Source organism: Bradysia coprophila, assembly GCF_014529535.1.
Source record: "Bradysia coprophila strain Holo2 chromosome IV unlocalized genomic scaffold, BU_Bcop_v1 contig_84, whole genome shotgun sequence".
NCBI classification, from domain to species: Eukaryota; Metazoa; Arthropoda; class Insecta; order Diptera; family Sciaridae; genus Bradysia; species Bradysia coprophila.
In genome coordinates this window covers 3264602-3548970 of record NW_023503376.1, presented here as the reverse complement: position 1 = coordinate 3548970, position 284369 = coordinate 3264602, and the positions used below count along the sequence as shown (strand labels likewise).

Sequence of the window (284369 nt, the reverse complement as noted above, 5' to 3'; positions counted from 1 at the left end):
GTACAACATGCTGTAAATGTATGTATTGGCGTCATACGAAATTCACCTTAAAGTCGGTATCCGTATTTCTTGCTATAGATCATTGTCAATGTCGTTTGAGACGTCAAATAAGCTGTCATTCTCACAAAGCTAACCACAATGTTACAAAAATTTATATGGAGCTGTCATTATTTGAGGTTAGCTTTGTGAAATTGACAACTTATTTGACACTATTTTAGAGAGAAGTACCGCTATTTGACACTGATCTATTCCCTGAGGGTCTGCGCTACCTTCAGTGTTTATATACTTTGCGCCTTATTTCACGTTTCGAAAATGAACCGCTCTTGCCTGGTTTACTTAACTCTGCCGTGTTTCAGGTCGAAAGTCGTTCTTTTCATCGAATTGTATGAAATCCATTTCATAACAAGGGATGAAAAGTTGAAAAGTCGAAATTGTGTGTTGATCCGAGGCGAAGCCGAGTTTATTGTGGGCGTCGAAAAAAAGCGCGTGAATTATGCAAAATAGTTTGGATTTTTACTCCACACCCTATTAAGAAAAGTTATCAAATTGAATCCAATCTTCGGTTAAGGGGAAACATTTTTAGCCCCGTACGAAGCAAGAGCAAAGTGTTGTTCGTCAGTACGGAGCATGACAACCTTAAATCTAAACTCCCTCTCTCAGTTATTTTGTTGTGGGCTTAACTTCGAAGAGTGAGCAAAATCGACCCAATGGATTTTAACAATTAACTTTTGAGTGGTTCTAATAATCAATCATCATTCAGTATGGGATGAGTGCTTACATTTCTTTGGTTGGTTTTGATAATGGCAAAGACAAAATCTATTGAAACCTGCAACCGTTTCTGATCGTAAAACTGAAAGTGTCTTGTTACACTAACATTTTGACATGTTTGGTGAATAACCTTAGCATATACTAAAACAAAATGACTAAGAACCGCTGTTCGGTAAAATATAAATTATCGTCACAGTACGTGATAGGAGATACTTCCGTAATTGGGATAAGTTTTTCTTTTTTCATTGCTCAAAGTCTATGAATCACACACCAAGACAGAAAATAACTAATTTTGCCTTTCCTTACGATTGTGATAAAGACGAGTCTGTGTTGCTAATCTTTCGAAATTTAGGCATGGGCGACCGTAATGGTCTTGGTTTATTCGGTTGAATATCAGGAATAATCGCAGACAATGTAATGGAAGTAGGACGAAATTGTAGGTGTCCGTTCGATTCAGGTAGAAAGATTGATATCACCAATCGAATGCTGGGAATCGGTCTGGTGTGTGAATTTATCTGAATTCTTAACAAATTTGGAAACCTGATTCACAGCTGATTCACAGCTTTAATGTGAATGAACACGAAACGAAACCGAAATTTTCAAGTTCATTTCCAGTCTAATGACTTTGATGCTAAAACTAAACCTTTGGCGTAAATGAACCGAATCATTTACCACCAACAATCATCACCATCATTTCTCTCTTATCGCCAAATCTTCAGGTGTTTTTTTTACTTTGGGAACAAGCTGTCTCCGATTTAAATGAGTGATAGCTCGTTGGATTCGTCTTTCAATTCTAGGAAACACGTGTCTTTCACTTTTTCCCAAAAAAAAATTTGTTTTCTGTGAAAAGCGTTCAAAAGTGAAGACATGTCAGAGGGTACCGAAAACAGTTTTTCAGCAATAACTCAAGAAAAAATGATTTTAAATTGTTGTAATGTTGTTCGAATGTCGGCCTTGGAAAGACCTACAGGTAAAGTATACACACCGCTTGGTGCGAGTAGATCCACGAAGGTTACGACTAAAAATGAAGTGAATGTTCGGAGAGTCCGCCTTCTCTGCAGCTTCGATGTTCCACGAAACTGAGTATGGGGTGTTGTAGCTGGCCTCACCCACTATCGTTCCACATATAAATGAACCCAGTACTTTAGTGCTGCAAGCCCACAGAAGTATTGGAAAAAAAGTTGGTGCCAAAATGCAGATTTTTTTTTCTGATGGCTCCACAGCTGGAACAGCATCTGGAACGGTACTATGGCAGCCACTTGATCATATCGTTTTTCCAAAGTTCTATCACGTAGCAAATATTGGTCCGATTGAAAGACTAATTACTGTTCCGGAGTCCTGAGGTCATTTGCTACACGCTAACACTTTATTTGACAATTTTTCTCTTGATATTACTAACACTGGATCTGATATATTCATGGCATAGCGACGCGTTTTTGTATTGTAAAAGAATAGTTGACGATAAAAAATGACTGCCATAGTAGCGTTCCAGATGCTGTTCCAGCTGTAGAGTCCCCGGAAAGAAAGAAAAAATCTGCATTTTGGCACCAACTTTTTTTTCCAAGACATCTGTGGGCTTGCAGCACAAACGTATTGGGTTCATTTATATGTGGAACGATAGTGGGTGAGGCCAGCTACAACACCCCATACTCAGTTTCGTGGAACATCTAAGATGCAGAGAAGGCGGACTCTCCGAACACTCACTACATTTTTAGTCGTAACTCTCGTGGATCTACTCGCACCAAGCGGTGCGTATACTCTACCTGTAGGTCTTTCCAAGGCCGACATTCGTACAACATTACAACAATTTAAAATCATTTTTTCTTGAGTTATTGCCAAAAAACTGTTTTCGGTACCCTCTGACATGTCTTCACTTTTGAACGCATTTCACAGAAAACAATTTTTTTTAGAAAAAGACACGTGTTTCCTAGAATTGAAAGACGAATCAAACGTGCTATCGCTCATTAAAATCGGAGACCGCTTGTTCCCCAATCACCTGAAGATTTGGCGATATCACTCTTAAGTTGTAAATTTAATTAACTTTGAATTACTGTGTGAGGGATTCTTTTGAAAAACAGCCTACCGAAATCGGACGCATTTTGAACCCAAAACCACCCTCAAAAAAATTCTTCGAAGCTTTTATGGCTGGTAAAAGGTGATCGAAAACCGAAAACTTGCACTTTTCTTACCAAAATTTCTCCGGGTACATAAGCCGTACATGGTCGTGTGGGGTGTCATTAGAAAGGTAATCACATGTACTATTGAGCCGAATAGAGACTCATTGGTTTTAAAATTAATCCGCACTGAAATATGTGCAGTTGAAGTTTTCAACCGAAAACATGCACTTTTCTTACCAATATTTCTCCAGTTACACGAGCCGTACATGGTGGTGTGGGGTATCATTTGAAAGGTAATTTTATGTGCTTTTGGGCCAAATAGGGTCTTATGGGGTTTTGAAAGCATCTACGGTGAAATATGAGAAGTTGAAATGTTTAAGTGTCCATATTTCATCGCATATGCATCCAAACCCCATAAGTTCCTATTTGGCCCAAAAGCACATAAAATTACCTTTCAAATGATACCCCACACCACCATGTACGGCTCGTGTAACTGGAGAAATATTGGTAAGAAAAGTGCAAGTTTTCGGTTGAAAACTTCAACTGCACATATTTCAGTGTCAATGAATTTTAAAACCAATGAGTCTCTATTCGGCTCAATAGTACATGTGATTACCTTTCTAATGACACCCCACACGACCATGTACGGCTTATGTACCCGGAGAAATTTTGGTAAGAAAAGTGCAAGTTTTCGGTTTTCGATCACCTTTCACCAGCCATAAAAGCTTCGAAGAATTTTTTTGAGAGTGGTTTTGGGTTCTAGGGTCGAAGTCCTTTCTAGGTACCTATAAAAAGTTCCACTAGAAAACACGCCCGATTTCGGTAGGCTGTTTTTCAAAAGAATCCCTCTGTGGGCTCTGATTCGCATACGTTTTCATCATGAAATGTTTCAGCACTGCTGGTGTAAACTGCAGAAAATGTTCAACCAGTCAACAAAATGGAACCTTGATTTCTGCCAGACTGATGTGCAGTTGCATTAATTTTTGCGAATTTTTATTTTAAACGAAAATGTTTACACAAAAAAAAACTTTTATTTTCCATCATTTTCACATGACAAATATCCTCTTTATCAAAAATTAAACTAAAACTTCAGTGATCAATGATGTTGTCCAAGCAATAACTGCATTTCACGAATCTACAATGAAATTGCCAATGAATGGCAGATAACGAAAACTGATTGCAGCATTGTTGATCTGTGCAAACGATTCAATCAGTCACCCCAAGCGCTTCGGGCAATTGACTGCAAAGTGATTGATTTGATGACAGAACACACAACGTTTCCCGAACGCAGGACAGTTACGGAATGGATGCTTTTGGTTGCATTTCGAGCACGGAGTTTTGAAGTTATCCACTTTGACTGGACAGCAAACAGCGAAATGGTGCAGTTGAAAGCACTTCAAGCAATTTTTACCGAAAGCCGGACAATGTCCATACTTGTGCCGGCTGTTACAACGTTTGCAATTTTTGTCTGCTTGGCGATCAGTCTTCACCCCTTCCGGTGCTTTAACGGCCCCACTTTCGACTACTGATTTCATTGGTTGTAGTGCATCGGTTACGACGTCGGTGCTGCTGGTAGCCATATCCTTCTGCTGATAATGCTTCGCAACGCCAAGTAATTCCAGTAGCTCAACGATTTTGTCGAAATTCAAATCGTCCTCAAACGTCAGCAGTTCGGCTTGCATGTCCTTGTTCAGGATTCCCATTAGAAACTGATCCCGAATCAACGATGATTCCTGGTCCTTGAATTCGCAGCTAGCCGCCATTTTTGTCAGGTCCGATAGAAACGATTTCAATGAATCGGTTTCGCTTTGACGGTGCGAAAAGAACTTGAATCTCTCATAAACGATTCGCTTCTTCGTGGTGCAATGCTTCTCGAAAGCATTCCGAATTTTCGCCAAACTTTTTCGATCTTTTGCGGACAGATCGAAAGTGTTGTACAGCTCGAGAGCCTCTTCACCGATGGTGTTCAAAAACGATGCGATTCGTTTGTTTTCGGTTTGGTTATGGATGCCAGCTGCCTCTTCGAAAATGTCGTAGTTTTGCTTGAACCGACGCCAATTTTCGCTTAAATTGCCAATTAAGCACAAATTGTTCACTTTCTTCACGTAATCCATTTCCATCAATTTAAATGAAACTTAAATCAAAATGATCACAACAAACATTAAAGCTTTCGAGTTTTAACAAAAGAATTTTTTTCCTTCTTCGGTCAACAACAACCAGTACGGGCAATCACAAATTACTCACTGACGATTAACAAAACACGTCTGTGCCTGTCGTTGTCGCACAAGTTTGAAAACAATAGGATAATAGGAACTATTAAAACCAAAACTCAAGATAGCTATTTTAGCATAGTAGTTACGAAGTCATCTTGTTTTCGCAATTCGGTGACGAAAAGTAAAGCTTTCGTTGGGTTTTTTGAGAAAACCTTGTTAGTTCAGTTACTTCAGTAAAGTTGATCTATTCATCGATGGATTTCAGAGGTGAGGGGGAAACGCCTCGGGTAATTGACTACACACCTTTGAAGGAATTGCCGGAGCATCCGGTAAAGGAATTGACTGGAAATAAGGGAAATTGATAAAAATTGAAAGTAATTGAGAGGAAATACGGAGGAGTATGATGATCAAAAGAATCAGCCAATGCAAAAAAAAAAACTTGTTCTTCTCATTTCGCTGCACGTTTCGCGAATTGCGATCTTGTCGATTTGGTTCGTTGAGCATTTTTGCAACGCTAAAACGGAATCTGAGCATCCGTTTTGGTATTTAAATTAAAACCAAATGAAAACACAGTTCAGTCGCTGGTTCTTTCGTTCATCATACTTATCCATATTTCCTTATAGTCTAGGAGTCATGGAACATCGTGTGTCCAAACATATGTCCGGAGCATCTGAAAGCGGTTTTCGGTAGAGTTTGAGTCCTAGATGAAGAATAGTTCGGGTGCCAGCCTGAAGATGGGTAAATTTTGAGAAATGGCCGCTCCCATCTCAAACTCCGTGTTTTTCATACATTTTCAGTTCTCAGTTTTCAGGGAATCGGGAAAGATAAAAAAAAAACTTTCTTCTAGAAAGTTATAGAGAATTGAATTCTGAACAAAACTGCCCAAAGAAGCTTCCAGTCAATTCCTTGTAATTCCATCCAATTTCTAGCATTTCCAAAAACAACAGAAAATATCGTCGAATTAGTAGAAATTAATAGGAAATTATTCTGAATGTTGTATTGCTTCGGACTTTCACCGAAAGATGTAGGAATCAATTTTTACGTATGAAGACTTGAAGTAAATAAAATCATGTCCGGAGCGATAGCGGAGGACTTGACGCAGTCTAACTTCCAAAAAAAGAACGAAGAAATTTTTTTGAGACGCGGCAACTATATATAGCCGAACATTTCAGGTTCTACCCTTTGGTTTATATCACCACAAAACATATTCTATCATATTCTCGCTTCAAATACGAGCAAAACGAGCTATCACTCGACTATGTAGGTTTAAAATTGCCGGAGATACATCGTTTTGAAATTGGTCACTTTTCATACAAAATACACCAAATTGACTGTTCCCAAACAATCAAAATCTTTCAACTTACTCTGTATGTTTCTATCTATCTATCGACGGTCGATCTCGGAAACTAGTCAGCCAATCTCCATGAAATTTTGCAGGAACCTCAGGGTGGGCATTAAAATGAAAATGTGATACGCCATTACTACCCCAGGAAAAACCAGAATTTTGTTTTATTGGCCTCGAAGTGGTTTCTGAGTGTGGTTTTCGAGGGTCGGGAACGCGTTTTCGGCTGTAGCTTAGCTGTATTGAAACCTTCAGAGGCGTGCGACCCATCAAATGAAAGGTATTCGTAACACGATTCGAACAAAAAAATAATTTAAAAAATCGAGGCAGATTCGTTTGAGCTAGAGTGATTAGAGTGACCAAATTTTGAGCTACTCGAGCGTAGGATGAAAGGACTAATACTTTTTTGGGTTATGAAAGATAGAGAGTTACTTTCTTCGGCAAAGTCTCAGAGTTTTACGAGTAGAACAGAGGGGCATATGTGAAAAATGTCGAAAGTTGGAAATAGGTGGGTCAATTGGGGTTTTGTAGATATTTCTTGAATGGTGGCATATAGAGAATTACTTTCTTCGTCAAATTTTCGAATTTCGTCAAATTTTCGAATTTCGTCAAATTTTCGAATTTCGTCAAATTTTCGAATTTCGTCAAATTTTCGATTTTCATAAAATTTTCAAATTTCGTCAAATTTTCGTCAAATTTTCGATTTTCGTCAAATTTTCTATTTTCGTCAAATTTTCAAATTTCGCCAAATTTCCGAATTTCTGTTATAAACTGTTATAAAAAGCAGTGTTCTAAAACTTCTAAAACGACTGATATCCCAACAAAAATCTCTTCGAGAAACGTGTGACGCAGTCTTTGAAGTACAATTTCTAAAATGAATGATATCGCTAGAGTTGACGCTTTCAGCTTCGTGACGCAAAAATTAAATTTTACACCCAATTTTAGTTCAAACAAGCTGGCTTAGTTTTTCTCATCATCTGCCAAATAATTTTTACCAAAAAAAAATTTTTGACTGGAAACAACCAAAATTTTACCAAAAAAATCTGCGTCGCATGTGGCAGATAAACGGAATTCATCCGGCAATTGAAGGAATTGAAAGGAATTAGTAATTGATTTTCCACTAGTTTGGCCTCGTGCAGAGCTCATACAGGGTGGTCTATGATTTTCTATGATTTATCTCATGTGTAGGGTTTTACTAAAAAATTCTGGAGTAACCAGAGTCGGTAGACCTAGGAAATTTACCTTGCGTTTAATGCTCGGAACAGGTTAACGTTTGTACCGAACCTGAAACAATGACATCTGATTTTGATCAGGCCATGTTCAGGTTCATTCTGAACGAACCTGAACCTGAGATATGACAACTTCAAGTAAGGATCAGGTTGACCTGAAATTTTGGGTGCAAAAATTAAGTAAGCCTGATTTACATCAGGTCAGGTTCAACCAGAACCTCAAATCTTGTATTAGGGTTCAGGTTAAGATCGGCCTTTTTGTTTGTGAGAAGTAAAAATGACAAAAACTAGAGGAACTCAATAAAACTAAAATTTTGAGAACGTACCAGCCCTCGTAATAGCCTCTGGTCGAACGTACTTATCTCGCCATTTAAATCCGTTTGTAGATTGATTCGTATGTGCTAGACGTATGCTTACATAAAACTGCAGAACTTGTGCGACTGATGATTCACATTTCGTACATGACTAGGTCTACGTCGCAATGACGCTGCGCTGGCTTTCTATCACAGATCGGTGGTGTGGTCACAAGGAATGTAGAAGGTCTCTATTGGTGTGAGAATGTTGAAAAATGGACATGACGCAGTTTTTGTTAATTTGATTTATTAATTTCAAACTCAAAAGTAATGAATAAGACAACACGGAATGCGGCGCAGAATGTAGCACATAAATCGTTTCTCTTGACAGCGAGATTCTCGATACGTTACACACTCATCATCGTTTATATTAAGAAGTTGTTTGTCTTGTGGCATTCGGCTTGTTAACATGATGATCATTTTTATGGCGGGCAGCTCAGTTCAACGAATCGAGGATAAACCTTGATCATGTATTCGTTAACCTGTGCTTCAGTGCCATTTGTGAGCAAATCTCCGAAATCATCACACACCTCCGCAAACCAGTCGTTCAAAGCTACATTATTGACGATTTTGCCAACCATGTTACAGAAACAGCGGTTGGCTAGACCAATGGATCTAGCTGCGACCGATGGAATGACTGGTCCATTCCTACTATCGTTAAACGATTCTGAAGCAATTACCCAGGTTGCCAACCATTGCCGGCCGTCAGCATTAGCAAATTGTGCACAGTTGTTAGCTACATCAACCCAAACTAGAACCGAGTCTGTGGAAGAAGTAAATTTTCTTCAGTTTGGCAAAATAGTCTATTGCCGCAAGTGACGTCGAAGTCCTCTTATTACCGTCACTGCTCGCAATCAAGTGAATCTATGTGTAATTACCCTTTTTGTAGTTTAAGTTTTCATCCAGTACACCTCCATCTCCGTTGTCTGCATACTGGAAACTACATTCTCCTTGCACAGAAAAGGCGCAATACAACACAAAGAAGGCTACAACGAAGAATTTCATTTTGTACTATTCTGAAAAAAAAAATTGTTTTTCTGATGTTATTGCCACCGTACGTATAGAAGCATGTCCAAGGAGATTACTAAAATTGAATGAGAGTACCTATATACAAGATACAGACATCGTACACCGTTAACAATATTCGTGTTCGTATGTCGCACACGATGAGGCGCCATAACTACACGGTCAATATCGTCAGGAACGATATTATCGTTTTTTAGACGATATTATCGTCCAAAAAAATTTCATCCAGGACGATAATATCGTCTAAAATTATAAATTTTAAAATATTTTCAGGACGATATTATCGTTTTCTTGACGATGTTATCGTTTAAAAAAACGATAATATCGTTTTTAAACGATAATATCGTTTTTTTTGACGATACTATCGTTTTTTTGACGATAATATCGTTTTTTTGACGATATTATCGTTATTTTCTTTTTCTGAACAAATTTATCGTTATTTTGGACGATATTATCGTCCTGGGCGATAATTTTTGGGACGATAATATCGTTTTTAATTAATTTATTTTTTTAAATTTGAGACGATAATATCGTCCAGGACGATAATATCGTTTTTAATTTATTTAAAATAAAAATTCTAGACGATAATATCGTCCTGGGCGATAATATCGTTCTGGATGGTTGTTGAAGACGAAACACAAAATCTTGTAGATAAACACCTTTTTATAGACGGCAAATATATATTAAAAATTGGTTCATTTGGTTCCGTAAATTTAAATTTTATATAGAAAAATTACACAGACTAATTATGAGACGATGCGAGAAAAAAAAATTAACTCCTAAGTTCCGACACCGTTCCGGCGCCCGGCTCGCATTGCGGCCCTCCGCTTCGCTCCGGGGCAATGGGCCGGATCGCTCGGCGTGTTAAAACGCTTTTTATGTATTCATTTCGTAAAAAGATGAATTATTTAGGGACGAACTAAACGCCTTTTTTAAACACTGATGTGTAGGTGATTTCCTCTGACAATTGTTTTTCGATATTTTGCAAGAGAATTCGGTTCTTGCTCTGAGTAAAATTGAGTCCTGGACAATATTACCACCCAAAACTAAACGATAATATCGTCCTGGGCGATATTATCGTTTTTTTAAACGATAGTATCGTCCTGGACGATATTATCGTTTAAGAAAACGATAATATCGCCCAGGACGATGTTATCGTTTTGGACGATATTATCGTACAGAAAACGAAAATATCCATTAGATTTTCTAGAACGGTAATATCGTCCAGAAAGCGATAATATCGTTTTTTGAACGATAATATCGACAAGAAAACGATACTATCGTCCAGACAATATTTTAGAATTTTTCAATTTAGACGATATTATCGTCCTGGATGAAAATTTTTTGGGCGATAATATCGTTTTTTGGACGATAGTATCGTCTAAAAAACGATAATATCGTTTTTGAGACGATACTATCGTCCAAAAAACGATATTATCGTTTTTTTGGACGATACTATCGTCTAAAAACGATATTATCGTTTTTTAGACGATAGTATCGTCCAAAAAAACGATAATATCGTTCCTGACGATATTGACGGTGTGGAAATGTCCCGCCACCGTCGCACACTTTACGACGAAAGGAAAATTCCATTTAAAAGAATGAAACGATCCGTCAAGCAATTGGTGACCTCGTTTCAACCAATGAAAATTCAACACTAACACAGAACGATGTGATCTACAGTCCCTAACAGAAGTTTCCCGTTGTTATAATGACACAGCACGAACGAAAAGTCTCGAAATTAAGTCTTTTCATATCGTACAACTTCTACGCTTGTTGATATTCAACGAAGCGTAAAAAAGAACGATTGAAAACGGTCCACGGACGTACTAGCAATTTTCTTACAGTTTTAGCGCTTAGTCAATTTACAAAAATAAGCTCACCCTTTACGGCAACGGTAACTAATCGTCTGAATTTCCAAAGTCAATCCAGGTTCCTTTTATAGTGCAATGCTAGCAGCTGTATTGTATGTACATTGTAGATCAAACAAATTTTAATAGAATTTCATTTGCGTCATCTGAACTAGGTGTGACTCACGCATCTAACATTCTTTCGTTTTAGTGTGTTCCCAGGCAGACTTCAGTTTTTACAGCTTTAAATTTGAAGATTTAATGTTTTCAGATATATTTGAATCTACGACGACGACTTTGATTCAAAGTGGAAATTTTGGTTGAGAAGGGATGGTTGGTGTCATAGATCATCTTCAAGATACGGTACTTTTAGACGTAACCTCACTTTTGTTTTGTTAAATGTGTCGTTCATTCATTAATTTTTATGAGATTTTTTTTAACGTGGATGGCATTTCAAACGGGCCGGTCACAAAAGGTGGGCGTTCGGTCTTTATTTTGCGCCATGACAAAGCTGTCATCGGACTCAACTAGAGTAAACAGGTCTCCCAATTTTAACGCTACGCAGAAAATTCACAGCGGGCCAAATTCCTAACATCGTACGACGTAGAACGGGCAACAAACACGAACTTTGACAACCCGAACAACGACAATTTCATCCACAGCAACGTCGCTTACGTGATATTTCATACAAATCGAGCAACGTCGCCTACGTGATTTACACAGAAATGTTATTGAGGTTATGGTTCTGTGGATGAAATTTGACAATTCAAATGGCCTTGAAACAAACCTTTTGTATGTTACGTGTCGAAGTCGGTCGAAGAATCACAATGTTTGCTTTCACAATTTACTGATTAATATTCTTCGTCTTAAATAGAATATATCTAGTAAAAAATAAGGTCTATGATAGGCGGTGACTTTCTTAAGTCGGAACACTTCGAATTGTAGCTAGGTGACCTATGAGAGTTTTTCCTATATTCAGAGATAGGAATAGGTTTCTTGTGTGTTGATTTTGTTAATTCTGTCGCAAAGAGGACTGTAAAAAAACAGTCTGCCAATAAAAATTACAACCAAAATCATGTACAGTTAAGGGCAGCATGAGTTTGTTCCAGCTGTTTTTCAAACAAATCTAGAAAACATAGCTAACGCCGACCCGTACGAAACACCTATTCGTATCAAAAGCCTTTACTGTGAAACTCTTCATTTCTTTTACTTCTTTACTTCATTCTCTACTGAAAAGCTATTCGCCCTTTAAAATCACTTACATTATCTTTCTTTGCCTTGTTAGCATATACAAAATAATTGCCGGAGGCAATATAGACAGCCCCGTACGAAGTCAACTTTCATAAATTCCTATTTAAACAGCTATATACCGCTATATTTACCTATATTTCACTGTAAATAAACATTTCACAGATGAATATGCTATTATATAGCTCAATATAGCTGTATATGGGTATATATAGATGTCCATATATGGAATGCCTGAAACACCCCACACACATAACAAATTATTTCCATGTTAACAGTAACACTCTAAGTACCATTTTTCCCAACATATATCACTTTTATTAAAATCCAATATGGCCACCGGCAGCCATTTTGTTAGGAGACCGGAAATAGTACCGACGCTTTACATTCGTTAATACCTTTCAAACAAAAAAAAATTCATGAAATTCGGTCAAAATTTACTCGAGATATTGACAAAATACTCCACGTTCACTGTACGGCCGAGTAGCCGGATCAGAGCTCACTCCAAGAGACCTAGCTCACGCTCCGGAGAACATAATTTCAAAAACTTTTTTTTCCCTGATTGGTACGGTCAATACCTAAACGAAATAAACGAAATATGTTGAAATGTGGCCGACCTACAAGCAAAAACTGCTTGCCGCCCTGTGCCTGTTCCACACCAAGGGGTCTAACTCACGAGTCGGTCATCCGATTTCCATAAACTTTTTTTTTGTCGATCGGTATTGTAAATACCTTTTATTTGACGTATCACTTACAAGTTTAACGTTTAAATGTCCGGAGATATCTTCGAAAAACCGTAAAGCACTTATTGGGCCACAGCTCGGGAGGGGTCGATCCAAAATCACTCATCTTCGAACTTAGCCTGTCTTTTGACATTACCAAACGGGAAAAAAAAGAATTTTCAAAATCGGATGCATTTTACTCAAGTTATCGTGCAGACGGACAGACGGACATTTTTTTTTCACTGATTTTGCATCTCTACACAACCACAATAGGTTTCCCCTTACTCAGGGAGTCCAATTCGGGTCTAAAGAGAAACTCGAAAGCATCAATCAAGAAGTAGAAAATAGAGATACCTACGAACTTATCGCAGTCCTTCATTACTTACTAATTAGTAATTCCTCACCCAAAGCGTATAATCGGTAAGGGCCTTCAAAATGCTGGAATGTCATTTCCACGTCTAGAGTTTCTTCCATGAAAAGAAATGGCGTGAATTGAAAACAAAATTATACAATCTAAATTGAGTGAGTTTAACAAAACATGTCTTTCATAACCTTGGATCCAATACCCTCTTTAGCAAACAGATTTTCTTTTGACGCTGTCAAAATACCATCTTATTGCTTTGTTTGTATGCCTCTAACACTGTTGACTTATTTCTAATTTTGCGTGTAAAATGCAAAGGTTTCGTTGCATTTTTACCACCTTAATAAATGTAGTTTTACGTTGCTAGAGAGAGTATTGGTCGATCACCTCGTGTTTTCAGTCTTAGCACTCTGCAGTTGCTCCGATGTAAAGACTAATGCGATATACTCGATATACTCATTTATAAACTCGGCAATACTCTCTCTAGCAACCAAATTTCGTTTTGACGCAGTCAAAATACCACCTTATTATTTTGACAAATGTGACACTGACTTTTTTTTGTAACAGAGTGCCGAGCTCTTTTTTAAAGCAATATCGACGTCACGCGAAAAATACAAAGAATCATAACACTTGGTGACATATTTCTGGCCAAGACATTCTTCAAATTGATTTTTTACCAAGAAGCCATGATGGCTCATTTTTGGTCAAATGAAGAAAAAATGTAGAACACAACCATATCTACATTTTTCTCCATTCGGCCAAAAATGCGCCACCTTACCCTTCGAATAAAAGTTGTTTGTTATATGACCTAAAAAAGTGAAATACGCAGAGAAATCATAGGTGCTTAACTTTATCTCTTAAAATACAGCAAAATTAAAGTTGGTGCTAAAGGCGTCTATCATGGAATGGAAACGGGAATCTTTAGATTAGAAAGTGTGGTCATTTATAGCTGAATTTATATTTTGTTTATATTTTGTTTATACAAACGCATCCTATCACGGCAGAGTAAAATAAACCAGGCAGGAGAGGTTCATTTTCGAAACGTCAAATAAGGGACCTAATACATGGGATGAAAATGAACTCAAATGAACACTGACATAAATTGAACGAGCCGTCAGAACAGTCGGAGCGTTTGCTGCGACTGAGCCCCGTACAGACCCGTACATCTATTGCGTACGTGATCCTAGTTCGTCCGTCGCCCTACTCTTACCGTAAACCTACTGCGCCCGTAAACGTCGGTAAAGTAAAATTCTTATGAAATGTGTACGTCTTAAAAATTGCGCATAGCGCAATTACGAAGCCCCGTACGACGTTCCTTTTAAATGTAACACAAATTTCGAATTGACCTAAAATTTTAATTTATTGAGTATAAATACACATAGGGCCATAGGGCCTAGTATCGGCCTCAGTCCGAGGATCCAAATTTAATTTTTTTTTCAACTACATTCTATTCGGTGTTCGATTACCTTCCAAATGAAACAAAAAATACGAAAAACGGATGAAATTTGCTCGAGTTATATGTAAAATACACATAGGGCCCCAGTAGCGACCTTAGTCCAAGGACCTAAACTTATTTTTTTTTTTCAACAACATTCTATTCGGTGTTCGATTATCTTTCAAATGAAACAAAAATTACGAAAAACGGATGAAATTTACTCGAGTTGTATGTAAAATACGCATAGGGCCCTAGTAGCGGCCTTAGTCCGAGGACCCAAATTTTTTTTTTTTTTCAACAACATTCTATTTGGCCTTTGATTACCTTCCAAATGAAACGAAAATTACGAAAAACGGATGAAATTTGTTCGAGTTATATGTAAAATACACATAGGGCCCTAGTAGTGGCCTTAGTCCAAGGACCCAATTTTTTTTTTTCAACAACATTCTATTCGGCCTTTGATTACCTTCCAAATGACACAAAAATTACGAAAAACGAATGAAATTTACTCGAGTTCAGTGTAAAATACACATAGGGCCCTAGTAGTGGCCTTAGTCCAAGGACCCAAATTTTTTTTTTTTTCAACAACATTCTATTCGGCCTTTGATTACCTTCCAAATGAAACAAAAATTACGAAAAACGAATGAAATTTACTCGAGTTCAATGTAAAATACACATAGGGCCCTAGTAGCGGCCTTAGTCCGAGGACCCAAATTTAATTTTTTTTTCAAAAACATTCTATTCGGCTTTTGATTACCTTCCAAATGACACAAAAATTACGAAAAACGAATGAAATTTACTTGAGTTCTACGTAAAATACACATAGGGCCCTAGTAGCTTTTGACTTCTAAGGCCCTAACTCACGGTCCACTCACCCGATTTAAAAAAACTTTTTTTTCCTGGATTGGTATTGACAATACCTATCATTTGCCGTGTCATTTACATTTCCTTCGTTTATTTTGCCATAAATATCACCAAAAGACCTTAAATCACTTAGGTGGCCCTAACTCACGAAGGGCCGACCCGAATATGCCCATCTTCGAACTTAGCCTAACTATTTTGACTATCTTCCAGGAAAAAAAAAATTTTTGAAATCGGATTTGATTTACTCAAGATATCGACGTGACGGACAGACGGACAGACGGCCCAAATTTTTATTGCGGATTCGTTATCTATGAACATAGGCAAACACTTTGCCCTTACCGTCTGCTTCGAATTCCATCAATTACACACGGCATCGTAATCCTATAAGCCCCTTCGTACTTCGTACGGGGCTAAAAATTTTATTCGCAAAATATCAAGGGCTACTAGATTTTTCAGGTCCCTAGTCAAACAAGCGCTCCTGCCTGGTTAACTTTACTCTGTCGTGATCATATTATGTACTACTTATACGGTCCACGAATCTACGGTTTCACCTGTTTTCAGTTTTAAATTTTCGAATAGAAATTCTCCAAACTTATCAAGACAATTTGGCTTCTTTGTTAATGCTTGCGCATTGCAACAACTGTACATACATTGAAACAAAAAGAAAAAAAATGCTCAACCTTGATAATTTCGGCATGGGAGACAATAAATTTTTTTTCTTGTTTCGATAATTTTAGTGGAAAACAAACTCTGAAATGAATTAATTCGTTTGGTTCGTGTGTAACATCTGTGTACACAAATGTGTACTCTGGCTACAAGCTCACTTAAAATTTTCCGTATACTCATCTGGCATTCGTTTAATTGTATTTTTCGATAAACCACACTTGCATTTTTTGCTTATCCGTTGATTTGTTAGTAAAACAAACTCCGTATTTTGGAATGACATAATAATTACGTGTCAGGCTAAAGCTGTGAAGCTATTAAACAAATGCTATCAAAATGTTTTTGACGAAAACTTGACCATCAAGAGCTAACCATGTATTGTTAACAGAGTCCCACTCCGACTCCGACTTCACTATTACCCAGCGAGCGATGTATTTCATGTATTTCAATCACTATGCATCCTAGATATAGATTACGCTAGGCCAACCGGTAGGTAAGTGGTAAAGGACAATCACACAAGGAGAGATATTGGAGAAATATATAATTGGGTGGCTGATATGCCTGTAGAGATATTAGTGGCATACAAGCTTGACAATATTAGTCGTCTTCCTTTGCTGATAGTTTTTCATGAAATGTGATGCTTTTCAGCACCGGAAAGACAATTGCTGTCTGATGATGATGATGATGTGGACTGGGTACAGGAATCCACAGAGAAATCGGTTTTAATTTGAGTCAAATGGACCAGCTGGTCAAACAGCTAAATCGAAAAAGTGCACAAAATTGAAAGTCGTCCACTGTAAATCCTCCACTAGCGGATACATCCATCAGCGGCAGTTTGTGTGTTAGTGTAAATGAATGAAGGTGAAGGAAACTAAATACTGGGCAGGTAAAAAGTAATAGATTTTTGACACCAGATTTTGTGCCGAAGGTGAAAAATGTACACAAATTGTATTTATTTAAGAAAGCTCGATCTTCTATTGTATTACAATGCTAGGACGGGAAAAACTGATTTTTTGCTTAGTTTCAGAATTGTGAAAGCTTAAACCCCAATTTTCGTAAAAACATTGATGACGAATATTATGTTTCTACTTCTTAGTTAGAAGGCAGTGCTTGCCAAGCCATACGAATCAACTCTCTCTTCTCTCTCTCTCTTTCTCTCTGACACATGCAGTTCTCAGTGGTCATTGCCAATATTTTTAACTTGACTTGTTCCAATGATCCAATGTTGCTTCGACATAATCGAATGTTTCGTTTTTTCAGAGTTTTAAAATTAATCGCTAAGCCAATGGCCACATTCAATTTGGAGATAAAATGTTGCTGGACAAAAGACGGTGGTTTTGAGTCGAAACGGCCTCAGACAGTGGCAATGATGAAGATGATATGGAGCAGGAAAAAGGAGATGCTGATGAAGATATGTCCGATGATGACGAGTAAATGTTACAAAAATTTGACCGGGCAATGTTTTCATTAAAATGTCTTTGGGAGCTCGCAGATCGTCTATGGGAGTTTGGGTACGTGATCCCGTACGTGTCAACTCAATTTGATCTCGAACCGTTTCCGCATCCAGGCTGACATGCTGATTTGTACCTAGGGTAGGAATTTCGCGGCCATGAATTTCTTTGAAATTTTAATAATTTTGGAAAAAGGGTACGAACTCGATGTTGAGTGTTTTCTAAGAGATCATAAATTGGAGATGGCTAGGGTCGATCTAGAATGTTTCCTAAAAGCCATCCCAAAAATCATAGATCTTCCTATCACGGAAAGCCTTGCCACAAAAAGTAAACTTTCTTCTTGCAGAATGCTATTGAATAACAAGTCAGAAAACTTGAATTGACTTTATTTTTGAACTAATTCAAAACCAAATCACGGCACATTTTTGTTTTCCCGCAACTCTGATTGACATAAAACATTTTCATTGATTCAACTAACACATTTTACTGAGTCCGAAACATTGAAAAATATTCCGTTTCTACTAGGACTTTGTTGGGCATTCAGACGTCCTTTCAGTTTTTATTTCGATGACATTCGTAATATCCGTATTTTTTGTCACTATTGTTGAAAAGTGTGAACGAAAGTGTAATAAATAAAATAGCACGAATTATTGTTGTACGTTTGTAATGTCTTGTTTTGAAGAATTTAAAAAGTTGCTGGCGCAACTGAAGACCAATAACAAAGCCGACATCAATCGATTAACCGAAATTGCGAATAACGATACAGCCAAAAAAGAACCACAAAAAATCGTCACAATGTTTAGTAAGGTGCGGGGACTATTTTTTTTTGTACGTCCTAGACTCCATATCAAAAAATATTGGCGACCCGTACCTAAAATTCATTGAAAATCGAATCGTCGCATTGTTCAAAGAAACATTCGTCACGACATTAGAGCCTGAATTGAGAATTAAATGTTTGACTTGAGGCATACTTGGACGGGAGTGTTTTCATTGTCCACATTGGACTCAATTGACTTCGCAATCAACAAAATCGACACCGCCTGGCCAATCACCGTTGCAAAAGCGGTAATTTTTGTTTATATTTTTGTAAGATCTATTCAAAAAAGCTACTAGGGCCCTATGTGTATTTTACATAGAACTCAAGTAAATTTCATTCGTTTTTCGTAATTTTTGTGTCATTTGGAAGGCAATCAAAGGCCGAATAGAATGTTGTTGAAAAAAAATTAAATTTGGGTCCTTGGACTAAGGCCGCTACTAGGGCCCTATGTGTATTTTACATATAACTCGAGCAAATTTCATCCGTTTTTCGTAATTTTTGTTTCATTTGGAAGGTAATCAAAGGCCGAATAGAATGTTGTTCAAAAAAAATTAAATTTGGGTCCTTGGACTAAGGCCACTACTAGGGTCCTAGCCCTATGTGTATTTTACATTGAACTCGAGTAAATTTCATTCGTTTTTCGTAATTTTTGTGTCATTTGGAAGGTAATCAAAGGCCGAATAGAATGTTGTTGAAAAAAAAATTAAATTTGGGTCCTCGGACTAAGGGCGCTACTAGGGCCCTATGCGTATTCTACATACAACTCGAGTAAATTTCATCCGTTTTTCGTAATTTTTGTGTCATTTGGAAGGTAATCAAAGGCCGAATAGAATGTAGTTGAAAAAAAATTAAATTTGGGTCCTCGGACTAAGGCCGCTACTAGGGCCCTATGCGTATTTTACATACAACTCGAGTAAATTTCATCCGTTTTTCGTAATTTTTGTTTCATTTGAAAGATAATCGAACACCGAATAGAATGTTGTTGAAAAAAAAAATTAAATTTGGATCCTCGGACTGAGGCCGATACTAGGCCCTATGTGTATTTATACTCAATAAATTAAAATTTTAGGGCTATTTGAAATTTTTGTTTTATTTGAAAGGAACGTCGTACGGGGCTTCGTAATTCCGCTATGCGCAATTTCTAAGATGTACGTACATAATAATTTTACTTTAACTACTTTAACCGGCGCATAGGCTTACAGTCAAAGTACGGTGACAGACGCACTAGGGTCACGTACGCAATAGATATACGGGTTTGTACGGGGCTCAGTCGCAGCAAACGCTCCGACTGTTCTGATGGCTCGTTTTATACCAGTTTTTCTTATTCAATTTAGGCACCGATATCATTGGTGGATCTTCACAATTATTTAGAAAAATGGAAGATACCAGAACTACTATTGTTACTCGAAAAACTATGCAAAAAGAAAGCGAAGACGGTCGCACAGTCGAAGAAATCCGATTTTATAGAAAACATATGCACAAATCCACTAGTCAGTGTTCCGTATACGAACAACACAACGAACTGAAGATGATGATTCAACTCGAGACTAAAAAATCGCCACGAAACGAACCTAAAGACGTATTGGAGAACAAAGTGAAACTGGTAAGCGATGCGTTTGTACCTTTCAAAAACATTTAATTGCGAAAAGCATTCGGTCAAGTTGTCTTTTATTTATGACGTCTTACACTGGAATTATTACGTTTTTTTGCAGCTGTTCTCTTCGTTCGAAAATGTCAAACGCCGAGCTTTCCCAAATAAATCAGAATGGTTGAATTATGTCTACCAAGTGGCAAGATGGACCAAGTATAACTTAGAGAAAATGAATGACCCTATCGGCAACCACTGGCAATTTTTATCGCTTCGCGATCGTGTGGCGAAAGCGTTGGAAGAAAAAGATTGTTCAAATTTGGAACTGTTCCGGCAGGAATATGATAGTCTTCAAAAAGTTATCTTTGTAATTTACAAAACAACATGAAGCAACGCTTCATTGGATCGTCGATTTTGATGAAATTGGAAATAGATTTTCTTTTTCTAACTTCAAAATTCAGACTTTTTATTTTTTTTCTCAAATACGAATCAATTTTTTAAAATTGTTGTCGCACAGTTCCCTACCTATGTTGACCTCACCAGTGTAGTCGTGACTAAGTACAACGAATTCATTATAGTATAAGATCACAATTGTTGTCTTAGAACTGTAAGTATACAAACGAGCTAAAATAACCGTTTTTTTCCAACTCTTTATAGAAACGAGCTAAAATAAACGTATTTTTCGAGTCTTTATACCAACGAGCTAAAATAAGCGTTTATCATACCTAGGACCCGTCGGATATGAAAAATATTATTCGTACCACGGACTAAAAGTCTTTTTTAGCGCGTCGCCTTCGGCTCTGTCAGGAATCCTCTCACACGCTCACGTTATCAATGTTTTACCAATTGACGTTACAATGAATTTTAATTACTGAACAATGCAAACATCATTTAAACATCTTTTTATCAACTGATAAAGCATCGATAAAAAGTGGCCGAAATTGGTACCTAATTGTGAAAGCTTAAACCCCAATTTTCGTAAAAACATTGATGACGAATATATATGTTTCTACTTCTTAGTTAGAAGGCAGTGCTTGCCAAGCCATACGAATCAACTCTCTCTTCTCTCTCTCTCTCTCTCTTTCTCTCTGACACAATCAGTTCTCAGTGGTCATTGCCAATATTTTTAACTTTGACTTCAGAGATCAGGGCCGGACATAAAATAAACAAGAATAGACCGGCTAAAGCCTGGTGAGGTCTTTTTTCTAATTTCTGTTTGGAACTACCAACTATTTGACCTACCAAAACTACCACATTTTCGAATTGCAATGTTAACTGTAAACTATCGGTTATCAGATAACAGATAATTATTATTTGCCTGGTGTTGATATGCTCATGGTGGCTTTGCAATTTTGAATGTCAATCCATCTCGCAACTACCAACTACCAAAGCTACAGACTACCAAATTTCCGATTTATAAATAGCCGAGCATGTAGAATAATTTCGTCAGTCGGTGCGTAGTTTTCGAATAGTAAACATCTCTTCCCCAAAAATTACGTTTGGTAGTCAATTATAGCCTTGGTAGTCCAACTACCAACTACCAAATTTTCGAATTGCAATGTTAACTGTGAGCTATCGGTGATCAGATAACAAATAATTATTATTTGCCTGGTGTCGATATGCTCATGGTGGCTTTGCAATTTTGAATGTTAATCCAGCTCGAAACTACCAACCACCAAAAATACCAACTACCGACTGAGAGCTACCAAAACTACCAAATTTGTGGAACAGACAGACGAACAGACAGACAGACAGACAAACCGGCCATAATAGGGTATTTTTTCTAGAAGAAAAAAGACCTAAAAAGCTCTTCTGGCTCATAGGCATGTAAGGTCAATGAAATTTCCAATGCCTGAGACAACCGGATCTTGCAGAAAAACAGAATATTTACGCATTATCCATGGAGAATTCAGAATTATATCACAATTCAATGCAAACATTTACATATAGTTGATAAGGTGAAAAGCATAACAATTTATTGTATACACCGGTTATAAATTTTCGGCTATATACCTTTCAAGATTGTGTCATCTTTGAGACGTCTATGAAGAGTAGTGTCTTGATTATAAATTGCAACCGTACAACTATACAAGACAACTTGCGGAAAATTTTCAGTTATTGTTTGATGCATTAGCCGTGAGGAGATATTACATTCGCACAAACGCTCTGAGTAGTGAAAGATTATGTATTTGAACAGTAGTGCGACGAATCAGTTTTTGCTGGTCCTATCCGGTAAATATCGAAGAAAATGTTCCCACGAGAATCATAAAATTTCACTCTAACGGAAAACGAAACGTGATTTCAATTTAAATATTGTTTCGAAGCGAGCTTACTCATCGCGTCATTTGGAACATCATGCGGTTGGCCGTCGTTCAGTTTTCTCGTTTTGGAATCGGAGGATACGCCGCTGAAAAGCGGACCATTAACGACGGAAGAATTATCCTGGATTGTATCGATATTTTGTTTCGGTGGGGTGGCCGGGAATTTTTCGTTCGGTTGGCTTGTCGGTAAATTGGGACGGAAACAGATTTTGTATATTCTGTCGATACCGCAAATAGTAAGTTTTCCATGTTGAACTGAAGAATGATGTTTGCGAATACGTGAAATGATCTTAAGAGTTCGTCGATTGATGTGATTTCGATTCAAGTTTATTTGAAATATTAAATACCAAAAAGCTTTCCGGAATGTCTGGTCAGACAACAACGGCAAAAATAAGAGATGAGCTCTGGCTAGATTACTGGTACGCCAGCACATGAGAGAAACCAGCACATGAAAAGTGAACGCATCCTAAGCTCTCTCTTGAGAGAGAGTTTAATTTCTGAAATAAAAAACCGCACATCTCTGGGATCGAACACGGGCCCTCTCACACATCAGTTCATGACAATTCATGTGAGCTAAATCGTTCTTACATGAAGTACGGCAATTGTCGAATAGTATTTATCTGGGCTCATTGATTGTACCAATTACTTTTATTGGTTTTGGATGAGAAGGAAGTCTCGGATCGACGTCTTCTTATAATATTTTGAAAGCTTGTAAATTAAGACTTCAAAATCCAAAATACCTCATGGGTCCAAGACTACTGGCCCGAGATATAGCTTCTAGAATTTTTTATTCCATACAAAGGACTTTGTTCCAGAGCTACCAGAAGTCAGCCTTGGACCCATGTCTCACTATGCTCAATCGATAGCTACTAGTACTAGGTAAATGCTGACAAAAAATTATATGAGTCCAAGACTCCTGGCCCGAGATATAGCTTCTAGAATTTTTCATCCCATACAAAGGACTTTGTTCCAGAGCTACCAGATGTCAGCTTTGGACTTATGTCTCACTACAATCAATCGATAGCTACTAGTACTAGGTAAATACTGACAAAAAATTGTATGAGTCCAAGCCTAGAATTTTTCATCCCATACAAAGGATTTTGTTCCCGAGCCACCAGAAGTCAGCCTTGGACTCATGTCTCACTATACTCAATCGATAGCTACTAGTGCTAGGCAAATACAGACAATAAATTGTATGAGTCCAAGCCTAGAATTTTTCATCCCATACAAAGGACTTTGTTCCAGAGCCACCAGAAGTCAGCCTTGGACTCATGTCTCACTATACTCAATCGATTAACATTCTAGAAGCTTTATCTCTGGCCAGGAGTCTTGGACTCATACAATTTTTTGTCAGTATTTACCTAGTACTAGTAGCTATCGATTGAGCATAGTGAGACATGGGTCGAAGGCTGACTTCTGGTAGCTCTGGAACAAAGTCCTTTGTATGGAATAAAAAATTCTAGAAGCTATATCTCGGGCCAGTAGTCTTGGACCCATGAGGTATTTTGGATTTTGAAGTCTTAATTTACAAGCTTTCGAAATATTATAAGAAGACGTCGATCCGAGACTTCCTTCTCATCCAAAACCAATAAAAGTAATTGGTACAATCAATGAGCCCAGATAAATACCATTCGACAATTGCCGTACTTCATGTAAGAACGATTTAGCTCACATGAATTGTCATGAGCTGATGTGTGAGAGGGCCCGTGTTCGATCCCAGAGATGTGCGGTTTTTTATTTCAGAAATTAAACTCTCTCTCAAGAGAGAGCTTAGGATGCGTTCACTTTTCATGTGCTGGTTTCTCTCATGTGCTGGCGTAACAGTAATCTGGCTAGCGTTCAATGATATGGCAAAATATATAGTAAAACGAACGAGATAGCAAATCGGTTTCTGCCACTGTTTCGGTCTGAGAATTTAAACAAAAGAAGTAGCAGATTCAAATGGAATCACAAAACTTTTTTTTTCGTTTGCAAAAAAACGTTCTCAAGTTTGTCCAGGAACCTTCAGTCTTTTAACTCTGCAATACGTTTTGTACAGCTGTCTTGACCAAATCTTTGACGAAACTTAAGAAAATTGAAGAAGTTGCCCAAGTAGCTTCAGAAACGGTTCACTCGCTTAAATCGACGATCTCTTCTTGTTTTGGCTTTGTAACCCTCCTAACTTTATGTCAAACATTTAATTCCATCGAATTCAGTTAAGCTGGATCCTGATTATACTTGCCCAAAACGCCACCTTTCTGTATGCATCACGTCTGTTGGTGGGTATGTAATGGCCACAAATCGGACCAAAATTTAATTTGAATCTCATCAGGTCGGAATAGTGGGCGGTGGGATCTATGTGATTGTACCAGTTATTATAGCAGAGGTAACGGAGGATAGGTAAAAATACAATATTTAGTGTTGCGTGAAGCATTGCTGACTATTCAAACAAACCGTTCAAAGAGTAAGGGGAATGTTAACATCAATACTATCGCTGGCATGCAATGCTGGCATACTATTAGCATTCGTTGTTGGACATTTTTTCGATTACACAATTGTTGCACAAATTCTACTTATCCTTCCAATCGTCTATGTACTTCTGGTGGCACCGTTCCCAGAAACACCATCGTATTTAATGAGCATAGATAGAACCGAGGTAATTGAATAGAAATCCAAATCCGAATTTAAGTCAATTCATTTCGTTGTTGTAGGATGCAGAGAAAGCTTTCAAATTTTATCGAAATATAAAAAGAAAATCACAGATAACCGACACGTTCCGCAATGAATTCAATGAATTGAAACAGAAGTTTTCCGAGAAGAACGAGAAGAGTGTCGCAGCATCATCGCTTGCATGGAGAGATTTCGGTGAATATTTTTAACGAGAGGCATAAAAAAGCTAACCAAATCTATTAGCTAACCCAATGCACCCACAGCACCTAGAGCATCGCAGAGAGCTCTGTTCGTAGCAATTATGATAATCGTGATAAACGAATGCAGTGGCGCGTTTATACTGTTGAGTTACACCGCAACGATATTTGCAAATTCTGGTTCCGTTCTATCGCCAAATTTATCAGCAATTATTGTTGGAGTGATTCAGTTGGCTGGTACATACATCTCCACGATTTACATCGAAAAGACAGGGCGCAAGGTAATTTTTTTGTTAGGGCGCTGATGTTGCTACATTTCAAATTTCTTTTAGTTCTTGCTCATTGTATCATCTGTCGGTACGGGAATTGGTAATTTACTTCTAGGTACAGATCTCTCTCTCTCTCTCTTTAAAACTGGAATGTTATGCAATCCCTCCAATTTCGCATATTTCAGGTGCTTACATGTACTTAAACAGCGTGTGGGAATGTGACTTAACGTCCATGGCTTGGATACCAATTGTTAGCTTTTCAATGATTGTACTGCTGGCTTCAATAGGACTGATGCCGATCTCGTTTGTTTATGTCACTGAAGTAATGCCAGAAAAGGTAAGAACGTCGTTCTGGCTTTATTGAGATTTAGGGATACAATTTCCTCAAAATGCAGTCTCCTCGTGTTTTCGAGTTCGACGAATGATGAAATTGTTTAATTGAAATTGATTTCAGATTCGCAGTATTGGTATTGGCATCTCGCTTGCGATGTCTTGGGTAATCGACTTCGTTATTTTGAAATATTTTGCAACGATAAGTGCTGTAATTGGTATGCATAGTTGCATATTGTTTTTCGCATTGAGTTCGTTTATGGGTACATTTTTCGTCATTTACGCCATGCCGGAGACAATGGGCCGCAGCTTCAAAGAAATACAAAAGAAATTGGAATGGTGAGATGAAGAGGAAGATTGGATGGCCAAAGTCTTGTTCGGAGCAGAATTTTAGCCTATCAAGCAAATGACACAATTAAAAGAAGGCAGTGCTAACATAAGGACGACTTTCAAAAAAAGATGACTTGAATGAGATGATAAGATTTTTGCTCTGTAACTGAATCACTTTGACGATGGAGTCGAGACATTTATGGGACGATTGATTTTTGTTTGCCAGGTCACAGTCCCTAAATTATTTTGTAGTGCATTACTAACAACAGCTGGTTTAGTTCAACTGACGAACATTGTAAAACGTTTGTTTAGTTTGCATTTATCGAGCTGGTCTCTTCGCGCGAGTGTCAGACGAGTTCCAACCGATAAATGTAGATTGTACTAACAATTCAACAGAGACCAGATGTTGCTGGTTATACATAAGAAAATAATTTAAGGACTGTAGAGTGTAGGTAAAGCTTTTTGAAAGCATTTCTTGAAAGCACTGACTCAACTCACCACCATTGAGCTACCGTGTACATTCTCTTTGCGAAGCCGATCACTTGTCGAGCTTCTTCTCACACACAAACATTAGGGCGTATCGAATTTTGAGAATTTTAAGGGTCGCGATAGCCTGTGTGCGGAAAACGTAGATCATTGAAAACTAAGTCCAGGCATATGGTTGATGGATCCGAAGGTGCCCGGGAAGAAGTCCCCCCGGACGACTTTAACTTTCAACTGGTCATAACTCGGAAAGTTAAGAGTATTTTTGAAAACAATGTTCTAGCAGGATGTAGAGCGTTAAAAACTCTACAAAACTGCCAAAGAAACCGATGGTCCAAAAGGTGTGTCTGTCGAGGTTTTCTAACATCGAAAGTTCGACATTTTGGTTTTTGACTTTTATTTCCTGAGAGACAAATTATTAACTTTAGCTTTTGGCATGAGGTTGTAGAGGAGGTCGAGTACTACCAGTACACTAGGCATTGTCCCGGTCGGCGATCCATCCGAAACCACTTTTTCAACATTAATGAATGAACTTTTTAAGTGTACCCACGTCGCCCACGAAGCCATTGCAGACAATGTAACCGGTGTTGCTGAGTCGAGGTAACCTTGGCCAGTAAGTGCACATAATATTCCATAACAGTAGCTGAACTCTTTTACAAAATATTTAAGAATTCGGTGTAGCACATTTTGTACTACAAAATCTGAGAAAGTGAAATTTGTGAGAAAAACAACAAATAATCGTTTTAATTAGTTATTTGACCCACGAACAGTAGTAAGAAGTCGATTTCGTTGCAAATACACATTTTTCGATATTTTTACAAAAGGTTGAACTTCGTGGTATACCGTGTCAATATAATGTGCTACATCGAGATCCCAAATATTTTGTAAAAGAGTTCAGCTACTGTTATGGAATATTATGTGCACTTACTGGCCAAGGTTACCTCGACTCAGCAACACCGGTTACAGTGTCTGCACTGGCTTCGTGGGCGACGTGGGTACACTTAAAAGGTTCATTCATTAATGTTGAAAAAGTGGTTTCGGATGGATCGCCGACCGGGACAATGCCTAGTGTACTGGTAGTACTCGACCTCCTCTACAACCTCATGCCAAAAGCTAAACTTAATAATTTGTCTCTCAGGAAATAAAAGTCAAAAACGAAAATGTCGAACTTTCGATGTTAGAAAACCTCGACAGCCACACCTTTTGGACCATCGGTTTCTTTGGCAGTTTTGTAGAGTTTTTAACGCTCTGCATCCTGCTAGAACATTGTTTTCAGAAATACTCTCAACTTTCCGAGTTATGACCATTTGAAAGTTAAAGTCGTCCGGGGGGACTTCTTCCCGGGCACCTTCGGATTCATCAACCATATGCCTGGAATTAGTTTTCAATGATCTACGTTTTCCGCACACAGGCTATCGCGGCCCTTAAAATTCTAAAAATTCGATACGCCCTAACAAACATTGACCTGTAACGCTGTCTATTTCCGTGTATACGTACCGTCTCCAGCATTAATTCAAATCGAAATGAATTTGATCTCTCAAAGATGGTTCACTTATTTACAAATCAGTGTGAGTGAGGAATTTACAGCAAATAAATCAAAATTCAGAAAGCTAAACTCAGCAAGATGCTTCAGACATAACATAGACGACGAGCTTTTATATCACGACAATATGTCCTTTTTTGGCATGCAAATACTTAAACATTAGAAAGTGAAGGCTAATAATTTTCCTGATTATAATGTTCAACTAACAATGTTCACGCCGTAAGTGCGGTCGAAATTCGAAATGGAAAGTGCGGAGGTCTTTCTAACGTAGCGTCATTTTCATACAATGAAGCGTGGAAATGTATTTTTCGGTTCACTTTTTCATCGAATCGTTCACTTAAAATTCAAATTTTAGGCACACTTACGGCATGAATTGTCAGATCTATTAGTAGAACATAGACAGAAAGGAACTAATAGATAACGATTCCATCGGTATGTGTGGCAAATATATGTCCAAGGTCATCCAAATATTTCTGCCGTATCGCAATAAGTACTCAGGTCTTTGTCCTTGTTACGTAAGTGACTATCGGCCTTTGTCCTTGTTACGTAAATGGCGGACGTAAATTTATTAAAATTTTCTGTCACTTTATTGACGGCAGTACTGATGAAGTCTTGCTAGAATTTTCAAATCCAAATTTTCAATTAGTTTTCCGATGCAGTTTCGCATTGAGAGAAATAGTTATTTTTTCACCGAGGCGAGAAAATAGCAAATTTTAACAAGAGGTGGCCAAAATGAAGGGAGACCGCGAATCGCTCGAGTGAGAATTTTCTATTTTCTTCACACACAACGTTTTTTAAACGTGCGAGGTGTGATTAATCGGTTTTCTACACGAAACAAAAACTGCAAATTGCTAGTGTTAGAATATGAGTTTCTACACAGCGGACAAATAAAATACGACCGACTCTGGTGAAGTCACTTTCTGTAGATCTTAAACGAAGGTGACAGTTCGGTGGAGAAAATGTCTATTTTCTTCCCCGAACTGTCATCAGACAAAGCGTCAACAAAACATGATTTTCTCGCGGCATTTTGAGTCAAGAAATTAAGGTTAATCAAACCGCACTAGACAAAAATTATTTTTTGAACAGTTTTTCGGGTTAAGGGATCGCTCTGAATGAAAAACGTGTAAATAAAAGTCGCCGTTTTATACAGAAATTAATAATCCTAATTTTTATTTACTTTTTATGTCAAAGCAACGTTTTTCTAAATGAAATCTTACGTAGCGCTATACAATAATTAAATTAACTTAATAACAATATATAATAATCAGTAAAATGTACTTTTAATAATTGCTCTATAAACATTTTGTGTACAAATTAATTTGTCGAAGGATTTTTCAAAGATTCTAAAAACACTTTTCTGTACAGAGAATTAAAAATGAAGAAGAAGAAAATTAAACTAAAGAAAAATCAAAAAAAAAATATTTCTGTTTGTTCCCAGTTTAACGTACATTATAAAGAAATACATTTGCCTAATTCCGTGTTTTTTTTTTGTTTTTTGTTTTTTTGTTATACCTCTTCTCAATTACATTTCGTTGAAACTGGCCGCTAAAAATTCAACAAATTTCTTTAAGTTTAATTTACAGACCGAAAGCGCTCACGGCTCACGTACATTTCCGACCTTCATAGCTGCACGGTTTGAGACTCGTACTACTGTTGTTGCAAGTTGGAAAAACCAATATTATTCGGGTTCGATTCCCGTGTCAGACAATTTCACATGGAATTTTTCTTGCGGGATTATTTTGAAGTCAGTGACCCCTCGGAATAAGTATGATCTTAACCCAAATCCGATGAATTTGTGTGCTGCTATTTAGACTACATTTAGGGGAGATGATACCAATTAATCACCTGACTTTTATCAGATGTTATTTGCATACTTCGAGGCGTGGTTCGGAAGCCACGTTAAGCTAGTGGAAGTGGTCCACACTGAATTTGTTATTGGCCTATTTTTGGAAATTTTTTCGAAAATTTCCAAAAAAATTGCCAAAAATTGCCAAAAACTGTGAACGTCCAAAAACCGAATTTTTCCATAATTTCGAACTGTTTTGGCAACTCCGGAGCTCAGCCTTATGTTTTAGCCGGCTCTCAATGATTTATGTTTGATTATTGACGCTCTCATCTTTCAAATTAATCTTACTCGTCTTCATTGAAACCTGATAGTGTCAAGAAAAAATCGAGAGTCAGTTAAAACGCAAGGCTGATTCAGCAGTTGCCAAAACCGTTCGAAATGGTGGAAAAATTTGGTTTTTGAACGTTCGCATTTTTTGGAAATTTTTTGGCAAAAATTTCCAAAAATAGGCTCTGATACAGACAAATCTTAGCTGTCTTACATCGTAGGAGAAGTGGTAACAAAATTGAACATATCACTGTCCAATTTAAAATTGGAAATTTATTCAAAAGTGTCTTGCGCCTGACAAGTTGAAGCTTTCAATTTTTAACTACTTAAGCCAGTAAGTCTTTCCAACGATTTTTTTTCATCATAGGGTTGCACCCAAGACTGTTGAGGAAGTATCGTCAACATTGGTGCCCGGGTGACACGTCACTTTCCTTCAGAAAATGTATCTCCCCGGAGGACATGAATCATTTTGTCACCGCGCATCTAATAAAATGTTTATTAACTTTGGAACGTTACACGCATCCAACCAACGCACCAGCATTTCCGTATATGGATTTCAGATACCACATTCGATTTACACTTATAAAAACAAGTTCAGACAACTGAAACACTTTTCATGTCATTGTCAAGTGTAGTGCAAATGCTGATGCGCTATTCCAACTGTATAAATAGCCTTCGTTAGCACATCTTCATTTTGACACCAATTGTGTAACTATAATGTCAAACGAGTGCGATAGACACTAGTCTTACCTACAGTATGTCCCTCATATGAGTTAAAAACAAATGTTGTTGAAGAAACGATTTTCCCTTCGCAAAATGCAACAATAACAATGCAAGCATCGGTCCGTGGAGCGATGAGGTATATGGAGAAGCGTGTGCCTCGTCGGTCCACTAATGAATGTTTCGAAACAAAGTTCAATTAATTGTTTTTTTTGTTTGTTTTTAAGTTGTCTTTGTTTTTGTAATTAATTTTAAGATTTTGATACTCCGATCTCTATTGATTTGGTTTTGGTTTCTCTCTTTTTTTTATTCTTTTTTTTTTGTTTACACACTATATCAAATATAATATTTGTAAATATCACATTTATTGCATTTTTTTTTCATTTTCTCAATCGATTTGAAAATTTTCCACTTTTTCTTCTTCCTATTTTCACTTTTAACTTTAAATGCGGCATTCAACCATGCAATAATTTTAAAGATATTCTGTTTTGTGTTCGATTTTCTTTTCAGATATTTTTTTTGTGTTTTTTTGTCTGTTATGTACACTTTTATCAATTTTTAAAATACAAAAATCTGGGCTGTTACACTTAGGAATCACTTGTACATGTTATATGTACACGAAATTAGTTGTTTTTTCACCCATCTCTACAAATTTTTCTTCTATTTTTTTCAATATAATTTCACATTCATAAATCGTCACTCAATTATTTTCCTTTTGTTTTAATTAAATAATTAAATAAAATAATAAAAAAAAAACAATTTTGTCTTGTTTGTCTATTATATCAACATCGTTATACTTGTTTGGTGGTGCGTTAAGGACATGCAGTCAGTAAGAAGATTCAGTGAAAGAATTACAACTTCCAGCATTAGACAAAATGTCAATCCAATTCATTTGTCTATTCATTCCACATGAGAATCAATATTACTACACTAATGTCTATTGTAACGTTCACATTACATGTGGAATGAATTGGTTCTGAAAGTGCTCTAAGTCATAATTCTATGGATGTAAAGTACAAATAAGGTCGGGAAACATCGAAAGAAGCAGTGCCGCCTTTTCCATATGGGCTAAATGGACAAAAGCCCGTGGCGCCCGAAGTGGAGCAGAAGAAAATGGCGCCCAAGGTCCTTAAAAAAAATGTATCTTTACTAAATTGGCGCCTATTTTTCCAATTGCCCGATGGCGCCCAAAAGCTAAAAGCGGCACTGGAAAGAAGTAAGCTGATATGACACTAGAACTAAAAAATGAGGCCTGACCAAGCGAGGCATTCTAAACTTCATCGTTACCATGGTCGATTTTGAGATTTTTCAAAAACAGTTTTTAAAGCGGAACCGAAGAATAAATTTCCGTTCAAAGTGTTGTGACGAGCCGACGAGGAGGCACTGTTCATTTTTATGACTGAATTGGAAAGTCAAGTTTTCGCGTGAACCAAAATCAGTTCAATACAGGCATGAGCGCCGCCGAAAATAAGCCGCCGATTAAGCCGCCGCCGGCCATTTTTGAGCAAGCCGCACCGCAGCCGCACCGGTGCCAAAAACACGGCTCAAGCCGGCTTGAAACGGCTGGAAAATGAAATAAAGATTTCGAAAGGTGAATGGGTGAAATAATTTTAAAAAACCGAGATTCCTGTTGTTCCTAAGCAGCTCAAGTACTTTTTGAATTTTTTTTACAAAATTAAGAAAATTTTGAAAATTTTCTTGAATTTGCATGAATTTTCCAGAATGGTATATTACGTCCTCGCTTCTAAGTTTGTTGTTTTGGCAAGTGTGACCTTTGCGGAACGAGCCGAAGGCGCACAATCAGTTAATTCACAAATTTGAGAAAACTTTATCGATCTTTGCGATTTTTCTCGATTTTTTTTTCTTTTCAATTTTTACTTGATTTTCGTGAGCTTTCGATTTCTTCTCGAAAACCATTTTCTTAATGAGTTAAATGAGTGTACCGGAGCATGATTTTCCATTTAGTTCAAGTTTTGAGGCAATAAAACTTGACGTGTTAGTGAACCTTAGACTTAGAGACTTGCTTGTAACAAGACCAGTTCCACTTGTACTTTGAACAACCTAATCTACCTACATTTTCGCTTTCCGTACAATTTCATTTTCATGCTTACTAGTTCGTTTTCCATGAATTTATCTAAACGTTTTTATTTAAAAAAAAAGTTAAAAGGAACCTCCAGCCGAGCCGTTTTAAGCCGGGCTCAAGCCGCCTTTTTCGCCGCCGCCGAGAAATTTTTTTCGGCTAGCCGCCGCCGAGGTTTCTCCGTCGGCGCTCATGCCTGGTTCAATATGATACGAAAATTCGACGGCTAATTTGGCTAATTTGACATCGTACTTTACACGCTATGGTAGTTCATCATCATCAAATTGATGGGGTGAAACACTTTCGAACCGCTCACGTGTAACAGCACGAACCGTACGCGTTTTTTGGGCTCACCTCGAAAACAAGAGCTTTCGTCTTACACATGAAATTGTCCGCACAATGGCATAGTCTAGTGAAACTGAAAATTACCGCAAACATCATCAGGTAATGAATCATTTTCGGAGGATGGTGTGAGTAATGATAAATTACTTTACAAGGGAGGTAAATGTCTTTACCACCCTTGTAAATTAAAATACATGTTATATCAGGGAGGTAATGAGATATCTTGAATCCAGAGGAGTAAAACTATCCGAGGACGTGGCTTTTCGCTCCTTGGGGAAACGTCTTAACATCGCTCGTACAGTAAAACGTTATTAAAACCGGGGAAGTAATTTAATATTTCGTATCACGATGAGTAAACGTATCTTGGGGCTGAATCCCTCGGACACTTTTACTCATCTGGATACGAAATATCAAACTACTGCTCTGGTATAGTAATGTAACATAAAAAGGTGAAAAATCAAGTTTTCGTGTGAACTTTGTTGGTCCGAGGCGAAGCCGAGACTTCATTCTTATCCTGAGTTTCATAATGGATTTTGCATGCTTAGGGCATCGGAAGTAGTGCTTGAAACATGAAAAGGACGCATTTGGGCTTATCGCGAAAGCTTGGACCGATTCCTGAACAGAGACTCATCGTTTCAGTCATGTCGCGATTGATTTAATTTGGGTTACTATGAACGGATGTTTGTATCGTGAAAACAGATTTTTGTTTTTATTTTTAAAGATTTAAGCACAAAGGACATCAAAAACCGCGGTAAATAAGAAAACCAAACATTTATAAACCTTCCTATTGGTCGTACATTCCGAGAACAAAGAAACAATGGAAACCATTGGAAGAGTGCCCATTTTCATTGAGAATGCATTTTATCGCTCTGCTTTCTGAAAGCGACCAAACGTTGAACGTATTTTCGTTTACAACTTAGCATGGTACACTTGACCCAGGCAGACGACAATTGGCCGAATTTTGTACAAAAATTCAGTCCGCTAAAGAAGTTAGGGAAAGTGCGTATAAGCCGATCCTTGGGCTTCACTAGAGGAGGGTAATTATGCGACGAAATAACTTAGTAAAGAAAAATGATAGGACCAATGGATGAGCACGAAATTTGAAATGAAAACTTCCCTTTTTTTAATGAAATAAAAGTTCATTGGAAAACTTAATACTCCCGTCCAGTCAATTGTTTTCTCTGCAATTGTAAATTTGTGCAAAGATTAAAGGAAAAACGATTTGCAATGAAACGCAACAACGCGTCTCAATTGCGCCAATAAAAATGTTGACACTAATGTCTCACTACTGTTATACACTCCGGGAGTTATGATGACACCATGTGGTGCCAATATCGTACACTCGCTCGGAGTTGTGGTCGTGTAAAGTGTTTGCGAAATTGGAATAACTTTCCTCTGATATTTTATTATTTATAACACACAAAAAATGGTTGGTGACTCACCAAAGAATAAATTGTTTTTTCTTCCCTTTCTTAGTACAATAATGTTAAATCTGTCACTCTTAAATAATATTTTCCTCGTGCTTTTCCTTGATCAAATTTAAAAAAAAAATTGTTTTAACGAAACCGAAATTTCACTTAGATATCAACAGTTTACGTAAACACACGCCCACTCGTTATTTTCAATTTGTAGTTGTCAGTCTGAGTCACTTAATGCCTTTTTTCGACGTTTCGGAGTCGGTTTAGTCCAATCCTGTAATGAAAAAATGGAAATATTAGTTCACTGTTTACAAGTCTACCTAGGGTAGACTGGGCGCCATCCGAACATTAGGGCGTATCGAATTTTGCAAATTTTAAGGACCGCGATAGCCTGTGTGCGGAAAACGTATATCATCGAAAACTGTGTCCGGGCATGTGGTTGATGGATCCAATGGAGCCATGGAAGAAGTCCCCCCGGGCGACTTTAAGTTTCCGAATGTCATAATTCGGAAAGTTGAGAGTATTTTTGAAAACAATTTTCTAGCGGAATGTAGAGCTTTGAAAACTCTACAAAACTACCGAAGAAACCGATGGTCCAAAAGGTGTCACTGCCAAGATTGCCTAACATCGAAAATGTGACCTTTTGGTTTTTGACTTATATTTCCTGAGAGACAAATGATTTTGTTTAGCCTGTGGTATGAGGTGGTAGAGGAGGTCGAGCACTACCAGTACACTAGGCATGTCCCGATCGGATATACTCTTGAAATCACTTTTATAACATTTGTAAATGGGATTTTTAAGAGTGGCCACGTCGCCCACGAAGCAAGTGCAGACACTGCAACCGGTACTGGTGAGTCGAGGACACCTTGGCCAGTAAGTATGCATAATATTCCATGACAGTAGCTGAACTCTTTCACAAAATATTTGTTATTTCGATGTGGCACATGAATTGAAAAACTATACTACGAACTTCAATTTTTCGTAAATATATCGAAAAATATGTATAATCTGTGGATTTGCAACGAAATCGACTTCTTACTACTATTCGTGGGTGAAATAACTAATTAAATCGATTATTTCTCGTTTTTCTCAGAAATTCAATTTATTCAGATTTTGTAGTACAAAGTGTGCCACATCGAAATCAGAGATATTTTGTGAAAAAGTTCAGCTACTGTCGTGGAGTATTATGCATACTTACTGGCCAAAGTGTCCTCGACTCAACAGCACCGGTTGCAGTGTCTGCACTTGCTTCGTGGGCGACGTGGCCCCTCTTAAAAATTCCATTCACAAATGTTATAAAAGTGATTTCAAGGGTATATCCGATCGGGACATGCCTAGTGTACTGGAAGTGCTCGACCTCCTCTACCACCTCATACCACAGGCTAAAAAAAATCATTTGTCTCTCAGGAAATATAAGTCAAAAACCAAAAGGTCACATTTTCGATGTTAATCAATTTTGGCAATGGCACCTTTTGGACCATCGGTTTCTTCGGTAGATTTGTAGAGTTTTCAAAGCTCTACATCCCGCTAGAACATTGTTTAAAAAATACTCTCAACTTTCCGAATTATGACCATCGGAAACTTAAAGCCGCCCGGGAGGACTTCTTCCATGGCTCCATCGGATTCATCAACCACATGCCCGGACACAGTTTTCGATGATCTACATTTTCCGCACACAGGCTATCGCGGTCCTTAAAATTTGCAAAATTCGATACGCCCTACCGAACATGTACCACTAGTAGTCATACACCTATGTTGTTGTTTCATATTTCATAAAAATGTTTTCATCAATCAATGAACAATAAGTCTCCAACTACTGGCATATGTCCGAAAACTAGTGGCGCCCACTCTACAATGTCTACACAAAAGACCTAAAAATATTAATCGTGACGCGATCAGCACAAATTGCTGGATTGGAGACTTTAGTTTTAGGAAGTCATTGGTACAAGGACTTCAGCACGATATCCAACAGTGCTCACTACTACATGAGCTTGCTGTATAAATTCAACATGGAGTTCACGATGAAACACGAAAAGACAATCTCGAAGGATGTGTGTCTTAGTTGAGAGAGAATGAATGTGTCGGTATGGGGTCAAGTGATCGTCACTCGGTTTGATACCATTCATGAAAATTTCACTTGAAATAGGAGTGCGCACGCAAAACATCTTCACTTTTCTCATTCAAAATTAATTTTTCTAACGCTCGACCAGAGACAGGCAAAAAATTTTTGACTGTTGCTTCAAAAATTCCCGGATCGACTGTTAGGTGCAACCAGTCTGGTCTCAATCAGCGATATGCTGACAAGGTAAGTAGGAAGCGTAAGGTGAACAAATGAACGACTAGACGACTAGACGATCCTGCGAATTCGCACTTAGCTGAAGCCATTAACGGTAAATGCTCAACGGAAGTCAAATGGTTGTGATCCAAGGTAAATGTACTGACTAGGGCGTATCGAATTTTGAGAATTTTAAGGGTCGCGATACCCTGTGTGCGGAAAACGTAGGTCATTGAAAACTAAGTCCAGGCATATGGTTGATGGATCCGAAGGTGCCCGGGAAGAAGTCCCCCCGGACGACTTTAACTTTCAAATGGTCATAACTCGGAAAGTTGAGAGTATTTCTGAAAACAATGTTCTATCAGGATGTAGAGCGTTAAAAACTCTACAAAACTGCCAAAGAAACCGATGGTCCAAAAGGTGTGTCTGTCGAGGTTTTCTAACATCGAAACTTCGACATTTTCGTTTTTGACTTTTATTTCCTGAGAGACAAATTATTAACTTTAGCTTTTGGCATGAGGTTGTAGAGGAGGTCGAGTACTACCAGTACACTAGGCATTGTCCCGGTCGGCGATCCATCCGAACCACTTTTTCAACATTTTTGAATGGACTTTTTAAGTGTACCCACGTCGCCCACGAAGCCAGTGCAGACACTGTAGCTGAACTCTTTTACAAAATATTTAAGAATTCGGTGTAGCACATTTTGTACTACAAAATCTGAGAATGTGAAATTTGTGAGAAAAACAACAAATAATCGTTTTCATTAGTTATTTGACCCACGAACAGTAGTAAGAAGTCGATTTCGTTGCAAATACACATTTTTCGATATTTTACAAAAGGTTGAACTTCGTGGTATACCGTGTCAATATAATGTGCTACATCGAGATCCCAAATATTTAGTAAAACAGTTCAGCTACTGTTATGGAATATTATGTGCACTTACTGGCCAAGGTTACCTCGACTCGGCAACACCGGTTACAGTGTCTGCACTGGCTTCGTGGGCGACGTGGGTACACTTAAAAAGTTCATTCATTAATGTTGAAAAAGTGGTTTCGGATGGATCGCCGACCGGGACAATGCCTAGTGTACTGGTAGTACTCGACCTCCTCTACAACCTCATGCCAAAAGCTAAACTTAATAATTTGTCTCTCAGGAAATAAAAGTCAAAAACGAAAATGTCGAACTTTCGATGTTAGAAAACCTCGACAGACACACCTTTTGGACCATCGGTTTCTTTGGCAGTTTTGTAGAGTTTTTAACGCTCTACATCCTGCTAGAACATTGTTTTCAGAAATACTCTCAACTTTCCGAGTTATGACCATTTGAAAGTTAAAGTCGTCTGGGGGGACTTCTTCCCGGGCACCTTCGGATCCATCAACCATATGCCTGGAATTAGTTTTCAATGATCTACGTTTTCCGCACACAGGCTATCGCGGCCCTTAAAATTCTAAAAATTCGATACGCCCTAGTACTGACATTAGCCGAATCAAATGTCAATCAAGCCCAGCAACCAGTTGACAACTTGGAGCAGCTGTTTTTAATTATTGCTGAAATATACAGCGTCGGTTGGATCGCGAAGTTTTCCAAGCTAATTTGTTGGTCCGCCTCTCGTTTTACATGATGGAAAGTCTACGGTAGGTGGAATATTAAACTTGTCGCAACAATTCGATGGCCGAAAATGCGAGCGTTAGGTCAAAATAATCTTTAAAATCTCCATTCGGAATGCATTTCAACTCCCCTCCCATCCAAATATTTAGTTCCACAATTAATTGAATACACAACCGCATAGTACTTACCTCGCTGGATTCCTCATCACTAGAATAATTGTTAATTGGCTCGCTATTTTTCTTATTATTACTATTCGAACTGTTAAAATCTTTTTTGCTAGCTGGCGGCTTCCGACCCCGACCACTTGCACCACGTCTTCCAACTCCGCTTGTATCATCTTCAGCAGCCAGGGCAAACAAATCACTGTATTGTTTCTGTGTATTGTACAATAGAAATTTAGAATTAGACCGAGAGAGGAGGTGGCTGCATTAATGATGAGGATTTATTGGCAAATCATTGATGTGTCCGTAATATCCGATATAAAAATAATCTTCTTTACAAACCTTAGTACTATCACTGCTATGAGAGAATGATTGCTGTAAAGCTCTTTGCATTGCATCCTGAACATAAAGACCTGTTCCGGTACCGTTTCCATGGCGACAGCTTCGTCGAAAATGTTCTAGATGACTCAGAAGCTGTGAATAGAAGAAATATCGTTAAACCTAGCTTTCGTATGCCAATCGACGCATTTTACCTGGTCCGATGTGGGTGAACTACTTTGTACGGAATTACTTTTGGGCGGTCGTTTCCTTTTGTTCGGCGAACTATTCGGATACTTCGATGTCAGCAAATTGGCAATTATTTCTGATAAATTTTCTTCGAAATGTTGGCACCAGTACCTGTGATGCGAGTTAGATTTAGAATTCTGATGCACGCAATGGTCGTGCGAAATATTTACCTCAGAGAAGACGTTACAAATTGATCTCCTCTGGATTTAGTTTCTCTACTGAGTAAAAGTCTTATTAATTCTGTTGTTGGTTCTTCATTTTTCAACATCAACAGCATAGTTGTTAAAGCTTCATGGTGACTGGATGATTCTAAATCTGGTAAAAGTTCCTGCAAAATTAGAAGAGGAAACTTTGAAACTGACGCTTTCTCTTTCAAACAAGGCTCTAGTCCAGCCTGTACCAAGGATATTGAATGGAACTGGCTACACAAGAGTTTTCATCTCTCGGTATCATAATCGATAAAACCTTCATGCAGTGAAGGCAGTGGACGGAGGTGCTTCGATAAAATATATAAGTTCCGCAAGCACAGTAAATTTTCTCAATATTTTGAAGGTCTTTAGTGTTCAGAGAGCGTTGTAAGTATTGTGTGTAGATGCTTCAATGGCTGCAGAAGGTCTACACAAAAAATAAGGTTGAGTAGTTCATCTTAAAGGAGAAGTACATTCAAAGCCGGCATGGCATTAAGCTTTAAATGATCTCCAGTCCGAGAACAAATAAACAATTGAAACCATTAGAAAAGTGGTCATTCTATGAGCATTTTCATTGAGAATGCGTTTTATCGCTCTGCTTTCTAAAAGCGACCATTGCAGTGTCACAGAACTCTAAGCCAGTGAGACACCTTCAAACGTTGAACCTAGTTTACGGCTTAGCACGGTACACTTGACGGTAATTGGCCGAACTTTGTACAACAATTCAATCTACTAAAGAAGTTGGAGATAGTGCTTATAAGCAGATCCTTGGGCTATGAGGAGGGTAGTTACTTTTTGAGAATTTTTGGTTTAAGTAATTGGCGGGTCCCATTTTCAATGTGCGGAACGGATGGTTTGCAGCAATAAATTGCAATTATACGAACCTAAATGCAGTGCCAGGTAGTGTTGCTCTTCTTACACCCTTTTCACTAAGTTTGATAGAGAGAGAGAGAGAGAGAGAGAGAGAGAGCGAGAGAGAGAGAGCGAGAGAGAGAGAGCGAGAGAGAGAGAGCGAGAGCTAGATAGAGAGCGAGAGAGAGGAAAGAGAGAGGAGAGAGAGAGAGGAGAGAGAGAGAGCGAGAGAGAGGAGAGAGAGAGCGAGAGAGAGGAGAGAGAGCGAGAGAGAGGAGAGAGAGCGAGAGAGAGGAGAGAGAGCGAGAGAGAGGAGAGAGAGCGAGAAAGAGGAGAGAGAGCGAGAGAGAGGAGATAGAGCGAGAGAGAGGAGATAGAGCGAGAGAGAGGAGATAGAGCGAGAGAGAGGAGAGAGCGAGAGAGAGGAGAGAGAGCGAAAGAGAGGAGAGAGAGCGAGAGAGAGCGAAAGAGAGGAGAGAGAGCGAGAGAGAGGAGAGAGAGCGAGAGGAGAGAGAGCAAGAGAGAGAGGAGAGAGAGCGAGAGAGTGAGAGACATAAACAGCTGGTCATGTAACCAGAAGTTAAGAGTCAAAACATATAAGGTTAAGCATCATCTCATGCTGAAGGCCGGCTGCAGTGATTCAATGCAATTATTTCAAATTGACGATCAAAAGTCAGTGATAATTACCGGTACCGGCAAAATTGTAAATTGAACTTTGCGTCAGAGAAAAAGGTCACTGATCGACATGCAGTCCCAAACTGAGCTCTGGGAATTAGGGCGATGCCCGATGGGCTTCTTTTTAACAAATTTTCTACATACAACTCCCGAGTGGCTTCTTCAAACCAGTCCGGCCCTGTCGATATAGAATGTAGATTCTACACTGTAGAAAGGCAACCCACTTAAAGTGGGCGGCAAGTCAGCTTCCAACTGAATCGCACGAATTAATTCGATGGAAATTCTATTGCTCTCCACCCATCCCTTCCGTCGAAGTAACTTCATAAACTCACCTGCAAGTATTTGAAAGGTACATCGTGAGCTTGAATCAGTTGCCACAAGCAATATTGTTCAAATGTTTCATAATTGAGACTTTCCCGGACACACTCCAACAAGCCCTCGTTCTTGAACAAAGTCAATTTGCCCTGTGTCACACTGTAAATTAAATCTTTCAATCCCTTTGCATCGACACTACCGACGAGTGTTCGTAACACATCACTGTTATTGACTACAATTGTTTTAAATTCGCGATAAATGTCCGGCAAGATCCACAGAAATATGTGCGGACTTTCACTTTCCAACAGTGCCAGATCACTGGCCAGACACGCATCCAGTTTCTTTTCCAAATAGTCGCACAGTATTTTATACAAATTCGATTTAAACGACACATTTGCATTGGAATTTTTCCGCGCCAATAGTTTGGTGTGCACTTTCAGAAAATACAGCAACATGTAACCAACACCGTTCGATTTGGCAAACACTTGCTTCAGCACACTTTGCACACATTTTTTCAACTTTTCCTCGTATTGGTACATCAACTTAAATAAGCTAAACAACGGATAACTGATGCTAGCGTTCAGGAGTTTCTCGTCGTTTTTATCGTTTTTCGATTCCGGAAAAATACTGGCCGATGGAAGTGATGATTTTAGCACAATTTGTATGTTTTCGACAACATAAGTCTCCTGTTCACTGTCCAATGACGAACACGTTCGTAAATCGTTTAAAAACGAGTCCAATGTGCTGCTGGTTTTGGCTGTGATGAATTTGTCGAACGAACTACTTATGGAATTTGGCAGATCAACTTTGTCCGGCATTGGTTTCTCTTTTAATCGGACCTGAAAGTAGAGAAGGAAAATCCGTTGGTCGTCATCAAAAACATCATGTCCGGAGCGATAGCGGAGGACTTGACGCAGTCTAACTTCCAAAAAAAGAACGAAGAAATTTTTTTGAGACGCGGCAATCATGTCCGAAGCGATAGCGGAGGACTTGACGCAGTCTAACTTCCAAAAAAAGAACGAAGAAAATTTTTTGAGACGCGGCAACTATATATAGGCGAGAATTTAAGTTTCTTTCCTTTGGCCTGTATCACCACAAATCCTATTCTATCTTATTCGCGCTTCAAATACGAGCAAAACGAGCTATCACTCGACTATGTAACTTTAAAATTGCCGGAGATACATCGTTTTGAAGTTGGTCATTTTGATAGAAAATGCACCAAATTAACGTTTTCCAAACAATCAAAATCTTTCAACTTACTCTGTATGTTTCTATCTATCTGTCTATCTATCTATCTATCTATCGACGGTCGATCTCGGAAACTAGTCAGCCAATCTTCATGAAATTTTGCAGGAACCTCAGGGTGGACATAAAAATGAAAATGTGATACGCCACTACCCCAGGAAAAACATGAATTTTGTTTTATTGGCCTCGAAGTGGTTTCTGAGTGTGGTTTTCGAGGGTCGGGAACGCGTTTTCGGCTGTAGCTTAGCTGTATTGATACCTACAGAGGCGTGCGACCCATCAAATGAAAGGTATTCGTAACACGATTCGAACAAAAAAATAATTAAAAAAATCGGGGCAGATTCGTTTGAGCTAGAGTGATTAGAGTGACCAAATTTTGAGCTACTCGAGCGTAGGATGAAAGGACTAATATTTTTTTGGGTTATGAGAGATAGAGAGTTACTTTCTTCGGCAAAGTCTCAGAGTTTTACGAGTAGAACAGAGGGGCATATGTGAAAAATGTCGAAAGTTGGAAATGGGTGGGTCAATTGGGGTTTTGGAGATATTTGTTGAATGGTGGCAGATAGAGAATTACTTTCGTCAAATTTTCGATTTTCGTCAAATTTTCTGAATTTCGTCAGATTTTGGAATTTCGTCAGATTTTGGAATTTCGTCAAATTTTCGATTTTCTTCAAATTTTCGATTTTCGTCAAATTTTCGATTTTCGTCAAATTTTCGAATTTCGTCAAATTTCGTTAAATTTTCGAATTTCGTCAGATTTTCGATTTTCGTCAAATTTTCGAATTTTGTCAAATTTCGTCAAATTTTCGAATTTCGTCAGATTTTCGATTTTCGTCAAATTTTCGAATTTTGTCAAATTTCGTCAAATTTTCGAACTTCGTCAAATTTTCGAATTTCGCCAAATTTTCGATTTTCGTCAAATTTTCGAATTTTGTCAAATTTCGTCAAATTTTCGAACTTCGTCAAATTTTCGAATTTCGTCAAATTTTCGATTTTCGTAAAATTTTTGAATTAAAACTGTAAACTGTTATAAAAAGCAGTGTTGACTAAACTTCTAAAACGACTGATATCCCAACAAAAATCTCTTCGAGAAAAGTGTGACGCAGTCTTTGAAATACAATTTCTAAAATGAATGATATCGCTAGAGTTGACGCTTTCAGCTTCGTTACGCAAAAATTAAATTTTACACCCAATTAGTTCAAACAAGCTGGCTTAGGTTTTCTCATTATCTGCCAAATAATTTTTACAAAAAAAAATTTGACTGGAAACAACCAAAATTTTACCAAAAAAATCTGCGTCGCATGTGGCAGATAAACTTTCTTGCCGGTCTGTTCCTGAACATTTGCCACTTTGCGACGCAGATTTTTTTGGTAAAATTTTGGCTGTTTACAGCCAAATTTTTTTTGGTAAAAATTATTTGGCAGATGATGAGAAAAACTAAGCCAGCTGGTTTGAACTAAAATTGGGTGTAAAATTTAATTTTTGCGTAACGAAGCTGAAAGCGTCAACTCTAGCGATATCATTCATTTTAGAAATTGTACTTCAAAGACTGCGTCACACTTTTCTCGAAGAGATTTTTGTTGGTCTAAAATTACGACAAGCAATTGCTCGACATAAAACTTATCTACAGGACTGAGTCCATACAACCGAAGCAAACACTACAACCCGATCCTAACTTAGAAACCGACCCGAGTCATCTTCGAGCGTAGGTCTGCAATTTTTCGATTTATCGAGAAAAAAAATTCTTTTGAAAATAGCTGAACGTGCACTCGTTGCTCCAAAAGGCGGTGACAGACATTATTTACGATTGCTATCTGAAGCACTCGTCAGAGGAACTAAGTCATCTGGTTCAACTCTCAGAAGTATCTGAGGTGGAACCTGCTTTATCAGACAGGCAGTTAGCGTGGAACGGAAGCTATAAATACTTGAAAAGATGAACATGGCTTTCCCTCTGCCGTTTCGAAACAGATCCCGAAAACCGATACTAATCGGTTCTTAAATTACAACAAAAATGGCAGCAAAATGTCAACTTACTTTCGACAGTGGTAGGTCGTCATCGTCATCCGTTTCGTCATTTTTAATACAATTTTCACGTTCATCGTCATCGTCACTGAATTTCGCCTCATTATCGGTGTCACTGACTTCATTCACATTGTCTGCACGACAGTCATTGTCAGCAGAAATGCGTTGCGAAATGAATCGATTATCGTCTAGGCTGTGGTATGGATTTGTGATGTTTGGTTGCTGATTATGTGCGTCCGACGGATTGGATATGCTACAAAATTCTTGAAAGTTTTCCCGTATCATCGTCCGCAATTCGCGGTCCAATTTTGGCGAATCGAATAGTGGCGCCAGATTCTGAATGACCTGTGAACGGAAACGGGTGGAACGTTGGCAATTCGATGAAAATTCCCATTTTCGTTGTGATTCTCACCTGTTTCTCCAAAATCTTCCGCAACGAATTGTAAACGCCCTTCCGGATCTTGCTCTCGTATTGGGGAAAGAAATTCTTCATAATGCGGCACAGGAAATCGAGCAGCGTACTGCTGACCAGCGGATGATTACGAATGGAATGGAACATAACCAGTATTCCCGGTTCGATATTCATGATGTTGTCCTTCTTTGGATCGAAAAACAGCCAATCGTAAAAGAGCGCCAACTTGGCATTGGCCAGAGCTGTCGGATTGGTGCACGACGTGATCAGCCATCCAATGATTGCCCAACGTGGAATCAGGTCCGACGACAGCATATCGTTGGTCGGATGAATGGCATTTATGATGAAACGGATCGAGTCCGACCGAAGGCTATGAGATTCCGGTGTCGTGAAGTATTTGTCTTGGAACCAGTCTTGATACCGTTTGTGCGCACCGAATCTCACATTCGTGGCGAAAAAATGCAATTTCCGTTCCACGTCCGGTGTCAGTCGACATTGCAAGTATCGTCGACTGGTTCGTATTTGTAACAATTCCCATACACCGGTGAATGAGCTCAACAGCGACGATGGATTTGTTAGAATGTCGTTCCACAGTTGTTCGAACTCCGGAATCATGGCCACGTTTTGAAGAAGCCTAAAATCGAATGCCGTAATTGAATATTTGGAACACTGGCTGAACGTTATTCGTCCGACGTACCTGACAAAGTCTCTTCCCAACGGCATCACATGATTGAAATTCTCCCGGATCAACGAAATGATGAATTTTACTTCTTTGTTCCGCAGAGCGGTCAGCACCGGACTTCGATGATCTTCAAGCAATCGCACGTACGTGTAAACAACCGCTCGTAACAACGGAGGTTGCTTCTCCAGCCACAACCGATGTTCGATTAGAATATCCAGTACACCTTCAATCAGAGCCAAATTCTTTTGCGAAACGTCGCCCCCACTAGCTTGCCGCAAAATGTTCCACAGCAAACTCTCCACATGTGTAACCTGATTTTTAACGAGCTCCCGCAACAGCCACAACAACTGCCGTCGAGCGATGTCCGTTAACTTGTGATACTTTTCGGCTACCATAAACGTCCAGCTGCCGGAGATGAATTTCAGTCCATCTCTTGTGAGCAATGTCAAGTCGCGATACGATTTTGGTGCTAGCGACGGATCGGTAAGAATTTGATAGCTTAAAGCGATGGAAATGTCTTCATGTTGCTTCTCGGTACTGACAAGGCCCGACAGGCGATCATGTAACTCTTTATCCGATAATCCAGCTGTTGTTTGTTGAAAGCTCTGGTATGCTCGCTCATATTTCTGCAATAATTGAAAAAACGAAAGTTAATTTCACGACACATTTTCCAAGTAAATAAAGTCATTTCACTAGACGTGAAATGTCATCGCAGAATTGCATGACTTTACGTGTCATGTCACAATCATTCCGTCCAACTCACAATGAGCTTAAGATTGAAATTGCAAGAAAAAAAAATTTATTTAAAACGTTGCCGCCACCAATAACAAAAGAGTCGCCAATAATGGGGACAAGCATAACGAAAATGCGATGGTATTGGTGACAAAACTTCAAAACAAAAATGGCTTCCCATGAAAATGACCAAGCCATCACAAGATAAAATAGCATTTTATGGCCATTTACCTCTTCAAATTCGTCCACCACATCAACCACAGAATAGGCAAATAACTTAAATAATGGAACTCTTATCTCCATTATTATTAAATCGATTTTTCTTAAGTTATATGCATTCAAAATGCCCAATGTGAGGTGAAGTCCATACGTTTCAAGATTAATTTGAGCAGTAAAAAGAGTAAAATGTGAATTGGATTTAGTTTTTTTATGTTGGCAACAGTCCAAAGGCATGGTATTTGACATTTCAGTGTTGAAATGCGTGATTTGATGAGTATAGCCCGCATAGCCCACAGGTAGGGTTACCAGACTGGGCGCTATGTTTTAAATCAAATGATTCGAACGGAAATTTCAATCAATTCAACGGGACATTTCAGCTATGAAACTTAAGGTTCCTAAAGAACAGGTTAAGACACCCACTAAGACGGGTGATACCAGCTTTGTTAAAAGCTCCTTTTAAATTGAGTGAAAATTCAACTTGAAGAAAAAATAATTTAAATTTTTTTTTATTTTTGTTAGGTTGAAGTCGTCATATAAATTTTCATAAACGCAGACGACGCCACAGAGAAATAGTAATGTCACCGAGTTCGTGATCAATGTGTCTGCGGTGAGGTGTCTTAACCTGTTCTTTCAGAACCTTGATGAAACTAGAGACACGTTAGTAGATCGGTTTAGCTAAAGGCTGTTATAAGGCTGTTGTAAGGTCGTTGAAAACTTCAATCGTCATCCACAGAGAAGACAACATAACTCGCTTTCAAATTTTAAATAAAGAATTTGTTTAAGTTGCGGTTTGGGTGTTGGTGAGTGAGCAGTGGTGTGGGTATAAATACAAGTGGGTCTCGATATAATTCCCTGAAATATGGGTATCGTGTAATTGTATCCCAGGTCGTTTACCAAAAATCGTTTTTACAATGAAAAAACAATCAACGTCGTCTGTAGACGAAGGTTAAAAATAATTTATGTTCGAATATTCAATAATTGCAAAGTGGAGCCAGCTTAGAGAATTTTTGTCATTTGCCATATTTTCAGGAATTTTTTTTCTTCAATATTAGACCTTGACGAAATACCACAGCTGCGTCAAAAAATGATAAGTTGCCAGCACTGTAGGGACACAACCAAATTGGGTTTCTCCCATAGACACATGTATTGCTGATAATCTAGGAACTCGTTCAGGAAACAAAAAATTCGTTACCCAAAGTGAAGATTTTGTCATATTTTATATGAAAGAAGTGTCAAAATCCTCACCAGTAAAACTTAACGAAGAGTTTCTGAACGAGCATCACATTAATACTCTTATGTTTCAATTGTTTATGAACTTCAGGCGTCGTATTATATTTTCGTCAACTTACGCCGCGCAAAATCTTATTTCGACATGAATTACACAAATCATCTTCCAATAGCATTCGTATAAACTAATTCCACTCCAGTGCCAGCAGCCTTCGTATAGACTATTTTGTTACTAAATTCTTCGTTCTTATTCGTAAAAGAATAATTTCCCTAGGGTCGAACGAACACCCATACGTTCTTATTCGTAAAAGGATAAATTCACTAGGGTCGAACCAATACCCAGACGTTCTTAATCGTAACAGGATAAATTTTATTAGGCTACAGCAGAACACCTCTAGACGGAAAATATAAGAACGCCAGGCGACAGTTTCAATGTTTTTTTTGAAAATTGAAGGCATATGGAATACAGAAAACAGTTTGGTGTTGTTACATGGCGCTTCTTAACTTACTGAAGATTCGATTTCAGTTGACAAATTTCATAAAATGCCTCTCAATTTTAGAAATTGTTAATTATTTAGGCGTTCCTACGCTTCATAAAGACGAACTTCTGATTATGTCATTAACTGTCATTTAAACAATAACAAACATAAACAACATTTTATGTTAATAGCCTTCACCCAAGTGCCAATAGTCTTATTATACACTATTCGCACCCAAGTGCCAATAGTCACTTCGTTTTTTTATCGTAGAGGAATGGGATTCGAAGTTCGAAGATGGGCCATCTAGGGATAAGGTTCTCGAAATTATTCCAGAAAAACAGGATTTTACTCTGTTGATAATTGATAATACGTGATAATACACCGTTGATAATTGATATTGTGATAATTTATGATAATTTAATGTGTTGTGCCGATATTGTATGAAATGTTATCAAAAACGTAATTGTCTGTCACCACTTTTTTTTGTTATGACGATAACTTGAGTAATAATTCTTAACCGATGTTCCGACTGCAACAGCCCAGGCAGAGGAGTTGTAATGTTTCGATAGCAAAAATCCGAGATTTGAGTTTTTGTTGATTTATTCAAAACGGAATTGATAAGCTTCAAATTTCCTAAATTAAATACAAAAAATTTAGTAAATTTTCTCGATTCTAATTGACATTCGTTTCTTACATTTAATCCTCAACCGGACTTCTAATTAACTTCCGAGCGGATGTGTGTGTAAAACGTTTCGGACGAGATTCCTTCAAAAACAAACAATTTTTTTCTAAATAACTCTTCCAGCGGTAAACTACATTTTTCCTTACTCTAATGTGATACGTCCAACTTATATCGATGTCGTTGGGACACGTATTCTGAATGACTGATAGATTCGAATCTAAATGAACCAAATTTGAGGTTAGAATAGCGACACCCCGAAAATTCATGAAAATTTTTCTTACTCTAAATATTTACGCCTCCTGTACATACAAGCGTAACGATGAATCGGATCTTGATTTTACGTAACAGAGCCGACCTGAATAAATTTAATGATCGAATTGTACAAATTGCTGGTTTTATTATCTGAGCAACGTGAATTTACCTTATTTCGAAACCAACCGTTAGATCTATGTCCGAAACTTGAAATAAATATTTGTCGACCTACGAAAATTGTGCAAATTCAAAAGTATTTCAAGAATATCGTCTGTCGACTTAAATGTCAGAGTGGTTTAAGTCCTCAGCCCTAACACGTCCTATTATATAGCTGTTCATTTTAATGGAAACAATGTGGTCACCCTGTTTTACATATTTTTAGCCGTTTTAGCCCGAAAAAATTATTTCAGTTCGAAATCGTCCCAACCGAAAAATAATATTTTCAAAATGGCAGTTGCGGGTTAAAAAGACGAAAGTTGAGCGATTAGTTTTTTTTGTACATTTTTCATTTGTTTGTATGATTTAGTGTAGTGAATATCGTCAGTGATTGAACTAATTATTTTGTGAAATTTTGCATGTAAGTTTTCCATTTGATTTCACTCGATTGAACTCTTAATTCATTTTTGATGGGAAATTGAAATTATACATTTTGCGTTGGAATGTTTATTGGCAAAAAAAAAACTTCTAAAGAATCGATGAATCTTTTATGATTGTTGTAGCGACGCTCTAGTTGATACAAATTACTCTTTGCATTCGTCGATAGAGCTAATTTATCGATCGAGTCAGTTTTCCGCGATTATTTCTTGTCGTTTATTGACATCTCTGTGAAGCCGTTAATTTTAAAAGGCCAAATTCAGAGACACTTCAGAGTTGAACAGTTTTACATTTCGCTCGTTCTGTTTGGAAAATGAATTGAATAAAAAATTTCGCGGTAATTGTGGTTTCCGTTGACATCAGTTTACATTTCTATAAAAAAAAATGATAAATGCGGCACAACCAGACGCGCATTCGACCTTGCATTAATGCATTTGACACAGAAGATCGTTCAAGAAAAATTCTTAAAATGTGAAATAAATTCATGAGCTACATGCCAACCGTACCACAACCGCACGTCCGAATGAATCATATCCTCCAGTGGAGGGAGAGCCTTCACGGAAATGAAATAATATTTTGTGGTTGCATCGGTTCTGCTGATCGAAATTACGAGGCGAATGTTTTGTTTTCCAGTCGGGCACTGAGAGTTGTTCAATGCAGCAAGTGCCGATGATGATGGTTGTTATGGAATCGGTTTAAGGGAACTCACTTTGAAGCTCCAATGAACTACATATCGAACTAAGCATATTTTTTGTGGCTCTCATAGAGCATCTGGCTGTGTCATTCCAGGCCCATTCCTCAAATTTTCAGAAATTTCTTCTAAAATTGTAGAAAATTGGAGCTGGTACCCTCTGAAGTTAGTCGAATGTTTTACAAATTCCTTCGCACTTTTAGCGTGTAATTATTACCTGTAGTTGTCATCGACTGCCAGGACAAATTTCACTTCATTTTCTTATCCGAATTCTTTTCTTCATTTCAGACCAAAGAATCTGTTCACGATGGGAGCCATTTTTTCTAAAGTTTCTCCAATCAAAGACAAAAATGATGGCGAAGCAGAAACATCAACTATGCTCGTTGATGAATCGTCACCGACGAAATTTCTCGACCCCCGTTCGCCTAATCCATTCCGGACGCCAATCAATGACCTACAACTCAAAGCAGCGAAGCCAGTGATTCGAGCACAAAATCTAACTACCGACGAAGCCATTTCAACAACGACTGTGGTAACACCAACCAAATTGAAAACAAAACTACTCCGTGACCTGGGGTACACATTGGACTCAATGGATCCTCGATCTCCAGCACACAATCGTACACCGATTGCCTTCAACGATTCGATTGTATCTGACGATTTTTCGCTCGCCGGCTTATCATTGAGTGAGTCAATCGCGCAAACGCCGGTCAAGGAAATGCAACAAGAAACCTTTTTCACACCAGTGCCGGAAGATGGCAAATTTGCAGTTTCGCAGATCGATCCACGATCACCGTCTATCGACATTGAACGGACACCGTTAATGCTAAATGTTTTGTTGACCGACTTTCAGCAAAATGAAAACTCACCCAAAGCTGAAGAAGTATCGAAGAAACCCTTGGAAGAAGAAACTGCGACCACAATTACTGGAACTGTTAAGAATATGATTTACATGGACGAGAATCAAGAGCAACCCATGACACCAAACGTTAAGTTGGGCAATGCAGAAAAAGTTGAAAAAGTTCGCACGCCGCTCAGCTGCTTGGTGAATACACAAAGTTACGATAGTCGGAACGATAAGCGCTTCATGCACAATAAACCCATGTTGGCTCGGACTATTTTCAAAGATGCAACAGCCAATCACAATGCGAACAAAATGAACAATTCTTCGTCGAAAATTCCAGTATTGCGGAAGTCACTGTCAAAGGAAATTAATTGAAGCTTTTTTTTCGTGTGTGCGGACTATGTTCTTTAACGTTAAATTAATTAAATAAAAATGTTTTTTCTTGAATTTAAGTCGATGCCAATCTTCTTTTTTCTAACATCCGTTCTGGCCGGAAAGCTAGAGCAGAGCTTTGTTGATTACAATTAATAATTCAATGGTTCCTTCGTATTATTCTGATTCTGGATTGAGGTACAGTTGAAGGCAGTGAACTTTCAGCATGATTCTGCTTCAGCTGTTTTTCAGCAGATCCACACAAACAATCAAAACTTTTCATACGTACTTAGACGGTTTTACCACTACCACGCGCGTGTGTATAGCAACTTCAACCGTATAAACAGTTTTGATTGTATTTGTGGATCAGCTGAAACTAATTCATGCTGAAATTGCACTACCTCTGACTGTATGGATACTGCAGAACCAAACCGTTAACCAGACCAGACCATTAACCAATTTAAATTTTGTGATGACGACAATTGTTAGTCGTAAAATGAACAAAACTTCGTAGGGTGTCTGTTGACGGTTCTAAAACTCAATATTTTGTCGACGTCGATGCAGCCGCTTCTATCTATAAAACGTCTTATGGAAAAATAGCAGGAGAAATATATATTGAGTTTAATACACTGATGCTTGACATCCATGAAACGTGAGGGTTTACCGACTATATCCTCACAATCATGAGGGGACACCCTATTTGCTGATTTACTGAGCATTTTGTTCTTGGCCCCGCCTGTAGACATGTGACACAATTTCCTTGTGACTGTTTCTCCTACTTCGAACGTAAACAAAATGATGTTCAACAAGACATTCGACCACCCAGGCATAACGTAGTAGATAGTAAATTTTTTATTCTGACTACACGAGGGGTAACCGACTGGCCAAAGTGGTGGCAAATCAATTTCTAATTCCTTTCAATTCCGTTAAATTACCTCAATTACCGGACCAACTCGTCTAATTGCCGGATTCACTCTATTTCCTTTCAATTTCTTTCAATTCCGTTCAATTCCGTTCAATTCCGTTCAATTCCTTTCAATTTCTTTCAATTCCCTTTCAATTCCCTTTCAATTCACTTTCAATTTCCTTTCAATACCCTTTCAATTTCTAAAGGTACTTCCTGTCAATTCCTTTTAATTGCTCTTAATTCCTTTTATTTCTTTAATTAACGGATTAACACCACTACTTGCCGGATTCGCCCTTCAATTCCTATAATTCCAACCATTTCTTTCAATTCCACGAATTTTCGAAATAATTGCTATACAAAGAGGCAATGCGCATGTATTCTTGGAACTTTAGGAAGTAATAGAGCGGATGATTTTTATTTATTGTAATATTTGTTGATTGAAAAGATCGTTTTTTTACTGACTGCGCCGTATGCGAGCAGTCTTTTTTTTCGCTTTGAATTGCTCGATATTTTCAAATAGATATAAATTTAAAGACAAAGTTAAGCCCTTAAGCATTTTAGAAAAAGAATCGTCAGACTATATCAAGATAAAATGTGGAACAACTATGTTGTCCTACAACGTAGAATCTTTAGTTAAAATCTTAGAATCTTTAATTTTTACTCATACTTTTAGAAGAGATTTTTCAATTTTAATTTAGATTAAACCGTCCAATTGACTGCAGTTTTGTTTAAAATGATTTCACAACGCACATCATTGTTTAGTTTAGATAAATAGTATTTTCGCAATTCCGGTCCATAATCATCACCTTTCCATGCATCCATTTACTGTCGTTTTGAAGGTATCATGTCCGGAGCGATAGCGGAGGACTTGACGCAGTCTAACTTCCAAAAAAAGAACGAAGAAATTTTTTGAGACGCGGCAACTATATATAGGCGAGAATTTAAGTTTCTTTCCTTTGGCCTGTATCACCACAAATCCTATTCTATCTTATTCGCGCTTCAAATACGAGCAAAACGAGCTATCACTCGACTATGTAACTTTAAAATTGCCGGAGATACATCGTTTTGAAGTTGGTCATTTTGATAGAAAATGCACCAAATTAACGTTTTCCAAACAATCAAAATCTTTCAACTTACTCTGTATGTTTCTATCTATCTGTCTATCTATCTATCTGTCTATCTATCGACGGTCGATCTCGGAAACTAGTCAGCCAATCTCCATGAAATTTTGCAGGAACCTCAGGGTGGGCATAAAAATGCAAATGTGATACGCCATTACCCCAGGAAAAACCAGAATTTTGTTTTATTGGCCTCGAAGTGGTTTCTGAGTGTGGTTTTCGAGGGTCGGGAACGCGTTTTCGGCTGTAGCTTAGCTGTATTGATACCTACAGAGGCGTGCGACCCATCAAATGAAAGGTATTCGTAACACGATTCGAACAAAAAAATAATTAAAAAAATCGGGGCAGATTCGTTTGAGCTAGAGTGATTAGAGTGACCAAATTTTGAGCTACTCGAGCGTAGGATGAAAGGACTAATATTTTTGCGATTATGAGAGATAGAGAGGCAAAGTCTCAGAGTTTTACGAGTAGAACAGAGGGGCATATGTGAAAAATGTCGAAAGTTGGAAATGGGTGGGTCAATTATGTTTTTAGAGGTATTTCTTGAATGGTGACAGATAGAGAGTTACTTTCTTCGGCAAAGTCTCAGAGTTTTACGAGTAGAACAGAGGGGCATATGTGAAAAATGTCGAAAGTTGGAAATGGGTGGGTCAATTGGGGTTGTGGAGATATTTCTTGAATGGTGGCAGATAGAGAATTACTTTCGTCAAATTTTCGATTTTCGTCAAATTTTCTGAATTTCGTCAGATTTTGGAATTTCGTCAAATTTTCGAATTTCGTCAAATTTCGTCAAATTTTGTCAAATTTTCGAATTTTGTCAAATTTTCAAATTTCGTCAAATTTTCGAATTTTGTCAAATTTCGTCAAATTTTCGAATTTCATCAAATCTTCAAATTTCATCAAATCTTCAAATTTCGTCAAATTTTCAAATTTCGTCAAATTTTCAAATTTCGTCAAATTTTTGAATTTCGTCAAATTTCGTCAAATTTCGTCAAATTTTCGAATTTTCAAATTTCGTCAAATTTTCGAATTTCATCAAATCTTCAAATTTCGTCAAATTTTCGAATTTCGTCAAATTTTCGAATTTTGTCAAATTTCGTCAAATTTTCGAATTTCATCAAATCTTCAAATTTCGTCAAATTTTCGAATTTCGTCAAATTTTCAAATTTCGTCAAATTTTCAAATTTCGTCAAATTTTCGAATTTCGTCAAATTTTCGAATTTCGTAAAATTTTCGAATTTCGTCAAATTTTTGAATTTAGTCAATTTTCGAAATTCGTCAAATTTTCGAATTTTGTCTAATTTTCGAATTTCGTAAAATTTCGTCAAATTTTCGAATTTCGTAAAATTTCGTCAAATTTTCGAATTTCGTAAAATTTCGTCAAATTTTCGAATTTCATAAAATTTCCTCAAATTTTCGAATTTCGTCAAATTTTCAAATTTCGTCAAATTTTCGAATTTTGTCAAATTTTCGATTTTCGTAAAATTTTTGAATTAAAACTGTAAACTGTTACACTACACTTCTAAAACGACTGATATCCCAACAAAACTCTCTTCGAGAAAAGTGTGACGCAGTCTTTGAAATACAATTTCTAAAATGAATGATATCGCTAGAGTTGACGCTTTCAGCTTCGTTACGCAAAAATTAAATTTTACACCCAATTAGTTCAAACAAGCTGGCTTAGGTTTTCTCATCATCTGCAAAATAATTTTTACCAAAAAAAATTTGACTGGAAACAACCAAAATTTTACCAAAAAAATCTGCGTCGCAAAGTGGCAGATGTTCAGGAACAGACCAGCAAGAAAATTTATCTGCCACATGCGACGCAGATTTTTTTGGTAAAATTTTGGTAGTTTCTAGTCTAATTTTTTTTTTGTAAAAATTATTTGGCAGATGATGAGAAAACCTAAGCCAACTTGTTTGAACTAATTGGGTGAAAAATTTAATTTTTTGCGTAACGAAGCTGAAAGCGTCAACTCTAGCGATATCATTCATTTTAGAAATTGTATTTCAAAGACTGCGTCACACTTTTCTCGAAGAGATTTTTGTTGGGATTTATTTCACAGTGCGTTTTTGATTATTTTTTCGCACTTGGGCTTTTTCACATTTTTTTCGCACGCTACATAGCTCAGTACCTTTAAGAAAGACTAAATTTTATAAATAAAAACTTTGCACCAGGGCCTATTATTTGGGAATCGATTTTGGGAATATTTGGGAATATTTGAGAATATTAGGGGAATATTTGGGAGTATTTGGGAATATTTGGGAATATTTGGGAATTTTGGGAATATTTGTGAATTTTGGGAATATTTGGGAATATTTGTGAATATTTGGGAATTAATTCCCAAATAATTACTCCTTTTGAATATATTATCCTAAAATGTTTGGTTTCTATTTTGTATTGTTATCAAAAAAGCTTTATAAATCGTGTTTAAATACCATTGACATTTAATCTCATCCATCAGAAGTTTATTTTCGATGTTCACAAATGACTTAGAAATAAACCAGTGGCATTACAACAGGTATTTTCTATCGTTAAAACTTTTACACCTCGTCTACTTCCCAAATATTCCCAAAATTCACAAATATTCCCAAATATTCCCAAATATTCACAAATATTCCCAAATATTCCCAAATATTCACAAATATTCCCAAATATTCCCAAAATTCACCAATATTCACAAATATCCCCAAATATTCACAAATATTAACAATATTGATTCCCAAACGATGAGGCTGATGAAATCACAGTAGGCACTGCGTTTCTGTTATACAGATAGATGACTTGTTTTTGTTGTATGAGTTAAAACATCATCCTAAGCGGTAGCTCGTATCACTAAAGCCTCCAAATTTGACACTTGTCAATTCAGTGTTCAGTTCATGCTAGTAGCAGGGCTGTGCCGTAACACATACATTTTTTGGGGTACCTCCAACGCCGCTGGCTTAAAACACTTTATTATGTATCACAAATTTTATAAGCATGATATCGACTGAATCGTTCAAATTTTATTTAAGTCTACGTCTACCTGGTCTTAAATTTTTGTGAATATTTGGGAATATTTGTGAATATTTGGGAATATTTGTGAATATTTGGGAATATTTGGGAATATTTGGGAATATTTGGGAATTTTGGGAATTTTGGGAATTAATTCCCAAATAATAGGCCCTGCTTTGCACAAACCAGGATTTGAACATCCAACACCAAAATTCTTCCAAACACCAAGCAACGACCATAGCCATTCGGCTACAGAGTCACACAATTATACAGAACGTATTGTTGAAGCGTACATACTAATCATTGACTACTTGATTTTATTTAGCGCGTCTCTATACATCACATTGCAATGTGTATATAGAACAGGTTGCTTGATCGTTCAAATGAATTCATGTTTGCATGTGAATGTTTGGTAGAAATTTTGGTAATATTTTGCATTGGAAAGGTGATTATGGCTCGAAATTGCGAAAAACGTTGTATCTACCACGGTAGGTATGCCGGTATTTTTTCGCACACGACGTCTTGTCGACCTCGGCTTCGCCTCGGATCGACAATCGACATCTAGTGCGAAAAAATACCTTCATACCTACCTTGGTAGATAAATAACTATTATCGCTTCGCTCGTAAGGAAAACTTAGGACTGGTGCTGAAAAAATCGTCATTTCCTGTCTTGGTACGAAAAATACTATTCTTCACGATTTATGGTGCGGGAAAGAAATTACATGAATTTTTCCATGACTAGACTATACGATTGATTAATATGGTGAATGTGAAGTGTGTATGTTTTCAAGTAAATTGATGTGTTTTGTCTATTTTAGTTGTCCGATGCACAAAACGTTGTTCGTACCTCGACAGGAAATGGATTTGTTCAGCACACGTCAGCAAAAGCCAAAGCACTCAATTTTTTGTTTCGCTCAAGTGATCGACATCGTAAGATTTTAGGCTTTTGAAAAGTTGATGGAATAGATGATATTGTCGGTGATGCATTTTTTTTGTAAATTTGGTTTGAAACTGGAGCATTTCGCATCGGCAATGCCCCAGCCTAACATTCCCCCGACGAATATTCACTTGTTTGTTGCGGCTCAAACTCTTCCGTATCTGACTCACAAGAATCCTCTGAAGAAGAATCCTTCAGTGTGCATATTTTGTGCATAAAAGTGCATAAAAGGACGTTGGACCTGTTCTAAAATGGAACTGATCAACACTGTACACTGTTATTTATTGTGCGGGAGCTTTTAAAATTAAAACAAAAAGGAAATAATGTGGTTTTGCATTCGCTGGTCCTTCTTTCCGATAATCACACTTATCAGCATTTACTCTCATTTACTTTCAATTTTTTACAATTCCACATATTTCCAGTCAATTCCTATCAATTCCGATCAATTCCTGCCAATTCCATCAATTCCAATTATTTACCGGATACTCCGGCAATTCCTTTGAGGGTGTGTAGTCAATTTCCCGAGTCGGTTACCCCTCGTGACTACATTAGCAACAATAATATCCAAAATCTAATGAGTTCGTTTTAATTCGCTTCGATTTCACTCATATTTTGTCTCCGTGTAGCTGAACCACGCCTATTTTCTATTGTCTTTACACTTTAGAGAGAAAACCTTAGAGTAATTATACCTAGAGAGGAAATTTGCACGACGAAATGTGGCCCCAACATTAGTTTGTATAAGATACATATTTCGTATAATTTTATATCAATACATGTATGCGTTGACGCTTTTGATTTACTCCCTTAATTAAGATGGCGAACACATACTACCAAACATTTCTTATTACATGTTGGGACCACATATTTTACGTAATCACTCTTGGCTTAAGCCTTACCTATTCCTATTCCATAGTAGCGCGGGATGCTTCTGCACTTATCTATAGCCGCTACAGCATTAACATAGAAAATACTTGGAAGCAGAATAGGCTTCACTATTCTTTCATTAAAACAAGACTTATACTTTCTTAATGTGAGTTCAAACACACAAACATGCAAGTGTCGTATACGTGTATGAAAATTTGAAGTTTTTTAAACGTCTGACATATGAGTGCTAATGCTGGGAACAGTGCTATGCTCGGGTATTCTGGTTGATGGACTCTCCTTAAGATCGTGTGTCCATTTTGCTGGGAGTTCAGGTGATTGAACATCGGACTTGGACGAAAGAAACGTGTCTTTGAAAAGCAAATGTAAAATGTTAAGAGCATTGACATCAGAGGGAACTCAAAATGTCATATAGCACTACACTTAGCAGTGCTATGACAATACACCGTATTTTAGCAATATTGTCGATTACAATCTACACGCATGGAATATTGAAAGCCGACACATTTCCTGTTTTGTGGTTTACTGTTTTTAGCCCCGTACGAAGTACTGGGGGCTTATAAGATTAATATGCCGTTTGTAACACGTCGAATTGGAAGCAGACAGTAAGGGCAAAGCATTTGGTTATGTTCATAGACTACGAATCCGCAATAAAAAAAATGTCCGTCCGTCCGTCCGTCCATCCGTCCATCCGTCCGTCCGTCCGTCCGTCTGTGACCCCTCTAGCTTGAGTAAATCACAACCTTTTTTCAAAATTCTTTTTTTCCCCGATTGGTATCGACAAAAGTAAGATCAAGTTCGAAAATGGGCATGGTAGGGTCGGCCCTTTCAGAGCTAGGGCCCTATAGGTGTTTTTCAGTCTTTCGACGATATCTACCGATATACGCACGCAATAGCTGCTTGTGATATCTCAAATGAAAGGTATTGACGAGTAGAACAAAGTTGCTGAACATTGTTTTTGGGTAAGATGCAACGTTGGCTTGTTGGGAGGGCTCAAAGGTCGGTACTCGGCCCTAAGTGTTTTTTGCACATAAATCGAGTAAATCTCATCCGATTTTGCTAGTTTTTGTTTCATTTGAGAGATAATTGAATGCCGAATAGAATGGTGGCAAAAAAGTTTTAAATTTGGGCCCTTGGACTAAGGCCGCTACTCGGCCCTAAGTGTTTTTTTGCACATAAATCGAGTAAATCTCATCCGATTTTGCTAGATTTAGTTTTTTATGGAAGGTAATTGAATACCGAAAATAACTTGGCGAAAAAAGTTTCAAATTTGGGCCCTTCGACTAAGGCCGCTACTCGGCCCTAAGTGTTTTTTGCACATAGATCGAGTAAATCTCATCCGATTTTGCTAGATTTAGTTTTTTATGGAAGGTAATTGAATACCGAAAATAACTTGGCGAAAAAAGTTTCAAATTTGGGCCCTTCGACTAAGGCCGCTACTCGGCCCTAAGTGTTTTTTGCACATAAATCGAGTAAATCTCATCCGATTTTGCTAGTTTTTGTTTCATTTGAGAGATAATTGAATGCCGAATAGAATGATGGCAAAAAAAGTTTCAAATTTGGGCCCTTGGACTAAGGCCGCTACTCGGCCCTAAGTGTTTTTTTTACACATAAATCGAGTAAATCTCATCCGATTTTGCTAGTTTTTGTTTCATTTGAGAGGTAATTGAATACCCAATGGAAGGTTGGCAAAAAATTTTGGGTTTCTAAAATAATGTCGTAAATTGTTGGTTTTATTTGAAAGGTACTTCGTACGGGCTTTCGTAATTGCGCTATGCGCAATTTTAAAAATGAACAGTTTCAGTAAATTTGACCATGTCGAACTTGACTTGCATTTTGGTAACAGACGCATTAGAGGGTTGTAGACGTATTAGGGTTCCGGGCGTATTACGGCTACGGACGTATTATGGTTACGGACGAAATAGGATTACGGGTCGTACGGGGCTAAGTCGCAGCAAACGCTCCGACTGTTCTGATGCCTTGTTTGTGTTTAAATTTTGCACGTAGTTTCATATGGAGAAATCAAAAACTTAAGTGAAACACAGAAGCAGAAAATGTGTCGGTTTTCAAAATTCCGTGTGTGTAATCTCGTCTTGCTGCTATTGATGTGAAAGACGCTGACCAATTTAATTAGTTCAAATTCTTAAAAATATGACTCAAAGATCGAAATCAACAATACACACTCTCCACAACCAGTTTATTTGCCAATCAATTCGAAATTAATGTAAGAATCCTGACGTACGTGACACCAACGCACTTCAAGCAAAAGTGATTATAGCCAAATAGAGTACTATTTTGTATGAAATTGCTTTTAACAGTGTTTCACACTGATGACAGTTTCACAGTTTCAGTACCCTACTTATAGTACCGCTCATGTTCGAAGTGCGTTGGCTACACTCATTTGAGCTTTGAAATCGTAGATAACATCACCCTTTGTGTCTAGATCGTCCAGAAGTGTATTGAACAGTTACTATGACATCCGAATCCAAGCAGGCTAATTGCAGATGATGTGAATCACCTTTGGGAGTTTCGTAAAGCGATAGTGTGGTCACGTACCTGTAACCTTTGAATACCAAACGATTAGAATTTATTCCAGTGCATATCGTCAGTTCCTCCCTGTACTAGAGCTGAGGAACTAACGACATGCACTTTCAACTCTTGTTTAATTAGTACCATCGATTGGTAGCCGGGAAAACATTGATAGGTCAAGTGATCCATTGCGTATCGTATAAAGACCCTGGAAGCATTTAATTGTAAAGTTTAAAAATGTAGCGACGTAGCGACTTAGAAGAACCTTTCTGATAGGACACATCAGTCTGGGTTTAATTAGTTTAAGTAATTCCGACCATGGGGCATTTCTATCAGCTAGCACATCGCAGATGTTATCAAATTTTGCAGTTTCGTGATCATCGCAATTATTTCCTTCATTTTCCAGCGTACATTTGGAATATTTGATATGGAACTGAATAGGATTGGTTACATCCTTTACGGGAAAATGTCAACATAAAGCTTAAAAATTGATTTTAATTATTCGGTTGGAATTACCGCCAGTATTCGTAGGTCTGCATCCAGATGAAATTCATATTTCGTTGGTTGCTCTAAATCGAATCGCTCCAATTTTCCACGGTGGTTCTTTTGTGCTTTACACGAGCCAGCACGTTCTACCTTGAAGTACTTCGGACGCTAACAGCCAGTACGTTTTTCGTTGAATTTCTTTTGTTTCAAATATTTGTTCAATTATAAATCTCACCAAACTAAATTCAACCGTGACCTGCATGATCGCCAATAAAAGAATTACTTTCAACGATTTCATATCGATCGGATGTGTGGTTCCAATGACAAGCAATGACAATTTGAAAAACCATTCACTCGGTTAACAGTACACACACGCGTCGTCTTCAATCACCTACAACTCAATTATTTTTAAATCAAAATTATTAAATGTCGCTGGCTGGCTAACATTTAATCGACTTGGTGTAACTGTGTGTGACACATCAATAAAGTACAATCAATTAAATTGCGGACACCGGAGAATTTAAGCTAATTGAAAATGTTCAGGCAAAAATCGTTTGGTCTGAGCCTAATTTTGAATTCTATTTGAATTTCGGTAACTTTCCGCATAAAATATTTGGTTTTTGTATTACAAAAACTACTGACCTTACACAAATCGAGGGCAATATGACTAAAGGGCGTCCTACCATTTTTTTAAACTATCATGTCTTTGGAACCATTTGTAGATTTGACAGCACACATGGATTAAACTCTCACAGCTTTTGTCGACAGCTTTCAGGAAAAAAAAGTTTAGCGAAATCCGACCAATGGTTCTTAAGATATAATCGCTAAAAAAATGATAGGACGCCCTTTAGTCATGTTGACCTCGAAATGAAAGCACTGCACTGTTACTTACGAGGGTGAGTTAATCTGGTCAAAGTTTGGCGTAATTAAGTGTCGTCATTAATAGCTTGAGTTCTAAAAATGAGCTTTTCGACTAATGAGTTTCTTAGTTAGAAGTTTTGAAAGCAACGGGAGTCAGGAAAGCTATTTTGCTAAGGATCGTAACCGGTCAGGCCTAGGTCAGCTCAGATAAATCAAGACAGGTATATCTGGGATTTTTTCAGGAATACTTGAAATCTGACCTGATTTATCTAAAATTTAACAATTTCCAGATTTATTTTGAGGCTTTGATGCTCAGAGATTTTTTTGTATGAATTTTGTAATTCCGGATTTTGGTTCTCCTAACTTTGTAATACTATGAAGCTTATGGATTTGCTCAAAGAACCTTTCCACTTAAATGTCAGTTTTTGGTGTACGTATTCTTAAAATTGATTTTTAACCGAGACAATTTCATACAAAATAGTACTCTATTTGGTAGCTGTCATTAATAGCACTTTTGCTTGAAGTGCGTTGACCGAGATCTACATTTTTCTCAATTCGGCCAAAAATGTGCCATCATGGCTTCACGGTTAAAAATCGATTTTAAGAGTGTGTATTACAAAAATTGACATTTAAGTGATATCGTTCTTTTGGTCATAGTCGTGTGCATAAGGCTAAACAATAGACTACGCCAAAATATTTTTTTTTACTATTTTTTAGTATTGTTCACTCAGTTCATCCAGTTTTGACTGATTCACTGAACTTTGTTTTGATGAAATGTCAAATCGGGACAGTAAATTTTAAATCTCAAACAAGTTTGTGTCGAAAATTTGCAAGGCTGTATACTTTGGGGGAGGTCACGCAGACCGCCATTTTATTAGATACGCGGGAACACACCACTTCTGATGATTTTACATGTAAAAATATTCACCACATCATCAAGACGACGAGAATCATCAGAGTAGGTGAATTTTTGTATGAAATCGGCCATTTTATCATCAACTGTGGTGTGTAACCCGCGTATCTGTATCTGCGTGACCTCCCCAAAGTATACAGCCTTGGAAAATTTGTAGTATTTCGCGTAAAATAAAGTGATTCAGTTTAAATTTCGCACAGAAATGAGTGTGCCCATGGTAGTGTCTTAAACAGAATTTAGGACAAATTCTCCGAAATAATTTTAAGGACAAATTAATTTGGTCAAACATTGTGGGTGTTGTGAAAATCCCATTTTTAAAAGTAATTTGGTGTTGATTGTGCCATTCGGTGTTCAATTCCTTAATTTTATGTGCCTAGAAATTCCCTGCAATACGTTTCGTGCTAATTCAGTCGGTAAAATATGAAGAAAACATACAAAAATATGTAGCCATTCAGGTAAACAAAATTCTTGACATGTCTGTTGTGAAGATAGTCGTAAGTGACACCACAAAACTGAATTTTTTTTGTCCGTTAATTTAAAAAAATGATTTTTTTGGTGGAAATGCTTTTATTTGAATGTGTGCATGATTCCGGTGAAATAAAATAGTGATAAAGTCACCACTATTGATGACCTTTAAAATGGCATCATTGGTTAAAGATGATTGGCATAGTCTATTTGAGAGAAGCGTCGATAACATAAAAGAAACTACCGCACTGACACTTGCTGCTTTAAAAGCTGTAACTTAGAAACTACTTAGTTTGTAAAGCTCATTTTTAGAACTTTTGTTTATTCGTTCCGTCATAAGTCGGAAGCTTTTCAATTTACCATCGTATATCAACATCAAGTCTGTCACTTCTAATTTCTGCTGACTTAAGTATTGTCACAATAGAAAATCTCTTACTTCATTGGTGTTGAAATACATTTTACCTAGATATAAGACCTCATCACTCAGGTAGGGCTAAACGCTTATTTTTCGTGGCAGCTATCGATAACGGTAACGGATGAAAGTTTATTGAGAGACTTTTAAAAACCCTCTCACTTCACCATCACAATTCGATTATTGTGAAATCACATGACAGTGCAACAACATTCAAGCATGAGTGGTACTCTAAATATAGTACTGAAGCTGGACAGTGTATATAACAAATTTTGACACTGGAAGATGCGGGAAAAGGCAATAAGAACGCATAAGATTCTATTCAGTACAATTAGGCCGTGTGTCACCGCACATTCTTTAAAAGAATTAAAAAATTCTCAAATAAGTTGACATTTTTAGTCCGAACATTTCTGACAACAAACTTGATGTAAGCCTACACGCCAAATTTTCCAATTTTCAACAAACTAATCATCGCCGAGTTAATACTGCAAAATACGAATACGACACACAATTTGTGACTTGGACTTTGCCAAACAAAAACAAATTGACAATATAATAGCATTTCAGTTGATCGCTAACAAAAATCGAATACACACAACATTGTCCTACAAGTTCACCACACTAATTTGAACTGAAAGCCAGACTTCCACTTCCAAGGTCTTTAGGCAATATATACCTTCCGCTTTGCGCATTTGTGGGGAGCATGCAAAAGTTCATCACAGTAGGCTATTGAACCCACTAAAATCTAATTTTAAATCGCAAGAATAATTCCATAAATCTAAATGTGATACTAAGAAACCACGTGTTTCAATAAGTCCTGGGAGCGATCCTGAAGACATGGACCTAATCTTTTTGGGCTGAACGGCGTACTTTCGTTCACTTTTCCAAGCCCTCTCAAGAAATATCACTAAATAACTAAAGAAATGACGACACGACTTATTTTTACAATATTTCATAATTTTCACTATTTATTTACATTTCTAATGAATTTCCTGCACATAATATCGTAAAAACAAAACATTATTGTTCGGAAAATTCGGTATGTGCGGTTATGTTTTTTGTTTATCCCCACAGCAAGTGAGTGCGTTTATTCCCTCGCGAAGTAGCCTATTTAATTTTCGTACTTAAACGCACTCATTTTCATATTATTTTGACATAAAATGTGAGTGAGTTTAAGACGAATTCGCCGATCGACCATACCTGTTCTAGACTTTCATTGATTTTCAGTTGATAACGCACCGACATCTGCATTGGTTTGTGCTATATCCGTTTGACGTAGGATTACATCGGCTTCTATTTCCAGTTTGGTGAGATTGTATATATGATTCCAAGTTGGAGTTAGGATAAACGTAATGTTTGTCGAGAACAATTTACAACTGCAAACAAACGGATTGTTGTTAGTATATAGAAAAATGTGAAATTATCGAGGGGGGAAACAACCATGGGAAATCTTGTCCCACCATTCGACTATTCGCCCATTATTCGCTCATAATTCTCCCAAACCCTGTCCCACCATTCGCTCGTGTTGTTTCACCCTCGGAAAGTATGAAATTTTCGGAAAAAAATCGTAAAATTTCACTTACTTCTCCGGAATATAATCATCAATTGGCTTCATAGCTTCCGCTAAATATCGGTGGTACCAACGAAAATATCCCTCACTTATCTCGCTCATTTCAGTCCTAGTATGTGCATTTAATGTAGCGTTTGGTTCGTATCGGTTTCGTGGAATGCCAGGTGCGGCAATTATTTCATATTCATCTACATTCTCGTCGATGGACAGTCTATTTATCAAAGTGACAGGAAGAAATATGCGTCCTGTCCCTTTCGTTGAGACACATACATGATTCTGAACTGTAACAGGAACAATTGCTATGACACACAGTAAGTAAACCCAAAATTTACCTGTCTTACCAACACTACCATCGACAAATTTGAGTGGAGGCTTAGGTGGAAATTCTTGTTTTATAATTTCTGGTAAGAAATTCCCCACCAACTGAAATCGAGGACTTGGCTCCGTATCAAAGTTTTTCTTTGAGTTAACATTTGGGATGTTGTCCATTTTTTGCTAAAAATGGAAGAAATCTAAGTTAGAATTTACCAAGAATTGGAAACGTATATTGTGTGATATAGCTAGATGCAGAAACCATATACTTCTGTTAGAATGTTGAAAATTTTTCAGACTGAATCACTCTTCCTGCAAATGTCTGTTGATAAGAGAATAAAATCTAAACAAAAAAGACTATCGCGACTAGCGTTCCGATTAGATGTAAACATCGGAAACGTAAACGAATCAACCCTTTGTGGTGCATTTGCTTTATTCAATTTACTCAAACGCGAATATGAAATCGATGCCTAATTTGCATTTTCATCAAGTATTGGAATTAACGAATAAAAAAAGGAACATGCACTCAGGTCTGCCACGGTTTAAAATACCTCCTAATTTAGGAATTTAGGAGGGTTTCAGCTTAATTTAAGGAGGAATTTTAGGAGCTTTTTAATCAAAAATTAAGATATATTAAAGAGTTCCCACATATTAGGCAATTTGTAACCTAAGCTAATTCTTCTTGTGGACTTTTTTTCTCGAAAAGGAGAAGTTTTATTTCTATTTTATCGAAAAGGAAATTATAAAATGACTTGCTTGGGGCTTTTTATGCAATCCACATATTCTGTTTAATAACAGAAGAACTAGATTTTTATTTTCTCAACTTTTCTGGTAATCTACGAATTCATTTGTTAAACAAAATATGTAAATTTTAGATAAAAACCGCAAACAACTTCACGGTGCGGCTAAACAACGTTTTTTTGAAAGGTCATGAGCATGAAATCACTAGAGGGGTGAGGCGACATAACTACACGGTCAATATCGTCAGGAACGATATTATCGTTTTTTAGACGATAGTATCGTCTAAAAAACGATAGTATCGTTTTTTGGACGATAGTATCGTTTTTTAGACGATAGTATCGTCCAAAAAACGATAGTATCGTTTTTTAGACGATACTATCGTCTAAAAAACGATAATATCGTCTAAAAAAATTTCATCCAGGACGATAATATCGTCTAAAATTATAAATTTTAAAATATTTTCAGGACGATATTATCGTTTTCTTGACGATAATATCGTCCTGGATGAAAATATCCGCTGGACGATATTATCGTTATTTTCTTTTTCTGAACAAATTTATCGTTATTTTGGACGATATTATCGTCCTGGTCGATAATTTTTGGGACGATAATATCGTTTTTAATTTATTTAAAATAAAAATTCTAGACGATAATATCGTCCTGGGCGATATTATCGTTCTGGATGGTTGTTGAAGACGAAACACAAAATCTTGTAGATAAACACCTTTTTATAGACGGCAAATATATTAAAAATTGGTTCATTTGGTTCCGTAAATTTAAATTTTATATAGAAAAATTACACAGACTAGTTATGAGACGATGCGAGAAAAAAAAATTAACTCCTAAGTTCCGACACCGTTCCGGCGCCCGGCTCGCATTGCGGCCCTCCGCTTCGCTCCGGGGCAATGGGCCGGATCGCTCGGCGTGTTAAAACGCTTTTTATGTACAATCAAAGTTGGTATTCATTTCGTAAAAAGATGAATTATTTAGGGACGAACTAAACGCCTTTTTTAAACACTGATGTGTAGGTGATTTCCTCTGACAATTGTTTTTTGATATTTTGGAAGAGAATTCGGTTCTTGCTGCACCTCTGAGTAAAATTAAGTCCTGGACAATATTACCACCCAAAACTAAACGATAATATCGTCCTGGGCGATATTATCGTTTTTTTAAACGATAGTATCGTGCTGGACGATATTATCATTTAAGAAAACGATAATATCGCCCAGGACGATATTATCGTTTTGGACGATATTATCGTACAGAAAACGAAAATATCCATTAGATTTTCTAGAACGGTAATATCGTCCAGAAAACGATAGTATCGTTTTCTGAACGATAATATCGTCCAGAAAACGATACTATCGTCCAGACAATATTTTAGAATTTTCCAATTTAGACGATATTATCGTCCTGGATGAAAATTTTTTGGACGATAATATCGTTTTTTTGGACGATAGTATCGTCTAAAAAACGATAATATCGTTTTTTAGACGATAGTATCGTTTTTTAGATGATAGTATCGTCCAAAAAAACGATAATATCGTTCCTGACGATATTGACGGTGTCGAAATGTCCCGCCACCCACTAGAGGGTATCTCCACAAGTAGTTTTGACATGAATTTAAAATATTTTACGTGCTTCTGGTCGGTAAATGCAATTTTTTGAGTACATTTTTCGCATTTACAGTGTACAGTGTACGTACGAGGTTCCAAATTTTTATTTTGACGAGTGGTAATACAGCCCTCCCCTTCGGGTCGGGCCATAACGTACCCACTCGTCAAAATAAAAATTTGGAAAGTTGATTTTAGTGGTTGTACCGTACCCAGGGTGTAGTTTTTTTGCAAAAAGTTTCTTAATATTTAAGGTTTTCGTCGCGTATTGAAGAAATTCTATATACCGTTAAGATTTATCTTTTTCCCTTAACTTTACGTCCCAAAGATACCCCAAAATTCTGAAAGATTCTCCAACCAATAACTTTAGGTAATTTTTGCATGTTCGCCATAAAATATCATCGATCGATAAATTCTAAAAATATCGATAAAATGTCAATCGAATGTTTTGTCGATAACTGATAAATAATATCAATATTTGATAATTAAATAGCGATAAAACATTCGATTAGACGAGCGTAGAGTAGACTCAACACAATTCGATATGTGTACAAAAATGCTACTTCATGTATAAAACTTCATAAGAGCACGGAGAAATTCAGAATTGGCCGAGGTGTAAGGCAGTGTGACACCATTTCACCGAAATTATTCACGGCGATTCTGCAGAGTATTTTTAGGAAGTTCGACTGGAGTAAAATGGGAATAAAGATAAATGGAGAGTACCTGAGCAATCTCCGCTTCGCTGATGACATTGTACCGATAGCAGCGAATCTAGGTCAGGCTCAGCTTATGCTACAACAGTTAAGTGAAGAGGCAAGCAAAGTTGGCCTCAAGATGAACTTATCGAAAACAAAAGTCATGACCAACATCGGGGACGATAGAGAAATCAAAATTGGTGACACTGTCATTGAACGAGTCGACAGCTATGTATATCTAGGACATAAACTGAAGTTAGGTCTGGACAACCAAACTGCAGAAATAAGACGTAGGATTGGTCTTGCATGGGCAGCGTTCGGAAAACTCAGACTAATTTTCAGAAGCAAAATGAATAATAGTCTGAAACGTAAAGTTTTCGACACTTGTGTCCTTCCAGTGCTCACTTATGGAGCGGAAACGTTAATTTTAACGAAAGCATCCGAAGATAAATTGAGAGTGAAGCAAAGAGCCATGGAATGGAATGGAATAACACTCAGAGACAGAATGACGAATCAATGGATTCGACAACAAACCAGGGTCGTTGATGTCATGGAAAGAATAGCATCTCTGAAATGGAGCTGGGCGGGACATATTGCAAGAAGGACAGACGAACGTTGGACCAAAAAGATCATGAACTGGCGACCATGTAAAAGACGAGCTATAGGTAGACCACCAGAGAGATGGACAAACGGTATTAAGAACATTGCGGGTACAAGCTGGCAGCAAATAACAATGGATCGTACGAAATGGAAAGAAGTTGGAGAGGCCTAGATCCAGCAGTGGATAGAAACAGGCTGAAAAAGAAGAAGAAGAAGAAGAAAACATTCGATTAATATAACTTTTTCTAAAATATCGATAACCAAAAATAATCGATATTTTATCAATCGAATAAATGATCGAAGATGCCTCATTTGGACTTCGTTTGTACATTGTCAAAAATTAGGAAAGCAAAAAGAAGAGTGGTAGAAAACGAGGTACATATACATACTGAAGGTAACGCAAATCCTCAGGGAATAGCAAGAAATACGGATCTAAAGTTTCGGGTGACTATAACATTTGTTATGTTGCATCCGTGACGTTTGGCGTGATAATGTTGTTGGATCTGCGTTGTTAAGTATTGAGTTTTGGCATGTGTCGCAACCTAACTAAGTGAATTTGACTTGTGTCCAACATTATAAAAGCTATATTCACCCGAAACGATGGATCCGTGTGTTCTTGCGGTTTTGCGTTACCTTCAGTGTTTATATACTTTGGTAGAAAAGTGGTCCTTGACCGAATCAAAGCAAATAAGAGAGTTGTATCTCCGTTATTACAGATTAACGTTCAATGTCACTTTGTCGAATAGAAATTGCGAAATAACATTTAATCTAAAATATTTGCGCCGCAGGTAAAAATTTTATGAGTTGTGTAGGTATGTACCAGGTAGTTGTTAAACTTATTTTAAAAGAAAAAAAATATTTTGTAGGTCTTTAGCTCCATTTTAGGAGTTTTAGGAGATTTTAGGAGGATTTAGGAGAATTATGAAATTTTAGGTTTTTAAGGAGTTTTAGGAGGAGTGGCAGCCCTGTGCACTTGATGTTTCACTTTCTTCAGAGACGGACTACGATTACGCGTAGCGAAAACTATTTTCGTTGAATCAGACAATTTGGTTTTAACATATTTGGGAACACGATGACATAATAGGAACAATTTTGTGTTTTATTTTTGGCAAATACATAGTTTTGTGTGCTGCCGCTTCTCATGCATCGGATGCTTTGTTAAGTAATAGTAAATTAAGTTACTTAACGTTTCTGCGTGGGTGCATATGCATACATCCTTCTACAACTGGAAACAAAAACTCTGGCACGACTGTGTTTGAAAATGAATTGGGGATGGAATTTAGAACAATCTAAGCATAAGACTGACTAGGAAATAAAATTGGTTTTGAGGATGAGAAAGGAATTCAAATTGTTACGAAACTTGAACAGAAAACGAGCCATCAGAACAGTCGGAGCGTTTGCTGCGACTGAGCCCCGTACAAACCCGTATATCTATTGCGTACGTGACCCTATTGCGTCTGTCACCCTACTTTGACCGTAAACCTATTGCGCCGGTTAATGTAGTTAAAGTAAAATTATTATGTAATATGTACATCTTACAAATTGCGCATAGCGCAATTACGAAGCCCCGTACGACGTTCCTTTCAAATGAAACAAAAATTACGAAAAACGGATGAAATTTGCTCGAGTTATATGTAAAATACACATAGGGCCCTAGTAGCGGCCTTAGTCCAAGGACCCAAATTTAATTTTTTTTTTCAACAACATTCTATTCGGTGTTCGATTATCTTTCAAATGAAACAAAAATTACGAAAAACGGATTAAATTTACTCGAGTTGTAAGTAAAATACGCATAGAGCCCTAGTAGCGGCCTTAGTCCGAGGACCCAAATTTAATTTTTTTCAAAAACATTCTATTCGGCCTTTGATTACCTTCCAAATGAAACAAAAATTACGAAAAACGGATGAAATTTGCTCGAGTTATATGTAAAATACACATAGGGCCCTAGTAACGGCCTTAGTCCAAGGACCCAAATTTAATTTTTTTTTCAACAACATTCTATTCGGTGTTCGATTATCTTTCAAATGAAACAAAAATTACGAAAAACGGATGAAATTTACTCGAGTTGTATGTAAAATACACATAGGGCCCTAGTAGCGGCCTTAGGCCAAGGACCCAAATTTAAATTTTTTTTCAACTACATTCTATTCGGCCTTTGATTACCTCCCAAATGAAACAAAAATTACGAAAAACGGATGAAATTTACTCGAGTTCTATGTAAAATACACATAGGGCCCTAGTAGCTTTTCACTTCTAAGGCCCTAACTCACGGTCCACTCACCCGATTTTAAAAAATTTTTTTTTCCTGGATTGGTATTGACAATACCTATCATTTGCCGGGTCATTTACATTTCCATCGTTTATTTTGCCATAAATATCACCAAAAGACCTTAAATCACTTAGGTGGCCCTAACTCACGAAGGGCCGACCCGAATATGCCCATCCTCGAACTTAGCCTCACTATTTTGACTATCTTTCAGGGAAAAAAAAATTTTGAAATCGGATTTGATTTACTCAAGATATCGACGTGACGGACAGACGACAGACGGACAGACGGTCCAAATTTTTATTGCGGATTCGTCATCTATGAACATAGGCAAACACTTTGCCCTTACCGTCTGCTTCGAATTCCATCAATTACACACGGCATCGTAATCCTATAAGCCCCTTTGTACTTCGTACGGGGCTAAAAACACTTCAGTGATCGCTCATTATGCACATTTCAATAAACCATAATTTTTTAAAGAATCTTCAACTCAGTGCAAATCAGTCTATGTAAAAACAAAGAACTGAAAACAGTTGCAGAGAGATGTTCGCGAAAAGAATCTCTTGCAATTGGCCTTAAACGTTTTACCATCATAGTAAGTCACCACAGCACATGAGCAATGAACGTAGAGTCAGTCTATGTTCGAATTTATTGCAAAATGTGAACTTTGTTTCATAATAATTTTACATAGCAGACAAGCCATCAACTTATCGAATTGTTATCATGTTTGTGCGGGTGATTGATTCGAATGTTGTTATAATAGCTAAAAATTGGTTAATTTATACCAAAATTACAGTGAACGACATCTCAAATGTCTCACTGTCAAATTTTTCTGAGAATTTTATTGTGTCATTGCAAATTCACAATGACATTCTCTGAAAAAAATGACAGTGAGACATTTGAGATGTCGTTCACTGTAATGAAGGAAATTTCATCATTTAAAAAAAAAAGAAATTGAGAAAGTCATTGTGATCAACGAATTTCACCCTCATACCCCTGATTAAATGATACTGTTTATACGTGCGGTAATAATTGTCTTTGGATAATTTCAAGCAAAGATAACAAACAATAAAATTAAATTCTGAAATGTTTTGGTCGACTCATAACAAATAATCGGAACGGTGTTGCTCTTTTATTTAATAAAATGACTCAATTAATGATTATCAACAACACACAACACTTTAATAAAGAACCGTAGAGATAGTTCATGACTTCACGGACAAATAGTTTCATATAACTTTAAAAGGAAAAATAAATTGGCAAATCGATTATAGTTTAGGGTTGTACGCTACCGTTTTTTTTTTCGACAAAACAGGTCACATAACACTAAAGGGTTTCCGAATAAAAGGTGAACAACCGAGAAGAAATGAAAATTCAAAATATTACGGTAAAAAAAATCGCCAAACGATTTTCCTGTTCCATACTTTGTTGATGTAAAGTCGAATTCCTTGCAAATTTACTGTAACAGTGTTGTAATTAATAGCTTCTCAATCTCAAGCACACATTTATAAACAATTTTTCAATGATTTTCTATCACAATCAATTGCGAAAAAATAACTAACGAATCGAAACAATTCAATAATTTTCTAACGATTTAAATACACAATTTGTAACCATTAACTAAATATATAATATTTGACTGATGTTTTTTATTCCACTACGCGACGACGTTCATATTTATTTTGCTCTTTCATTTTTTTTCTGAAAAACTAATTATTGAATGGCGAAATGTCATTGACTGAAATTTGACAGCAGATGTCGACACACATCTGCTGTCAAATTTCAGTCAATGACAAAAGTGTTGTAGACATTCAAAAACATGGCGGTCTTTATGAAACTGAGTTATCTGAATACCATCTCCTTCTCAATTTCAATTTTCTTTTATAACAATACTGAACTGCGTCGTTCGTTAGTCATTTCGTTAAATGGTATGTTGCAAAATGGTTTAAAATTATCTGTGTAATAATTAAAATATCAAAATATAGTTAAATAAGTCATTATTATTTTATGAAAACATTAATATAAAATAAGATAAACATTTAAAATTAATTTTTAACATTAAAAGCTAGCTTTAAAAAATTACTATTATTTTATAAAAATGTTAATATAAAACTAGGTCCCACCTTTTGGGCGGGCCAGGTCCCTTGACTGACAATTTTTTCAATATATTTTTGATCAATTTCATTGTTGAACTTCCGAAGCATCACTGATACAAATGCCTACATTTAATATATCGATTACTCTATACATGACAACAAAATTTGACAGAAAAAGTTCTTCAAATAAACCTTCGAACGTAAGACCGAATGATCTTTGAGTTCTCATTTTTCTTATAAATTTGCAGCAAGATTTTCAATCAACCACAAATCGTAAAAAAATGAGACTCGTGTGAATTACGGCCCTCGCGCCGCTCTGGCCGCAAACTTCCCACTCGTATGAGCTATCTATTATTCTGTTTGATTGCCATTTTATCAAATTTAATCAGAGTAGATGCGAAGTTTTACGAATGTGGAACGATGAGAGGACTCTTTCACTTTGGTAAAAAATAAAGTTTTGTACAAAAAAGGAAGTCCCCGGTACTTACTAAATTTACAAAACCTTCAATCGTGAATAAAATTTGGATGGTAATAAACGACCGATAAATTAAATTAATTTTTTTTTGACGTTTCTTCACTTTTGTCGATTTTTTTCGTCGATTCAGAAAGCGACAAAAGTGAAGAATTGACGAAACGTCTCTAAGTTACATTTCGTAGAAGGATGAATTCCCTAGGAAAGAACAAAACGCCTTCTATTACATTTTGTAGAAGGATGAATTCCCTTGGAACGAACAGAACGCCTTTGCATTACATTTCGTAGAAGGATGAATTCCGCCTTTGCTTTATATTTTCAAAATCGACAAAGTGTGAAGGAAAGCCTTTTTTTACTGATTTACTGAAGAGGTGCCAGCGACATGTACCACATTTCTATCGGTATTTTATTACTTTTTATCGGTAAAATTGAATTTTTCTATCGGTCGAATATAATGTCCCATAAAATTATCACGACTCGTGATAACTTCACACTCGTATGGGAGTTGTAAAATATTTTCTATGATTGTTGGAATAATGAATTTAAAAAAAATATTCAGAAATTAGTTGAGAATGACTTATCTTATATTGCCTACAAAGAATGATGCTTACATTTGATAGCAGGCATTTTTCTGCCGTAAGACATTGAGTAAAAACCATCTTTCTTTGGTATAGTAGACGCATTAAATTTGTTAGTCAACTATCAAATTTGATAGTCAACTATCAAGTTGTTAGTCAACTATCAAGTTGTTAGTCAACTATCAAGTTGTTAGTCAACTATCGAGTTGTTAGTCAACTATCAAGTTGTCAGTCAACTATCAAGTTGTTAGTCAACTATCAAGTTGTTAGTCAACTATCAAATTTGATAGTCAACTATCAAATTTGATAGTCAACTATCAAGTTGTTAGTCAACTATCAGATTTATTAGCAGTTCACTAACAAGAGATGTTTACCGGTTAGAGGCTGGGCATGTACTGACGAAATTTTTCTTTTTACTTGTTTCATGCACATTATCGAAAACATACTTATACGATTTACACACTCTACGCAACAAAATCAAATTTCATCAAAGTAATCTTTTTCGATTGAGGCTATAATCAACAGAGTAAAATCCTGCTTTTCTGGGATAGCTTCCAGATCCTTCGTCCCACATAGCCCATCTTCGAACTTAGCCTCGGTATTTTACTTCCTCATATTTAAAAAAAAGATTCATTCAAATTGGGTAAAAATTACTCAAGTTATCGTGCCCTCAACGATTTTTTGTTACCCACATTTAACGTTTTCATACCATTTCATTCATTTTCAATCACAGTGAACCTTTTTGTTACCCACATATTTCGGTATTTTCTGGTGTAAGACCCTGACTTTCAGTCAAGGGAATAACAAAAATATTAAATAATTTAAATAATAAACAAAAGTTAACTAATATATTTTATATTTTTAAAAAATTATTTATTTAAAATAAAATAATTAATAGTTAAAATTATATATATTAAATTTTAAATTTAAATATTGAAATAAATTTTTAAATTAATATTTTTATTTATAATTAAAAATTTAAATTTTAAATAAAAATTATATTTTAATTAAAGTTTTATTTTAGCTTAAATAATTTATTTTTAAATTATTTTACATAAAATTTTTTGTATTAATTAATTTAAATTTAAAATATTATTTATAAATTAGTAATTAGTTTTAATAATTTTAAAAGAAATTTTGAATTAGTAATTTAATTAATATTAGTTAAAATTGTGCCAGCATCTGCGGTTATACAATTAATATAAATAAATTTTATAAATTTTGGTTATAGTTTTAATTATTATAATATTTTATAATTTAATTAAGTTAAATTTTTAATTTATAATAATTTATAAATTAATTATATTATAAGCCAATAAACTTTAATTATAAACTAGGATTACAGTGAACGACATCTCAAATGTCTCACTGTCAAATTTTTCTGAGAATTTTATTGTGTCATTACAAATTCACAATGACATTCTCTGAAAAAAAATGACAGTGAGACATTTGAGATGTCGTTCACTGTAGATACCCTATTATTTAAAGCTTAATAAATAAAAATTAAATTAGTATTAGTTATATTCTTAAAAATTAATAAATTTGGCGGTATTTTATTCTATTCAGAGGAATTTGTTTTATAATTGATAGTACACATTAAATCTTACTTAATTTATTAAAATTTGTATATCGTCGTCATAAGAATATCTTAAAAGAGTTTAAATATTCTAAAATTTTAATTAAAAATTATGTCAGATCAAGGTGCAGTTTATAATTAAGAAAAAATGAATTACAATAAATTTATTTATAATGAATGTTTTATTTAAATATAAAATTGAAGGCGGATTTGATAGTAATTTTTTTTTTAGAAAGTTATATTGAATTTAGTTTTAAAATATGCACATATCGCCCGTCGCTCTTATTAATAGGTAAGATAAGTCGTAACATAGTAAAGTTACTGGAAAGTGTCTTTAGATTCAATTTAAATTTTATAAAATAAAGGTTTCATTTACATTGAATTAAAATTTGTGCAATCCAAATTAAATTGAATCAAATTATTATGAATAATTATTTAATTTTTATTTTTAAATTAATTTAATAAAAATAATTTAAATTTAATTTTTTTTAGTATTGTATATAAAAAAAATATTATAAAATTATATAAATTTGTATAGTAATAGATTATTGAAATAATTGAAAAAATTTTAATTAATAAGAAAATTTATTTTATTGTACCTTGTGTATCAGGGTTTATTTAATAAAGTATTTTAAAATAATTATATTTCTCGAATTTAAGAAATCTATAAATTTACTTATCTTATTGTATTAAAAATATTATATATAAAATTATAGAAATGAAATGTTATTCGTTCTTAAACATATCTAGTTTTTTTAAGAAATAAATTTAATTTATAAATTTATTATTAAATAAAATAATTAATTATTTTATTTTAGTTTAAATTTGAATTTTTAAAGGGATAAGCTTTTAAAAATATTTGTAATAAATTATAATAATTTATTTTAAATATAGGTTTAGAAATAGCTATTATTAATAATAATGTAATAATTTATTAATATAAATAATAATTATTTATTATATTTTTACTTTTTATAAAAATTATATTTATAACTTTTTAATCTGTTAAATAATGATAAAATTAGTATAATATTAATAATTTATAAATAAACATAGCTAACGCCGACCCGTACGAAACACCTATTCGTGTCAAAAGCCTTTAAAATCACTTACATTATCCTTGTTATCATATACAAATAAATTGCCGGAGGCTATATAGACAGCCCCGTACGAAGACAAATTTCATAAATTCCTATTTAAACAGCTATATACCGCTTTATTTACCTATATTTCACTATAAATAAACATTTCACAGAGGAATATATGCTATTATATAGCTCTATATGCCTGTATATAGCTCAATATAGGTGAATATAGATATATATATAGATGTCCATATATGGAATGCCTGAAACACCCCACACACATAACAAATTATTTCCATGTTAACAGAAACACTCTAAGTACCATTTTTCCCAAGATATATCACTTTTAATAAAATCCAATATGGCCGCCGGCAGCCATTTTGTTAGGAGACCGGAAATAGTACCGACGCTTTACATTCGTTAATACCTTTCAAACAAAAAAAAATCATGAAATTCGGTCAAAATTTACTCGAGATATTGTCAAAATACACCACGTTCACTGTACTTCCGAGTAGCCAGATAAGAGCTCACTCCAAGAGACCTAGCTCACGCTTCGGAGAACATAATTTCATAAAAAAAATTTTCCCTGATTGGTACGGTCAATACCTATCTAATAAAGCTAAAACAGACGAAATATGTTCAAATGTGGCCGACCTACAAGCAAAAACTGCTTGCCGCCCTGTGCCTGTTCCACACCAAGGGGTCTAACTCACGAGTCGGTCATCCGATTTCCATAAACTTTTTTTTTGTCGATCGGTATTGTACCTTTTATTTGACGTAGTCACAAGTGCAACGTTTGAATGTCCGGAGATATCTTCGAAAAACCGTAAAGCACTTATTGGGCCACAGCTCGGGAGGGGTCGATCCAAAATCACTCATCTTTGAACTTAGCTTAGCCTGTCTTTTGACATTACCAAACGGGAAAAAAAAGAATTTTCAAAATCGGATGCGTTTTACTCAAGTTATCGTGCAGACAGACAGACGGACAGACAGACGGACATTTTTTTTTTCGCGGATTTGGCATCTCTAGACAACCACAATAGGTTTTCCCTTACTCAGGGAGTCCAATTCGACGTGTTACAAACGTATGCGTAAACCTATAAGACCCCAGTACTTCGTACGGGTCTAAAAAGTTGGGTATTAGTAGCTAGATTCGCTCACTGAACCTTGCAATATTACGTAATATTGCAAGGTTCAGGGAGCGAATCTAGACAGTCGGGCTTAACTTTTTCTGGGTTCAGCAGCGCACTTTGGTGAACTTTTGTGAGTACTTTAAAGGTTCGCAAACCAAAAAATTTTATCTCGCCGATTGGCTTCAGAAATCAAAGATGCAGTTTGTAACGCTACATTACATTACATTACAATGTAATGTGCAATGCGTAATGTAATGTGTAATGTAGATGTAATGTTGGATTTCTTTAGTTATTTAGTGATATTTCTTGAGAGGGCTTGGAAAAGTGAACGAAAGTACGCCGTTCAGCCCAAAAAGATTAGGTCCATGTCTTCAGGATCGCTCCCAGGACTTATTGAAACACGTGGTTTCTTAGTATCACATTTAGATTTATGGAATTATTCTAGCGATTTAAAATTAGATTTTAGTGGGTTCAATAGCCTACTGTGATGAACTTTTGCATGCTCCCCACAAATACGCAAAGCGGAAGGTATATATTGCCTAAAGACCTTGGAAGTGGAAGTCTGGCTTTCAGTTCAAATTAGTGTGGTGAACTTGTAGGACAATGTTGTGTGTATTCGATTTTTGTTAGCGATCAACTGAAATGCTATTGTATTGTCAATTTGTTTTTGTTTGGCAAAGTCCAAGTCACAAATTGTGTGTCGTATTCGTATTTTGCAGTATTAACTCGGCGAGGATTAGTTTGTTGAAAATTGGAAAATTTGGCGTGTAGGCTTACATCAAGTTTGTTGTCAGAAATGTTCGGACTAAAAATGTCAACTTATTTGAGAATTTTTTAATTCTTTTAAAGAATGTGCGGTGACACACGGCCTAATTGTACTGAATAGAATCTTATGCGTTTTTATTGCCTTTTCCCGCATCTTCCAGTAAAAAAATGGAGAAAAATTTCATACAAAATAATATATTATATGACAGCTGTCAGTACGATCACTCACGCTGACAGGGCGTTACTTGTCTAATTCAATCCAATAGATAATCTTGAAGGTCGTTTGAAATGCCATCCACGATTAGAACTGCCATCCACGTTAAAAAAGATCTCATACAAATGAATGAATGAACCAAACATTTAATGAAACTTAAGTGAGGTTACGTGTGAAAGTACCGTATCTTGAAGATGATCTATCTTATTCAAAATTTCCCCAATTTTTGATAGACTCTTTGGGTTCTCTTTCATACACTTTGTACTCATCACAGTTCACGAGAAATGTCTGAAAAATCTGCCCGATGTTATCGCATATTTTTCAGACATTTTTCTTGTATTTTGCACGGTCGCATGAACTGTGTACAGGCCTTAAAATTACGAATACTCACCGTTATTTACTCTCGAATATTCCTCATATTTCTTCTCTTTTCTAAGGTTGGCGTCTCAGATTCAGGTGGTGTACACAATAAATGAATGGAACATCGATTGTCTATGTAACTATAATTTTATTGCTATGGTTCGGTAAAATAGAAACAAAATTATGAAACAAAAACTTACAATTTAAAATCAATTTCAGGCGAGAGTTTCAAAAATATTTTATGATTTTTTCAAGGTTTTTTAAGTTTTCCATTTTTGGGTTGGTTTTTTTTTGTTTGTTTGTTTGTTATAAAAGTTGACATGTACTTTACGTTTTAATTTAATATAAATTTGGCGGCTCCAAGACCTTTTTTTGAAAATGGTCCCCTTGACGAGTCTGGCTACAACTATTTTTAATTTTTACCTCGAAACTAATTAAATTTTTTGGATTTTTTTCTTACAAATTTATCTCATTTGGTTGCTTGTGTGTTCGTTCTATTTATGATTGGAGGAATTATAGGAATATATTTGATTAACTGTTTTTAGTTTTTAGTTGAGTTATCAGTGGTTTTTCATTGTTGATTTTATTTTTTAACTTTCGCGCCTCTTCTAATTGATCATTTTTTTTAAAAAGTGTTACAAGATTCAATGTTCTGTTTAAGCCCTTTTTACATTTAGGATTTTACTCAATCACATTGCTAATAAAATTACAAATTTCACTTTGTTGAAATATATAAAATGTTTTCCTTATCTTTTGCTTTGTTTGCTTAATTGAAATTTTATGAATTAAAGTTAAAATTTAAAAATTTTCTTTTCTTTTTTTTTGTTTTCTTGTAAAAATAAAGCTCACAGATATACCTAACACACACTTTGGCATGCCCTAAGATTTAAACTTATTTCCTAAATATTCGCTTCGATGTTGTTCTTGTTTTATAATAGAAACAATCATTTTTTTAAAAAACAATGGACCATCGTCTTTTCCGAATCGGATTCGTGCACAAAAAAAAAACTTTTTTGGATGCGAAATGGGGACTTTTACATTTGCGCAGTGGTGGTTGGGAATCACTTCCTTCCAAAAATTATTAAAAATATTTTAATAAAAAGTCTGCAAGAAGCACGCTGACCAATTGCTGTAGCATTCGGACTATTGAAGGATAGAACCAATTTTTCGTAGCTTTTTAGTCACTCTTTTCCTAGAATCATTTCTCTCCTACGGCTGAAACCGATCCTTTTGGATGCGCTATTCTAAAGTTTGGTCCTTGAGAGGTCGCCAGTGACACAGATGTTACTAATCCTTAGTTTTGCGAAGACCGTGAACTGTTTGTCCGAAGTTCGAATAGAACACGATAGGTTCACACAATCGATGGAATGTATCAAATAGGGCGTATCGAATTTTGAGAATTTTAAGGGTCGCGATAGCCTGTGTGCGGAAAACGTAGATCATTGAAAACTAAGTCCAGGCATATGGTTGATGGATCCGAAGGTGCCCGGGAAGAAGTCCCACCGGACGACTTTAACTTTCAAATGGTCATAACTCGGAAAGTTGAGAGTATTTTTGAAAACAATGTTCTAGCAGGATGAGCGTTAAAAACTCTACAAAACTGCCAAAGAAACCGATGGTCCAAAAGGTGTGTCTGTCGAGGTTTTCTAACATCGAAAGTTTTGGTTTTTGACTTTTGTTTCCTGAGAGACAAATTATTAACTTTAGCTTTTGGCATGAGGTTGTAGAGGAGGTCGGGTACTACCAGTACACTAGGCATTGTCCCGGTCGGCGATCCATCCGAAACCACTTTTTCAACATTAATGAATGAACTTTTTAAGTGTACCCACGTCGCCCACGAAGCCAGTGCAGACACTGTAACCGGTGTTGCTGAGTCGAGGTAACCTTGGCCAGTAAGTGCACATAATATTCCATAACAGTAGCTGAACTCTTTTACAAAATATTTAAGAATTCGGTGTAGCACATTTTGTACTACAAAATCTGAGAAAGTGAAATTTGTGAGAAAAACAACAAATAATCGTTTTAATTAGTTATTTGACCCACGAACAGTAGTAAGAAGTCGATTTCGTTGCAAATACACATTTTTCGATATTTTTACAAAAGGTTGAACTTCGTGGTATACCGTGTCAATATAATGTGCTACATCGAGATCCCAAATATTTTGTAAAAGAGTTCAGCTACTGTTATGGAATATTATGTGCACTTACTGGCCAAGGTTACCTCGACTCAGTAACACCGGTTACAGTGTCTGCACTGGCTTCGTGGGCGACGTGGGTACACTTAAAAAGTTCATTCATTAATGTCGAAAAAGTGGTTTCGGATGGATCGCCGACCGGGACAATGCCTAGTGTACTGGTAGTACTCGACCTCCTCTACAACCTCATGCCAAAAGCTAAAGTTAATAATTTGTCTCTCAGGAAATAAAAGTCAAAAACGAAAATGTCGAACTTTCGATGTTAGAAAACCTCGACAGACACACCTTTTGGACCATCGGTTTCTTTGGCAGTTTTGTAGAGTTTTTAACGCTCTACATCCTGCTAGAACATTATTTTCAGAAATACTCTCAACTTTCCGAGTTATGACCATTTGAAAGTTAAAGTCGTCCGGGGGGACTTCTTCCCGGGCACCTTCGGATCCATCAACCATATGCCTGGAATTTGTTTTCAATGATCTACGTTTTCCGCACACAGGCTATCTCGGCCCTTAAAATTCTCAAAATTCGATACGCCCTAGTATCAAAGAATGGCTCAGAAACATGCATTCATCAAAGAATCTTTCAATTCATCACAGACCCTGTAGTAGTAAAAACGTTTTCGCTAATTGCCATGAATTTTTGTCGAATTTTCGCGATTTTTTTCATATTTTAAGATTCACGAAAATTCGTGAAAGGCTCTGATTCATCACTCAAGTCGTAGAATAATTCCTCACTCAACTTAGTCGTTCAATCAGAAACAATGGAAAGATTGCTGGAAAAGTGGTTTTAGTTGGACACGAAAACTGATGCTCTGATACCCTAAGTAACCGAGAGACTGACATTTTTTCCATAAATCACCATGTGACAAAAAATGGTATGATTTTTAAGAAATGATCCAAAAACTTCAGGGCCTGAAGTTCAGGCTACAGATGGGCAAATATGGAAATAGCAAAGGAACCATCGAATAAGTTTTTTAGTCAAATTTTTTTTAAAAAATCCAACCGACTGTGACGGTCACAGTGTGACCCTAGCATCCCCAGCGTTTTAAAAACGAAGGACTCTTATCTTATACCCAATCACGCTCTCTCTATCTATCTATCTCTGTCTCTCTCGCTCATCCAACCAGCGAACTTAGTTTCAATACCTTTGCTTCAAAAGCTTCGGTAGAAAATGAAATTGTAAAAAATCTAGTAATTGAATGTCACACACACACACACACACATTCTATTGATTGATGAATAATTTCGCAAATACATCCTTAAGCGGCTGATAGTACTGATACTTCAAAATTTTCATTTCCGGCAAATCTCTGATTGGAGAGACCATTTCCGATTCGGATTCTAATATAAAAATGGTTAAAACTATCAATGCAATAACAACGAATATGAACGACGGAACGAATGCATGCAAGATGGAAAATCGTTTGGCCGTTTTCGCATTATTTGTGGCATTTTGCTGATTGATCACGGCGGCCGAATTGTTTGACGACGCTTGATTGGTAATGGATAATGGCGGATTGTGGGAAGGATTTATTAATCGATGCCCGATGCGGTTATCGGTAAGGCTGGTAAAACCACTTTCTGACGATGAGTGATCGAATGAATCGCGAAAATAGTAATCCGAAAGACCGTTGTTTTCCAGTCCTACAACAATAGTAAACGATATGAGCGCGTGGGGGCAGGAAAGTAAAGGGAAATTTGATTCAAAATATTTACCAGTTTGTCTTCTCGCTTCTTCGGAAACAGTTTCCAGCAGAGGTATTGTGCTATCTTGTAAAAATCCAGAATTTATCTGATTAGAACATCCCATTGGCTCGGACATAGTTGATCGAGGTAAGCTACTGTAACCTGAGAAAAATGCACTCGTCAGACGAAGTTCTACTTTTTGTAATAAAAAAAAAATTCTTACGAATTTCCGCCAGGTCACCCTGCGGACTACTTGGTGTTGCTGGAAAATAAAACAGATCAATTAATGGGCATCGGTTTTCTTTCGCAGGTTCGTCTTACCTGGAACACTATTTGCTTTACGCTTGCTAGGACTAGTGTTATTCAGTAAATGCTGCTGTCTCAGTGCATTCAGACTTTCCGTTAAAATTTCTCTTTCGGTTCGACCGGAATATCGGAACTTTGTGCCTCTCATGAAGCCACCGCCACTCATCACACTCGCATTCTGACTATTCGGTAAACTGAAGCAAAAAAGGATTTCGTTTAATTAAATGGAACGTAGGTGCGTGTGCACATAATGAGTATCCTTTGTATCCGGACGGCCCAGCGGGAAGAAATAATGAAAAGGAGAAAAGAAGCGGGAAAATGACTGAAAATGGGAGGATGATCAGACATCAGAGAATGACCAGAAATGGTGAAATGACCAAAATTGACATTGGGAAATGATGGTCATTCTCCAATTTCTAGTCATTTCCCGATTTCTGGTCATTTCCCGATGTCTAGTCATTTCCACATTTATGGTCATTTCACAATTTCTGGTCATTCTCCCAATTCTAGTCATTCCCGATGTATGGTCATTAGGGCTTATCGAATTTTTAGAATTTTAAGGGCCGCGATAGCCTGTGTGCGGAAAACGTAGATCATTGAGAACTAATTCCAGGCATATGGTTGATGGATCCGAAGGTGCCCGGGAAGAAGTCCCCCCGGACGACTTTAACTTTCAAATGGTCATAACTCGGAAAGTTGAGAGTATTTCTGAAAACAATGTTCTAGCAGGATGTAGAGCGTTAAAAACTCTACAAAACTGCCAAAGAAATCGATGGTCCAAAAGGTGTGTCTGTCGAGGTTTTCTAACATCGAAAGTTCGACATTTTCGTTTTTGACTTATATTTCCTGAGAGACAAATGATTTTGTTTAGCCTGTGGTATGAGGTGGTAGAGGAGGTCGAGCACTACCAGTACACTAGGCATGTCCCGATCGGATATACTCTTGAAATCACTTTTATAACATTTGTAAATGGACTTTTTAAGCGTACCCACGTCGCCCACGAAGCAAGTGCAGACACTGTAACCGGTGTTGCTGAGTCGAGTTAACCTTGGCCAGTAAGTGCACATAATATTCCATAACAGTAGCTGAACTCTTTTACAAAATATTTGGGATCTCGATGTGGCACATTATATTGACACGGTATACCACGAAGTTCAACCTTTTGTAAAAATATCGAAAAATGTGTATTTGCAACGAAATCGACTTCTTACTACTGTTCGTGGGTCAAATAACTAATTAAAACGATTATTTGTTGTTTTTCTCACAAATTTCATTTTCTCAGATTTTGTAGTACAAAATGTGCTACACCGAATTCTTAAATATTTTGTAAAAGAGTTCAGCTACTTTTATGGAATATTATGTGCACTTACTGGCCAAGGTTACCTCGACTCAGCAACACCGGTTACATTGTCTGCACTGGCTTCGTGGGCGACGTGGGTACACTTAAAAAGTCCATTCAAAAATGTTGAAAAAGTGGTTTCGGATGGATCGCCGACCGGGACAATGCCTAGTGTACTGGTAGTACTCGACCTCCTCTACAACGGTGACGGGTATTATCACCCGGGGAATTATCCCCCAGACTGAAAAAACTGAAATTAAATTGGAATTATCACCCGGGGAATTAACGCCCAGGAACTATCACCCAGATCATTAGGAATTATCACCCGGGGAATTTACACCCAGGCATTATCACCCAGATCATTAGGAATTATCATCCGGGGAATTAACGCCCAGGCATTAACACCCAGCTATGTGAGAATGATTTCTCAGCAGTTTGTAGCTTAGAAATTATTAACCAGTGAATTGGGAATTATCACCCGGGGAATTAACGCCCAGGAATTATCACCCAGATCATTAGGAATTATCACCCGGGGAATTAACGCCCAGGCATTATCACCCAGCTATCTGAGGGGTCATGCTTAATAAGTCTAGTTAATTGTGCATCGTCTTAGATGCATGCACAATTAGTCTAGTTAATTGTAAATTGTCTTAAAGGCATGCACAATTAGTCTAGTTAATTGTGCATCGCCTTAAGGCATGCACAAATAGTCTAGTTAATTGTGCATCGTCATAAAGGCATGCACAATTAGTCTAGTTATTTGTGCATCGTCTTAAAGACATGCACAATAAGTCTAGTTAATTGTGCGTCGTCTTAAAGGCATGCACAATTAGTCTAGTTAATTTTGTATCGCCTAAGAGGCATGCGCAATTAGTCTAGTTAATTGTGTATCGTCTAAAAAGCCATGCACAAATAGTCTAGTTAATTGTGCATCGTCTTAGAGGCATGGGCCTTTAAGACGATGCACAATTAACTAGACTAATTGTGCATGGCTTTTTAGACGATGCACAATTAAATAGACTATTTGTGCATGCATCTAAGACGATGCACAATTAACTATACTAATTGTGCATGCATCTAAGACAATGCACAACTAACTAGACTAATTGTGCATGCCTCTTAGGCAATGCACAAATAACTAGACTAATTGTGCAATGTGCATGGCTCTTAGGCGATGCACAATTGACTAGACTAATTGTGCATGCCTTTAAGACGATGCACAATTAACTAAACCAATTGTGCATGCCTCTTAGGCGATGCACAATTAATTAGACTAATTGTGTATGCCTTTAATACAATGCACAATCAACTAGCCTAATTGTGCATGCTTCTAAGACAATGCACAATTAACTAGACTAATTGTGCATGCCTTTATGACGATGCACAATTAACTAGACTAATTGTGCATGCCTCTAAGACGATGCACAATTAACTAGACTTATTAAGCATGACTCCTCAGATAGCTGGGTGATAATATCTGGGCGTTAATTCCCCGGGTGATAATTCCTAATGATCTGGGTGCTAATTCCTGGACGTTAATTCCCCGGGTGATAATTCCAGTCTGGGGGATAATTCCCCGGGTGATAATACATGTCGCCCTCGACCTCCTCTACAACCTCATGCCAAAAGCTAAAGTTAATAATTTGTCTCTCAGGAAATAAAAGTCAAAAACGAAAATGTCGAACTTTCGATGTTAGAAAACCTCGACAGACACACCTTTTGGACCATCGGTTTCTTTGGCAGTTTTGTAGAGTTTTTAACGCTCTACATCCTGCTAGAACATTGTTTTCAAAAATACTCTTAACTTTCCGAGTTATGACCATTTGAAAGTTAAAGTCGTCCGGGGGGACTTCTTCCCGGGCACCTTCGGATCCATCAACCATATGCCTGGACTTAGTTTTCAATGATCTACGTTTTCCGCACACAGGCTATCGCGACCCTTAAAATTCTCAAAATTCGATACGCCCTAATGGTCATTGCCAGTGGAAACAGTTTGAGAAGGGAGACAAAAGTTAGAAAAAAAAAACGGTTGGCGACGCGACACTTACGTGAAAAAAAGCATCTGCTCTATGGAACATCTCCAAATATACCGACACGCCGAGCCCGATCCACATTTCCATCCAACGGTATGTTTTTTCTGCGAAAAGAGAAATTCGTCGAAATCTTACGTTTCACCAAGAGAAATTCGTCGAAATCTTACGCTTCACCAATAGATTTCACATTCACTTACCGGTTCTCGACTTTCCTTATCCGTATATGCTACACACGACCGAAAAATAAATTTCAATTAGCGCCACGCATCAATTATGCTGATGCTACACAAAATAAAATCTCACGTTACGTACATAAATGCGCTATGAACATTTTCCCTTCGTAATTGAGTTTGTGTATTTCAGACCATCGAAAGTGTTGAGCTTTTTTACCCGCCGCAAACGTATTGATCCCAGAATGATTTATACCCAAATATAATTGACTGCCTCGGTGATCCTAAATGGTCATCAAAAAAAACGTCTCATTCATTGTGTCTTATACGTCTCAACATGTCACAACTTACTTTAACAGGATGCGGATCAACGCCATAAGTTTCTAGCGTACGTGCAATTGACATAAATTCATCGATAGGAATGTGAACCTCTTGGCCTGGTTCCCGTTTTTGGTGTAGTTCCATTACCTTCCGTTCCAGACTATCTGTCTGTCGCAGAACAATTTTAATAGCAGCCACATAATCGCCCACATGGATTTCTGGATCGTAGTCGCCAAGCTCCTCTATATTTACGTTTAACAATAGGAAAGGACCAGTAAAAAATACGATCAATCGGAACAACCATTGGAATATTTGAATACCTTGAACAACTAACGCTCCTAACGCGGACGCTTCACCGGCTGAACAGTATAATCGACCATGTCGCAAATCCCGTTTTAATTGTTGATACAACATAAATTTGGCATTTCCGGTTAATCTAATTCGATCAGTGAATATTCAACCATTAAATTTATCTCACACAACTGGTATGTGCTGATCGCTCACCTAAATGGATCTGCTGGATAAAATTTTATGCGGAACGAAAAGACGAGTGGGTCGACATCTGGAAGTTATCAGAGAAACAAAATTAAGAAAAAATGGTTTACCGCGGAATTGCTGTTGATATCAATAGAAATTCTACCTTTCACTTGTTTAGTGATGGATTTGGCCAGATCCAACCAGTGCTGAAAGACAATTCGAGATGATTGACTGAACTATCTTACAGAAAAAATGGTTCTTCAATAAGTTACCCTTTGCTTTGCAGAATCTACATATCGCAGGCCGAAGTAGTCCTTGTCCTTGATGTCGAGCTGCTCACAAACATAATCCAACAGAAACGTTCCTCTGTGATTCGGCTAGAAATAAAAAAAAATATTTAAATGTCGACTCTCCTCACTCTCGCAATCGATAAAACTTTCACTTAAAATAACCCAAACGCCTCGCGAGAACGATGAGTTACAGTAATGAAGCTGAGCAGGTTTCCTAAAATCGTCTAAACCTCCTTAAATCTTCTAAAACTCCAAAAATGAGATTTCGAACATTTCATTAAACTCCTACAAATCAGGATCAAGTCAAGATCAATACAATCAGTGGATGGTAAACGTTCGAAATTGAACTTAGCGCTTTTTGGTGACTACAATTAGGATAGATCCATTTCCGATCCTGTAAAATCGGTCAAAATACCTAGTCTAAGAGTATGCTAGAACGTGAGTTTAACCTGTTACAGATGGCAAACATATGACCAGTATTATTATCTGGTCTATTACTTCCATCGATCAAAGTATTTTTAATCTGTTGATTTCAAATCTTGTACTTCAATTTTCTTAACATGAATTTTTCTATAATGAACGAACATATTAACCAGAGCTTGTCATTATTTTTGTCGTCGTTATCGATAACAGATGAATAGCCGTTGACAGGTTAATTTTGTTTCATACTGGAACGAACAAGACTTTGCACATTAGAAATCAAAGGATGTTACGAGAAATAGAGACTTTTTAGCAATAGCAATTGTAAAGGGAAAAGTATGAGTTTTATACTAGAAACGAGCAGCGTAGTAATAGGGCTTGTCAGAATTCGTGCAACGATGAATTTCTCTCTCATAGAAGACTGTCAAAATATATATTCTTCCCAGCGTACGAAAGCTCCTAAAAATCTCCTTAAACCTAAGCCTAAAAACCTCCTAAAATTCATAAAATAGGAGGATTTTTAAACCGTTGGAGGCCTGGAAGCTTTTCAATCGATACAGAGTTGAAATCACATCTAAATTCGCGACTTCTTTTCAATACCGTTTCAGCCATATTCATCGACGAGGCGACATAACTACACGGTCAATATCGTCAGGAACGATATTATCGTTTTTTAGACGATAGTATAGTCTAAAAAACGATAGTATCGTTTTTTGGACGATATTATCGTTTTTTAGACGATAGTATCGTCCAAAAAACGATAGTATCGTTTTTTAGACGATACTATCGTCTAAAAAACGATATTATCGTCCAAAAAAATTTCATCCAGGACGATAATATCGTCTAAAATTATAAATTTTAAAATATTTTCAGGACGATATTATCGTTTTCTTGACGATATTATCGTCTAAAAAGGATATTATCGTTTTTTAGACGATAGTATCGTCCAAAAAAACGATAATATCGTTCCTGACGATATTGACGGTGTGGAAATGTCCCGCCACCTATTCATCATATAGAAGGCTGTTGTTCACTTGTACATCCACTTGTATTACAGCTTAATTGAACTCTCGAAATATCACTTTCAATGATCACCCGACCTGAAACTGAATTGTTTGATCTAATCAACTTTCTGAACTGATATGTCCTGAAACATTTCAGGTTCAGATCAGATTCAAAATAACAATTTAGGTTCGAGTCGGATTCGGGTCAAGCCATTTCAGGTTCAGGTTAAACCCGAAATCTTATATTCAGGTTTAGGCAAGCTCAGGTTTCGAATCAATCTAAAAGTCAACTTACGGACAAACCAAAACCGAGCCCTACACAAGGGAAGTGTTAGTTTGAGATTAACTATTCTGATCTAACGGCGGTCCCCTTTCAACCTAAATGGCTAAGATCAATAAGTGGTTCAATATCGTCGTAACAACAACGTCAGATCCTTTAACCAGAAATTGTTTTTATTCAGAAATACAGTGAACGACATCTCAAATGTCTCACTGTCAAATTTTTCTGAGAATTTTATTGTGTCGTTGCAAATTCACAATGACATTCTCTGAAAAAAATGACAGTGAGACATTTGAGATGTCGTTCACTGTAGTCCTATCAAATCTAACTAACGGGTAGCCGAAAAAATAAAATAATTTTTCTTGGATTCTATAGATCAGTGTCAAATAACGGTTTCTTCTCTCAAAATAGTGTCAAATGAGTTGTCAATTTCACAAAGCTAACCTCAAACAATGACAGCTTCCATATAAATTTTTGTAACATTATGGTTAGCTTTGTGAAAATGACAGCTCAGTTGACATCTCAAACGACATTGACAATGATCTATTGGTTTCTATTGGTTTTGTTATTTCAATGCTCCATGTGTGATCCGCTATATTGCGTATATATGGAAAGGACATTGGTAGACACTGAATTATTCTTCCTTCAACGAAGTCCTTCAACTCAAAGTATCTAACCTCTTCGTCGTGTCCGTTAAATGTAAAGTGCTTTATATCATTATAACTAGCGTCTCTATTTTTAGTAATAGTTTCAACCTTGCCCACTTCGTAATATTAATTAACCCACTAAATCATTTCGTCCACATGACATGAATGGTATGCTACACATGGTATAGTGTAGTCCCCCAATTTTATACATATATTCAAAATTCACACACAAAACTTAAATATTCGCCTACAGTTAGAGCAAAGGATATCGATTTTTCACCGAAAATAAAAGACTTACGCGATGTACCTGGGGTTTTCCGTTAACAGGTCGTCTCTTCAGAAATAACAAAAAAAAAAGATTCGAAAATAGAAATCAATTTGGTATCTTGAATCGTACTGTAAGAACGCAATGTTTATTTCGATCCACTTTTTTAATAGATTTTTTTACGTGAATATTTAAGGTGTTCAATGTTACATCGTTATCGTACATAAACGATGTGATAGATAGGACTATTTCAAACGTATATCTAGGTACTATGAATGAATGTACGATATATATGTGAGTCTGAGACAGTTTTTATCGTGTGTTTTTCGGATATCCTTAAATTTTGGTATAATCATGTGATGGTTGGAATTGGTTGTTATAATAATCGCCTGACGAATTTTATAGATTTTCTTCATTACATTCTCTCGTTTGGCTTTTTGATTCGGTAATCGACCAGTTTTCAGATAGAATTGTTGGTTAATTTCAATTCAAAGTTATTACTCACCTGAAATTCACATTCTAAAACATCCAAGTCCTCGAGCAGCCTGGAACACGCACAAGATTTTTTTAAAACTTCTTTTTAGAGAGAAAAAAAATTGAAAATAAAAATAGGAAGAATGAAAGGGAACTATAGTTTGTGGGAAGTCTACAAAAAATCACTACACCAATCCGTTGTACGTTCACAACGTTTCGACAAAATAGGAGAACATAAATTGACTATAGAGAGATCACAATTCGTATAATAAACATTTTTATCATCACACGGCATTGAATGCTGAATTACCTTACTGTACATTTATAAACAACATTCGTTCGATTTTTGAACATTATTTTCACAATCAAATCATTCCGTTGCTTTTACTGAATTCGTTTTTATTTCCCTAGACTTTTTATTGCGTTCAGTTCATTTGTAAAATTGAGTCGTAAAAAAAAGGACACGGTGAAGTATAAATAATTGACATTTTGGCGAGAATATAAAAATTTCATGGTATACATGCAGGAGGCGCGTTAAAAAAAAAGTTATTTATCCTTTTTCGATAAAGAAACTACTTTATCCTTGAAGGAAGAGATGCAAAAAATATTTCGATTATTCAAATCTGCTACTCCCGACTGGTCTTTTTTCGGTATTATTTTTAAGCGACAAATAGGAACTGATACCATCACATTTTCAATACGTTTCCGGCAGAATATTTTCCGCTTAAAATAATTTATCGAACCGAAAACTATCAATAATTTAATGTTGAAAGAAAAAAGGATTTTGATCCTGATTCTAACCTGACTGTACACTTATAAAACACAACATTTAATTCATTTCGACTTTTGAACATAGTTCCGTTTGGACGTTTAAATCGTTAACTCGGTAATTGAAATCATATTTTTTCTACTTATAAGGGTTTTGTATGCGACGACGATCCTTTAACACGGAACACTTTTTATTGTTTTTCAATTATAATTTTCAGTTTGATGTTTTTCGGTTAATAATTGACAAGTAGCATACATGCAGGCGTTATGTTGGTTGTCCTGGTTATCCTTTTCGTTAAAACCTGCATTATCCTTTTCATAGTTAACGCGCCATAAATTTAAGTTCCTGAGAAGAAGGTTAAGCATTAAATTCTTTTGGGCTTGTCGTCTTTAAAAATGCAGACTTAAAACGTTCATACTATCGAGTTTTTTCATATTATCCATTTTCTGATCAGAACAGTCTTCGGGAGTTCGATTTTCATTTTTTTTTTAAATGTGGGATCCTACTTATCGTTAATGACGAGCCACAAATTACAAATTATTAACGATTCCAGCAACTCCCTGACGAAAAATCGACAAAAGAAAAATTATTCTTTTCTATTCTGCGCGTAGGTTAATATTTGGTACAGTCAGAGACAGTGAAATTTCAGCACGAATTTGCTTCAGCTGTTTTTCAATTGATCCAGACATACAAGAAAACTGTTTTGATTTTTGCGTGGATCAGTTGAAAAACAGCTGAAGCAAATTCATGCTGAAATTTCACTATCCCTAACTGTACGTGACGAATCGAACAAGCTATGTCGTAGTGAGCTTGCTTCAAACATTTAAACGTTGTCTGCAGAATTCGGGAATTACTGAAGATACTGGGAAACTTTTTCGAAAACTTTTGGAAAATTTCAGAATTTGTCAGTAAATTCAGTGAATATGAAACAATATATCATGACCCTACGTTAATGTGGGGCCGTGACGCAAGTCCGTACACACCAAGAAAAAAATCCGTATGACAAAGTATTTTATTCGTTTTCTGGCGTCGATAGTTCTATGAGCTATCACACGTTAAAATAAGTTTAGATTTGGCCGAGATATTAAATTTCTAAAGTTGTAAATTTGTATGAAGAAACGGATTTTCATACGTTTTGAAATAGATGAATTTTACCAACCTCTTTCTTACTTTCTGATTTTGTTACTTTGTTACGGCGAAAATTTTGAATTACTCATTAGAAGGATTTTTTATAAAAGTTTATAATTTCTGAGATAGAAAGTTCGTTTAAAAGACAAATTTATAGAGATTTAGATTCTAGTCGACACGTGTCACCGGGTTCTGCCACTGTCACACGTTCCTTATAATGAAATTGTAACTTGTTTTAATAACATATTTTTTGAATCAGTTTTTACACTATCCTCTTAATCAGTCACTTGTGACGCATTCCTTTTTCGTGTCGAAGCTGTAAGTGTCACCACCGCCAATATTAGTTCTTTTGTAAGAGGATAAAGGGACTTGCGTCACTTTTCCATTGTAAGTGGCTTTTGGGCGATCCTGTTTCTTGTTCCGAATCACTTCTAAATTCTGCTCATTAATCACTCCGTTAAGAGACACTGGTACATTCGTGGTCGGAATTGCGGTCGTACATTTTTCAAAAACGATTCTGATAAAAAGATATCAAAAATGAAATACGAAACACACAAATGTAGGCTACAATTTTAGCTGAGTAACGGTGCCTCTTAAACCATTTCTGAGAGCATAACAATAAAAATACTCTATTTGAACAAGATTATTTTCAGAGGGCCAATTACACCAATTACCAAAATTTAACGAGAATAAAAATCGGTAAATTTTTGGTAAAAATTCAGAAGATTTCCACCAATTTTGGAAATTTAACTAAATTTCACCAAAAATAGGCTATGACGGTTTTCGATATAAGTGAGGTGTTCCAAGGTTGGTTCTTAAATTTTGGGATGACAGATGATTCCTCTGACAGTTCCTAAGTTCCATCGGGTTTTTTGATGGATTTGGGTTATTTTCGATATAAGTGAGGTTCCAAGTGAGATTCCAAGGTTGGTTCCTAAATTTTTGGATAACAGATGATTCCTATGGTACTACCTAAGTTCCATCGGTTTTTTTATGGATTTGGGTTATTTTCGACATGAATGAAGTGTTTCAAGGCTGGTTCCTAAATTTTGGGATGACAGATGATTCCTCTGGCACTTCATAACTTCCATCGGGTTTTTTGATGGATTTGGGTTATTTTCGACAAGAGTGAGGTATTCCTAGGCTGGTTCCTAAATTTTGGGATGACAGATGATTCTTCTGGCACTTCCTAACTTCCATCGGATTTTTTTGATGGATTTGTGTTATTTTCGACAAGAGTGAGGTATTCCTAGGCTGGTTCCTAAATTTTGGGATGACACATGATTCCTCTGGCACTTCCTAACTTCCATCGGTTCTTTTGATGGATTTGGGTTATTTTCGACATGAGTGAAGTGTTTCAAGGTTGGTTCCTAAATTTTGGGATGACAGATGATTCCTCTGACACTTCCTAAGTTCCATCGGGATTTTTGATGGATTTGGGTTATTTTTGACATGAGTGAGGTATTCCAAGGCTGGTTCCTAAATTTTGGGATGACACATGATTCCTCTGGCACTTCCTAACTTCCATCGGTTCTTTTGATGGATTTGGGTTATTTTCGACATGAGTGAAGTGTTTCAAGGTTGGTTCCTAAATTTTGGGATGACAGATGATTCCTCTGACACTTCCTAAGTTCCATCGGGTTTTTTGATAGATTTGGGTTATCTTCGACATGAGTGAGGTCTTCCAAGGTTGGTTCCTAAATTTTAGGATGACAGATGATTCCTCTGGCACTTCCTAACTTCCATCGGTTCTTTTTGATGGATTTGGGTTATTTTTGACATGAGTGAGGTATTCCTAGGCTGGTTCCTAAATTTTTGGATGACAGATGACTATGATAATAATTTCAGGACAGTTGGGTCAAAGGAAGAAGTAAAAAACGCTGTCGGGTCTCTTAAATTTTGCCTTTATTTGTTTGTTTGTTTTTAATGTTTAGTAAATTTGTGAAAAAGAAATCATGTAACATCGTCATTTTCGTATCATTATTATCATTGCAACCGATGCGATTTATAAATGAAAATAGGAGATAAATCATCGATCAGAAAAAGATTCCATTTTACGAATTCAATTGCTTGATGAGGACGTTGGTAGTGTGACCACGTCGGAAATGATAAAAGTGGGTAAATGAATGTGTGACAGACTGTCATACAACAATAATTTTTAAATAGAAATTAATGGGAGCAAGAAGAACAGAAGAATTTTAACGACATTATTGATGATGAACGAACGAAGACGTAACGTAACGTTTAGCTTTGATCCATCGACGAATTATCTAAATTGTTATTTGTTGTCGAATCTTTCTGCACTGAATGGAAAATTGCGAGCAAATCGGCCGATTCTTTGATGAATTTCAAAAATTCAGCCAACTGTTGATTTTTATCTAAACAGAAACGGGGATTGAGTGACAATTCGCCCAAGTCTCTTCTACGATCAATGTTATACTAACCAGCCTTCGGAATCAATGCTAGCGCAGCCAGAGCTCGCAGAGCGGAACGCTTGAGTTCGTCTTGTTTCTCGTATTCCTGTTTAACTGAGTTTGCCTTCACTTTAAGCGTACAGGTGGTTTTCAATGGCTCCACAAACTGATCCAGTCCTGTAACAATCAAAAAACGCTCATTACATTGACAGCCCACCGATATACCGGGCAGTGACGCAAAATTACTTTGTAAAACAGCATTCGGACACAAAGTAGCTAAGCGTGCTGTCATTAAGTAGGTCAACATTTTAATGTCGTAATGGTCCTTCAGACCGGCCTGTACATGCTCCAAAAACTGCATCACATCCACACGCTCCAGTCCCTGCTCGAGCAACGTGTACATGCATTCGAATGCCGCCTTTCTTATATCCAATCCGTCGTCAACGGTGTGCTTGAACGGACCCATCTCCACCTCGCGAATCAATTCTTTCTGCAATTACACAACGAAAAACTGTCCGTTTCTATCTGCTGCACAGATGACGATGCGTTCACAACGTTTACGCTTACCTTAACTTTGGTTTCCGAATACAGCCACGGCAACAATTCCGGCAACAAGTCTCTGACCAAGCTCGGCTTATTATGAACGGCTGAATTGAATGCAACCAGCGCAACTCGTCGAACTGTCGGCTCGGGGTCTTGCAGAGTGAATAAAAATTGGCCGATGCATTGTCGTAGCATTCCATCGATTGGTTGCGGTTGATCGGATATTGTGAATTTGATGGCAGACACAACTGCCGTTCGCATCATTGCACTTTCACTATGTAGAGCTTGCTGTAGGCATGGCAGTAACTCTTCTGCATTTACCAACACTAATTTTCCCAAGCATTCAGCGACAACATTACGAGATCCTTCCTCCGAACACTCGCAGTGTTTGAATAGCTGCGTCCAAATCGACGGCACTGAAGGCAGTAACTGTTGCAAGCCGTTCGGTGCGTTTGTTAACGAAGTGATCAATTCCTTCAATGAATGAAGCAACAGGTATTGACGCTTCGGCTGCACTTCGATTTCGTTGAGTATGAATGGGAGATAATAATTCAGATTTCCGACGGCCACGGCTCCAAGAGCATGACTTGCAGCAGCCTTAACATCTTCGGACGACGCACCAAAACATCCGATGATGCATTGGGGCAACATTTCAATTGAATTCAAATTGCTGCAATTAAAAACGAAAAATTGTTTCATCGGGTGGGGCGACACAAAATGCAATGCGAACTTACAAATGTCTTCCGATTTCGCCAATGGTCAAGAGGCAAAACATTAAATGCGCATCGCTACGACGGTTTTGAATGTCTTCTAGTAGTTCAGCTGCCAGAGGAATCGCTTCATTTGGTACTTGTATTGTCAATGCCGACACACATTTTGCCAATGAGTGGTAAGCCTATCGAAGGAAAAAGAGAACAAAAAGGTGAGCACGAGCGAGATTGATTTGTAGCACTGCAACGACTTCAACTCCCAATTTTCGTTGTTTCTCGTGCAACTTTTATGTAAAGGACCTAAAACAACACTTGTATCTAGCAGGATGAGAGTCTTGGATGGGGTGGTGGTATCCACTTCTAATCTTCCATTTCAAAAATAAAATCCAACAGAAGTAGTTCGGGCTGCTAGAGGGGTTAAAGTTTCCAAACTAAATTTTTTTCTTGGTAAGAGGAGTAAGAAGCCCTTTGATGATATGCTTCTTTGTAACTCTGCTTATGGTATGACTTAGGTTGCCACATGCACCCTAAATCTAGAATAACTCAAGAACAACAAGCAATTTAATCAATTTTATGGGACTCTCTCTTGGATTTGAGGAAAGTTGAATGTATGTAGTCGTCAGTTCTTAAAAGCCCATCACTCCTGAAGGTTCACCTTCTTCCCAACGCATCAACTCAAAGATGACAAGCTATTCATTCAGTTTTTTTGAGGCAGAAAAGGGTAAGTTCTTTAAATCACATTACTCTTGAACCCGTTCTAGAACTTGGTGAAGACAGTCACTTCCATCAGTTTTTTTGGACTACCTTCCGGATTCAGACAAAGTTTAAGGTATTTGCATACCAATTCTTAAAGTTTCATGGTTAAATTCCTTTGTAACAAAGTTCCTAAAGAAAACAGAGCTCTGCAGAGGCATGGAATCATAGAGTTTTAAGAACTGACACCTTTAACTTTCTTTCAAATCCGTTCATACACCGGTTCATGTAGCCAAGGAAAAACATTTATTTCTTAAACGTTGACCCCGCAACGATGACCAGGAGTCCAAATTTATTAATATTCACGAGCGAGCGAGACGTTTTTTGACAGGGACTAACCTGAGGAACATCGTGTGTGTGGAATTTTCCCACCCGCGCCTTTTGAATTCCCACCCACGAATTCAATTTTGCCCACACTATAAATTTTTACAAAAACGTAAAAAGTACTTTGATTTTATTCCAAGTTTTCGATTCGGTCGACAGATCCGTACCACTTAAATTCCAAGTCGTTGTTTGATGATTTGATTAAGAATTAAGAGGCTGACAGCCTCACCATTCCTGTGTACAAGACTGTCGACCACTCGCCGACTCTAGACAACACGATATTAAAGGTTATATCAGTTAGAAATTACGAAAATCGACAGTGGCAGCGAAACCATGTCCTCAGCATTGACAAGAAAATTAACCATCTGAACAAAATGATCAAAGCTCAATTTAAATTCTTCAATAAAGAAAGGTGGAACGACAGACTTTCACAGTTGAAAAAATACTCTAACCAACTGTGGAAGATTACTGGGCTGTTTAGCAATTTCAAAAGCAGTCTTCATTCCTTAAGAAGACATCAGGTGCTAGCAACTACAGACCAATTAGCCTGCCAAACTCCATCAGCAAAATCTTTGAAAAAATTATTTTGAATCGATTACGGCTGTTTATTAAAACCAACAACATCTTTCTTTGTTGCTCGGTTTTCGAGCTGGTCATTCGACGAATCATCAACTTTTCAGAGTAGCTAATCATATTCAACAAGCTCTTAAGAGTCATATCGCCAAGACTTCAGGTGATTGGGGAACAAGCCGACTCCGATTTTAATGAGTGATAGCTCGTTGGATTCGTCTTTCAATTCTAGGAAACACGTGTCTTTCACTCCTTCTTAAAAAAATTGTTTTCTTTGAAAAGCGCTCAAAAGTGAAGACATGCCAGAGGGTACCGAAAACAGTTTTTCGGCAATAACTCAAGAAAAAATTATTTTAAATTGTTGTAATGTTGTGCGATTGTCGGCCTTGAAAAGACCTACAGGTGGAGTATACGCACCGCTTGGTGCTAGTTGATCCACTAGAGTTATGACTAGAAATATAGTGAATGTTCGGAGAGTCCGCCTTTTCTGCAGCTTCGATGTACCACGGAGCTGAGTATGGGGTGTTGTAGCTGGCCTCACCCACTATCGTTGCACATATAAATGAATCCAGTACTTTTGGGCTGCAAGCCTACAGAAGTCTTGAAAAAAAGTTGGTGCCAAAATGTAGATTTTTTCCTTCTGTCTGAGGGCCCAACTGCCAGAGCAGCGTCTGGAACAGTTCTACGTGAGTAATTTTGTATCGTCTACTATTCCCTTACCGTATACGCTTCACTTTGACTCGAATATAGGTCGTTACAACATATCCAGTGTTAGTAATTCTTGTGAAAAATTATTAAATTTTTCTCGGAGGATTTTAGTCAAATAAAGTGTTAGCGTATAGCAAGTGACCTCAGGAGTCCGGAACAGTAATTAGTTTTTCAATTGGACCAATATTTGCTACGCGACAGGAGTTTGGAAAAACGATACGATCAAGAAGGAGCAAACGTTTTCCTAACTCCTGTCACGTAGCAAATATTGGTCCAATTGAAAAACTAATTACTGTTCCGTAGTCCTGAGGTCATTTGCTATACGCTAACACTTTATTTGACTTAAATCCTCGGAGAAAACTTTAATAATTTTTCTCTTGATATTACCAATAGTGGATCTGATATATTCGTGACATATCGAAGCGTTTTTCTATTGATAAGGTAAAAGAATAGTAGACGATAAAGAATGACTGCCATAGTACCGTTCCAGATGCTGTTCCAGCTGTAGAGCCCTCAGAAAGAAGAAAAAAATCTGCATTTTGGTACCAACTTTTTTTCCAACACTTCTGTAGGCTTGCAGCACAAAAGTACTGGGCTCATTTATGTGTGGAACGATAGTGGGTGAGGCCAGCTACAACACCCCATACTTAGTTCCGTGGAACAACGAAGCTGCAGAGAAGCAGTACTCTCCGAACATTCACTATATTTTAAGTCATAGCTCTCGTGGATCAACTAGCACCAAGCAGTGCGTATACTCTATCTGTAGGTCTTTCCAAGGCCGACAATCGTACAACATTACAACAATTTAAAATAATTTTTTCTTGAGTTATTGCCGAAAAACTGTTTTCGGTACTCTCTGACATGTGATCACTTTTGAACACTTTTCACAGAAAACAAATTTTTTTTAGAAAAAGTGAAAGATACGTGTTTCCTAGAATTGAAAGACGAATCCAACGAGCTATCACTCATTAAAATCGGAGTCGGCTTGTTCCCCAATCACCTGAAGTCTTGGCGATATGACTCTGAAGACTTTAATCCATTTCCATCACTTTCTCTAAAGAAATCAGAGGAGCAAGAAGAGGAGATCTCTCTTGGGATTGAGGAAAGTTGAAGGTATGTAGTCGTCAGTTCTTAAAAGTCCATCACTCCTGAAGGTTCACCTTCTTCTCAACGCCCCAACTCAAAGATGACAAGCAATTCATTCAGTTTTTTCTTTTGGAATATCGTATGGATTTAATGAAAGTTTGAGGCAGAAAAGGGTAAGTTCTTTAAATCACATTACTCTTGAAGGTGTATCTATCTTCCAGTTCTAGAACTTGGTGAAGACAGCCACTTCTATCAGTTGTTTCGGATTACCTTCCGGATTCAGGCAAAGTTTAAGGTTCTTAAAGTTTCATGATTTAATTCCTTTGTAACAAAGTTGCTAAAGAAAACAGAGCTCTGCAGAGGCATGAAATCATGAAGTTTTAAGAACTGACACCTTTAACTTTCTTTGAATCCGTTCAGGAAAAACATTTATTTCGTAAACGTTGACCCCGCAACGATGACCAGGAGACAAGATTCACGAGCGAGCGAGACGACTTTCAATGACATAACAGGCTGGACTAGTAGCAGGAAGAACAACTTTTCATTATGAGGTTCCAGTGAAATATTTTATCGTTGTCCCTGTATCAGTTATGAGGGTCGAATGCTACAAATTTTTGAGACTCTGACACTCTGCATGTCACAAATAATTTCTTTTCGCACCTACAAGTGGCCCCGAACAAGCTAGACGATCAAGAGACAGTTGGTCACAATGAATGAAAACAAGAGCTCTAGTGAACTCCCTAACGAATCCTTAGTAAGGATGACGAAATTTCGCCGCTGAAGCTCATGCTGACTCCCAAAGAACAGTGAATGAAAATGATGTTTACAATCTCGTTACTCGTAACGACGTGTAATCAGATAACACCAGGCGTCCCACTAAATTTTGCCTTCACAATTCATAAAAATTTCGGACATTTTCTGCAAAAATTTCGGGCATTTTTTTTCTAATTTTCACTAAAGTTACGCATTAGAAAAAGTCTGTAAGTCATTTAAGTCCATTCCACCAACAAATTCTAAGGCTTTATATGAGATGAGAGAGATGAGATTTTTTTAAAAAGTATACTTTGACATGACCTGTAGCTGTACAGATCATAAACCTGAATAGAGGGCTTGAAACCTTCACGAAAAGATAGTGTTAAAGATGTAGGTTAACTAATGCATGTCGCGGAAGAATAATATCTGACATGTTTCTGAGGTAAGGGTTTGTAATAGATCCCATATAAATTTCGTCAAACAAACAAAAATCTAGATTTGGTATTTTAGTATAAAAATTCAGAAAACAGAAATCCAGATCTTCATTTGTCAAACGTGAATTCAATTACAAACCACAACTCCCGAATCAGAAACATGTCGTATTTCAACCTTGCGAGACTGTATGTTTAAATAAAACCAGGTTGAATACGGGTCAGGTCTTTCCGTTCCTCAAATTTTGGACAAATGCTGAGAAATACATTTTCCTCGCATAGAATAATTTCGTTTTTTGTGGTTTTTAGTCAATACACTTCCTTCGTCGACCCACATTATTTGCATGTATTTCATCGAAGGATGGAAGAAATAATGATCACAAGCAAGGTTAAAATTTCGATGCGCCACAGGCGAATCTAGTAATTAGTTTCCATTAAACCTGTTGGAATTTTTGTCTACTTTTCCTACTATTACTTCAAAAATTCGATCATATACTCCCTTCTATTCGAAATTTTTTAATGTCGACTATACTGAAAAAATGCTTAAAAAAGATATTGGAGTCAGCCAAGATGTGACGCAGGAAACTCTTAACGTGGCTGTCTTTTAGAGCTACAGCTATTTTCTAACATATTCATTCGCTGCGCTCACTCGTTATATTATTATCTTAATATTGATTTATTGATTTTCAATCAGAAAAACAGGAATTTTTAGACCCGTACGAAGTACTGGGGTCTTATGCGTTTACGCATACGTCCGTAACACGTCGAATTGGACTCCCTGAGTAAGGGGAAACCTTGGTTGTCTAGAGATGCCAAATCAGTGAAAAAAATGTCCGTCTGTCTGCCTGCACGATAACTTGAGTAAAACGCATCCGATTTTGAAAATTCTTTTTTTTCCCGTTTGGTAATGTCAAAAGACAGGCTAAGTTCGAAGATGAGTGATTTTGGATCGACCCCTCCCGAGCTGTGGCCCAATAAGTGCGTTAGGGTTTTTGGAAGATATCTCCGGACATTCAAACGTTACACTTGTAGCTGATACGTCAAATAAAAGGTATTTACAATACCGATCGACAAAAAAAAAGTTTATGGAAATCGGATGACCGACTCGTGAGTTAGACCCCTTGGTGTGGAACAGGCACAGGGCGGCAAGCAGTTTTTGCTTGTAGGTCGGCCACATTTCAACATATTTCGTCTGTTTTAGCTTTATTAGATAGGTATTGACCGTACCAATCAGGGAAAAAAAAATTTATGAAATTATGTTCTCCGGAGCGTGAGCTAGGTCTCTTGGAGTGAGCTCTTATCTGGCTACTCGGAAGTACAGTGAACGTGGTGTATTTTGACAATATCTCGAGTAAATTTTGACCGAATTTCATGATTTTTTTTTGTTTGAAAGGTATTAACGAATGTAAAGCGTCGGTACTATTTCCGGTCTCCTAACAAAATGGCTGCCGGCGGCCATATTGGATTTTAGTAAAATAGAAATATTTTGGGAAAAATGATGCTTAGAGAGTTTCTGTTAACATGGAAATAATTTGTTATGTGTGTGGGGTGTTTCAGGCATTCCATATATGGACATCTATATATATCTATATTCACCTATATTGAGCTATATACAGGCATATAGAGCTATATAATAGCATATTCATCTGTGAAATGTTTATTTACAGTGAAATATAGGTAAATATAGCGGTATATAGCTGTTTAAATAGGAATTTATGAAATTTGACTTCGTACGGGGCTGTCTATATTGCCTCCGGCAATTTAATTGTATATGCTAACAAGGTCAAAGAGTGGATAATGTAAGTGATTTTAAAGGGCGAATAGCTTTTCAGTAGAGAATGAAGTAAAAGAAATGAAGAGTTTCACAGTAAAGGCTTTTGATACGAATAGGTGTTTCGTACGGGTCGGCGTTAGCTATGTTTGTTGTTGAGGAAATGCTTTTTGAATGGAAACCAGGTCTAGAAAATTAGCTGAGTAAGTTATCGTGTTCCATAGGAAAATAAACAATGAGTTTTTCGAGAACTACTCCCAGACCATTGAGCTGATAACGCCCATTTAAAAACTTGAGCTGAGGAATTCAGAAAACAAAACGTTTTTGAAAATCGATTTAGATTTACTCAAGTTAAAAATATATTACACATTTAACGTTTCATATTTAACGTCATATTTCCACATAATTTTCAATTATAGTGATCGCGGTACCAAAACACATTTTCCGGTATTTTCTGCCATAAAGACCCATATGACTTACAGTCAAGTGAATAAAAATTTAGGGACAAAGTATTGCCTGCGGCGCGCTTCACAGAATGTTTAATTGAACTTTCAGTCAATTAAAAATTCTGTGAAGCGCGCCGCAGGCAATTTTTTTGAAAATGAGACATTTATAAGTTTATATATTTAATTCTGGTCAGGTCTTGAAGAATATTTCGGACATTTCGGACAATTTCGGACAAATGTGTAAAATTTCGGACATTTCGGACAAGTGGGACGCCTGGATAACACTCACACCTAACCTTCAGACTAAAGCATCGTTCTGAGAATGTAAACAAAAATGTTTTTGTTTTTGTTTTGATCGAGCAAACGAATCAGAAACTTGTGCTAGAAACTGGTATTTTTACATAGACACGAAGACACTTAACATGCTGAATATATTGCGTCGAAAACTGGTTCGACGACTATTCTTCGTCTATAAGTAGTCGAAACACAGGCATAGGAAATGGATTAATTCGGTGGAATTTTACACGCGTGCTCCAATAGAACAACAACCAATCTCTTTGATTGCCAATTCTAGAACGAACGATTTCCTCTTGCTCCCGACCAGAACATGAATAAATTGCTCGTACTTGTGGTTCTGGCGTCGATCATATTCATGGTGTACGTGACATATACAATGGCTGATTGTCAACGCAGTGAAACTGAGGTAGACAAGCAAGGAAATGTGTTTTCAGGACGGGAGTGACTAACATTTTCATCAATTTTAGTGTACTCGGAACAATGACTGCTGTTCGGGCTTTTGTGATGATGGTTTGTGTGACGCAGACGGCGACTCTACGACATCTTAGAGGCTTGCTTAGCTTAAGGATTACTTTTGTGCATGTAACCGTTCATGTTTTGTAAATAAAATGCTTATCGTTGCTGGGAGATTAAGAGATTTCACACTAAGCCACTACGTTTCGTTCACTGACAACGAACTGGTGAAATGAACAATCCATCACACTCACACATACCTGTTTATGTAGCGGATGCGCTGGCTGGGCATTCAAAACCGGTGCACGTAGCATATCCAACAATTGTCGGTAGCCCAGTCCAGGTAATTTGGCTTGGACCAGGACTTGAAACAAATTCATCGTACACTGTAGTGCGGCGCCTTGCAGCAGAGGTGACCGAACCAGAGACATAACTTCGGTTAAAATGGGCTCGTAGCCAATCATAGCATGTGGATGCTTATGTGCAACGGATGTTAGAAGGACCAACGTTAATTGGGCAATGTGCAGATCGACTTCCGATATTAGCGGTGGAGTTTCGACGATTGCCGTTTGTAGCATCTGTGGATTCATGTTCGCAAAATAGTTGTTGACCAATGTGTCGAGCAGTGACAGTGTGTTCAGTTTGAGCACCCGTTGATTTTTCCGCAGAAATGAACCGAGAACGGGAATAACTTCGGCCAGAATTGACCGTAAATCGACACGAAGCGGTGAAGCGGCGATCATTGTTAGTGCTTTGACGGCACTCAATCGTGTTACTTCGTTGCGCAAACGTTCCAGGAATATTGGCATACAAAAGTCCAGGTTCTGTTTCAAAACGTCTCCCATGTTGGCGATTATTTGGCCCATACAGGCGATGGCCCGATCCTTCACTTCCTGATCGACTTCCTGGGCGTCCAATTTTTGCACCGTACATTCGTACAATGGAAGCACAAATGGTGTAAATTCGAAATTCGTTTGAACATCTGGATGGAGTAGCGAGACGGGAGTCAATGCCGATGATTCGATCGGATTAAAAATTTAAATTTTGTCTTACCAAGTGGACGAATCACTTTGACCAAGTGTTGCAAGACCAGCAGGGCCTCTGTTGAGATTTTGTAAAATGGATCGAAAACTGCATTCACCACCAAAGGTACCAGCATTTTGATGTACGGATGAAAGATCTACGACAATCGGTTTATCGTAACAGAACATTGAGGGCAGTGAAACAGTGAACATACCTGCGGATTGTGACTCTGCAGAATGAAACAAACGAAGCCCAGGGCATCGATTCTCATGTTGGACGTGGAATTTTTGTCAGCAAGTGAAAACTGAACGCCGGGAATGACTTGTTCCATATGATTTGACAGTGCACCGGGCAAAGCGATCAATAATTCCTTCAACAGCAGAAAGCAATCCTGTCGTGTCTTGACCGATTTCTCACGCATCAGCGGTTGCACCGCTGACACAATATTTGGTACTTGTTCCTGTAACAAACTTATCGGTCCCGACACCTGTTCCATTGAGTCCGGATCATTTGTGACATCATCCTGTGATCGTGTCGCCTTCAGCAACGCAACATAGGCATGAAAAATGTCCGATTTAACGTTTTCTTCGCGTTCTTTGAACCGACCAATCAGGGCCGGCGACAATGTTCGATAGAATTCGTCTAGCAATTCGGTTCGAGTGGCAATTACCGCTTCCAAACATTTGGCAGCCGATCTACGGACCTTCCAACTCATATCATCATCGTCACTGTACTCTTCACTGTCAATGTCTTCGTCTTCCTCTGTGTCCATGCTTGCATTGGCATCGCCGTCATCGGCCTCATAGTTATAGTTTGGGTCGTAGGTAATGTAATTGAGGCAAATTTTGACGACCTGAAAGCAAACGGAACCAAATTGTGACACACAAGCATTGGCATAAGTTTCAGCGAAATTCACTTACGACAGGTATGTGCGGTGCGATAGCCTCGGGACATCGAGACACAAATGCCTCGCATGCTTGCAAGCAATATTCACGTAGCTCATCATCTTCTTGGCTACTGTACTCAGCCATTGCGGTCATTGCACGATCAATGTGATTGCACAGACGGTAGCCGGATTGGCGACAAATCGATGCCAAACACTGGATGTGAGTGCGAATTGTAGCCGGATTCTGTCGCTTCTCCAATCCGTCCAGAAGATGTTGAATGACTTTGTTGTACGACGAATTACTGCATGTGATGAGTAAGTGTGACAGTGCAACAATGGTGCGCTTACGAACAGCTTGTCGTGGAGAAGCGAGCTGCGGAACCAGTGCTTTTAAAATGGTCTCATGAAATGAATACAACAGTTCTCCGAATCTGATCAGCAAATCGGCCAGTATATCCAATGCTTCCAGCTTGACCGATACGTCTTCCTGTAAAAAGTTCGACACGAAACGAGTGTTAAATGACCGACATCTGGAATAAAGAGTTCGACACCAACCTTTTCAATGGCATTGCTCAATTTACCGGTGATTCGTTGGCATACATTCGGTGCCAATGAGTTTGAGTTCTGTGGCATTTCCGAGATGACGGTTTTCAGGCCAATGCTGGATATATCGCGCAACTGTTCGTCATTCGACACCATATTCGTGCACAGTGAGTCGACAATCATTTCCACTTGCATCTCTTTGACCCGATTTACAACGGGACCGAGACACTTGACCGCTTGATTTTGAACTTCACCATTCTTGTCTTCCAACAATCGTAGGACCATTTTGACCACTTTCTTCTCGATTTCATCGTCTAACTTGATGCTGTCCTTTTGCAATTCATTCATCAAATCGTTGGTGGCCATAAAGCGAAAATCTTTGTCATTGGAAGTGGCCTGTTAAGGAAAATCGATTGAAAATTCTGGCTTGTGCTTGATATTGGTGGTGATGTCTTTTCAATATTCAGACCCATGAGAGCCATAAGACCCATAAGAGCCATCAGACCCATAAGAGCCATCAGACCCATAAGAGCCATAAGACCCATAAGAGCCATAAGACCCGTAAGAGCCATAAGACCCATAAGACCCATAAGACGCAAATTGCGTAGTAGACCCTTTCTGCATGCTTAAATTCCCTAATTCAACATAATGGCTCTAAGAGGAGTCACATATCGTCAGCGATTCACGCTTAAATTTTACGCTAGATAGCGAAAGTTTTCGTTAATGGAAGTCACGGAAAAATTCGCTGACACAGCCAATTCAAACGGTAAAAGAAAATCAGGAAAACTTAACGAACCTTTCGTCCTTTTCTACCAAATGACAATCGACAAGGCTGGTGGTTATAAGGATAAGTGGGAACGTTTCCAATGAACATTCACCAACAAATCTCTTTGTTAAGCGAGTACCGTTACATACTGAATTCATAGCGACAAAATTTTTTGTTTGTTTTATTTTCAATTCTATATAGCACTGTGGAGCGCTAAACGCATGCTACGAAAAATTTATCAAAACAAAATCATTCATGTGACCCAATCGGTCAATTTTACTTCTAAAAATAACGTTTCGTGCACAAATTGGCAAAATTCTTGGTTAGAATATTTTGCCGAATGTGATTGTCATCTTGATTTCAAATTCTATAAAAATTACAGCGAGATGTACAAAGAAACAATTAATTGCAATGGTGGCCACAATGCCGCAAATATATTTTCTCGTACAATGCAGTATCGTTTTAACGTACCTTTTCCAACAAATTGGCTATCTGTGTAAATTGAGCCGTCATATTTCTGTCCAACGTCTGACCAGTTGATTAAAATTAATTAATTTTGTTATTTCAAAATTTATTCTGAATTGTGTTGTTAAACAGTGATTCGGAATGTCGGCTTTGCAATATTTTTTTTTGGATCGAAATGTTATCCCAACTTCGAAAACTCGAAAGTGTCAAACGAAAAACAAAATTTTGTTGTAATTTTACAGTTGGGACTTTTTTTTGTCGATCATATTGTGGAATGAGCGCTACGGTTTTCAAATTCATGGTTCTTGGAACAATCTCAGTTTTCAGATTCGTTTTTGTGACGATTTATGTAGGACATTTTTAAAGCCTTTTAAAGGCTGAAAGACTCCCATTTAGATCCACAATATTTCAAATCGTATTTTGATTGAATATGGTTTTGTATTGCGGGGCTAAGAATAATTCGGGAAGTAGACTGATTATAGAATCGTGGTTCCGTTTCAGTAAAATGGTATTGGCTATAATATAAAAAGTGTCGATCAAATGCTCCCGCACCCAACGTCCTTTCTATCACCTAACAATGACTTCCTGCGAACTGCGACTTTCAGAGCAAATTGAAAACTTCATAATTCAAAAATATAGACCAAAATTACAAGCAATGCAGTTTGATTTTTCTTGAAATAAGGAAGGGACCTTGGAAGGGACATATTGATTTTTTTTTTCCTGTTTTGTTCCAATATCAGTAGTAACACACAAAATTAATAAATTCGTATATTGGGCATTCTCATAATTAAGAGATTTTACACAACTAAAATCTAACAAGGCATCAGAACAGTCGGAGCGTTTGCTGCGACTTAGCCCCGTACAACCCGCAATCCTATTTCGTCCGCAACCGTAGCCGTCCGTCCGTAGCCCTAATAAGCCCGGAACCCTAATACGTCTACAACCCTCTAATGCGTCTGTTACCAAAATGCAAGTCAAGTTGGGCATTGTCAAATTTACTGAAACTGTTCATTTTTAAAATTGCGCATAGCGCAATTACGAAAGCCCGTACGAAGTACCTCTCAAATAAAACCAACAATTTACGACATTATTTTAGAAACCCAAAATTTTTTGCCAACTTTCCATTGGGTATTCAATTACCTCTCAAATGAAACAAAAACTAGCAAAATCGGTTGAGATTTACTCGATTTATGTGCAAAAAGCACTTAGGGCCGAGTAGCGGCCTTAGTGCAAGGGCCCAAATTTGAAACTTTTTTTGCCATCATTCTATTCGGCATTCAATTATCTCTCAAATGAAACAAAAACTAGCAAAATCGGATGAGATTTACTCGATTTATGTGCAAAAAACACTTAGGGCCGAGTAGCGGCCTTAGTCCAAGGGCCCAAATTTGAAACTTTTTTTGCCATCATTCTATTCGGCATTCAATTATCTCTCAAATGAAACAAAATCTAGCAAAATCGGATGAGATTTACTCGATTTATGTGCAAAAAACACTTAGGGCCGAGTAGCGGCCTTAGTCCAAGGGCCCAAATTTGAAACTTTTTTTGCCATCATTCTATTCGGCATTCAATTATCTCTCAAATGAAACAAAAACTAGCAAAATCGGATGAGATTTACTCGATTTATGTGCAAAAAACACTTAGGGCCGAGTAGCGGCCTTAGTCCAAGGGCCCAAATTTGAAACTTTTTTTGCCATCATTCTATTCGGCATTCAATTATCTCTCAAATGAAACAAAATCTAGCAAAATCGGATGAGATTTACTCGATTTATGTGCAAAAAACACTTAGGGCCGAGTAGCGGCCTTAGTCCAAGGGCCCAAATTTGATACTTTTTTTGCCATCATTCTATTCGGCATTCAATTATCTCTCAAATGAAACAAAATCTAGCAAAATCGGATGAGATTTACTCGATTTATGTGCAAAAAACACTTAGGGCCGAGTAGCGGCCTTAGTCCAAGGGCCCAAATTTGAAACTTTTTTTGCCATCATTCTATTCGGCATTCAATTATCTCTCAAATGAAACAAAATCTAGCAAAATCGGATGAGATTTACTCGATTTATGTGCAAAAAACACTTAGGGCCGAGTAGCGGCCTTAGTCCAAGGGCCCAAATTTGAAACTTTTTTCGCCATCATTCTATTCGGCATTCAATTATCTCTCAAATGAAACAAAAACTAGCAAAATCGGATGAGATTTACTCGATCTATGTGCAAAAAACACTCAGGGCCGAGTAGCGGCCTTAGTCCAAGGGCCCAAATTTGAAACTTTTTTCGCCATAATTTCTATTCGGCATTCAATTATCTCTCAAATGAAACAAAAACTAGCAAAATCGGATGAGATTTACTCGATTTATGTGCAAAAAACACTTAGGGCCGAGTAACGACCTTTGAGCCCTCCCAACAAGCCCGCGTTGCATCTTACCCAAAAACAATGTTCAGCAACTTTGTTCAACTCGTCAATACCTTTCATTTAATATATCACAAGCAGCTATTGCGTGCGTATTTCGGTAGATATCGTCGAAAGCCTGAAAAACACCTATAGGGCCCTAGCTCTGGAAGGGCCGACCCCACCATGCCCATTTTCGAACTTGACCTTACTTTTGTCGATACCAATCGGGGAAAAAAAGAATTTTGAAAAAAGGTTGTGATTTGCTCAAGCTAGAGGGGTCACAGACGGACGGACGGATGGACGGACGGACGGATGGACGGACGGACGGACGGACATTTTTTTTATTGCGGATTCGTCATCTATTAACATAACCAAATGCTTTGCCCTTACTGTCTGCTTCCAATTCGACGTGTTACAAACGGCATATTAATCTTATAAGCCCCCAGTACTTCGTACTGGGGCTGGGTAGGTAGCTAGGGTAGCGTTTGATTGCATATGAACGGAAGGCCCGGGTCATAATGCCAGGCGTGTAACTGTCTATCTATCAAGTGCTCTTTTTACGTCCCCGTCGTAGTCCTCGGGAACTCATTCTCTTAGGAGTTTGTGCTAAACTTAAGAGTGCTACCTGAAGGTCTGCCTACGGGCTGGAAGGGAAATTGTGTAGTAGGTTGGGCGTATGGTTAACAGCCAACACCGTCAAAAAAGCTTCGTTATGAAACTAACAGCAAGGCCTCGGATCGGACAGGAAAATCGGCAACGACCAACGCTACGAAATGGACTTATGGATATCGACTTAAATTTAGCAACCTGGAATGTAAGAACTTTGTTGCGACCGGGTGGTTTGAGAACTTTAACTGATGTTCTGAGAAAAGGAAGATTTAATATAACTGCGGTACAAGAGACAAGGTGGCCTGATGCAAACCTATTGAAAAGTAAGGAATATTCATTCTACTACAGTGGAAAAACGAACAAGTCAGGGGAGTTTGGCACGGGCTTCGTTGTGATCGGAAAAACAAGGGACGCTGTGATAAGTTTTCAACCATTCGACGAGAGATTGTGCTCTCTACGCATTAGAGGCAAATTCTTCAATATTACCCTAATTAATGCGCACGCACCCACAGAAGAAAAGGATGAAGACACGAAGGATGAGTTTTATGAAAAGTTGCAATGGATATGTGAACGAAGTCCTACCAGAGACATTAAGATTATTCTTGGTGATCTTAATGCAAAAGTTGGGAGAGAGGAAATATATCGGCCAACGATTGGAATGCACAGCCTTCATGAAACATCAAACGATAATGGGTGCCGTCTGATTGATCTTGCGGTATCTAACAACATGGTTATCAGTAGTACCTGCTTTCCCCATAAAAACATTCACAAAGCCAGTTGGATATCTCCGGATGGCTCAACAGCGAACCAAATAGATCATGTGCTCATCGATGCACGCCACAACTCTAACATCCTTGATGTACGAAGCTGCAGAGGACCGAACATTGACTCTGACCACTACCTGGTTAGGGTGGTCTTTCGAGCTAGGATCAGGGCTGAGGTCAAAAACAGAGAGGTGGTGAGGAGATTTGACACCGATAAGCTGAAGAACATGGACACAAGGAGACTGTATGTGGAGAAGCTAGAGGAACGGATAATTGCAGATATGGAGTCAGAACCGGCAACAATTAATGATACATGGAGCAGGATTAAGCAAGAAATAGAGAGTGTTGCAGCAGAGACCATTGGGTGGAAAACTGGAGGTATTCGAAATGATTGGTATGACGACGAATGTAAGCTTGCAACACAAGCGAAAAACGATGCAAGGTTGAGGACTCTGCAAACTGGAGCAACACGGTCAGCCACATTAGAATATCGAACCAAACGTAACGATGAGCGAAAACTTCTCCGAAAGAAAAAAGCAGAAAGTGAAAGGAAGGTTTTCGTTGGAATACAAAATTTAGCAGAAACAAGGGACACTCGAAAGCTGTACCAAAAAGTAAAAAACGTTAAAAACGGATACAGTCAACAGCCCCAATTGTGCAAGGATTCAAATGGTGTAGTGCTAGCAGAGGAGAGACAGTGCATGGAAAGATGGACAGAATTTTTCAAGAGCCTGCTATGCCAGAGTCAAACAGTAACAACAGAAGAAGTAGCGGAACCGGATTCACAATTGAGCGCACAAGGTGTGGCGGAACCTACACTGGAGGAAGTTAGGGCTTCTGTTCTCAAACTCAAGAATAACAAGGCCCCTGGATCAGACAATCTACCCGGAGAACTTTTTAAATATGGAGGTGATGCGCTGTGTGCACGGTTACATGAGCTGATTGTGAAGATTTGGGAACGTGAAGAAATGCCAGAAGAATGGGAACTCGGAATCATTTGTCAAGTGTATAAGAAGGGTGACAAATTGGAATGTAGCAACTACAGAGGAATTATTCTATTGAACACAGCGTACAAAATATTTGCGGATATTTTACGGCAGCGTCTCATGGAGTATTCGGAACCAACAACTGGTGAATATCAGGGTGGATTCCGCAACGATCGCTCAACAACAGACCAGTTGTTTAGCATCAGGCAGATCATGGAGAAATGCAGAGAGTTCAATGTTGCTCTACACCATTTGTTTGTTGATTTTGAAACGGCATATGACAGGGTTTTTCGGAGGAAACTATGGAATGCGATGGTGGAACTTGGTTACCCCAAAAAACTTATTCATTTAGCTAGAATGACTCTGTCACATGTGAGAGCCAAGGTCAGAATTCGGAACAATCTATCTGTTACCTTTGAAGCCTTGGAAGGACTTAGACAAGGCGATGGACTGGCAGCTCTATTCTTCAACATTGTTCTTGAGAAGGTGATAAGAGAGAGCGGCGTGGAAACCAGCGGTACAATCTTCAGAAAGTTGAGTCAGTTGTTAGGATATGCTGATGACCTAGACTTAATTGGACGGAACATTGACATCGTTAAAGAGAATTTTACGAAAATTGAAGATAGGGGTGCTGAGTTCGGTCTCAAGGTCAGTGAGAGAAAAACCAAGTACATGACAACTTCATTGTCTGATGGCAGACCAACGGATCATACGCTGGAGGTGAATGGAAAACACTTCGAGACTGTCGACAGCTTTATTTACCTTGGGTCGCTGGTCAATAGTGATAATAGCATCGGTGAGGAAATACGTAGAAGGGTAACGCTTGGTAACAGGAGTTACTACAGTCTTCAAAAACTCATCCGGTCAAAAACACTCAACCGCAACCTTAAGTGCGAACTGTACAGATCGCTGATTCGACCAGTTATAGCATATGGATCGGAAGCTTGGTGCATGACACAAAGTGACGAACAGACACTTTTGGTTTTTGAAAGGAGAATTCTTCGATCAATTTTTGGAGGTGTCAATGTGAACGGCAACTGGAGAAGAAGATACAACCATGAGCTGTATCAGCTTTACAAGGAGCCCGATATAGTCAAATTCATCAAAATCAATCGATTAAGATGGCTCGGTCATGTACAAAGAATGAACGAGGAACGTGTACCACTGAAACTGCTATATACAAATCCCGATGGAAGCCGCAGGCCAGGAAGACCGAGCGAGACCGAGACAGAGCGAGATGGAAAGATGCAATTGAGTCTGATCTGAAAGTACTAGGAGTGAGCGACTGGAGAACGTTGGCGCGGAATAGGTCCGATTGGAGAAGATTGCTGGAAGAGGCCAAAACCAATAGTAGGTTGTAGTGCCCGCCTAAGTAAGTAAGTACTTCGTACGGGGCTAATAAAATAGCGTTGAGGACTCAATGCCACTCCACGCGCAAATCACATCCACAAAGAACTTATTCAAAAATGGTTTAACGAGAAACCTCGTCGTTGAAGCTCGAAGTTCTAAAACCTTTTTTCAATCAACGAGGAAATTCCTGCGGTTAAGTTTGCAGATGGGCTAAACGGACGAGTGAACTCTGTGATATACCTGAGGCTAAGTTCGATATTGGAAAGTATCGGAGTAATAATCTGGCAGTTATTCAGAAAAGAATTTGTTTGTTTCTATTTACAAAAATTAAACTTTAGCGTAATCCACACGACTTTCATTTTTGTACAAGATTGGCAAGAAATCTTTTCAACGTCTTTTATAGCAGCAATAGGACTTACGATCGTTTGAAAATGTAAGACATAGTTTGCTTCTGAAAATTTGTTTTAAATAAAATAAAAGAATGCGCAAATTATGAAAAAGCAAGTCTAAAGGTGGGGCCTAGTCGTATCACTTCTCTTTAGTAGGCAAAAAACTTTATGAATTGGTTCTTTAAGGACTTAATTAAAAGAATCAAAGTTTACTACTTGTTATTGAAAATCTATTGCAGAAATTTAGGCAATGGACCTGACCCACCCACGTGGTGTGTTCTAGCTAATGAGAACTAATAGAGACGAAAAAACAGAAATCAGAATACATAAATCTAAATGCCTCACGCAAACTCCACTCAACTCAGTGCTTAGAAGTCGCCTATATTTGCAAAAATATTTTCACAAATTTTCGCAATTTTTTCAAATTTTCACAAAAAACTTTTTGGGAAAATTCACGAAAATTTGAGAAAATTCGTGAAAATATTTTTGCTGTTTTAAGTGCTTGCATTCAAATTACTGAAAGAACCTCGCTTTCAATATATATATAGTTAGTATATAGCTATATTGACCTATATATGGTTAGTATATGACTATATTGACCTATATATAGATACGTTGACCTATATATAGTTAGTATATACCTACATTGACCTATATATAGTTAGTATATAGCTACATTGACCTATATAGTTAGTATATAGCTAAAATTTTATTTTATTTTTTAATATTTGAAAATTTCAAAATTTAAAAAAAAATTCAAAAATTTCAAAAATTGTCAAAACTTTTCGAAAATTTCAAAAATTTTCAAAATTTTCAAATTTATCAAATTTTTTAAATTTATCAAATTTTTCAAATTTTTCAATCTACTAATTCTTCCAAAAGAACTGATATCAGTCAAAAACACTCAAAGAGTAAAAGTGACGCAAGTCCCTGGGCATATTTCCAAAACAACTGATATCGCTGTAGGTGACACATTCTGCGGTTAGGCGCAAAAATTGTAAAAGCAAAAATTTTACCAAAAAAAATCTAGAAAAAAAAAAAATTGCGTCACAAAGTGGCAGATGATTCGGCTTTTTTCCCTATTTTAACAATTTTATTAACAGTACTTTCCTCAACATCTACCACTTTGTGACGCAAAATTTTTTTGTTAATTTTTTTCTAATAATAAACATTTCGAACTTCATTTTTGACACTTTCTTCTGGATAAAAAGTTTTATCGTTTACGTCCGCTATCGCTCATATTAAACTGTTTTTTCCGAAAATTTTCATGTGTTCACCTTTTTAAACTATCAACATCACCAAACTGTCAACGATCAAAATATCCCATTCGGCGCCATTTTGTCTTTTCGTTTTAACTCTGGTAATTCAGAATGTGGTCTTTCTTTTTAAGCGCTTAAATTTTCAAAATTTTTCTGAATCTTTCATACTCAAATTAAAAATACTAACTAATACTTTTTCAACTATTTATACACGTTCCGAGCGTTTTTTCTATGTGTTCATTTGGTAAAAAATAAATTACGTCATATGAACACGGTCTATTGCTGAATTTTGAACGTAATGACAGTACTATGTACAGCTAAGATGTACTACTGTTCTGTTACGTTAACAAATATACTGCTACGTTAACAAATGTACTTGTCCCGAATTTGTACAGCAGAGCAGTACATGATTTGAGACAGATTCAAAGTACCATTCAGATGGACAATGTACACTATAGCTGAATGAATGCCAGTTTGAATGTAGTGGTCGTGAAAACTTCCATAATGTTAAATGAGACTAAACACTGCACGAACTTTCGAGACAATTTAGGGACTATTTGTAATTAGTTGAGGGGCATTTGGTGTCTAGCCATCCTAAATTATTAGCGAAAATGTTTTGATGGGATTATTTTGAGTATTATTATTAGTAGTCAAAAAAACACTAATTAGAAATTCTTTAGGTCGCGGATCAACAAGGTTTTTTTAACAAACAAAATTTCGACCGCCAATATAAAATCGGCGGTACAATATAAACAATCCGTTTCTTCGGCGACATTCCATGATTTTCAACAGAGATTGTATATAAAATATAAAATTAATTAAATAACGCGACACTTACGTGGAATCATCACCGAAATATGAACGTTCGCGAGCTTTGTTAACGTAAGTACAAGATGCACTAAATGACGATTCTTCTTCTTCTTCTATACGTCGGTTCTTCATTCATGCGTGCATTTGTACATACGAATAAAGAACCGACGTATAGAAGAAGAAGAAGAATCGTATTTTTCGCATCTAGTAGCTACGTTAACAAAGTACGCGAAAGTTTAATTTTCGATGATGATTCCACGTAAATGTCGTGTTGTTTAATTAATTTTATATTTTATACACAATCTCCGTTGAAAATAATGGAAGAAATGAAGTGTTTATATTGTACCGCTGATTTTATATTGGCGGGTGAAATTTTGTTTGTTAAAAAAAACCTTGTTGACCTTGAATTGACCTTCTAATTAGTGTTTTTTTGACTACTAATAATACTCAAAATAATCCCATCAAAACATTTTTTATAAAATCCATAGGAAGGCAAATCACTTTTATTGACGAAATGCCCCCTACTAAATTCAGAAATTCAAGTTTTGAATAATAACGTATTTGAATAATGAAGGCTCAAGAATTTTTTTTAATAAATGACTTGGTAAATGATTTTGTTACACTATAAACCTATTTTTTGACATTCGTAAATATCAATCTTTCTCTTCTGTTCGAAAGTTAGCACTTAAGGAGCACACGTTATTCCACGAATTTTGTCATAAATATAGCCGGCGAAAGAACTCAGCCTCGATGCTTGTGAGAAAAAGGCACTGATTAAGTAAATCCACGCCATCGATTCTTAACACATTTTCAAACAGTTTGCTCAAAAAAAATGAATAAACAGCTTTTCCTAAGAAAAATTTCTCACTTTTAGTTTTCATTCGCATACAAAATCATGAAATGAAAAAACTGAAGTCTGCAAACAAAGGATAACAAATTTGACGTACACATGTGTAGTACTAGTTGCGTTTTATCCGCTTTTGAGCGAGACAGTAATGACGTATTAGTAAAATTGACTATGTTGCTACCCTTAATTTTAATAAACTTCTGTCAGACTGTTGGGTGTCTAAATAATATGTGACAAAAGCCCATCTGCCGGAAACTTAACTTTTTCTTTCAAAATATTTATTCTTAGAATTATAGAATAGGAGAAGAAGACTTAAGTCTTACAATTTCCTAACAAATAATTTACAGAAAAAAAACTTCCTTCTTGAACATTTGGAAATTACATTACCACACAACAGTATTAAAATACGAGAACTTTTAAAGTTCAATTTCACAATACTGATCAACTGAACATTAATGTTCAGCAAGACAGTACAGTGGAGACGTACGATGTTATAAGATAGCTTTCCCATAATGTCTTCCAAACACAAGTACTGAGTTGGGACATGGGTAAGGTGGTGGACTGGAGTGTCGGAGGTCCCGAGTTCGAATCGCACGGACGGCAGTTTTTTTTTTTTTTTAATAAGTTGACGTAAATAAACGTACTAAATAGTTTAAAGATGAAAATTTATGAACTCTGAATAATATTTTCTGTACAACTTTTATTTTTCGATGAGACAACCAATGTTCGCCCAACTGTACATTGATACAGCTGTACTGTAAATATTACTGCTACGTTAACATAATGTACTTGTCCCGAATTTGTACAGTACATTCGTACAACGACTACAGTTGAGCTGGACAAAATTTTTATAGGTGTGGTAAAACCGTATGAACTGAGTTGATTCATGCTGAAATTTCACTGCCTCTGACTTTAGCGATTTTTTTGTGAATTCGTACTCTAATTATACCTAATTGAATTTTTTTTTTGTTCTTCTGTCAAGAAAAATTTGAGGTAGGTCTCATTCGCGTTGCTATAGGTCTGTTCAAAGGGCATGCGAATTTCAAATTTCATCCATTGAGACATAACTTCATCAATATTTGTACGAAAACCGATCTTGAAATAAACCTATGTGTACCTGGCTACATAGTTTAGACCCTGAAAAATATCCAACTCTCAGATTTACATTTCCCAATTGTTGACTCGAACTCTTTGGTACCTTGAATGAATTTTAAATATTTTTTCTGTTACATTGACTACAAATGAAGATTTTCGTACAACTTTCTTTGGTGACAACATTTTACGTTGCATTTTCCCTTCAGCAAAGTTGTACGATACAAAGTAACAAAGACATCGCTTTACCAGATCTAGCTGAAAGAAATGGACAGAGGTAGATAATTTCGGGATTATTTGTTCGCTTTATTCGATGTCCATTTGTTTTACACATAAAATTTAGACTGGAAAATTGTTGCAATATCTGCCGAGACACACCTCAGTGCCAGGGATATGCGTGGAATGACTACAGAGGTGGTGCCTGTTGGTTGAAGGTACTGGATCAATTTTTACTCTAGTCCACTTTGAAATAAAATTCTTGTTTAGGCTGGAACTGGTCCAATCGTTCAAAAGAACGGGGTTAGTGTCGGAACTTTAGGTGGAAATGGTGGTAGTGAAGCTGCTACGTTGAATGATATTTTAATGTGAAAAGAAATGCTGAGATATATAAGACATGTTCTAGATTGTTGGTGGTCAGGTTGACAGCCGCGTAATTGGGGTCAAAGAGGATGCTTTCCCGCCGACAAATGGCGTCAGTCAAGAAGTGAATCGTGTGATGGAGGCGATAAATACTTCTGTTGTGCCACTGGAGGACAAACGAATCCAACACCAGGCGGACAAGGTATGTTAGCGTTGCTAGAAAGGACATATTTACGACTGAGCAATTAACCGTTTCATTCTGTTCCTCAACTCAAAATGGTCTTTTTCAAGCGAGTAGCAAATTTATTCATAAGCAACGCACTTCAAGCATAAATGGTACTCTAAATAGGGTACTGGAACTTGACAGTGTGTCACACATCTGTAAAAACTGTAAAAAACCATTTCATACAAAATAGTACGCTATTTGACAGCTGTCGACTATGATCACTTTTGCTTGAAGTGCGTTGGTATTAGGCAAATACATTTCATTACAATCAACACAATCGAAATATTTTTTAAAAATTAGTTGCAATCTCTGCCCCCTGCTTCGTTCCGAAAATTTAAGGATTCACTTTGAACTGAATTATGATGATGGAATACAGCGTGCACGTTTTGATCATCTGGAGAAGGAACAAAAGAACTAAAAAATCGGAACGCCTGGGATCGCACATCATTTATACCAATCCAATTGCCTTAAAACCAACATTACAGAATCCATTAGCTGATATAAAAAATGATTCGTGAGATATTTGCAGCGACAGCAGTCGGATGTCGGTGGCATAATTTCTTAAAGGCTTGAAGTGGCTAATACTGTGAAGAATTGTCGATGTTTTCCTTGCCTAAAGTTTAGAATTAAATGAAATCTGTTTGTTGGGTCACCTAATCAATCATATCTGTACCGTGATCACGCAACCTTCACAGGCTTGCGATAGCAAAATCAATGGGAAAATGGTTACTGGCGTAAAGGATAGAATTTCTGGAAAAATTAGAACATTTTCCTGCCACTCCATTGAATATAAGGTCAACGAAAAGGCGAACAAGAATAGACCGGCTAAAGCCTGGTGAGGTCTTTTTTCTAATTTCTGTTTGGAACTACCAACTGCCAACTATTTGACCTACCAAAACTACCACATTTTCGAATTGCAATGTTAACTGTGAACTATCGGTCATCAGAGAACAGATAATTATTATTTGCCTGATGTTGATATGCTCATGGTGGCTTTGCAATTTTGAATGTCAATCCAGCTCGAAACTACCAACTACCAAAAATACCAACTACCGACTGAGAGCTACCAAAACTACCAAATTTGTGGAACAGACAGACAGACAGACAGACGGACAGACAGACAGACAAACATGCCATAATAGGGTATTTTTTCTAGAAGAAAAAAGACCTAAAAACACTTACGCATGGCGGTTGAAAAACATCGATCGTCACAATAGAAGTAGAGTATATTCGCTGCGTTAACAAGATCGATAATACACTCGACGAAAATAGCCATCAAAGACCAACCGAACGAAAAGTTTATGTCATTGGTCATCATCCACAATTTACCGTAAAGATCGCCCGCTAAATTTAACTGTTGCTGCACCTTACAGGAATGATGCTTCAATTTATTTAGTTCTTCGTGCAATACGTGCAACCGTTCATAGATCATATCGACATAAAATGCATTCTGCAGCAATCTCACACCAATACCATAATGAGCAATGGTCCATATGCAGCACACAAGTAACGGTGCTCGATTAAAAAATACCGAATGCAGCGTTCGAACGACCAATATACCAAGGAAAACACCCCAGACGAACCGAGTGTATCGATTCCTCATTCGACTGTAGCTGTCCAATTCGGTACAAAATTGCGTACTTATTATCACGTCGATGCGACACAGTTGCTTTATGATTTTCTGTTGACGGTCTCTCGTAGCTATGGCTTCGACAATGGATATGGCATGTGAAATTAATAGGATTCTCAATGTGACTTGACTGGACACGTCGTATAATTCGGAAATGAGTTGCTGATTGTAAAATACCATAACAATTGCCGTGACAATGCTAGCACATTGGTAGCTGAAATACATGATGCGTTTGCGTTTGGATGGATTGGTTATTAGAGGCGCTATGCCGAAAAATTGAAACACCACGACAATCGGAGATAAGTGGAACGTTTCTTGATCCTTATTTGCCATTGTCGTCAGCAAAGCAGAATGGAAATCAACTGAATTGCGTTGCACTTTTTCGTATTTCAATTACCTGGGAAACATTTTTTTAAAGGAGAAGATAAATTACCGTTTAGCAGGTAAGGAACGCTAATGATTCAATAGTAATTTGCAAGACTAGGTGGAAAAGATGAAAACTTTACGTATTTGTATGAACGTACTGTGACCCGAAGCGAAGTCCTAGCCATTAATCAAAACGCTTCTTTCCTCCCGAATTCTGCTTAAAACGTCACTTCAGCGAAGACATATCTGCACCCCGCGAACGATGAAAAGGATGGTTTTCAACCTTGACGCGTAATAAAACTATGAAAATGAAATGTGATAACAAATGGCCATTTGACTGGTTTATCTGTGTTGTCACGTAAATTTTCGATTAAACAATTTCTTGTACAATGCAAACGCTGAAACGTTTTTTTTTCGATTTTCCGGACCATCAAACGTTAATCTTTTGTGCACGGCAAGTCGTAACGATTAAGTCTGGTATTCCTTTTGTTTGAAGTGCCTCTTTGTGTTAGGTCACACATATCGTCAAGGTCACACATATCGTCAAGGTCACACATATCGTCAAGGTCACACATATCGTCAAGGTCACACAGATCGTCAAGGTCACAAAGATCACCATTTTATTAAATAGGGAAAGTGCAAGTGGTGAGTTTGCAAAATTCTCATATACTCACCTTGCCTTACAGATGATGAGTTGGCGCGAAAAAATGTGAAAATAATAAATGATAAATTCATTTGATAGGCTTTGATTGTCGTTATTTAAAATAAGTGAGTCGCAAATTGTAGTACATGATGACAGCTATCAATGATGTAAGATTTCGTGTTTTGATTTTAATTTCTGAATTGTTTCTCAGTGTTTTTGCTTGTGAATAGTGGTCACAAGTATGGAAATATCAAGTCGATATGAGGAGAAATGCAAAATGTTTTGCAGTGGAATTGAACCTTATACATTAGAAGACTGCAAAGACCCATTGCCTACCAATTTTGGATATTTTGATTTGATGAATTACTGCATCCATAAACACAGTCCATAAACACAGTCACCCGGAACGATTTTAACTGTTGGAAGAGCATGGAGGCCTTGAGGCGGTTGCTAGGAATCTCGCGCCGCGTCATTCACAATAATTCACATTTTGACACATTTTGTATAAGGAAAATGTCACTTTGTGAGTAATTGTGAATGACGCGGCGCGAGATTCCTTTACACCCTTGAGGCCTACAAGTACTTCGAAAGTGGATGGATTCAGTGCAGCATTGGATGTAAACGAATAAGCACCGGCTGGATTATTTATGCTGAAGTAAAACGAAGATTGAGTAGTTTTTGCCTACACACACAACATTCTATTTTATTCAGGTGAAGCATTCTCATAGACTCAACGTGGCGCCGAACAAATGCTGGACAGTGATAAATTCAGACGGTATAGCAATGTGTGGGTATTGCAGCTGTATGGCAGCCATACTGTTTCAAAATAAAAAAGTTTGGTTAGAACCAAAGTAGTATAACTTATGTCATCAGTCGTTCAATTGTTCAATAGAATATCCAAACAAAGACAATCAAATGAACCTAATAAATTTCTCTTTGTTTTCATGTTGGTTATTTTCAAATTATTTCGCGCTAAACTTTCATCGGTACGGCAAAAAAATCGAGGTGAATAAAATTTATGTGTGTATGTGTGTTTGCACTTGCCCTATATTTGGGAAGATACCTTTTCCACACAAAGAAACTCCCCATAATCGAATTTACATGACATTAGTATGGTGAGTTCTTAGTGTAGAAAGTGATCTGTCACCGAAAGCATGTAAACAAATAGCATTTAATGCAAATCATTTTACAAAAATTCACAGGACCAAGGCAGCTCTCTAGAAATATCACACGAATTGTTTACAAAATTAGGAGGCCAAAAACCGTAGAGTGTCCGCTTGTAAATTTCATTACACTGTATCCATACACTTCTCTTCAATGAACGTCAACACAAGGTATGGTCGAATGTCAAACTTTGTATGGAGCGGAGGACATAGCGATTTCATATAAACAAACTCAGCTCTCATGAGTCGGGCAATTCCAGAACCGAGTTTAATTTTTTATACTCGAGTAAAAAAGTTTAAAGTTTAAGATTTTGACATTATAGATCATTTTCATTATACGGTACTTGTCAACGTAACCCCACTTAAGTTTTCGTCAAGTTGTCCTTAACCTCAATCAATTGACGTTAACTGCGTTCAATTTACTGATTTTTATATGAAAATCGTTCGTTCAATTCATTCAATATTTTTCGACATGTCTGACAGTTGGGATCGTGTCTGACGTTTACAAGGTCATGAAAATGATCTATCGTATAAATGTGATGTTTGTTGACTGAAAAATAATTACCTTTTTAGTCGACGGATTTTGGTCAAACAAACTGCTAGTGTGTAGCAAATGGTCTCAGCATTCCGGTGAACTAATTAGTTTTTCAATCGGACAAATATCTTGCGAGCGACAAGACTTTGAAATCATGAGGTGATCAATATGTAAATTCCGTTTTTCCAAACTGATTTGTTGTCTCAAAACAACCTTATATACAACACCGACACCAACATAATATTACGCATAACGGGACAAAAACAGCATTTTATCTCCACTTTAGCTTCACGTGATCCATGGGAAAGGGAAGAGTAATTGTGCTCTGTTTGTTTGTTTGTTTTGGTGATTGTTCTGCATATTAGATAACGCCACCCCTGGAGTTAGTCTGGCTTCCAGGTAAAATAAAGTTTTGTACCATTGGTCGATTACAAAATCGCATATGTCAGAGTCACGGATGTTTGCAAAACTTATGCAATCAACCTTAAAATGGTGAATCTGTTCATGATGTGACACATCATGAACAGATTCACCATATTAAGGTTGTAATCGACCGGTGGTACAAAACTTTATTTTACCTGGAAGCCAGACTAATTCCAGGGGTGGCGTTATCTAACATGCAACAAAAAAAATTTTACTCACAAAAAGAGTCTGAGCTCAGAACAAGTAAAGTTCAATCGAAGACAGCTAAACAAACAGAGCAGAATCACTCTCCCCTTTCCCATGGTACGCGTGAAGCGAATGTGGAGACAAATTGCCGTTTCGACCTCCGGATCCAGTGGCGGTCAGAGGTTAGCGTGGTCTAACCATCTTCAGTCGCTTCCGCTGGTCCGTTACACGATACAGCCGCAAACTTTACGCTTGAACTATTGTATTAAAGATTGTTCAATGAATTTCGTGCCACCTTACGATGGAAATACGGAATTGTAATCGACCAATGGTACAAAACTTTATTTTACCTGGAAGCCAGACTAACTCCTTGTAATCGAACTGTAATTTTTAATCCACATTGTAATCGACCAATGGTACAAAACTTTATTTTACCTGGAAGCCAGACTTATTCCAGGGGTGGCGTTATCTAATATGCAGAACAATCACCAAAACAAACAAACAAACAGAGCACAATTACTCTTCCCTTTCCCATGGATCGCGTGAAGCGAAAGTGGAGATAAAATGCTGTTTCGACCTCCGGAACCAGTGGCGGTCAGAGGTTAGCGTGGTCTAACCATCTTCAATATGCTTAGAAGAGGATGATGTAGATAGAGTATCATGTGATGTGTGTGGATTTTTGGCTAAAATTAGTGTTGAGGATGTGGTTTGCTCTGTCCCTGTAGATAGTGAAAGTGGTTGTGGTGACTCTTCTGTGAAAACTGATATTTCGACGGTTTTGCAAGAGTTTGGATTGCTGCTTAATCAGTGTAGGTTATCGGTTCCTTTGACACGTGTGATACAAAAGTCTGTTAGAACTGTTGTATGTCAGGAACTAACTAAGGTGATTCAGGATTTAGTGATGAAGAATGACGTTGATTCTTGGATGAGGTTGATTGCGTTTCCGTTTATTGTTCTGGGTAGTAAGTCTAAGGGAACTGATGGGGTTAATGTGATTAGGTCTAATCTGAAGGTTTTCAAAGATTGTGTCAATGTTAATGATACGTTGAATAATGTTTTGGAAACTAAAGGGAATTCCTTTAGGATCAAGGAATCTGTGGATAAAGATAGTGTTGTTGTTAAGGCGGCTACTAGAAAAGTTAGCGAGGGAGATATTAGTGGTGCGATTAGAGTTTTATGCTCTAACGAGTCTGTGGCTCCTCAGACGATTGAGACGGCAGTGAAGTTACGGGCTAAACACCCTGAGGATACGGGTGGGATTTTTGAAGAAGTGAAAGTGGGTATTGATTTAGGTTTGACGACGGTAGATGAGGTTATTAAGGCTATTAGAAGCTTTCCTTTGAGTTCGTCAGGAGGTGTTGGTGGGTTGCGGCCGAGGCATTTAAAAGATCTTATATCTTTTACTTGTGGCGATTCGGCGAGTCGTCTGCTTAAAGCTGTTTCTTCTTTGGTGGATGTGATTAGGTCGGGTAAGGTAGAAAAAGATGTTGCGAAATTTTTTTTTGGTGCTTCTTTGACTGCCCTCAATAAGGGAGAAGCAGATGTAAGACCAATAGCGGTTGGTCTTGTTTGGAGGCGTATGGCGGGAAAGATATCGAATTTTAAGGTTAGGGAATCTTTGGTTGAGAAGCTGAAACCAATTCAGTTTGGTTACGGTATTCAGGGAGGAGCGGAGGCTTTAGTTCATTCAGTGCGTAAGTTTTGTAAAGCTGATCATGATAGGCCGATGGCTCTTGTTAAGCTTGATTTTGAGAATGCGTTCAATATGCTGTTTAGGAAGTTTATGTTAGGTGAAGTGCGGGATGTTTGCCCTGAGCTGTTTCCTTTGCTGCAACAAGCGTATAGGCTCGTGTCGAATCTGTACTTTGATGGTGATCCTCTATTGTCTCAGAGAGGATTTCAGCAGGGAGATCCGTTAGGTCCGCCAGGTTTTTGTATAGGTATCATGAAGATGACGCATGCTCTTTTGTCTCGGTTTAATGGTTGGTATTTGGATGACGGTACTATAGGTGATGAGTTGTCTGTAGTGTTAGATGATATTCAGAGAGTTTTGTCTTTTTGTGAGGTGTCAGGTTTGCGGCTTAATGCTAAGAAGTGCGAGGTTTTCTTTATCAATGCGACTGATGATGAAGAAGCTCGTATGCATGCATGCAATGGAACTGAAAAATTTAAATGTTTAACGTGTAACCGATCATTTGCTTACTTAAAGTCGTTCCAGAAGCATAGCATAAAATGCGAAGAAAACCCATCTGATTTGCAATGTGATTTATGTTCAGCTAAGCCATTCAAAACAAAATTTGGTTTGGAACAGCATGTCAGGAAACATACATCAGGTTGCAGAACTAGACATTATTTTGTTTTTTCTAACATTATTACCCACTGCCTGTCTATCACAGAACTTTCATACACATGCGATGTGTGCAATAAGGGATTTCTGCGTAAAGTCCATTTGCTGGTTACATATGGAATGCCATGGCATGGTACTTAAAAGTACGAAATTGTAATTTTTAGAGTTCGATTATCCTGTCTAATGAAATCTATTTCGTTGCTAGACCATCCGTTCCAATGTGAAGATTGTGGTGCTAAATTTTCGAAACAATATAATTTGGAACGGCATGCGTTGCGATTCCACTATAAAGCAAAGAAATCAGACTTAAAAAGCTCATCGCTAATCGGCTTAAAGATTGAGATATTAGGCGATTGTCAGAAAAAAACCAAGTAAAACATAACTCCAGCTTTAAAAACAGAAAAGATATTTATTTCATTAAATACAAGCCATGAACGTTTTATGTTAAAAACTTTCGCATTTTCCTTTGTCTCTTCCGCTCAAGGTCGGGCTCCATATCACAATTTTCTAATAGATGAACAGGTATATCAGAAATTCTTTTCTTTTCTTTTCTTTCTTCAATGCAATTAGTATCGATCAAACTCAAAGGATCATTTGAAATGGTGGGCAATTGCTTAGAAGCTTTTTTGCCAGGTAATTTCAGGATGTCAATGTCTAACGGTTCATTCTCCTTGATATTTTTCAGAGATTTTTTCTCTGACAAATTGATTCTTTTTAGACCCGTACGAAGTACTGGGGTCTTATAGGTTTACGCATACGTTTGTAACACGTCGAATTGGACTCCCTGAGTAAGGGGAAACCTATTGTGGTTGTCTAGAGATGCCAAATCCGCGAAAAAAAAAATGTCCGTCTGTCCGTCTGTCCATCTGTCCGTCTGTCTGTCTGCACGATAACTTGAGTAAAACGCATCCGATTTTGAAAATTCTTTTTTTTCCCGTTTGGTAATGTCAAAAGACAGGCTAAGTTCGAAGATGAGTGATTTTGGATCGACCCCTCCTGAGCTGGGGCCCAATAAGTGCTTTACGGTTTTTCGAAGATATCTCCGGACATTTAAACGCTATACTCGTAAATGATACATCGAATGAAAGATATTTACAATACCGATCGACAAAAAAAAAAGTTTATGGAAATCGGATGACCGACTCGTGAGTTAGACCCCTTGGTGTGAAACAGGCACAGGGCGGCAAGCAGTTTTTGCTTGTAGGTCGGCCACATTTGAACATATTTCGTCTGTTTTAGCTTTATTAGATAGGTATTGACCGTACCAATCAGGGAAAATTTTTTTTATGAAATTATGTTTTCCGGAGCGTGAGCTAGGTCTCTTGGAGTGAGCTCTTATCTGGCTACTCGGAAGTACAGTGAACGTGGTGTATTTTGACAATATCTCGAGTAAATTTTGACCGAATTTCATGATTTTTTTTTGTTTGAAAGGTATTAACGAATGTAAAGCGTCGGTACTATTTGCGGTCTCCTAACAAAATGGCTGCCGGCGGCCATATTGGATTTTAGTAAAATGGAAATATCTTGGGAAAAATGATACTTAGAGAGTTTCTGTTAACATGGAAATAATTTGTTATGTGTGTGGGGTTTCAGGGATTCCATATACGGACATCTATATATACCTATATACAGCTATATTGAGCTATATACAGGCATATAGAGCTATATAATAGCATATTCCTCTGTGAAATGTTTATTTACAGTGAAATATAGGTAAATATAGCGGTATATAGCTGTTTAAATAGGAATTTATGAAATTTGACTTCGTACGGGGCTGTCTATATTGCCTCCGGCAATTTAGTTGTATATGATAACAAGGCAAAGAGAGGATAATGTAAGTGATTTTAAAGGAAGAATAGTTTTTCAGCAGAAAAGAAAATGAAGTAAGAGAAATGAAGAGTTTCACATTAAAGGCTTTTGATACGAATAGGTGTTTCGTACGGGTCGGCGTTAGCTATGTTTTTTATAAGAAGTCGCAATTATAGTCTAAAGAATTTACATCAAACAAAACTTCCTCAGTCATCGCCGTATCAAAATTGATGTATATCGGTTGCTTGTATTTGCCTCTTAAACCACGGACCATGATCACCTGCATTTCTTTATCAGGACCAAATACTTGGTCTAATCCTTTGTGATATTTGACCAACGCCTTGCAAGCCATTTCGTCGAAAGATAAAACCACCTAGTAAACTATAGCTGATGAAGTGATTCAAATAAGAATTGTACTGTGACGGTATTCACCTGTCGTTCTTCTACTGGCAAATGGGCAACATAACCTTCAAGCATTAATAACACGTCGTGTAAAATTCCAGGAGCAATAATCATTCTTGCTGCATATCTATTTAAAGTTCGAACAGCAGGTAATGGTATTAGAATATCATTGATCCAATAATTATGACATCTTTGACTGAAGAAAGCAGATGTGAAGCCTTTTGACAACTCTTCGTTCGTCCAATTTACTCTTTGCTTTTGGTTTGTCATCAGTAAAATTTGATTTTCGCTCAACATTGGCATTTGCGATTTTATGAATTTAACAAGGTCCTTTCCTTTAGGCTGCTCATTTTGCGCAATTTTTAGACCCGTACGAAGTACGAAGGGGCTTATAGGATTACGATGCCGTGTGTAATTGATGGAATTCGAAGCAGACGGTAAGGGCAAAGTGTTTGCCTATGTTCATAGATGACGAATCCGCAATAAAAATTTGGGCCGTCTGTCCGTCTGTCCGTCACGTCGATATCTTGAGTAAATCAAATCCGATTTCAAAAATTTTTTTTTTCCTGAAAGATAGTCAAAATAGTGAGGCTAAGTTCGAAGATGGGCATATTCGGGTCGGCCCTTCGTGAGTTAGGGCCACCTAAGTGATTTAAGATCTTTTGGTGATATTTATGGCAAAATTAACGATGGAAATGTAAATGACACGGCAAATGATAGGTATTGTCAATACCAATCCAGGAAAAAAACGTTTTTTTAAATCGGGTGAGTGGACCGTGAGTTAGGGCCTTAGAAGTGAAAAGCTACTAGGGCCCTATGTGTATTTTACATAGAACTCGAGTAAATTTCATCCGTTTTTCGTAATTTTTGTGTCATTTGGAAGGTAATCAAAAGCCGAATAGAATGTTGTTGAAAAAAAAAAAAAATTGGGTCCTCGGACTAAGGCCGCTACTAGGGCCCTATGTGTATTTTATACATTGAACTCGAGTAAATTTCATTCGTTTTTCGTAATTTTTGTGTCATTTGGAAGGTAATCAAAGGCCGAATAGAATGTTGTTGAAAAAAAAAAAAATTGGGTCCTTGGACTAAGGCCACTACTAGGGCCCTATGTGTATTTTACATATAACTCGAGCAAATTTCATCCGTTTTTCGTAATTTTTGTTTCATTTGGGAGGTAATCAAAGGCCGAATAGAATGTTGTTGAAAAAAAAATTAAATTTGGGTCCTCGGACTGAGGCCGATACTAGGCCCTTCAAAAAAATAAAATTTTAGGGCGATTTGAAATTTTTGTTTCATTTGAAAGGAACGTCGTATGGGGCTTCGTAATTGCGCTATGCGCAATTTGTAAGATGTACATATTCCATAATAATTTTACTTTAACTACATTAACCGGCGCAATAGGCTTACGGTCAAAGTAGGGTGACAGACGCAATAGGGTCACGTACGCAATAGATATACGGGTTTGTACAGGGCTCAGTCGCAGCAAACGCTCCGACTGTTCTGATGGCTCGTTTTTTGTAATTCCTTGATTTCCTCTTCTTTTTTTTGTAGGCAAATTTTTAAATCGTCGATAATTGCCTCCATGTTTGTAAACAATATTTTATGACATTTGCGAAAATATTCACCGCTTTACCCCCACTTCTAAAATAGATCACAACAAAATTATTGAAGTGAAGTTAACCGTGTAAAATACACTAGCAAAATCGCTATGTCCTCATTTTCATACAAAATTTGACATTAGACCATACCTTGTTTCCACTTTCATTGCTCGCTTGCATGTAATAAATTTTTGAAAACCGAAATTTTTGGTTGGGATTTTTTTTTTCGAAACATCTTTGTCTCTTCGCACATTCCGAACATCTTCATATTTTCCCAATTTCAAACTTCAACTGAATGATCCGTGATAAAATCCATCAATCCATCCGATAATAATAATTGTTCGTTACGATTTATTTAGTATTTAAGTGTTCATCCAGTCGGTTATTTTATTTAATTTATATTTTTTGTGCTGAAAAGGTGAGTTTCTCGGTATTTACAGTCAGAGGTGTTTGTCAATTTCATTTAGAATCAAAATAAAAGTTTCCGTAACGACCTTACACAATGCCGTCCTCTTCTAAACGCTTTGTGTGCATAAAATTAATTGAGTTTGCTCAATTTTCTCAATTCCTCACACGTTTTATTTATGTTTAACTTGACCATACCGTTACGTTTTCTAAGACCAATCGAGTAAACTCAAATCAGTCAGTTGCTTCGAATCGGTTATTCAGAATTTCGTCTTCAGTTATGTAGAAAACGGTGAAACGGTGGTCATTCACGATCATTCACTCGGCGTACAAATTCATTTCCTTTTTTCAAATACTTTCTACAGCTTCTTCGGGACAACGATAATGGAGAAGCGATCATTTTTAATTGGAAGGGAGTACAGGTATATTCGCTGCTTGAACTGAAATTTTGAAAACGAAACCTGACCCACAATCGCAATTTACAGCATTGATCCCCTCAATCGTCCACATCCGACCGAACGACGAAATCTATACCCTCTTGATGAAGGTGAAGAGAAATACAGTAGTACAGAGTCAGTAGCATCGTCGAATGCGTCGAACGACACCGCTTCAGTGTTCTTAAGAGTGCGACCATCACAGTACGACAGTCACTATATGGTCGAGGACAATGTTTTCAAAATTTTAAATTCGAACCGATCGGTGGAAAAGCAGTTCACATTTTCGGACGTGTATCGGGCTGACGTGAAGCAGCGTGATGTGTACAGTTCTAGTGTTGAAAGTGCTGTGGACAGTGACGAAAATTTGACGTTGTTGATGTATGGTACGTCTGGGTCAGGTAAGACCTTCACGTTGATCGGCGATGCTGATAATCCGGGAGTGATACCAAGGTATTTTTACGATTATTTTCCTTTCGTTGATTGATGCCTCAACTGTCATTTCACCCACATTTTCATTTCGTCCACACAGAGCGATCGAACACATTTTCACCCGGTATGGCGGATCGATCAGCACATTGCCGAAGTTCAAGCCGGTCGGAGGTGATTACAGGGTGCTGTCGGATGATGAAATCGATGTGGAGTTGATTCGGCGACAGGTCTATTTCAAATTGAACAACGGTTCGATTTTCTCCGGTGACCGCGAAAAAATCCAGAGCGAGCACCAGTTTGTCCGGCTGAAACCCAGTAACACATCCGTCTACATTTGGATCTCCTTTTTCGAGATTTACAACGAGACATTGAACGACCTACTCGATATTCCGGCAACGAATGGTGGCACAAGGAAACGTGATCACCTGAAAATGATGTGCAATTCCGGGAAAACGTTCATCAAAGATCTGACGTCCGTATTCGTAGGTAACAGCGACGAGGCAACGCAATTGTTGACCTTGGGATTGAATTATCGATTAAATGCCGCGACAAATATAAATCATTCGTCGAGCCGGTCGCATTGCTTGTTTCTGATCGATGTCATCAAACGCGAACAGACGAACATCTACTACAATCGCTTCCGATTCTGTGATTTGGCCGGTTCGGAACGGGTGAAAAAGAGCGAAACTAGTGGCTCTCGGCTGAAAGAAGCGCAAAACATAAACACGTCGCTGCTCGTGCTGGGACGATGTCTTGACATTGCTTTTGCGAATCAAGGAAAGAAGAAAATTGAAATAGTTCCGTGTCGCGACTCGAAATTGACATTGTTCCTGCAATCAGCGCTCAAGGGCTTAGAGAAGCTAACGATGATCGTGAACATATGGCCCGTCCCTACATATTATGATGAGAATCTGAACGTGCTAAATTATGCCTCAATGGCCCAAAATATCGTTTACAGGCAAACTGTCCCAGTGCCCAGACATTCCGTTTCCAGGCGATATTCGTTCTTCTTGGGAGTGCAGCCGAAGGAAGATTCTAACCTTTCGATAATTTTGGATGAGAATTACAGGTGAGAGAATCGTAAACCGGACGAAAAATTCGGATCGGTAAGGGTTTCTCGTACTTCCAGACTGAAGGAAATCAATGAAGAGCTTGCTGATGAAAACGATCGGTTGGTTTCGATGGTCGACGAGTTAGAAGAACGGAACGAAGAGCTTATGAAGACGAACGAAACAATTGAGCGCGAGGTGAGGAAGGAAATGACTGAGAATATGATGAAAGAACTCAAACGGAAGGCACAGTCAGTCGAAGCAACCTTACAGGGCAGAATAAACTTTTTGACGAAAAGGCATGCAGACGATGTAATTATGATATGAGTGGTGGTAACCGATTTTCTTTACCCAAAAAAATCTTTTTCTTTTTGCAGATAGCCGAGCTACAACAGAAGATAGCGAAGCTGCAACGGACGATCGACGAGCAAGATGATGATAACAATCGTCTGTACGATGAACTGAGAAAATTTAAAAAGGAGGCCGGTGTCGAAGACGCTTCCGATGAATCTATTAACGGACACAATGATTCCGATACTATAACGATTGATTAATTGCTCTGTAAACGGTGACGGTCAGCGACTGTAACTGTTGATTCAAATCGAAATAAAACTTTGTACAAATTTCATTCCAATCCGGCCGTATATTTTGGGTGAGTTAGGGTGTGTCAAGTGAATTGAAAATCCATTTTTATTGCTAGCTGGTTGGACCCACTGTAGTCATTCAACTCTACACAATTTTACTTTGCGACTGTTCATTCAAGAGTCGGCTTAATCTGTCGTCGATCATCAACTGTCGCTCGGCGTAATCATCTAAAACGTCCCGTATCGCCGTTTTAACGCTCGTGACATTATCATTGTCTTTCGCCGATATTGGAATGATCCGCTCAAATTTGATGTAATTTTTGGAGGCTAGATCAGTCGGACACTCAGCATCCGAACAATCTGGAAATAATCGGAAATTTTGAAAATGTCTCTTAAATTTACAACCACACTCGCCGCACACATACCTTTCAGATTGTTCACCTTGGCAATCAATTCCGTAACGTCTGCTTTGTTTGTACTCAAATCCATTTTGTTCAGCAGCAATATGCACGGCTTCTCGAACAGACTTTCGTCGTACAGCTCCAGTTCTTTGTTCAGAGCGAAAACGTTTTCAATACTGCTGCGGTGTGGGTGTGACGGGCTGAGCTTGAAACCGAACATATCGACAACCATAACGAGCAAACGTGTGCGTTCGATGTGTTTGAGAAATTTGTGTCCCATTCCTGTGTAACAGTCGCGAGTTGAACAACAAGAAACAAACATAATTCCCGATTCCCAATTACCTATGTTCGTGTGTGCGCCTTCAATCAGTCCCGGTAAGTCAGCCATCGAAATCTGTCGCAAATCGGGATAATCAATTATTCCGATTTGGGGTCGAATTGTTGTAACTGTAGACGGGAAAAACTCGGATTAATTTCGAAGATTTGTCGTTCCAATCAACGATCAACTCTTACACGGATAATCGGCAATTTTGGGCCGTGCATTTGATATTGCCTTGAGCAGCGTACTTTTACCAGCATTGGGAAATCCAACCAGTCCGACATCGGCAATCAATTTCAAATCTAATTTAATGCTATGTTGTTCCCCTTTGCGGCCTATAAACGATGTTCCTGTACATCCTCCACCACCGCCTCTAGCAACAATGCAATGAGACGAATCATCGTTCAGTTCTCCAAGCTTCTTCCCATCATCATCTAATATTGTTACCCCCACCGGAACCTCAACACGTATATCCATACCACGACGTCCAAGCAAACGTGCTTTGCAACTATCTTCTCCATGTCCGGCTCTTATTTGTTTGGTTGGGTATCTGTGAAGAGCATTGATAATGGTTTATTGAAGTTAGGCTGTTGACGTTGACGCGTCCTGATATTGAACTTACCTTTTCAGTACTTTCGCCAGAGTAAGATCTTCTTTGGCCACACAATAAACACATCCACCTTGTCCACCAACGCCGCCATACTTCGGGAATCCATTACCACCGTGTCCCGCTTTAACTGATAGGCGTAATGTGTCGATCAGTTGTCCTTTGAACTTATTGGGTATTCGCTGGAATGAAAGCACAATAAGGTCAATTGAATCGAATAAGAGTTCAGGTAAAAGGAGACCCTGTTCGCAATTGATTGTAAAAATTTGGAAGATGTCGAGTTATCGAAGTAATAAAATGCTTTTAATCACGACCTTTCGCCATGAGTTCGGTTCCAGTAGATCAACAAAAATTCGCTTAAACCCTAAAAATATCCGAACGAATCGAATTCTCAAAACTAAATTTTTGGTCGCTTTTTCATTTTCGTATAGCTTCAGTGTAATTCGTTCGGTACACATTGCGCAAATTATACTTTGTCGGACTTTGGTAGCATTAGTGATAGATCCGCGATTTAGGCAAAAAATTGAAACTTTTGTGGAAACATGCAATCGATATGCCTCGGTGCTCTGAGGAGAACACACACATCCGTTGGTCCCGATGATGTCTGTGGTCCCGATGATGTCTGTGGTCCCGATGATGTCTGTGGTCCCGATGATGTCTGTGGTCCCGATGATGTCTGTGGTTCCGGTGCAACCGCTTCACCAAAAGGAAAGTAAATTAATGGGAAAGAGACAAGTCATAAGTACAGCAGGTATCTAGGGTGCGACGAGTTCAAATAACTACTCCATGGGTCTCCACTGACGATAGGTATCGAAGATCTTTGGAGTGATTATTTGAGCTCAATGCACCTTAGATACTTTCTCCACCAACAACTGTCCCGTGTCCCGTTGCCAATACTTGTAATTGATACTCCAAAAAAATTGTGATGCGGCTACAGCGGAACCCAAGACATCATTGGAACCAACGGATACATGTTTCGTACTCAGGGCACCGAGATGAATAACTCACTAAACCACAGCTTGTGTACAAAAACTGTGAAGCCCAGTAAGTGTTATTAACGACAATGCTTAACGAATCAGACTTGACTGTTTATTGCGATCGTTCCCAAAATCCCAAAACTGAGTTCCTATTGCCTCCCAATACTTTGAATCTCGGCAGAGTGTTCGAGCTCGAATCGTTGATTGAAACACGAATAATTAGTGACAGATTGAGCTACAATCTGTTCATCAATTTCTGTACACTCACTTTAAATTCCTTAAGCAGAGGATACACACTGACGAAGACCATTCCGTTTTTAATCGAGGTTCTGTTTACAAAAATATTCTTTTCAGTCTGAGAGGTTAGAATCTGTGACAGTATAACTCGAGAGCAAACCCAACCGACCCAAACACAGTGTGTGTCTTATGCGTAGTATTGCGTCATAAAACAACTGTGAAAGGCATTCTTATTGGATAACGAATTTTTGCGGCTGGGACATTTCGATTGACAATTGATTTGTGTGTTTTGTTGTGTTGATGTAGAAATGATTTGTCTAAAAAAAGAAGAAAAAATTCTTTTTCCCATAAATTAACGTGAAAAAACCACTCGAACATCGTTGCTAAATACGTCCATTACAATGGTCATAGCACAGAATGTCTCCAAATTTCTATCGAACACGTCCAACACGGTGAAATTCATTTGCGGAGTCACAATATTTTTCTACCTGTTATCTTATTCGGAAAGTGTTCGCCTTGCCATCCTATCGTATCTGGCCGTAACGCCAGGCTATTTACTGCCACCGTCCTGTTGGATATGGACTGCATTTACCTATTGCTTCATTGAACTGCATCTGTGGGAAGTGTTAGCTGATTTACTGACGATCGTTCTGACCCACAAACTCATCGAACCATTATGGTAAGTTTGGGAAGAGAAAAATTCATTTTTTTGGAATTTGATTCCCATTGACATTCTGCTTCCAGGGGACAAGCGGAGATTCTTCTGTTTTTCATTATCGTCAACTTTAGCGTCGCAATTTTATCGTCGCTGTACTACCTGGTCATTTTTGTATGTACGAAGGACGCAGAATTTCTGTTCACAGATTCGAGTTCACACATTCGTGGATTGTCGGGATATCTGGGTGGAATTTGTGTCGCTGTCAGGTAAAAAGAGCAAAATTTTCTTTCGCAATTCCTAAACGTAAAGTCAATTTTCTTCTCTCAAATGTTTTCCAGGCAGGTGATGCCCGATCTGTTGATTGCTAAATCAAGATTTGGTGTCTTAACAAATAGGTATCCGATGAACGTTCCCATCACCACGCAAACCTTTAACAAATTATTTTCCCCCCACAGAGACATACCGCTCACGCTCGTATGCATAATAATCGTTCTGTCCTGCTTGGGTTTATTGGACCACACGTTCCCCCTCATGTTCATATCGGGATTGTTGGTCTCATTCATTTATTTACGATTCTTTCAACGACACGGCAATCGAAGCCGCGGTGACAACGCTGAAAACTTTACGTTTGCAAGGTTTGCATCGAATACTGACCGTCCGGCTGAAACACTTTACGGATAATTTGTCATCTTTCAGCTTCTTCCCCCGAATCGTTCAACCGGTGATCACCATACTAGTCAATCCAATCCATTTGTGTTTTCTTCGGTTGAACATAGTATCGTCGAACCAGGCAGAATTGCTGCCAGTGACAACGAGCAGCGTCATGATATCCAGTTTTGATCCGCAAAATATCGAAAGGAGGCGACAGATTGCTTTAAAAGCACTCAGCGAACGATTGTCGAAAACCAATGAGTCGAATCGCCAACAGCTGGTCCAGCATCAGCAGCAACAGCAAAAAATTAACACTAATTTACCATCCACTAGTTCTACGACCACTTTAGTAGAAATTGAACAAAATTCGAATGTAGAACCGAGTCAATCGAAACAATTTGGAGGCGCGTAGGGAAAGTGTGTTGGTTGTGGAGGGGTGTTTCTAATTTTGTTTGATTTGTTTTTGGGATCGATTTCGGTTTGTAATTATTAGGCGTAAATTAACGTGTAAATATTATTTAAATAAATATTGATTTTTATAGAGAGAATTCAAATTCCCGTTTCGACATAAAAAAACCTGTAGATCCAGTCCAGGACACTCCACCCTTACATCAATCTCTGACACGGCCACAGTTTGAAACTTATGCCATATCGTTGCACACTACCCAAGACGATAAATGTTTGTTTCGGATTCTTAATTAAGTCTTCAGGCATAGGAATCATAGGAATCATAAGATTTATTCCTGACATGTTGTGCATTTTCGTTAACGAGCTCAGAGGTTTTTCCTTGAGCAGTTTGGGAGACGATCCGAATGAAGTTATTGTACGTGAAATTCATGTCGGTCGTCAAGGCTCCCCCGAAGCAAAAACAAACGTTTGACCGTCATGTATTCAAAAAGTAATTATAGATTTGAGTAGAGAGTAAGACTCATTGTTCAGTAAAATCAGATCTGATGGTCTGAAGCTCGTTAATGTTACCACATTCAAAGTATTCCACTTTGGGAAAATCGTTTTATTTCTATGTACAGAAGGTTCTTCAGCTCAGATTTTGACGAAATCAGAAAATTTAAAAACAAAATTGGATTTTCAATACGGTATACGGTAAGCAAAAAAACCTCTTTAAACAAAAATAAAAAATGCACCGTGTGTCAGGGGAACCGTGTCAAGTCGTATTACTTTTGTTCTTCGCTTGTCACGTATACCAATATTGAAAAATTCTTCTTAGGTTCGTCCTATCGCTCAAAAACCAAAAAGTGTTGGAAAAATAATTTACAAAATTTTACCACTTTGTGACGCAAAAATTTTTTTGGTAAAATTTTGTTTCTACAGTGAACGACATCTCAAATGTCTCACTGTCAAATTTTTCTGAGAATTTTATTGTGTCATTGCAAATTCACAATGACATTCTCTGAAAAAAATGACAGTGAGACATTTGAGATGTCGTTCACTGTAGAATTTCTTTGGTCAAATTTTTGCTGTTACAGTTTTTGCGTATTACTTACCGGGAAGAATACTCGAAATATATTGGTGAATACGTACTCGAAGCAAACTTAAGAAAAACAATGGGAGTATGGGGAACTGTCAGAAGATCTGATTGATAGGAGAACGGACAGCAGGTTTTATGAAAAGAATAAAATCTTCCATACGTTTCCCCTAGTTTACAGTTACACAAATGCAAATCTCTGTTAAAATGGCGATGTCTAATTTATTAGTTCGTTTCCAGAACGCCACTCTGTGATCTGACACCTTTGTTTTATAAGAAATACGTTTTAATTCGTTTTATTCTCTCATTGACAAAGTAATAATTGAACATTTTCAACATTTTATCTCGTTTCATTTAAATCCAATTCAACTGAAGCAATTTTCCATGTTCCAGCTCAATGGAATGTAAATGAAATGAGATGAAAACTTCGCATCAATCTAAAAAACATTATATTACCAAAAGACTTACACTTCAAAAAAGAGACAGAGATCAAACATTTCGGTATGTGCCACACCATACACATCACAACCTCTGGATAGTGTAACTCTTTTACTAAAAATGCTTTTACATTATCCGAACCAACTCCAAACCCAGTCCGCAGCTGTCTCATACAATTGACTGGCAACGCTCTGGACTTGCTCATTGCCAACGTATTTCATTACGTCTGAGACAACTTGCACTGTGAATTAACGGACAATAAATTAAAAAAAAAAAACAAAATTTTTAAATAAAATCGTCCGATCGGGATATACCACTCACTTGATACTTCAGGTCCGACCATTTCTGCTCCCTGGCTTAGAATCGATCCAGCAAAATCTACGACTGCGTCTTTTGCTCCACCTATCCATTCGTTGGCGGTGTCTAAGACCTGCTCGCCACCAACAGCAACAAGAACATTTTTTACGTCATCGATGTCAATGGGCTGCGATTGGGTCAACGTTAAGACACTGATCACCAAGAAGAACACAAGTATTGGCTTCATCTTCTTATTTTTTTTGAATTCGATTAAATTTCTCCTGAAGTAATGTATGTAGCTGTAGCCGAGGCTGTAGCGCACAAATGTCGTAATATCTCGCACTAAAATTCGAGTCGCAAAGGGCCATACTTTTTATACAAGTCGATAGACGAAAAATGCTACCGTGTTACGGAGTTACGTCAATTTAAGTTTGCATTGTAAATATTGGAGTTTCTGTGTTTGTGGAAGAACATTTTTCGAGAACACTTAGTCAAATATTTCAATGTCTCTTTTGAATTTTGCATTTGGCAACTTTTGTGCAAACATTTTCGATGGAACGTGTAGGTTATTAATTACTTTGTGTCGCGCCTTCTGTTGAATAATTTTTTTATTTGAAATATTTTCTCCTTCCCAAAAGAAAACCTGTTATCACTCGCCGATCAAATATGCGTTCAAGTGTTCACCTTTTTCACTGTCTGCCACATTGGAGACGATAAACGACAACACAGTCAACAGCCACTAATTAATGAATTTGACAACGTCGCATCTTCATTATCTTTATTAGCATAAGGCGTAACGAGCTTTTTTACGTTGCGATTTGGCAACGGGATATCCTAACACATGCTTGTTGCTCGGACTACGAACCCAATTAACCAAATTCTTCCTTTACGAAAATTCGGAGAGGAAGAATTTGTTTAATTGGAGAATAAAACAACTTTTTGGAGAACCAAAAGAGCAGTTTCATTCATTAGGGACAGTTCAAAAGAGACGGTAAACTTTTAAGGGATCATTCATCAGTCAAAAACACTCAAAAGAGTAAAAGTGACGCAAGTCCCTGTGCATACTTCCAAAACAACTGATATCGCTGCATTCTGCGCTTGTACGCATAAACTGTAACAGGAAAAATTTGACCAAAGAAATTCTAGAAACAAAATTTAACCAAAAAAATTTTGCGTCACAAGTGGCAGATGTTGAGGACGTATTAGGACGTATTCTTGCATATTTTAAAAAAGTTCTTAAAAGTACTTTCCTCAACATCTGCCACTTGTGACGCAAAATTTTTTTGGTAAAATTTTGTTTCTAGAATTTCTTTGGTCAACATTTCAAAATTTTTACAAATTTAAATTTTTTTTACAAATTTAAAATTTTTTTACAAATTTAAAAAATTTTAAAAGTTTAAAAAATTTTAAAAGTTTAAAAAATTTTAAAAATTCAAAAAATTTGAAAACTCTAAAAATTTTAAAAATTTAAAAAAAAATTCAAATTTGAAAAATTTTAAAAAAATTTGAAAAATTTTAAAAATTTAAAAATTTTAAAAATTTTAAAAAAATTTGAAAATTTTTAAAAAAATTTGAAAAATTTTAAAAAAATTTGAAAAATTTTAAAAAAATTTGAAAAATTTAAAAAAAAAATGAAAAATTTTAAAAAAATTTGAAAAATTTAAAAAAAATTTGAAAAATTTAAAAAAAATTTGAAAAATTTAGAAATTTTAGAAAAATTTTGAAAAATTTAAAAAAATTTGAAAAATTTAAAAAATTTTGAAAAATTTAAAAAAATTTGAAAACTTTAGAAAATTTAGAAAAATTTAAAAATTCTAAATTTAGGAAAAAAAATTGAGGCGAGCAGAGCTTACCAAAAGCGAACAAATTTGTTCTACCATACCCATCCACACACACACACACTTAAAGGTGTTCTTATATGGGGCTTATATGGGAACTTCGAGGAGCCCTAGTTCCGAAACGAGGCCGGTACGCCCCAAATTTTTTTTTCTGGAATGTCTTAGAATGACGACTAGAATCTACTCCCAAAATTTCAACAAAATCTAAAGAAGACTTTAGAAGATAGGAAACACGGACGGACGGACGGACGGACTAACAAAGTAACGTAGGATTTTTTCATTTCGTTTAAAGTGCTGAAATTGACCAAAAAAATTTAAGCTGCAAGAACGTGTGATAGCTCGTTGAACTCGTACGGACGCCTAGTTTTTTTTAATGGTAATTTGGAGTCATTTGTATTTGAATTGTGGAACTTCAATATTTGCTGTCTACGACAAAAATTTTTTTTTTTCATTTTTTCTATTAATAGGACTTGCGTCACGGGCGCTATGCTAACGCGCGCCCATGATAAAATATGTCACGCGTGACGACTTTTTTGTCTCTTACTTTCACATTTATAACAATATTTTGCATCTCTTTCGCACGCGTGACATACCTGACGCACGATCCGTAACCAGAGAATATGAAATTCCAAAAATTTCTAGAATTTCTGGATCTTAGGTCCTGATTCTAACTTCATAATAAACCCTTTCCTCGTTTGTAGAAATAATGTGGTCTAACACATGACGACGTGTAAAAAATTTGGCGCAAACAATTTTGGCTGTAATTTATCAAATCATCATTTTCCGTTGATAAATCTCACTAACAAGATAAGTGAGAATATGCCTGATGTTGAACGAACATATGAAAACTTGATTTTCACTCCAAAACTCCATGAATATGAGTACAAGGTACATACCAACAATTCAATCCCTGAATGTATCGGTCTGTCTTCACAAAATCTACAATAGATCGTCAGACGTGTTTGAATAGAAATAGTTATTTGTTGACCAAAGAGTGAAAATAGTAGATTTTGCCAAGAGCGAAAGTTTGCGACGAGAGCGAAGCGAGGACCGTAATTCGCTCAAGGTGGAATTTCATATTTCTCCCCGAGGTGAACGTTGTTATCATGCTTGCGTCGGTATTCGGTCAAAATAACCCCACCAAAATAACGAATTGTAGTAATAACTAATGTCAAAAAAATTATTGGAAAAATGACGAGATGACCAGTATATCGACAAAATACGAGGAAATCGACAGAATTCGAGGATATCGACTATATTCGAGGATATCGACTATATTCGAGGATATCGACTATATTCGAGGATATCGACTATATTCGAGGATATCGACTATATTCGAGGATATCGACTATATTCGAGGATATCGACTATATTCGAGAATATCGACTATATTCGAGGATATCGACTATATACGAGTTCGACTGTAATTGGAAGATATAAAAATTAAATTAAAATAAATTAAATTTATGAGAGAAAATGACCAATTCTGACTGAACCCGCCATTTTAGGAGAGAAAATAATTGTTTTCTCAACTAAAATGACGCCTCTCAGAATGACAACAAAACACTGTTTTCACAACGTTTCATAGTGGACAAACTATGGATTTTCGCATCGCTAGTATGAAAAAATGTAAAATTAACTTGGACGAGCGCTTGTTATTGAAAGTTTTTGCATTTCAACTGCTCGAATTTTAAAAGCTAAAAAAACGTATTGATCATTATGGTCATGATGATCTAATTACCCAAATACTTTCAGTACAATATACAACGATCGAACGCATTCATTCTAAATTTGTTATGTTTTTAGCAACAAAATAAAATTCGTTGCAAGTCGAATTTCATATTTTCCAAATTATTCATCGACCGTATGCCCCATATAAAATTGTCTTTGCTGATCCAACATTTTTTTCGCCTTGCATATAAGCTTATGGTATATCAACGAATGCAGTTAGTAAATAAGTTTTCATTGTCTCGATCGCAGTTGTAACATACGAACGGTTTACAATGAGAATGCTATTTTTGTGCTTCGTGGTGGTGTTATTCATTTCGGATAACGCAGCAAATCCAGTCGAAAGTGTTGATATTGTTGAAGCTTCCGGGGAAAAAGAGAATTTGACTAGCGATGAGAATACGAAGTCTGCAGAAAAATCTGTAGAAAATCCGGTGGAAAAAATTGTGTCTGAACAGTTGAATAGTGAAAATGAAATGCCCGAAGAAGTCATTCGGTCGAAAAAGTCTAATTATCCAAGTGCTCCATATCCAAATGCTCCATATCCAAGTGCTTCGTATCCAAGTGCTCCATATTCAAGTGCTCCATATCCGAGTGCACCGTATCCAAGTGCTTCGTATCCAAGTGCACCATGCGGCTGTAGCAACCAATATGCTCAACAAAGTGTAAATTACGGTGCACCACAAATTGCTTATGGATCAGCCAGTTACGGTGGATATTCAGGTGCCAGTTACGGTGGATATTCAGGTCCCAGTTATGGTGGATATTCAGGTCCCAGTTACGGTGGATATTCAGGTCCTTTGCCTGGATATAGTCAATATTCGCGACCGAAGTATGGTAAACGGAAAGGAAGTTCATACTTGAAACACCAATCGTCTTATCAATCAGTGCAGCCAACTTATCAACCATCTTACCAAGCGCAACCTTCTTATCAATCACCACAACCTTCGTATCAATCACCAGAACCTTCGTATCAATCACCACAGCCGTCTTACCAAGCACAAGCATCCTACCAATCGCCAGAAATTTCTTATCAGTCACAACCATCCTATCAACCATCTGAACCAACGTATCAATCCGCTACGAGTTCTTCGTCAAATTACAGATCATCATCTTACGCCAACGAAGCAACTGTAGGGTCAGCTCCTTCACAGACGTACTCATATCCATCTCCTGCCCCAAGTGTTCAGTGTGGATCAAATGTGCTCGTTGGCTGTCAACCACACGTGTCGCAGGTGCCTTGCTCAGGATATTCGCCATCTTATGGCAGTGTGAACTATGGTCAACAACAGTATTCCGGATATCGTAGTGCAGATGAAGCAACAGTCTCCTCGAGTCCTTCAGACGAACAAAATTCAGATACATCAGACAAACATAATACGAAAACCTCTGGATCTAAGGACAACGCATCGCTTTCTTCTATTTTGTCTGCCCCGACTAACCATGCCATCGAAAAAGATATGAACAACGAAAACAAGAACGATGCTAGCCAGCAAAAAGACGCAACCGTGTCTACAACCAATGAGCTAAATCCAGACGAAGCTAAGCAGAACAGATTCGACGCCCTAATGAAAATGTCTGAAATGGCCAAAACTTTAGCTAAAGATGAAAAAGAACAGAGTCAGAATCCACAACAGAAGCAGCTGATGCCAACGAATCCAAAACAGAATCCGTTGATGCCAACAAATCAACAACAGAATCCATTGATGCCAGCAACTCCACAACAGAACCATTTGATGCCAGGAAATCCACAACAGAATCATTTGATGCCAGGAAATCCACAACAGAATCATTTGATGCCAGGAAATCCACAACAGAATCATTTGATGCCGGGAAATCCACAACATAATCCGTTGATGCCCACAAACCCACAACAGAATCATTTGATTCCAGGAAATCTACATAAGCCAAATGAAAAATCGCTGTTTTCCGGTCCGCCTCCGACATCTGTGAATGTGGGTATAAATGCAACTCCCAACAACCAAATAAACACAGCCTCAAACAGCCAAGTGAATACTCAATTTATGCCGCAGCAGCGACCGAACCCATGGGTATAAGAAGAAATTAATTTGAAAAATTGAACAGAAGTATTGCGAGGTGTTTAATGTGATTTAGTGTTTTTATTCATTAAAAATTGAAGTTGTGGAGAATTTGCTGTTTTAGTGGCAACAAACAACAAGTTAAAATTGAGGAAGAAGTGATAAGGTAAGTTGTCCGTACGTTGCAGTTGTACACATTTTCGGCGAACTTAAAAAATAAATAAATTCCTCGCCCTCGTCGTATTACAATTGATTTTCATAAGCATCACATCTTAGCACGTCACACAGAATTTTGTTTTTTTGTTCTACTGTTATGCACACATCGAATTACACATTTTCTTCGTTCGTTACTTCTTCGTTTCTGTGATTGCCATTTGAATTAGCATAGTAAAGAAGAACAATTAGAGAAACGAAGAAGAATAGCTTAGACAACGAAAATGTGTAAATCTATGTGTGCGGAACAATAATGTTAATTCTTACAATTACCAGAAAAATTTGACCCAGAATAGCACCACTTTGCCATATCTTCCTAAAGTATGTCACGCAATCACGGCCTATTTTTGATAAAATATTTTCTTGAATTTTCGGGAAATTTCTTGATTTTCCCGAATTTCTGTGAAAACCTATTTCGGGAAAATCGAGAAAATTTTTGAAAGAATCTGGAAAATATTTTTTCCAAAAATAGGTAAGGAGCAATCTACTAGTAATCTACAATAGTCGCAGGATAGGAAATTTAAAGTGATGAACTAAACAATACCTATAGCGAAGGAAATAGATCTGATCATCCATCCACGTCCGATCTACGTTTATGTGTCCTCCCATTAAATGTCAGATGACGTCATGTCCAATACAAATGAAAATGCTGACTTTGAAGGTAATGTATATTTCCTCAGCCAAATAAAGGTGAGGCGGATTAGAAAAAAATAGGAAAGATTTCACTGGAAAGACGAATTAGGAAATAATTGAAATTACCAGAGAGTGCAATTTCGTTACCAAACATTTTTGTCAAGTGTTTTCATGCCTTCAGGCATAAATTTCGGAATTTTTCTCGTAATTTAGGCGCTCAGCATGAAAAGTTGTATACGCATCCGTTGAGAATGGTTGATTTTACGTACTTTCGCTTGTCACCCTCACCTCGTTCGGTAGTGCAGTTGATAATGACCATTTATAAGAGAACGTTTACACTCGTATAAAAGCTGGGCTACCTCTCTAAAAGTTTATTTTTCTCATTGCAAAGCAGGTAAAATTATCATTAAGGAACCTACTGATAATTTTACCTACTTTACAATGAGAAAAGTTAACTTTTAGAGAGGTAGCCCAGCTTTTATACGAGTGTAAACGTTCTCGTATAAATGGTCCTTATCAACTACACTACGGGCTACAACTCGCAACATTGCCTAAAATCTACCGGCCACCATAGTTACGTAAATAACAATTGTAATTGTAAATCGGATAATTTTAATTTTCGATATACAGGCAGGGGAAAAAACCACTACAAAAGGTGAATGTCCAAGCATATTTAGTTTTTCTGTACAATTAGTTCTTCACAATGAAATGGAAATTCTAAATTTTCGTACAACTTTACTTAAATTGCAAGTTCTGGAGAGTTTTGCGAGAATTACAGAAATTGTTCTTCTACTCGCTACAAAAACGAAATCTTTTTCAACTCAAATCAAATGCAAAATTGAAAAATCTGTTGCAGTCAAAGGTAGTTATCATATAAAGAGGAACCTAATTGGATGGCAGTACATTAAATTGAAAAGTTACTGAAAATGAGTTAAAACAACAGCGAAAATAAGGTAAGACAATCAACGTCTCAAGAATTCTGATTCGTTTAGTTACGTAGTTATTATAACCATGGAGTAATTTTAAAGTTTAAAACCAACTGTTTTTGCTGCTGTTGACAAAACATAAGATTTGCATGATTTTCGTCGGATTTCGAGATTTTTCCGTCACATTAAACTACATAGATGGCTAGGATGACCTTTTATATTTATTTGAAATTAATCTAAAAAAGTTTGTTTAAGGGACCTCTAAGTTCCTTCGAAATATTTTTTTGGTTACGTTACAGAATAGCAATAGGACACATAAAATGAGGCTAACTTCACCTACTTTCTACAGAATGTAAATTACCAGTATCAAGTCTACTACTTCTTTTGATCTGTTCGAAGGTTGAGCTGTCAAAGCGTTCTTAATAGAGAACCAACCAAAAAATTATCGTTGACAAACTGTTCGCAAAAGCGTTGAGATCATGGCTCTGTAAATTAATGCTCTCGATCGTTTTCGGATTATCAAAAAACAGTTTTACCATACAATGGGACAAACCTGGAACCTATCACAATATGTGATAAAAAATCATTTACTTCGTTACATACATTTTGCTATGCATGTAAAATCAAAAAAGTTAAAGCTTGTCACTCAATTTTGTCCACTGTCAATAACAGTTTAAGAGTGATATTGCCAAATCTTCAGGTGATTTTTTTAACTTTGGAAACAAGCGGTCTCCGATTTTAATGAGTGATAGCTCGTTGGATTCGTCTTTCAATTCTAGGAAACACGTGTCTTTCACTTTTTCTTAAAACAAATTGTTTTCTTTGAAAAGCGCTCAAAAGTGAAGACATGTCAGAGGGTACCGAAAACAGGTTTTCGACAATAACTCAAGAAAAGATTATTTTAAATTGTTGTAATGTTGTACGATTGTCGGCCTTGAATAGACCTACAGGTGGAGTATACGCACCGCTTGGTGCTAGTTGATCCACGAGAGTTATGACTAGAAATATAGTGAATGTTCGGAGAGTCCGCCTTTTCTGCAGCTTCGATGTACCACGGAGCTGAGTATGGGGTGTTGTAGCTGGCCTCACCCACTATCGTTGCACATATAAATGAATCCAGTACTTTTGGGCTGCAAGCCTACAGAAGTCATGAAAAAAAAGTTGGTGCCAAAATGTAGATTTTTTCCTTCTGTCTGAGGGCCCAACTGCCAGAACAGCGTCTGGAACGGTTCTACGTGAGTAATTTTGTATCGTCTACTATTCCCTTACCGTATACGCTTCACTTTGACTCGAATATAGGTCGTTACAACATATCCAGTGTTAGTAATTCTTGTGAAAAATTATTAAATTTTTCTCGGAGGATTTTAGTCAAATAAAGTGTTAGCGTATAGCAAATGACCTCAGGAGTCCGGAACAGTAATTAGTTTTATCACATACGCGCGGTGTTCGGATGTCAACATTACTTAACTAGAAGAATAATTCAAAAATTACACTTCAGGTCTATGCTGTTGTCTCGTTTTCGCTTATGTAATAAAATAGAGTACACACTTGTCACTATCAGTCTCGGCAAGCCTCGACTTCTTCGTGACAAGTGTGTAATATATATTTCAATTGGACCAATATGTGCTACGCGACAGGAGTTTGGAAAAACGATACGATCAAGTGGGAGCAAACGGTTTTCCAAACTCCTGTCGCGTAGCAAATATTGGTCCAATTGAAAAACTAATTACTGTTCCGTAGTCCTGAGGTCATTTGCTATACGCTAACACTTTATTTGACTAAAATCCTCGGAGAAAACTTTAATCATTTTTCTCTTGATATTACTAATAGTGGATCGGATATATTCGCGACATAGCGAAGCGTTTTTCTATTGATAAGGTGAAAGAATAGTAGACAATAAAAAATGATTGCCGTAGTACCGTTCCAGATGCTCTTCTGGCAGTTGGGCCCTCAGAAAGAAGGAAAAAATCTACATTTTGGCACCAACTTTTTTTCAAGACTTCTGTGGGCTTGCAGTCCAAAAGTACTGGGTTCATTTATATGTGCAACGATAGTGGGTGAGGCCACCTACAACACCCCATACTCAGTTCCGTGGTACATCGAAGCTGCAGAGAAGGCGGACTCTCCGAACATTCACTACATTTTTAGTCATAACTCTCGTGGATGTACTCGCACCAAGCGGTGCGTATACTCTACCTGTAGGTCTTTTCAAGGCCGACAATCGTACAACATTACAACCATTTAAAATATTTTTTTCTTGAGTTATTGCCGAAAAACTGTTTTCGGTACCCTCTGGCATGTCTTCACTTTTGAGCGCTTTTCAAAGAAAACAATTTTTTTTAAGAAAAAGTGAAAGACACGTGTTTCCTAGAATTGAAAGACGAATCCAACGAGCTATCACTCATTAAAATCGGAGACCGCTTGTTTCCCAATCACCTGAAGATTTGGCGATATCACTCTTAAATGGTCGCCTGTAAAGATCTCAAACCAGATCCTGCCTCAGAGAATTTCTAAAATTTCGAATATTTTCCATAAAATTTTATAGATCTCATTCAACAGTAATCAGTTTAGCTCAGAAAAACAACTAAAAAGGGCATAAAAACATCAGTTGCACTCAAGGTATTGTCTTTTTGAATTTATGAATTTTTAAGAATTAGGCCCTGTCTCAAACCAATATAGTCTTGCATCACATTCGTTCAAAAATATCAGTCTTCAACGAATGGGCCTTCTATAAACGGTAAACGTAGTGCTTCAAATCTTTTGTTGATGCAAAGTCATTAGTTCAGCATGCATATTTGCTATATTCGAGAACACTGCGGAGAGCTCATCGCTTTTATTTATCAGTTTTCTAAACTAGACAACACTTTACCTGTCTACCTCAATAAAAACAAATGTTTTCGTCAGTCAGTACATGCTAAAGACAATCTAAATAAAAACTTTCAGCATAGCACACACCTGATGGCATAATTCAATCAACCTTTTTCAATAAGTCCTCGCTTCTTGTCTCTAAGTTTAAACTTTGAAAAATCGAATACATTACCTGAATGCACAAAATACCCCTGTTGGTATACATGGAGATGGGAATGTGAGTTAACTTTAAATTGAATATTTTACTGTCATAGGAACAAGACGTTCTGTTGCTTGTTTTTTAGCTTAGGAAATAAATTGCATTTACCCAAGTAGTTATAGCTACACTTGGTATTCACACTCAACCTCAACTTTCCTTGTAAATGCAAAAGATGTGGAAAAAGAGAAAAGATGCATGTTGTGGGAGAGCATTTAGATCTGATACATTCGGTGATGGAAATGAACTCATTGTTTATGGCTTTCATCCAAATTGCAGGGTTTCGTACGGATACACATAAATCAAGACTGAATGATTCAACATTCGTTTGGTCAAAAATTACAGTACTTTTGTTGCCACTTAGCTCAGTAAAATATTGGTGACGCGTATGTACATTGAGTTCAAGAACCGTGCTCTACAATTTAAAATTGCAATTTATGCAAAAGTAATATTTTCCACTCCAAACAACTACCTGTCGTGCAGCGAACACGCCAAACAGCACAACTTGCATATTACCATAACATTCTACGAACGTATGGAACAGGAAATGCAAAAATATAAAAAAAATATCCAAAACTGTTGATTCGGCAAATTTGTCCGTTTTACCAGTGTTTCAAAACCACTGGCTATTACACGTGTTACCGTATGATTCGAATTGAATTTTAACTAAAACGAAAAAATGTTTTGGTCATTTGTGGCGGTCCATTTGTTAGTCATAGCTGTGATATCAAATGATTCATTTCCGATCGATTTGAAGGAAATTGATCCCGAAGACATCTATCTTGTGGATAAGGAACGGAAGGGACGATTTATTCAAGTAAATCAAACCACTTTTCTGCCCAATCCCATTGAGTTGATACGAGCGAAGAAATCGTCATCGCAGGATGCAGATGAGGTACAAATTGACAATGATTTAGCTTGGCAAATTTCAATAATTTTTCATTTTTGGCAACAGAAATTAAGCGATGCCAGTGCATTAATACCGGACAAAAAAGGAGATCAATCATCAACCGAAAACAACGTAATGCTTCCACCTCCACCGCCAGTCTATGTGCCAACACCGTACAAAAGAGAGGAGTTCGTAGGTCAAAATACCACCGCTTGTGCGGATTCCCTGTTCGAACCACAAACGTTTGGCTATCCATCATTTTTCGAAGATCAGTTTACAGTTCAAGGCCATCTGGCCTTTATTGACAATCCGACGAATTGTTGTAATTTCGAACAATTGATGAACGCTTTTACTGGAAGATTATCATGTGTTGACGAATACAATGTACCGCAAGAAAATCTATTTTGTTAATAAAATTGAATGAATTTGATTGATCTTCACTTGAGACGAAATTTACGATGAATAAATTACTAATTCAAGTAGTTGAACCAATTCAGAATAATAATGGTAAGTAGGTAGGTATGTTAATTGTTCTGCTGGCGCACTAAAAACGAATGTAAGTATGACGAACGATCCATCTTTTATGTAAGAAAGGTTTGAAAATAGTGCAATGAGTTCAGTCTTTCTTAATCGATTCTGATTTCGTGGATTCTCGAAAATTCGCCAATTTTATTTATACTTAACGATTTAAGCGACTTAAATTCATATAAATCTGTGCTTATTTAGGGCTCGAAACAGATTGTTTTGGCCTGAACTGAATCCGAAAAAAGCATAGACCTATTATGGGAAAACATTTTCCTGAATTTTTCTCTCCATCTCTCCAAATTTTCACAAAAAAATTTCGGAAAATGTGCAAAAATTCAAGAAAATGTGGAAAAATGTTTTTTTTTTTCAAAAATAGCCACTTAAAACTGGAAAAAACGCGATCAAAGCGATCAAATCTGAAAATTTAGGATCGCCTATTCCATAATCAGTTCAGGTAGCATCTGATCTGATCTGAATTTCTGATTGATTAATCTGAAACTGATCTGATAAAGATTGAAAAAAATTCAGTTTTTCAGACGTCAGATCAAAATCAGATCAGTTTAAAATTTCCAATTCAGACTCACATCGGATTTTCAGTTTGATCTGGTAATAAATCATTTTGATCTGATCTATTCCGAGCTCATAATAAAATTTGCTGCAATCAATGGGCTCATAGATTCCACGGGACATTTGGTACCTGTGTTAAATAAATTAAATACAAGCACGGGACATTTTGATAGTAGTCTTAAATTAGTTTTTTTATTTTGGAAAGTTAGCATTGGGAAGGCCTGTTGACCTCAAGAGGCTCAAGACTGTAAACTTTGGGGAGGTCACGAAGATGGCACACTACATTTGATGATCAAGGCTGTATACTTTGGGGAGGTCACGCAGATGCAGATACGCGGGTTACACACCACGTTTCATACAAAAAATTCACCACACCATACAAATTCAATTTTGGTGCATTTGTTTGTATCGAAAAGGTGTGCTCCCGCGTATGTAATAAAAAGGGAAATCTTTTTTTGTCAGCAAAATTATTCTTTTTTTGCAGCAAAATTATTTTTTTTATCAGCAAATTTATTCTTTTAGTTCAGCAAAATTATTGCTATTGTGACCAAATTTAATTCTTCGTCTGCAAATTTATTTTTTTGAAGCAGCAAATTTAATCTTATTTTGTCAGCACATTTATTTTTTTGCAATCTGCAAAATTAAATATTTTTTTAGCTATTTTTTAGCAGCAAATTTATTTATTTCTATCAGCAAAGTTAATACTTTTATCAACAAATTTATTTATTCGTCATCAGCAAAATTAATTGTTTATTTTAGCTATGTTTTAACAGCAATTCTATTGATTTGCAACAGCAAATTTATTCTACTTTTTTCAGCAGATTTATTTCTTGTCATAAGCAAAATTAATTGTTTAATTTAAGTATTTTTTAGCTATTTTTGGTGAAATGGATTTACATATATGCTTTTCGTCACTAGTGGTGAAATGGACACCAAAACCCAATGCTTATCGAGCAACACCTCTAACCATTCGGCTATTGAGATATATAATCGCAGTGTAACAATTTTCAAAAGTTCATTTTTCGCAGCTGGTTGCAGAAAACGTTGGATGCAACACGTTGTGAAAGTGGTAGTTTTTGTCACATGTTTCGCTCGCTTCGCACGTTTGATAACATTACATCTACTGACACAAAATACCACTTTTCGCAACTAGCTGCAGAAATTACTATTTCACGTCTTACGTCAACGTAAATAGTTATTGACAGTACACGGACAATTCATTTCCTTTTACGAAATGGATACCTTTCATTGCACTGAAAAAGCGTTTTAACACGCCGAGCGATCCGGCCCATTGCCCCGGAGCGAAGCGGAGGGCCGCAATGCGAGCCGGGCGCCGGAACGGTGTCGGTAACTTAGGAGTTAATTTTTTTTCTCTCGCATCGTCTAATAATTACTCTGTGTAATTCATTGCCCATAACACGCCGAGCGATCCGTAAACTTAGTTAAAGTGAAATTATTATGAAAGGTGTGCATCCTAGAAATTACGCATAGCGAAATTATGAAACCCCATTAAAATCGAGGGACAAATGCTTTTTTAGGCACTAGGTATGTAGATTGTCACTCGAGACCGCAGGTCGAGCGTGACAATACACATCGTGTGCCTAAGAGATCTATCACCGAGTTGTGTACGACGTTTTTCGCAATAAAGGCAACGGAAAGTTCTACTTTTCGTCGCTTGTTGGGTTGACGTTTTCGTGTTAGTGATATAATTTTATATGTCCTACTGCGGGACATATGCTGATTGAAGATAGTAATTTTCCTACTTATAAAAAAATAAATTTGCAATTGAAACACTAATAAATTTGCTGACAAAAAGCAATAACTTCAAGGTATTAATTTTGCTGTTCGAAGGCATTAAAAGTGCATATTACAAAACAATAAATTTGCTGACTACAAAGTAATAAATTTGCTGCTAAGGATTTGCTGCAAAAGAATTATTTTTGCTGCCTAAAGTCAGTAATATTGCTGCTCAGAAAGCACTAAATATGCTGTTCGAGTACTAATAAGTTTGCTGAAAATAAGATTAATTTTGCTGATACAAAACACTAAATTTGCTGATAAAAAAGATTAAATTTGCTGCTAAAAAGAATAAATTTGCAGAAAAAAAGAATAAATTTGCTGATGAAATAAATAATTTTGCTACTAAAAGAATAAATTTGCTGACAAAAAAATAGATGCCGTAATAAAAATGGCGATCTGCGTGACCTCCCCAAAGTTTACAGCCTTGTTGATGATTCAATTGCAATTCAGGTGAACGAGTTGTCATTCAAAAGAATTCAATGCTTTACAAAATGAAAATCAAACCTGTTAAACCGTTATTACTTATAAGTGTAGACATGGAACTAACATTTAATCGTACATTTAAATCGCTTTTCTTCCAGTATACCCTTTTTTTATCAGTTCAGTAACAATGAATTCAGGCAATTTGCGAACGTTTTGGAAAACTTTTGTGGATACATGAATGGGGATAATAGAATTATACTTTTCAGTAAAATATATCCAGAATTCATTGAATTTACAAGTGACAAGTAGAATTAACCTTACGAGAACAATATAACTGTCCCATGTTGGTAAAATGTAACCTTCATGGTAGCATATCCGATATTCGCGTCGCCAAATTTTGACTTTCAAATTTTAACGTTAAAATGAATGGTGAACTTCCAAGGGACTTCGCTATAAGGAAAGTTCGCTGTAGAGAGATTGAAAATACGTATCAACAAGCACACAGAAATCTGAACTAATGGTTTTACCTGTTATCTGACTTTCAAATCGCACACAGTTAACAGTTTTTGATTTATAATACTCGATAGGCGTCACATTTTCAAAAAAAATTCTAGTCTTTAAAAGGAGATTTCAGGTTTTTAGTGGAAATCAGATTTTATTTTATTATTTTTAAGGAATAAAATGAGTTAATTGTATGAGTACCTCTTATGAGAGATGAGTTTGTTTATATGAAATAGCTATGTCCTCCGCTACATACAAAGTTTGACATTCGACCATACCTTGTGTTGACGTTCATTGTTCAAAACGACATCAAATGGATGCAAGGAAAGGTGATGATTATGGCCCGGAATTGCGAAATAGTAAGAATAATGCGAGTGATGAAAAGAGTAACTTTTTGAACTAGCCGTAAGCTTGTCCTAACGTGGCGAAGCCGAGTAGGACAAACTTACGACGTGTCTTAAAAAATTCCGCTTCCGCTTCGAGTGACAAACGACGTTTTTGTGCCTGAGAAACATAATGAGACGAAGCCACAAAATATTGTTTTGACTGAAGCTAGACGAAGTAAAATTTCCATTTTCAAGCATTTTCGACGACCGTTTAAAGAACGCTAAAGAAAAAAATCTAAATAGAATCCCTGAATCCCTGAATTCTGAATCCCTTCAAAATGACACGAAACACAAAAATTAAAATTTCTCTATAATTTTCGGTGCATTCCATGGCTTCACCTCACTCAAACCGTAGCCAAAGTTACTCTTTATAGAATAATTTTGTGAATAAATTTTCAATGGTTTTGAGTTCTGACTATTTTCTACGGGGACGGTCGTAGCCTTCGATTTCAATTTTTTATTTTTATTTCCTGGCTTCCCTGGTCTTTGACAACGAAGTCAAAAATATATGAGACTTTAGCGAGTTTTATGTAGCAGAAAAATGTAAGATAACGGATAATATGCTTATAATCTGTGAATGGTTAGATATCAAATTGAACATAGTAGAAAATTCACAGCTTCCATATTGCTTTGCATTATTTCATCGAACTGAAAGTCTCCTTCAGTACTAAATGTCGAGTGAATTTTTAAACTTTCAAAAATCCTAGAAATTCTGCAGAATTGTAACAGTTCAACCCTCGGCAATTTCTCTCTAATATTGTTAACTAACAACACACTAGCTGCGTTACATTTGTTCTAATCAAAAAGTTCGTCAATCGTAGCAAAAGGTGTAGATGGGGTGGTGGGTGGTAGCAATCATTAAAATTTCTTCATTTCGGCTTAGGCGATGATGTAAATTAAATCAGAGAAATTTGGTGCTGGTAATATTGACGGGAAACGAATTCTGTACTGTGAATTTTCAAGCAGACAAAGACGAAAAGGATTTGTAAAATTTCAATCGCAATATTCAACAGACAATAACCTCAAGGGTTTTCATCTCAATTTGTAAAATGTTCCACATTCTGTACTGTTTAAAGTTGATGATGTATTTTCAATTGAAAACTTTAATTTTACCTTTGTTCGAATTACTCTAATCTACACGAGTCTTATCGTGTCTCAACGTTGAGCATCGCCTGTTTCATCGAAGAGCCACAATGTTCCTCCGACAAAAAACATTTTCAACTTTTCCATAATGAATTTATTTAGAAAAATAACGTCAACATAATAAATCTCATAATTCAGTTCGGATGTCTATTCTTCTTCGCTACTATCTTCATCTTCCATTGATCGGTATGATGGAGCTGAATACGACGGAATCGAATAGGATGGTTCTGAGTATGCTGGTGGATTGTATGACGAACAGCCGACGTTAGCAACGCTTGGTGAACATCCGATCAAGATGTTCGATCCTGTAAAATGAGAAAAAACAAATCAAAAATTAAATTGTCAAAAACTAAGTCAAAGGCAACAAATGTTGTGGGATCCATATTTCACTTACCGCATTTAACTGCTGGAGCTGGGCTTGGATACGAGTATGTTTGATGACCATACACTGGGGCTGGACCACCGTACGATGCTCCGGAGAAAGATGGTGCTGAGTATGACGGTGCAGAGTATGATGGTGCAGAGTACGACGGTGCTGAGTACGATGGTGCTGAGTACGATATACCATATGATCCTCCATAAGCCGATCCTACTTGAGTTTCTGAATCCTTCTTCTTCTCGTTTTCTCTGTATTTTTTGCTGGAGTAAGCCGGTGCTGAATAACCACCATAAGAAGCAGGAGCACTATATGATGGCGCTGAGTAGCTTGGTGCACTGTAGCTAGGAGATGGAGCAGAGTATGATGGTGCGGAATATGGCTTTGGTGCTGAATAACTGGGTGCACTGTAGCTGGGAGATGGAGCAGAGTATGATGGTGCTGAATATGGTTTTGGTGCTGAGTAACTTGGTGCGCTGTAGCTATGAGATGGAGCAGAGTATGATGGTGCGGAATATGGTTTTGGTGCTGAGTAACTGGGTGCGCTGTAGCTAGGAGATGGAGCAGAGTATGATGGTGCGGAATATGGTTTTGGTGCTGAGTAACTGGGTGCACTGTAGCCAGGAGATGGCGCTGAGTACGATGGTGCTGCAATTTTATATTTGATTGTTAACAATTAAGTTGATCCTTACCTACCTAAGCCGGTCACAAACAGTTGCTCAGAAAATTTAAATTTTTAAATTATTCTTAGTAACTGTTTTGTGTCGTTCTAGGTGGAGCTTAAAGGTATGTTCGTCCGTAAAACCCTTACTAAACATTTACCTGAATAGCTGCTCGGTGCAGAGTATCCACCGCTTGAAGCTGAGTATGCATGTGAAGCTGGAGCTGCAAAATTGGATCGTATTATACTAATAACAACCAAAAACTGAATCTTGTACCTGAGTAGCTTATTGAAGAGTATCCACCGCTTGGAGCTGCGTATGCATGTGAAGCTGGTGCTGTGATTAAAATTTGTTTGAATCAGACAACCAAAGAGAAATAAAACAAGTCAAAGTACCTGAATAACTATGTGCTGGGGCGCTATAGCTTTGAATTGCTGGAGCCGAATAGGATGGTGCTAAGTATCAGAAATTAATTAATAAATAAAATTGTTCTCGTAACGACAAAATCTATAAATCGTTTACCTGAATAACTACTGGAGTAGCCTCCCTTCGAAGCTGAGTATCCCCCGCTTGGAGCTGAATATGAATACGAAGCAGGAGCTGCAAAACAAACAGTTTTCACTGATTTCATCGAAAATCAAAAATTTTAAATTTATTTACCAGAATAACTGCTTGGAGCTGAATAGCCACCGCTTGATGCTGAATAGCCACCGCTTGATGCTGAATATCCATGAGAAGCAGGGGCTAAATTTTCGTTCTTTAGTTGTGAAAAAATTTAAAAAAATTTAAATCCAGTGTTTACCTGAATAACTTGGTGCCGAGTATCCACCGCTAGAAGCTGAATATGCATGTGAAGCTGGACCTGCAAAATTTGGTCTTAGTATACAAATAAAAGGCAAAAACTAAATCTTGTACCTGAGTAGCTTATTGAAGAGTATCCGCCGCTTGGACCTGAGTATGCATGTGAAGCTGGTGCTGTGATTGAAGTTTGTTTGAATAAAATGGATAAAACAAATGATGAAGAACAAAACAGATTCTAATACCTGAGTAACTATGTGTTGGGGCACTATAACTTTGAATTGCTGGAGCCGGATAGGATGGTGCTGAATTGTTTAAATAGTTGATTAAGTCAATTATAACAAAAATCAAACAATTTGAATACCTGAATAACTTGGTGCAGAATAGCCACCGCTTGGATAACCGGATGCAACTTCCTAAAAAACATTTTTTTAAAATTATTTTCTGTTACACTGACTCCGCTAAGGAACATTTAAAATATTTTCAACTGAATCATGAAAGCACTTCACTAAAACCAATCAATTGATAAACTGACATTACCTCTGTTGCTCTTTTAGCAACTACTTTATCTTCCACATCACTCACACCAGCATCAGCAACATCGATAGCCTCCGGGCCGATCGGATCGGAGATGCTAGCACCGGCTAATAACGCGACAACGAAACAAACAATCTGAACCTTCATGTTGACTTAACGTATCGAGTTAATCTATCGAAGGCTAATTAATTACTGGTGCGTTCATTCGATCGCCGTTTAGTTTTTATATTCACTTCGATTCAGTCATTTTGATTGCTCAACATAAATTGTCAAAAGTACTTGCCCCCCGTTAATACGTTAATATTTTGATGAGTTAATTATAGTCGAGCGATGCAATGTTAAAATTAACCATGTTATGCATTTTCAGCGACAGCAATTTTTTTCCCTACAATGCGATATGATAAATAAGTTGTTGTAAAATCGGTTGAAAAATTTGGTAGACATCAGGGACTGTTTTCCCACATTTTCTTGAGTTTTCCTAGATTTTCCTTTTGGGAAAACTTTAGAAAAATATAGGAAAATTCTGAAAAAAAGTTTTTTACAAAATTAGTCTCTGGTGAAAACGAATCCTTATTCGGGATTAGTAACATCGTTGACATGGGGTACAAAAGAATTTCAAAACGATGTCTACACGCAGGACATTATGACGAGTTTCCAAAAAAGTAGAACACTGTTTGGTATCTTTGTAAAGCTGCAGATCTGCCCGTTAAAACTGGCCAATTAATACTGGCAATGTTGGCCAAAGACTAAAATGGAAAAATTCCTTTTTTCTTATTTCTCAGTTATTTGTAGCAGTTTGAAAGAAAAATCAGCTTAAAAAGTAGCCAAACGTTTTTTGACCAAAAAATTGTAATTCAAAATGGAACTTTGATATGAAAATGAAGGGTTAGTTTTTTTAGGGCTAGTAATCGTTGTTAAAATCTACGTATCAACATTAATCATCGGTCCAAAGCACACCGTTCTACTACTCTCTGAAATATTTGTATGCTGTTACAACCGTTACTATTACAATTTATGAGAAGTCGAAAGAGTGAAATCTGAAGCCCTTATAATTATTATGCAAGCCAAAACCTTATACAGAATAGTATATTTCGTATACCTAGGACTCAAAGTCGTTTTTAGCGTGTGGAGGTATGAAAAATATTTTTAATTTGTTTTCTTCTTTCTTGGGTTGAACTTGCAAAAGCCTGCCTAAAAACGATATGGATTTCGCCTCAGATGAAATTGGACATTAGATCTTTAAAATAGAAGGTGTTTCTTATCACATAGTTCCAAAATCGCGTAGAAATTTAAGTTTGAAGTCAATTTAGGTCAAATCTCCATAATTTACCTTAAGTTTAATGAACCGTGAATTGTCCCATTTGCAAATGTCATAGAACATCTATCAGTTTATTGGATAGTGAGTAGACCAATAATTTTTTTCGTCATACAAATTTATACGGACAACTTAAGATCACTTATCCTCTAGGACTATTATTTACCTTACAAGATACAATTTTCCGCATTGAAATTCGTGTACGCTACGTGTCATTGCATAAATGAAAATTGTGCATTCAATTTTCCAATGCTCACCCTTATATCCTTTAAGAGTTGTTTTAAAAGCAAAGCTTACACATTGGAAAATTACATTTTATTTTTACCGTTTTCGCGTGGATTACTTTCGACATGTTTTTCAATGCAATAAACATTTTCAGTATCAGAAGCATGTCTGCTAGTAAAATTTTTGAATTAAGTAGCTTTATGTATTACGTCGTACAAAATTAGCATTGTTGAAAATTTTGTTCCACAAAAGTTGCATTCTAACTGGAGGTGCAACACCTGGTGAAACTTTAATTGAAATGCAATGTTACGAAATATTCAAGAAGAAATTTCGTTTTTCCGCGCAAAGTTTTTTTTTCATAGTCTGTTATCTACAGGGAAAATTGAAGAGTCCCCTTCTCAAGGTCAAATTATTATAAACCTACGAAAATGTGACTTCAATTTTATCCCGTGTTATGCAAAGGAGGGTTGCAAATGTAGTATGTGAAAATAGTCGAGACCAAGCGTATTAGTTAGTAATTTTCATGCTGGGTGCGTCGAAAGTAGTGCTTGGAAATGCATGAAAAATCTGGATAAAAATAAAAAGTCACGTTTGCCATTGACTCAATAGATAACGTCCTTGTTTGGAACTTTTTTTTAAGTGTCGGGGACAAAACAATTACATAATCTACTATCTCAAGCTTTTAAAATCGAAGAAAAACCGATCTAAAGATGAGTATGAGGCAGAACTGTTCAAAAACAGATAGTTTGCTCTTGATACCAAATTTTGTAAGATTTTGTTTCGTTTTTTGTCTTATCTTTACAAGAATTACGGACGGCCATTGAACTACTGATCCCCACAATGTCATCGAATATCCTCTTCTGAACAATAATTCCCGTCATCACATACGCGAAAGCAATAAAGATGTAAATGGATTTTAGGTGTAAAGAAAATGAAGATTCGAATCAAATTTTCATCATATTTTCACTTAGAATTCCATTACCATAAAAAATTATGGATTTTTCGTGTGTATGCGATAAAACAAAATCCATGTTGAATTGTACCTGTTATGCTAAACCTTTATATAAATGTATCGAAAACTGGAGAGTTCATCAAGTTTCGACTCTATAGTGGACCTGCTTAGGCAAAAAATCGTACATCTTAGAAAATCGTTATAACGATGATTGTAGGTTATTCCGTATCGACTCCTGATTCTAAATTGATGTGGGGCCAAGACGGCAGCTCAATGGTTCTCTGGTGAGCGGCCGTTATGTCCCTTTTTTTCTATGATTTTTCCTGACATTTTTCTAAATGTTAAATGACATTTCCTCCAAGTGAGGGTCTTTTAAGCCATTTTTTCAGCCTAAGCAGGTCCACTACTACTAGTGGTTGCTAGGAATCTCGCGCCGCGTTATTCACAATAATTCACTTTTTGACACATTTTGTGTAAGGAAGATGTCACTTTGTGAATTATTGTGAATGACGCGGCGCGAGATTCCTTAACACCCTACTAGTACAGTTAGAGGCGGTGAAATTTCGACATGAATTTGCATCAGGTGTTTTTCAGCTGATCAACACAACAATCAAAACTGTTTATACGTCTTTACCACTACCACTGTATAACCGTATTAACGAGAACATACAGTGTTGATTGTACGTGTGGTCAGGGCCTATTATTTGGGAATCGATTTTGGGAATATTTGGAAATATTTGAGAATATTTTAGAATATTTGGGAAAATTTGGGAATATTTAGGAATTTTGGGAATATTTGGGAATTTTGGGAATATTTGGGAATTTTTGGAAATATTTGCGAATTTTTGGGAATATTTAGGAATTAATTCCAAAAAATGAATCCTTTTGAATATATTCTGCCAAAATGTTAGGTTTCTTTTTTTGTATTGTTATCAACCAGGCTTTATGAATCGTGTCTAAATAAATGCCACTGACATTTAATGACATCCATCAGAAGTTTTTTTTAGAGGGTATTCTTTTGAATTTTCGACTGACCGAAATCAGTCCTATTTTTTTCGGAACTTTCTTATATGTAGTGGTAGTATATAAGAAAGTCCCGGAAAAAATACCGCTGATTTCGGTTGTTCACGAGTGACTTAGGAATATCCAGCGACATTACCTACAATCTCCTACTTCCCAAATGTTCCCAAAAATTCCCAAATATTCCCAAAAATTCCCAAATATTTCCAAATATTCCCAAAAATTCCCAAATATTCCCAAAAATTCCCAAATATTTCCAAATATTCTCAAATATTTCCAAATATTTTCAAATATTTCCAAAATCGATAACCAAATCATAAGCCATGAACGACATCTATTCGCGAAGCAGCAAAGCGTATTTATATCGGAAGACTTGAAGAAGAGAATACGATAGAAAATAATTGCCGTTCTACGGACTCATCTCTACTGGATCATCTCTTTTCTGGAATCACGGCCGACTAAAACCAGATTAATTTATCAGAAATCAATTTAGGGACTTAGATGACAAGGTTTTTCAAGTCAAAGCAAAAATTTGGAACCTCGGACGTAATGTGCTTGACGTAATTAGGCAATGTCAATGCATATTCCTTATGAACAAAGTGTTATTTTCATTGCACTTAACACTTAAATCTTTTGGGGTTCCTCCATCGGCTTAAAACAGGTCATTTTATGTATTAAAAAGTTTATAAGGATAATATCCACTGATCGTTCAAATATTTAAAGGGTAGTTCCTGAGTGAAAAGACATCTGCGTCTCTACAGACGACTTCTTCAATTCAGTTTAATATTTGGGAATTTTTGGGAATTAATTCCCAAATAATAGGCCCTGGGATTATCTGAAAAACAGCTGAAGCAAATTCATGCTGAAATTTCACTGCCTCTGACTGTAGATGTTGTAAGAAAATTAATCGAGTCAATTTATTTAATTACGATTTCCTGGCATCTATTCAGTTGCGATACGTCACACGGGATTTTATTCAGCAAGATTGTGTCATCATATAAATATCACATTACCTCATTTTACTTAAATTTCTTCATGGAAGTTCCAAAATTTCAATTAGGATATGCAATGACATAATAGTAGATTTCGTCTACGTAATTCCTCTCTATCCCACTATTATCTCATTGAGGATATGTGTACAGGAGCAAATTAGTGAGAAATCACACTCTGTCTTCATTCAATTTTGTAGCATCATTCCACTAAACGCAATGAATATTCTAGTATTTCATAAATTCCACCGTATTTTTCCGTTACTGAGCTATATACATGGTTGGATAGAATATACGAACTCATATATTTTTGATAAATATCGCTTTGCAGCAATCTTCAATATTTTATTAGCTTTGCAGCAACAAATAGAATCAACGAAACGTGCGTGAGCCATATAATTGTTATTGTCATGCATATTATATACGTAAGTGCCTATCATATTGATTGACGAATCAAAAAATCATAGCCTCAATATAACATAAAATAAAAAATTAAAATTTCCAATTTGCTGTGTTGATTGTTTTTCGTTATTCGTTCATTCCACCCAATAAATGTGCTTCAAAGGTTGGCATTTCTTTTAGGTATAAAATGAGGACTTGATGAAAATTTACTGCTTACTCGATGAATAAAGCAGCACGATTGTTAATTGCATTTTTTTATTTTAGCCAGACTGTAGCTTTCATAGAGACATACATTTCCTGTGATGATTTTACAAAATTTATTATGCCGATTCATATGAAAGTATCGAGCAATTCGCTTGAAATTAAAATATTTTTCTTTTGTAAATGGAACGACATGCACTCAACTAAGTTAATCAGTTTTTTAGGTCGAAAATACAGTCAACTTTGCATTACTCCAAGCTATTTCCTGTATGTGCTTGAGACATTATTTGGTTTGATGTTTATTTTTCAGTTTTATTGGATTTCTAATGCCGCTGAAAGTATGCCATCATCACAACTAATTTAGAAAATATTTCTGTAAATTCAGTAATTATAACTGAAGCAACAGCAGCTATGACTCTTTCAAAACCATGTTGATAGTTTTGTATGGGTCAGGGTGACCTAATTTTCCTTTTTATGTATTTGGCTTCGTCTGATTTTAATCGTATTTCTCAGAATGAAGTCTTGTGATTTTGTCTTTAAAAAATTGTTGTACAAAAATTGGCAGATTCAATGAGATGGCCATTATTAGCTTGTAAGAATTAAGATTGATGATTAAGAAACAACGAATTGACACCTATGGCTGTAAAAGTCAAAATTTCATTGAGAAACCGCCATAAAATCACTAAATCTGCTACTTCTTTTGTGTCGAAGTGTTATGCAAAATCTTTTACTTCTTTTGTTGTAATATACATTTTGTCTACGCTCTATCTTCCCATTCCTCCCAATTTTAAATTGCATGTTGGAACAGTCAAATAGTTTATTTTCCGATTGAAAATTAAACTGGAATATTTTAACTAAAGTGGAACTCAAACGTTAGCTTTTTTCTGAGCAAAATACATTTTTAGTGCGACGATTTTGTTATCGAGGATAAATTTTTATTAAATGCAGACAGAAATTGCAGAACTCAGATTTTAATCGTTTTGGAGTAAAATACGAAACGAATCTATTGTGAGAATTAATTGAAATCCTAGTTGTTGTACAGAGGTTAATATTCTTAAATCGACTCTCGAGAATCTTTATATTGATCTACTACTTTAGCTATTACGAACTTATTACAAATTAAAATTCATTGAAGAAATTGTGAAACTTTCTGCTTCGATCATCTTTAACAGATTAAAATATCTCGTATGACATCGTTTGAAAATATACATAATCATCTGATGGATAGAGACATTTCGGAAGAAAATAGCTCATCACGTTACATGCATGTTTCATTAAATTAGTTTCGCAACAAAAATCTAAAATCTGTTACATTGTTTGTTTAGTATCTCATAGTGTTTGATACAAAACCTATCACTTCAATATTTTTATCACACGTTTAGCCATATCAGGCAACACGAGACAGATCTTATCGCTAATTCTTGTCGATGTTTTCGATAACAGATGACTATAAACTAGACAGCCTGTTTACCATAAACTTGATCAATTATTTTGTAAAGAAAAATGTCGTTGAGTGATACTTTGCTTTAGGTGTCGCTTGCATCGCCTATAAAGTACACAGTTACGCTGAAGGAAAATAATTCAAATATTTTATTGATGTTAAACCAGCACCGGTAACGTAAATTTCTCCACGAGTTTAATTTCTCCTTTCATTTTGGTTAATTCATGGCGTCTAGTTGCGGTAATTAATTAATTGAGAGTTTGCGTAAATGACGTAGGTCAATTTATAAGTTGGAAATTATAAGGCAATCCTTCATAGAAAACATTCTGAAATGTTACCTATAATTTCCTACCTATAAACTATACGTCGTTTGCGCAGACCCTCTAATATGTGGAGTCCACATTGTGGAATTGTAGACTAACTTGAGTGATTGGAAACTCTGTTGGGTTTATAGCTAAAGATGAGGGCTTATTTTTGAAGAATTGTGCTGAGAAATTCATTAGGAATTTCTCACTCTTTGAAGAACAAAACTGTTGAGAAGTGGCATCTCTTGAGGAAGTTGTTGACATGTTAATATACTCACGATGAAAGAACGTTTTCTATTAATCGTTTTCTCGAATTTCTTAATTGTCTCGAATTGTCCTGATTTTTTGATTTCAGGAAATTTCGAGAAAAATCAGGAAACTTCGAAAAATCAAGAAATTCAAGAAAATGTGACAATATTACTTGTCTTTCTTTCGATTATTTACTCTGATTTGTAACATTTGGCAAAATCGTCTTGGATACCACAAAATCGAATTAAGCGAACTCTTTTTCCAGCTTCTGATGCTTCTTATTTATAACTTTCCTCAAACGAAATTTCCATCTAATCAAAAATAAAGAAATCAGAATATCTGCTTTAGAAACAGTTGAAGATTTTTGTCCTATTTCAAATTTCAATTAAGAGCGCTACCCCTTTGTAAATTTGTAGCCTACATTTAGGCGGAAAAATATTCGTTTTTCGTTGATTTCTCTGAACCAAAACCTTTTTCCGAAAATGTAAAACCATTAAAGCACGCGTTACCTTTAAAGCAAAAATTAGTTTGTGGGTGATAACTTATCCCACTTGGAGAAACCTTTGCAGATTGTGTAAATTTGTGTAATTTGCACAGGTTTCTCCAAGTGGGCCAAGTTATCACCCACAAACTAATTTTTCCTTTAAAAGTAACACATTTGTGCCTGCTTTAATGGCTATAAATTTTCTAAAAAAGATTTTGGTTCAGAGAAATCATCGAAAAACTAATATTTTCCGCCTAAATGTAGGCTACAAATTTGCAAAGGGTCAATTCCTCTTAAAGTAAATTTGTTCCGAATTTTCTCAATGTTTAGTGTAAAATTTAAGGCACATAAAGTTGAATAGATCTACGATTCACATTGCGTCATTGCTTGCATTAATTGCATTCAAACGAAAATGCAAGTTTTTCAAGAACATTAGCCCTTGCATGAAACACAAAATTCAAATATTTTCAAGTTATCCTCAAAGAATAACTATAATTTTCTACTGAGCAACGTTGATGCACTGCAGCTGGTGAAATAGCGCACATTTATTGATAAATGATTCTTGAATTTAGGTTTAATCTTTCAGAAATGGGCGGTTTTTGACGAAAATACTTTGCATCGAGTTGCATACAACGTTTTATTCCACAGATGCAAATTTTGCACATTACGATGCTGAGTGGCATAAATTCTATTTTATTCATTTTCTTCTGAAAATTAAACTACAAATAATGAAGAAGCATTGAATAGCCTGGCTATCCGGGAATGTATGTAAAATGCTTTTGAAAATGTTCCGCGAAAAATTAATAGAAAATCTTAAATTAATTGGATTTTCCCATAATTTTATTTTCATCAATAACATTGGCATCACATCATACGACATTAAAATCATTTTCTACATTTCTTCATTGATAATATTTTGTCCCAATTTAATGTTCGATTGAGACGTGAAATTATTATTGGTTTCAACAAACGCAATAAATCAAACGGAAATTTGGTATCAGGTTACCTACTTAACATATTTCAACTGTCGATTTTCCACTAATTTTATTGTTAACGCACAAAAAATCGCAGAGTAAATAAATTTCGATTCAATTCATATCGAAACATCAATATATTGCAGCATATAGCAAAAACATTTTCGGTCAAATTTTATTTTTGCAAGAAACGCAAAATTCAATTTTTATATACTGCAATTGCTAACCAAAACAAGTGACAAATCAGTTCATTAATTTGACTATAAAAGACGTCGACTTCTTCGTTGAAACCATCAGTTCGCTCATCGAATTAATACTATAAACATTAACTCGAAGTCAATTCCAACCAAAAAACCAACCATCAACATGAACGCTGTAACTTTCGTAACCATCTTCTTGGCCGCCTTTGTCGCCGTAACAGTTGCCGCTCCATCTTATGGAGGTCCATCCTATGGAGGTCCATCATATGGCGCTCCGGCTCCAGTCTATGGTCATCAAGTGTACTCATACCCAAGCCCAGCTCCACCAGTCAGATGCGGCAGCAATTTGTTGGTAAGTTGTGATCTTATTAAAAATCTCAGTTTTCTTTCATCCATGTCCATGTTCGGACTACATTTCTCTTTGCTGTTAAGTGTGATTCATTTTACTAAAACTTGTTTGTCTTTGATCAATTTCAGGTTGGATGCGCTCCATCTGTAGCACATGTTGGTTGTGGATCATACTCTCCTCCATCCTATCCATCATACGGTCCATCATATGGTGCCCCAGCTCCATACAAAGCTTACTAAATTGTGGATCAATTGGTCAACGCTATGAACGTGTTAATGGAACATTTGCCTACCAAAGACTTGTAAAATGTTTATAGAATTAATTTTTTTACGAAAGTTATGAATAAATTGTTGAAAATGTAAATGGTGCGAGTTTTTCAATTTAAGAAATGTTCATCGATGGTTGAGCGGTTCGGTTCGTTTTGTGACTTTTTTCCCAACAATTCCCAAAGTACTCCGAAAATTTATTGCAACAAATTTTGAAATGAAAAATTCCAAAAAAAAAAAAAAAGAAAACTTTGGTAAGCTTTTCAACCATCCCAAACATCAGCCCATTCATCTTGGTACACAAATTCAAATTACTTGTCATACGCTTACCTAGCAAAAGTTGTTATCGCAAATCGTTTAACCATGATCCTAATCAAAATAAAACGGTACACAACATGCTATTCTCACCTAATAACACATATTTTCGGCGCACAATAAAAAGGAATTTCCATATTTTCTACGCTTTGGAACGGTTGTATCGTTTCGTACCATTCCACAATTCGAATAAGAAACCGAAAAAAGCCCCAAAACTTAATAATTGCGCAGGTATTCGGCGCAGAACATCATACCATTACTGATTATCACATAGGGACATAAAATTTTTACGTTTTAGCGGACTTCGGATTAATGCCCAATATTGTGGATAACATGTGTCGTTTGGATGACTGTGTCAGTCTGGGTACGTCAACACATCGAGCATATTTTCCCATATTGTTTGATGGTAGTGGTAACTTGAAGTGTAGTTTTCGATATGATTTTCATGATGGTAAAAATACGTAAAAGACGGAAATATTGTGCCAATTTGAACGAAGCGTATTAGAGATTCGTTATTTGAATCGTAGTCAATTTAAAAGAAATTTTTATTGCTCCAATTCTCTTCGTTTATTCGTAATCGTTCAGACTTAATTTGAATCAATGCCAAATAATTAGAGATGTCACCACGGTCATTTTATCAAGGAAGAAAGAAAAGGAAATGGCTATTTTCCTAATATCCCGATTTGACTTTATCTCTTGCCGAAAATTCCATAAGAAAACCTTAGTTCACTGTCCAACAATTTCTACAAAGTACGCTCCAATGCATTGCCGATAAGAATTTTTTTTCTAGATAATCAAGGAAATTGGGAAAAATTCCTGCAGTTCGAGAAAATCAAGAAAATTCAAGTAAATCAAGAAAATTCGGAAAATCAAAAAATTTTCTGGATTTTCTAAATTTGTTGAACTGCTTTGATAAACTCTCTAAATGACCGTCTTTTTCTAAATTTTTATTACTTCTCTCATTTCTCTATATATTCGTTAAAGAAATGAGAGAAGTTGGAGAAATGAGAGATTTAGAAACAGAGTCATTTAGAGAGTTTAGAGTTTAAAGAGTAAAGAAAATTTTGGAAAATTGAGAAAATTTTGGATAATTGAAAAATTGAAAATAAAATTAAGTAAACTCTAAAAAACAAAGAAAATCTTTCTCATAGATAGCAGTGAAACAACGCACATCACATAATGGGCTTTCATTGGATTTTCTTAATGGGACATGTTAAATAATAATTTTCTGAGTGCTTTCAACACGAAATCCACAATGAATTTATCGTTGAAAGTTCTACCAACAAATACACCCACGCTCGACTATCCATACTGAAAAAGCTTTCGTCCTGTCACGCCTTCGCAACTTATTTTAGGCGATAATATTGTCGACCATAATTTCAATGTGTGTATACACACCCCCATCAAATCACCCCGCGGTTTTCATATACAAAAAAGCACAAGAAGACACACGGTTCTCCCTTCGTTCTGTCAATGTTTCAACCCGAATATAGTGTATCTATGACCATCATAAAATGAAAATATATTAAAATTTTCCTAATTTTGTGCAATCTGTCTCGTCTCTAATGTGACTAAAACTTACAAAAATAAAGGAACAAGTAGACTCATTTCTTTAGTTTGTTGAAATGTCGGATTAAGTCTTGCCTTGCCAGTTAAAAAACGAAAGCATTGTTCATAATCACGGGATTTTTCGTCGCTTTCTGCTACCGTTTTTTTTTCTTTCGTCTCTCGTTCATCAAAATATATGTGTGGAATAAACAACGAAATTCTATTTCCAAATGTAGACATTTTTTGTGTGTGCTTTTTACTGTGAAGTGTGTGCTTTTGTGATTAAATGAAAGAAAAAAGGAAAAATTTGTGAAAATTTATTGATGCATTTTCCCAGACGGATGTGGTCGTTAAATTGTTTCACTGTAAAAATCGTACAATTTTAATGAAAAACCAAACGACGAATAACTCGTTAAATTGTCTTGGAAATATATCATACTCATTATATGGATAAAAATTTGTTCATTGTTCATGTGTGGTGGGTGTAATATAAAATTGGATTTCTTGGGTAAATATATGTGTAAAATGTTCTACTTCTTACATATATACATATCGATACATACATACAACATCCCTCTCGATTTATATAGAACTGTATGACAGAATATACAAATAGTTATATGTATACGCCCGCAATATATGATAGAACCGTAATACATGTTTGACATGTAATAGAACATAAATACAAAAGCTTCATATCCACAGTGTATATATGACGACGACTGTTATATTGTATTTAAAGGATTAAAACTTAAATTTCCATTGACCTACAAAAGTGCTCTTTAAAAGTTGATTATTTTGATGTTATACACACACAAAAAACGGTGATGCAAAACTTGCCTTCCGCTTTCGAAAGCAATGGCTCAGACTGCAGTAGTTTCTTTTTACATAATTTGAATTCAACCACAAGTCTCATTGTGACAAAAAGTCTCAATTGCATCGTCAATAGTTGTGCATTGCCTAATTGGTGCTGCAATTTTTTGATTTTTTGTTGTTGTTTCTTTAAGGACATAATTAAGTGAAAATGTTACTGTTGCACCGAGAAAAATTTAGGAGTTGGAAAACGTACATTTTCGGTGGCCGTCAGGTCAGTTTCAACTTGAAACAAAGAATGAAATGTCTTCCAATCAAAACTTTAGGCTGAATATTTGAAAAGAGCTATAAGCCATTGCCAGTGGAATAAGAAATTGTATGGGGCAATGACAATCCATTTCATTTCGGTTTATTTGGATGAAGTCATTCCTATTTACCGTTCAGTGTTATGCTTTTTCAATGTCCATTTATCACTCAAAATCCAGAAATTAATGATTTCTAGACGGCAAATATTTTTGAGAAATTAAAATACAAAATTTTCAACTCACCACTTTCAACAGACATTTTATCGAATGTGTCGCTAGCAGATAATAATTCGTGATAATTTAGTGAGGCTGCTTTATTGAAAAGACATGCGTCGACTAAGCTCCTATTTTGGGCTACAAATACATACGATTCTTACCGAAAACTGTAGCAGTGTACTTTTGCTTAAAGTCTCCATATTAAACATTTTGACTTGAGCAGGTTTACACAACAAATTCCACTAAAACTGCTGAAACCAGAATTGTACACTCACCTCAAAATACTTAGCAATATTCCACTCGTTTTATATGTTCGTATGATTCTCTGTATTCCCAAACAAAGACACCAATTTCTTGAGTGTAGGAACGTTTTTCCTCAGAAGAAAATTTTTATGGAAATGTTCGTTCAGGTTCTGTTAATGCCTTAACAACACAAAAATTGGGGAAGATCCGAAGGCGAGGGATATAATCCACAGAGTGAGTAAGCAAATTTTCCCGCAAGTACTTACAACATTTTACTGACAGCACCCTAGGAAAATGAGATTTTCGCAAGGGGAACATCGCTGACACTTGCTATAATTTTCATTTTCAAATGGCTTCAGTAAAATTCATAAAAACAACTTGAAAATTTGAAGTCTCGACCGATTGCAAGCATTTTATTTGAGATTTTATTCACTGCACCGGATAATGGTACAATTTGATCTTTTTATTCATTCCACCCAGTCCATTTGATACATCCAATTTACCTATTCTTTATACGAATCGATGCACACTCCAAATGCAATGAACAAAAACAAAAGAATCTCAGTTCAACGATTGTAAACTACTTGGAGACGCAATAAATATATTGGCTGATAAAATGGACACGCACGGCATCAGGCCTGGACTGGCCGTAGTGGGCGATCAGGTGGAGCTTGAAGTGCTGTTTGCCATTTTACATGCAACTCGGGGCTGACAAACATATTTTGCAGTGAATTTAGAGATCGCCTGATCAACCGTCATGTGGCCAGTTCGACCCTGATTATACCTTCTACCAACAATTTTGCCAATAGCGAACCGAAACTCTTTGAAGAATTGAAATTGTCGCTTGGTTAGCTTGTATTTCAGACGAAATAGCTCAACATTTCCATCCATGCATTCGTTATCATCGAGGTTATCATTGCGTTCGAATATTTCGTTCACTTCCTTTCTCGATTATTATCGACCAGGAAATTAACACTCTATCGATACGAAAAGTTCTGGCATTTCATCGCAAAACGCTAAACCACAACCGCTATGGCGGCGTTATCGTAACGTACGAGACGAAACATTTTAATAAAATAAATGAAAATGGGATCACGATGTGATGTTGCTCGTGAATTTGAACTCGCAAAATGTTGTTTGCTTATTCAAATTGCACGTTTGCACTGATTTATCAAATAAATTATTTCGACTCTCTGTTTAAAGAGAAACGAATATGTATTCAAAATTCATTTTTTATCTGTACCTGCCGCCACTTGCCATTCCACACATTGTTCGGGATGGAATATTGAAAATTGAATTTTATGTGGTGTTGTTATTAATGGGGTGAAACCCTCTATTGTTGGGTTTTTTGCAGTAACTTTGCAAAGAATTTTGTGGCGATAATTATTTTTGGTTTTTTGTTTTTAGTCGAGCCGGGAATATGGTGAAATGAAACAGTGGAAAGTACAACCTCATCTTCTCTGAATTTAAATGAACTGTTTTTTTTTTCATCGGAAGTAGAAATGTTGCAGCAATTTAAAATTTAAACTTTTCATTTCATTGTGCAAACAGTAGCTGAATGGATTTCATGTATAAATATACAAATCTGTATAATTCAATGGGTTTTTGTTAGTTTTGCTGAAAATAGAACGGGTAGTGCTATTGAAGTGAATGTGCGACCACACTTCTCTGTATATGTTTCCATGCAGCACATAGTATCGTGCTGTATCGTTTAATCTATGTTTTTTCAGCAATAGACTCAACTGAAGATATTGAGAAGTTTTATACGAAATTTATGAAGTTTGATAAATTCAGGATCAACTCCCGCTAAGGACTGTAATACTAACATGAGCTTTTTGAACAGTGCAGGGGTGACATCATTGTCTTAAAACGTTTTGAGAGTCAAAAAAGGAAATATTGTTCGATCCGAATCCGGTTTCTTTCACAAAGTAAAAGAGCTGGACAAGGGACTGTTCGTAAAAGATGTCCGAACTTTTTGGTATTTTTTTTGATCCTGTACTTCCTCATCATCCAGGGTTTTCCTATTCCTTTAACACTGTTTACTGATTTTGTCACTCCCCCTTAATCTGGACGTATTTTTTGGACAGCCCCCAATAATCCAGAGTCAAAGTTCCTCCGTGACAGGTCATATTTTCAACTCTTTTTTTTGCCAGTGATTCGCAACTACTGATGGCAGTACTCACACAGTTCGCTACCTCATTTACCGACAGTTGCAGAAAACTTAATCATACGAACTTCCACGACGCTTTACAATAATCTCCAATTTATTGCGAGAAAACTCCACCCAAACTGTAAAATTACTGATGACATCATTCACAAAATAGTTTAGATTGCATAATACCCATCACATCACCAGCTTTTCTAAAAGATAAACTAAAATATGAAAAATTGTCTTCGTAATTATCTCCAACTTTGTTTTCCGTTGCGTCACATAATAGAGTTTTTGTTCCAAACTAAGTTAAACGACGACCTTAATTTACCATTACTCACATAAAAAAAAAAACTTAAATTGCAACATTTGCCTCCGAGGCATTTTCTTTTCACAATATAAAGGATGTGAAAAGCTTTTCGAAAGCTGTAATATGGTAAAATGTGTGCCACATAATCTGAGATTTTCGTAAGAGAATTTTTCTTTAAGCATAAATCCATAATCCATCCGAATAATTCCATGTACACAGCACATACATATGTCCCTACGTTTATCCGGAAAATCGGCTTTCAGCGTCAACCATATTCTAACCAGTGGCGTATTAATCAATGAGAAATTTTGCTCTCTAACTCACTAGTGCTGATCAAAAATGGCACTTATTCCCATTAGATTCCGTAAAGAAATTTGGATTTCTTTATAAACATGTTGAAGTGCCGAAGTAGGTACCTTCCCTACTCGAATCTCGAATTAGAACATCGATTCAGGTTTGGATGAACACAAAGTGAAATGTGTAGGAAAGTGGGCTTATTTTACCACTTTAAGCGGAAAACGATCGTCGTACCATTTAAAATCAATTCAAATTTGAAAATGCGTTGGTGACACTCATCTCGAGCACGAACATCTAAATTTATTTAAGAATACCATTAGATCGTCTGCTCGTTACGCATTTAATCTTATTTATCATTCGAATTCCGATTTCTTTCACAGGTATCGCTTTATTATTCATTTTTGTAAATAGACGGTTACCCGTTACGAGATAATTCGAGAAAAATCTGAGTATTGAGTTAACTCTGAGTCTGTTACATACGGCTCTTCATCTGTTATCGATAACGACAACAAAAACAATGACAAGCTCTGGGTAAGATGGTCCTTTATATAGTAAAATGCATGTTAAAACAATTGAAGTACAAGATTTGAAATCATCCGATTAAAAATACTTTGATCGATGGAAGTAATAGACCCGATAATAATACTGGTCATATATTTGCCATCTCTAACCGGTTAATGAGATTAAATCGACGATGAAGTGTAACTCCTTTTATTGCATACGCACGATGTTTCCCCAAATTATTACTGTCCTTATACTTATAATTGACAGTGAAGTTTATCCTTTTATTTATGTCTCTTTTCTGTTTTTCGTTTATGCAGTAAAATAGCGTATTGACATATGAGGATAGGTCCTCGATGCCTCAATGCATCACCTTGTATATCTCTACTAATAATTAATAAGACTTAATCAAATAACGGAAGACATTCTGGTCGATACGATCCGGATCATTAAGAACCACGTATATGGTGTCTAGTCACTAATAATTTAATGTGCAAATTTTGACTTAGCTTTTCGCTGTAACTATTTTGTAATTTATTATTGATGGATATGCTGTGTGGACGGGCAACCTTCTCTAAGAGGGCAGCACACTTTGTTTAATTTAATAAATAAAGATTTTTCTTCAATCGTAGCACTTCATAGTAAATTATGAAGTCTATTACTACTTCTATTGAAGCAATGATGATTGTGTCTGGTTCGACATCGTTTACTTCATTCATTGTAGGGTAGAAGAATGATATTGAAAAACTCGAGTGGGAAACAACAATGGAAAATCTTGTCACACCGTTCGACCATTAGGCATTATTCGCTTATTATTTTCCCATTATTTGCTTATATTTGCCTTGATTCGCCCGATCCCTGTCCCACCATTTTTGATAATTCCCACATTTTTCAAAATTTTCCCAAAAGCAGGGAAATTTAAGGAAAATATGGGAAATTCTAAGAAAATGTTGAAAAACTCAAGAAAATATCGGAAAATGATTTACTATTTTCTTTTAGTACATTTTGCCATAAAAAAACTGATGTCGTGGCTCTTTTTCAGCTGCTGTTGTTTCACTTTTCCAACAGATAATTACTAAAAGGTTAAAAAAGACGCCCTATAGTATTGCAACATAATATCCTAATTAGTATCAACGTAAAAGATGTGAAATATTTTACTTCCAATTAATGTCGTCGTCACCAAATCATGAGAACCGGGTGGAAAGAAAGAAAAGCCAAAATATAACACAAATTGGTGTACATTCATTACCCGTTCTATACTCTAATCTTTGACGAAAAGCACAGAAAAAGGCGAAGAAAAGCCGAATGGAATACCATAACCATCTATCTATACGCAAAACCTTGCGATTATTTTGTTGTGTGAATTTTTATCAATATAACTGATTTAAAGGTACACATCATTACGGTTCATTATCGATAAAATCAAAGATTATCTCCTCAAAGTTTGCAGAGACGAAGAAGTAAAAAAAAACCACCCAATGGAAATTAGTCAGTCATTTCGCTCTCATTCATTTTTGAATCAGTGCTTTCGTTTGGTATTATGTATACAGCATAATGTCAGACAATTTTTTCTTTATTGACAAAATGTATTAATAAAAGTATCTTTACGCTTGTTACCAATACTCTTATAAATATGTATAAAAACGTTTAACTGGGATATTAAATGTTTGAATATTGAACAAATAATTTATTATTTATGTAGCGACATTTCGACAGGGACTATATGCTACGCTACGTAGTACAGCCAACAAAATTGCGTTAGAAACTTTTTCTTCGTTTCTTTAAGTTTGTTTACTCCACAAACATTTTCCACTTGATATATATTGGCTTCGACATGGAAGATGTATAGATATACAATGTTCTAAGTGAATGATAAATCTAGTACTTCAAAGTATAAGCAACATAAGTGAGTTTGAATGTAAAGTAAAAAGTTTCTTACGTAGTTTTGTTAGCTGTACGTACGGAAAAGAATATTGTATGTGACAATTCAGATATGTCTTAAACACGACAAGGCATTTGTATATCTATATATGGTTATATATCCGTCTCGCGTAAATATTTCAACATACTCGTTAAAAATGTGATTCAGTTTCGATTCGAGTTCTACATTATTTTTTCTCCCCCGGATATAAATACACAGCTCTGCCTGCTAATATCGAACGTGTAGACATTATATTGTAAAGCTTTATTATGTTCGGCTATAATTGAAAATCTTTTATAGCTTTATTTTATGGTAAATACATTTCATACATTATAAATAGTAAATAGTGAATAATAGAGAACGGACGACGTGTTGGTGAATAGAAATGCAATTCGAGATAGGACATAAAGATAGTGCTGGACTGTAATTTCCAATTACGTTTAGTTCATCATTCATTAATTTTTCAATTAAATGAACACGGTTTCGATGACATTTCACTGTGGAATCGAAGTAAATTGAAAATTATCCAACGGAAATATTATTGTGACTGAGACATTGTTATTACATACGGGTGGCGCTTTTTTCTGAAAAAGTGTAGGAGAAATATTGTTCCGAGCTTTCAATAGACCTTATACCTCGTTCGAAAAGTTTGACTGATTGGTCCAGTTTGATGGATCAAGTGCTGCCTTCTAAATGCTCAAATTAGTAAAACCGACGGATACTTTTGGATTTGTCATTCGGATATATAAATATTCGGTTTTAACTTTTATGATTTCGTTCCATATTTGTGAAAATTAGCTGCCTATACGGGCCATTCGGTCTATTCCGGAAAAATTAGACCACGCACTGACCGTTTTAGATGAGAGAAAGGTACAAAGGAATGGGGACCTTCCGTTGGTCAATAGCAGGTTTAGCGAGATCTTCAAAGTGGCTGCAGGTTGTCCCGTCGAGTCAGCTAGATTTACTACAAATGCTGCGAGAATTGCTGTTGGCCTGCGTTTGGGATCCCAATTTGGCGAGGAGTATAGGTGTGTCTGTCGTGAGTTAGATAAAAGGGCTTATCATACAAGCTAAAAACAGGGATACCGTCACGACATGATGCTGTAAACATAAGAGTTTTCTCATGCTTTTTCTGCTGTAGATGTTACAAATGTGTTGCAGCTACCAGGAATTTCTAGAGATGACGGTAAAAGACCTGATTGTATGATGTATGACTCTAATTCCGTGGAGTCATGGTAAATCTGTTTTATGGGATGTGACAGTGCGTGATACATTGGCTTCTTCTGAATCTTCTAAAATCATTACAGACGGCTTTTGAATCTTTGGGTTGCATGGGTCCAGAAGCAAAGAAATTTGTCACGAAACAGACTACTCATTGCAAATAATTTCAATTGTCATTTGTCATTAACAGCGACGACAAGAAAAATGCGATAATATCTCACTGGTACTCTTTTATAAATAAAAACATTTCGTTTTAACAAATGAAGTAGAAGATTTTGTATCAAACTCTAGGAAATTCAACCCGATCAGGATGACTGGGACAACCTTATAATATAAATTTGAATCATAAGTCGAATACTTAAATAAGCAGGAACCAATTTTAAGGAAATATTTTCCCGAATTTTCCCACATTCTTTTCCATTTTTTCATTTTTTTTATTTTTCGCAAAATTACAGTGAAATTTCAGCATAAATTTGCTTCAGCTGTTTGTCAGCTGATACACTCATACAATCAAAAATGTTTGTTCATACGGTCGAAGCTGCTGGCGGATCAGCTGAAAAACATCTGAAGCAAATTCATGCTGAAACTTCACTGTAATTTTTGGAATTTCGTTTAGAAAAAATTGAAAAATGTAAAAAAACATACGAAAATGTAGGTTGTAACAACTAATGATTATATCGCGGTATGCTTGTCATTTGTAAAATGATAAGCGACGCGACAAGAAAACTAAGAAAACTCTTAACCCACATAATCTGAAATTTCTTATGACTATTCTGGCAGTGATGATGCTACGCTGACATTTTTAATTCAATACAATGAAACGTGCAATGAATGTCGAAAACTACCGAACAATTAAGTTTTTCTAATCAAACATCAATGTTGACTTTTATGCTACAACTGATGATAAATAATGTTATGTCAGCAAAACATAAAACTCAAAATGTAACATGACGGTGTATATAGTAGAGAAGTAGACCCAACCGAAAAGTTGGTTATTTTCATTTAGAAGCTATACCGATTATGAAGTGATGGATTATTAGAGAAGTGTATGATAAACAATGGTGAAGTTCAACAAGCTGAAGCGTTATAGGAATGTAAAGACCATGCTACTCTGCTCGGTACGAAGTGGATACAGCATTTAGTTATCAGTCCAGAAATTATAGGTGTTACGGTGGATAAACTGACAAAATTTTGCTGAAATTGATACGTGTTCCTTGCTCTGTGATGCACGTTATATATCCACACGGTTAAAATGTTTTATTCTCAAAAGTACTCGGGCGAAATAATTCGTCGTCAGTAATATTTTGAAAAATCGATTGTCACACAAATTGAATTGATTTTACGCGCTAGAACATAATTAAGATAGAAAGTAGATTGGTATAACACCATATACAGTTGTATTCGTTCTACATACCTATTTCTATTCCACAATTTATTATTCATACTCTGACTGCATCTAGAGTTGGGTTGTCATTTATTCGATAAAATTTGCTAATTCAATTGAAATGTGAAAAGAAAAATTGAAAACAGTAATTTATTCCGACGAATCTAATCTAAACTTATTCGAGAAAGTAATTTCAAAGCGAAATTATTTTCAGTACATTTAGGCTTGGACCTAAACCTGTGCCTAGACAGACGAATTATTAAAAAATATTTTCAACAAGAGAAAATCGATTTAACTTACAAAATATTGTAAATCCCTCTCGCGACGCTTTTGAAAATTGAATTTTGTCTATAATGCCAACCAATTTCGACATTCTCGATAGAAATTTTAGCAAAGCCTTTCACTACGATATACAATCTATGCTCTACCGTATTTGCGTTATTACTCAGAGCCGTAGTTGGTGGAGCACGTTGTTTAAAACTGTACAATTTTCACACTTTCATGACAAAACCTTTGAGAGAGTGAGGTGAACTTCATTCTCATAATATTAGTGCATATCGATCTACGCTCTACATCTTTTCATAGGACCTAGAAGTTAGTGACATATTTTGGGCCGGCACATTCTTCAAAACATATTTTCCGACATGAAGCCATGATCCTTTCAATTTTTTTTACATTTGCACATGGCGTCATGGTAAAAATATGTCACTAGTTCTGTGAGTCTTTTCATAAGAAATGCAAATGATTTATCCCTTAGAATAGATGGAATTGGATATGGCTTTGTTCTTTTCAAATTCAAAACATTACCGACTCTGGAAAAGCTTAATGGGTACGGAGCAAAGACAATATCTTTAGGAAACCATTTTCCCGACTTTTCTAGAATAATCCCATATTTTCTTGGATTTACTTTAATTTTCCGAAGTTATTTTCTTGTCAAAATTTTAAAAAATTAAGGAAAGTTCGGGAAAATGTTAGAAAGTTATTAGTAATTGTTAGTAATTTATGCAACTAGTTGCGAAAAGTGGTAGTCACTACATGTGATGTTATCAAACGAGCGAAGCGAGCATACAACGTTTTCTGTAACCAGATGCGAAAAATGAACTTTTGAAATGCAAAACATAACTCTACCTTTAACATTGTACTGTATGAACGAAATATGGTATGAACGATCAAGTAGACTGCATTTATGTACGATCCAAAAATTGATTCACTGCAATTGTATATCTCAATAGCCGAATGGTTGCATTGGGTTTTGGTGTCGGTGATCCGAAATTTGGTCAGGGCAGAATTTGTATTTACGTTTAATGGTTCAGATGTTCAGAAGGAGTGGTGAAAAGTAAATCCATTTCACCCGATTTCACCACTAGTGACGAAAAGCATTTATGAAAATCCATTTCACCACTAGTGGTGAAAGGTAAAACATAGAAAACCAGAGAAAAAAAGACCCTTCGATCGCCACCCAAATCACACATGAAAAAGTTCCGTTTTCGCAGCACAGTTGCAAGAATAATTTTACGTAAAATAGTCTCTAATCTGGTACCTCATTATCTCTGAAAATTGGCATTTTGGTAATAATCAGGTGAGGCATGACAGTGATATTAGAAGAAGCTTAGTGCTTAGCTATATAGTTTCCACAACAATTCATGTAATCTAATTGCTACTACTTGTCCAGATGTCCAGCTTTTACACAATGACAAGCACATCACCGTACAATAATTAAATCTATTATTTCTGTTGTTAAGTTTGTTTCAACTATTTACTACAAAATCTTTTACTTCATCAAACATTCCTATATAAGGCACCACTTAATAGAGGTCATTGTGTTTTTATCGTCGTTGTCCATAACAGATGACTGGTACATTGCACGGTACACTCGAAAAAAATAATTGTAAAAGTTCGCTTCGTCAACAGATAGATAGATTTTTATCTACTTTTTATGTTCGGAAGTTCGCTGATTATCATTCTGCTGGTGAAACTTAGGAAATGAGATTAACGATTCATTGTCGTTGATATTATTTTCTTCATGTCAGCAATAAAATCTAGTCAATTCAACTATTGACGCCATTCTCGGCTGATTTAGCTTCTCCCATAACTCCAAATTTCATTATTTATCGAAAAAGACAATGGTGACACGGAGAACGAACATCATTTGATTAATTTATCGTTTTCATTCCAAAAGTGGGCTACATTTACTCTCAGCTTCTCAAGCTTCTCAATTCATATTTTGTGTATGGTATTTTCAGTGTAATTTGAAATTTAATTTTCCCCTTTGGAAAATGCATCATTAAATCTGAAGGCAAAATTTTTATTTGTGTTCAAATTATTACAAAGGCACCTAATATACAACTGAAACTTTATGAAAGTTAAGTGCGGAAAACGAAGCGAAAAAGGAAAAGCTTGAAGAGAACAAAAGCCGGAAAAACGTAAATATCAAGAACGCTAAATAAATACTCTTTGACTTAACATATATTACATGTATATAGATGTGTATGTGTTTGTATAGTATAAAATATCCTATAATGCCGTGTTGTTGCTGCGCATATAAGTACATATAAACCATGATTAGATTGTGTTTGCAGAAATAATAATGCTCTAAGGTGGCACATATTATTCAAAATGCTCAGAAATTATTCAACAAAAGATTGTTGGAGTGCATCACTATTGTCGGCTGTTATTGTGAATGACGAACGAACCATCCAAGTGTACTCATAAATTCAAAAAGAGGTAAGTTTTATGGTTTTAAATGGCGCTCTTTAACAATAATTTGTTTTTCAATTTAAATTTTACTTTTTTTTGCATACCCGAAAAAAGTCGGTCGTTTGAATTAGATTTATTCCTTTAGAATTAAGTGTCAACAACCCTACTTAAGATTAATATCAACGTGAAAGGTTTTTTTTTCTCATTAAAAGGGTTCTGCTGTTGCTGCTTGATAAGATAAAAATTAAATTAATTTCGTTTTTTTGTATGAAGTTTCGCCACCCTTACTAGAATTAAAACAAAACCTGTCAAAATTTTGAAAGGATGATAAGTATCTTGGGATTCAAAACTCGACTAAATGAAAAGAATGTAAAAAAAATATATTTCATCAGAACATTGGGTAGCACCAGGCAATGAAAGGAGAATATATGTAGCCATATTATGAAGAAGAGTGGGGCTTAAAAACAATTTGTTAACAACCGTGTTTGAGTAGCTCAATAATTTCGTTTTTAATGAAAGGACGAAATGGAAATAATTGGAATTTAAAGACTTTTGTGCCCTTTCTCAATTAATTTTAAAGGACGGACGAGTAATGTATGGAATCAGAAGTTTCATGGCACAAATATAGGCAGATAGGGGGTAGCTCAGGGATTACATTTCAAAGAGAAACTTCAGTCGACGTTAGTGAAAGCTGGTCCACACATGCAAACAAAAGTGCTTGTGGACACGTCCAAAGTTAGTTGCGTTTCAAATTTCGTCAGTGCTTTCGTTCCAACAATAAAATTTGAATTTGTAACCTGCGAAGTGGGACTTGTGTGATCGAAGAAGTCGGCATTAGCTAGCCTGCAATTTTGGGGGGAAATATAACAGTAAAAGTGGAATTTGTCGTGGCTTCACGAGAAAAATAACTTTGGCTCGATCAGGTTAGCTGGTTGAGTCAAGTAGGTGAAAACATATTCCCAATGGCGAAAAGTAAGGTTTTAGAAAAATTGTGTAACCTTTTTTTCAATGGTTTTGAGTCAACACAACATTTTCTGTGGGGTAATGACCATCAATTTCGAAAAAAAAAATCTCTGGCTATCCAGGTCCCCCGAAGAATACCACTTTTATAGTTACATCTTCCACGCATGGTGCATGACGACGGCTGAAAATAAGGGATCAGCAGATACTAGCTACGTTGCGGCTATCATCTGTTATCTATAAAGATTGAAGGAATAAATGGCAAGCTCTTACCAATGAGGTCTTTTATATAGCAAAACATGTCCAAAACAAATAAAGTAAAAGATTTCAAATCAATCGCTTGAAAATACTTAGATGAAATGAAGTAATAGATTCAATAGTAAAACTGTTGAAATGGTTTCTGTTTTGTGAAAGGTTAATATTATTGCTGTTCTACCACCAAATTTTACTCAGCACGAATTTCACAGCGTACAAGCAGTTTTATGTAAATTAGAGGACCAGCTGAAAACCACCTAAATCAAGTTTATCTTTAAATTTCGCTGGCGTTTACTGCACTTTTTTCTTCTCTACTTAATTCCACAAATTCCACCGTTACCGATTCACATGATTTTAGTGCTGTAAGGTCTTGTTTCAGGTCAATAGTACAGTGGATAATATTTGTGGGAACATCGAAGCAAAACCGGCAAAGCGTTGATATCGTTTCAGCCACCAAAATTTACTTTACGTGAAAATGGGAAGAACAGAGAGGGGTTCTGTTGTGATGTGTGGAGATTTATATTTTTCTTGTTACCTCCACGCGTTAGTTTATCACCAACCCTGTAATTATAAACGATGATCCAGGTAAAATGATTTTTTCGTAAAATAGGCTCGGTATCGTGTTTTTCACAAGTTCAGAGGGAACAAAATTGTCAGTGTTTACCATGTTATGTTCTGTGAGCTACTGGTAGTTTGCTTCTCTGTTAAAAGTTCTGAAGCGACTGGTTCCTTCCTTAAAAGTTTCAAAACGTTCATCGTCACCATTCAACAGACTATAGGATAGATTCTCTTTTATCCATCCACAGCATGAAAAGAATAAATCAAAAGGGATTCTCCCCTTCTACCCACACAAGAAAAGTTATTGTATGGACGTTACTTAAACCTATCCTCCACATCTATGCTATAAATTTGTAATATAAACTTTTCCCAACCACTATATCATATGATTGTGCAGCTGGCACATTTTCTTTCTAAAACTCAAGCTTTCAAAACGAATTGTGTGGCTGGAGACTAGTGATTTTCGTATTGGTGACCACTCCAATTTCTTTCATACTTCTAGCGTTTAAACTCAGTTAGTTTATAAGTAATTTTACAAATAAAACAAAAGCCCTGCAGAAACACAAAAAGGATTAAAGCTCCATTCCATGTCGTAGGGAAACTTGATGAAAGGTTCTATCTTCGAGAGCGAATAGAGTTATGTTGCTTTTTACTTACATAAGCTACTGCTACAGTTTTTGATGCTGTCGCAACTACTTTGATAAATTGACAAGTTCAGACGTATAACTCTAAATCCCTTAAGAAAAGAAGAGTGATTAAGTGAGAGAGTGTTGTACATGCGAACGTAGCAACAAGAAGAAATGTTACAATACGAAAGTAAGCTAGACGCGATGACCCGAAAGCTGGTGTGTGCTACTTCTTCTACAGTTTCTTTAAACTAAGACATGGCTTTTTGTTAATTATTTTTCTTTAAATAAATTGAGACAAAGCGACCACACACCATTTCCAGTTAACTAAAATTAATTATTCCTTTCTGCACACACATCTTTGTTTCAAAATAACATTCACAAACACAGTGCAAGCCAGCCCCCCTATCAAGCTTTACCACATAATCGGTACAAAATATAGACATTTTAAATAGGTTGGTGTTGGCAAGCGAAATAATGGCATTAATGTCAGTTTATGTGGTTATTCAATTTGAAGATAAAGTGAGCATGAAGTTTGAGATATGATTTCAATGAGAAGCAAGGTGGGTATTTTCTATCGATCCGATATAATACTTTGTTACAGGCGGTGTGATGGCGTTTCAAAGGAAAGTAAATAATGGAGTTAGGTCGCAAATATGTTGCTCAATGATTTATCGGAATAACTGTGCCGTTCGTTTTACGTTCTACAATTTCGTTTCGTTTTATAAAAATCTTGTTCGGGAGTAATTGTTTGGACATACTGGCTAGCGGGGCTATAGTGCAAGCGACAGAATTCCAGCTCATTAAAAAAAAACCAAACAAGGACGTAATCTATTATTATCTACCTAGGTGAAATAATAGCAGTGAAAAAGTGCTATTATTTCGCCGTCAGTAGATAAAATATCGTATTCACCTCCGTCCAAATGTTTATTTAGACACTTGGGGTTATAACATTCACCTTCGGCTCATGCAATAACTCCCCTGGTCTAAATAAACATGTGGACAGAGGTGAATAATCTACTATTGTTCTTTCGGCAACTTCACAGGACATAATATCCTTTGACGCATTCAACAGAAATATATTCAGTTGGCTGACTTCCATGTACGCTATTGTATCTCTATAATGAAAAAAGGGTACGTTGAAGTAGCAAGTACATCCTTTATAGTTTCCAACTTCCGAAGTATTATTCAATTTCATTCTATTCACAACAGCGAGTGCGGTGAAGACATTCATTATGTGTTTTTCAAAATACAAATTAGCTTTAGTTAAGAACCGTACACAATGGAAAACTTCACCTTTTTGTGGTATGTAAATGAAAACCACTTCGTTGCACAATCATTCGTTGCTGCTGACGATTTGTAACAATGTGTTTTCTTCCTTTTAACATTTTATTCAGCATCAGAAGCGTGTAACATTGAAACATGTTTATTGATGTCGAATATGTTTTCATTGCCCACTGTAAAATTGATATGCAATCCCCACAAATCACTTTGAATACGTTTACGTTTATTGATATTCCCATTGTTAACCCATTAAAATGCCTCAATTTTACCATCTTGAGATGGATCAAGATCAGATTGGTTTCGATTGGTTTATCGGTTTGGTGTCAACTTCTAGCAATTTTACAAAATTTACTGCACAGCAAATCATGCAGGCAAATTAGTAAGCAAGCATGATACAACGCCATTAAGGAAATATTTACAGCAACTACTCCCCTTGGCCACAAATGATTTGGATAAGATATTGCATTTCAAAGAATCGACTCGACTTCGAATTTCCATAAAACTGAAATTTTCTTTCTAAGTTAAATAGTTACAGTGGGCGTCAGCAAAACTTAGGCATGAATTTTCTTAAGCTGTTTTTCATCTGGTTCACTGGTTCACTCATACAAACAAAACTGTTCACATGGCTTTATACAATTTCACCACTTACACGCTCGTGCGTGTAATTATTTCACCCGAACAGAGACGTAGGGGGACTTTAGTTTGTACGAGCTAACCAGCAGAAGCAAATTCATGTCTAAATTTCACTGGCGTCGACTGTAGTTCCTATTGAATTACGCGATTTTGCAACTTGCTAACGTTTCTATAGACTATCCTGAAATTTTGGGTTAGTTTGCTTACCAAATATCTGATATCACTGTCGGACGGTGACGACAAAAATAAGGGAAAATCTTATGCTATAACTGATGAAGTAGAAGATTTGAAATTCAAATAATTTAGATGAAAAGAAGTAATAGATTTGGTAATTCCATTAGTGATATGTTTGCCGTCTGTGGACGGTTAAATAACGAGAATCCTAATCTAATACTTCCTAATCAGTATAACAATGAGTTATCAGGGGAATACATTTTGTTGAGCCACTTGACATGTTGTTAAACGAAAGGATGCTCGAAAGTCACTACAAATTGACTGGACATTTATCTATAACAAAAAGGTAGCAGACATTCACATCAAATGACTTCCAAAGAAAACTCGTTCTGCACTTGACCCTCAACCAATCCCGAATTTCTCGTTGAAGTTCAACTCATTCATGCGATTGATATTTCTCTGTTCAGAATGAGCAACAATTTCTTATCAACAACGAATGTACTTAATTATATGTAAACATACGTAGTAGGGTATTGCGTTGCAAATCTTATTTTAGCATGCAAGAAATCACTTAACATTTTATTTAAAAACTTGTTCATTCATTCATCGGAATGAGTACTATAGCATTGCAATAGTACAACTAGAACACACTCATTCATTCGAAAATATAAGTGGAACAGTCACGATGAAGATGAATTTATATATACTTCTTATACAGACTTGGTGAGGTTCCGTTTATTTTTATAATAATAAAATGTTTGAGCATTTTATGTGAGTTTGTTCATTGAATGTTTTCTCACATCAACAATAATTAATTCATGAAACTTTGCGGCGGAAGAACAATTTATTTTCCGTTGTGAATTACGGCCGTTGATATGCTGCCGAATTCTATATACCTTAATTCAATTTGTGTGAAACAATTATTCTGACACTCAACAATTTTCGTTCTCTTCGGAATACGTGACATTTTTCTGAATCAATTTGGGAATGTGCCTTTTCAACACCTTCTTACCACTGATTTTTATTGTTTCGCTGGGTATTGTAAGATGTTAACGTTATTACACGAACAGAAGAACTGTAACAATGATGAAGTACACCGCTTTAAAAATTTATCACATAGGCTGAAATTGCCGTACATGACGACGGATGGAAGGTGGAAGAACATCGCTACAATAACATCAATATTGATGTAACAGCCTTGGCAATCACGAGTTCGATAGATCGGCTTTGTCTCATGGGATTTTTTTCCACTCGCTCCGCTCGACTCCCATGGTTTCACAAAAGTTATCAGTGATATAGACACTCACATCTCAACTAATGCTGTCATATCTCCCTTACTAAGCCAATGTTGTAAAATACTATTACACAATCACCACTCACCACATCCCCGCAATAATGGTATACATTTCTTGGTTGATAAATTTGTAAACGTTCTGCCCGTGTAATTTAAACATCACTGTTCGACTAGCATGCGATATTTATATTTAATCATGTTGGCCACAACATCACGACTTATGAAATTGATTTACATTCGAGTGCGCTGCGGTGAAATATTTAATTCGATTAATACGAAAATCGTTCGATGTGAGCGGGTGGAAAAGAGTTTTTGCTTGTGTACTGTAGGGCCTATTTTTGTGAATTTAATTCTGAAAATTTTCACAAAATTCTTTAAAATTCCTAAAAACAATCTTAAAATTTCCAAAACAAAAGACATTTTTTAAGGATTTTATGGAATTTTTAAGAATTAAATTCCTGAAAATAGGTCCTGTCTGCACCGAAAGCCGGTTATTTAGTTTGAGTGGGTGGAGCCAAAGCTCCGGCACCTAAGCCTCTGTTGGGCCTGTTGTGCGTAGAAGCCGGTTATTTCATCAATGAAACAATTTTTTTCTGTGCCGTCAGCATATGATTGTATTGTACGTAACTCGTACGACGAATGAAAGGTCACATTTTCACGTGACTTCTGACCTCGGCCTCGCCTCGGATCAACATACTTCCCGCGAAAACTCGACTTTGAAACTTTTCCGTCCTTGTGACATGACGTAGATATCTATTGCTTTTGTGTGATTATTGATCTGGAGCTCGTATAAAGGAAATTCATAGAGCCCTGTCATGCCAATTGGTATCTCATCGTGAAACTTCTTACAAGAAACCTAAGTTGTGTCGGACAGAAACATTCATCAAATTTAGCCTGTAGTTACTCTCCTTGTTGTGGTATCACGATTTTACATTTCTAAAACATGATTTCCGGCACTAAGTTTCCGGCAGTTACCGGAGTAATCGAGAAATCTACAATAATTTGATGGACGCCGACGGCACCTATTTCCAGGGTTGATTCACTAATAAAATTCTATATTTCCAATGGAGATCATTTAAAAAAAAGTTTATTGAAATCGGTGGGTGAATACAGGACTTTTAGCAGTGTCAAACTTTCCTAAAAAGGTGGTACCGACACCGGTAATTAGGAAAAAATTTTACCGTCACTGATTTCCCGGTGTAAGACCGTTCACTCTAGTCGAGGCAACTTATTAATTAGTGTAACTATGCGTATAACTATGCATCAAGTGTCTCAGATGCTTCAAATATTTATCCTTCTAGACTGAAGAATATCTGCAGTGATAAGTTGCAGTAATACACAAATGCACAAACATTGTAAATAAAAGTGTTCTTCCGATGAAATACAGAGGTCGTTTCATCATGATACTCAATGCTTAAGGTTTAGTGCACACACTTCAGCGTTCAATTTATCGATTTTATTGACAACATCTTACCGTATCTCCGGGATGACACGCCTCTGATTAATATTCTTTTGCTTTTCCATCTTGGCATCCTTTGGTCGCATAATTATTCAAATGAAATAGAATAATATTGCGGCTAAAACCACAATGTGCCCGAAATGGCATCTCTATGCTAATCAAGCGAATTACTTACACTTAATTCAATTTTCGATTAATTTACGACGTTCAACTGTTCTAATTTTTCATTTGCGGTAAACCGTCCAGAAATGCAATAATTCCCATATTGCGAGAATGCCAATGTTTCTTTACGCAATCCATGCGATCGTTAAACCATAAATATTATTGACTTAAAGGTTAATAAAGTACTCACACGTTATTCCAATCAATTTTCTTGATATCATATTATTTGTACCTGCGCAAGTGCTTCTAACATAACCGTAATGAACGCCTTATACCCCAACACTTTCCATAACGTTATACATTTATGTATAGTAAGTAGATGTTGGGGGATATGATGTGAGCGGATAGTTGTAGATAACCGAAAAGCCAAGGTAAGTTTACATAAAACTTATTATTTATTGATTTCTTCTATATATTACATTTAATTAATACAAAGCACGCGACTGCATAAACATAATTTGGTAATATTATATCCCTACCCAAAGCCGGACCGTTTGCCCATAACGGACGATATAATATTATGATCTGAGATTTATTTCCACAAAAGTCGATAAGTTTTCCTATCTCATTTGATATCACTATAAATTATGCAATGGAACTATTGATGAGAGTAATTTTCGGGTCTTGCAAAACAACCGATATTATGCGGAGGAACATTGTAGATCTAGATGCCACACATTTATTATGTTTTTCTCTGAATTCTATCTATTTGCTGAATTTTTATTATATTTCAATTTGCTATTCCGCATACACAATTCCCGTTTTTATGTGGAATTGGTTAAATACATCACACAGTGATATTAAAACATCAAAAAATATTTCGGAATGTTTTAGGCTCATAAAACTATGCTATACTAAAAACCGTAGACTCGATTCATATTTTCCGGATATTAAATATCTAAATCAGATCGTAAAACGAATGTGTAATAGTAAAGGTATCCCTTGTCAACCATATTTTAAGAATGGCAAACAATAAATCTTTGGAAGGAAATCATCTGCTATCGACAACGATGACAGGAATAGACGACCAGGTCTGAACGATCTTTATATATAACAAACAGACATGTTAAAACTAATGAAGTAATAGATTTAGGGATATTTCGAGCAACAGATTAACTCTTTTACCGTTCGTAATAGATTATTGTCACAAAATTCATCCGGAAAATAATTTGGTGGACTCATAAGGCCAGTTTATGTGGTAAATTTCGCTAAATTCAATTCATCCCACAAACGTGTCTTACTTTACAATATACATAACGTACTACTGTTAGCGTGAGCTTCGTAAATGGAATGACTTTCATTGAATACAGCGCAGTAAAAAAACGACTATAGAACAATGGTTTTGGAAACAATACAACAATAGAAGCTAACTATTGTGTTTTCTATTGTCTGCACTATCGTTAACATGTTCGACGACTTTGAAAATAACTCATTCTCGATTTTTCCAAATTTTCTTAATTTTTTTCTTCAAATTTTCTCGATTTTTTTAAGTTTTTGACTATTTCTCAAATTTTTTTCTATTTTTTCTATTTTATTGAAGTTTTTCAAATTCGAGAAAATTTAGGAAATCGACAAACTTTCTTGAATTTTGTGAAATTTCCTCGATTTTCCAGATTTTCACCAAAAAATGTTCCGGACTCCGACTTTTGGAGGCAGTGGAATTTCAGCATGAATTTGCTTCAGCTGTTTTCCAACTGATCGACACATACAATCAAAACTGTTTATACGATTGAAGTTGCGTGCGTGCAGCGTGGTAAAACCGTATAACCAGTTTTAATTGTATGTGTCGATCAGTTGGAAAACAGCTGAAGCAAATTCATGCTGAAATTCCACTGCCTCCGACAGTCAGAGTCCGGGAGATTTTTTTGAGAAAATCTGGAAAATCGAGGAAATTTCACAAAATTCAAACAGCTGAAGCAAATTTCTTGCTGAAATTTCACTGTCTCTAACTGTAAAGTCACTGTTTTCGCATGGTACAAGGCGCAACACTTTATTTGTGGGTTATGTACTACTATGAACTAGTTTAATCTGATACATTTCCCAAACGAAAAAATGCATAAATCTACAGTCCAACTAACTTGCAACAAATTTCCTCAGTTGAAAATTTTCAATTTGTCAACCTCTGTCGTCTGCAACGAATTCCACGGTTTTCCACCAGCTCTTTAACATTCCAAACATCCAAATAGACTCATCATCAGAACGAGTCAAAGAATTTTATTTCAGCTACCGTGTTCCATGATATTTTAGTTATCATTTTGCCGTAACGTTCATTTTGTATTAATAAAATTCGTTCCTCAAACGAGAAATTGATCAAAAAGATTGCGAAACGAATTAGGTCAATTGTGACATGGAAACCGCAATTCTTATAACGAATACTTTTTGATGATGATCTATGTTATGCCACTAAATAAGTCACTCTCCCACAACATGTTTATTGGTGTGTATTATCGCAAAACGGAAAAGTTTCGCTCAGAAATATGTGGAACATTTCATATTCCTTTCAAAAGAAGTTTTATGTTGTGCGATTAATCAATATGTTCCAACAACAATAAGATGATACATGGAAGTGAAATTTGTATTCAATGGAGTTCAGTTAATGCATTTTTAACCCATTCTAAAGCTAGCCAGATCCATCAAAATTCAATCTACACAGCCAGCTACAGGTTGACGATAGGCGTACACTAGTTTCTGAACTCCAGAGTTTGTGTGGGTTCTCAGTTTAACAAAGTTGAAAAATAAAAAATTACGAAAATTGTGTGACCTTTGGATTGTTGTTCTTGTGCAAGGTATTGTCGTTTAAATATCAAGTAATAAAGTTGTCAATTCGTTTTCATCTATGATTGCGATAAATAATTTTGTTCGTGAGTAATAAAGCTTCTCATTAATATTACGTCAGACGAATTAATCACAAAAAGGACGAAAGTTTCGAACGCTAGTACGTATCACATTTTCGTGAAGATAACATTCTTCCACACCGTTAAGCATGTACCTTTTATAGATTATAGTGTACACAAGTACACAGTAATCTCACGACTATATAGTAGACTGTATATACCACAGCTTTTACATACATCAACTCGAATATATACAACAAACTTCAAAAGCTTTTCACTTGAGCGTAATATATGTACAAGGAATATTAAATGCAATAATGCCATCTAGGTAAAAATGTGGGAATAAATGACGAAAAAAAAAAACTTTGAATCGTGGTTACATATTGTAACAAAACTTGAAAGTTCGTCGGTACATTTGCTAAGCATATTTCAAACCATCTGTTCATTTTGATTTTATTCGTTCATTTTGCTATAGATGAAAAGTTTATACAAATCCACACAATATTATATGTCAGGCATAAAACGAATGGGAGTGTGTGTTGAGGTGAAGTGGTTTCTATATGCATTAGAAAGGAGTACGAGATACCAGCAGTTGGATGAAAATGTGAATGCGTTATGTAAATTGCGGATGAGAATTCAAAATCATAACAACGTTTTGTGAGTTTGAAATTTGATTTCGTCTTACGGTAAATGGAAAAAGATTTTTTTCTTTTCTTTAAATCTCGAAAATGTAGAATTGAATTTGCACTTAGATTTTCAGCAAAGAGTAGCTACACAAACCATCGATTGTTGTATCGTCAGACTTCATTCATTATTGCTTTAATATCATTTACATTGTTTTCCCTAGGGTCGAAAGTGGCTTATTACAGCCCTGGGGTTGAACAGTGGACTGACTTAATTTAAGCTCAAAACCAGGAAAAATCCAGATCGCAACAAGTGACGAAAAGTAGGAGTTTCCTTTGCCTTTAAAACGTTGTATACAACTCTATGATAAATGCTTTTTTAGGCTCATGATGTGTGTTGTTACACTCGACCTACGGCCTCGAGTGACAATCTACACATCTAATGCCTAAAAAGCATTCATCATCGAGTTGTATAAATAACTATTACGTAACTCGTGATAAAAATAAAAAGTCTCAGTTTTGTGAGTTTATTGACCTCGGCTTCGCCTCGGTACAAACTCTGCTTTCCATCTTTTTATCCCTTGCTATGTGAAAGTGTGATCTTTCCATCAGATTTCATAAACTCTCAACGACTTCAACAACTAAAATCCACTACAAAAGTCGGTATGACAGTGAAAAGTCATTCTTTTAGTGTGTGTGTGTGTGTGTGTATTGACCTCGAATTCGAGTCCGATCATCAAAATTCACACGAAAACTGGACTTTTCAAATTTTTATTCTTTTGTTGTATGGTTCTGTTCTGATGGCTTAAATACCCAATTTAGTCAGTAGAGGAATTGTTTATGTTGTTTCGAGTTCGAAATAGAAGTTTTTATGTCCTCAAACTAGCTTCTTCCGGAACATGGTTAAACAATCTGCTTATGAAATTGTGTTTTGATCTAAGTATTTTTAACAGATTGATAGATAATCTTCTACTTCATTAGTTTCAACATGCAACAATATGCATATAAGATAACATTAGCCAAACTTCATCGCCGATACTGGTTGTCGCTGTAAGTGACAGATCCAATGTTTCTGTCTGTTCTCTCGAATTTCGCCTTTAGGACATCCGTGTTCATTGAATTCCTGGGATATCTTAAGAGTGAGGTCAGAACATGAAATTGCTCGAGAAACATACCAAGTGACCTGACCTTGGCTTTATTTCAAACAAACAAAAATTCATAGAACTTAGTGACATTACTTTGGCCGAGACATTCTTTAAATCATTTTTTTACCATTTCACCTTGGCTCATTTTTGTACAGATGTAAAAAATGCATGGCAAAGAAATTGATTTAAAGAATGTCTGGGCCAAAAATACGTCTCATTATTTTTATAGTTTTTGCTCCTAAAATTTAAAAATCTTGTCTTTGCATCCTATGAAGTCTTTTCCATCTTCTTTCACACATTTTCCCAATTAAACAAATCAACCAAATTCTGGTCTTCAACTAAGAAAACATTCGTTAACAATCGCAATGCTACTAGCAACAAAGTCCCATCACCAAATACGCCTCTGATCAAATCGCATAAAACCTTATAGGTAACGTGGCAGGTATATGTAGCGCGGGTGGATGCATATTAACATTTTGTATACAACACCACTATTGCTACAGGTAGATGGCACCCTTAAATTTTACAGCTAAGTTAGTTTAGTTTTAACCGTGTTATAGGCCATATCAGTTGCTAGCGCGATGAAGCATTATAATCAAATTCGCGTTGTTTTTCCTTTTTCGATTTTTCATTTCTTTGCTTATTTTCTGTGTCGCGTTGTTTCATGTTTGAATGGTGAAATGTGTCGTAACGATGAAAAATTGTAAAAAATAAATAAAAATGAAAATGAAGTCGATGAGGAACTAGTGGGTTCTAGGAGTCGTAAATTTTTTTTTTTTTTTTTCGTCTTTAATTGTGTTTTGTGTGTATAACTGTACATATTCGCTAGAATATAAGTGGAAAAGAAAATCAAAGTGCGTTGATAATAAAATTTGGTAACACGGAAAACCAACGAATGAAACCCATTTTCATTACAATAAAAGTGTTGTTGTGATGTATTTTGATTGGTATTAAAATTGTTCGACCGTTCGATTTTTCAGCCCTGGATTACCATAATTCATTTTTCATAATCGATTTTTATAACGATATTATTCAACGGGAACACACACGTTAATCGTCTCCACAAGACTTGTACTTAATTGCGAGACCGTTTTGTCGGTGTGTTACGGAAGGGGGTTAAAAAACCGTCTTATTGATCGATGTGTATCATTAGAAACAATTATAAAATCATAATTTATTTATTCATCCAATCGTTCATTTACATGAGATCTATTAATATTAAAACAAAATATTTTTGAATCGAAAATTGGAACGGTATGGTGTATGGTGTATTGGTGGTGGAAAATGAAAACGGAAAAGATAAATATTTAAATTCCAATTTCGATGCTAAACTTAAATTGCAAAGGTGTTTTTGTTCTACAAAACTAAACAGTACATCAGTTGCGATTGTTCATGACAGAGTTTTGATTATTTACCCTTCTCGCTGTTCTCCAATGTTCTCTCTAGTACAATTTAATTCAGTTGTCCAATTTATGAAAACAAAGTCGTTGAGCGAACTGTTTTATAGTAAAAGTGAATCAGAGGGCTAAATTCGAATTGGAAGCATCTGCTATTAAACTTGCTAAAGTACTACGAACACAAACCATCACATGTTTCAAAAGCTAAGTTTTTGTTAGTTGTTCAAGATCTGTCCTGTATACGAAAAGTTGATGTAAAGTTGCTAAGAAATATACCGGCATTCTGTGGAATTCGGACAAAGTGTCTGTTTTAAGCCACTGTCAACTAACTTTTACAAACAGAAAGCATATTAACAGCTGTGAAATCTAATACTTCACTCGATCTGAGTCAAAATACTTTCGACAGTTTAAAATAAAATCTTTTACTTCATTTGTTTAAATATGTATTTTGAATATATAAGACGGTGTTAGGTAGAGCTTATTCAATTTTTTTCGTGTTGTCAATAACAGATGCCCGACTTTTCCACAGCACTATCACCATCGATGCGGTTTCTTTATTTGCTCGAATTGACACGAATTTTTTGAACTGTCATGAATTGTCTTGAAAAGTCAAAAGAAAGATCGGAAAAATAATTTAAATTTTTTGATTTGCTAGATTTTGTTGAATTTTCTGAAAATCGAAAATATCAAGAAAATCGATAAATTAACGGAAAATTTTCTCGAATTTTTTGTGATTTTTTTTAAATTTTTTACGGCAGTTTGTCAATTTTTTCGATTTTCTCAAAAAAAAAAAATTAAAAGTCAGGCAGTGATTCTCAATTGACTAAATACATTGTGTACAGTTCTAGATTGTCTTTAAATGTTCAGCTCGAACGATAAATCTCGTTCTATTGATTCATGAAACCAAAACGTTCCAAGAAAGTAAAGTTGAAGCATTATAATTTGATCGATTCTATTCATTTTTAAATAATTGTAGTTTTTCAAGAAATCATTTCGAAAACATTACAGTATAAAAGCATGCGCATTAGAGCTGTTTACTCGCGGTATACCTGCGGGTAATCCGTTCAAATGCACAAGTCTAAGCTTTTATACTGTAATGTTTTCGAAATGATTCTTCGAAAACTACAATTATTTAAAAATGAATTAAATGAGTAGAATCGATCAAATTATAATGCTCCGACTTAAAGTTATTAAATTCTGAAAAGTTTTTGATTTCTTTATGTGAACGAAAACCCAAGTTTCGTTCGTTTTGTTCTGCTATGTAAACAAAGATGCGCCCAACCGAAACATCGTTGAAAATTGGCTTTGATCGTCCCATTTACTGACATTTCCGATGTCCTATTTTGGTTCGTGAAGAACACAATCCTCTACTGAGGAATTTCAATGATTTTCCTATCATTTTCTAAGGATTTTAAGAGGATTTTTTACTGACTCTGAATGGATTTTTTGTTTCAATATTCAAGGATTTTCTTCTTTTCATTTGATTTTCGCTCGGTATTTCTATGATTTTGTGAATTTTCTGGAAGACGTTTTTTATAAGGATTTTCTTTGGCAAATAATTTTCTATAAATATTTACCACTAGCTGAAAATAGAAAGTTTAACAGAACAATTTATTTGACTTGGCAATTCCAAGTACTACCTAAATATGTCCTTGAAACGAGGGCAGATAAACGTAGAAAATCTTTGAACTATCAGAAAAGTAATTGGAATGGAAACCCTTTTGAAAAAATTGCAAATTTTCCGAAACTCTCAGAGATATACAAATAATCTTAAAAAACTCATGAAAATCAGCTAAAAATGCTCTTTGGATTTTCTTTAATCCTGCGGCATTTGAAATTTAAAATTATTAGTCACTTGCTTAAGAAGCTAATATTTTTGTTGAACATTTCTTGTTAAAGTTGTTCAATTTTGTGTTCGTTTTACATTTTGATTTTTCGACAAAAATCAAATCCTTTGTGAATGGCGTGATTCATGGACTTAATATTCTAACTTAAGAGTCTCATTGCGTTTAATATATATATTTAAACTTGACCCCCAGTACTCTGTAGTCTATCCAGTCTGTTGTGTTTATTGTTATTAGCCAATACCAGCGATCCCTAAGTAGCGACCACTTATATGCGGTCTAATTCATTCGTCATTAGATGTAGTTGAAAACGGTGGGTAACTAATATTTTTCAATTTCGTTAACAAGCACATAGCCTTGGTAAATACACAAAATCAAATTCGTGTCAAAAGCACAATGTTCATGACTCAGGGTCCTCCACTGAATTAATATGACACATTCAGTGTGTATGCCATTTGATTCCATTACAGTTATTATTTAGCACAACTGTGAAGAACGAAAACAAAACAACAACGAACACAAATCCTAATATAACATCGCCGACACGAAACTATTATGCTGATAAAATCAATTCCTTTGTTATTGGAAATTTTCACTTTTCCATGTAAGCAAATTGTTATTATAAGGTTGTGTGAACGGAGTTGAGTGGGAATTAGCGCATTCAGCTCTTTATTTTTTGATGTTCATACGTCGAGAGTAATAAAGTCAATTTTCACGGTATTATTCATTTAAGTTTTTCATGTGGCATGGTAGCATCAGAATTATTTAGTCGAAACTGAGAAAGGATATAAAAGAAATTCATGTTCGTCGATCAAAAGGAATCGATTAAATTTTATGGTAAAATTAAATTTTTTTCGATATTTTTACCAATCTCAAGAAAGGAATTGCTGAATTTCTCTCAAATTGGAATGTACCACGAATCGTATTAGTGGGAACATCCATAGAACACGTCAGTATTTTTCTTGGATTTTAAGACCACCCTCCTTCTTAGAACAATAGCAATAGCTATTTGTAGGGCGCACTTCAGTCGTCTTGGAATTCCTTTTTTCTTCCCGAGGTGGTTGTGTTTTTATGCTTGCGAGTGAGAAAACGAATGTAAATTACGAAAAATTAACTTTAGTTTAATTTTTGACAGGGGAGAAATTAGTCGTTTTCACCCCGGCATGAATTTCTCAGACAGAAAGCATGAAAAACCCCTTCTTTTACATGAGAGTTCAAACCCCTTCCCCACTAATGATGACGTGATTTATGGATGTCCCCAGAGTTAGACTCATGCACATAATAGCGTTTGAGCAGTTCATTTGCAAGAATCTGTTTTTTGTGTGTATTTTTGTAACAATGATAGCATACCATTATGAGAACGATGTTTGCACGAGATACCATCATAAATCATCAGAATCATCTGTACATCAACAACAAAATTATTCGATTGCCCGTGGCTAATCCGATGTATGTTAACAGATATGAAGTAAGGGATTTGGTTTGAATGTTTCAAATTGAAACCCTAGAAAGAGATACAGAGAGAAGTAGTAGACACGACGCGATGTGTTTGTTGGTAGAGTAAAATCGAATACAGAAGACAAAGCCTTTTAAAATAGTTGCAAAAGTTCAGGCGGGAAACAACAATTTGAATAAATTTGAAAATTCAGAATTTCGGCTGGCTTTCGAATATTGGAACTTTTTCTGTATGCACACAAAAAATCCACGAAACAGAAGAAATCCCGGTAAAATGTATATCCAGCACAGTTTCCATTTTGTGGGTCATATATTTTGTGTCGAAAATATCTAATCCACTTAACGTCCACAAAAAACGTAAGCGAAAGATGCCGCTTGCGAATAAAAAATTCAAAGAACTAAAATGATGATGAATTGCTCACATTTTAGATAGCAATAAATAACTGATACACACAGATATGGCTGTGGGAAGACACAAATCTTGCATAATTTTGATATTGTCTAGGGTAAAAACGGTTCGCCATTCTTTCGTTCTTTTGAATAAATTTTATTTTCTTCATAATGACAAAGTTTTCAAACTTGGAATAGATTCGCTTTTTCGTGTATTGCATTTGTTTCGCATGTCTCTTCATTTCCATAGTGTAACATTGTAATACACAAATCGAGTGATAGGCAAAATGGTTAAACCGAGTCGGTTGCTGTTTGTAGTTTTTTGTTGATAACTTTATTATTCAGAATTTCGATTGACTCATATTTCATTGGAAAATATGGCTATCTCAATTTTAGATTCTTGTCATGGTTGTTGGGTTATTATAGTTATTTATGAAAAAAGAGTCGTGCGGAGGTTATTTTTTCAACTGTCCCGAGACAACGGCGATTTGCTGACTTATGTGTGACTTTTTTGGCTCAAGAGACATTGGACACCACACTAGGAACCATTGCTAGGAAACCGTTTTTGTAAAAATTTGCGAAAATATGACAAAGTGTGGGAAAAAATGAGAAAGTTTGCGAAAATACACAATCGGTGAAAATTACAACTTCGCACACTGAATTGCATAAAATTACATTATTTGTAATCCCAACAAAAATCTCTTCGAGAAAAGTGTGACGCAGTCTTTGAAATACAACTTCTAAAATAAATGATATCGCTAGAGTTGACGCTTTCAGCTTCGTTACGCAAAAATTAAATTTTACACCCAATTTTAGTTCAAACAAGCTGGCTTTTAGTTTTTCTCATCATCTGCCAAATAATTTTTACAAAAAAAAATTAGACTGGAAACAACCAAAATTTTACCAAAAAAATCTGCGTCGCAAAGTGGCAGATAAATTTTCTTGCTGGTCTGTTCCTGAACATCTGCCACTTTACGACGCAGATTTTTTTGGTAAAATTTTGGTGGTTTCCAGTCAAATTGTTTTTGGTAAAAATTATTTGGCAGATGATGAGAAAAACTAAGCCAGCTTGTTTGAACTAAAATTGGGTGTAAAATTTAATTTTTGCGTAACGAAGCTGAAAGCGTCAACTCTAGCGATATCATTTATTTTAGAAGTTGTACTTCAAAGACTGCGTCACCGAGGGGTGACGCACTTCCATTTAATCCATTTAATCCATTAAATCCATTTAATCCATTTAATCCAAAAAAAATTTTTAGTTTTACTGAAATAATTAGGCTACCCACCTGAAAAATTTGTAAAGTAATTGCAAAAAATAGATTTGCACGATCACCAGCTCGTTTAAGTACTCGTGAGGTAAAGGAAATTGTTTTGTTAAAAATGGTATTAATAGTACATTACTATGCAAGGGAAGTAAAGTGATATCTCGTATCCAGATGAGAAAAAGTATCCGAGGGCGGCAGCCCGAGGTACTTTTACTCATCGTGATACGAGATATCACTTTATTTTCCGTGTGTAGTACGACGTTTTACTATGCGAGTGATGTAAAGGTTATTGCCTATACATGTAATAGCCTTATTACATGCACCAGCATAGTAAATTTATTTAATCCATTTAATCCTTTTTACACCAAAAACTCCTAAAAGTGGATTTTTTTCGCTTTTTAACATTGTAGTATGAGTTGTAGTACGTGGTTCGATCAAAATCAACAATTTTTAAGACTTTTACAGTATTTTGTACAATGAAGTTTTTTCGTATTTAATCCAATTTTTATTCCATTTAATCCATTAAATCCATTTAATCCATTTAATCCATTTAATCCATTTAATCCATTTAATACCATTTAATACCATTTAATCCATTTAATCCATTTAATCCATTTAATCTAGAAGTATGAGTTACCCCTCGTGCGTCACACTTTTCTCGAAGAGATTTTTGTTGGGATATCAGTCGTTTTAGAAGTTTTAGAACACTGCTTTTTATAACAGTTTATAACAGAAATTTAAAAATTTGACGAAATTCGAAAATTTGACGAAAATTGAAAATTTGACGAAAATAGGAAATTTGACGAAAATAGGAAATTTGACGAAAATCGAAAAATTAACGAAATTCGAAAATTTGACGAAAATTAAAAATTTGACAAAAATCGAAAATTTGACAAAGAAAGTAATTCTCGATCTGCCACCATTCAAGAAATATCTCCAAAACCCCAATTGACCCACCCATTTCTAACTTTCGACATTTTTCACGTATGCCCCTCTGTTCTACTCGTAAAAGTCTGAGACTTTGCCGAAGAAAGTAACTCTCTATCTCTCATAATCGCAAAAATATTAGTCCTTTCATCCTACGCTCGAGTAGCTCAAAATTTGGTCACTCTAATCACTCTAGCTCAAACGAATCTGCCCTCTGTAGGTTTCAATACAGCTAAGCTACAGCCGAAAACGCGTTCCCGACCCTCGAAAACCACACTCAGAAACCACTTCGAGGCCAATAAAACAAAATTCTGGTTTTTCCTGGGGTAATGGCGTACCACATTTTCATTTTTATGCCCACCCTGAGGTTCCTGCAAAATTTCATGGAGATTGGCTGACTGGTTTCCGAGATCGACCGTCGATAGATAGATAGAAACATTCAGAGTAAGTTGAAAGATTTTGATTGTTTGGGAAAAGTCAATTTGGTGCATTTTGTATGAAAAGTGACCAATTTCAAAACGATGTATCTCCGGCAATTTTAAACCTACATAGTCGAGTGATAGCTCGTTTTGCTCGTATTTGAAGCGAGAATAAGATAGAATATGTTTTGTGGTGATATAAACCAAAGGGTAGAAACTGAAATGTTCGGCTATATATAGTTGCCGCGTCTCAAAAAATTTTCTTCGTTCTTTTTTTGGAAGTTAGACTGCGTCAAGTCCTCCGCTATCGCTCCGGACATGATTTCATTCATTTTCCATGATAGTTCAGCCTACCTCAAAATAATCTTGTAATACCGACCTTCTTAGGGACGGCTAGTCATCTGTTATCGACAACAATGATCGTAAAACTATGGGTTGAATTCTCTTATATAGCAAATGAAGTAAAAGATTTCGTATCAACCACTGAGCTTAAACGAGGAAACTTATACTGCACAACTAATGGTAACTTCGTCATGCGTCTGTCGTTTGTAGATAGTTGAGTAAAATCTTAACTTCTCTGGATTTTCTACCTCTTTCCTTATGTTGAATATGAATTTTTCAATCTACCAAAAAATTGATAGATGTCTATTGTCAAATGAATCATTAAATGGACCATTACATACAATGTCAAACGATTGTGGTCTGTTGGTACTCCGGATTTTCCTATTTGAACTCACGATCAAAGACAGTTTCATTAGGGTGGCTCGAAAAGTTCTAATAGTTTTTTTAGCATGCCTTGATTGAAGTACGGACCAAGTTAGTAGCGCATCCGTTTCAAAATACTTTTCTTATCCAGATTTTGTTTTTCAAAGAAAATGTTCGCTCTTAATTAACGATGAAAACCTTTTGACCATTTCCCCCTTTGTCGACGTGTTGATGTGAGAAGTGATAGAGAAATCAAACACACAGCAAGACCGTAATTCGTTTCGTTCAATGCATATGAAATACAATCAAATTCACATTGTCATACGATCATTATAAGTGCTACAATGAAGTTTTTTTGTTATAATATATAAACCGAATCGAATGGGCGTATCGCTTATTCAGCCATCAGGTGATAGGCTGTAGTTAAAGAGTGTTTCGTCGGACACAAAATGTTCATATTATATATTGACCATCAAAGTACCTGACCGTTAATTCAATAACACTAAACTTTACACACGCACTTTACCCGAACCTCTAATAATATATGACGACCGAAACGTGTAAATAACAATTTATGTGTCACTCTCTCAAACGTAAAAGAAAATCAGTAGGGCCATCAATTTTTAACGAAATTGCCTTTCATTTTATTTGCCATTCATAACATTGACGTAACACACGTCGATTATACACATTCTACGGCATTTTCATTTAGATCAATTTTATATTATCGAAAATCAGACAAGGTTGGAACATCTATTTCGTAAAATAAAGGTGCCGGGTAGAGGTGGTTGGCTTACTGAAATGAATTGGAATTGGAGCGAAAAGCATTTAAAAAAAAAAAATCAGAAAAGTTTTGCCAGTTTTGCTCAATTGCATTTCTGTTTTTTGATTACATTCTCGCAGGGTGAGAATTAACTATAAATGTCCAACAATCCAATCCAATTCATGCTATGCTATTCCACAAGAGATATGCACATTACTATACATTAAACATACACCTACGTACGTGCCTTAGTGTCGTTCTCATATTCTTTTCAACCCAATCTTTTAGTACTTCTACTCATCGACGATAACTTATCGGCAAAGAAGGCAAAATATGCTGTAAGCGTGAGCCCCATATATCTAGTAGTAGGTGTGGTCGATTTTCTAGGGGTACGAGAAAAGCGATCCACAAACAATTCTAGTTGTAGATTCCGAAACCCCATTTTCAGTCCACGATCCGATCATCTGGCAAAAATCGAAAATAATAAATAATCGAATAGCGGTTCTGTGGACCAGTTTCGACTTCACAAAAAGTAGCTTAAAGATTTGTTGTCAGGTCTTCCGATATCTCTAGTTTATAGCGTCCACGCAGTGTGGATCGCACTGACATAAAAACATGAAAAAGGTTTGAAAAAGTAAAAATTTGACTTTGGTATTCGATCAAAGTTCCTTATGATTAATTTTCACATCAGAGTAAAAACTTCAATAATTGAAAAAGAAGTCGAAAATCGGTAGTTTGTTCTGTGATGGCTCATTTTAAAGGATGAGGCGACATAACTACACGGTCAATATCGTCAGGAACGATATTATCGTTTTTTAGACGGTAGTATCGTCCAAAAAACGATAGTATCGTTTTTTAGACTATACTATCGTCTAAAAAACGATATTATCGTCCAAAAAAAATTCATCCAGGACGATAATATCGTCTAAAATTATAAATTTTAAAATATTTTCAGGACGATTTTATCGTTTTCTTGACGATATTATCGTTTAAAAAAACGATAATATCGTTTTTAAACGATAATATCGTTTTTTTGGACGATATTATCGTTTTTTTTATGATACTATCGTCTAAAAAACGATATTATCGTTTAAAAAACGATAATATCGTTTTTTTGGACGATAATATCGTTTTTTTAAACGATAATATCGTCCTGGATGAAAATATCCGCTGGACGATATTATCGTTACTTTCTTTTTCTGAACAAATTTATCGTTATTTTGGACGATATTATCGTCCTGGTCGATAATTTTTGGGACGATAATATCGGTTTTTTGGATCGTTGCTTAGTATCGTTTCTTAGACGATAGTATCGTCCAAAAAAACGATAATATCGTTTTTTTGGACGATAATATCGTTTTTTTAAACGATAATATCGTCCTGGATGAAAATATCCGCTGGACGATATTATCGTTATTTTCTTTTTCTGAACAAATTTATCGTTATTTTGGACGATATTATCGTCCTGGTCGATAATTTTTGGGACGATAATATCGGTTTTTTGGATCGTTGCTTAGTATCGTTTCTTAGACGATAGTATCGTCCAAAAAAACGATAATATCGTTCCTGACGATATTGACGGTGTGGAAATGTCCCGCCACCATTTTAAAGGATAGAGAATTCTGTTAAAAACTTCAATTTCATTTAGCAAACGAAAGACCAGATGTTTAGTTACTATAACAATCCAATCGTCACAAAAAAATGTAATTAATTTCCTTCTAGTGTTACTAATTGACTTTATAATGAAGAATAATAGGTCCCACCTTTTAGGTGGGTCAGGTCCCTTGAATAAAACTTGGCCGATGCTACTCGCACGCGCGTGCGAATAGTCTTTCTTACGGTTGTAGGCTATTCGCACGCGCGTGCGAATAGTCTGTCCTTCGGCCGTAGGCTATTCGCACGCCGCGTGCGAATAGTCACTCATATGTTTGTTGACTATTGGGACGCGCGTGCGAATAGCCATTGTTACAGGTGTGGACTATTGGGACGTGCGTGCGAATAGCCGATCCTACAGGCGCCGCGCGAAATCATATTCCACGAATTTGCCTCGCGTCCGAATAGTCTCCACCTGTAGGATCGGCTCTACAACTTGTAGCATGATTCTTCAGTATTAAATGGATCTTGCTTTTCAAGAAAACGTTGTGTGAAGATGAGCTCAGGGTCTCTATGACAAATAAATGAAATTATTATTATGTATTCACACTGTATTTTTGAGTGTGTAAATGAGAATTTTGATCAGTTGAATGATTAATACAATTTTTTAGTGTCATTGTTTAAAGGGAATAACTGTTCTTGCCCATTTTTAATCTTCATTTTTGATATGTTTACTTTTTCAGCATTCTTTCAAAATAGTCTCACTTTAGACTGATGTATGACAGTTGCTTTCAATACAACTTATATTCAATTTCCAGGCGCACTAAAAAAAGGTAGAGCGGAGTCGTCAATTTTTCTCTTTATTTCACGGAAAATTTCACAATAAATATTTCGAAAATTTAATGTCCTATCATAATTTGTAGCACGGTCCGTGAAATTTGTTGTTCAAAACGAATAATGTGAGAAAAGCCTCATTTCTCCATACAAAGTCAGCAGTTTGTCATCATTGGACAATTTGAAACGTCGGTCAAAAATAGCACAGGTAACTTTCACTTGTGAACAAGACACTATCTGTAATATGCTGGCTAACATGTTAAAATCAATCCTCTCTCCTTCGCGATTAAATTTATTGAGATGAATAATTAAAATAAAATCGAAGTAAAAATTCGACCCACCAATTGCTTTGGGGAGGCAATAGTAGCGTTGCTTTTGAAATAAAAAAATTAAAGAAACCGGTATTTTACGACGTCAGGAGGGTCGAAATTTTAAAAATTATATTGGCTCAAAGAGTGGCTTTGTTTGTACTGTGTCAGCTTGAATTCGTAACTTATTTAGACATCATGACAAACGCGAAGTTTAGATTATCCCATTACATGTAGCCTGAGGATTCGTAAAACTCTAGGTCCTATTAGCTATCGAATCTTATGCATAAGTATCATATTTCTGATTGGCCGATGCTGTAGGCCGTTGCACCGTAAGTTATGGGGATCAGATATTTAACTGTCATGATGTGATGACCGCTCTCGTTTTACCGCTTTCGTAATATTCGATTTTGTTTAGTTTTGTGTCGGCTATAGTAATTAAAAATGTACTTAAAGTGTCAATTAATGTATGTGCTAAAGTAATTAGTTGGAGTACACCGTTTTTCTGCGTTTAGTTAGCCATAAAACTCCGTGTAAAAGTTTGTTTGGTAACATAACCTCGAATAATTCGAATACACGTACACAAGCAGTTTTCGCATATTGGCATTGGATCGACAAAATGAACAACTGTACGGTGTGTGATGACCGCTTCCGAAATGATAAGCCAAACAAAATTATTTGTGATGGAATTTGTCGACAAGTTTTTCACGCTGAATGTGCCAATTTCAACAAAGATGCGCTGATGTACTACAGAGAAATGCCGAATCTTCAATGGTTCTGTGATAGCTGCATCAATCAAGCTCATTCGTTCAACGTTTCATCTCCGCTATTCAATAAATTCAATTCCACCGTTGTTGTTCCAACTTCATCGCCGTCTTACGCACAGCGTTCGTTTCGTGCTGCCAATCGAAATCGTAAACCGAAGGCAAGACCAACGAAAAGTTCCGTGTTTTTGGTAACTAAATCTCCGAACGTCAATCGATCGCCTAACTCCAAAATTGTCATTAGAAACGTCGATGACTCAATGAAACCACCAGTAAACGAGACGCAAGCCGAAAATCTCCTGGTGCATATGGATCGAGTAAACTGATTACGCCTGAAATAAATCGATCGGATGTCGCAGTCGCTCAACCTAAGCAGCAAAACGACTCCGTAGATTTTAAAGAAACTCTCAAGGTTTCACCGGATCTCGAAAACCCGACGTCTAATTTTGGTTCTTTTTCCGAGGTGCTAACTCAATCGACTATTGCTCAACCAACACCCGCTCGAAATGGATCGAATCCGATGAACACACCTGTAACTACTCAATCTGATGTCGATCAACTCAAGCCGCAGCATAATTCTGAATCGCCAATTGCTGAAACAGGACCCGTTTTAGCCAAAAACTCAACATTTCAACCGAAAAATGGTTTAATTGAGTTAAAACGTGTTGTCTCGCCGTCGACTGAGACGTATAATGTAGCTTATGTGTCAAATTTTGATCCGTCAGTTACCGAAGAGCAAATTGTAAATTATTTAGTGCGGAAGAACATAATAGCGTCGGCTGAAGATGTGTCATGCAAGAAATTGGTTTCACCCGGTGTAAATTTGGACCATGTTAGCTTTGTTTCGTTTAAAATTACTGCTAATTCTGAAGTGTATCAATCTATAGTTGAGGGTAAATTTTGGCCCGAGGGCGTTATTGCTCGTGAATTCGTAAATCGTTAAACAGAAGAATTTGAAATGACTGACGAAATGTGCTTTTTGTTTTGGTTTCTGTTCAGTAATTTTAGTAAATCAGTAAGTTCTTGTAAATTATTGTAAATTGTTGTAAAATTATTCAGCCAGTTTTTTGGCGGTGTAAATAAATCTATCTATTAGCTATCGAATCTTATGCATAAGTATCATATTTCTGATTGGCCGATGCTGTAGGCCGTTGCACCGTAAGTTATGGGGATCAGCTATGGCAATGGTCATTTAAACTCTCATAAAACTAGTGTAAATACCTATTCACACACCGTTTTGCTGAAAGCCAAGATCCAATCTTTTACGCGCCGTGAAATCATGTTTCACGAATTTGTATCGCGTCCAAGTAGTCTACACCTGTAGGTTTGGCTATTTGCACGCACGTCCCAATAGTCCACACCTGTAACAATGGCTATTCGCACGCGCGTCCCAATAGTCAACAAACATAAGAGTGACTATTCGCACGCGGCGTGCGAATAGCCTACGGCCGAAGGGAAGACTATTCGCACGCGCGTGCGAATAGTCACTTCGATAAAACTTTGCCCAATATAATTGTAATTATTTGAATTAATGATTTCGAGGTGATATTCTTCTCTTTCTTCGTTAAAATTCCGACATGTTATCGCAACGACAACAAAAATAATCGATGAACTCGAGCGAGTGTTATGTTTTATCGCAAAACATTTAGTATAACGAAGTACAAGATTCGGTATCTAAACTCTACTACTTTAAACAAAAGATGGTACACATTTATTCGTATGGATGCTTGATCACCTTGAAATCACTAAATATCTACACTTTATTCTAACTGATTTTTTCATTAGTTTTCTTCTTTAAAAACGACAAAATTAAGCAAAGTTGCTACAAACATTTAACGTTTTTCATAACATTTATCTCATAACATAGTGAACTGAGCTTGCTACAAATAATTTAAGGTACCCAGACTTTCAGTCAAGGGAATTACGAAACTCTTACGCAGTTGGGCACTTGAGGAAGATGAAAAGAATGGTGCAAATTGAATAACATTTTAGGGAAGTAATTCCTTCATCCTGCATCACTGAGACTCAATAGATTTCGAGTGAAATAAAATTCAACAAATACACCCTCCTCCTGCTGCAGCCTTGTTGTTCTGTTGAAAATCTTATGTCATTTCCTGTTTCAATACTTATTCTATTCCCAATAAAGGGGATACTACATGTGTAAGATATACTTTCCGGTTTCGATTTGAGTGAATTCATTTCATGATGCGAACAAAAAATATCGATATCATGTTCTGCTTGTTGTGGCATTACCTCCAACTAGTCATTCATATCTTTTTCGTTTACGAAATGAACGTCGCTTCCCAATAAAATCCACACTGTGCCACATCAAAAATAGGTTTGAAACTTGAAAATTTTAATACGATTCGCCTCTCAAAACGATTTCCGTTTTTATTGATTCCATGTCATTTAAAAGTCCAATGTCATGTATCCTGTATCCATTGCATTATTCAAATATATAGTTCAGTGAATCAGATTCGGTTGTAGGATGATTTTCTTTTTGATTTAGTTGAAAACGTCCCACACTTTTGTTTAAGTGAAATTATTTCCATATCATCTTGTGTATAGGATGGCGCTCATTCGCTCATAACTGTCGAGGTTGTTAATTAGTACATGACATTTATACTTTCCACATTTTCCTTTAAAAATAGCAATATCGCTTTTCAAATGATATTTTATCATGAATGCGCAGAGTTAACATTAAAAAGACTCTCGCTCTCTTTTTTATCGCCCAAAGACATTATTTTTTTGTAGATTTTTTTTAGTCGGGAAATTAATGAATTATTTATCGATCGATAGACGACAGTCAAACACACTTTTTTTTCTGTTGGTTTTCGCTACTTTTAATAAGGACATTTTCAAAAAATACCCGGTTGGCATGGTATATACCATCTATGGATGGAAGACGAAGGATTTTATTGAGAAATATAAAACTAAAAGCCATATTACAATAAATTTGATGAGGCAGTGGCAAGAATAAATAACTAAAAATAAAAAAATCGTGGAAAATTTTCGCTTCAAATATGACTCCTTCCACTAATTGTAGTAAATAAAAGAAAATTCTATCGATTCACACCAACATGGGACAATAGGGGTGTGAGATGGATCGCGAACTAAAACGGTAGGGGTTCACTGGAATTCTTATCTTCCATAGATGACAGAAATCTATTTTATTTTATTTTAAAACAACTCTACGAGAATAAATTTTCTCAGTTGGGTCATTTTTTACAATTTCGAAAAAGCAGACAGCTGCACAAAAGGGGCCTAATATACTTGCTAACACAAACGTTTCTCGGATGAGTTTTGAAACTTTTTCTAATCTAGGGTCCCTACAACATTCCTACGAATTTTGTATGCCAAGTGTTGAGATATCGCGGCTTCGTCGCTTTTTTTGGTCACACTATAAACAAAACGGCATCGGGGAATCTGGCACACGCGATCATAGTATGCGTCCTTTTACTACATGTAACGAAAAGTCATGACTGTGCCAGATTCGCGTCCTAGAGGTGAATCTGGAGCAGAATCAATTTGTATGGTGTGCCAGATTACCCCACGCCAACAAAACGTTTTTCCTAACTTACGCTAAAAGGCTTTTTTCGCCTCCGGCTCGTGCTGGAAATGGTCAACTTGAAGGTCAGAATTTTTTGTGAATCATTTATTGTCCGATCCTTGAACCACTGCATAGCCCTAATGTGACATCTCCTCTTGGTAAAACAACAAATTATAGGATTCAGGCTAATAACTTAAGAGTGATATCGCCAAATCTTCAGGTGATTTTTTTAACTTTGGAAACAAGCGGTCTCCGATTTTAATGAGTGATAGCTCGTTGGATTCGTCTTTTAATTCTAGGAAACACGTGTCTTTCACTTTTTCTTAAAAAAAAATGTTTTCTTTGAAAAGCGCTCAAAAGTGAAGACATGTCAGAGGGTACCGAAAACAGTTTTTCGGCAATAACTCAAGAAAAAATTATTTTAAGTTGTTGTAATGTTGTACGATTGTCGGCCTTGAAAAGACCTACAGGTGGAGTATACGCACCGCTTGGTGCTAGTTGATCCACTAGAGTTATGACTACGACTATGACTACATTTTCTATTGTTTTTTAAATTTTTTGGGAATGACGAAAACCTCATAAAATTTTGGAAAATGTTTTCCCAAACGTAGGCCTGGACAGCAAAAAAAATTGAGCAAAGATCTAACTTTAATGTGGTCTTTTTCAGTAAAATGAACGTTTAATAGAGTGAAGTACAAGATTTATACTGAGCGATACTTTGAATAACAGAAGTACCAGATTCAATTAGTATACTGCGATACTTAACGTTGCTAAAATTTTAATGGAGGAAGTTTGACGTTATATAGTCTGAGTCACGTAAGTTACGTTCCACATATGTTTTACTCTAATTTAAACTAAACTACTTTGCGTGGGCTTTCTTGGTTTTATTCGATCTATTCGTTCACCATTATATTGTTCACCATAGAAATAGTGTCCACTTCCCATTTTTTTCATTCCACACGTACGCGTGAGTGGAACTACTATCTTTTTATTCTTTCTTTCGTTGAAAACATGTGGAACAGATTCAACTGTAGAACCACGTAAATAGCTATTTTCATAACATGTATCTAAATGGAAATTTTGCGCGGTAGATCGGCTGCGCCTCGGGTTGACAACACATCGTGTGCTCAAAATTTCAGTGTAAACACATGTTAGGAACCATAATGGCATACAATTATGAAAAATTACGAATTATCACACTTTTGTTTTATGTGGGATCTGATATTACTGGTCCCACAGATTCTGACAGCTGTTATATTGAACGCAATTTTTGAATTTTTTTCCCAGTCGAAATTTGTGTTGCACATGTATAACGACCACTTTACTGTGATAAAAACCAAAAAACCATTCAATATCAAGACTGTCAAATGTGTGGATCTAGAAATTATGTAGAATCTGTTGAAAACGAAAATGTGATAATTCGTTAATTTTGTTAAGTGTAAACGTTTCTTTGAGTTAACTTGAGAATTGGTAATGAAGCAGAGCGTGTATGAGTAAATAAAATATCCAAAAATACAACATCTGAGCACTCGTCAGTACAATTACATTGAGCTGCTAGTTAAATGGGCGAAATAGACGATAAAAATAAGCGATAGGCTCTGGTTAATGTCTTCTTAATGTTTGATTAAGCTACTGAAATCTCAAGCGAAAGCTGTAATAAATTATGTCCCGCGTGTCGTTTACGACAAGGTTAATATACTCACTCGGTAAACGTCTGCATTTATTTGGCTATAATTGCAACTATGAACTTTTCGGCATGTCAAGCAGTTTGAAAACAAGGCATCAGAACAGTCGGAGCGTTTGCTGCGACTTAGCCCCGTACGACCCGTAATCCTATTTCGTCCGTAACAATAATACGTCCGTAGCCGTAATACGCCCGGAACCCTAATACGTCTACAACCCTCTAATGCGCCTGTTACCGAAATGCAAGTCAAGTTGGGCATGGTCAAATTTACTGAAAGTGTTCATTTTTAAAATTGCGCATAGCGCAATTACGAAAGCCCGTACGAAGTACCTCTCAAACAAAACCAACAATTTACGACATTATTTTAGAAACCCAAAATTTTTTGCCAACTTTCCATTGGGTATTCAATTACCTCTCAAATGAAACAAAAACTAGCAAAATCGGATGAGATTTACTCGATTTATGTGCAAAAAACACTTAGGGCCGAGTAACGACCTTTGAGCCCTCCCAACAAGCCCACGTTGCATCTTACCCAAAAACAATGTTCAGCAACTTTGTTCTACTCGTCAATACCTTTCATTTGATATATCACAAGCAGCTATTGCGTGCGTATTTCGGTAGATATCGTCGAAAGACTGAAAAACACCTATAGGGCCCTAGCTCTGGAAGGGCCGACCCTACCATGCCCATTTTCGAACTTGACCTTACTTTTGTCGATACCAATCGGGGAAAAAAACAATTTTGAAAAAAGGTTGTGATTTGCTCAAGCTAGAGGGGTCACAGACGGACGGACGGACGGACGGACATTTTTTTTTATTGCGGATTCGTCATCTATGAACATAACCAAATGCTTTGCCCTTACTGTCTGCTTCCAATTCGACGTGTTACAAACGGCATATTAATCTTATAAGCCCCCAGTACTTCGTACGGGGCTAAAAATGTCATTTATTGTCTGTACTAAATCAAGCAAAGTACGTAAGTTCTCATGGGTAAAAACCATTCAAACATCCAGGCTATGAAACTCATTTATTTATCAACCAATGGCTATGAGATATTTAGTTTGCATTGTAAATGCTAATGAGCATTGTCAAATATGACAATAATGAATGCAATTAATGCAACACTATATTTGCTTTTCTCGGTGTATTACCGAACAATGCAAATACGGAAAAACATGCAAGTTTGCACATGTTCGCTGTAGAGGTTGATGTAAATAATAATAAGCATGAAACATGAAACATACATGACATTCGTATGCAGTTTATGATGATTTTTGGCTAATATTTTTGAATTGCACCACACAATAGTCGGTTCAACTATAATACAGTTGCAATTAAGTTTGTTCAGCGATTTTATTATATTTGCAATTAAAATTTCATTTCGCTTCGCACAATATTTTAGCTACATTTGAGTCAAAACGAATGAATATTTTATGTTCCAATAAAATTCAACTGATTTAATTGAACGGATCAGCAAGGCGGAAAAGAAAACTATAATTCATTTATTAACAGAAATCATTTCCAGCAACGTTTCTCCGAAAGCAAAATATAAATCTCTTCCACTGAATCGGACTGTTAACCTCATTAGAAAGCATTGTTCGGATACATATTATAAAAGCGAATTGCTCCTATAACATAAAATACAATTTGATATCAAAATATGCTTGTGAAATGTTCAATCTGAAAAATTATGGTTGTAGAAAACGGAGAGGCATAAATTCAACCATCCACATTGAAAGATTTATTCGAAGCGTTCTGTTCTCGAAAGTTGGGAATTATTCTCCATTAATTTGCAAAGTTCCATACCAAGTTGCATTGAATTAAACTGTTTATAATATTCTGTGTAATGTATTGATTTGTAAAAGACAAAAGTTTGGTGAATAAAAACGGTTTTCGTTTTAACAGTTTTCCCAGTGGTAGAGTAAAGGACACATAAATAGAACAAACTTTGTAATTATCCTTCGACGTGATCAATAAACGAGTATGGTGAGGGTGACATTTTAAGATAAATTATGGATACAAATTCAGTATATTCCGGGAAAAAAACCAAACTTACTTATTATGGGCCACCCACAGATTGTCTTACATCAAACACAATGGGTTTACAACACTTTTCAATGCAAGGTCGGTGCATAGTGGGTGTTGCTGTCAAGTTCCTGTTTGTTGTATAAGAAGCATGTGTACAAATCATCTGTGTTACTGGAACCATGAAAACCACGGCGACTGCGGCCATGGAAGTGCTACAAAATTTGCCACCTCTGGACCTGGTAATTAAGGCCAGAGCGTCTGGCCAAATTTCCTGCAGGGGCATGGAAAAATCAGGAACGTGATTGCGAATCCTGTATTTAGCATGCTTAGGGACAGGCTGACGCCGGTAGTTGACTTTACCAGGAACTTTGATTTTAGGTTCCCAGGCAGACAGGACTGGCTAAACGGCTGGCCCACAGATCTGCATAGGGAAGGTAAAGTCATATTTACCGACGGATCTAAAACCTCGGTAGGGACCGTCGCCGGCGTTTTCAGACCAGAAAGCGAAGAAGGCAGCTGGTTCCACCTGGGTAAGTTTGCCAGCGTCCCCCAGGCGGAAGTCTTCGCAGTGCTCAAAGGAGTTCAAGAAGCTCTGCCTTTGGGAACGCAAGGAGAGGACGTAACGGTCTGTATCGATAACGAGGGGATGATAAAAGCAATATCGTCACCCGTAACGATCTCCAAGCTAATCAAGGAATGTAAAGACTACCTAAACTCGGTGGGTCAAAATAACCGGATTTGCTTGGTTTGGGTCCCCGCACACTCAGGCGTGGATGGGAACGAGAAGGCGGATGAGCTTGCCAAAGCAGGCTCTGCTGCTCTCGTAGACGGGCTTGAACCGTACCTACCTATACCCGATTCGATATGCGCAAAAGCGAGATCGAAATGGGTCGAGGATAAACACTTGGAGCGCTGGAATGCGTACGAGGGAGGCGCTCACACGAAGCGATTCTTCCCGAGGCCGAACGCTAGATGGGCCAAAGATTTGCTCAGTATGGACCGGAAATGCATAAGGAGAGTGGTTGGTGCAATTACTGGACACTGTGGGCTGAATCGGCACCTCAATAAGCTAAGGCTCTCGGCGACTCCTTGGTGCTCCTGCGGATTAGAAGAAGAAACGGGCATACACGTCATTTGTGAATGTCCTAAATTTCTTCAACTAAGACGCAGGCTCCTTGGAGATTACGTCGTACAACCCTCCGAAGTTGTCGCCCTGGGACCTGCCACTTTGGACAGATTCCTGGCGGCGACCGGAAGGTTGTCTTGATTTAAATGATGACCGGGAAGGAAACAAAGGATCAAAAGATCTGTGTTTCAAGATCACCTAGGTGATCGTCCCACCCTGATAAATCTATATAAAATCTATATGTGTACAAATCCAGAGGTATCAAGTTACGGCTTTCAGAAACGACTAATCATTTGTTATCGACAACAACGGCAAAAATAAACGATAAAGAGCGATTCATATGGCGTTATATAGCAAATTATGATGTTAAAACGAATGAAGTACAAGATTTTGTATCAAAGTCTTAACGATACTATAAACAGAAGAAATCGACCACGTTTTTCTTTCCAGAATTCAAAAGAACTAGGTGTTTGGTATTCCACGAGTGTTTCCACTGTTCAAACTGAAATGAATCTAGCAACCTCTTGAGTTGAAAATGGTCAACGTAGACCAAGACGTTGCCTTAAATACGAGGTGCTTGTGTGAAATAGATTCAGAATAAACATGAACGTTGAAAGGGCAACACGCCCGAAATAAGTGTTTCATTCTCAGTAGAAAGAATTCATTTTTATATCCCTTGGAATATCCCTTCCAGTGGCTACAATTTTGTTAGTGTAGCTGAACCGACCGACTTCTAAAATTTCGAACATGGCGACCGTGTCAGGACCGGTTCAGTTGGATTACGGAAAAGCAGATTTTTTAAATCTAAACAATTGGTCATTCTGTTGAGATGGTTGGGTCCGAACAGACGAGAGTTCGGTCAACAATTGAGGAGCTCCTGAACCGAGAGAAAGAGAATGGTCAACTGGTAAAGAATCTGCTCATCCCTTGAAAAGTCAATGGTTAATCGGGATTCAAGAAATCTGGCATTGGCAGTTACTGAAAGAAGTCGATGGATAATCGGGGAATCGCATCCGGCATCGGCGACAATTGAAAGAACATGATGGGAAGAGAAACAATAACCGTGGAATTGATGTGTGGTTCCTCTCTTCGTTCGAAACCACAGATGGGAGTGTTCTGTATTCCGCGAGTGCTTCCACTGTTCAAAGATTAAATGAATCAAGGCACCTCTTGTAATGAAATTGGTCCAAGTGAGCCAAGAATTAAGTATAAATACGAGGTGCTTGTATGAATGAAATTTAGAATAAACATGAACGTTAAACGGGCAACATGCCCTAATCGAAGTGTTTATTTCTCAGTAGAAAGAATTTAGCTTTCTGGCACTGTGATGTGCGGGGAGAATATCCCTTCCAGTGGCTACAATTCTATTAGTAAATACAGGTGGGCCGACCTGAAAGAAGTTTCGAAGTTTCATCAAAATTCGAACACTAGGTGTGACACTTTATTACACTTTCACCAAATCTCGTACTTCGATGTTAAAACATTAGGTCAAGCAGGAGGTCAAGTGAACATTATTTTGTCGGTTGAATAAACATCAAATCGGATCTAAGCTGAATTGAATAAAGTTGCGAAGACTAGGCTCAACCTTTTGGGTGGGTCAGGTCCCTTGAGTGATTTTCTCAATCTATTTTTGCAATTGTTACAAAAATATCATAAAATGTCTTGCTTACGAATTGAACAAAAATGAAACTCGGTCACACTTGTTACACAAACAGCAATTACAAAATCAAGCAAAAAATTCTTTTCTGAACAAATTCTAGATTATTACTTCGAATCTAATCTCAGGAATTTCATTCCTCGTCGAATGAAAATACATTTCGCTGGACAAGTGGACGTGGGGCACGTGGGGATTGATGTCGATTGTTATTACAGCATGTTATTAGTAAAATTATGGAGTCTAGTACTGATTTAACCATCTTCGACAGATCGATACAAAATCTTTTACTTCATTAATTTCACAGAATATTCTGTTCGTTTTATATTGTCGTGGCTGTTGATAACAGATTTCAGATAAAGTTAATTTAGCGAAATAATGTCTGGAGTCTAAGGGCAGACTATAATCTAAAACTGAAACACAAACTTTGAAATTGATAGCAAAATGTAATAAGGACTTTTGAAACAACTTTCAACCAACTTGAATATCACTTCAAAAAATCTTTTAAATTATAATCCGTTCCCCACTCTTCATGTTGAAACGATTTCAAGGTACACAACACTTCACAGTGGTAATTTTCTGCAGTCAAACCAAACCTAATTACCGACACTTCATATTTTTTTCCCTCTTCATTTTGCTGTACACGTTCGTTTTCTTCGACTCGACTGATTAGCTTTATAATTTCATATTTAATAGGAAACATCACTCATAACTTAGGAACAATCTTGTTAAATAGGTTGGTTGGTACATGACTTGGAAATTTAGTTCGCGTTGCAAGTTGTTCTTGGCTAACAAATAAAATAAAACTTTACCCCACATTTCGTTCAGGACACAGAGCTCTTTTAATGCCAAACAATAAAAACATAGCTAACGCCGACCCGTACGAAACACCTATTCGTATCAAAAGCCTTTACTGTGAAACTCTTCATTTCCTTTACTTCATTCTCTACTGAAAAGCGATTCGCCCTTTAAAATCACTTACATTATCTTTCTTTGCCTTGTTAGCATATACAAATAAATTGCCGGAGGCAATATAGACAGCCCCGTACGAAGTCAACTTTCATAAATTCCTATTTAAACAGCTATATACCGCTATATTTTCCTATAAATAAACATTTCACAGATGAATATGCTATTATATAGCTCTATATGCCTGTATATAGCTCAATATAGGTGAATATAGATATATATAGATGTCCATATATGGAATGCCTGAAACAGCCCACACACATAACAAATTATTTCCATGTTAACAGAAACACAGAAACACAGAAACACTCTAAGTACCATTTTTCCCAATATATATCACTTTTATTAAAATCCAATATGGCCAATATGGCAGCCATTTTGTTAGGAGACCGGAAATTTTACCGACGCTTTACATTCGTTAATACCTTTCAAACAAAAAAAAATTCATGAAATTCGGTCAAAATTTACTCGAGATATTGACAAAATACTCCACGTTCACTGTACGGCCGAGTAGCCAGATAAGAGCTCACTCCAAGAGACCTAGCTCACGCTCCGGAGAACATAATTTCAAAAACTTTTTTTTCCCTGATTGGTACGGTCAATACCTATCTAATAAAGCTAAAACAGACGAAATATGTTGAAATGTGGCCGACCTACAAGCAAAAACTGCTTGCCGCCCTGTGCCTGTTTCACACCAAGGGGTCTAACTCACAAGTCGGTCATCCGATTTCCATAAACATTTTTTTTGTCGATCGGTATTGTAAATACCTTTTATTTGACGTATCACTGACAAGTGTAACGTTTGAATGTCCGGAGATATCTTCGAAAAACCGTAAAGCACTTATTGGGCCACAGCTCGGGAGGGGTCGATCCAAAATCACTCATCTTCGAACTTAGCCTGTCTTTTGACATTACCAAACGGGAAAAAAAGAATTTTCAAAATCGGATGCGTTTTACTCAAGTTATCGTGCAGACGGACAGACGGACAGACGGACATTTTTTTTTTCACTGATTTGGCATCTCTAGACAACCACAATAGGTTTCCCCTTACTCAGGGAGTCCAATTCGACGTGTTACGGATGTATGCGTAAACGCATAAGACCCCAGTACTTCGTACGGGTCTAAAAAATGACGTTGGTCAGTTTTAATGAGTTTTTTTTTCTTTTCTTCAGATAATTGTGAATGTGCTGAGCGCTTGCATAAACCGTTTTAACGGAACAGCACACAGTGTTTTTCCCATTACACGAAAAAAATGTATCACACCCACCCGACAAGCTTAAATTATATGAAAAGCACATTTGACCTACCTGTTTGCATAATACTCAATGCAAAATAAATTCAGTGAGGTCAGCGCTGAGTTATTATGTAGAGTTTATGAAAATGTGTATACAATTTACTGGCTTGACATGATGTTCACACTGGTTCCATGTTTAACATACAGAAAAATAATAATAATTTCTCTTCGGAAATTATGCGCTAATGCCTCCGAAGTATTTATATACGTTACTTCAACCAGCTGATTTAATTTTTAATGAAAATGGCAAAATTGAGCTTTCAGTTTTTCGTGTTGAAGTGGAACATCATGACGAGTGAAAAAGTTCGTTTATTTTGTAGACGTGCTGTAGGCAGAGAATCTCTTTCTGCTGTTATCGAGGTTGTTATAGGGCACAGCTGTGAACCGTAAACTTTCAGCTGGAACAGTTGTTTGACTTGTATATGTACGCAACAGAACAGATTTACTCAATTCTATCGAACTTGCAAATAAAACAAATTCTAATAAATCTGAGACCGTTAGTGTGGTGTTTGTTTGTTTCGTATATCGTATACCAATAGCTTCTTAAGTCTTCTCTTCACCGTTGGGGAAAAAAAATGTTCGTAAAGAAAAGAAAATCGATGCATACGCTGGACGAAGATACGGTGTTGCTGGTGAAATATTTATTTCAAATTTCGAACAAATATGAAAATAATCTCAATTCGTTTTACAAACCATATTTTCGTTGTGTATTCTTAAACATGCAATCGATTCACAAAATAACAGAAAATTCCAAGAATTTATGATGAAACATTTGAATTATTCAGATTTTATCGGAGGGTTCTCCAGCAAACATACTGGAAATAAATTCACTTATCAATAACCGATCTTTGAATTCTATTTTAGCTCAGTAAGATCAACTACTTTATCACACGACGACCGACGACGGACGATGTCGTTTTATTGTAGCTTATAAATTTACGGTGCTCGAGAAAGTAGCATTAAAATTTGCTTTTTTTGCGGGATATTTTTGAAATATTTTACCATTTCATGTGTAACTGTAATGAACATTAAATAATAAACTGAATTTAATATTGAAATAAGGTGCTACGTGTGTTAATTTTACTCAATCTCTTACATAATTATCATATAATTCTGGAAAAATTAGAATGCGTCCGCGCAGACCTTCTTATACATTTCTAATTGTCACATTGGGTATTTGCATAAAACCACGAAGAAAATAGCTATTTACGATACTAATTAACTTAAAGGAAACATAGCTAACGCCGACCCGTACGAAACACCTATTCGTATCAAAAGCCTTTACTGTGAAACTCTTCATTTCTTTTACTTCATTCTCTACTGAAAAGCTATTCGCCCTTTAAAATCACTTACATTATCTTTCTTTGCCTTGTTAGCATATACAAATAAATTGCCGGAGGCAATATAGACAGCCCCGTACGAAGTCAACTTTCATAAATTCCTATTTAAACAGCTATATACCGCTATATTTACCTATATTTCACTATAAATAAACATTTCATAGAGGAATATGCTATTATATAGCTCTATATGCCTGTATATAGCTCACTATAGGTGAATATAGATATATGTAGATGTCCATATATGGATATGCCTGAAACACCCCACACACTTAACACATTATTTCCATGTTAACAGAAACTCTCTAAGTACCATTTTTCCCAATATAAATCACTTTTATTAAAATCCAATATGGCCACCGGCAGCCATTTTGTTAGGAGACCGGAAATTTTACCGACGCTTTACATTCGTTAATACCTTTCAAACAAAAAAAAAATCATGAAATTCGGTCAAAATTTACTCGAGATATTGACAAAATACTCCACGTTCACTGTACGGCCGAGTAGCCAGATAAGAGCTCACTCCAAGAGACCTAGCTCACGCACCAGAGAACATAATTTCAAAAACCTTTTTTTTCCTGATTGGTACGGTCAATACCTATCTAATAAAGCTAAAACAGACGAAATATGTTGAAATGTGGCCGACCTACAAGCAAAAACTGCTTGCCGCCCTGTGCCTGTTTCACACCAAGGGGTCTAACTCACGAGTCGGTCATCCGATTTCCATAAACTTTTTTTTTGTCGATCGGTATTGTAAATACCTTTTATTTGACGTATCACTTACAAGTGTAACGTTTGAATGTCCGGAGATATATTCGAAAAACCGTAAAGCACTTATTGGGCCACAGCTCGGGAAGGGTCGATCCAAAATCACTCATCTTCGAACTTAGCCTGTCTTTTGACATTACCAAACGGGAAAAAAAAGAATTTTCAAAATCGGATGCGTTTTACTCAAGTTATCGTGCAGACGGACAGACGGACATTTTTTATTCACTGATTTGGCATCTCTAGACAACCACAATAGGTTTCCCCTTACTCAGGGAGTCCAATTCGACGTGTTACGGACGTATGCGTAAACGCATAAGACCCCAGTACGTCGTACGGGTCTAATCATTATTCCTTCTCAAAATAGAGGTTCCAAACACAATCTTTACGTTAATTATATCGAGCAAGAAATTTCGTCACTTTCATTAATCTTAGAAATTAATTTATTTGGATTCTGCTTAAGAGTGATATTGCGAAAAGATCGAACCTTAGACGAATGATTGTATAGGTCGTCTAAGCATCGAAAAAAACAGACATTTTAAGACAAGGGGTCACGGATATTATTGAGTTATAGCTCATAAGATTCGGTGAACTGTTGCGAGTAAAACGTAGTACTACGTTTGGTGTAATTTATTTTGTTGTCGACGCTCGAGGTCGTTTTTTTTTGCGATTAGTCAAGTAAAACAATTTGAGCTTTTTTAGCTAGCCTTGTGGGCCTTGAAGAGACTCACATTTTGAGTATCCGCACCACCAAGTCCATATTGACCTGTTGGTAATATAAATCATTTTACATGAAAAGAAAGGTGATTTTCTTAAGTGACATAAGTGCGAGACATGGTATGTATTATGAGATAGCCTAGCTGTAGAACCTTGTCATGGAAAAACCTCCTTGGATAAGTTTCACTGCAAGGGTTGGATCGACTTAAGCAGAAGTCTACGTATAATCTAGGAACTTAAATTTCGATCTATTTTTCATGTAAAAGTGGGATATGAAGCATTTTTGGACTCTTTTTTGTGGCTATTCTTCAATAAAATTGTTACTTAAAGTAAAATAAACTAAAATAAAGAGGTACTCGATATATCCATGTTGGTTACATATAAAAATACTGCAAATTCCGAATAATTCTGAAAAGTTCTGAGAATTTTTTCTGACGTTTTAAAATGAAAACCCAGATCAAAGTGGAGTATACTTTTCGACATTTGTGCTAACCTGAAATTTATTTCGACACTAGTGCTGAGAAGAGATTTCCTTTTAAGCACTAGCCTTGAAGCAAAGCGTGAAATTTCATTTTTGTATCTTGTTTTATCCAGTTCGCTCAGACAGAAAAGATAAAGATAGATACAGCTTGCCTTAAGAGGCATGGATACTTAGTTGACTTTAAAGTCTACATTTGGGCGCTTCACATTGTATTTTCGCTGAATATTTTTACAAAAAAACCTTTTTGAAGATTGCAAGACGGTAATAACCTCCACAAATTAGTTAGCTTTCAATAAAAAATAGATTGGATTTGTGGCGGTTTGACCAGTTCTGAGAAAAGTCAATACTTAGTCTACAACAAATTTGCATAAAATGTTCACTTTTCTCAGTGTGAAGTGTTTACATGTCAAGTAAACCAATGCAAAAGCCATAATCCAATCGATTTTATTAAAAGCTAGCCCAATTAGGGTAATCGTTGTCGTCTTGCTGCAAAAAGAATTTATGTAAAAAGATATCAATAATACGAAACGTCCAAATGTAAACTCTAACTTCAGCTGAGTATCTATGCCTATCAATAAAGAGTCAACGAACTAAGAAACAGGGGCTATTTAGTTGAATTTTCAGCGAATTTTGGCGAATTTGGAGAATTTGACGAATTTTGGCGAATTTTGACGAATTTTGGCGATTTTTTGTGAATTTATACATGATTTTAAGAAATTTCAAAGAATCGTAGAGCTTAGTTACATATTTTTGGCCAAGACATTCTAGAAATCTATTTTTAACCGGGAAGCCATGATGGCTTTTTTTGGAAAAACGATGAAAAATGTCCTAATTTTGTGAATTTTACATATATATTTGTGAATTTGGTAGATTCTTGCATATTTTTGTTATGCTATATCACAAAACTAGCAAAATATTTCAAAAAACATAAATTTGGAAGAAAATTTTCAAAATTTGAATTTTTTAATTTGGGAGAATTTCGGCGAATTTCGACGAATTTTGGCGAATTTTGGCGAATTTTGGCGAATTTTGGCGAATTTCGGCAAATTAATTCAACTAAATAGCCCCTGCTAAGAAACGACCCGCAAACGGATCGCTCTCTAGTCTTCCTTAACAAAAAAAGTATGAAGAAAATCAGTGAAATAAAAAACCGCTCTAAATATGTTCCGTTTGATAAAATACTCCAATCAACCCCTCAATTTCCATCCGTTGAATTGAGTGGGTCAATTTCAAAATAAATAAAACGATGAAAGATTATGAAGCACGCACACAATCAAGCTCACAAGTTATAAACGCTATTTATTTATCAGATTTAATGCTTTCGTATCATTTAATTATGCTGCATAGATTTTTAGTCCAGCTTGTTAGCTGTACTTTAGTCGTGTTCAGGGTTGTTGACACTTTAAATTAGTTAAATAGTTTCAAATAAATTGTTTAATTATCAAAAAAAATTATTAATTTTCTTTTACAGCAATGCAATCCAATCGTTCCTTTTTCATGTCCTAACAACATTTTCATTCCTAACAATCTTTTTTCCGAAGCATCAAACCATTTCACACTGTCAGACACTCACTCTCGTTATATATATATATTTGTATACGGAATCATAAGAGTTATATTGTTTAAATTGAAAGAAAGAGAGAGAGAGAAAAAACATATAAAAACCCATACATAAAAGTTGTAACAAAAATACGCTTAAGTATAAGGAAACTAATAAGAATTTATTATTTTTATTGAGTTAAGTAGAGTCAATAAGAAGAAGAAGAAGAAGAAGAAGCAAAAAAATGGTAATAAAAACAAAGTATTTTTTATGAAATATGCCCTAAGTGTCTTATATTTGTTAAACCAAAAAAAAGAAAATTAAAAAATTAAAAAAAAATGGAAAATATTGCTTACAACCGTTTGTACGTATATGTTATTTAAACGTTTTATTATTGAAATGATAATGATAAAAAACCACTAAAATAATGTTACTTGTTTGTATATCCAACGATTTAGATAAAAAAAAGTTTACTGAAAATTTATAGAAAATAAAAAAGAAAATTATTTAAAGGAGAGAACACAAAGAAAATAAGTTAAAAAACCAAAAAATTCTTGCAAATTTGTTTCTCCATCAACACTCTTATGTTTTTGGTGTGTCAAAACATAACATCCAATGAAAGAAAAATTTAAGCACAGCAAAGAAAGGACAATATTGTTAGAGAAAATAAAAAAAAAATTGATTTAGACAGAATTTATTTTCGTGGTTCCAATTAACCGACAAAATATTTTTTTATATAAAAGAAATTGTCTTTCCGTGTGTTAGTGATATCATAAATAAAAAAATAATAAAAACAAAAAAGAGATACGGGCATAACAAGTAGAGAGGTCTTATAATCAAACATTTACTAATGATTTGAATTAATTACTTATGTCGCCTTGATTTCCACACCGAAAAAAAAAATTATTTTTTTTTTCGTCGATTCGTTTTATATACATTTATCAGGGTTGTTTTTACCTTTCCGATTTACTTTATTTTTATAATTAGACCCAAAATCATTAGTGGAAATAAATCGATAAAATTATACGTGTGAGGACATAAAATCATAATAATTTGGAAGAAAGAAGAAGAAAAAAGTGGAAATAAAGTAACGGAATGAAACACTTGTAATATCAAAAAGAGAAATAATAATAAAAACAAAAAAAAACTGGATGTGGAAGCATTTGTATTTTTTTACACCTATATATAGATATACCATGGTTTCAGAATCATGAACATAACCGGGCATCGAGTAGTAATTAATTTTTTTATTCATTACGTGAACATTCATAATTAAATCATATTTATAGAAAAAAAGGGATTTATTTTTGTAATACAGAGAGACGACACATAGTTGAAATCAACAATAAAACACTAACCATAACAACAAACCGAGAGAAAAAAAAACGTATTCCACATTAACGAACCTAATTAAACAGAAAATTAGTTTGATTTTGATTTTTATTCAATTATAATCCAACAAAAAACAAACGAAGAAAATAAAATAAAAAATAAAAATTGAAAAAACCGAAAGAGGAGAAGGAGAAAAGAGGAAGAAATTACAGAAATTAAATTTACCAAACAAATATACTAAAAAAGAAAGGAAGAAAACAAACCAAAAAAAAAGAAAAATAAATTTAAATAAAAAGAAAAATATTTGAATTATATAAATTTCATGAAAATTATATATAGTTAATTGTAACCCAACCCCATCGTGTAGTTGAGCTTTTTTATATCAATATTTTAAATGTCACTTTGTATAACGTAGGATATATCTCAATACATAAACATATATATATATATTTCTACATGTATCTATATAGTCGGATTGCGTGTCTCTATATAAATGTTAACGTGTCCAACTCTATCAACTAATCAAACTTTTGGCTTATGATTACACAGTGAAACTAACTAAAAAAAATCCACCCACAGTAAGGAGAAAGTAGAGGAAATAAACAGCAAAAAATTTGTGTGTATGTGTCCCGCTTTCACCAATCCTCAATACAATTACCCGGACGAATAAAAAAAGTAAAGTAAAGTAAAATGACGTATAGCCAACGGTGTGTACAAATTGAAATTAAAGTAAACTTTAGCACATAGCATAGAGACGAGATATAGTATAGAAATTAGGAAGAAAATGACACACCTAATATTTGATGTAAACGGTATATAACCTCCGAGAGAAATATATATATATCTATCCACAGTACTTTGCATACAATTAATTTAATTAAATATAAAAAAAAAACGAAAACCAAAAAAAAGAAAGAAAATAAATTCCAAACAAAGAGACAAGTAAATAAAATCAGCCCATCATGTATGCCGCTGCCGGTGGTGCAAGTTTAGCGTCTCGCCGAAAGGGAAAGGAAAAGGCAGCCCTAAACAACAAAAACAAAGCTTTGCTGCAGCAAGGTCTAAAAGATAAACTTGCAGCGGATCTAGCTACCAAGGCCAAAGCACAAAGTCGTCAATTCCATAATTTACCAGCGTCATATCTCCGTACACCCCAAGCACAAGCTAGAAAATTAAGCGCCGGCTATACAACCAGCAGTAGACTATTACTTCCAATAAACGAATCAAATCAAAATGACATACACAATCAATCACATCACCATCACCATCACCACAATACACATCCCAATCACAGACCCTTATCACCCCGTTCCGAACATCCACCGCATCATCGCCAATTCCATCATTACGATAAAAATTACATAACCAAGTCGGCAACGTTGCCACTGGTCGTATCGCAATCGGAACCAACGCCGCCAACATCGCCGATTGTCGTAAACAATTCAAGTACAAAACCGCCCGAACCAAACGAACACCATGCGCTGCACATCCAAGTGCAAGACTCCATTATAATCACTCCAGCCACGCCACAAGCATCGCCCGGTCGTTCGCCCACCGGCGAACCGAACCAATTGGAACGGAAATGTAGTTTTTATCGCGGACGAAAGTTGGACACGCACGAAACGAATCTGAACGCAAAATCAGGGACAATAACTTGCAGCCATGACCAGCTGGTCTATACGGATGAATATCATACGACTTACAATTTGCCAAATGGCGGTCAGAAGTGGACCGAGGCTGAGTATTGCGATTCGGAGCACCGACATCTGGGAATTTGTACATGCGATCACGTTGAGGTAAACAAAACGATATGAGACCGATCAAAAGAACAGAAATTTTAATTCGATTGTTGTGGTAACGTGGAATGGAAATTACTTCATGTTTTTTGGCTTAGACACTTCAGTTTTATTGCATGCTTGTATTTGTACTTGTAAGCTTAGTGTACAGTGCATGAGAGTCAGGGCCGTATCTAGATGGGGCGCAGGGGGGCGGCGGCGCCCCTCCAAGAGATGTCATTTTTTCAATTTTTTTCAATTTTCCCATACAAAATAATTTTTTTGGACCTTGCGCCCCCTAGCGCACTCGGATTTTAAAGTCTGGCTACGGTCCTGATGAGAGTAGTACGAGTCATAAGTCACTATTCAAAAATTCCAGCACCGCATTCAATTTGTTTGAAATTTGTGCTAGCTTCTCACTAGCGTCGACTAGTTCGTATTTTAATTCCGTTAATTTCGCGAGGGGACTCGTGTCATCGGGATTGATCAAAGATATTTCTAGATTATTTTTGGCACTGCCCGCCAGTACATACTCCGCAACAGTATCTTGTGACTCTTTCGTACAAGGTATGCCTCGTATATTCGACGTTTTTGTAGCCGTTCCGTTCGAATTCAATTCGATCTTATTACTTCCCAAAATCTTTATCACTTCGGCTAGACTAGCGCACTTCCAGTTGTTCTTCGATATGCCAATTTTCGTTAGCAACGGAAAATATTGCTTGACTTCGCTCAAATTGATTTCCGTTAAATTGTTGCCTTCGAGGTATAGATTCTCCAAATCGGTGAGTGCAGCGAACATGTTCAAGTCAATGGTACGCAGTCCATTAAAGGATATGTCGAGAATTTTCAATTTTAGTTTGTGAGAGAATGAACCGTAGTTTATCCGACTGAAACCGCTTTGTTTGAGTTTCAACGTTTCCAGCTCGGTCATATTGGCAAACGTTGTAATGTCGATGTCTTGGATGTGATTGTGCGACAGATCGAGCTCCTTTAAGTTTTCTAACTCGGTCAGATTTTTGATGGAATACAAATTGTTGTTGGATATGTCCAGTTCAACTAACAGACCAGTTCCATTTTGTATGACGTAGGAAATGTTGTTGTGAGATGCGAAAAGTTTCTTCGTTTTTGGTCCAATATAGCATCCTTTACAATTGATATTACGAATGTTGGTGTAGTCTGCATCGACAACGAATAGATCGAGACCCTCTGTAGGATTGTTGTGCATATCGAAATGCATCAACTGGCGAAGATGTTGACATGTTGTTCCCGAAATCGTTTTGATTCGGTTGTTATGAAGCAAAATGCTTTTCAATTTACTATTCTGCGAAAACAAATGCTTATCAATCGATTGCAGAGCATTATCGTTCAAATGTAACGTTTCAATGGACGGTAATATATCAAACGTTCTGGGCTCTATTTCTTCGATCAAGTTCATCTGTAAATGCAATGTCCGTAAATGGATCAATCCATGGAAGGCATTCCTTTCGACCACAACGATTTTATTCTCCGACAAGTCGATGAATTCCAAATCGATGGCCCAGAAAAATGTTGAATGCGAAATCATTTCGATTCGATTTTTCGACATATCGATAACTCGCAAATCGTCCGCATCGAGGAAATCGACTTTCGACACTATTTTAATGCCAGAATTCCACGTGTACATTGTTTTCAGATGCGGAAACGCTCTAAATATCCCCTTCGGAATGGACGACAGCGTACATTTGTCGAAAACGAGTTCGGTTTTAAAAGTTGCGAAAAACGACGGAACATATTCGAATGTGGTATTTTCGTCGCCCGTTAGACCTTTTATTATGCAATATTGTCGACCTTGCAAATAGTTACTGATCGAATCGCATCTGATTTCGGTGACGGCATGCAATACCATTATTCTCGATGTTAATACGATGGATGCAATTCTAAAACGGAACACAGGATTACAATGTCGATCAAACACTTCCGAATATGGTTGGCAAAACTCACAGCAGATTCGAAACTGTTAGCGCACACATTTTCTTAACTGAACCAATAGGCCAATTATCGTTAGAGAATTTCACATGCGAATGATTCAATTAAATTCTTTGAACTAATTACAAGCTTGAGAAAATGTTATTTGAATTCGATTATTTTATCCAAGACTCTTGAGTTTCAAGAACGCAAACTTCCATATCCTAAGCTTGATAACACTTCGTCGGAGTTTTGTTTATCTTAGAAATTTCGCGTATTAACATTGTTTGCATAATATTTGCGTATGATGCAATCGTATGAAGGTATAGAACGTTTCAAGTCATCTGAATTCTTTTAAGGCATAATTCCGTCGTTTGTTGTATTATTACACAGTCTCACGACTCAGTATAACTTAACACTTTACCGGTTACTGTGACTTGTCGACTTTAGGCATCCTGAAAAGTAGTAAAGGAGTCGAGGAATACCTGCAAATAAAATTCTAAAAATCAAATTTTATCTGGAGGTAACCCTCGGCTCCTTTACTACTTTCCAGGATGTCTAAAGTTCCAGCGTGCGCTTTAATCTACAATGTGTTAAGGTTATCCGGGATAACCACGCTTAAGGCCCGTCATTGGGAAATGACAGGACAGTTTCCCGAAAATGTATGGAAAATTTTATCACAAAAATTCACCGAAAAAATTTAAAGAAACTCACCTCTTATGCTTTCCTATGTATACGGGCATAGTCTCTTTAGGTCGCCAAGGCATATTTGAACACTAAAACACTTTTTACTCGATGAAAAAACAAAAAGTTTTTTTTTTGTTTTGTCGCGACAAAAACACAGAAAATATTTCGACACAATTGTGACACTCCGCTATTATAAGGACTAGAATGAATGTTTGCTGTGTTCACTTCGGCGGTAAAATATTTTCATTCAAAAAATTGTCCGACCCTTCAACGATGGTAGACATTTATTAAAATTGTAACCTCTCCCACTTCTTTAGTAAGCTAACAAGAATTCGCTGAGTCTAATTATGCCAACTCTTTGAATAAAAATATCGGCTGAGGTCGAATAATTGTCCGCTGAGCTTTAACAAACCTCCGCTGAGCTCTAATAATTCTCCGCTGAGCTTTGACAAACCTCTAATGAGCTGTAATAATTCTCCGCTAGGCTTCAGTAAGAGTCCGTCAGACTTTAGCACGTAGTAGTAAGGCAATGAAGCTAAGCGAACACTCAATAAGCAACAGCGGATACCTAATAACTGTTGCTATGATTTAATAAGACTCCACTTAGCTTTGGCAGATCTCCGCTGAGTATCCGATTAGCTCCATTAAGCCTTCCTGAAACTTCCTTAGGTCTAACGGGCACTTCCTGAAGCCTAGCGGAGAATTATTAGAGCTCAGCGGAGGTTTGTTAAAGCTCAGCGAAGAATTATTAGAGCTCAGCGGAGAATTATTCGACCTCAGCCGATATTTGTATTCAAAGAGGTGGCATAATTAGACTTCGCGAAGTCTTCTTAGCTTACTAAAGAGAAACGAACATTTACTTACGCTCAGTGCAGTCTTACGAGAGGCTAAATTTTTATTAAAAATGCTCTCCCATCGTTGAGAGAATGTCCGCTGAGCTCTCGTAAAGCTTTAAAAAATGGTCGATGAGCATTATTAAATGTATACGCTACCCTTTGTCAACCGTTTGATGATTGTTTTTAAATGTCGGACACTTTTTTGAATGAAAATATTTTACCGCCGAAGTGAACACAGCAAACATTCATTCCAGTACTTATAGTAGCGGAGTGTCACAGTTGTGTCGAAATATTTTCTGTGTTTTTGTCGTGACAAAACAAAACTTTTTGTTTTTGCATCGAGTAAAAGTGTTTTAGTGTTCAAATATGCCTTGGCGACCTAAAGAGACTATGCACGAATACAATGGAAAGCATCATGGGTGAGTTTCTTTGAATCTTTTCGGTGAATTTTTGTGATAAAATTTTCCATACATTTTCGGGAAACTGTCCTGTCATTTCCCAATGACGGGCCTTAAGACATACTTGTACCTATAGCGACTAACAGCACATAAATTCTATAACTACCGTTTCTGATGTCTTAACTATTTTCTGGTGTTTTTTTACAAAATCTCTTACTTCATTTGTTTTGACATACAATTTGCTATATAAGACCAGATAAGCGAGAGCTAATCGCTCATATTTGTCTGTGATGTTGTAACAGATGACAAATTCTGAACAGTCAGATAGTTAGTCAATTACAACAATACTACCCTTTTAGTTCCACTTTTGTTCGCGAAATAGGTTTACTTGTATAAGGCAAGTGGAACTAAAAAAGTGAGCGCCGTATAAATATATGCGGCTTGAAGATAGTTCCACTTTTCTTTTTTACGAAAAAAAAGTGGAACGAAACGAGTGGTAACGTTTGTCAGATATCATACTAATCATCACTTTATCGACAACACAAAACGGTATTGTATACTGTATAGTGGTCACGTTGTCGCCAACTAGTTACATGAACGCATCAATTGAATATAGGATCACATCACGTTTTTAACCTTTTAGACTTTCACATTACGCAACAACATGGTCACTACACTGTTTGTGGGAATATTATTGATTCTACAAAAGCGCGAAAAAATCAATAATCTGCACACAGACAGTAATTACGGATACCTCGTCCAAAATGTTAAATAATTTTCGGTAGATTGTGAGTATTTCGATAGTTTTTTAGTTTCATTCAAATGTCGGCCACGGAGCGTAATACAATTTGGAATAACAATTTCGGACAGGTGATTTTGTAGCGTCTTTGAGGGTGTTTTTAGGTCTTTTTTCCATAGGGAAAAAAGACCTATTGTGGGCACTTCATCTGTCCGTCCGTCCGTCCGTCCGTCCGTCCGTCCCGTCTGTGTCACAAATCAAATGTGATTGATAAAAGTTAGAATTGCAATGCTACTATGAGCAAACCAACACCAGGCAAATCAATTATTATTTGTTATCTGGTAACCGATCGCTCATAGCAGACATTGCAATTTGAAATTTTGGTAGTTGTTGGTACTTAGAGCCCATAGCAGCAAAGATGTTTCTTACTCGAGAGACGCACACCGACTGACGAAATTATTCGGCCTGCTGGTCTATTTGTAAATTGAGTATTTGGTAGTTGACTACCAAAGTGGTAGTTGACTACCAAAGTGGTAGTTGACTACCAAAGTGGTAGTTGACTACCAAAGTGGTAGTTGACTACCAAAGTGGTAGTTGACTACCAAAGTGGTAGTTGACTACCAAAGTGGTAGTTGACTACCAAAGTGGTAGTTGACTACCAAAGTGGTAGTTGACTACCAAAGTGGTAGTTGACTACCAAAGTTGTAGTTGACTACCAAAGTGGTAGTTGACTACCAAAGTGGTAGTTGACTACCAAAGTGGTAGTTGACTACCAAAGTGGTAGTTGACTACCAACGTGGTAGTTGACTACCAACGTGGTAGTTGACTAATACGTATGTTGTAGATATGTTTACTTTTTGAGAGCTGCACACCGACTGATGAAATTAATCGGCTCGCTTGCCTATTTATAATTCCAAAATTTGGTAGTTGAATACTAAAGTGGTACTTGAATGAGTACCAAGCTAGTAGTAAACAGAAATTGAAAAAAAAAATGAAAAAAGACCTCACCAGGCTTTAGCCGGTCTATTCTTGTTCTATTTTTTGGGCACTAAGTACTCTAATAACTATTTTCAATAAACGTTCCGAAATGGAGCAGTTTACAGTGAACGACATCTCAAATGTCTCACTGTCAAATTTTTCTGAGAATTTTATTGTGTCATTGCAAATTCACAATGACATTCTCTGAAAAAAATGATAGTGAGACATTTGAGATGTCGTTCACTGTAAGATGGTTAAAGAGACAAGTTTATTGTATCGACAAAATCACTTTAATGCACTAGTGCGGAAAAGTTATCCACGCGTTTTTAACGCACGAAAGGAGACAAAAATTCACGAACTGGTCACGAACATTTCCGCTCTTACCTAATCAAAATTTTGATGCAATTTACTTCAGTTGTTTTTCAGTTGAACTCACTCATACAACAACCCCACTGTCTTATACGTGTTTATTAAACTCGTATACGTCAGTGAATTTGTATGCGTCTATGAACCAGCTGACAAGCAGCTGAAGCAAATAGCTCACAAATTTAGTCGGAATTAACTGTGAGCGACAGTCTGTCTTTTTTCAATTACAAATTACAATTATCGAATGTACAGAATTGCCTGCATATCAATCAATCAAAATTCTAACTCTTAACTGTACACTGAAACATATCCCCCTCCAAATATCGACGGGAAATCGATTTGTTATATTGAAATATGACTGGAAATTCGACGATGCGAAATGATTTCTAATTTGGAAATGTAAAAGGAAATGGAACATTTCGGGATTACAAATCTAATTCCGACACGGTTGTAAATCGTTTTTTTATTGTGTTATGATTGAAAATCGTTGAATTATTTAAGACTGCTCGTATGTATATACTACCTACAGTGCATACTGGCTGGTATGGCGGCACTAATTGTATGCTTGAATTGATTTTACAAATGACGCCATACGTTTACGCGATATATTGCATGCAACATGGGGGTGCGATTATATAGTTCTATCCATTGGTTACACTTAAAACTATGAATCGATGGATTCGTATTTTCTTTCGGACAAAATCTTAGAACTTTCTTCTTGAAAACATTGTCGCTTACGAATAGTCAGAGTGATTCTCGGAAACAGAAATAATAAACGGCCCTGGGCAATGTTTTCATAAATGTTTATGCAATTCAGTGATGATAGTTGTGACTTACACCGCCTGTGTGCAATGTCGTTTTTCGCACTAGTGCGATAAAGGATCTTCGAGGAGTTTTATCGCACTAGCGCTACGTGTGACTGAAGTCACACTAAGATTATTTTCGGTATTTATTCGACGAATCGTTACTGGTATTTTATCGCACATGATGTCTTAAGAACATCGGCTTCGCCTTGGATTGGCAATCTAACGTCTAGTGCGATAATATATCTCCATCCTCCTCATCAGAGCCTATTTTTGGATTTCTCTAAAATTTCCAAAAAATTGCCAAAAATTTCCGAAAGCCGCGATCGTCCAAAAACCGAATTTTTCCATCATTTCGAACGGTTTTGGCAACTCCAGAGCTCAGTCTTGTGTTTTAGCCAGCTCTCAATGATTTTGTTTGAGTATTGACGCTCTCATCTTTCAAATTAATCATGCTCGACTTCATTTGAAGGCTGAGTTCAGGAATTGCCAAAACCGTTCGAAATGGTGGAAAAATTCGGTTTTTGGACGATCGCGGCTTTCGGAAATTTTTGGCAATTTTTTGGAAATTTTAGAAAAAATTCCAAAAATAGGCTCTGACCTCCATACGATTCTTGTTAAATAAATAACTATTAGATGACGCTCTAACTGAAGACGATGCTCTTAGGCTTACGATATATAAACGAAATGTTTTTACGGCATTCATTTGGACCAATTATTGTTTAAAGGAAAAACGAAAATAAACAGCAAAAGGAAAGGCAGCTCCGGGCAGTTGAATATTCATTTGAATTAAAACTTTAGAGCGGACTTCAAAGAAGTTTTTCAGCTGGTTCACTAATACAAACAAAGTGCTTATTAGTCCTTATAAGGCTTTATAACTATCACCCGTGAACGTTTAGTTATTCCATATATGGATATATATAAACAAGTATAAGTAGTTTGAATGGGTGGGTCAGCTGGAAAACACATTCCTATCTAAATTTCACTGACGACCACTGTAGCAGTACGCGTACTTTTAGAGGTTGCATTAGCACAAGAGAAGGAGTCTCAATTTTTTAGTGTTTTTCTTAAATTAATTATGTCAAAAGTTTGTGTCTTCCGAAATACTATTTTCACGATAACCGGTTGCGTACCTACTACATTGGAATAAATCAACTCTTTTCGAGTCATTGAAAGTTTCCCCCGTTATCGTAAAGGTAATCGTTACCATATTTTAATGTTTTATAAATTCAAAAGAGTTGTGTGGTAAACAAATTCAAATCCTTCGCGCTAATTTGCCCACCAATTCTCACACTATCAAACATTTCGTATTTCATGTTGGGGACACATTATTTACGTAATTTTGTTCGTAATTTCCAGTCTATATATATAGTTCGTCTAAGCTCGTAGGTCATATAATGTGCTAACCACACCATAGGTGTTCTATTTCAATATGTCAAATTTCATCCACATAAGGCAACTTAACCTCAACTTTCAGGTTGACGAAAATTTTAACGAAAAACTTGAAACTGAAACTTGACAGTGCTACATACAAAATTTTACACTGTAAAAAGAGTGGGGATAAAATTTCATACAAAATAGTACTCTATTTGACAGCTGTCATTAATAGCACTTTTGAAGTGCGTTGCTGTGGATGAAATCGTTGTCGGTCGTGTTGTCAAAGTTCGGGTTTACAGTTGTTTGGAACAAAACTTTTGACCAATACGAATTTCAAATAACGAACCGCCCGATAAAACAGTGTATGGAAAGGAACACCATTTTCTATAATACATCTTTGGTTCTAGTTTTGGGTCTTTTTTTCAGAAACAACAATTATATGAAACCTGACCATTTTTAGACCCGTACGAAGTACTGGGGTCTTATAGGTTTACGCATACGTTTGTAACACGTCGAATTGGACTCCCTGAGTAAGGGGAAACCTATTGTGGTTGTCTAGAGATGCCAAATCCGCGAAAAAAAAATGTCCGTCTGTCTGTCTGTCTGCACGATAACTTGAGTAAAACGCATCCGATTTTGAAAATTCTTTTTTTTCCCGTTTGGTAATGTCAAAAGACAGGCTAAGTTCGAAGATGAGTGATTTTGGATCGACCCCTCCCGAGCTGTGGCCCAATAAGTGCTTTACGGTTTTTCGAAGATATCTCCGGACATTTAAACGTTAAACTTGTAAGTGATACGTCAAATAAAAGGTATTTACAATACCGATCGACAAAAAAAAAGTTTATGGAAATCGGATGACCGACTCGTGAGTTGGACCCCTTGGTGTGGAACAGGCACAGGGCAGCAAGCAGTTTTTGCTTGTAGGTCGGCCACATTTGAACATATTTCGTTCGTTTTAGCTTTATTAGATAGGTATTGACCGTACCAATCAGGGAAAAAAAAGTTTATGAAATTATGTTCTCCGGAGCGTGAGCTAGGTCTCTTGGAGTGAGCTCTTATCTGGCTACTTGGCCGTACAGTGAACGTGGAGTATTTTGTCAATATCTCGAGTAAATTTTGACCGAATTTCATGAATTTTTTTTTGTTTGAAAGGTATTAACAAATGTAAAGCGTCGGTACTATTTTCGGTTTCCTAACAAAATGGCTGCCGGCGGCCATATTGGATTTTATTAAAAGTGATATATATTGGGAAAAATGATACTTAGAGAGTTTCTGTTAACATGGAAATAATGTGTTAAGTGTGAGGGATTTCAGGGATTCCATATATGGACATCTATATATACCTATATACAGCTATATTGAGCTATATACAGGCATATAGAGCTATATAATAGCATATTCCTCTATGCAATGTTTATTTACAGTGAAATATAGGTAAATATAGCGGTATATAGCTGTTTAAATAGGAATTTATGAAATTTGACTTCGTACTGGGCTGTCTATATTGCCTCCGGCAATTTAATTGTATATGATAACAAGGCAAAGAGTGGCTAATGTAAGTGATTTTAAAGGGAGAATAGTTTTTCAGCAGAGAAGAAAATGAAGTAAGAGAAATGAAGAGTTTCACATTAAAGGCTTTTGATACGAATAGGTGTTTCGTACGGGTCGGCGTTAGCTATGTTTACAACTGAAAATTGATATGGTAATCGCTGAGTTTGTCAAATGTTCATTTGTGTTATTAGCTTAATAAGGACGAAAAGATGCATTTATTATGCTAAATAATGCACCCCGTCCATAGCCTTTTTCATGGTTTATTTTAACTGGTTTATGAATGCGTCCACTCACTATACCATATGTTTTCGATTTTTATTACAGCACATCCTAATCAGTATCTAATATATTCTGTTTCCCACTACAAAATGTGCCCATAAAATGTTCCGACCAAAGAAAATGCTGCTTTAAATAATCAACATTTCATATCCTACAAACCGAAATACAATGTTTCGCCAATGTAGGTCATTACTCCATTGCCATTAATACCAAATTATGTACAATAAAATAGAAAAAAAGCAGTCCAGCAAAATATATATAAAAGCATAGCCACCCATAGCCTCCTACATCTATATACACATACGGAGTTCGAGTTCTATGTGAATTGCAAGTATGTACTTGCTCCTCATATATATATAGGGAAAATCTTCTGCCTCCATATATACTCGGCTGTTATATACACACAAAATAAATACTATAGCAAAATGGAAATTTAAAAAAAAAGTTTGGTCTGTCCTTTGCGTGACTATCAAATCGAAACAAACATTTTATTGATTTACTTTCCCACTCAATAAAATGTGTATGTACAGTATACACTACAACGGGGGTATATACAAAAGTACAATTCATAACATTTTACATGCACAGCTGTATATGCCTCACTATGTTGTCGTCAAAAAAAAAGCGGGCATAACACTGACAATCTCGAATACGTACCTACTAAAATACGTATTGAGCTGGTGTATAGTACCATTTTGCCAAAATCAATAATAAATTCAAAACATTTATTACGTTCAAAGCTCATTTCATTTATCAAACTTAATTTCGGATACGAATTGTGTATATATATGATTTATAGTTAAAATGAAGAACGGCACACACACACACAAAACGTCGACCACACATAACAATAAATTACATCGAAGAAAAGCCAACGAATTTTCATATTAATTTGTTTGTACAAAATAAACAACATATCGGAAAATGTGAGTGTTCCTATCATTCTATCCTATCATCGTATGTTTGTTCATGTTCATTCCAACGATTCTTTTAACTTTGTGGTAATGTTTCTTTGTCATACTTCTTCGGGTAAGGGGATTAGCAACTCATTTTTCGACAACGAAAAATATTGAACTCATTTAGTGGGTGTTGGATGCCCTTTCTTCTAGTGAATCCTTAGGTTCTTCTAGGAATAATAAGTATTTCTGTTCGGAATTTTTTGTTGCACAAAAATTTAATGCGTTCGAGTCCAAACACCTTCAAGTTATTAACTAGTAGGGCTCACTAGTTGAACAAAATTCATTTTTTGGTGAATTTTGGTATAAAAGCGTGAATTTTTTACCATTGATAAATATGCATTTGGGGATTCCAAAACGATTAGGAGACTTTGAAAAAGTGACATCTAGCGCCATCTATATCCGGTTGAAGTTTTCGATGCAGAGGTAACTTTGATGAATTTCTGTGTAGCGGGAATCGAAGCTACACAGGTGATATTGGTCTCAAACGAAAGCTGAGGGTTCAAAGTTTTTTTTAGTGCAAAAAAATTTCACGAATTTTCCAATTTTCCCGCAGTTTTTCAGAATTTTCTTAAAAATGATATTTTAAAACTGAGGTGAAAGTTAAGTAATTTTTAAAATTGATTCAAAAAAGTTTTTTTTTCGCTATTATCGTTGCACATAACTTTCACCTTAACTTTCACCTCAGTTTTAAAATATCATTTTTAAGAAAATTCTGAAAAACTGCGGGAAAATCGGAAAATTCGTGAAATTTTTTTGCACTAAAAAAACTTTGAACCCTCAGCTTTCGTTTGAGACCAATATCACCTGCGTAGCTTCGATTCCCGCTACACAGAAATTCATCAAAGTTACCTCTGCATCGAAAACTTCAACCGGATATAGATGGCGCTAGAGGTCACTTTTTCACAGTCTCCTAATCGTTTTGGAATCCCCAAATGCATATTTATCAATGGTAAAGAATTCACGCTTTTATACCAAAATGCACCAAAATGCAGCTAGTGAGCCCTACTAAACCCTAGAAGAAGAAGAAAAATGTTCGTCCTGATTGTAAATCACATGGAAATACAATTCTAGTACTTCAGTATCATGAAATATTGCCCTTTGATTGATTGATTGATTGATTTTACAAATTACAATTGAATTTACAAGAAAAACGAGCCGTCAGAACAGTCGGAGCGTTTGCTGCGACTGAGCCCCGTACAAACCCGTACATCTATTGCGCACGTGACCCTACTTCGTCCGTCGCCCTACTCTTACCGTAAGCCTATTGCGCCCGTAAACGTCGTAAAATTCTTAAAAATTGCGCATAGCGCAATTACGAAGCCCCGTACGACGTTCCTTTCAAAAGTAACACAAACTACACTTCCCACTGATCAGTGTTTTTGGAATTATCATTTTCACCTATTTATATTGATTTTACAAAAATCCAAAATGGCGGCTGACGGCCATTTTGTTAGGAGGTGGAAAGTACAACGGCTGCTTTACATTCATTAGTACCTTTCAAACAAAAAAAAAATCATGAAATTCGGTTAAATTTTACTCGAGATATTAACAAAAAACACCACCTTCACTGTACGGCCGAGTAGCCACATATAAGCTCACTCCAAGAGACCTAACTCACGCTCCGGTAAACTGAATTTCATAAACTTTTTTTTCCCTGATTGGTACGGTCAATACCTATCTAATAAATCAAAATCCATCTAAATCCGTTCAAATTTGACTAACCTACAAGCAAAAACGGATTGCCACCCTGTACCTAGTTCACACCAAGGGGTCTAACTCACGAGTCGGTCATCCAATTTCCATAAACTTTTTTTTTATGGATAGGTATTGTAAATACCTTTCATTTGATGTATCACTTACAAGTGTAGCCTTTAAATGGCCAGAGAAATCTTTGGAAAACGTTAAAGCACTTATGGGGCCCCAGCTCTGGAGGGGTCGACCCAAAATCGCCCATCTTCGAACTTAGCGTCACTATTTCAACTACCTTTCAGGACAGACAAAATTTTTATTGCGGATTCGTTATCTATGAACATAGGCAAACACTTTGCCCTTACCGTCTCCTTCGAATTCCATCAATTACACACGGCATCGTAATCCTATAAGCCCCTTCGTACTTCGTACGGGGCTAAAAAGTCATCCTTGTTGGGCCCATTGTGTCACGCTCTTCGAGTGTTGTTGTTGTTGGTGTCATGATGACATTGAATATTCCCCTTTACAGTTATATGGGAGTTAAATTTGGATTAGAATAGTTCATCTCACTCGCACCAATGTAATTCCTATTTAATTTAAAATGGGAACAGCTTCTGATCCTGACGTCCCAGAATTGTATTTCTTTGTGACTTACAATCATGACCATGGTCTATCTATAGGCTTTCGGCCTCGTGGTTGATACATGAAATAAATCAGCATTTGTGAAGTACCTGTACGACGGAAATGAAAACAATGTGAGTGTGGGATTTGGGACGTTTACTTACTGGTGTTTAGCTAAGATCTTCTTGAAAATGATGAATTTATCAAATTTGAAACTTTGGATAGTCCTCAACTCAACATTAATCTACTACTTCAATTTCAATAACAATTTGAGGGTGAGCGTTCCCTTTTATCGTTTGGTCTAAATCCAGAGCTGAAACATACACAACAAACAGTCGGTTCGTTTTATCTAAAATCTAAAGGCTACATCTCAACATTTTTAGTGAAACTAACTTACATTTGCATGACAGCCGCCATCATGTAAGTTATTTATTCTCTGATTAAACTTTTAGCACATCAGTAGCTTGTGGATATTCAGCAAGTTCCGAAAATGGAATCAATCAAAATGAAATCAAAAGAATACAAAGAAAAATTTAAAATCAAAAATATCGGTAGCAATTCCTCAATATGAAGAAACGTTGAATATGTGTCGAACACAAACTAAATACAAAATTAAAAGTTAACGGTGACACTAACAATGTCACCGTTAAAAGAAATGCAGAAATTTAAATGTGATATACCCGATGTATAAAATAAGTAAAAAAAAATGAGAGAAAAATAGTGAGAAAGAAATGCAGATAATAAAATAAAAAAGTTTTTAAAATTAAGTGAAAATCAAAAGGAAAACAGATAATCAAAATGCAGGCGGCTTTGATGATAAGATCGAAGAAGCGGGTGGCGAGAAGGAAACGACTGCGAAAAGAGGGCCGACTTATCGATTTGCCAAGTAACGTTTCCGTTAAGAAACTTGGACCATTTCCACGCTTTCCTCCAGATCATTGGGTTGGAGATCTTGATACAAGTGTTAAGGTTTCTTTTTTGATAATTTTAGCAAAAGAATTTTTATTTACAAAATTTTAGATTTGAAATCAACTACTTAGAAGAAGTTCTAAAACCAATTTACTCAGTGAGAATCTGTCGTTATGTCGGTTATTGACCAACATATAGTTTCGACATGAGATAATTATCTAGCAAAATTATCGAATCTATTACTTGATTTGATCCGATTATTTTCGACAGACAGAAATAGAATCTATTACTTCATTTGTTTTAATGCGAATTTTGCTTATAAACGATGATATTAGCTGGATCTCATTATTTATTGATGTCAACGCTGTCGATTACAGATGAAGATTATATTATATTATATGTGAAAGGTTGTCAATGTGTGTCACACCCCGCATATGAGGGAGACTAAAAATTACATATCGTTTCATGTTCAAACAAGGCACTTCAAGCAAAAGTACTTCGAGAAACAGCTGCCAAATAGAGTACTATTTTGTATGAAAGTTTTTTCAAGATTTTTTTTTTACAGTGTCAACATTTCCGTACTCTATTTAGAGTACCACTCATGCTTTACGTGTGATGGCTCAAACCTTTATATGTACCAATATTTCAGTGACACAACGAATACCCTACAAATCTTGCTTCGCTTTAGACTCCAATTTTAACAAAATTAGTCCAACTCCATTGTGTTCCAGCTAAGATGGAGGCTATCGAACTTCTGAGGTCGCAGCTTCAGTGGAAGTATTAAGTTTTATGAATGTTGTTATCAACTAATGTAAGCCTTCAGCGCTTCACAAAAAACACGGATGATTTAAGAGTGATAAATCACCTAGTTTTTCACCTAAAATGATTGATATCACCAACAGGTCAACATGGACCTGGTGGTGTGTATACTCAAAATATGCGTCTCTTCACGGCTAGCTAAACAAGTTTTTCCACAAAATTGTTTTACTCGACTAATCGCGAGAAAACGATTTTGGGCCCCTTTTGGCAGACCCTTACTACATGACCTCGAGCGTCGACAACAAAATAGAGTTCACCAAACGTAGTACTACGTTTTACTCGCAAAAGTTCATCGAATCGAATGAGCTATAAGTCATTAATATCTGCGATCCCTTGTCCCAAAGTTGTTCAAAGATTTCGCGATATCACTCTTAAATGCCAATTCTATTGACACCGAATGCATTGCAATGAAGGGAATTTACGCTACACTCGAATTCACCCGAAACTTGGGTTCCGTGTGTTTTTGCGGCTTTGCATTACCTTCAGTGGTGAACATACTTTGGGTTCATTCACAAAGTAATCAGGCTCATTAGGGGGTAAGGGATCAGTAGAAATGGGGCGCTTCATCCATAAAAAAATCTTTCTTAATTTTTGCGTGCGATGTCTATACGCTAGGGCGTATCGAATTTTGAGAATTTTACGGGGCGCGATAGCCTGTGTGCGGAAAACGTAGATCATTGAAAACTAAGTCCAGGCATATGGTTGATGGATCCGAAGGTGCCCGGGAAGAAGTCCCACCGGACGACTTTAACTTTCAAATGGTCATAACTCGGAAAGTTAAGAGTTTTTTTGAAAACAATGTTCTAGCAGGATGTAGAGCGTTAAAAACTCTACAAAACTGCCAAAGAAACCGATGGTCCAAAAGGTGTGTCTGTCGAGGTTTTCTAACATCGAAAGTTCGACATTTTGGTTTTTGACTTTTATTTCCTGAGAGACAAATTATTAAGTTTAGCTTTTGGCATGAGGTTGTAGAGGAGGTCGGGTACTACCAGTACACTGTTGTCCCGGTCGGCGATCCATTCCAAACCACTTTTTCAACATTTTTGAATGGACTTTTTAAGTGTACCCACGTCGCCCACGAAGCCATTGCAGACAATGTAACCGGTGTTGCTGAGTCGAGGTAACCTTGGCCAGTAAGTGCACATAATATTCCATAACAGTAGCTGAACTCTTTTACAAAATATTTAAGAATTCGGTGTAGCACATTCTGTACTACAAAATCTGAGAAAGTGAAATTTGTGAGAAAAACAACAAATAATCGTTTTAATTAGTTATTTGACCCACGAACAGTAGTAAGAAGTCGATTTCGTTGCAAATACACATTTTTCGATATTTTTACAAAAGGTTGAACTTCGTGGTATACCGTGTCAATATAATGTGCTACATCGAGATCCCAAACATTTTGTAAAGGAGTTCAGCTACTGTTATGGAACTGCACTGGCTTCGTGGGCGACGTGGGTACACTTAAAAAGTTCATTCATTAATGTTGAAAAAGTGGTTTCGGATGGATCGCCGACCGGGACAATGCCTAGTGTACTGGTAGTACTCGACCTCCTCTACAACCTCATGCCAAAAGCTAAACTTAATAATTTGTCTCTCAGAAAATAAAAGTCAAAAACGAAAATGTCGAACTTTCGATGTTAGAAAACCTCGACAGACATACCTTTTGGACCATCGGTTTCTTTGGCAGTTTTGTAGAGTTTTTAACGCTCTACATCCTGCTAGAACATTGTTTTCAGAAATACTCTTAACTTTCCGAGTTATGACCATTTGAAAGTTAAAGTCGTCCGGGGGGACTTCTTCCCGGGCACCTTCGGATCCATCAACCATATGCCTGGAATTAGTTTTCAATGATCTACGTTTTCCGCACACAGGCTATCGCGGCCCTTAAAATTCTAAAAATTCGATACGCCCTAACACACGGGTTCTGAGATTCTTCATTTTTTCCGAGCGCACCTTGTGAATGATTCCTCTTTTTATCAACGGTCTAGTTAATTTAACAATAGGTAATGATGATAATACAGATGTATAAGGCTTAGTAGTTAGGGCTTGAAGAACCAAACAGGAAAACTATCTTTGACCAGAGTGAAGAATGATAGAAGTTTGGAAAAAATTTTCTTCACTTCAAGTTTTGAGTAAACTGACAAATTCCTGTTCTACAGAATATTACTGAATTCAGCTGACTCTCGGCAACGGATACATTCTCACTGAGTAAATAAGTTTTATCGCAAAATTTACAATAACGAATAGCTTTTTAGCATTTTATAGAAAATAAATACAACGAACTTATGTAAATAAACGAAATCTCTTATCTTGCTTTCAGCATACTTCCACTGTAGCTTTATCAAACAAACTAAAATTGTCTCTCTGCACACATAAAAAATAGTAAAACATCTGCATATTGATGATGAACTTTATAATATAGAGAAAAAAAAAACAAAATTCACACCAACCACCAAAATATCACCACCACCACCACGTTCAGAAAACATTTTGTAGCTAAAAAAAAATATTCAGAAAACTATCTTTAGCTGCTCGATGAACTTTCATATAAAATCGCATAACGGATATAAGTAAAGAAACAGCGAGTAATCACATTTTTTAGATAAAAATAATTTCCGTTTTAAATTTTTCAATGTTATGTTTTTGCTGTGCATGACGCTTTTTCGTTGTTTGTCGTTTTGTGTTTCGAGGAATGAAATCTTTTATTTTTATACGGTAAATGCAATTTGAATAGATTGAGCACTATTTCAAAGGACTCTCAATGATTGACGCTGTCGGCAAGTCGGTCACTTCTGTCACTTCACCGAACAATATTTTCATGGATCGAATTTCCACAATCTATTCAAATATGATTCAGTAATAATAGAATAGTAGAATGATGTGTGAGGTAGGTTCATATGTTTATGGGTTACGTTTATAGGAGCTCGTTCAGAAACTCTTCGTTAAGTTTCACTGGTGAGGATTTTGACACTTCTTTCATATAAAATATGTCAAAATATTCACTTTGGGTAACGAATTTTTAGTTCCTGCACGAGTTCTAGATCATCTTCAATATACGGTACTTTCAGACGTAACCTCACTTAAGTTTCGTTAAATGTTTCGTACAATTATTCATTTGAATGAGATTTTTTTAACGTGGATGTCATTTCTTAACGTGCATTTTAAACGGCTTTGAAGACGATATATTGTTAACTCGAGTACAGCTATCACAAAAAAAAATTACGCTGCAATTGCGCTACAGAGGAAAGTACCGTAAGAAAAATTTAAAACAAAAGATTTTCCGAAGCCGCATCTGAGCTTTTCATACAAAGCCGATCGTCGTTGAATTTATCTTTTTTGTGACAGCTGTACGAGATAATAGTAGATTAATGTTACCGAATATTAAGGCGCTTTTTCGAGCGAAAACACCTTTGGTTCTGATAGTTTTGGGTCTTTTTTTCAGAAACAACTGGAACCAACCATCTTTTTCGTTAACTCGTTCGCTACTTTCCGTGCCATCGCGGGTAAAAATAAAAGTCTCAAAAGTTCGAAAAACGTATACTCACTTGTCAAAAAAGACAGGATTTGAGACCGTGAGTACACGTTTTTTCGAACTTTTGAGACTTTTATTTTCAACGGGATGTGTGTCTGTTAGTTAGTACTTTAGGGCTGTATAACTGTTACCATTTTCAAATAGTTCAAATGTTAGAAACCATTAAATTATTGTCTATTAATCATAGCCCGGAACACACTTATAAATTTAATTTCTCCGCAAATATCCAAAGTTTATGTTTTCGTAAGCATAAAAAAGCTATTACGCCGTTGTCATACAATATTTTGTTAAGTAAACAGCCACATACAGTAGATTTATTGCGGACCAGTTGCCGATGTTTAATATTTCGAGATACCGGAAATAAAATTGATATTTCCGCAAACATTCACATATGTCACCTTTAACTGTTAATGACTGCACTGTGTTGTGCTGTTTACATTAGCGGAACCCTCTTCAATTTTTTGATATTCAAGCTTTTACATAAATTATTTCCCTTTTCCCATAAGAATGTTACAGAGAATCTGTTGGCGTTCTAATTGTCTATTACAGCACTGCGTAATTTGAAGATTAATTTTAAACTGAAATTCGGCGTAATATATTTCAGCGATTGTTATGCCAACGGAATGTTATTTCATTCAAAATTCGAAAGGTCTATTCGACCCACAAAAGCGAGTACAATAAAATTGTAGAAATGCTATTCGCCACTGTGAGACGTTTCCACCTCAAGAGTTCTCTTTTTGAATTATATTTTTCTACAACAACGGCACAATAATCACAGCTTCTACGAACGTAAATCACGAACGGAGCATTTTCGAAGAAGCACAGATAACGCTACATTGCTCACAGTGGACAAAACCAACAAGGTCCTAGTTTTACTTCTATATGTCCAATGAAGGACATAACCTGAAGTGAATTGTGAATTCAGGCCGGAGGAATGAAAACCCTAGGACAGTCGTTAATTCGTATTGGTCGCTTAGTCAATATTTCAACGAAAATTTCGCAATCACCAAAAAGAAACAAAGCGAAATTGCTCTTCCCTTACCCATGGGTCGCGTGTAGCGAAAGCGAAGATAAAATGCCGTTTCGACCTCCGGAGCCAGTGGCGGTCAGAGGTTAGCGTGGTCTAACCGTCTTCGGTCGTTTCCACTGATCCGTTACACGAGACAGCTAGAAAGGGCAGATCCGGGTTTTTTTTACGTTACGATTTAGCAACGGACTAAATGCAACAGTAGAACTCACCCACAGCGCGAGGCTATTAGACTAAAAAGTTTGAAAAGATCTTTGAAGACTCGAAAAATCAAATTAACACAGCTGAAATGCCTACAAATTTAAGGTACTAAAAGGGTGGCGTAATGCCTACAAATCCAAGAAGCTGTAAGTGTGCTGAACATTAAATATTGAAAAGGGTTTAACTAACGCAGCGTTGAATCATTCCCATTCACGATATTCTCTTATAAGGAAGGGATGAAAATTTATTTTTCAATTCATTTGTTCACTTGTTGTACTACAAGGTCGTATCGTTATTGAAAAATTTTCAGTAAGGTCGTAAGGTCATTTAAGATGCTTTGCATTTAAAAATGCTGTTCAAAAATAAGACACGCCTCATCAGACCATGACGACAGTGGCAAAAAGATGACCGACCTCTATGAAGTATTTCATCCTTTTTTGCATGTAAGAGTCTAGTGAATCATAATTGAAATGAAAGTTACTGAAAATTATTTCCATATCATTGTATCATCCCATTTGATGACACATACAGGTCTAGTGGCGAACACTACGCAACAACAGAGACCTTTTTGTCCTTTTATACATCAAAATGTATACTAAAAGTAAAAAGTAATAGATTCGTAATAAAGACGCACTATTAGCCCCGCATCGTGAGAATAGCGTCCACCTTAGAATTAATGTTCAGCATTGTCTATTAAAATTTTCGTAGGGCGATGGAATTGATGATGGTAGATTAACTAAATGTTGGATATTTACATAATTTCAACAAACAATTCAGTAAGTCAAATATTGTACTTAGCACATCTGTTTATGCGCGTAAAATTCAACCATGACTCTATTTTCTCTTTTATTTTATGGCACTGACAATATGTCCAAATTTCGGATGGTTTTAGTAGTGAAGTGCTCTTTGACGAAAAAGTTTCACATTACTGCGAAGTTTTTATAATTGTTATTTAGTTGACAGGATACAAAGATTTATTTGTTTACAATCCATCATTCGAAATGGCTGGGGTTTTTAAAATGTCGTCCAAGATACGACTCAGAACAAAGGAGACTGACGATTTGCTCGTAAGTTTTACTAATGACTAATTCAATCAACCAACTAAATAAATGTTAAAAATGTAAAAACAACATTTCAATAAAGTTTCCATAAAAGGAAAAATTTACTAGAACAGAAACGAAGTCCTTGATTATATGACCTTTAGCTATGTTGTTTGAAAATATCGTTTTCAGAAAAGGAAATTAAAATTTTCCGGTTGAAATTAATACTTTTCCGATACAAGCCGCTAGGCACGTCGCTCCAATATCGGTAACATTACCCTAGGTCTAGCCAAATTCATTCCACTTAAAATAGAAAATGGAAAACTGTATTTGCGATTTGGTTTCATTCGTTTCTTAGTGTAAATAAACCAATGTGTTGTTTGAAAGCAGCCAAATTTATTGAGAAATGTTTTACAACAAAGCATAAAAAAAGTTCTCAAATAGCTGCAGTATGTATTACTCCCCCTGGGATGGTGAAATGTTTCTTTTTTTAGTTCGTGTAAAACATAAATGTGAAAACGTTTACTTATGAAGATTCAGTCTCAACGTCCATTTTTTAGAGATCAGCTAAAATGTGACTAATCAACATGTTTGGAAACAAGATTGATCCTTGTTCTATTTGCTGAACTACTTAGCTCTACTAAGAGTATATGGCAAAACATTTCCTTATACTTCGTTAACTTCCATTGATAATTTTGTTTAAGCTGTTAAGCTGGAAAATCTAAACAACAATTTTAGTAGTTAGGGCTTTCCACTAACTTCCCTAATGTAAAAAAGGTTTGGATATCAGAGGATTTACCCTGAGAGTAGAATTTAGGAGTAAGAAAACAGAGAAACATCGGAGCCATCCTACACAAATAGTAGATTACATTGGATGCTGCGAAAGTAATACATTACATGAGGTAACAGTTTTGCGATAAAAGCAAACCCCCAAGTGTGTCTTTGAGCAACTAGCTTCTGTAATTGTCTTTTCACACAGAGTTTGTCGATAGACAGTTACGAAAGCAAGTTGCTCAAAAACACACGGTCGAATTTGCGAGTATCTCAAATTTGGCTGTGATTGTTTCCGAATAAATGAATTACGTAGCACCGTCTAATGTATACTGTTTTATTATCTGCCCTATGCACAAGTCTAATTTCAGAAAGGAATTCACGTAAAATATTCTTCACGTAAAGGATCATTTTCGTAGAGGGGAAACTGCTATGTAATGGTTAACTTTCGCATGGGACAGGCAATAAAAAACCTTATTTCGTCAGTTATTGGTTCATTTAAGAGGTAGCTTCAAAAATTTAACATTTTCAAAACAGTCAACTGGAACTAAAAAGTAGAGCTAATTACTGCAAGTTTTCATTATACTTGTGACCATGAACACCACTTAATGCATCATGTCCGGAGCGATAGCGGAGGACTTGACGCAGTCTAACTTCCAAAAAAAGAACGAAGAAATTTTTTTGAGACGCGGCAACCATATATAGGCGAGAATTTAAGTTTCTTTCCTTTGGCCTGTATCACCACAAATCCTATTCTATCTTATTCGCGCTTCAAATACGAGCAAAACGAGCTATCACTCGACTATGTAACTTTAAAATTGCCGGAGATACATCGTTTTGAAGTTGGTCATTTTGATAGAAAATGCACCAAATTAACGTTTTCCAAACAATCAAAATCTTTCAACTTACTCTGTATGTTTCTATCTGTCTATCTGTCTATCTGTCTATCTATCGACGGTCGATCTCGGAAACTAGTCAGCCAATCTCCATGAAATTTTGCAGGAACCTCAGGGTGGGCATAAAAATGAAAATGTGATACGCCATTACCCCAGGAAAAACCAGAATTTTGTTTTATTGGCCTCGAAGTGGTTTCTGAGTGTGGTTTTCGAGGGTCGGGAACGCGTTTTCGGCTGTAGCTTAGCTGTATTGATACCTACAGAGGCGTGCGACCCATCAAATGAAAGGTATTCGTAACACGATTCGAACAAAAAAATAATTTAAAAAATCGGATCAGATTCGTTTGAGCTAGAGTGATTAGAGTGACCAAATTTTGAGCTACTCGAGCGTAGGATGAAAGGACTAATATTTTTTTGGGTTATGAGAGATAGAGAATTACTTTCTTCGGCAAAGTCTCAGAGTTGTACGAGTAGAACAGAGGGGCATATGTGAAAAATGTCGAAAGTTGGAAATGGGTGGGTCAATTATGTTTTTAGAGGTATTTCTTGAATGGTGACAGATAGAGAGTTACTTTCTTCGGCAAAGTCTCAGAGTTTTACGAGTAGAACAGAGGGGCATATGTGAAAAATGTCGAAAGTTGGAAATGGGTGGGTCAATTGGGGTTTTGGAGATATTTCTTGAATGGTGGCAGATAGACAATTACTTTCGTCAAATTTTCGATTTTCGTCAAATTTTCTGAATTTCGTCAGATTTTGGAATTTCGTCAAATTTTCAAATTTCGTCAAATTTTCGAATTTCGTCAAATTTCGACAAATTTTCGAATCTCGTCAAATTTTCGAATTTCGTCAAATTTCGCCAAATTTTCGAATTTTGTCAAATTTTCGAATTTTGTCAAATTTTCGAATTTCGTCAAATTTTCGAATTTCGTCAAATTTCGTCAAATTTTCGAATTTCGTCAAATTTCGTCAAATTTTCGAATTTCGTCAAATTTTCAAATTTCGTCAAATTTTCGAATTTCGTCAAATTTCGACAAATTTTCGAATTTCGTCAAATTTCGTCAAATTTTTGAATTTCGTCAAATTTCGTCAAATTTTCGAATTTCGTCAAATTTTCGAATTTCGTCAAATTTTCGAATTTCGTCAAATTTTCGAATTTCGTCAAATTTTTGAATTTCGTCAAATTTCGACAAATTTTCGAATTTCGTCAAATTTCGTCAAATTTCGTCAAATTTTCAAATTTTGTCAAATTTTCGAATTTCGTAAAATTTCCTCAAATTTTCGAATTTCGTCAAATTTTCGAATTTTGTCAAATTTTCGAATTTCTACATATTTTCGATTTTCGTAAAATTTTTGAATTAAAACTGTAAACTGTTACACTACACTTCTAAAACGACTGATATCCCAACAAAAATCTCTTCGAGAAAAGTGTGACGCAGTCTTTGAAATACAATTTCTAAAATGAATGATATCGCTAGAGTTGACGCTTTCAGCTTCGTTACGCAAAAATTAAATTTTACACCCAATTAGTTCAAACAAGCTGGTTTTCTCATCATCTGCCAAATAATTTTTACAAAAAAAAATTTAGACTGGAAACTACCAAAATTTTACCAAAAAAATCTGCGTCGCAAAGTGGCAGATGTTCAGGAACAGACCAGCAAGAAAATTTATCTGCCACATGCGACGCAGATTTTTTTGGTAAAATTTTGGTAGTTTCCAGTCTAAATTTTTTTTTGTAAAAATTATTTGGCAGATGATGAGAAAACCAGCTTGTTTGAACTAATTGGGTGTAAAATTTAATTTTTGCGTAACGAAGCTGAAAGCGTCAACTCTAGCGATATCATTCATTTTAGAAATTGTATTTCAAAGACTGCGTCACACTTTTCTCGAAGAGATTTTTGTTGGGATTAATACATTCGTATCCCTCTCTAAATCCGCTAATTAGCGTCCTCGGATAAATTGAAAGATATTGTACACAGATGGTACTTGAATCTCACAAGTAACATCATTGAAAGGACTTAGGATTACCTAAATGCCATTACCATTAGCATCGAATATTTAATTCCATCGCATCAGCCGAAGCCAATACCATTAGATAATTGTCTCGAACTGACACATTAAATGACATTATTATCGTTCCGAAGTCGATCGGACGACAATGATAGTGGGGCAAAAGTACACCATGGTTTGTAATTAAAGGTAATGGATTTGTTTGTCCAATTACAAAAATCCCAATTCCATGGTTATGCAATGCTAGCACCCTTTGCATACGTGAGGGTGTATTTTGTCAGATGACAATTTAATTTAAACAAAGTAAATTATTTCAATTAAGCAAACAATGCGATTAAATTACAATTTTCATTTATTGACACACTCATATCCGAATATCCGAAACATTGTAATTAAATTATGGAATTCTTGGCATGGAAATGAGCTCAATACATAAACGATCTGGAAAAGTGGTTTGGGTATTATTCGATTAATGCAAACCCCACTGTCATTCGATAATATTGTGAACAATAATTAGAAGCAGGTTTGATAGATTGATTTTAGGTATAAATAATCGAGTGTAATTAACAAAAGAAACACACTGTTTCTGTCCTTGAATTTTCATGGATATTAGGAGAGCAGAGACTACGACAATTAACATTCGCTTCTGTTACTATATCATTTCTTCATCGTGTCAGTGAATCTATATAGTGTCGTCTAACAGACTGTGACCCACATTTGCAAACAGAAAGCGTATCATAAATCTGCAGCTACTCATCTTTACGAATGCCAGTCCTTTTAAAGTTTGATAGAAATGTCTTGTACTTCATTTTTGTGCTGTACTTTAACAGGCAGGGGAGTTTGTTGTATTCATTGATTTTTTTGTCGTTCTTGTTGCCATTGTTGTGACGTAAAGACAATAGACATATAGGCACCCTTACATCCTCAGTCTGGCAGATCCACTTTTCCCAACGCTTTTTTAGTTAGGCGAGTTCAGGAATCGAATTCTCTAAAAAATGATTTCACGAAATGAATTTTGTTTATCCGAGGCGAGGCAGAGGTCAATAATCACACGCAAACATGACTTTTTATTTTCACTCTGTCATTAGTTATGTTTGAATGTGTGGAATCCGCTTGTTCCACAAACATTTACACGCCGATATAGGAACACTAGGGCGTATCGAATTTTGCAAATTTTAAGGACCGCCATAGCCTGTGTGCGGAAAACGTAGATCATCGAAAACTGTGTCCGGGCATGTGGTTGATGGATCCGATGGAGCCCGGGAAGAAGTACCCCCGGACGACTTTAAATTTCCGATGGTCATAACTCGGAAAATTGAAAGCATTTTTGAAAACAATGTTCTAGTGAAATGTAGAGCTTTGAAAACTCTACAAAACTACCGAAGAAACCGATGGTCCAAAAGGTGCCACTGCCAAGATTGTCTAACATCGAAAATGTGACCTTTTGGTTTTTAACTTATATTTCCTGAGAGACAAATGATTTTGTTTAGCCTGTGGTATCAGGTGGTAGAGGAGGTCGAGCACTGCCAGTACACTAGGCATGTCCCGATCGGATATACACTTGAAATCACTTTTTTACATTTTAGAATGGAATTTTTAAGAGTGGCCACGTCGCCCACGAAGCAAGTGCAGACACTGCAACCGGTGCTGTTGAGTCGAGGACACCTTGGCCAATAAGTATACATAATATTCCATGACAGTAGCTGAACTCTTTCACAAAATAATTGTGATGTCGATGTGGCACTTGTATTGAAACAATATGCTACGAACTTCAATTTTTCGTAAATATATCGAAAAATGTGTATAATTTGTGTATTTGCAACGAAATCGACTTATTACTACTATTCGTGGGTGAAATAACTAATTAAATCGATTATTTCTCGTTTTTCTCAGAAATTTCACTTTATTCAGATTTTGTAGTACCACATCGACATCACAATTATTTTGTGAAAGAGTTCAGCTACTGTCATGGAATATTATGTATACTTATTGGCCAAGGTGTCCTCGACTCAACAGCACCGGTTGCAGTGTCTGCACTTGCTTCGTGGGCGACGTGGCCACTCTTAAAAATTCCATTCTAAAATGTAAAAAAGTGATTTCAAGTGTATATCCGATTGGGACATGCCTAGTGTACTGGCAGTGCTCGACCTCCTCTACCACCTCATACCACAGGCTAAACAAAATCATTTGTCTCTCAGGAAATATAAGTTAAAAACCAAAAGGTCACATTTTCGATGTTAGACAATCTTGGCAGTGGCACCTTTTGGACCATCGGTTTCTTCGGTAGTTTTGTAGAGTTTTCAAAGCTCTACATTTCACTAGAACATTGTTTTCAAAAATGCTTTCAATTTTCCGAGTTATGACCATCGGAAACTTAAAGTCGTCCGGGGGGACTTCTTCCCGGGCTCCATCGGATCCATAAACCACATGCCCGGACACAGTTTTCGATGATCTACGTTTTCCGCACACAGGCTATGGCGGTCCTTAAAATTTGCAAAATCCGATACGCCCTAAGGAACACTCTTTCGATAAATATTAGTCAATTACATAGAGGTACGGTCGATTCTCATCTGTGAGAAATTTTGCTTTCAACGAGAGGGAAGATTGTATCCCGAGCCGAAGACAATAGTCGTAATCACCCAAGTAAAGGAATTATCCCGCAGAACCACGACAGAGGAAAATAAACCAGGCATGAGCGCTTTGATTTGATTAGGGACCTGAATTATCTAGTTCCTAGTTGCCGTATGTTTTGCGAATATAATTAATTCAATTTATGTCAGAGCTATGGAACGAAGTATGCTTGGAATTACACTCAGAGATAGAATGACAAATCAATGGATTCGACAACAAACAAAAGTCGTTGATGTCATGGAAAAAATAGCATCTTTAAGGTGGAGCTGGGCGGGACATATTGCAAGAAGGACGGACGAACGTTGGACCAAAAAGATCATGAACTGGAGACCACCTAAAACACGACCTAGAGGTAGACCACCAGAGAGATGGAGTAATGGTATAAAGAGAATTGCAGGCGCAAATTGGCAACAAGTGGCAACTAATCGTTCGGAATGGAAAAGAATTGGGGAGGCCTACGTCCAGCAGTGGACAGAAACAGGCTGAAAAAGAAGAAGAAGATGTCAGTGTTCATTTGAGTTCATTTTCATATATAGTGTATGAGGTTCCTTATTTGACGTTTCAAAAATGAGCCGCTACTGCCTGGTTTATTTCAACTGCCTTGGCAGAACGCAGGTCAACAAAATAATACAAAATTGAAAGAGTGAAGCAACGTATGATTAATCTCCCTAGACGCACATTGCGTTGAGTAAGACCTTTGAACTATATACGTTTAGGTTGTGACCTATACAATGATTGATTTCATGTTTAGCTAAAGATTTGTGTGCATTTAGCTTTTCCATGAAAATAAAAGACTCGTAACAGGTCGGATATCCCGAGATCTTAACCTAATTTTCAGGTTGACCTGAAAATATTTGAATATGAACTGACTTAAACCTATCTAAAATCGGACAATCGTTCAAATTCCAGGTAAATCAGGTCAGATTTTAGGCGATAATTTAGGTATACTTCATACTTGAAAACACAACAGATATACCTGACATATGACCTGATTCGATTGAACTTTTACTGATTTTCAGATGATAGGTAAATTCAGGTCAGGTAAAAATTTTCAATTCAGGTTCAGGTCTAACCAGATAATCTGAGCTTCAGCACGGTGGGGTTGAACAAAACTTAAATAGAGTCGCGACACCACCTCTGATTTTTTTTTATATTCTTATTGAGGGACTCGAGTACTATAAGGAACCACATTCAGTTCGCAAAATTTTCCAGCCGTTTCGGAGAACCGGCACTCATGGCCGTGCGGGACCGACGAGTCAATTTGAATACAGATTGTTATCGCAACGGATAGAGGGACTAATTCTAAGCTAATTCGTATTGAAATGGCTCCCCTCGACAACTTGACCACGTAGCTACAGCCAGCTAAAGTCGAAAATTCGACATCTTTGAATGGTGATATGTCCAAGACGAAGAAAGTTTGAAACTCTTTGAATGGCGATATTGGTAGAGGATTCCATGCTCTATTAAACGCCGAGAATGGATTTTACAAAATTTGTCTGAATTGTACAATATTTGAAAAAATTTATTTTGACCATCCTCGGCGAAACTTGAACTCCTCTGTGATACACAGGTACACCCTTCTTGCAACAAAACAATAATGGCTGATCAGCCTGCTGTCTAAGCTTTACAACGATACCACACTTGCCATACCAGCCTCACAACAAGTATCTGTTGCGACATTTCAAATTGACTCGTCGGTCCCGCACGGCCATGAGTGTCGGTTCTCCGAAACGGCTGGAAAATTTTGCGAACTGAATGTGGTTCCTTATAGTACTCGAGTCCCTCAATAAGAATATAAAAAAAATCAGAGGTGGTGTCGCGACTCTATTTAAGTTTTGTTCAACCCCACCGTGTCAGGTTTCAGGTCAAACTCACCTGTTTGTAGTCTTATTTTCATAAACGGCCAAGTTGAATAGCCACATTGTGATTAAATCTGTTACTTCTTTTGTTTAAGGCATCGTAAATCTTTTACAGTTTTATTATCAGTATAACTTTTGCTATATAAGAGAATGGTCACGGTCACGGTTCTTATCGAATTCTATTAAAGTTGTCGATAATAGATTCCTTAGTTTAGGTTTCGGTAATGTGTACTTCACCGAAGGTTCGTTTAAAATGAAATTTCGTTTAATATCGTGCAGGTGAAGTGCGTTTCCTTTAGTAATTCACTTTTCCATGTTATACTTGCATCAATCAAACATTTCAAAAAGATTTTTTTTCTGAAAAAATGTCCTTGACCTCTTCTCTACCATTCCGAAATATATCCCATGATATTAAGCTCATCGCATCAACTTAATTTCCATTTCCCATGCATTTGTTTACCGTTTCCTATGGCTGTGACACATGCTGAGATACGATATATCGTATAGATGAATACTGTCACAAAACTAATAGCTTTTGTTCGGTTCCGGTATTTCCTCTCTGTTCTCGAATCATAAATCCTTTTTCCTCATCGACATGTGAATGGACATTGTGCTGATGGCAGCGTTTTTTTTCCTCTTCTTCTCATGCTGCCTTTTTGTACGTATAAAATACACATCGAACAGTGTTGAATAATAATGTTTTCATAGGAAAGTGTTCTCAGCTCTCAGTTGCATCAATATTTCACCATAGAAAATCCATTTTCATGGAATTATATAGAGTTACAAGAACGCAAAATATAACATCCATCGCGTGTAATTGCTATTTAAATTTTAAGCAATCACATGATTACAATTTACACACATTGAATAATTTATGGGAAAATGTTTTCCCATTAATGGGCACATATATGAATGTTTGATAATATGTAGACACAACAACTACATACATCACGGCATAGACATTTTTCGTCTTTGACATAATTTTCGTTTTTTTTTTCTTCTTCTTCTTTTGGTTAGTTCAAAGAATGTTTTGTAAAATGCAAAATCAAAAGTTGGAAAGGAAGTTCACTCAAGCTAGTCGCCCCATACAGAACGCATACGTGTGAACATTGTATACATTTTACTCGTTGACGACGTAACTACCCTAATAAATTAGTGTTTGTATATAATTGCTGATTGATTCAGGAAATTCCATGTTGTATTTGATTATAAATTACAGTGACTTGGAATATTTTAATATAAATTAGATTCGGTTGCACGGAGTTAATGTGAGAGTGGAGGCTTTATGTATTATGTGTGTGTGTGTGTATTCTGTGCTGTGTCAGTAAATTATTGAATTTTTTATGTATATTATTTCGGGAATGATTTATGTTACCAAATTGTCATTGTCATATTAGGTACATTAATTGCGTGGAAGGATTTTACTTTTAGGGGTCAATATATCAAGTTATGCGATGAATTTTAATGATCGGATGTTTAGTAAATGTACTATGTGAAGAGCTTTGCATAGGAGTAGGAGAGTATTTACATTATTTAGTTCTGCATTTTCACGTTGGTGGCGCTGCGTCGTTTTTAGCCCCGTACGAAGTACAAAGGGGCTTATAGGATTACGATGCCGTGTGTAATTGATGGAATTCGAAGCAGACGGTAAGGGCAAAGTGTTTGCCTATGTTCATAGATGACGAATCTGCAATAAAAATTTTGTCTGTCCGTCTGTCCGTCTGTCACGTCGATATCTTGAGTAAATCATATCCGATTTCAAAATTTTTTTTCCCCCTGAAAGATAGTCGAAATAGTGAGGCTAAGTTCGAAGATGGGCATATTCGGGTCGGCCCTTCGTGAGTTAGGGCCACCTAAGTGATTTAAGGTCTTTTGGTGATATTTATGGCAAAATAAACGATGGAAATGTAAATGACACGGCAAATGATAGGTATTGTCAATACCAATCCAGGAAAAAAAAGATTTTTTATAATCGGGTGAGTGGACCGTGAGTTAGGGCCTTAGAAGTGAAATGCTACTACGGCCCTATGTGTATTTTACATAGAACTCGAGTAAATTTCATTCGTTTTTCGTAATTTTTCTTTGATTTGGAAGGTAATCGAAGGCCGAATAGAATGTTGTTGAAAAAAAATTAAATTTGGGTCCTTGGACTAAGGCCACTACTAGGGCCCTATGTGTATTTTACATATAACTCGAGCAAATTTCATCCGTTTTTCGTAATTTTTGTTTCATTTGGGAGGTAATCAAAGGCCGAATAGAATGTAGTTGAAAAAAAATAAATAAATTTGGATCCTCGGACTGAGGCCGATACTAGGGCCCTATGTGTATTTTACACATAACTCGAGCAAATTTCATCCGTTTTTCGTAATTTTTGTTTCATTTGGAAGGTAATCAAAGGCCGAATAGAATGTAGTTGAAAAAATTTTTAAATTTGGGTCCTCGGACTGAGGCCGATACTAGGCCCTTCAAAAAAATAAAATTTTCAGGGCGATTTGAAATTTTTGTTTCATTTGAAAGGAACGTCGTACGGGGCTTCGTAATTGCGCTATGCGCAATTTGTAAGATGTACACATTCCATAATAATTTTACTTTAACTACATTAACCGGCGCAATAGGTCTACGGTCAAAGTAGGGTGACAGACGCACTAGGGTCACGTACGCAATAGATATACGGTTTGTACGGGGCTCAGTCGCAGCAAACGCTCCGACTGTTCTGATGGCTCGTTTTGTAACTGATTTAATTCGAAAGCAAAGAATTATGACAAATCATTCGCACAGCTGATGATAAAAGGCAGAAGAAACAGGTTTGTCCGCGAAGGGCTAATTTGATTAATACTTTTCCTGTTTTGAAATTAACTTTTTCGCAACAAGTGACGTAAAGTAGGACTTTCCTTTGCCTTTATTGCGAAAAACATTGTATACAACTCTATGATCAATGCTTTTTTAGGCACACGATGTGTATGGTCACACTAGGCTCATTTGGTTGTATAAATAACTATTTTTCAAGCTTTCTTCTCTAAAATGTTTCGATTTTGTGGGTTCAATGTCATCGATGAACGATAAAAAGTGTTGATGAACCAATGAATCAATGAATTTTCTGTTCCAGCAATATCGTATGTCGTGCGTAGAGCAACACCATTTCCGCCGAATGAATTAAATCTGCAGTTACAGAAGCTAGGCATTAGTTCTCTTGACTGTTAAGTCAAGGGTCTGACGTCAAAAAATACGTCTTACGTTCGTTCATTATGTTACGTTCGATTTTGTGAAAGCTTGATAGCTTGAGGAATTCTAAACCGATTTTCAATAAATTTGATCCAATCGCCTGAGACTGCAACATTCCGACTGATGATTACCTGCAACAGGCATTCTTTTTCCAAACTTTTCTCACCGAATAATATTATTATTAGTAATAGAACTTGTCTCCACCTCTTAAGCATAAAATTTCGGTTTTACAATAGAGTCAAACATGCCAATTTAAATTGGGATGTTTGCCCACTTCTTCTCCTAACCTATGACTTCGATTTAATTGTTAAAGAGGCATGTTTCAACGTCTTTTGATAAGTTCATCAAGAGACCTGACTCACCCTTAAGGTGGGACCTAGTTATTGGTAATGACAATAAAAAATAGGTCACTATCTTTGACTGTTACTCTCTTAAAGTTTGGTTCTTTTGTTTAAAATTTTCACAAAGTCCTTCACTCAAATTACGGCAGGTCTATGCACAATTTTCACGGCATGTACTTTTTGGATAGTGTCGCACAGTGTTCCAAAACGTTACTGCCACATTCATAAATCTATTTTTGACATCAGTACGTCACTTTGCGACCCCTTTATGTCCGGAATTACCCTACAGTAACAGTAGACTTTCGAAAAACCAAGAAAAAATTTTGTTGGTTTTTTGGGTTTTGGAGCCCATTTTCCCCGTGAGGGGTTTGTAAATTTTCCATGTTAAATATAAAAATCCTAAGGACGTTGCAACTTGCATTGAGACACCTCAAGCATACTCCTTATGGTATTTTCTATGTTCCCCTGCCTCTCGCCTTCACTTACTACTGCAGAAATGTTAGAGACAACGATTTTATTTCATGAGGCTTTTTTGAATTTTTTTGGTTATTGATGAAAATGTGGAATAAGAGATCTGTTTTACAGCGATTGGTGAGCAGGTAGGTTCGGGAACATAGAAAATACCATAAGGAGTATGCTTGAGGTGTCTCAATGCAAGTTGCAACGTCCTTAGGATTTTTATATTTAACATGGAAAATTTACAAACCCCTCACGGGGAAAATGGGCTCCAAAACCCAAAAAACCAACAAAATTTTTTCTTGGTTTTTCGAAAGTCTACTGTTACTGTAGGGTAATTCCGGACATAAAGGGGTCGCAAAGTGACGTACTGATGTCAAAAATAGATTTATGAATGTGGCAGTAACGTTTTGGAACACTGTGTGTCGTAAGTACACTGTTAAAACCTAAATTTTCCGAAATTTTTAATCTTTAATTTGAGTGATATCGCCAAAACTTCAGGTGATTTTTTTAACTTTGGGAACAGGCGGTCTCCGATTTTAATGAGTGATAGCCCGTTGGATTCGTCTTTCAATTCTATGAAACACGTATCTTTCAATTTTTCTAAAAAAAATTGGTTTTCTGTGAAAAGCGTTCAAAAGTGAAACATGTCAGAAGGTACCGAAAACAGTTTTTCGACAATAACTCAAGAAAAAATTATTTTAAATTGTTGTAATGTTGTACGAATGTCGGCCTTGGAAAGACCTACAGGTAGAGTATACGCACCGCTTGGTGCGAGTAGATCCACGAGAGTTATGACTAAAAATGTAGTCATAGGATAGTGATAGGAGTTTGGAAAACCGTTCGCTCCCACTTGATCATACCGTATCTCCGAACATTCACTACATTTTTAGTCATAACTCTCGTGGATGTACTCGCACCAAGCGGTGCGTATACTCTACCTGTGGGTCTTTCCAAGGCCGACATTTGCACAACATTACAACAATTTTAAATCATTTTTTCATGAGTTATTGTCGAAAAACTGTTTTCGGGACCCTCTGACATGTCTTCACTTTTGAACGCTTTTCACAGAAAACAATTTTTTTTAGAAAAAGTGAAAGACACGTGTATGAATGTATTAGCTCCCTAATTTGGCTTTTCAATGAACTGCTCCGGCCTGGCTGTGGATATTCAATTTAATATTTTCAATGGCCTTAGATGTCTCAGATGTTTAGCATACAGATTTTTAGAAAATTTTAGTATCAACGACAATGGTTCAAAACTCTTATAAAATGCAATTGCCAACAGACGTTCAAAATTTTCCAATGCTAAAATATAGACCGAGTCTGACAAATTTACAGATTCTTTTTTGTTGAACTAGTAAGCATATCATATAGATGCAGACCTTTTTCTCAATTGAAAGCTTTTGTTCTGAGCAGTTTTTAAAACAAAATCTGTCTTCGCAATATGAATAAGAAAAATAATTACTCGTTCACTCGTATAGAAGGTTATTTCAAAGCGTATGGAATTATACATATGGACATGTAGCAGAGAACGCTAAAGGATAGCAATTCACCGGCTTTCACCCCCATTCATACATACTTCTTAGAGGGTTTCTGTACAGCAGATATGACAGCCACTTTTTCAAATACTTTGCTTTCAATGCATTTCTTCCCCGTGATTTTGCAGGCATAAAACTGTTAATGTAAATTAATCTATTTTGGCCGATGGCTGTCACATCTTTTGTGAGTTACACATACAATTAGGATTGCCACAAAGGAATGCATGTCTTTAAAATACGGCTTCCTATCCAACTATAATACAATTATAGCGGAAAATGTTTGTTGTATGTTGAACATGTTGCTTAGACTGAAGAGTGCATGTAGCACAAAACATTTGAATAATACTCGTATCAATGTGCGGTTTGTTACAGTTCCTGTCATTATAGGTGTGCAAACTGCAAACTGTATGGGCTTCATTCATCGTTTTAATGATGCTTTGCTTATAATGTACAAGCACAGACAGATGCATATTTTCCATCATGTCCGGAGCGATAGCGAAGGACTTGACGCAGTCTAACTTCCAAAAAAAGAACGAAGAAATTTTTTTGAGACGCGGCAACTATATTATAGGCGAGAATTTAAGTTTCTTTCCTTTGGCCTGTATCACCACAAATCCAATTTTATCTTAATCGCGCTTCAAATACGAGCAAAACGAGCTATCACTCGACTATGTAACTTTAAAATTGCCGGAGATACATCGTTTTGAAGTTGGTCATTTTGATAGAAAATGCCCCAAATTAACGTTTTCCAAACAATCAAAATCTTTCTACTTACTCTGTATGTTTCTATCTGTCTATCTATCTATCGACGGTCGATCTCGGAAACTAGTCAGCCAATCTCCATGAAATTTTGCAGGAACCTCAGGGTGGGCATAAAAATGAAATTGTGATACGCCATTACCACAGGAAAAACCAAAATTTTGTTTTATTGGCCTCGAAGTGGTTTCTGAGTATGGTTTTCGAGGGTCGGGAACGCGTTTTCGGCTGTAGCTTAGCTGTATTGAAACCTACAGAGGCGTGCGACCCATCAAATGAAAGGTATTCGTAACACGATTCGAACAAAAAAATAATTAAAAAAATCGGGGCAGATTCGTTTGAGCTAGAGTGATTAGAGTGACCAAATTTTGAGCTACTCGAGCGTAGGATGAAAGGACTAATATTTTTGTTGGGTTATGAGAGATAGAGAGTTACTTTCTTCGGCAAAGTCTCAGAGTTTTACGAGTAGAACAGAGGGGCATATGTGGAAAATGTCGAAAGTTGGAAATGGGTGGGTCAACTATGTTTTTAGAGGTATTTCTTGAATGGTGGCAGATAGCGAGTTACTTTCTTCGGCAAAGTCTCAGAGTTTTACGAGTAGAACAGAGGGGCATATGTGAAAAATGTCGAAAGTTGGAAATGGGTGGGTCAATTGGGGTTTTGGAGATATTTCTTGAATGGTGGCAGATAGAGAATTACTTTCGTCAAATTTTCAAATTTCGTCAAATTTTCGAATTTCGTCAAATTTCGTCAAATTTTCGAATTTCGTCGAATTTCGTCAAATTTTCGAATTTCGTCAAATTTCGTCAAATTTTCGAGTTTCGTCAGATTTTTTTGGTAAAATTTTGGTTGTTTCCAGTCAAATGTTTTTTTGGTAAAAATTATTTGGCAGATGATGAGAAAAACTAAGCCAGCTTGTTTGAACTAAAATTGGGTGTAAAATTTAATTTTTGCGTAACGAAGCTGAAAGCGTCAACTCTAGCGATATCATTCATTTTAGAAATTGTATTTCAAAGACTGCGTCACATTTTTCTCGAAGAGATTTTTGTTGGGATTTAGAATCTTTCAGCGGAAATATATTTTGAGTTTGCATTTAATTAACATTAAATGTTGAACAAGTGCAACTGTAACACAAACAATTGATGGGAACTGCACAATGTAACCACACTACCCAATGTTTTGTTTGGTGGTTTAGTCTTATTTGATCGAATTACATTGTAGCCATAACACTTAGCATCATGTGGCTCCTTATTTCACATTTCGTACGATGCCATGCCACTTTTATGCATTTTATCGATTGACTATGCTGCTATGAATACGAAATATGTATGCACTATCCCGGAATCGGCTTATTAAAATGTTGAACGAAACATAAATGTTTGTAAGATTTTATTGTTGGATCAGTTACTATACCCAGTCACGATGTATCATTTTCCACTTGAGTTTGGATTGATCAATACGTTCGGTTTTTGTGTAAACGTTGGCTGAATGCCAGAGAAATATTTGTCGGGGTATATTGCATTTGAAATTAAGATTTTCATCTACTTGAAAGTGTATAATGTCATTAAAATGCAGCAGTAACGGGTAATGTTGTTGGTGTTTGCTATGTGTGAAGTTGCACGTATTAAATGTTCAAATGCGACAAAATACGACATCGGTCGAAAAAAAACCCCTTAAAATTCGAGATGTGACACAGGTCTCTGTAAAACATCAGACTTTGCTGTCGTAGTAGGGGAAAAAATATTCCTACTCTTCAGTCAAAAATTGAGAAAATGTCGACGAAAAGTGATTCTGATTTCGCCGGAGGCCACTTCCGTTTCACCTTCGACTACACCCGGAAAGTTTCCGACTGTTTAATATTTATCGTAACTTGAGGTCCTTCCGATCCTACTTCGTCAACGTCTGGTTCAATGAATAGGAAGTTTAATTGCATCCGATTTGTACTACCCTAACGTCTTGTAGAAATAATTTGAGGCAAATATAAGCGATATATTGAACATGTACAAGTGATGCTCACGAACCTAAAGAGGCTAGATATCAAGCTAGATATTCATATCTGCATGAAAAAGTCTAGTGATTTTTAAGCGAATTGAAAGTACGCTGTCATACACTTCGTCGCCAGACCCATTCCGTCATGCCGTTGTTACCATTGTTGCCATGGTCTGATGAGATGATATTTTTTAAATATTTTAGATAAATGAAGAATGCAAATTTCGTCTCTCAGATCGAAACAGTCAGTGGCAGAAACGAGTGCTTGTATAAGCAAAGTATTTTTCTCGTTTAAAATTTGCGTCACAGTTCTCTATACCAGGGGCCATGATTAAATTAACTTTACTTTAGCCATAATTCGATGTATGTAAAACATACTATGTATTCTGTAAATGGGTTTATGTTGGAGGCAACACAACCATTCGATTTTTTTTTAAGATAAGAAATTTTGACTTCTGAAGCAAAAAAAAAAGAAGAAATTAATGGCGAGAGTAACATACAATTCAAAGAACATTTATATTTGGTATTAGTATTATGTAGAAAGAACCACTTCGCTTCGGATTAACTTGATGACAATTTAGAAACAGCTTGTCATCTGCTAGGAACAAATTGTGGTCTTATCTACTAAAATAAATATTAAAACCAATGAAAGATTTTGTATGAAACACCAGACGATAACATTTCACCAACAGGAAGAAGAATCCCTTTTTTAACTAGGTCCCACCTTTTGGGCGGGTCAGGTCCCTTGACTGACAATTTTTTCAATATATTTTTGACCAATTTCATTGTTGAACTTCCGAAGCATCACTGATAAAAATGCCTACATTTAATATATCGATTAATCTAAACAAGACAACGAAATTTGACAGAAAATGTTCTTCAAATAAACCTTCGAAGACCGAATGATCTTTGAGTTCTGATTTTTCTTATAAATTTGCAGAAAGATTTTCAATCAACCACACAAATCGTAAATAAAATGCGACTCGTGTGATTTACGGCCCTCGCTTCGCTCTGGCCGCAAACTTCCCACTCGTATGAGCTATCTATTATTCTGTTTGATTGCCATTTTGTCGAATTTAATCAGAGTAGATGCGAAGTTTTACAAATGTGGAACGATGAGACAACTCTTTCACTTTGGTAAAAAATTTAAAAAAAAACCGATAGATGTTCTTCTCTTACAGTTTTGTACAAAAAGGAAGTCCCCCGGTATTTTACAAAACCGTCACTCGTGAATAAAATGTGGATGGTAATAAACGACCGATAAATAAATTTTTTTTTTTTCGTTTCTTCACTTTTGTCGATTCAGAAAACGACAAAAGTGAGGAATTGACAAAACGTCTTTAAGTTACATTTCGTAGAAGGATGAATTTCCCTAGAAACGAACAAAACGTCTTTAAGTTACATTTTGTAAAAGGATGAATTCCCTAGGAACGAACAGAACGCCTTCTCGTTACATTTTGTAAAAGGATGAATTCGCTAGGAAATCGACAAAGAGTGAAGTAAAGACAATTTTTTTTTACTTTTTACTGATTTACTGAAGAGGTGCCAGCGACATGTACCACATTTCTATCGGTATTTTATTATTTTTTATCGGTAAAATTGAATTTTTCTATTGGTCGAATATAATATCCCATAAAATTATTACGACTCGTGAGAATTACGGCCCTCGCTTCGCTCTGGCCGCAAACCTCGCACTCGTATGGGAGTTGTAACTAGAGGTGTGCGCCGACCGAAAAATTTCGGCGGCGGCCAGCCGAGTGTCAGAGTACCAGCGGCTGCGCGCCGGCAGAGACATTTATCGGCGGCGCGGCTCAGTCGCGGCGCGCCGATAGTTTTCAGTATAAAATAGAAAAACACTAGTTAGGAATGCGAATGGTTTTATCAATAAGATTGGACGTTCAACATAAGTCATTAAAAGACTGCCGAATGTAGCAAGAGTTAAATAAAATCAACAAGTGTTAGTTTTATATTTCTTGCAAATTCACTATGCAATAATTTAGAGCTAAATGAGAAATTAAATGTTGCTGAAATTGCAAAGTGTTTCTGTATAGTTTTCAGAAAACATTTAACTTTAGCATTTAATAACGGAATCGCAAAAGTGTGACCTTACTTTACAATTCGCACGGTTTATCATTTCCAGCACCGTGGTCGGTCTAAGCACCATTTTTATACATTTAACGCACGCCAACAATCCTCGTTTTAATTATATATATTTGTTCCAATTCCCGAGCGTGATTGCGAGCTGAACGAAGGAAACTTTCCAGAATTTTTTAAGAATTAGTTGAATTTTCTAATATATGCATCATTTTCTTCAAGACATTACCGCCCAGAAGTCGATACGACTCGTAGTATCATCAAAATTTGATCAAGTTACAGGTAGAATTCACTTTATTTCTCAGCCGTCGATAAGCATCGGCGGCGGTCGGCGGCTGGCTGACATTTTTGTATTAGCGGCGGCGTCGGTTGTTTCTCGGCTCAGCCGCGCCGCCGGCTAAAATCTCGGCGGCGCACACCTCTAGTTGTAACATATTTTGTTTGATTGTTGGAATAATGAATTTAAAAAAAATATTCAGAAATTTGTTGAGAATGACTTATATCTTATATTGCCTACAAAGAATGATGGTTACATTTAACGTTTTTCATAAAATTTCGTACACTTTTCAATCATAGTGTGCTCATGAAATTTTTCTGCCGTAAGACCTTGAGTAAAAAAACATCTTTCTTTGGTAGTAGACGCATTAAATTTGTTAATCAACTATCAAATTTGATAGTCAACTATCAAGTTGTTAGTCAACTATCAAGTTGTTAGTCAACTATCAAATTTGATAATTGGCTAGCAGGAGATGTTTACCGGTTCAAAGCTGGACATCGACTGATGGAATTGTTCTTTCCACTTATTAAATAAACTCTATCGAGAACATACTTATACGATTTACACACACTACGCAACCAAATCAAATTTCATCTAAGTAATCTTTTTCGATTGAGGCTATAATCAACAGTGTAAAATCCTGTTTTTCCTGGATAGCTTCCAGATCCTTCGTCCCACATTGCCCATCTTCGAACTTAGCCTCGAGATTTTAATTCCACATATTTAAAAAAAAGATTCATCCAAATTGCTTGAGAATTACTCAAGTTATCGTGCCTTCAACGATTTTTTGTCACCCACATTTAACGTTTTTCATACCATTTCATACATGTTCAATCATAGTGAACTTTTTTGTCACCCACATATTTCGGTATTTTCTGGTGTAAGACCCTGACTTTCAGTCAAGGGAATAATTTAATATTTTACTTCATTTGATTTTAGTAATATCTTGTGTTTGACACAAAATCTACTACTTCCATTGTTCTAATATACATTAAGCCATATAAATAGGCTGGCACTAGAGCTTATTTTTGTTATCGTTGTCAAGACAACAGATGAAAAGCGATTTGAAAAAGGTGCGTGCTATTTCAATAGCTGTTTGTAAAACTAAAAGAAAATCACCAGAAGAATCTATAGTTCAACTAAATTCCCAAATCGTTGAAACAACAACCAATCTGATTCAAAAATTCAATCAAATCATCACAACGTTATGCGAAATTGATTCTACGGTGTAAATTGGCGAAAAATCTATTTTCTCAACAACTAGCAAAAGTACACGCCATCGTATAATCTACGTCTGTCTCTGAGTTTGAGTAAAACAATCAAAAAACAACAAATATGCGGACTTCGCTGCAACGAAACTAGTATGCCAAATTTATCTTCCCACTTTGTATACGGATGCAAAGCTCTTTATGTTCTTAGGCAAGCTGTATTTTCAGAGCCAGCATTCTCAACATATTTGTGTGTTCCGGGATTATGTTAACATCAAATTGGAATTAAAAGCCGAATTTAACCTTACAATAAGTTTCACACAGCCCACAGTGTACAATGTTCGAAAGTTTGTTAATGGAAATTTTTCTGGGGCCGCTGTACGATGTAGAGTCGACATTCAAAACGGAGTGTAAGCGGGTTAAATTCAATTTGAATAAACAATGAGAGAGCATCGCTAGGATAGTTTCAGAATCTATTTATTACAAACTCCCATTACACCATTCACAACGTCGGATTTCTAAATATAATTTGGAACATATATAAGTCACGACACAAAAGTCAACATATTAGTCATCAGATACTGTTTCAAATGCGAGTGCATTGCACTATATACTTATGCTGCAATTTTCTAGCTCGATCAACCACATATATTTGAATATATTATAATGACGATGCATATAATTTCGTTATACAGTTTTAAGTATATTTCGCTTGTTGCACGTATTTTATTGCATATAATGCATAACTTCTATGTGCTTGACCAAATAAAATTTCTCTTTTTTTTTCGTTCAAAATTATATTTAAAAAAAAAAGTTTTCAATTTCGTGCATGTTATCGGAATTTATATTTTTTTCTTTTTGCATTTGAATTAACATGTTTCGTTGTTTATATACTTATTATAGCCCAACGGCTATTTTGGAAAAATAATTTTCGTATTATAAATGGGTTGTTATATTGCACTTGCACACATGCATATACGTGGTGTGTATACCGAATAGTTATATAAAATTCAAATTTGTTCGTCAGTTTATATTATTTTGTTAACCTTTAAATGTTTAGAAGGAAAAAAAAATGGAATTAAAAAAAAGGAATTTTAATGAAAATAGTTTTCATTTTCGTCGTGTGTGTGTTTTGTTTTCCGTTGAAACTATTTCAAAGTAAAAATGTTTCCACATCGTTCAAAATTGAAATGCATAAACTAAAAGAAATAAAAATTCTTTCATAGTGTGCTCAAGGACGGGCTGCATGGCTGGAACGAGGACGTCGATGTAGTGTTCAAGATAATTCTGCTTCCTGTCATCGGAGATGGGTGAAAAGAAATCGGGTAACATTTTCACATTTCGTATTTTTCACTTTGATTTTTCACAGTCCAATCGACAAAAATTGTCCTTTCAACATGCAGATACATGATTCTTCTTTGGGTGGCTCATCAGACGACGACGATTTTTTAGGTGTATTAAGAGGACCCAGTTCATTTGCGAATGCCTTCCTTTACGTAGGATTAGGTACAATTGCTATCGGTTTAGTAATTGCCTTTGTTGGGACCGGCGAAAAAGGATTTAAAACAGTTGAATTAAGACTTATAGGACCATCGTTAATAGGTACAGTATTTATGAGCTCGTTTGACTAACGTTAAAATTGATAAAACGCGAAACATGACAAACATTTCCTTGAATCTTGCCGGGGTCTTTTTTAAGAATTCTTAGAAAAACTCCAAAAAATTCTGAAAAACTTTAGAAAATTTCGGAAAGGAATTCGGAATTTTCAAGATTAAAATTCTCAAAAATCATCTCTGAAAGCTGGACAGCGTTGAAATTTTCATGCAATATTTGTAAAACCGAAAGTCTGTGTGCGTACCTTATTAGGCCCCCACAATTACAATACAACCCTAAACCCCAATCAAAAATATTTGTTCTACGACAATCGCTTTGTGCGCTACGATGAAGGCATTCCGAGGGTATACCTAGTATAATATATCGTATCCGCTACTCTTTTTGTGGACGACCTACATTTGCGTCCATGGTATCCATGACCACAAAGTCGACAAAATTTCAAGAGAAAGTTCTGTCAAGCCAGACAAGGTAAATTTGTGTGAGCGTTTGACGTTTACATACTTCATACGTACAAAATTTGTACTTGGCTTTCATACATATATACAAAATATACATTTCAGCTTTTGTGGTACCATAACCACACTCCCGTATTTATTAAGCATGTCTGGCGATAAAGCGATGACATTTTTACTTTCCATTTCGGTTATAATTCACTAGATATGTACATGCAAAAATGTGTAACTAACCTCTCGATGTTGATCGTATTTTGCCACTGTCGTCATGGACTCATTAGATGCGGCAATTTTTTAAGTCTTAAGTCAGCTATTTTATTAACGTGTTGCCGACGGCAAGCATTTGGCCAGTATTATTATCTGGTCTATTACTTCCATCGATCAAAGTATTTTTAATTGGATGATTTCAAATCTTGTACTTCAATTTTTTAACATGCATTTTACGATATGAATGATCATATTACCCAGAGCTTGTCATTAATTTTGTCGTCGTTATCGATAACAGATGAATAGCTGTATGTGACAGATGAACAACTTTCGGAGTGTCATCAAATTCCTTGGAATTTCTTCAAAATGCTGCTGAGTATTGTCGAGTAATTACCATCAGAAATTATTTTCCTTCTCGGGCCGTAAAAACTCAGCAGTCAATAGAACCGACGAACATTAAGTTCATCGTCGTCTGAAGCAGGCATGAGCGCCGATGGAGAAACCTCGGCGGCGGCGAAAAAGTCGGCTTGAGCCGGCTTAAAACGACTCGGCTGGAGGTTCCTTTTAACTTTTTTTTTAAATAAAAACGTTGAGATAAATTCATGGAAAATGAACTAGTAAGCATGAAAATGAAATTGTACGGAAAGCGAAAATGTAGGTAGATTAGGTTGTTCAAAGTGCAAGTGGAACTGGTCTTGTTACAAGCAAGTCTCTAAGTCTAAGGTTCACTAACACGTCAAGTTTTATTGCCTCAAAACTTGAACTAAATGGAAAATCATGCTCAGGTACACTCATTTAACTCATTAAGAAAATGGTTTTCGATAAGAAATCGAAAGCTCACGAAAATCAAGTAAAAATTGAAAAGAAAAAAAAATCGAGAAAATTCGCAAAGATCGATAAAGTTTTCTCAAATTTGTGAACTAACTGATTGTGCGCCTTCGGCTCGTTCCGCAAAGGTCATACTTGCTAAAACAACAAACTTAGAAGCGAGGACGTAATATACCATTCTGGAAAATTCATGAAAATTCAAGAAAATTTTCAAAATTTTCTTAATTTTGTAAAAAAAATTCAAAAAGTACTTGAGCTGCTTAGGAACAACAGGAATCTCGGTTTTTTAAAATTATTTCACCCATTCACCTTTCGAAATCTTTATTTCATTTTCCAGCCGTTTCAAGCCGGCTTGAGCCGTGTTTTTGGCGCGGCGCGGCTTGCTCAAAAATGGCCGGCGGCGGCTTGATCGGCGGCTTATTTTCGGCGGCGCTCATGCCTGTCCGCTACTCTTTTTATGGACGACCTATATTTGCGTCCATGGTATCCATGACCAACTCACAAAGTCGACGAAATTTTAAGAGAAAGTTCTGTCGTACCAGACAAGGTAAATTTGTGTGAGCGTATGACGTTTACATACTTTTTCGGATCTAGTACAAAATGTTCACTTGTCTTTCATGGTGCATTTCAGCTTTTATGGTACCATAACTCCCGCATTTATAAAACATGTTTGGCGATAAAGCGATGACATTTTTACTTTCCATTTCGGTTATAATTCACTAGATATGTACATGCAAAAATGTGTAACTAATGTTGATCGTATTTTGCCACTGTCGTCATGGACTCATTAGATGCGGCAATTTTTTAAGTCTTAAGTCAGCTATACGCTTAACGTGTTGCCGACGGCAAGCATTTGGCCAGTATTATTATCTGGTCTATTACTTCCATCGATCAACGTATTTTTAATCGGATGATTTCAAATCTTGTACTTCAATTTTTTAACATGCATTTTACGATATGAAGAATCATATTACCCAGAGCTTGTCATTAGTTTTGTCATCGTTCATCGATAACAGATGAATAGCCGTATGTGACAGGTTTATTTGCTAAATCTTCAAATTCATTTTTCATCTCACCTTCATCAATACCTTCGTGATGACACAAATTTGCATTACATGTTATGCGTGACGGGTGTGATGGGTCTATCCTCGCCTCCCCTCCAGATGAACAACTTTCGGAGTGTCATCAAATTTCTTGGAATTTCTTCAAAATGTTGCTGAGAGTATTGTCGAGCAATTACCATCGGAAATTCTTTTCCTTCTCGGGCCGTAAAAACTCAGCAGTCAATAGAACCGACGAACATTAAGTTCATCGTCGTCTGAAGCACATTTCCGACGAGAGAAACATGCATTTTCCACTGCTGTTCGCTAAAACACCAACTCGTGAGGGAAACCCGAAACAACCCAACTTTTCCCCGATATCTTTTTGCAGTGTGCAGTGCATGCCATGTCGCATTTCTAAAAGTGCTAAATCAACTCTTTTGTTTCAATTAAACAATTAAGTCTTAATTCAATTTAGAACTTCATAAATTTCCTTAATTGACCTCATACATTCAAATTTACTTCACCTTACATCCCTTGCATTTGCAACAGGAAACGAAATGTTCATTATTGTGCCGACATAAGTGCAAATAAAATTTATTTCACGATAATAGACACACAAGAAAATAACTTTTGGTGTAAGGGTGAAAAAAAGCTAAACTGAAAATTTGCCAAATAAGTTCCTTAAATGTTGTGTGTGTTTGCACTCTATAAGTCGGTATTTAATATACACAGAGAGATACAGCACACATAATGACACACTGTGTAGTTTAATGCCATAAAATACCACACATGGCCTTTTTTGCACAGCTATTTCGATATCTGGAATATTTTTCGGGTCACATGCAGCTATGTGTACTTAAAAAGCACACATTGTAACATTATCCTCTGTCCCGTGTTAGATACATTGAAATGTCTGTAGAATGAACCGAAAAAAAAATCGAAGCAAAAACCACTTATATCCGCACACATGTCGCACACATTCCCAGCAAAAAAAGGACAGCAATGAGAAAAGCTTGTTGAATGTCCTGTCCATTCGATTTATTGTGTTTGTCCTGTACGGATTATGAGTTCGAATAAAATGAAAATTTAAGCTCCGCATGTCGTTGTTTTATATTGCAGTGAAACGCAGACACATTTTGTAACTCTCCGTTTTGTTTTTCTTGCCAATCGTTTCAGGTGTCGGTTTAGTTTGTTGTATCCTTCGAATATTATTTTGCATTTGTCCGTCTCATTGTATAATGTCTAGCCGTCGAAAACTGAAGAAAAAGAACGCTAAAGTCGATGCGGATCATACGACTTCCTTGCTGCGTGCAGATAGCAAACGTGTATCAATTGCTAGGGGACCGCAGGTAAAACAAAATTGAATTCATTTACTGTGACACAGATCCATCATAAACAATTTTATCTTTTAGCAAAAATATCCACAAACCTCTAAATCGAGGGAACAGAGCGATTTGAATGAGGGAATGGAAGCACTTCGACAAATTGCAACAACATCACTGTTTCTACAAAATGAACATAATGTGGTGACAAATCGTAACGTTCCTATAATCAAGGAGCCTGACAAACGAGAAGGTAAATTTATGTTTTTGTTACAACGATAATAACCCTCTGGGTGATATTATTGCCCATAAATTATCACCCTGGACAATAATATAACCCAGGGTGATCATCTTCGGTATTATCATCTTCTGGGCAATACTTCTGGGCGATAATTTCGTCTTCTGGGCGATAATTTCGTCTTCTGAGCGATAATTTCGTCTTCTGAGCGATAATTTCGTCTTCTGGGCGATAATTTCGTCTTCTGGGCGATAATTTCGTCTTCTGGGCGATAATTTCGTCTTCTGGGCGATAATTTCGTCTTCTGGGCGTTAATTTCGTCTTCTGGGCGTTAATTTCGTCTTCTGAGCGATAATTTCATCTTGTGGGCGATAATTTCGTCTTCTGGGCGATAATTTCGTCTTCTGGACGATAATTTCGTCTTCTGGGCGATAATTTCGTCTTCTGGGCGATAATTTCGTCTTCTGGGCGATAATTTCGTCTTCTGGGCGATAATTTCGTCTTCTGTGCGATAATCTCGTCTTCTGGGCGATAATTTCGTCTTCTGGACGATAATTTCGTCTTCTGAGCGATAATTTCGTCTTCTGAGCGACAATTTCGTCTTCTCGGCGATAATTTCGTCTTCTCGGAGATAATTTCGTATTTCGTCTTCTGGGCGATAATTTCGTCTTCTGGGCGATAATTTCGTCTTCTGGGCGATAATTTCGTCTTCTGGGCGATAATTTCGTCTTCTGTGCGATAATCTCGTCTTTTGGGCGATAATTTCGTCTTCTGAGCGATAATTTCATCTTCTGGGCGATAATTTCGTCTTCTGAGCGATAATTTCGTCTTCTGAGCGATAATTTCGTATTTCGTCTTCTGGGCGATAATTTCGTCTTCTGGGCGATAATTTCGTCTTCTGGGCGATAATTTCGTCTTCTGAGCGATAATTTCGTCTTCTGAGCGACAATTTCGTCTTCTCGGCGATAATTTCGTCTTCTGAGCGATAATTTCATCTTCTGTGCGATAATCTCGTCTTTTGGGCGATAATTTCGTCTTCTGAGCGATAATTTCATCTTCTGTGCGATAATTTCGTCTTCTGGGCGATAATTTCGTCTTCTGGGCGATAATTTCGTCTTCTGAGCGATAATTTCGTCTTCTGAGCGACAATTTCGTCTTCTCGGCGATAATTTCGTCTTCTCGGAGATAATTTCGTATTTCGTCTTCTGGGCGATAATTTCGTCTTCTGGGCGATAATTTCGTCTTCTGGGCGATAATTTCGTCTTCTGTGCGATAATCTCGTCTTTTGGGCGATAATTTCGTCTTCTGAGCGATAATTTCGTATTTCGTCTTCTGGGCGATAATTTCGTCTTCTGGGCGATAATTTCGTCTTCTGGGCGATAATTTCGTCTTCTGAGCGATAATTTCGTCTTCTGAGCGACAATTTCGTCTTCTCGGCGATAATTTCGTCTTCTCGGAGATAATTTCGTATTTCGTCTTCTGGGCGATAATTTCGTCTTCTGGGCGATAATTTCGTCTTCTGGGCGATAATTTCGTCTTCTGAGCGATAATTTCGTCTTCTGAGCGACAATTTCGTCTTCTCGGCGATAATTTCGTCTTCTCGGAGATAATTTCGTATTTCGTCTTCTGGGCGATAATTTCGTCTTCTGGGCGACAATTTCGTCTTCTGGGCGATAATTTCGTCTTCTGGGCGATAATTTCGTCTTCTGGGCGATAATTTCGTCTTCTGGGCGACAATTTCGTCTTCTGGGCGATAATTTCGTCTTCTGGGCGATAATTTCGTCTTCTGGGCGATAATTTCGTCTTCTGGGCGATAATTTCGTCTTCTGGGCGATAATTTCGTCTTCTGGGCGATAATTTCGTCTTCTGTGCGATAATCTCGTCTTTTGGGCGATAATTTCGTCTTCTGAGCGATAATTTCGTATTTCGTCTTCTGGGCGATAATTTCGTCTTCTGGGCGATAATTTCGTCTTCTGGGCGATAATTTCGTCTTCTGAGCGATAATTTCGTCTTCTGAGCGACAATTTCGTCTTCTCGGCGATAATTTCGTCTTCTGAGCGATAATTTCATCTTCTGTGCGATAATCTCGTCTTTTGGGCGATAATTTCGTCTTCTGAGCGATAATTTCATCTTCTGTGCGATAATTTCGTCTTCTGGGCGATAATTTCGTCTTCTGGGCGATAATTTCGTCTTCTGAGCGATAATTTCGTCTTCTGAGCGACAATTTCGTCTTCTCGGCGATAATTTCGTCTTCTCGGAGATAATTTCGTATTTCGTCTTCTGGGCGATAATTTCGTCTTCTGGGCGACAATTTCGTCTTCTGGGCGATAATTTCGTCTTCTGGGCGATAATTTCGTCTTCTGTGCGATAATCTCGTCTTTTGGGCGATAATTTCGTCTTCTGAGCGATAATTTCATCTTCTGGGCGATAATTTCGTCTTCTGAGCGATAATTTCGTCTTCTGAGCGATAATTTCGTATTTCGTCTTCTGGGCGATAATTTCGTCTTCTGGGCGATAATTTCGTCTTCTGAGCGATAATTTCGTCTTCTCGGCGATAATTTCGTCTTCTGAGCGATAATTTCATCTTCTGTGCGATAATCTCGTCTTTTGGGCGATAATTTCGTCTTCTGAGCGATAATTTCATCTTCTGTGCGATAATTTCGTCTTCTGGGCGATAATTTCGTCTTCTGGGCGATAATTTCGTCTTCTGAGCGATAATTTCGTCTTCTGAGCGACAATTTCGTCTTCTCGGCGATAATTTCGTCTTCTCGGAGATAATTTCGTATTTCGTCTTCTGGGCGATAATTTCGTCTTCTGGGCGACAATTTCGTCTTCTGGGCGATAATTTCGTCTTCTGGGCGATAATTTCGTCTTCTGTGCGATAATCTCGTCTTTTGGGCGATAATTTCGTCTTCTGAGCGATAATTTCATCTTCTGGGCGATAATTTCGTCTTCTGAGCGATAATTTCGTCTTCTGGGCGATAATTTCGTCTTCTGGGCGATAATTTCGTCTTCTGGGCGATAATTTCGTCTTCTGAGCGATAATTTCGTCTTCTGAGCGACAATTTCGTCTTCTCGGCGATAATTTCGTCTTCTCGGAGATAATTTCGTATTTCGTCTTCTGGGCGATAATTTCGTCTTCTGGGCGATAATTTCGACTTCTGGGCGATAATTTCGTCTTCTGTGCGATAATCTCGTCTTTTGGGCGATAATTTCGTCTTCTGAGCGATAATTTCATCTTCTGGGCGATAATTTCGTCTTCTGAGCGATAATTTCGTCTTCTGAGCGATAATTTCCTCTTCTGGGCGATAATTTCGTCTTCTGTGCGATAATTTCGTATTTCGTCTTCTGTGCGATAATTTCCTCTTCTGGGCGATAATTTCGTCTTCTGGGCGATAATTTCCTCTTCTGGGCGATAATTTCGTCTTCTGGGCGATAGTTTCGTCTTCTGTGCGATAATCTCGTCTTTTGGGCGATAATCTCGTCTTTTGGGCATATTTCTTATCGTTCGATACGAAGACAGTAGAAATGTCTCGTCATTAAGACTGAAAAAAAGACTACGTCTGACACGTATAAAGTGTGGTAAGGAAGTTGTACAACAGACACGTATGCGTGCTAACGTTTCTTACCTTAATCATCGTTTATTATAGAATGACTATGTATGAAAATACGTGTCGTGTGGAAGTACGCATACATGTCTGGTGTATACCTTCCTTACCACACTTTATACGTGTCGGACGTAATCTTTTTTCACAGTGTAAGTTGGTACAACCACAGTTTTGAATGGATAGTCAAGTTTGCGCAACGGCGCAGTAACATCTTTTGTTTTATTCTCACAAAATTCGTCTCATTGTGAAACAGACATTCACGGTAATCTAAGAACCAAACCTAAAATTAGCTCGCTCTGTCCAACTCTATCCTCCCACTATAAAAATTGGAAATTGCTTAGAATATGCTCTAGAAACAAGTTTGCTAGCTGTGGCTGCAGAGACCTTAGTCCCACAGCTTCCAATGAATCGAAAGCTTCCGTCGCAAAGCACTGAAACATTTGTCTATTTATTGCAGAGGCACCTCTAGAACTTAAAAAAATTGATGACATGTCCATTGAAGTGTGTAGCATTAGTGATGACGATGATAACGGTAGCCATAAGCATACTATAGTCGAACCAACGCGTAGCCAAGAACCAAGACCAAATAAATTACTACGAACCAGAGCTCCAGTCAATCAACAGAAAACAAAAGACTCCGACACGTTACTGATGGAAACGTCCTTAGTGACACTAAACCAATCACCGATATTACCGTTGACACATCATTCCGCCACAAAACCAACACAACCAACACAACCACCAGCCGCAATAGCAACAACATCAACCATTCTACAATTACCATCGCAAGGTATTTTCGAACTCGATGGACATTCATCGGCGTCTGTATTCCACTCGCAAACGACTGAATCGGAACTTGTACTAAGTCCAGCGAAACTTGGACAGTAGTAGTGCAATGTGTGTCTTACAAAGTTAAATAAAATTTAAAAAAATAATTAAATTGAGAAGGAGCAATAACAAGTCGATGAAAGGTACCAGTGTTGTGGCTGATTTTTTCAAATGTAAAACGGATTGTGACATTGTGAATCAAAAAGTGTAACAGAATAGAAGGTAAAGAAAATTGGAAAAATGGGAGGAAAATATGAATCATAAAAGTAATAAAAAAAAAGAAATTTAAAGAAAAAGAAGAAAAACATTTACGTAGGATATAGGCCCCGATAATAAGCCTTGCGTGTACTTAATTATAATATGGATAAAATATGAAAACCATTTGTAAAATGTATAGCAAAAACGCAATGATGTGTATATGTTTCTAGGGTAAAAACCATTTTTATCGTTTGGTTATTTTCCATTTCTCGATTGTTTTTCTTTCCTTTTTTGAATGGATAAAATTGCATTTCTTTGAATTCAGGGATGAACAACACATAAAAAATAAAAAATTATAAAATCAAAAACCAAGTGGACTAAGCGAAAAGAAATGATTTCAGGTTCCAGAGTCGAATTGCAACATTGATTAAAAAGCGCCGCGCTAAATATTATAACTTGTTATGTTTTTGCTTCGTATTGACGATGAACAGAGTGGATTGATAAAATGAATCCAAACTTTTGTCAAGAAATATTTTCCAGAATTTTGCACGTACGCCGTTGGGTTTCTGTTTCCTAGAATTATGTTTAAATTACAAATTGCCTCACCTCGTTTTATGTGACGAGAGTGACTTTTTTTAATTATCACATGTATGTTTAACGCTTTTACCATTTAATACAAACGTACGAATGGTACTGCTGACTGTACATGTGGAATGAATAGAATTTAGTAAAGACAAGATCACAGTTAATTTTAGATAAGTCTCAATCTCAAAACAGGTCTAATAGTGCCAGTGGAAAGTCACAAAAAATCATACCACCTTCCGCTTATTACTGTGACTTCTACGAGATGTTTGACTCAATTTCGCATGACCTGAAATTGACCTGTTTCGAGCCTTTATTTGAGGTCACAGTGAGGGAATATTTTTGAAAGCACTTTTTCCCATACTTTCTTGAATTGTCCAACATTTGCTATACGCTAACACTTTATTTGACTAAAATCCTCGGAGAAAACTTTAATGATTTTTCTCTTGATATTACTAATAGTGGATCTGATATATTCGCGACATAGCGAAGCGTTTTTCTATTGATAAGGTGAAAGAATAGTAGACAATAAAAAATGATTGCCGTAGTACCGTTCCAGATGCTCTTCTGGCAGTTGGGCCCTCAGAAAGAAGGAAACAATCTACATTTTATCACCATGTTTTTTTTCAAGACTTCTGTAAGCTTGCAGCACAAAAGTACTGGGTTCATTTATATGTGCAACGATAGTGGGTGAGGCCAGCTACAACACCCCATACTCAGCTCCGTGGTACATTGAAGCTGCAGAAAAGGCGGACTCTCCGAACATTCACTATATTTCTAGTCATAACTCTAGTGGATCAACTAGCACCAAGCGGTGCGTATACTTCACTTGTAGGTCTTTTTAAGGCCGACAATCATACACCATTACAACAATTTAAAATAATTTTTTCTTGAGTTATTGCCGAAAAACTGTTTTCGGTACCCTCTGACATGTCTTCACTTTTGAGTGCTTTTCAAAGAAAACAATTTTTTTTAAGAAAGAGTGAAAGACACGTGTTTCCTAGAATTGAAAGACGAATCCAACGAGCTATCACTCACTAAAATCGGAGACCGCTTGTTTCCAAAGTTAAAAAAATCACCTGAAGATTTGGCGATATCACTCTTAAAGTTTACATTTTAGAAAATTAGAAAATATTTCCTCAACAAAATCTCAGAACTTTGGCCAACTCACTTCAAGCCTGAGTGTTACTTTAAATATAAAACTGAAACTGGACAGTGTATCAGTGTATACAGACTTTTACACTGTAAAAAATATGGAATAAATTGTCATACAAACTAGTACTACATTTGACACCTGTCACTACAATCACTCATGCTTAGAGTGGATTTGGGTTAGAATTTCCCAGTATTAGGTTGATTTGGACGCTCAAACAATCACCTCCTGATGATTTCTTTACACAGACAACTTGGAAAATGAGACTTATTTACGTACTATGTCTCACTTGTTATCATGTAATGTCATCTATTACTGACAGTGACGATAAAAACAAGCAAAAATCTTGTGCTAATGTGCTCTTTATATAGCAAATTCACTTGCAGAACAAATGAAGTAAAAGCATTAGTCTAAGGGCCACAGAACATTATATGTCCATCGACGGTACGCAAAGTTTGATGTATGTTCTTGGTAGCTTTATTTATTTATTTATTAAACAGGGCATCTGTTCAATTGCTTAAACAGATATGCACGTAGGCCTCTTGTGGACCCATTGTGCCACTTGGTAGCTTTAAGTTCTGGTTCCAGGCTGAGTTCCTCGTCAGTCTCGAGATATCAGTCGGTTTTTGGTCCAAATTTTGACTTTTTTCATGTTTTGATATTTTAGTGCATGAATTTCAAAATTTCGACAAAAAGTGTCTTCGGCAGAGTTATAGGAAATTAGGAATTCACGTTAAGCATGTGGTCCCTAGTGTTAGGTCATTACAATACCATGAAAAGGCGCCTTCACTAGCTATAGCAGCAAATGGTAGCCGAATCTGTCACTTAAAATGTGTCCTCCCGGCTGAACAATAACCATACGCTATTATATTATTGTTTTATAGGAAATTGAATTCTGCGTATATTCTCTTAAGACGAATTCTATGTAGAAATTACAGGTAGGGCCAAAAAGTTTGGTCAAAAGTGAAAAATATGTTTTTTTTAGTACGAAACATCTTTCATTTAGAATTTTTTGACTTGCAATCGTAAAAAACCATCAACTCGGTGGAAATACAGTCTATATTGTGTACAAGACAGTACATAGAGACGTTTTAGACCTAAGCGATTGATTATAGGGTGGCCCGAAAAAAGTAATTATTTTTAAGGAAAATTTTTCCGAAAAAAATTGGTCAAATTTGTTACTTGAAAATTTAAAATATTTTTAAAAACTGGATATAACACGCAATCGATTCCTAAAGTGGATCAATTTTGGACGGTTCAGTGAAAACAAAATGGGGCTCCAATCATACCTCAAATCAACTGTGCAGTGCTAAAATCGGTGACTTAAAAGGTCCTCGTATTTCCTCTAACAAACTGAGCACCCGGAATTGTCGTTTGTTTCTTTCGAAGAAGCTGAAATTCGAACATTCGAATATTTTGCATTTTTCTTATCAAAATATTTCGTCTCAGTCCAGACGCTAGAGAATGACCAGTAACTCAGCCAGTAACTCAGATAATATCAATCGAAACAAATTATCGATAATCGATTAATCATATCGTTATCGATAATTTAATAATTATCGATAATCGATTAATCATATCGTTATCGATAATTTAATAATTATCGATAATTATCAAAATATCGAAATTCGATAATTATCAAAATATCGATATTTTGATATTTATCTGAAAATTCATGACAATATACCGATATATCGGAATATATCGGTCAATATCGGATTTTCGGACCGAAATATCGATATATCGAATTATCGATATCTTGATAATTATCAAAATATCAATAATTATCGATTATCGATATTTTTTTGATAATTTTCGATAAAAAAAGTCGATAATTATCGATAATCGATAAATATCGATAATCATTATCATTATCGCCCATGCCTACCTGGCACCCGAACATTCCGTAATCAATAAAAGCTACCAATATTCTCTTAAAAATTATTAAATTTGAGAAACTTCAATTTAAGTTTGATCCAGTTGATGGGTGGAAAATAGTATAAAACAAGGATTTATGCGTGGAAAATGACCCCTTTTTCCCTTTATCACACAGATTAAAACCAATGAGAGCACAATATTTTCTGAAAATATTACTTGACAATCGAAGAATTTATTCGGTGAACGACAAAAGTTTGAATCGTCAAGCGTCTTGTGTTAGACAAATAATTTTACAAACAAAAATATTGATTGCCATTTAAAATAAACGTAAAAAGCAACAGATATGCTTAGAGGTATAGTAGACAAAAAAAACAAAGAACCCAATTTATTAAGAAAAGATACGAAATGTTAACAAAATTGTTGTAAAAATGTGTAATATTTTAAAAGAACGTTGCAAGATTAATTAAATTGAAAAAAAAAAAAATATTTAAAAAAATTTAATTTATTGAATGTTATCCAAAAATGCGATTATTGATTGTTTGGACATTTCTGTTCAATGTATTTTATAAATTAATTGGTTAATCGAGCTTGAAAAGTCTTTCTACTTCTATATTCATAAATATAACTATGATCTGTGGTAGAGCAAAACAAGAAAAAATCTTATTCGAATTTTGAACAAAAAACAAAAAAAAATAAGGGAAAGAAAATTAACGGTAAACAATCACTACAACACAGAAAAACAAATATTTTTTCATTTAAATTGGTTTATGAAATTGTTTTCATTTTGACGAAACCGAAAAAGAGCAGACTTGATACATAAATTAAAAAAAATTTATAGACACCCCCCAAAATCCATGATAAAACAATAGAAATTGTAGAGAAGAAAAAAATATTTAATCAAACGCAATGTAATGAAAAATATAAATGAAAAAATTAAAAAAAAAAATTATAAAAATGAATGAAAATCGTTTAAATCGACAAAAATATAACAAGAGAAAAAAAAAACAATCTTTGAAGAATTAAAATGAAAATAATAAAACAGAAAATTACATTTAAAAAAAATACACAAAAAAAACTATATTTTAGTAAATAAGTTATTAAGTTTTTCGAACATATCGTTTGTAATTTAATAAAATTTATTTTTAAATTAAGTTTAGGTACATGGACAAACCAAAAAGCTAATAAAACAAAATGGAAAGAAAACAAAATGTTGTCTCACTGAAATTACAGCCTTGAATGCTTTCTGCCAATAATGAAGGGACGGATCGCTTTTTCTTCGCGATTTTTTGTCACATATTGCAGAAACACGAAAAATAAGAAACTCGTATATCGGGCATTCTCAAAATATTGTCTCTTTTAAAAGATTTTACAAAAAGAAACTCTATGAAGATAGCACTTCATACTCAATTGCACACCCAAATCACATCCACACTTAACTTAGTCAAATATGGTTTAACGAAGAAAATCGTCGTCAAAGTCGTTAATCGTAACATGAGTATTGTTTTTGAAACGTCAAATCACCAACACAAAAACTTAGTGAAAATTGAAATAATTTCAGTGATTTCGATGAGATTTAATTCAGATTTTGTACAACAAAATTCGAAATTTTTTAAATTACTTTAATCATAGAAGCCCGTCCTGTCACTACAGTCATTATTATGTAAATAGAAAATACGGTATCGCGTTACTTGTGAAAATTTGATTTTTTCTGGGT

The 284369-nt window shown here is 36.5% G+C and overlaps 17 protein-coding genes and 5 long non-coding RNA genes across 37 annotated transcripts; 12 read left to right on the top strand and 10 right to left on the bottom strand.

Moving 5' to 3' along the window:
* Positions 1–8651: 8651 nt before the first annotated feature.
* On the bottom strand, positions 8652–10954 carry LOC119072904. The gene is made up of 3 exons (XR_005086953.1): positions 10932–10954; positions 8901–9038; positions 8652–8785 (listed from the first exon to the last, which is right to left on the bottom strand). It is a non-coding gene; the product is annotated as an uncharacterized LOC119072904 (long non-coding RNA).
* An 11165-nt stretch (positions 10955–22119) lies between these two features.
* Positions 22120–26728, top strand: LOC119072892 (facilitated trehalose transporter Tret1-like). Its single transcript, XM_037178215.1, has 10 exons — positions 22120–22279; positions 22372–22604; positions 24564–24626; positions 24680–24747; positions 24811–25003; positions 25059–25212; positions 25281–25495; positions 25547–25598; positions 25669–25820; positions 25938–26728. Exons 1-10 carry the CDS (start codon positions 22231–22233, stop codon positions 26154–26156), a joined length of 1398 nt encoding a protein of 465 aa, XP_037034110.1. The 5' UTR covers positions 22120–22230; the 3' UTR covers positions 26157–26728.
* Positions 26729–34809: 8081 nt separating this feature from the next.
* LOC119072887 (integrator complex subunit 3 homolog) lies at positions 34810–47015 on the bottom strand. The gene is made up of 10 exons (XM_037178210.1): positions 46808–47015; positions 45860–46470; positions 45163–45796; positions 44763–45095; positions 41501–42322; positions 39624–39781; positions 39420–39564; positions 39229–39360; positions 38914–39099; positions 34810–35116 (listed from the first exon to the last, which is right to left on the bottom strand). The coding sequence occupies exons 1-10, from the start codon at positions 46877–46879 to the stop codon at positions 35060–35062; spliced, it is 3150 nt and encodes a 1049-aa protein (XP_037034105.1). The 5' UTR covers positions 46880–47015; the 3' UTR covers positions 34810–35059.
* On the top strand, positions 35634–58691 carry LOC119072903. Its single transcript, XR_005086952.1, has 3 exons — positions 35634–35644; positions 44302–44307; positions 58572–58691. It is a non-coding gene; the product is annotated as an uncharacterized LOC119072903 (long non-coding RNA).
* Positions 49868–52023, top strand: LOC119072895. Its single transcript, XM_037178220.1, has 2 exons — positions 49868–50012; positions 51009–52023. Exon 2 carries the CDS (start codon positions 51028–51030, stop codon positions 51937–51939), a length of 912 nt encoding a protein of 303 aa, XP_037034115.1. The 5' UTR covers positions 49868–50012; positions 51009–51027; the 3' UTR covers positions 51940–52023.
* A 2271-nt stretch (positions 58692–60962) lies between the features above and the next one.
* Positions 60963–62546, bottom strand: LOC119072897. The gene is made up of 5 exons (XM_037178222.1): positions 62026–62546; positions 61821–61958; positions 61570–61758; positions 61449–61512; positions 60963–61338 (listed from the first exon to the last, which is right to left on the bottom strand). Exons 1-5 carry the CDS (start codon positions 62086–62088, stop codon positions 61202–61204), a joined length of 591 nt encoding a protein of 196 aa, XP_037034117.1. The 5' UTR covers positions 62089–62546; the 3' UTR covers positions 60963–61201.
* A 2818-nt stretch (positions 62547–65364) lies between these two features.
* Positions 65365–73947, bottom strand: LOC119072896. 3 transcript variants are annotated; one of them, XM_037178221.1, is made up of 4 exons: positions 73625–73947; positions 66353–66506; positions 66025–66292; positions 65365–65817 (listed from the first exon to the last, which is right to left on the bottom strand). In XM_037178221.1, the coding sequence occupies exons 1-4, from the start codon at positions 73658–73660 to the stop codon at positions 65655–65657; spliced, it is 621 nt and encodes a 206-aa protein (XP_037034116.1). In that variant the 5' UTR covers positions 73661–73947; the 3' UTR covers positions 65365–65654. The 3 variants fall into 3 exon arrangements, 1 of the variants encoding a protein (XP_037034116.1); XR_005086949.1 differs by lacking the exon at positions 73625–73947 and adding an exon at positions 73531–73603 and having other exon boundaries at positions 65366–65817; XR_005086948.1 differs by having other exon boundaries at positions 65367–65817; positions 73663–73947.
* Positions 73948–83173: 9226 nt separating this feature from the next.
* On the bottom strand, positions 83174–93423 carry LOC119072890 (FERM domain-containing protein 5). Of its 2 annotated transcripts, none has more exons than XM_037178213.1 (14): positions 93224–93423; positions 92454–92493; positions 89315–89419; positions 89206–89248; positions 89070–89127; positions 88886–89001; positions 88596–88807; positions 88387–88528; positions 88272–88300; positions 88090–88178; positions 84718–84896; positions 84620–84658; positions 84427–84558; positions 83174–84354 (listed from the first exon to the last, which is right to left on the bottom strand). In XM_037178213.1, exons 1-14 carry the CDS (start codon positions 93274–93276, stop codon positions 83936–83938), a joined length of 1656 nt encoding a protein of 551 aa, XP_037034108.1. In that variant the 5' UTR covers positions 93277–93423; the 3' UTR covers positions 83174–83935. The 2 variants fall into 2 exon arrangements, with proteins under 2 accessions (XP_037034108.1, XP_037034109.1); XM_037178214.1 differs by lacking the exon at positions 93224–93423 and adding an exon at positions 92733–93190.
* Positions 93424–96235: 2812 nt separating this feature from the next.
* On the bottom strand, positions 96236–109442 carry LOC119072886 (cullin-associated NEDD8-dissociated protein 1). Its single transcript, XM_037178209.1, has 11 exons — positions 109268–109442; positions 108043–108426; positions 107522–107974; positions 106816–107454; positions 106632–106758; positions 105839–106560; positions 98011–98171; positions 97301–97946; positions 96980–97223; positions 96764–96910; positions 96236–96697 (listed from the first exon to the last, which is right to left on the bottom strand). Exons 1-11 carry the CDS (start codon positions 109307–109309, stop codon positions 96564–96566), a joined length of 3699 nt encoding a protein of 1232 aa, XP_037034104.1. The 5' UTR covers positions 109310–109442; the 3' UTR covers positions 96236–96563.
* On the top strand, positions 105246–105754 carry LOC119072900. The gene is made up of 2 exons (XR_005086950.1): positions 105246–105531; positions 105593–105754. It is a non-coding gene; the product is annotated as an uncharacterized LOC119072900 (long non-coding RNA).
* A 10472-nt stretch (positions 109443–119914) lies between the features above and the next one.
* Positions 119915–120295, top strand: LOC119072902. Its single transcript, XR_005086951.1, has 3 exons — positions 119915–120032; positions 120099–120189; positions 120242–120295. It is a non-coding gene; the product is annotated as an uncharacterized LOC119072902 (long non-coding RNA).
* Positions 120296–131925: 11630 nt separating this feature from the next.
* On the top strand, positions 131926–134616 carry LOC119072888 (kinesin-like protein subito). The gene is made up of 6 exons (XM_037178211.1): positions 131926–132080; positions 132433–132489; positions 132553–132954; positions 133034–134002; positions 134063–134294; positions 134360–134616. Exons 2-6 carry the CDS (start codon positions 132452–132454, stop codon positions 134534–134536), a joined length of 1818 nt encoding a protein of 605 aa, XP_037034106.1. The 5' UTR covers positions 131926–132080; positions 132433–132451; the 3' UTR covers positions 134537–134616.
* Positions 134617–134678: 62 nt separating this feature from the next.
* Positions 134679–137289, bottom strand: LOC119072893 (GTP-binding protein 10 homolog). The gene is made up of 6 exons (XM_037178216.1): positions 137139–137289; positions 135909–136075; positions 135481–135836; positions 135310–135414; positions 134992–135249; positions 134679–134926 (listed from the first exon to the last, which is right to left on the bottom strand). Exons 1-6 carry the CDS (start codon positions 137178–137180, stop codon positions 134712–134714), a joined length of 1143 nt encoding a protein of 380 aa, XP_037034111.1. The 5' UTR covers positions 137181–137289; the 3' UTR covers positions 134679–134711.
* A 78-nt stretch (positions 137290–137367) lies between these two features.
* On the top strand, positions 137368–138970 carry LOC119072894 (transmembrane protein 115). The gene is made up of 5 exons (XM_037178219.1): positions 137368–137786; positions 137852–138031; positions 138104–138160; positions 138221–138400; positions 138462–138970. The coding sequence occupies exons 1-5, from the start codon at positions 137509–137511 to the stop codon at positions 138826–138828; spliced, it is 1062 nt and encodes a 353-aa protein (XP_037034114.1). The 5' UTR covers positions 137368–137508; the 3' UTR covers positions 138829–138970.
* A 1215-nt stretch (positions 138971–140185) lies between these two features.
* Positions 140186–141104, bottom strand: LOC119072899. Its single transcript, XM_037178224.1, has 2 exons — positions 140659–141104; positions 140186–140578 (listed from the first exon to the last, which is right to left on the bottom strand). Exons 1-2 carry the CDS (start codon positions 140879–140881, stop codon positions 140469–140471), a joined length of 333 nt encoding a protein of 110 aa, XP_037034119.1. The 5' UTR covers positions 140882–141104; the 3' UTR covers positions 140186–140468.
* A 3280-nt stretch (positions 141105–144384) lies between these two features.
* LOC119072889 (DNA-directed RNA polymerase II subunit RPB1-like) lies at positions 144385–146368 on the top strand. The gene is made up of 2 exons (XM_037178212.1): positions 144385–144923; positions 144972–146368. Exons 1-2 carry the CDS (start codon positions 144476–144478, stop codon positions 146255–146257), a joined length of 1734 nt encoding a protein of 577 aa, XP_037034107.1. The 5' UTR covers positions 144385–144475; the 3' UTR covers positions 146258–146368.
* Positions 146369–151570: 5202 nt separating this feature from the next.
* Positions 151571–152393, top strand: LOC119072898. The gene is made up of 2 exons (XM_037178223.1): positions 151571–151970; positions 152031–152393. Exons 1-2 carry the CDS (start codon positions 151755–151757, stop codon positions 152373–152375), a joined length of 561 nt encoding a protein of 186 aa, XP_037034118.1. The 5' UTR covers positions 151571–151754; the 3' UTR covers positions 152376–152393.
* Positions 152394–157380: 4987 nt separating this feature from the next.
* LOC119072884 (DNA-directed RNA polymerase II subunit RPB1-like) lies at positions 157381–159896 on the bottom strand. Of its 12 annotated transcripts, none has more exons than XM_037178207.1 (12): positions 159686–159896; positions 159510–159561; positions 159391–159450; positions 159263–159322; positions 159150–159209; positions 159008–159091; positions 158870–158947; positions 158743–158802; positions 158624–158683; positions 158508–158570; positions 157704–158126; positions 157381–157614 (listed from the first exon to the last, which is right to left on the bottom strand). In XM_037178207.1, exons 1-12 carry the CDS (start codon positions 159827–159829, stop codon positions 157457–157459), a joined length of 1302 nt encoding a protein of 433 aa, XP_037034102.1. In that variant the 5' UTR covers positions 159830–159896; the 3' UTR covers positions 157381–157456. The 12 variants fall into 12 exon arrangements, with proteins under 12 accessions (XP_037034102.1, XP_037034091.1, XP_037034095.1 ...); XM_037178196.1 differs by having other exon boundaries at positions 157704–158333; positions 159686–159895; XM_037178200.1 differs by having other exon boundaries at positions 157704–158333; positions 159008–159053; positions 159193–159209; positions 159686–159895.
* Positions 159897–168515: 8619 nt separating this feature from the next.
* On the top strand, positions 168516–169147 carry LOC119072882 (vitelline membrane protein 15a-1). The gene is made up of 2 exons (XM_037178195.1): positions 168516–168791; positions 168917–169147. Exons 1-2 carry the CDS (start codon positions 168606–168608, stop codon positions 169025–169027), a joined length of 297 nt encoding a protein of 98 aa, XP_037034090.1. The 5' UTR covers positions 168516–168605; the 3' UTR covers positions 169028–169147.
* Positions 169148–170815: 1668 nt separating this feature from the next.
* Positions 170816–225020, top strand: LOC119072883. Of its 2 annotated transcripts, none has more exons than XR_005086947.1 (3): positions 170816–171282; positions 182609–183001; positions 224724–225020. It is a non-coding gene; the product is annotated as an uncharacterized LOC119072883 (long non-coding RNA). The 2 variants fall into 2 exon arrangements; XR_005086946.1 differs by having other exon boundaries at positions 170816–171425.
* Positions 225021–226238: 1218 nt separating this feature from the next.
* On the top strand, positions 226239–280080 carry LOC119072880. Its single transcript, XM_037178193.1, has 6 exons — positions 226239–227920; positions 269931–270029; positions 270108–270306; positions 274025–274197; positions 274261–274423; positions 278474–280080. Exons 1-6 carry the CDS (start codon positions 227087–227089, stop codon positions 278902–278904), a joined length of 1899 nt encoding a protein of 632 aa, XP_037034088.1. The 5' UTR covers positions 226239–227086; the 3' UTR covers positions 278905–280080.
* Positions 227973–230020, bottom strand: LOC119072881 (leucine-rich repeat-containing protein 40-like). The gene is made up of 2 exons (XM_037178194.1): positions 229880–230020; positions 227973–229815 (listed from the first exon to the last, which is right to left on the bottom strand). The coding sequence occupies exons 1-2, from the start codon at positions 229906–229908 to the stop codon at positions 228252–228254; spliced, it is 1593 nt and encodes a 530-aa protein (XP_037034089.1). The 5' UTR covers positions 229909–230020; the 3' UTR covers positions 227973–228251.
* Positions 280081–284369: the final 4289 nt, after the last annotated feature.

What these genes read in the sequence shown, in the direction of transcription:
- LOC119072893 (XM_037178216.1), bottom strand. Translation starts at nt 137,180, where the DNA reads ATGGTCTTCGTCAGTGTGTATCCTCTGCTTAAGGAATTTAAA. An exon ending in CTGGCGAAAGTACTGAAAAG is followed by an intron (nt 135,837 to 135,908) that starts GTAAGTTCAATA and finishes TGCTCTTCACAG; the next exon opens with ATACCCAACCAAACAAATAA. An exon ending in CAAGGTGAACAATCTGAAAG is followed by an intron (nt 134,927 to 134,991) that starts GTATGTGTGCGG and finishes GATTATTTCCAG; the next exon opens with ATTGTTCGGATGCTGAGTGT.
- LOC119072881 (XM_037178194.1), bottom strand. Translation starts at nt 229,908, where the DNA reads ATGTGTGCGCTAACAGTTTCGAATCTGCT. An exon ending in CTAACAGTTTCGAATCTGCT is followed by an intron (nt 229,816 to 229,879) that starts GTGAGTTTTGCC and finishes GTTCCGTTTTAG; the next exon opens with AATTGCATCCATCGTATTAA.
- LOC119072880 (XM_037178193.1), top strand. Translation starts at nt 227,087, where the DNA reads ATGTATGCCGCTGCCGGTGGTGCAAGTTTAGCGTCTCGCCGAAAGGGA. An exon ending in TATAGGACCATCGTTAATAG is followed by an intron (nt 270,307 to 274,024) that starts GTACAGTATTTA and finishes CAATCGTTTCAG; the next exon opens with GTGTCGGTTTAGTTTGTTGT. An exon ending in CAATTGCTAGGGGACCGCAG is followed by an intron (nt 274,198 to 274,260) that starts GTAAAACAAAAT and finishes TTTATCTTTTAG; the next exon opens with CAAAAATATCCACAAACCTC.
- LOC119072886 (XM_037178209.1), bottom strand. Translation starts at nt 109,309, where the DNA reads ATGACGGCTCAATTTACACAGATAGCCAATTTGTTGGAAAAG. An exon ending in CAAAGTGATTCGTCCACTTG is followed by an intron (nt 106,561 to 106,631) that starts GTAAGACAAAAT and finishes TACTCCATCCAG; the next exon opens with ATGTTCAAACGAATTTCGAA. An exon ending in GGCGAAATCGGAAGACATTT is followed by an intron (nt 97,947 to 98,010) that starts GTAAGTTCGCAT and finishes TTTTAATTGCAG; the next exon opens with CAATTTGAATTCAATTGAAA.
- LOC119072895 (XM_037178220.1), top strand. Translation starts at nt 51,028, where the DNA reads ATGGGAGCCATTTTTTCTAAAGTTTCTCCAATCAAAGACAAAAATGAT.
- LOC119072892 (XM_037178215.1), top strand. Translation starts at nt 22,231, where the DNA reads ATGTATTTGAACAGTAGTGCGACGAATCAGTTTTTGCTGGTCCTATCC. An exon ending in GTTTTTGCTGGTCCTATCCG is followed by an intron (nt 22,280 to 22,371) that starts GTAAATATCGAA and finishes ATTGTTTCGAAG; the next exon opens with CGAGCTTACTCATCGCGTCA. An exon ending in TCGAAAAGACAGGGCGCAAG is followed by an intron (nt 25,496 to 25,546) that starts GTAATTTTTTTG and finishes AATTTCTTTTAG; the next exon opens with TTCTTGCTCATTGTATCATC.
- LOC119072882 (XM_037178195.1), top strand. Translation starts at nt 168,606, where the DNA reads ATGAACGCTGTAACTTTCGTAACCATCTTCTTGGCCGCCTTTGTCGCC. An exon ending in GATGCGGCAGCAATTTGTTG is followed by an intron (nt 168,792 to 168,916) that starts GTAAGTTGTGAT and finishes GATCAATTTCAG; the next exon opens with GTTGGATGCGCTCCATCTGT.
- LOC119072899 (XM_037178224.1), bottom strand. Translation starts at nt 140,881, where the DNA reads ATGAAGCCAATACTTGTGTTCTTCTTGGTGATCAGTGTCTTAACGTTG. An exon ending in GGTCGGACCTGAAGTATCAA is followed by an intron (nt 140,579 to 140,658) that starts GTGAGTGGTATA and finishes GTTAATTCACAG; the next exon opens with TGCAAGTTGTCTCAGACGTA.
- LOC119072898 (XM_037178223.1), top strand. Translation starts at nt 151,755, where the DNA reads ATGTTTTGGTCATTTGTGGCGGTCCATTTGTTAGTCATAGCTGTGATA. An exon ending in CATCGCAGGATGCAGATGAG is followed by an intron (nt 151,971 to 152,030) that starts GTACAAATTGAC and finishes TTTTGGCAACAG; the next exon opens with AAATTAAGCGATGCCAGTGC.
- LOC119072896 (XM_037178221.1), bottom strand. Translation starts at nt 73,660, where the DNA reads ATGGAACAGGAAAATCGTTTGGCGATTTTTTTTACC. An exon ending in ATTTGTCGATGGTAGTGTTG is followed by an intron (nt 66,293 to 66,352) that starts GTAAGACAGGTA and finishes TTCCTGTTACAG; the next exon opens with TTCAGAATCATGTATGTGTC. An exon ending in GATGATTATATTCCGGAGAA is followed by an intron (nt 65,818 to 66,024) that starts GTAAGTGAAATT and finishes GTTTGTTTGCAG; the next exon opens with TTGTAAATTGTTCTCGACAA.
- LOC119072887 (XM_037178210.1), bottom strand. Translation starts at nt 46,879, where the DNA reads ATGGAGATAAGAGTTCCATTATTTAAGTTATTTGCCTATTCTGTGGTT. An exon ending in ACGACCTACCACTGTCGAAA is followed by an intron (nt 42,323 to 44,762) that starts GTAAGTTGACAT and finishes CTCTACTTTCAG; the next exon opens with GTCCGATTAAAAGAGAAACC. An exon ending in GTTCACCCACATCGGACCAG is followed by an intron (nt 39,361 to 39,419) that starts GTAAAATGCGTC and finishes TTCTATTCACAG; the next exon opens with CTTCTGAGTCATCTAGAACA.
- LOC119072890 (XM_037178213.1), bottom strand. Translation starts at nt 93,276, where the DNA reads ATGTTCAAAAGTCGAAATGAATTAAATGTTGTGTTTTATAAGTGTACA. An exon ending in TAAAGCAAATAGTGTTCCAG is followed by an intron (nt 84,659 to 84,717) that starts GTAAGACGAACC and finishes TTTATTTTCCAG; the next exon opens with CAACACCAAGTAGTCCGCAG. An exon ending in GGGTGACCTGGCGGAAATTC is followed by an intron (nt 84,559 to 84,619) that starts GTAAGAATTTTT and finishes CATTTTTCTCAG; the next exon opens with GTTACAGTAGCTTACCTCGA.
- LOC119072894 (XM_037178219.1), top strand. Translation starts at nt 137,509, where the DNA reads ATGGTCATAGCACAGAATGTCTCCAAATTTCTATCGAACACGTCCAAC. An exon ending in GGAATTTGTGTCGCTGTCAG is followed by an intron (nt 138,032 to 138,103) that starts GTAAAAAGAGCA and finishes AATGTTTTCCAG; the next exon opens with GCAGGTGATGCCCGATCTGT. An exon ending in GAAAACTTTACGTTTGCAAG is followed by an intron (nt 138,401 to 138,461) that starts GTTTGCATCGAA and finishes GTCATCTTTCAG; the next exon opens with CTTCTTCCCCCGAATCGTTC.
- LOC119072884 (XM_037178196.1), bottom strand. Translation starts at nt 159,829, where the DNA reads ATGAAGGTTCAGATTGTTTGTTTCGTTGTCGCGTTATTAGCCGGTGCT. An exon ending in CCCAACACATAGTTACTCAG is followed by an intron (nt 159,323 to 159,390) that starts GTATTAGAATCT and finishes CTTCAATCACAG; the next exon opens with CACCAGCTTCACATGCATAC. An exon ending in CTACTCCAGTAGTTATTCAG is followed by an intron (nt 158,803 to 158,869) that starts GTAAACGATTTA and finishes TCTGATACTTAG; the next exon opens with CACCATCCTATTCGGCTCCA.
- LOC119072897 (XM_037178222.1), bottom strand. Translation starts at nt 62,088, where the DNA reads ATGAAATCGTTGAAAGTAATTCTTTTATTGGCGATCATGCAGGTCACG. An exon ending in TCACGGTTGAATTTAGTTTG is followed by an intron (nt 61,959 to 62,025) that starts GTGAGATTTATA and finishes ACTGGCTGTTAG; the next exon opens with CGTCCGAAGTACTTCAAGGT. An exon ending in TGATGTGTCCTATCAGAAAG is followed by an intron (nt 61,513 to 61,569) that starts GTTCTTCTAAGT and finishes AAATGCTTCCAG; the next exon opens with GGTCTTTATACGATACGCAA.
- LOC119072888 (XM_037178211.1), top strand. Translation starts at nt 132,452, where the DNA reads ATGGAGAAGCGATCATTTTTAATTGGAAGGGAGTACAG. An exon ending in TTAATTGGAAGGGAGTACAG is followed by an intron (nt 132,490 to 132,552) that starts GTATATTCGCTG and finishes CGCAATTTACAG; the next exon opens with CATTGATCCCCTCAATCGTC. An exon ending in AATCCGGGAGTGATACCAAG is followed by an intron (nt 132,955 to 133,033) that starts GTATTTTTACGA and finishes TCGTCCACACAG; the next exon opens with AGCGATCGAACACATTTTCA.
- LOC119072889 (XM_037178212.1), top strand. Translation starts at nt 144,476, where the DNA reads ATGAGAATGCTATTTTTGTGCTTCGTGGTGGTGTTATTCATTTCGGAT. An exon ending in CAGTTACGGTGGATATTCAG is followed by an intron (nt 144,924 to 144,971) that starts GTGCCAGTTACG and finishes GTGGATATTCAG; the next exon opens with GTCCCAGTTACGGTGGATAT.